The 245,898-nt window shown below is 44.1% G+C and overlaps 3 protein-coding genes across 10 annotated transcripts; 2 read left to right on the top strand and 1 right to left on the bottom strand.

Annotated features, from left to right (window-relative positions):
- The first annotated feature begins 7,632 nt into the window (after positions 1–7,632).
- On the top strand, positions 7,633–170,385 carry SPNS2 (SPNS lysolipid transporter 2, sphingosine-1-phosphate). 7 transcript variants are annotated; one of them, XM_085078827.1, is made up of 15 exons: positions 7,633–8,069; positions 81,599–81,664; positions 84,190–84,243; positions 106,471–106,607; positions 122,535–122,686; positions 124,553–124,619; positions 127,166–127,308; positions 128,445–128,597; positions 130,148–130,337; positions 135,738–135,803; positions 142,932–143,030; positions 152,128–152,291; positions 152,818–152,930; positions 165,515–165,561; positions 167,330–170,385. In XM_085078827.1, exons 1-13 carry the CDS (start codon positions 8,018–8,020, stop codon positions 152,912–152,914), a joined length of 1,440 nt encoding a protein of 479 aa, XP_084934953.1. In that variant the 5' UTR covers positions 7,633–8,017; the 3' UTR covers positions 152,915–152,930; positions 165,515–165,561; positions 167,330–170,385. The 7 variants fall into 7 exon arrangements, with proteins under 7 accessions (XP_084934953.1, XP_084934954.1, XP_084934950.1 ...); XM_085078824.1 differs by lacking the exon at positions 7,633–8,069 and adding an exon at positions 46,097–46,553 and having other exon boundaries at positions 152,848–152,930; XM_085078823.1 differs by lacking the exon at positions 7,633–8,069 and adding an exon at positions 46,097–46,553.
- Positions 170,386–174,842: 4,457 nt separating this feature from the next.
- On the bottom strand, positions 174,843–227,929 carry MYBBP1A (MYB binding protein 1a). Its single transcript, XM_085078822.1, has 27 exons — positions 227,648–227,929; positions 227,374–227,469; positions 226,092–226,175; positions 225,632–225,706; positions 225,111–225,218; positions 224,120–224,310; positions 223,669–223,836; positions 223,370–223,487; positions 220,592–220,881; positions 219,845–219,952; positions 219,128–219,253; positions 218,196–218,399; positions 217,443–217,551; positions 216,957–217,044; positions 215,790–215,941; positions 214,964–215,053; positions 214,199–214,324; positions 213,342–213,506; positions 212,174–212,331; positions 211,179–211,313; positions 210,915–211,020; positions 209,721–209,852; positions 208,144–208,212; positions 188,450–188,563; positions 177,145–177,246; positions 176,038–176,162; positions 174,843–175,491 (listed from the first exon to the last, which is right to left on the bottom strand). The coding sequence occupies exons 1-27, from the start codon at positions 227,834–227,836 to the stop codon at positions 174,972–174,974; spliced, it is 3,948 nt and encodes a 1,315-aa protein (XP_084934948.1). The 5' UTR covers positions 227,837–227,929; the 3' UTR covers positions 174,843–174,971.
- A 1,718-nt stretch (positions 227,930–229,647) lies between these two features.
- EIF4H (eukaryotic translation initiation factor 4H) lies at positions 229,648–241,486 on the top strand. Of its 2 annotated transcripts, XM_085078801.1 has the most exons (7): positions 229,648–229,804; positions 235,217–235,398; positions 236,310–236,374; positions 236,483–236,582; positions 237,253–237,318; positions 239,360–239,518; positions 239,632–241,486. In XM_085078801.1, the coding sequence occupies exons 1-7, from the start codon at positions 229,746–229,748 to the stop codon at positions 239,766–239,768; spliced, it is 768 nt and encodes a 255-aa protein (XP_084934927.1). In that variant the 5' UTR covers positions 229,648–229,745; the 3' UTR covers positions 239,769–241,486. The 2 variants fall into 2 exon arrangements, with proteins under 2 accessions (XP_084934927.1, XP_084934928.1); XM_085078802.1 differs by lacking the exon at positions 237,253–237,318.
- The last annotated feature ends 4,412 nt before the right edge of the window (positions 241,487–245,898 follow it).

Genomic DNA, 245,898 nt, shown 5'->3' with positions numbered 1-245,898 from the left:
CTTACTGGGTGTCACTGAATTCTGCATGGAGGGATTCACTTGGTGCTGGAGGGGGCTGTGCTGCACTGCAGCTATTTCAGACATGATACTCTTTTCATGCCACCAATAACCTGCATTAGGGAAAGTCACTGGCACACAGCCAGTAAAAGAACTAAGGTTTTAAGGCCTCAACTGAAATACCTGCTGTTTTCTATGGTTCCAGCTAAGTACAAGTAAGAGAAAAATTGAGGGCTTTAAGAAGTTGTTAAATAAGCTGCTCTGTCTACATTGGAAAGAGCTGCTGCTGGAAGCTGCTGGTTATTGAGATCGTTTGTTTTGCAGCATTCCTGCTGCAGGGAATCTGTGTCCCTTGAAGCAACTGAATGATAATCAAACAAGTTGTCAAAACATGTATTTTCTGTAACTGTTTGTGTATTATCATCCTACCCTTAACATTTGTTCTTTCCAACCAAAATAGTGAGTAACAGGCACTTTGAAACAGCTCCAAAAGGTGCGATTTTATAAGTCCATTCAGGTAATCCTTTTGATCTTTTCCTCCCCTTCCCTCATTCCCAAAGCAGGGACAGGTGACCTTTATAGCTGTTTGTGTGGATTTTTTTAAAACACGTTTTAGAGCTCTGCTTTGCATAAAAATTGCCTTCAGAGTTGTGATTATTTGTAGGTTCTGCCAAATGCCTGTAAAGGTGCCAAGTGGGCAGGACATGTCTAAGGCACAACAATAGCAGGGTGTGTAACCACTTCTCCAGAGGGATCCCTTCCACCACTGATGTGGTGTGACATTGCTGTCACAGCAGAATTTTGATTGCCAAAGATGTTTCATGTAACTTTTTCTCTCCTTCCCAAAGCAGCAGCCCTGTCCTCTGCTCTGGAAAGGGATTTCACAGCACCTCAGGAACTCCCTGTGCCATGGCTGAAGGTGTAGCTGGCAGAGCTTGGCCTCCCGAGTGACAGATTTAGATTCTGCCTGGGCTGCTCTCTCCTAAGAACATCCTGTGTTCTAGTCCTCTTTGCCCTCATTACTTGTGCAGCCGAATTGTCTTTTGCAAACTGGTTTGCAGAACAGCTGTGACCTATATAATGCTGCTGATGTAGCCATGGGTGTCAAAAGCTGGGCAAAAAGGCTCAGGGGGTGCTTTCAAGGGGTCTTTGCTGAGCCTGGGTCACTTGTGACAACTCAGAGTTGTACCAACCCTGCTGGCTGGTTTTTTACTAACTCATTCCTAACTTCCACGGAAGAATTCAGCACATGAAGAGGTGCCCTGTGTCAGTACTCCAGCAAGGAAAATTGGTGTTTTCCCTCATAGTCTATTTCAGAACAGTTGGCTGAATTCTGTCTTGTTCCTCTCCCCTGCACTTGTCTTTCCTTGTAGCCCTGCCCTGCCCAGTGACTGGAGCTCACCTGGTGAGCCATTACCATTAGGTACTTGTGTCCTCTTGGCTTAAAATCCATAGAATAAATACCTGATTGCTGTATGGAAAGAAAGCTAAAGGAGGTAGACACTCTCCACCTGAGAATAGCATCATATGAGTACAGAAAGGCCCAATCAGCCAAATTTATGCTGTAGCTGACTTTAGTTTTTTCTTAGCAGTAGATCCATCACCTCTGCTTTTTTTTTCCTCTCCCCACATTACAATGCATGTGCAGTGTCTATTGAAATAAATTCTGAAATAACTAAGAAACCTAAAAGTCCTCCATTATCCTCAAACTTTTACGGCAAAAGTTTTCCTCAGAGATCCTTCTGCTGGTTTGCAAACACTGTTCACTCTGCAGGCCTCCTTTGAGCACTGGGTTCTCCCCTCCTGCCTGTGAGGCTGCCTGGGACAGGGGAGCAGTCATCTCATCCCTTGGAATAGGTAGAAAAGCCATGACAGAACAGTGTCTGGGGGGCCCTGACAAGTCATGCTGGCATTCAAGTAGCTGGAACTGGCTGTATTCCATTACAAGAGAGCCACTGGATTCATCTCAGTGCTATAATTATCCTCATTGTAATCCAATAAAGCCTTGGAAAGGTTCTTAGAAAGCTTTTGGCTTACAAGGGAAACAAAGGTTGATATGAGGAGGCTCTTGATCCTCATGCTGTGTGGCTGATCAAAATAGTATGGGTCTGACTTTCTGTAATTTAATGTTTCCTAACAGTTTTGTTATTAGTATGTAAATTGCCTGCATACCCTGCAAGAGTCAAATGGCTGTAATGCAAGAGATTAATGTAACTGCTGTCAAATCCCATTGTAGGAAGGTGCTTTGTTAGAAGTGCCCAGATTTGGAATGTGACTGTATCCCAGGAGGCCTGACCCTGCCAAGGGAGCTGGAACAGGCTGGAGAAACACACCCCATCTCCCTAAAATACAATGTAGTAGATCCAAATGCATTCTCCTGCTCCTCCTCCTCCTCACCTCTGGACCTTTTTTCTAATGGCCATGGAAAGCCAGTGTTAAAACTGATTTGTTCTGAGGCAGCATCTGTCAGAGACTGTGATACCTGAGCTCCAGCAAGTGCCTGTGTGTGACAGACATGCACATGCTGAAGGCAGTGGATGTTGCCAGAGGGACAGGCTGAGCTGTTTGCATTTGCTTCCCAGTCAGGCTTTGCTCCATCCTGTTCTCCACTAGCCAAAGGCTGAGGCCAGGGATAAGGAGGGATAATTTAATTCTGTATCTTCAGGCTTCTTTCCAGTCAGAGCTGCCTCACTCTTGTGGTGTCAGCTGAGGACAGGACAAGGTGTTTGACAGGAGCACCCAGGGCCCTCAGCCTGCTGTAAGGATGGGCTTTGCTGCTGCTCTCCCTTCTCCCTTGGAGTCCTGGCCATGGGGAATGTCACAGTGGCCAGGGAGAGCTGAGAGCCCCTGTGAAGCTGTCACCTGTCTGTGCAGAGGCTGGACAGCAATGGACACTGCAGGGAGCCAGAGGGGAGAGGGCTGCAGGTGTGCACACAGGGAAGGGGGAAAGGGGAAAGAAGAGCAGCTGGAAGTGCAGCGAGAAGTGAGCAGTAATGGAGGGGCAGAGGGGAATGAGAAATGTCCTTGTCCAGGCACTGACATCCAGCATCAAATTCAGCAACAATGACATTAGGATTTCAAACAAATGTCTAAGTAAATTTGTTCCTTTTAGGGATTTGTTTTAATTCTTTGTTAAAATAGGAACTATATGTGCATTTCCCCCTCAGCCCACTGTTTTAATAGGATTACCTTTAGCATCACCCTATGGGCTCTTTCATTCTTCATTTCAGCACTTCTATGTGCAGCCATCTCAGCAGATCCAATCAGGTGCATTTCATTGCTCAACAGTACAGAGGAAATGAATTTTTCTAGTGAGGGGAAAGCACAGTGAATAGCTGGATTCCCCTCCCCAACACCATCTGCAATCAGTTTTGTGCTGCAAATGAAGTCAATGTTTTCCTGGGTCAGAGGTGCCTGATTATTCATAGCACTTTCATTTCCAGCAGCAGAGTCATCCCATTCCTGCCAATCATCATTCTGTTTCGTGTTTGGTTTATTCCACAGTGCTCTGAGGTTTGCAAGTCTAGCTGCTCTCCAAACTCCTCCTGTTCTTTGTCACTTTTTCTGGGCTGGTGCCAGCAGTTCTCAGCTTCTGAAGAGACCAACAGGAGGACTTTGGCACCAGTATTGCAGTATTTCTCCCATCTTTCATAATAGTGTCTCTTGAAAAAAGAATGAAATGGGAAGGAGGGAAGAGTATAATACTCAATTCACTTTTAAGTAGCCAAAAAACCCCAGCCAAGCAGTATTTTACTGAGAGGGAACAGTGTCATCTACAGGGTTGATTTTAATGGCAGTAAAGCCCAGAGGTATCTTGGTTAGGCAGAGCTAGGATTTGAACCTGACTGACTGAAATCTCAGGCTGTTTGTTCCCTGCTTAGTGCTTTCCTCTGAGGAGTGTCCCAAGCTCAGAGTGTGGCAGCAGCCACAGACAGGTTCACAGTGTCCCTTATGCTTGTCCCTGGCAGTAGTGCCCTTGGATTTATGTAAATTAGGGGAGCAATGGAGTGTTAGTGGCATTCAGCAAACTGCCTGTGCCCTGGTAGGGAGGGGAACTCATGGAATTGTGATCCAGCCTTGCATCATCATGTATTTGTAAAGTGCTCTGCACAGACCTGTTTAGAAAGGTTTTAAGAGGGCTCCAGAGTAGATGCTGATAATTAAAATGCTAATTAAAAATATTCCCAGTGGTATTCACTGATAGTGTTGCCAGAACAGGTGAGATTTCGATTCTCTTGCTATTCCTTTTAGAACTAGAGGAGTATCCTGCAATGAGTTGAGATGAATTACCTGAGCCATGACTATTTCATGGCATTTAACTGCTGACTTTTCTCCAGATTTCTTCAGTTTCTCTTTTTCATCTTCTTAAGACTGTTCTCAAAGGCCTTGAGGTGACAGCCACCAGTGCAGAGGTGTGTCAGTGCAGGGCCCTCAGCCAGTGCCATCTCCAAGGTCAGACCTTCATGGACACCAAAGACAAGATTTCAAATGCTCAGCTCTTGCAGCCCAAAGGAGCAGAAAACAGGTGAGTGTCCTGCAGGTTTGACTGGCAGGAATTCAACATGCTTAGTGCCATAACCTGAAAGCAGGAAATGGCACAGGAAGTTGGGCCTGTAATGAGAAGAAAGCTGAAGATGGGAAAATCAAAGGAGAAGAATTTGGATTCAAGGGATCCAAAGAAAGGAGAAAAGGGGGCTGAATAAAAGGTCTAAGTAAAAGGTGCTCCAGTGAGGTGGGCAGCTGCTGGCTTTCACACAGGAATGCCAGGACAAATGTTTGATGGCCTCTGTCCCTGGAGTGTGTGATCTCTGGGACTGTGGAATGCGGAGGTTTCACCAGCTTTCCTTGACTAGATCCAATGTCATGAGGGATGTGGGAGGGAGCTCTCTCCAGCATGGCAAGTAAATTCAAACTTAAGAAAAATGAATTTTCTTTAGCCAAGAGGAATGCTGCTCTCAGCCTTCCCTTTGCAGGTTGTAGTGCCAGCTGAAGTATTTCCAGAATCAGCATGTTTTACCAGAGCAGTGTCCAACAGTGGTGGTGGAAGCTACTGCTGGTGTATGGCAAAGCACTCAGGAACCATCTGACATTGGAGGAAGGAGTGCAAAAGTAGAAGAAAATGAACATATGCTAAACCAGAGTGTCTGAAGCTAATGAGATGTAAAACAATTCAGGCTAACGAAGCTTTTCATAAAATAAATTTCTGCTAAACTCTACCTGGAATCCTGCACTGCCTCTTCCTTAGATCAAAGCACTTTGTATTCCTCTGATGCTTACAGTGAGGAATGTTATAATTGCTGCCCAAACATTGCATTATTTCACACCTTGTGATAACCACGGGCTGGGTTTGGCTGTAAAAAGTGATGTCTGTGACACTGCTTTTCAAAGTGGGGTAGGAAGTTTGAAGACAATTTAGGTCTGTTTGTAAAATCAGGATGTTGTTCAATAACTGTCTGTTGCTGGCTGCATTATAATTTTATGGGTACACAAAACATTGCAGTCTAATGTTTAACATGTACACACACAAAATACAGTTCTGGGGAGATACTGGGACTCCAGCTTGACTGGAGCCAGTGGAGCAGCTGTAAAATACATCTGTACCTGCTGTACCCACAGGACACCTTCCTACAGCCCAGCAGCGCTGAGTTCACTGCAAATAAATGTTTCCAAAGGTTTTTGGTGTGCAACATGAAAAAAATCCCTGAGATGAATGAAAGTTATTTTAAAGATCCCTAGTGAAGTGTTTTAATCTAATAATAGGCAGTAGCTTTAAACCCTGTACAGTTTCTTTCATTTTCTCCTGAAGTAACCCTGGCTGTTCCCTGATTGAGGTAAGAGACTACTTTTTCTCTGATCTGATAAAACAGCTCCTTCATCTCCCCTAATTAAAGATGCTGCAAAATTTCAGTGAAAACAGGATTTTTTGTTAATATCTGCAAAATCTGCTGATACACAACAATGATGTACAGTTTGAGACTAACATTGAGTTGTTTTATATTGTCATGGTCTGGTCAAACTAGGTGCAGGATCTCCCTTAATATGACTCTGACACTTATAAGAAGAATATGGATTTAACCACTGGAAAATTCATTCCACAATCCCCATGAGCTACCTAAAGACATCTTGAGTGTTTCAGAGCATTTTGTCTCTTCAGCTGGGGAAGGGAAGGCCAGCATTCCTCCAGGATGGATGTACTGTGCAGAGGAGTTGGGAAAATCTGATCACATCAACTGGGGGGAGGTAGATGGAACTGACTCTTGACTGTTGCTTCCCAACAGTTGGAGCTGGAGGGAAGCAAACTCTTACTTGAATTCTTGGTGGTGCTCAGATGGGCCATCTGTCCCTCTGTGACAGCAGCAGGGACACAGGGAACACAGAGAGGGGTCTATTGGCCAGGCACAGCTCCTGTTCCTGAAAGGTCTCATCTGGTGAAAATCAGCTTTAGAAGTATTTTGTGGGCCTTCAGTGGCAACAAGCCCATTTTCTGACTTACAGGATAAAACACACAATAAAGGATGTGTGTTGATTAATTTTAAAAAGACCTGTAGTGGTCTGAAGGAAAAAGTGAATTACTTAAGTGGAAAGATGAAACAGGAATGAAAAGCCTTTTCCACAGGTGCTGGAGTGAGTCTCAGCCTGTCAAGAGTAAACAAGCCTCCTGTCTGCTGGGAGAAGTGGCCAAGCCCAGTGTCACTTAGCACCCTGCTTTGAAAAATAAAGAGCCTTGCTTTGCTCTGTGGTGAAAAGGCTTGAAATGATACATGGCAAAGGGCAAATCCATCCACCTGCTTTGAAAGACACTGACCTGCCTGTAAGAGAGGGAAAGAGCTGCACGCTCCCAGCAAGCCAAGGGGAGTGGTATTTTAACATCTCTGGGTGAGTCTGTCTGTCTGTCTGTCTCCTCCAGGGTCAGAATTCCTCATCTGTGTGACAAAGTCCTGGTTGAACTCCTGGCCTAGCCCTGCTGGAGTGGCAGCTCTGGATTCTCTGTGTCACTGAGAAGCTCCCACTGAGAGACTCACTGTGTTTATTACAGTGTATGTAGCTCAGGCCATTCTCCTTAAGACAGAGTGCTGCTAGACAGGGACATTAAATGTGTCATTTAGTTGCATTTGACCCCAAAAAGTTCCACAAGAATAATGTTACATTATGTTTGTACAGCAGAAACCAGAAGTGGGATGTTAAACTCCTGTCACCAACATCCACACCCCAGGCATTGCAGCACCCCAATCTCCTTGGTTTAGCAGGGATGAAGCAGGAATATTCAAGGTATTCAGCACTGAATTTGCAGAAAAACTGCTGAAACCAGAACTGCCACTTTTTAATACATATATTACATATTTTACATACTTGTATACTTGGACAATGTACTTTGCCTGTATTTAGTACATCAATCACTTTATGTTGCAATTGCATTACTCCTATTTTAAAATTTTATCAAACATACCATCTTGTCAAACCTTAATTCTGGAATGGGTTATAAAGGCACAGGTGCTCACACAGCCTTATTTGCTACTTTACAAGTGCTCTAAATGCCACAGGTGACTAATGATGCTGATGATGTCTTTAATAACAACCAGGTGTTCTCTCTCATTTTAAATTAGATCATTGCCACTTTATCTTTTTCTTGTCTCAAGTACAGGCAGTTCTGTAAGTCTTGTAAGCGCTAACACTGTTTTAGGTGGGCTTTTTGTTATTTTCTGTATGCATGTCCGCCTTAGCAGTAGGAGGGATTTATTGTAAATCACAAATACTCTACTGCAGCTGATCCACTGAGGAAATTTCTGGTTGGACACACTCAGGATCTCACAAACTTGAGCCTCCAGCAGTAGATGCATATTGGGATGTTCAGGGCTGGTTTTAGATCTACAAAACCCCCTGAAGCATTAAGACATTTCAGTATCCATAGAGAAGTAGGAGGTTGAAGGATTTTGACCTCTTGGCCCTCTAAAGGTGTAAGAAGTGTCATGGAACAAAGAACAGTCCTGGAAGGGAAGAAGAATAAAGCCTCTCTCAGGAAATGCATCTCTCCAGCTATGAGAAGATGCTGAAGGGACTCAGTGGTGCTGCTGGTAAGTTTTTTGCTGTTAACTGCTTTAAAAGTTGTTGGTCTGCATGTGCTTCATCTGGAACACAAAACCTGTGGAGGAAATGTACAGCTGTCTGTCATGCTGGGGATGAGCTTACTGGTGCTTAGGTTTCTGTTTAACCTCCATAGCTTCAGGAGCACTACTGGTGTCTGTCCCAATCCCCTTGGATGTTCACTTGTCCCTGCTTGCAGGAGGCTCAGAGGAGCTTCCCTTTAGAGAGGGGCACTCTGTCAGATATGATTGGCACTCAGTTCTATTGTCTGTGTACTGTAAAAGTGATCCCCAAGGAGCAGGACAATGAAGAGGACAATTGATATGCACCCAGACTGGTACTGAGTCAGTTTGTCATTTGCCAGCTGAAAGAGTAAACCCTGGGGGGGCATTTTTTTTCTCATTTATGTGCTGTGACAGCATCCCCACCTGTGACTGGGCTGTCTGGATGTGCCATGGCACCTCTGGGGCTTTCGCAGAGCACCCTGAGTGTCCCTGGGCCATTCCCCTGTACCAGGTGTCAAACCAGAGCTGCTGTGCTGGGCAGGGGCTGCCTGCACAGGCACTGTGGTACCAGGGCTGTGCCCTGAGACACACCCTGTGAGGTAGGGGTTACCTGGCTCTCAGGATGGCTGCTCCAGGCCTTTTCCTGCTGGAACATGTGGAAATTGGAATATGCATTCCTGAGGGACAGAACTAAATGTGACTCTGAGGAGACAAGTCCTAATATCCCATGAGAAATTACAATGTCAGTACTGAACTGGGAGACCCAAAAATGTAGAACCCAAGTCAGTGTGGGGGTGGCAAGGCAATGCTGAGTGTGTGTGTGTGTGTGTGTGTGTGTTATATCTGTGGTTTGTTGTGCATCCTTTGTGAGACTTACTCATGAAATCTATATCAGACCAATTTATTCCTTGCTGCTTCCTATAATCTTTTTACCTTCAATGTTATGTCAGCTTATGGCTTTTAATTATCTTAGTTAAGTGTATCAGTAGCATTAGTAAATAGCCTTGTGGATTTCCCCATAAGTTTTTGTCTGATACTCATCCTTCTTAATGTTGTCATACAAATCCTATGTGTTAGCCTAAATATTTCCACATATACCTTTCAAACCCTTCTCGTTCTCCCTTCCTAACCAATCCCTCCAGTCCTTTTAATTACATTTACAGTTTGCATATTTAGTTTGTCTCTGCTCTATAGAACTGTTGGAGCATTCAGTGGCACTCTTCCTTGGACTGCAGCTATCCAAACAGCCTGCTAGCTTCCATCTGCTCGGGAGCCTTCCTGTCACATGTAAATCACTGTCAATAAACTGTTCTTTGGGAATTAAGATATTGCCTGAAAACCCTGTTTGGCTGACAAGCCCATTTTCTGTAACATATTGTTTAACTTGTTCTATGAGAGCACTGCACGAGCTCCCACCTTTATTTAGCTCCATTTTCTCCACAAAGTAGCTGTTGAACAATTCCAGGCCTGGCTGGGGTACTTTGGGAATCTCTTCCCCTGCAGTTAATTTTTTTCCATGTGGTTTACCAGAGACTTGTTCTGAGCATGATTTTCTGTAACCAAGCGCAACACACATCAAAATGCTTTCATTTCTGAGTGACAGCAAGGTCCTTGAAGGGTGGGCAGGACATAAACAGGGTAACATGAAAAGAAAATAGGACTTTTCCCAGTCCCATAAGCTCTGGGTCTCCTGTGCAGCTAGACAAGGAGCTGGGATGTGCTTTCCCATTGTGGAGCACCATGAAGGGACTGGAGCATGTGCTGTGCTCTGCTGGCTGCACTGAGAATCAACCTTTTTGGTTCTGTTACTCTCGCTGTGTTAGTGATCACTGAGAGGCTCTTCTCTGACAAGGAATAATAACAGATAACTGGAGATTACACTGTGTTCTGCTTCAGCTTGAAACTGCCCTTGAAGCACCTTTTCCCCAATAATTCCTCCATGCACTGGCTGATGGACACTGCTCTGTGTGTGCTGTCACTGAACAGCAGGAGGGTAGATGCTGCTGGCTGGGGAAATGTGCTAGAATCCAGTATTCTTGGATTAAAGACAAGCTGCCAAGTTTACTGTGTTTTCCTTGCTTGGTGAAGATAGACAATGCTCCCTGTTGGAATCATTGCACGTGTCTAGAGTTTGCAAAGAGGTCTGATACTGCTTTGGTAGGGCTCCAGCTGTGGAGTCTCTTAGGGTTTGTGTGAGGCAGGTCCTCTCCAGATACAATTATCAGGAATGAATTCCCAGTTTTTGTTCTGTTGTGGACAGCCTATGTGAATATTCTGCTATTGCTCAGGCTATTGAAGGAAAGGATCATTCTGAGCCCAACAGGAGCCCAGAGCACACCAGGGCTCTGACTCTGCAGCTTTAATCAGATGTGGGTGCAACAACCCCAAACTTCTCCTAATACTTATGTCAGGTAATTGCTGAAAAAATAATTTTAACGACTTTGTAGATTGAAACAGAGGACTGAAAGCTGCTGCTGTTATCAGGCAGTGGACAGGCAGCAGGGCTGTTCCGAGCAGGCAGGTGATGTAAAGGCATCAGAATAAATTACAAACTCTGCACCCATGCTCACCTCATTTGCGTTCCCAGAGATAATCCCTGCAGTGAACGCCATCAGGATGAACCAAAAGATTCCCTTTGGCATTCATGTAGCTTTTGCAGCTTCAAAGTCTCTAATCATTTGCTGCTGAGGAGGGTCGCTCGTCCTCTGAATCCCGCAGGGAGGACACTGACGTGTTTCTGTGGCAGATTAAGGTGCCTGAGGCAGATGCTAGTCGGACCATTCCCCAGTCATGTTTTTAATTACTTTGCCCTGGATCCAGCTTAATTTTGAGTCTTATCATAGTGCTCCAAATTAAATATTGAAGGTTTGACAACTCCCAACTGGTCACATTCGCATTGGTTTCAGAAACAGGGCAAACCAGGAGCTGATGGCTCCCGGAATGAGCTGGGTATCCTTCCCTGCCGGCAGGCTGCAGTGGTACTTTCATCATCCAGGCTGGGGTGAAGGGCTGCTACCGACCTCACAAGGGTTTATGTCTTCACACACATTGAAAGAACAAAGTTAGGTGGAAATACTCCTGTTTCCTTCTGGAAGGTGCTTATCTGAGCTTGTCTCTGCTCTCTTCTCTGCGGGAAAGGCTGCACTCCAGGATTGCACCACACTGATGGGAACTTCATTAAATCACCATTAAATCCTGCTGATGTGGTGTGTGCTGGATGCCTCTATCACACACCTGGCTGTGCAAACAGGGGAAAGCTGTGGCCTGGTACAAGTTCAACACACCCTCATCTCCCCTGCCATACAGTATCTGCTTCAAGTGTTAAACCACTGAGAGCAAATTTAGTGCTTCATTCATCATTAACCACACTGGGGGGGTTAGGGGGTGTTTTTGGCAATGGAATGGTGTACTGTCACATACAGGATGTAGTGTTAGATCCAGGCTGGATTGCAGGGCAGATTCAGCTGTATTAGACTTGGGAAATAAAGCTGCTGTTGTTATGGAAGAGAGAAGCAACTACCTGGAGAGTGTAAATCCTTCTGGTACCTGGCAGTGTTCAACCCCTGGCAGTGGCTGGTATGCTGAGTCAGCAGCTGCCATGGAGTCCAGAGGGTGAAAAGGTCATGGAAAATGCAAAACAGTCATTGTGCCTGGCCAGGCCTGCACCCAAAACTGTCCTGCTTCAGCCTGCTCCGCTGCTGCAGTGTGTGAGCAACATGGATCCTCCAATTCACACATCTGATGCACTTTGCCAGTATCAAATCGATTGGATTGAATGCCATGCTGAATGTGAGGCTGTTTGCCTCAGCCTTGGCCACCAGTGGGTCCCTCTTGGAGCCAGTTGGCATTGGCTCCATCAGACACAGCAACTCCCTGGCAGCTTCTCACAGAAGTAGACCCTGCTACCAAAACCTTGCCACACAAACCCAGTACATTAAGTTGGGCAAAATGAAACCTTTTCCTGTTTCTATGTGTTGGAAGGAAATATGTGTTGGTGTTGAATCCTTAATGGTGAGCGGATTTAAAAAAAAATTGTTTAAATTACTTCATTTCACCTCTCTTCTGCTGATTTATAATTTTTTAGCCACAACAATCTGGCAAGGTTCTGCCTTCCCTGTCACAGCAAAGGGTCGCAGACAAAATGTGCCAGACAAGCTTGTTCATGCTAATGGCAGCAGTCCGTCTTTGCTTACCAGCAAAGTACTCTCTTTGCACAGTTTTAATTTAAATCCATGAAAAAGCTTTTCTCTCCTGAAGAATGTCAAAGGCCTCTCTCTCTCTGGTTTTCTGTCTTTGTCCTCATCCTTCACTCTCTGCTAGCACAGGTGCATCTCTCTCCTTTTTGCTGGAGACTTTTGATGGCTTTGACCTCTGAATGACAAGGGTAATGGAAACTTGATCTTCCATTGCAAAACACATTCTATTGCTCATCCTTTTTCCTTTTCAGACAGCAAAGTGTATTTCTTGTACCTGTGGCCTCATCTGCCTGTTTGCTAGAATAGCTTTGGGCTTTATAGGATTTCTTCAGTTTCTGTTTTTTCCAATTTCATCATTTAGATTGATTAGTTTGGTTAAGATTAAGATTTGAAGCCTTGGCAAGTCTTGCTTGAAAAATAGGTTCTGGTGACAATGGAGAAAGCAGTTTAGAAATCTAAGCTCCAGATTCATTTTTGCTCTGGTTTATCTGAGTGAGTGACAGTCAAATTGACTGTCTGCCTTAGCTTCCCACAGGCTTCCCAGATGGGGACTGGATGGTGGATGCATTGAGAAGCAGATCCTCTGCAGCACTGGAACAGCATGGAAGCTTGGAAGTGTCTGACTTGTGCAGGGTGTTGCTGGTTGCCTCCTGCCTGCTGCACTGTGTGGTTCCCCAGTTGTTAAGTGTAACACAAAACCAATTCTTCTCAGAGGGAGACACAGAAGGCTTCTGCTGGGATTGTGCTGAAGGGAAAGATGTTTTTCCTTTTGGTTGTACCAGCATTCCCAAATGCTTCTTGACAGGCAGAGAGTGAGGGGAAAACTTGGTATTTCTGAAGGTGGGTGTGATTGTGGTTCTGAGGAGCTGCTCCTCAGGCACAGCTGCAGTGGCACCACAGGGTTGGGTGTTGGCAGCAGCAGAGAGGCACCCATGGCTGATGAGGTGTCCAACGAGGGCTCTAGGGGCTGCCTGAGCAGTTGCTTACAGCCATGGCCTCTGTGCATTTCACAGTCTGCCAATGACTTCTCACAAGTCTCTCCTCTGCCCTGAAAGGTGAATTTTTCCATACAGTTCATGGGGAAATTGATCTTGGAGTGGTACTGAGGGGAAAGCTGTGGTAGTGCCTGACCTGTGCACAGATGAGTGAACACAGAGCTCTAGAAGGTGCAGGAACTCAGTGACTCCCAGTCTCATCTTCTGGATAAATGTAAAGCTGCTCTTGGCTGGGCACAGCAGCACAAAAAAGTGAAGGCTCTGCTGTCTTGTCACTGTGTGTTTCTTGGAAATAACCAAACCTTTGGTGTCTTCTCTCCTCGTGAGCAAAAGTTGGGCTTTCACTCATCCGTGAAGTGTTTGCATACAGCACCTGAGGGAAGACAACCCAGTGGCCTGTGATGCAATAGCTTTAGTTTAATCTCCCCTACAGTGATCAGAGCTCTTCAGGTTCTTCTTTGCCCCTTACCAGCTCAATTATATCCAGATAAAGACTGTGCTGGAAGGACAGCTGTTGTGGAAAATCCTGGTCAGTAAAGACACAATGGGATTCATTCAAATACAGGGGCCTTTAGCCATTCTATGACACTCCTCTTAAATTCAGGCTTCTTAATCCTGTTGTGCTGACCAGAAATTTTAAGACAGACCAAACCAGGAATTGCATGGGTGTCCTCAGATATTGAGTGTTCAAACTCCTCGATAACTTAAAAAATGTTATCAGACACAAATACAAAGGGTGTCCATTCTACATTGTGCCTTAATCCCAACTGACTGGGACTGCAATCAGAAACACCGTGGCTGTGCTCACCACTGGCCAGCTATGCTGGCCTTTGAAGCAGTTTGCAAATAGTTTTAACTCAAAAGGACAATGGACATCAGTTTTAAAATACCGAAGCATTTTGTTCTAAGACTACCAGTTGAAAAACTGACTTTTACTTAGGAAATATAAAGTTTGAAATGGGGGGAAAAAATTAAGAATTGTATAAGTCTTGCATATTACAAAGGCAAAATAAAATATATAATTTGGGCTGGAGAGCTCGTCAGTCAAAAGCTACATGCTCTTTCTGTGCACCTGAAAAACCTCATTTATTCCAAAGCAAATCTGTCTCTCCTCCTCCCTATGCTGAAAATTTCTCTCTCCCACCTCCCAGTTTCTCATATGTATGTGCAATTTCACTATTAGACTAAAATAGAAATCCTTTTGTTTGCTCATCTCTGGGTCTGTAGAACCTGAAGAAGTTCATCAGTTTTCATCTCACGCTGATGGTTGGAACTGATCCCATTGCCAGGGCAGTGTTGTGAGAGGTTCTGTGGGTGATTTGCCAAGTCCCTTCTCTGCCTGGTCCCACGTTCATTTTGAGAAGTACCAAGTCAGTGATGCTTAAACCTCTGGCAGCCAAAACAACCCCACTTCACTCTTGTCCTTTGTTTTGTTCTGACCTTGTGTAGAGAGGCAGAGCTGGAGGGTTCCCTTTCATTTGTTGTTGTCCAGTGTGAGGATACTATCACATTTCTGAACACCGCTGCCTTATGGAACCTTAAGTGGTGGAATTGCAGAGTTTGTTATTTACTGAGATCTCAACAGTCCTGTGTTTTTTCACCTTAAGGTGATTTTATTAATCATCGTTGTCCTGGATTGTTGCCATGGTTTGGGTGGATTTGCTTTTCTCTTGTAACTTCTGCACTTAACTTGGAGGAGGAAATGTTGCCAAGAGAGTCAGGCTAACCCTGATTTGAACCCTGAAACACTTATTTCACAGGTTGCTGTGTTTGGAAGGTGCTGTCATGCTGAATTACAACAAAGCTCTTTGAGTTCTGGGAAATATATGCTGAGTGCTCAACCCTGATCCCAGAGTCCCTGTGGCCTTGTCTAGACTGGCTGAAGGGACAGTGGCTGTGCTGGGCCACTGAAGTGCAGTGCAGAGCAGAGGCAGAGCAGACTTTAATTCTTATGTTCAAATGCACTTTTCTTTTCCTATGCTAACATCAATAGCCCAGCTACCACCAGAACATCCCTGTCTAGACAAGCTAATAGCCACAGATTTGTGTGCCAGAGGCAGTGGGGGAACCTGGAAAGGCTGGTGTATCCAACTGTTCCCTCTGCTCTAAAAGGAGAATTTGAATGTTCTAAGTGGAGGCAAAAACCCTTGGCAAACTCGACAGCAGCACCCACCAGTGAGAGGAGAAATGGGGGCTTAGGCTTGGCTTTAACTCTGATTACCCTGAGCTCTGACCACCCTCTGCCTTTTCTCCAACACCAATTGGCACAGACATACAGAAGATCCCTCCTTGCTCTGATGACAATGCTAAGGAGTTGTCTAGACTACCCTAAAAGATGTATTTAAAGCCCATTAGCTAAAATGACTGAATTATCATATTAAACAGGTGAAGCAGGCAGGATGATCTGTGGCTGCAGTCGGAGAAGGCTGGAGTGAGTCCTAGCACTGGGGAATCTTGAGGCTTTGCCTCTGTGTCTGATGGCCAGCAGTTCTGTGCTGAGGCTGAAGGAGGTGAGGATCTGAGCTTCACCCAAATCTCAGAGAAACCAAAGGATAAAGCATCAGTGTGTGTGTAGCTCTCACTACAAAGCATCAGCTAATGACATAAATAGCTCTGCTCACTCCCTACTGTTGCAGGTTGTTAGGTCAACTGGTGTTTTATGGCCCTAATGGCTTGTGAGCTTGCTTAGTATGTCAGAATTGGTGGAACAGACTGTGTTTAAAATTCAAATAATCCATTTTCCTATGAAATCTGTGTGGGATTTGAGCAGTGGCCAAATTAATGCATGGCACATTTGAATACTGACTAATTAGACTTAACAAATCAGTAAGAATTGAGCACTGGTGAGAACTAAAGCTATTAAAGACACAGAACATCAGTTTATTAAAAAAGAAGAAAAAAACAAGAGAGGAAAAAGCCCTGACACTTGATGTAGTGTTTTCCATTCACAGAGACTTTAAAATACTGATTAAAACAATGACCTCTGGGATAAACCTTGGCTGTGATATGCAGAGCAGCAAGGTAAAGTCTGAGGGAGAAAACAACAGAATTAAAGTCCTGACTGATACAGCACAAAGCTCAGGTCCATCCTTGCTGAAGGATTTGTTTTCCAGACAGTAGCAAGGGATGAAGTAATTGCTTAAATGACAGAGAGACTGTACTATTGATGTTTTAGAGTGGCACCATCCATCCTGCCAGGGCATAGTGAATATTGGATTCCAAGCTAAACTAGGCTGCTTTAAACATCTGAAAGATGTGGTCCAAGGAGTTCCTGCTGGGTTTTCTCAGTGATTTTTACAGTGCTTATAATGGTCATCTAGTAGGAAATGCCTTGGGACACAGGAGAAAGTCTCTGAGGGAGAGACCAATGGAAAAAGACTTCAATAAAGCCTCATTTTCTGCCATTAACAATGTGGGTTTTAGAGCTTCTGTCAGAATATGTCTTGTACCCTGGACAGGATGTGTCTGAGGCTGATTCACTCAAGGTTTCTTGGCAGCAGTTTTTTAGGAGGAGTTCTTTCTTTGGAATTGGGCTGCTCCAAACTGTGAAAAGGAAATTAATTATCTAGGTATCCTCATTTTGTACCACTGCCCTGACTTGCAAAGCTTGTGAGTAGCCAAGTTCTTCCCTTTCAGCTGCTTCTTATCTGCCATATGTAGATACTTTGCCATGATGAGCAAACCCAAGCATTTGAGAATACCTGCACTGTGTGTGGAACTGCAATTTGAGGTGATATTTCCATGCTGCAGAAATTAACTCCCATTGTGCCTATTTGTAAGTTAGTCCTTGTTGCCTCCTAAGAGTTTCAGAGAATTAAATGTGTCATTAATCTGACAGGCTAAATGTTGGACACAGAACCACTTCAGACTTTCACTGACAGCATTAGTGTTCTGGGAACCACATGTGAGGAGTTGTTATCAGAGTCCTGAGCAAGGCCTTTGTCTTCCCTGTGATGGGGAAGTTCTGTGACTTCCAACAAAGCATCAGAATGGGATAAAACACCTGTGATACCACAGGGGCATGTCTTTGAATCAGGCTCTGTGCTTTTTGGCTGCTTACTGTTGCTTTAAATGTTGGCATCTCTGGAGGATCCCAATTGGCAGAGGCAAGGCAGGAGGCTGTTTGGTGTATCACATTTAAAGCAAAACAATCTCAAAAGAGACACAGGGGAGTTCTGCCAGAGGCTCTCTGGGACTTCCCTGTATGTAAATCAGCAATGTTCATGTTCATCACTACTCTTGGGAGGTGCAGCCCTGTGTGTGTAATGGTGTTTGCATCACCACAGCTCGTTGCAGGCTGGCAGGGAATAAGGTCCATCTGGAACTTTACCTAAAGGAGGGTTTCTCCAAGACACTGTTATGCCCTAGTGACAGATGTGGATGCTCCCTGCTGCAGCCTTGATGAAGCTAAGAGCAGATGCAACTGCTGGGATCCAAACAATGCTCCATCTGTAAGGGAACCCTCAGTGTGAATGGGCTTGCTCAGTTCTTCTGCAAAAGAATCTAATTTTGCCCCAGTGAAAAGAAAAACTGTGGTGGGTTTGTCTGGCCTAGACACTGTTCTGGTTACTCAAGAAAGATTTATTTTTGCCTGTATAGATCTACTGTTTTTCCTCAATGCCTGTTAAGTTTTTTGCCTCCCAAATTTCCCTTGGTGAGTTAGTTGATGTAAAAAAGCATTTTATGTCACCCTGAAGCAGACTACTTTTCAGCTTCGGTAAGAAGACACAATTCCAACTAGTTTTCTGTTCTTGACTATTTCCCTGAAGGCTGAACACAAAATATTACCAATCTGAGCTGTAATCATAGTCAGTAATTGCATTTAAGGGGTCAGCACACATAAGCAGCAGTTGCAGTGAGCATTTTCACAAACACAATCACATTACAAATCAGGTGTCTTTTCACAGCCACTCTCACTACTCATATACAGAGGCATTGCTCCTCCATCCAGCTAAGGATGTTCATCCCAGAGGTACTTTCCTTTGCTCTAAACACAACTGAGCTTATTTCCAGAGGATAATTGTGCAGGGTTTGCTCGCTGCCTTGCATGTACAATTGGAGCAGCGAGTGCAGTGAGGTTTGGAACACAGACTTGGAAAAGAGATGTCTCTGTTGTATTTAACTTTGTTATGTAGTTGGCACTGCAGATGAGATTCTACATGATGTGCAGATCGAAATTTTTGATTTTACCTCGGGTAAATTTGTTTCAGTGCACATGTCAACTACTTGTTGGACCCCAGATGCATTAGTGCTTTAGGATTAGGCAGGGAAAAATAGTTGGAGGATGAAAAATATTGCTCTACAAATTCAAATTCTCTAAGAGAAGCAGGACAGATAACAATCAAGGTCGTGAAGATGCAATTGAGGAATTTCATGTATTATGTATGTAAATAGCTTGTAATGGGTTTGTTTTTAATGGTTTGTATGCAAATTATATTGTAATAGCAACAGCGAGAACTAGCCCACTTAAAGAATTTGGCTTTAGAAATGCAAAGACACTGGGGAAAAAAATCTGTGCCCTAAAGCAGGTGCAATACCACCTCATCCCTCAGTGGGCATCTCCACAAATCCACTGGGAGCCCTGAGGCCCTTTTTGGGACCTCTGTGACTGTCACACACAGCTGTTGTGGTCTTGGCTCGTGCCATTCTGGGCTTTGAAGCTGCATCTTCCTGTGGAGGGAGCCTTCGTTCCTGATGGGAGAACATGAGTTTGAATGAAGAGGCTCTGTGTGTTCTTGCCTGCCTTCCCTGGCCCTGGGGGGAGGTCTCCCATCTGATAGGGACACAGCAGGTTTGCCCAGTTCCCAGTTTTCCTTTATAGAAAGAGACATTTGGGCCTCATTTTGCCTTGTACCAAGAAGTCAAGGGATTATGCCTTTGCACTGAGGCACTCTGGTTCCATGCTCCTGGGGTTTAGTCAGTCTGCTTTGACCAGGAGGGTATTTTTTTCACAGATGAAGCTCTCAAAACTTGGATGTTATACAGTAAAGAGACTTGCTTTTGGGATGATTGTAGGCAAGCAGATATAAGTGCTGCTGGCTCTCCTGCCAGTGCAGGGTATGCCCAGATCTGCACCAGTTTAGGAATCACAAGTGAGTTCTGTGAGGTGGAAAAGGAAAGCAACACTCAGACTTCCCCTCTGTGCCTGGGCTGAGAGCAGCAGCTCCCCAAAGCAGTGTCACAGTACAGGTGCTCCTGCTGCTTTCTCCCACAGGCAGGGATCTCCACCTGAATGTTACTCAAGGATGCTGATGGCACTACAGGAAGGATAAAGAGCTCTTGGCAGTATTTCACTGTATTTGCTCAGCCATGTAATGCAATCTTCAGTGCACAATGCTGTACATGCTTGATATTGTTCCCTTTTTATATTCATTTTATTTTGACTGCTACACTACAGCTTGTGGGTGTCTCTTAATCTTTCCACCCCCTCTCTACTTCTCTTTTTTCCCTGCAGGTTTTTGCTCCGGAGGTTTGTCACCCAGACCTCTCACTTCACTGAGTTTTAAACACACATGAGTATTTAGCATCATGTTCTCATGACACTGCAGGACTGTGATCCACACACATGGTGATGTTTCTGTGTGTATTCTAGACTTAGTAATATTTCACAGTAGTAAAAACCTACAAACAACAGCACATAAATATTTTGGTAGAGAATTGTTCACTTAGAGGGTTGTAATTTTCTATATCTGCACAATATCAGTTGCAAATGCATTTATATTTCTATCCATGTATATAGTGTGTTAAAGCCTATTTGTTGTATACCCATAGGACTAGGGTAAAAATTTGGATAAAACAACAGTTCTTAATATTAAACATGAAAATGAGTGAGAGACATGCACACCTTCCTGGAGGCATTCTGGCTTAGTTTTCACTCAGTTTTGCTTTCTGTTACAAGGAACTTACTCAGGCTACACCTGGGACTACTTAATTTCCCACTCTGTTCAGTTGCACTGTAAATCTGAGTCATTTCCTTGCAAGTTGTTGTTCCATGATAATGTACCTCCTGCTGTACAATGGCTAATAGACCCTGGATAAAATCCTCTCAGTGGTTTCAGAAATTAGCCTCAGAGCTCAGAAGAGGACTCAGCTGGGTAGCTGGTGGTAGGCTTGTATCTAAATCTCTGCTAAAAGCCAACTTGAGCCAGTTCTGATGAACACAAGGCATGTTTTACATTCATATAATGCAGGTTGTGGCTCTGGATTCAGATGTTTAGGAACAAAAGGGCAAAGAAATAAAATACCCTTCCAACTGGTCTAAATGGGGTGGGAGAGTGTGACAGCTCAAAGCACTTGGCATCAGCATCCATGGAAGTCATTGGTGCTGTTGATTCCAGTGGTTGCAGGATTTCCTAAGCCGAAGTGAAATTCTTCTGCTCTCCATGCCCAGGTGCTGCTCAGCAATGACCAGCTGACACCAGTCAGGCCAGTTTGGGGCACAAGGCCTCCAATGGCTCCTACAGGCTGAATGTACCATTTCTGTCTACTCCAGTCATAAAGCTGTAACAGTATGACAGTAATAGTGCCTCTGCTGTTTGCACAGCATTGGCCAGGGCTTGTTCTGACACTGAAACTGCAGGTTTGTACACTGAGCTCAGAGGTGTTTTGGGGGAATTCTGCAGTGCCTTCCACCTCTTGCAGTCTCTCTGGCAGCCCAGCATCAATGAGTTTGGCTGTGGGTTTGGCAGAGTCCTAGAAGCTGAGCCAAGGTGTCCCTCTGGGGGGGTGCTTCTACCCTAACTTTGATGTAGCCAGAAGCAATAACAGCTGAGATGAAGTGATTCAGAAGTAAAGTCAGTACAGGTTTGTCGTCATGCTTTAAAGCATGACAGCCACTTTGCAGAGCTCTAGAATTTAGTTACAATAATGAAAAGAGTTCAGAGCATACCTGCAGAGAAATCAAAAGTGAGAGATCCTTCCCTTTGCAATTTATTTAGCAGGAAAGCTGAACAAAGTGAGGAGGCATCACAGTCTAGAAAAGATATTCAGGTATTGCTGGTGCAGCAAGTGCCAGCTGTGCTGTGAAGGGCAATTTGGAGACAGATGTGCTTCATGCAAATGTAATACAGGCCCAGCCTGAGTGTATAGAGCTGTGCAAAGCTGATTTGCTACAAACTGGAGTTATTTCACAGGAATCTTTGAGATGTCAAATGTTCTTGAAACTTTCTTTTCTCTGAGTTACTGAGGTGTGAGTACAGCCAGAGGTATTGGTTCTTCACATGCTCTGGATCTGGGTAACCTACACAGTGTCCAGCATTGGGCTGTATTTTTGTAATACAGCCCTAGTTTTGGTTGGTTTGAGTTTTGGGGTTTTTGGTTTGTTTTTTTTTTTTAAGATTTGTAAATGGTCACATCCAGGAGATTTTGCCTGGCACCTTGCAGGACTTGCTTTTGCCTTCATCTAATCAGTATGTCAAACTGCATGGCCACCATGCAACAAAATTAATTCCTGACTATTTAAGCACCTTTTTCTTGTTTTTTCCAATCTGAAACTTGCAGTTTAGATAGAGCCTTGAGTCAATTTGCAGCTTACCCTGCATCATGTTTCTGCCTTGGAGAAGTCAGATGACAGTGCATCAAAGTGAATCAAAGCAGCCACTTCTCCTGGTGAATGACATTTCTGCAGATATTTAAGAACTAGGACTGTATTGTCCAAACTAACAAGGTGGAGTTACAGAAAAGTAATGCATTATCTTGAGATTTTTCAGTTTTTTCTACCAGCTGTATTAGTAGTCCTACAAACACTGACCCATTTCAGTGGGGTTTTTATCTCCATATATTATTGATCTTATGGACTTAAATTCATCATACAAGTAAAACTGACACAGTTCATAAATCATAAATGGGCTCTGACAGCAATTTCTAGCAAGAAAGAGCTGAGTCATCTTAATCTGAACTCAGATCCTTCCCCCTCCTCCTGCAAGGACAGGCACTTTGGGATGTCCTTGAGGAGGAAGTGCTTCACAGGGATGGAGTTTATGTGAAAATGATCGAAAGCTGCCATTCTGCCCCTATAAATTTATGAAAACATGCCTAAGTGTCACTCTGTGTGAATAGAAGTCTGTTGGTCCTAAGGGATAGATGGTGGCCAGGGCTAAAACATCATGTCAGAGATCTCTGGACTTTGCTGGAATCTCAAGTGGCCAAAGAAGGCACAGCATCAGAGAAAGAGTACAGTGTGTGCTGAGGGTGCAGTTCTGCCTAGATCTTTCCAGACACCATAAATGAAACTAAACAATAATTGGCTTCAAACCCTAAAATAACCTGTGCTTGAAAAATTCTAAAGGATCCTGGTGGAAGTGAACTGTTAACTCACCATACTTTCTATCCTGGGGAAAGGAGAGCTTTCTGCAGAGAGGATGTATTAGCACTTGTCTCCTGCCTGGCAAGAGAGAGGTGCCCCCAGGCAGGGCACAGAAAGTGCTCCAAGGAGGCTGGAGAAGGGGGAAGGACTGTAAAAAGCTGGACATGTGGCAGCTGTGCCCAAGAGGGATCTGTAAGAGCTGATTTAGTCTTGCTTTGGCCCTTCTCTACAAGAGGGGACTGCAAAAAGAACTGATGGGATGTGTCAGTAGCTGTGGCTCCCAGAGGCTGCTTGGCAGGCTGCACAGGACAGGTGAATCCCACCTGTGTGTCAGGGACTGTGATGGCACAAGCCCTGGAACAGAGGTGAATGGAGCAGCTGTACATTTGCACCTGCTGTTATTTAATGTGTATTGACCTTCAGCTGGTAAGAGACACAACTAAACCCCCTGCAGAGCTGTCATGGTGCTTTGGTAAGCCCACTGCATGGAAACCAGAGAACTGAAGGGATTTTTACAGCTAGAGTCTGCACGTTTGGCTCATAATGGTAAATTTAAAAGCAAAGAGCTACAAAATAGTATAAACTCAGAAGCAATCCTAGGACTTTACATGTGCAAAGAAACACCAAAATGTGATTGATGTCTGACATGTGGCTGTCAGGAGTCAAAGAGCTGTCAGTGCCATGCAGAAAAAAGCCCTTGTGAAGCTGTATAGCTGAAAGGACCTTGTGGTGCTTTCCTGACAGGGCAGAATGAATTGGGACAGTGATGTATTTATACCACTTGATATTTTATTTAGTGCACATGCATATTTTAGCAAACCCCTGATTAGCTCCCACAGCATGTCTTCTGTAAACCTTTGCATTGTGCCTGGGTGAGGAACTCTTGCTAGTCCTGTGCTCCTTGTGTAGCAAAAGAGGACCATTTCTGCCTCAGCCTTCAGAGGAAACTATGACTTCCCTTTCTACTTTTGTCCTAATTCACTTCTCCTCTGAAGGGCAGAGTCCTTCTGACCAGGGAATCACACATAACCCCAGCACAACCTCTAGAGCTTTTATTTTCCAGGCAGTTCCTCTTTGCTGACCTTTTTCCCTACTGCCCACTCCCCTTTCCATTTGAATAGCAAAAAGACAACAACTGTCCTCATACTGTCCTTATTCCCTGTCCCGTGTAGGAATTCTCTGATCTCTTCTCCCAGTGCAGACTACTACTTCTGCCTTCCCTCTGCCCATCTAATTAAATGTCATTTCTTAGACTTGCAGGATTTTTTAAAGAATGATCAGTATTTCTTGCTGTGTAAATTGTGCTTTTCACTTTATAGCAAAACTGCACTGATGTCAGTACTTAATGTTAAGAGAATCCTATTGCTGAGCAGTGGTGAGGGATTTGGAAGTCTGGAATGCTGTGACTATTGAGGGTAAGGAATCATTGTCACCCATACCAGATGCATCCTCTCTGTGACTTCCCACAGAAGAATTAAGAGCCTTGCAATACTAACTGTGCTTTTTGGAGTTAAATGCATGGACTTTACAGCTTAAAATTGCCTTTGTGAAGTAGCTTCTTATTGTAAGCAGAAAAAAAAAACCAAACAAAAAACCCCCAAACAGAAATCTGTAACAAACAGTAAATTTTACTCCTGCCTTTCTGCATTGTTATGTGCAAACTTCTTGAGGAAGAGCTGTCAGGTCTGTCACTAAATACACAAACTATCAAAACAAAATGCCAGGAGAAATCTGCTGTCATACCAGCAGCTCTCTGCACACTTTCTTTCAGGGTAAAGCTCTGTGATGGCAGTGTTTCAGTTTAGTGGGGTCTTGTAGACTTCCAGTGAAGGGAAGCTGGAATTGAATTACTGTATGGGCTGTCTTCACCACATAAATGTAACCATACCTTTTCCTTTTATTTGTTTCTTTTTACTTTTATTTTTTTGCTAAATGTGACAGCTCCACTGGCTGTCTGCACACTAGTTTTACTGAAAGATGAAGATGTCTGTTGTGGCATCAGCAGCAGCTTCTTCAGAACCTAAAATGCTGCAGTGATTTCAAAGTCTTGCTGAAGTTCCATCAGATCTGAATCCCAGAGGCACTTCTTGCTCTGGCTTGGAGTGTTCCTTTTCTTTGTGAGCAGATGGAGAGGTTTGGTGCATGGGCTGCCAGCTGAAGCCCAGACACTCAGTGGGCCAGCTCTGCCCTGTACTCTGGCAGTAAGGTTACATATAGGAAGAAGCTTTTAATGTATTTAATTTGCATTTGTTTTTCTAAGTTCATCCCTAGTACCCCTGACTGACCCCTGCTTTACTGGGCCCTCTTTCTTCCAGCCAGCACAAGGATATGAACAGCTCTGTAGATTCCTTCCTAAGTGTTAAAACAAAGCTGCATTGCCTGCGAGGTCACCTTCAGTGGCTGATGTTCCATCTGTGAGCTGGATATCCCAGCCTTTTCTCAGCACTTGTGTGGACCCAGTAGCCGTGTTGCCTTGTCTCACATCACCTCTCTTTTTCGTATTATATTTTTCTGTTGGGCTAATAATTCTTTTACCATCCTTTCATAGTACAGAGAACCATGCCATGGAGTTGATTTCTGTCTCAAAGATATCCTGGCTTGAGTACTGTGAAAAAGAAAGATTTCCTTAGGTCTTCTCTGTGTTAATAATGATGATTCCACTTTTCCACTTCATGCATCACCCTGTAAAAGCAAAGAAGCTCCCGTGTTGTGGGAAGGTTGTAGACTATGACTATGAGCAACAAAATTGAGGGGCAATCAAAAATACTTCATGAATAGATAAACTTGTTGGAATACAACCACTGCATTAATAACTGCTGCTATAGTACATCAGGATGTGTTGATGCAGATTCTATTAAGTAAGTGATGGTAAATCAAGGCATCCTGTGGATAACAGCATCATTCTTCTCTCTTTCCACTACTGCTTGCTCAGGATGGAAAGAAAGGGGAGAATAGGCAGGGAAAGACTCCCAGATAGTCCCATTAATGCTGGGTAATAAAAACCCAAAGTGTCTGGAACACACAAAATTTACCAGAAACAGATGGTAAAAGAGAAATGAACGGGAATTGGTAGCATACCTGGAGTAACCCAAGTCTCTTCAGAACAGGGAAAGAGAAAGAAAAATAATCACTGTGTACCCCTGCAAAGTGACCACAGGGAATCTCTTCACTTGCTGGAAGATGTCCCAAATCCAGTCTTAGGAAGCCTGGAATGTAAATTAACACTACTGAGGATGCAATCTAGTCCAGGGCCTTCTGGTATAGAATGAGCACCTCTCTGGAACATGAATTATCAACACCAGTGAATGCATGGTTCTTCCTTCACTGGTTTCCTTTATGACAAGGTGCAGCAAAAATGATTGTTCCTTTCAAATTATTTACAGGTATCCATTATGATTTCAGAGGGAGTATCATGATTGCAATTAAATTTTTTCTTACTAGCATTAAATTCCAAACAATCATGTCAAAATGGATCTAAACAAGAATCCCCCAGGAGAAAAACAAATGAGGAGAAAATTATTTCTACATTCCTAATTCTGGGTGTTGGCTTTGGTCTTCTGTGTTTCTGTGGGGATACTGCTGTACATGTGTAAGGACAGCAGTATCCCCACAATGCCATCCAAGCTGACAGCAATGTCCTCCTGGAAGACTCCTCAATGGACTCAGTAGGCTCTCCTCCAAGATTTTTCTTTTTTTTTAAGGAATTATGACAGAAAGATAATAAAGGCAGTCATTTCTATAGGATTTGGAGAATCCCTATCTGCCACACCCTTCCTGTGGGATAATGCTGAGTCTCTTAAACCCAGTTCCAAGTTACCAAGGCACCTCAGTCCCTCCCCAGTACAGCAGAGATGTGCCAACATGGCTTGGGCCTCACTGCCACAATGGGGGACACCAACTGCACTGGGTGCTTGTGAGGGGAAGTACATTCAAAAGTGTGACTGGACAGCTGTTAGGGGAGAATCACTGAATATTCTGAGTCAGAAGGGACTCACAAAACTCAGCAAAGCCCTGCTCCTGGCCCTGCAAAGGACAGCCTCAAGAATCACAGCATGGGCCATGGCAAAGGTAATGAACCCTGAGTAAATAACAATAAGAAAATTAGGCCGAGGTTTAGAAGGAAAATGCAATGGTGCATGGTGAGAAGTGGTATTTTCTAAAGCATTAATGGCTGAGATCCAGGCTCCCACTAGGAGCACTTAGGAAAATCCCTAGCTTAAGTCTCAGAGAACCTCTCTGATCTTAAAGAATGAGACCAGTGGGAGTCTTTTTGTAGATGTGATGATTGGATCAGACTCTGGGTCTCTATGGTGATTTGCAGTGGTGAAATCCATTAACTGCTCTAATTCTGTAGATCCTCTTTGTGAAATCAAGGTATCTTCTGCTAGTTAAATGAGTACAGACCCACCCTAAATCTCCTGCAAAGGCCACTGCTGTGAGTGATGCTAAACTCTTGTAGGTGTGAGTAATGTATCCTGAATATTTAGGTTTAACTGATTATCAGTTTCAGGCTAGAAACAAATTTTGATGTTCCCATTAACTGGTATCACTGGAAGTTGTCTCCCCCATAGCACAAAATGTCCTTGGACTGCTTGTTCAGCAGTGACCCTCAGGGACCAAAGGCCCCTGCACTGACCTGACTTTTCCTGTGTTCTTAGGGACACACGACAGTTGTGGCTTTGTGGTCAAATTTTGGGCCTGCCTTGGAGGGTTGTGTGATGTGAGTACTGTGGATCCTTCTGGATCTGCAATGGATCTGGCAGTTGGGCCATATGTCAGCGAGTGGCCCTTATAATGGTGACATTTCTACCCATGCCTCACTAGAGTCACAGATATCTAAAAAGAAATATAATCAACTGATATTACTTTTAACCCAAATGAATAATTTTAGTTGCTTCAAAGCAGTGTCTTGAGAAAAAAAAAGTAGAAGAAAACTGGACACATGTCAAGATCTCATTTAATCCTAAATATGAGTCTTTCCCTTTCCAAAGGCACATATAGCCAAACCAGCACTGCAACAACAAACCAGGGCAGGATAAGTTTTAGGAACAGGCAAGTGAATCTCAGAATTTCTGCATATGATACAGGGCAGTTCTGAGAGGGAATGGGGACTGATGGGCAGTTGCCAGTTTCTGTAGATCTGAATCCAAGAGCTAGGGAAAGTTCCAGGATGGTCACAGCTTAAAGACAGATCTGAACAATGTCAGCTGGAAATGCCTGGGTGGCTCTGGCTCTGCTTCCACTCTGCAAAGCTGGGCTGAGGATCAATTTGTGAGGGAGAAACTAACTTTCAGGAGAATATGGTTGCTCTTACCCATCTCAGTGGTTTGGGTAGAAGAAACTTGAAAATAACGATCTCTTCTGGGAATGTTCATGGATGAAGGCCGACTAATAAAATGCATTGCTGTAAAACTAACAGTTTTAACTAACACTTCTATTTTTGTAATTTCTGTAGAAAAGCTGGAATACTTTGTACTCCTACATGTACCCTCTGCCTGTAGCTTGCATGATTTACTTTTTACATATGTGATGTTCAGTGGTACCTGCCAAGTCCTGTGTGACACCTGGATGTTCTGCAGGTGTGTGACTAATGTGCATCTCCAAGCAAACTGAATGTCTGTTGCATCAGTTTCTGCCCATGTCTCTTTTATTCTGACATCAGAAAATGTATTTTATAGTGGAAGATAATTTCTACTTAATTCAAGTAACCCTGCATGATGCCAGGAACAGGGAGAGTTTGAAAAACTGATTGCAAAGAAATTTAGGAGAATATTTTTTTTCTCTTTCCGTTCACAAGCGGATCTTCATCCTGCAAAAGGTTTTATTCTTAGCAGGTTTTATTCGTGCACGCAGGGACTCCTGCTGATATCCTAATGCTTTAGACATCACCTGGAAGGGCTCTGAAGGTAGACTGGGATCTGGTTTTTGGCTGAAATTCCAGACTTGAAGCTGGGAAGGAGAGCAGGTCCTTAGAGTTAAGAGGGAAGACCTGCTTTGTCTTCTACTGAGCAATAACACATATTTTCTAGATTACTTTTCCCACTTTTCCTATTTACTAGATGCTCTGTACAAGGAGATTATGGGAAATCCATTTCTAAGTCAATAGCAAATTATGTGCCATTGAGCACCTGGAGTTATTCCTGTTTAGAAAACACAGAGGGTCAATTTCTTCTGTAATCTTTCCCACACATCGGCATGTCTGTGTTTGTGCCACATAGTTCTGATTGCTAAGGCATAATTATCTTGTATTTATAAGCAGTGCATTATTTCAGTAAAGAAAGTGGATACTGGGCATGTTCTGGTTCAAGTCTTAGTACTTCATAAAGTGTCCCACACACTCCTGCAAAAGCCAACAAGACCTTGTTGTTGGCACCTTCCACCCAGAGCCCAAAATTAAAGCATGCCATGTTTTCACCCATTTATCTGTGCAAGAATATTTCATAGGCAACCACGTCTGGGTTACAGAAAATGAATGTTTTAAATGTCCATTGCTGAGCTGGTGCATGTCTCTGGGGAGACTGTCCTGTGTTCTCCTGTCCCTGTGCTACCTGGGTTTGTAAGGCACTGTCTCTATTCTTCCCCGCCCATGTTTAGTATGCAGGAGGAACAGAGCAATCCCTTAGAAATCTGCACATGCTTGAGTTTAGGAAGGGCTAAGCCAAGGTTAATACTTCCTCTGAAAAGCTTTCTTTGCTTTCTGCAGGAGCAGGCTTACAAATAGTAAAAACAAAACAGGCTTGTCTAGTTCAAACTCTACAAATTCCAAGTGTCATTTGGAGGTGGTTAGGATTCAGCTTCTCTTCATACACATATTCTCAGTAGAGGAGGACTGCATTTTATTGGGCCAGAACTAGCAGAGTCATTTGTCACTTTGGCTTAGTCAGTCTTCTCTTTGGACAGAGCCTAAGCCACTAGAAGTCAGGGGAGAAAGGGATGGGGAGAGGGTCTAAAAAATGGAGGTAAGAATAGAATTTGCCAGGGAATGTATTTTTATCCATGCCTGTATCACCTAGGTGAGTTTTCATAGCCTTGATTTTAAGACAGTCCCCTGAGGAAAGCACAGGAGTATCACTGGTATTTGATGTCTTTATTCAGTCCATGGCTGTGCTACAGACATACAGTGACACCTCTAATATGTCATCTAATTGCTCTGTGCCACAGCCTCCATCTGCCATGTGAGGATTCCTACTGCACCTTGTGTTTTCTCAATTCACACAGAGCCACACGTGGCAGTGATAGTTTTCCACTGTGCGTGTGTGTGTGTGTGTGTGTGAAGGATGGGGCTCCACCATCCAAAAGGGCTGATTGAAATGCAGATACCTCACCACCTCTTTTATCTCCAAGCATTTCCTTCACCTAGAAAGAATGTTTGTTATCTAACCTGGCCTGGTTGAACTGCAGTGTGAGTGCTATCTGGTTCTGATGAAAGATGTACTATATGCTGTCTTCTAATTCCTTCCTACTTATGCTTTTCATCTGGAACTTGTTGGTTGAATGAAGAGAAGTAAGTCTGTGCTTGTCAGATGAGCTCCCATGGGATTGGGACACTTGGTCCTAATGGAAGTGTATCCATAGGTGAGCTGGAGATGCAGGTAGCCCTTCACCAGGAGAGGGGGCTGCCTGCCCTCGGAAGGAGCAGGCACGGTGGTGTGGTTAGACGAGACTGCGGGGCCTGGCAGTGCCCTGTCCCTGCTGAAGGACAGTTTGCCACCTGAACCTTCAGAGGCTGGAAGGAGGCAAAGAGGCAAGGGAAGCAGAGAATATGAACAGGTCTTGCATTGGCCTTTCTCAAAGCCAGAAAGGTGTTTGTTCCCACCATTGTCCCTAGAGACAACGAGGCTCAGATGGAGGTGACTGCTATTCTCTTTGCCTAGCTGGTTGGGATGGCCACAACTAAACCAGTGGGTACAGAATTAGCAGGATGTTAGCTTTGGGAACCCAGTACATGGGAAAGGAATTCAGCATTCATTAGGATATGCATTAAAACTGCTGTGACTGAGCTGGTGTAACAGTCCTCACTATACAAATACTTTCAGATTGCTTTGTGTATTTTACCACTTGTATTTGTTCTGACACTTTATACAAGCAATTTGGGCTGATCCAGGAAAGCCTTCCTTGTGTTCCAGGCTGAGCACAGCCATGAGGGCAGTGCAGGGTTACACCCAGTGGAACATTCCCCGTGAAGGTGTGCTCTGCACTGCTGCTGCCCTCCTAGGCTGAGCACACCACTCCTGGATCAGGTACAGGGCATGTGGTCTCAGCCTCCAGGGAGCTGGGAAATAAAAGGTGAGGAAGCATCGCAGGGGATCCCTTATGCTGAGATTTGTGACTTCTAATGCATCTGCTTGCTCACACTGTTCTGCAAGAAACAGACCATTTCCTTGTTCCTGTGAGGCAGTTTGATTACAATACTCAAAGCCTTTTCCCCCCCTTTCTCTTGCTTCATGCTAGTAGGACTGTGACCTGTCCCCTGGGGGTGCAGGAAAATACTTCACATATTTTTCCTCATCACTGCTCCCGTGTTGTAACTCAGCTCTGGTGTCTCTGAGCTCGTGGCAGCAAGGAGCCCCTTCCAAGTGCCTAGGGAGCACTTGTGAACAGTGTTTTCTGGGTTGCTGAGCAAGGGAAGGGCTCTGGTTCTTGTAGTAGTGATGGTAAGCACACTTTTCTGTACTGGAAATAGTGATTGTTACTCAGAGGAGTATTAGGCATGTGTGAATGATTGCACCCACAGCTCAGCATTAGTGCTGCTCATTCTCCATCTGCTCTGTGGAAGATCTAGGAAAGATGCCAGGAAAATATAGTGGTAAATAATGTTTCTATTGCACCTGCTACTGGAAACATGCAAAGTGTTTTGCAAGCTATGCCGAAGTCCTGCTGCCGCTAGGAAACAGGAGCATGTTCTTGTGCTTTCTGGTAATGTGCTTAATGGGAGGTGTGAGGAGAAGATTTAACCCCAGGGAGCACGGACCTGGTGGAGTCTAGCTCTGTTTCTAGGCTTGCAGTATGAACTTGGTTATGAGAGGAACATAGAAAATTAGTTGGATGCCTCACGGCAATTTGAAGAATCTGGAAGTGCTACCAGACTGCTCAGTGAGGTAAAAATGCTGCAATGACAGAAATGTTTGTGCTCCTGGGCTTGTTCTACCTCAAACACCCATGGGGCAGGACCCTGCCCCTTCCTCTGCATGCCAGGACCATGGCACTCCTCCCCTGGGACCCCAGAGCAGCTCTCATGGATCATTCCCTGAGGGGATACTGCTTCATCCAAAACATTATGTGACTCTCCCACAATTCCTTTTATGAAACATTCAAATATTTTTAACTAAAACTCCTGTCTACTTCTCTACTCCTGCATATAAATCTGTAGCTAGAAAATGTTTTGTCCTTGCAACAGTCCCATGGATGTAGCTTGCTTTGACTTGTTCTCAGTGTTTTGCCTCCCCACAGAGCAGACCCTGGCACTGTAGCTGTATCTGTTTGAGGCCTGACACCTGATGGGGAGATATGTTTCCACTGCAGAACACCTGAGCTGAAGCTCTTTCCCACTCACAAGGACCAGAAGGACAAGTCAGGTTGCTGGTATGCCCTTTCTGAAGGGATCCCTTCTTTCTGCTTCTACAAACCTAGGGGATGATTCTGGGAGAAATAGTCCTCTAGCCTTGGATTTCCTATGTAAGGAATTAAAATGCCACTGGGATGTCTCCATAGCCATTATATAGTATCTGGGGAATTCCTGTTATGCCAATTGGTGGTGGCAGCTTTCCTAGTCACTTGCTTTCCAGCTGCTCAGACTCATTGGAGCCCAGCAGAGTAACTCACTGCCCACCTAGAATTGTACTGGGACTGACTGGATGCTTGAGTATTTCTGCATCACTTTAAAGATGATTACAGACCCTGAGTTCCCCTTGGAAATGCTCATAGATAAACTGGAGATTGTCAGCATGAGAGAGCTGTACAGGTATAACCTATAGATGTTTGACTGGACCTTGAAAGGGGCAATACTGATTTATTTTTAAGTGTCTGTGAACAAGTGCACCTTCCAGTGGGTTTATCTTTGCAAAGCCTTGCACTCATTTGGCCTCGTTTTTTGCCTTGTTTCCCCAAAATGGTCAGTCTAATCTCTTTGGGGATGCTTTGGCTGGGTGCCCATTGAATGGAAGGGCAGGAATGGAATCTGTCAGAACTGCATTTATTTATCTGGTATAATTTTTCCCCATGCTGTGCCAAAACCACACCTCTCCGGTGAGCTGGTTAGATGGAGCAGAGCATTCTTATGGCCTGGAGTCAGCTGGGGTTTTGCTTCCTATAAAACTAGTTTTTCTCACCCTCTTGCTGATAACTGACAAAAGTAAATCAGCTCCTACCTGTGAGATCCAAACAAGCTGTAAATCAGCTCTACCGTGTTTGTGTTGGAGGAGGATGTTTCCAAGTGCTTGGGAGGAAAGCTGCAATTGAAGTCAGTTACTTAGCAATGTTGTTTTTATGGCACACTTCTCCATGGGCTGGATGCAAAGGGCAGGGCTATTCCCATGGTGCCCAGATGTGAGAAAGTTCATTTCATTCCACCATCTATTCCTCAGGGAGTTCAGTCCACCAGAAATCAGGGAAAACACAAGTGCTAAAAATATTTGTATGGAAAAGAAAACCCACAGCACGTTCATGTGGTATTGAGGGCCAGCTGCTTTGTGGTGATAAAAGTGCTGTGGCTTGTGTGTTGTGAAGGACTTCACAGTTCAACAAGTTGTGGCTTCTTCAGAGAGAAAGATGTGGCAGCTTTTGTCAACAGCAGTATTTCCAAGGCCTTGGTTCTGCTTTTATAAGCAAAAGCTTATAGAGAGATTCAGACTCAAGGGTGTCACTAAACCTATTTTCATAATGGTAGAAAGTGTTTTGTGAATGGATAATGAAATCAGCTTTCCCAGCTATTCGCTTCTGGCTGGTGTCTGGCTGGGACAGAGTCTAACACTTGTGCAAACAGAACTGATGGCAGGCACCCTGTTATTTGTTTGTTGCAGCATAAAAGATTGACTCTGTGGTGTGGTTCCAAAGTTCTTAATCTTCCTTGTAACCCAGATTTTGTCTAATTTGCTTCTCTGAAATCCATCTGTATTGTCCAGAAGATTCCAAGCATGAATATTGATACCCTTTCTGACTTTTGCTCAGGACAAGGCAGGTGGTAAGGAGCCATGAAGGACTGTATGGATAAAATGTTCTGCCTGTTGGTGCTAGAAGGCTTCTCTCTTATCAGAATTATATCTGGGTAAAATCTTTGTGGTGTTATTAAAGAGCCATATATTACTGGGGGCTATCACACAAAGACAAAGCTCCCAGATAAGACTGGAGAGTAAATGCTCATCAATGCAAGGTCAGATAGCCTTGGATATAATATCTAATAGATTTTCCTCATCCAAATATGCCTGAATCAACAAGGGATGATATGACTTCAAATATGATTCTTCCAAGTGTTAATGATATGATAAAGAGGTTGCTGAAAAACATTATGCTAGCTGGGGTGATCATAGATTGATTCTATTTAAATTAACTGTAAGGATAAACAAAAGTAGGTTTGCGATTCAGATTTTCTGTTTCAAAGGGAGAACTGATTAGGGAAACTAACATACTTGAATATGGATAAAGGTCTGGAATTTCTTTGTCAGTTGTTGTACAATTACTACCAGGACTTTTCACTCAAATATTCCAAAAGAACTGCAATATAGCAGCAAAACGTGTTTTAACAGACCTGTCCTCTGAGAACCATAGAGGTGGAGAAGAGGGGACAAACCAGGCAGCATGGAAATGAGATGAGGGTAGAGAGTAATGATGTCCCTAACAATACATGTGATATTATTCAATATTTGTATTGGTTTACATTCATGGAGAATTTTAAAATGTAATGGAATTGAAATGGATACAATTCAGCAAGACAAAACATGTGATTATGAGCCCACAGATCATGAGAGATTTTTGCTGTACATGGAAATGTAATCAGATGGGGGAGAGGGATAAGAGGGCCAGTCAAGGCTGGATCTGACCTGCCAGGTGGGAAAAATGCAATTGCAGTCCTGGTAATTGGGGAAGGATGAGGGGTTATTAATGCATTGTACAAAGCAGGAATGAAGTCTTACCTAACTTTACAGGTAGTTAGTTCTGAAACAAGTGCAGAAAAAGGTTATTAATTTCCCAGTAACCCTAGAAACCCCTTTGATGAGAGAAGGAAAGAGTCTATCATCTATAAATACACTGCAGGAATGAACAACAGGAAGAGAAACATATTTAAATAAAAGGATAGCATTAGTCAAAGAGCAAAAGGGTATGACTGGGCATGGCATGAACTTGGTTTTGAAACAAAACCAATATCTACAGCCCTCAGAACAAGGAGACTTTTAAAGAGTCTCCAAACTGGTGCTGTGGAGTGAAGAAGCTTATTTTAAAAAATGGAGGTCTGGAAAGCCTTTCCATCCCCATGTTTTATGGAAAGAGTAATAAAGATACAGCTGAAAAAGTTTACATTTAAAGCACCAGGTGCCATCTGGAGATAATAGTTCTGTTTCCTGGCACCTAGAACAAAATTATTTTTTTAGAAGTGGCATTGAGGTGGAGTCTTGTTATCTCCACCAATGTTTGCCAAAAGGCCACTCACCTCTGGTTTTTGAGACAACAGGGCAACATTTTGCTACAATGCTTTCAGACCTGCCTGGGAACCAACGTTTAACATATGCATTCTGAAAGAATATGTGCCTACATCGTCATCCCATTGGAGTAGAGATCATGTTTCCTGATTCTACTACCTGGCTCTAATTCAATTAAAGGAACTGCTGATGGCAGTTTGTGCAGCTTATGAATGGCAGGAAAACCTGAGTTACAGTTGCATTGAACCAGATCCTCCATTGCAAGACATGGACCTTGCTTGCAAAGGTTTTATTTTTAATGTCCTTTACAATTATACTGATGAATGTGTGGAATTTGTAAAATAAGCCATAGGATACATCTGTGTGAATACTGGGTCACACAGATGCTGGAGTCATTTTAGGAAATGATGCAGGTTGGAAACCTTACAATATTCTTCCTGTTGGAGTAGGTATTTCCAACATACAGCCCAGCCCTCTTTACAGTGAAGTTGTCTGCCAGTGAACACCCAGTAGTAAACTGGGATGTGCCAAGAATTTATCTGTCAGAGGCTGTATTACCTTAACTGTGTCTGCGATCTGGTGCTTTGAAGGGAAGTAGGGCTCTTGCAGGTGTTCAGGCAGATGTCCCTGAGCAGCAGGACAGTGACAGTTTGCAGTGCTACACGTGCAGATATAGTTTACCTTGTTCCTTTTACCCTGGCTTGCACGGTTGTGTGACTGGTCTTGCTGCAGGTTACATTCCAGGATGAGTTTCAGCTGCTCCAGCAGCTCAAATGAGCAGTAGCTACACTGATATATATCTTAGAAGAATTAGCTGCTAAAAAGAGCGAGTTGGAAACAGCAATCCTGAGAGGTTTGTTCTATTCTTGAGAATTAAGTGCTTAAGCAATGCCCTCTAGCTTTGTTCTGACGTTGTAATTCTCTGTTATTTAGCAAAGCTTACAAACCTTGCCCTCTTGCCACGTATCAATTGTGGTTCATTATGTTTTGCAGCAATGAGCATAGAAATAGACAAGTGATAAGAACAGTTGGCATTTATGCTCTTCTGCAGCACCACTTGCCACTGCAGCTAAAGCCTTTCTTTCTGTCTTTGCATTTGCTCAGAAAGAAAAAAGCATTTGAACAAATAGAAGAGCTTGCCCTATAATTTATTATATATATATGTGTGTGTGAATGTGCATACAAACATACATGCATATGTATTTGAATTTGACTCTATTTAAAAAGAGATTATCAGAGCAGACAAGACCATTTCTGCCTATTTAATCTGATAACCTGTATGTTTTAGCTGTGGTTTAAATTCTGTAAATTTAGTTCCTGTTTGAACTACACAGCTTTTAGAAAAACATCTTATTTTAACTTGAATAATTTTTGGTAAAGTAAAACTGCTACAATTGCTGGTGAATTGCTCTAGCTAATTATCCTCGTTACTAATAAACATGTGCTTTGTTTGCTGTTTGTATCCAGCTGGTCAGGGCTTTTTTACAGTTTTGTCACAGACAACAGCAACAACTGAATTACTCTTCCTACGTACATGCACAGAAACCTGTGCAAATCAGCCGTTGACCAAAAAATCCAAACCCACATGTGCCTCTTGAATCTGTTGTTATCAAACATCACTCCCAGCCCCTTCATCTTTCTTGCAGCTGTTTCCTGAGTGCTCTTCTGTTTATCAACAGCCTTCCTGAGTGGCAGTCAACAAAGCTGCACTTGGTGTGTCTGGAGTAGATGTGACATTGCAATTGAGCAGTGACAGCACTCGCTGCCTGTTTCAGTTCCAGTGCTGAGAGCCCATTTCCCTACAGCTCTGTGCTGGGAACTCCTAGAGTTTGGGCTTCTCACTGTCAGCCTAGTCACCTTTCCAAAGGGACTGCTTTCCAAAGCAGAATACTTCGGCTGTACGACTCAGATCTGTGTTCTTAGACACTAAAACATATTATTCCAACTTGCCAAGCAACCCACATGATTCCAGAAGTGAGGTCTGCTGTCCTCACTTACTAAAAGCTATAGCATTAGGACATGGTTGATTGTGTTCTCCTTTGTTGCTAACAATGTGTTAAAGAAAACAGAGCTGAAATTCCTGAGGAACTCCTTCAGAATTAGGCTTAGTAAAATATCCCCATTTCTATTGTGTGACTTGTTGTACAGCCAGGTTTAACTCATTTAATGTGTCCTGATAAGTATGGGCTGCCATAGTTCCCTGATCAGCATGTTATGTAATATCAAGTGAAGTGTGCAAGAGTCCAGCCCAGTGACACTGATACCTTTCAGCAGGCAAGGAAACTTTTGATCCCGTTAAAATAAAAATCAAATTTATTTGGCAAGTTCTGCCTTTAAATAAGTTTCTTGGTACTAATTACAAGATCCCCCTGTTTTTCTATTAATCAAGTCAGCCCGTATGCTATTTTACTCAGGGCTGCTGCCTGGCTGGCAGGCCTGTACTTCTGTTTAAAATATTGGCACAACATGAGCATCTTTCCAGGTTCCTGAAGGATGTTCTCTCTGTGAACAGTTATCAGCAAGTCTCATGTCAGCAGGTCAGAGAACCCTCACCCAGCTTTCTTACAACCTGTGAGGCTCTGTCTAGGCCTCAGTAGCTTCAGCCTGCAGTCAAGTCAGCTGCTGACAACTCTATCCCATTAGCTAATGAGGAGGCAGCATGCTGTCAGCACTGCTCTTATGTTAAAATAGACTGGAAAATGAAAATATTGGTTACAGAATATTCTGTGTCCTTTTGCTTTGTTATCAACTTGTTTTATTTTTATATTCCAAGTTATCAAAGCTTGTCCTTTCTATGGTAATAGTATGCTTTTTGTAGCCTCTTTCTCAGTAAGTGAGTGGCTTTCTAGACTGTTATCATTCTCTAACCATTCTCTTGACTAATTGGACACATGATTGTTTCAGCTTTGTGAAACAATCCCTGTTAAAATGCCAAGCACTCACTGGCTATATTCTGTTTGCACACAAGAAAGATGACCCAGGTATAAGCACACCTACACGAATCATAACCAACATTTAGTTATGTGGTCAGCTCCCTTTGGTGTCTAAAGTGAAGGCTAATTTAAAGCTTCTCTTATTAGGATACAGGATTATTTGCACTAAGAAACAGTAATTGCTAATAATGTCCAGAGTTGTAGGTAACTCTGTAACTCTCAGCACCTGCCCCTTAACTTAGCATCTATCTAATTTTTTTATTTTCCTTCTCTCTTTATTTTATAAGAGGTAAATTGAAATCTACCTCCCCCTTACCCTATGCAACTTTACCTAGGCAGTGGATTGAGAACCTCCTTCTTTCTCTTCCCTCTTAAGACATGAATGATTGGAGAATAGTTTGGATGTTCTTTCTCAAATTGTTCTTAAATTCCCTGATCCTGACTACATTCAAACTGTGATCCTTTCAAAGCATCTCACTAGTACCTGCAACCAGTGCTACCTTGGGTAGAAACCTAGCTCAGCAAGTCTCATGTCAGCAGATCAGAGCAACCTCACCCAGCTTTCTAAATTTGGAGCGGCACTATGGCTTTGAAGAAGGACTGCTGCTCTCTTGCTTTCTTATTTTAATGCTCATGGTATAGAATTTGCAGTGATACACAAAGGGCTCTTTCACAGATGTTCTTGGTCTCTTTACAAGCTGGGCAGGGCAATCCCCTAGTGAAGCAACCCCTATGTGTTCTTTTCTATTTGATCAAGTGAATCAGTCACCAGCGTAGATTTTAGAGCTTGAAACTGTTGAACTAAGTGTTGAACCACTAAAAATATCTGCTAGTTCCTTCCATCCTATCTACCTGGTTGTCAATCCTGTCCCATTGAATGTAGGCAACTATTCAGTCCCAGGATGTAACTGCTGCTAGTCTAGAAGGCTGCATTCCCAATATCCTGTTATAAACCAAATGGCTTTACTGTAAATACTGAAAAGGCATGAAAATTACTAATTGTGAAATAAAATAACCCCCTCTTCAGAAAACCCAGATTGACCCCTTGGGTGATGAGGTTATAGATGTATTTTGTTTAACTGAAAATGCTTCAGTCCACTTAGAGCCTGACAAATTCCAGTGACCCTGATGATGTTCTGACATAAATCATGTGATGTTATGAGACTGGGCTTGTAATTTTGGGGACAATGTCTGGGGCAATGAATGCTCAGCCCTAATTACAGCTGCTAGTATTAATCCAGAATTTTCAAAGTTGCTCGAGGAAATTTGGCCTTGAAATGAGTTAAGTCAACTCAATTGAGAAAACCACACAGTTAGGGATGTACAGTTCCAGCCTGTTCCACTTTGTGTGACTTCATCTTTTATCTGCCCTCATGTGGGCAAGGCAGAGCAGTGGAACCATTTCTGTTAAGGTTGTTTTTGCAAGGATCCCCTCCTCATGGCTTGAGCCCTTTTGTAAGATGCCAGGAAGCTGTTTATGAATTGGTAACTGCTGGGTCTGTCCTCGTTGTTTTGGGATTCCTCTGCTCCCACATGGATTTGGCAGTCCCTTCCTAAAATGCTGGGGTAGTGCAAGAATGCTATTTCTGTAGCTATCCATTCCACACTGGGTTCTTAAATGCTAGTTAATCAGACCTCAAGTATTTGGCTGTTCTGAGAAGTGGGACTAACAGCAAAGTTGCATCTTATCATCTGCAGAATCTGACTCCTCCAGTGGGCGGAGGCAGAAGTTCAGAGTCTACATCCTTCCTCCAAACAGGGGACAAAACTTGCCAAAAATGTGGCATACTAGTAATTGTAGTCCCTGCTGGGACCTGAGGTGAGACCACAAACTCTGTTTATTTGAAGCACTGAGATTCCTCTAAGTATAATGAAGGCCAGGACTTCCAGAGATGGATCATGGCATTCAACGAACCTGAACATCAAAGAACGTTTGCTAAGAAATCCCAAAGGACAGCAGCAGTGTTCACCTCCTGCACCAACTGCTTCTAGGAGTGGAGAGTACAGGGTTGTTTGGAGTGTTTGGCTTTTTTGGCGTGGGTTTTTTTTGTTTGGTAATTTTTGGTTTTTTTCCTTTAATTTCATTTTGGTTGGCATGAGCTCTTCTATGCCAGGCAGCCTGGAACACTATACAAATGTTGTAACTGAAAAATTCACAAACAAATATTCTGGCATTTATGTAGGATTGTAGTGGAGGGTGAGAGCAGCTGCTTGTATGGTTACAAAAGCTAAATGTTTTCATGGAAATACGGATCAGAAAATAACTGGGCCTGGGGATGCCAGTTTCTGATCATGGATTTTTCGTTTGAGTCATTGTCTTTACCTCCATCAGGTTTCTGTTGAATTCAAGGACTTAAAACACCACTTCACTTTCAATATAAGTATAATTTGGCTTCTGAGAGATTTTAAAACTTCTGCACATCTTGGGGCACTGTTCGTATATTCTTTGCTTTATGAAGTTGTTCTGGAGGTGCCATGGTCAGTGTTCAGAGATTTCCTCAGCAAGAGGTGTCATATGTGAGTCTGGAGGGAAATGGATGATGACCAGAAGGTTATTCACATCAGTGAGCATTGAATGCATTAAATAGCAAGATCCAGAGGGTGGTCTCCAGGGGTAGTTTAGAGCAGAGAGCCTGTCTGAGAGTGACTGCTGGAAAATATGGAGATACGTGCTAATGTGTATCCCCCTTCACTGCTCTGGGAGAGCTGCTTGATCCTTGTCACATCTCCCTGGAACAGCATCTCCCACAAGAAACCTCTGAGCTAGATGAGCTTGTAAATGCTACTGTGTAATATCAAGTGTCAGTAACACAGGTTAATGCAGCTGACGAATTTGTGAAGAAAATAGAAGCCAAGAGATAACCGTGGGCATAATGGGAATGTAGGAGTGTAATTGCAGGGTTATGATTCTTGTTCTGCAGAGCTGCAATCTGTTTGAAGCCCAAGAATGAGCTTGAGCACTAGAGACAGTTGTGTCATTGTCCTGTGTTTTGCTCTCACAGCCTTGATGACCACCTGATGATATGACCTTTCATGGGATTTGGTCAGTGTAAGGCTTATATTTGGATAACCCAAAATCTGGGGTTTGCAATCCTGTAGTGTGGGGTTCTGTGTAGCTCTGTTTTTCTGAAGTGAGAAGCTGTGTATCTGTGTGTGTCTGTGTTTGAGTCCTGATTTTGAATCAGATAAAGCAAAACACAGGAAAAGGACAATAATAGCGTTGAGTCATAATTATTTACAATTGAACGTTAGACTGTTGCAGGCAGTTACTGCTCCTGATAAGCAGTAGTGGCTACACTGCTGTACATTTTGGCAAAGCATTACCTCAGGGACACTCCAGTGCTTTGACAGTTATGGTTTAGAGATTGTTGTGACTTTCTCAAGACAAAAAAGTGGGGTTTTTCCCCAAGATTTTTATTAACTGAAGAAATCTGGATTTTAAGCAAGCTAGGTTAGAGATAATTTCCATTATTTCCAAAAGGGCAATGTGATGTTCTCTTGATGATCCAGTTCCTCAGCCTGCAGTAACTGCTTAAACTAGGTAAGGTCCAACCTGGTTATCAACAGAGATCACATCTGGGTTTTGCCTTCCACAGATGGTCCAACCCCCCATTCTCTTCTACAAACAGCCATGGGCCCTTGGGATAGAAGGTGGAAGTCTGGTCATCAGCTTCCTGCAGGTCTGGCACAGCCCCTGGACCAGCTACTGGACTGGGTCACTGAAGTTTATATTGGTGCACTGGCAAATGTGGGTTTGTTTCCTCAAAGATAAGTTATAGCTGTTGTCAAACAGAAGCACTTCTGCTCATACTGACCCCCTCTAGAACTCTGGAGATGAGGAAAAATCAATAAGTGCAGACGAGGATAAACTAAAATAAACATTTTCAAGCTTTTAAGGTACTAACAAAATACTGAAAGGAAGAAAATAATCCCTGAAGGGATAAGCTTTGTTGACTGCACTGGGAGAGTGCAGGGCAACTAAAAAGTGAGTCTGTTCTTTCCTCACTGAATGTGCAGAAGATGCCTGCAAGTTCCCTCAGCACAGCATAGTTCAGTACTGATGCCTGGTTTGCTTTGGTCTCACCCAGATAGTGTTGTGTTTGTGGCCACTGGGACCAGATAGCAATGGGTATGGGCTGAGGGGCTCTCAGAGACATGCCTAAGGCTACCTCACTTCTCTGCAGGAAGGCTGCTCATTCTCTCAGTCCTACTAATGCCTGTCAGCTCAGTTCTGCCAGAACTGGCCAGAGCTCATTCTGGAGCAGAGATGACATGCACATCCTGGAAAAAGCAGAAGGATGAGCTAGCTGAATTCAGATTTACTTTTCAGTGTATCTACACACCTCCAAGTGTGAGGGAGATTCCTAGCTTTTAGAAAGAACATAGTATTCCCAGTACCTGGGAAGATGCTGTCCATCTTTATCACCTGGACTGTGGGGACACTCCTGTTTTGTAATCACCATTTCAAGACTAGGTTGGTCTTCCTAGGGGCTGTTTTCAGATCAGTCTAGCAACTGACATAGTGCAGAAAAGGTGTGCTTGGTAAGATTAAGAACTCATATCTTCAGGACTGGGACTTTAACCCACATGGCCTGACCTCCTGTATCATCTAATTACACCTTGTTTTCTCTGCAGGGAGTGCAATAGCTCACGTAGAATTCAATAATGCACTTTCTAGAAAGGCAATCAAATGTGGATCGAAGGACATAAAGGGATAGAGAATATATTCCTTCTTTAGCATTTTGTTCCAGAGGATAATCACTCTGTAACAAATGTGAACCAGATGATTCATTAGAATTTTTCGAACTCCAGCTCTCAGCATTGTTCTGTTTCTTGCTATGCCTTTCCCCCCTTGATTAGAGCTCTTAAAACTGGCATTTTTCTCCCCATGTTAGAACTTGCACTCTGTAATCAAATTGCCTTTCAACAACCTGTAACAGCCAAGCCCAGCAATGTTTCTGAGCTAGAATATGTGCTGTTCCTCTTAAGAGCAGTTCAGTTATATGATTCATTCTGCCAGTAAAGACAATTCTATCACATTTTTTCCAGTTCCCTCTGCTTTCCCTTTACATAAATCTCATGGCATGGATGCACTGGCATCTGCTGTGTTTGTGAGTTTTCCATGTACAGTTGAAGGTGTCAGGGTTGGCTGCAAGACCCTGTGTGTCCACATAACACACTGCCCAACCAATGTGTCTGTGGTTGTCTCTGAGCTGAAACTTCCCTCTGCATCAGAAGTAAATGGGTGCTCTTGCATATTTTGGTACATATATGTTGACCTATAATAGTAAGTTGGTGTTTGGCATGGTTTTTCTTTTCTTGGGGATTTGCTGCATTGAGGAGATTTGAAGAAGTCACTCCCCAGCCTTTTCAGGCAGTTACTCTAATGTGTGTTAAGCCACCTTGGCTTCAGTGTTAGCCGTGTTTGTGTGCTTGATACTGGTTAAATGAAAAGAAAAAATTAACTTAAACATCCGTTCCTTAAGAAAACTGTGATTTCTTAGTTGTTTTCAGGAGAACCATATGATCCAAAAGACTAAGGTCTTTAATGTTACCTTACCTTTTAATCTCATTAACATCTTCTGAACGTTGTTTTCTGTGTGCAGAGTCCAGGGTAGACCAAGCAGTGGAAAAAAAATAGAGTAGAATAGACTGTGGAGCAGACTATTTGTATCTGAGGGCTCCTGGACACTTTGCTGCTCTCTGTGGAAGTCCCTGAACCTGCAGTTCAGCTGTGTTTAGTGCCTTATTTGTCTGATATGTTAAAAAACCTGTGAGTTTTACCTGCACTGTTGGGCAAGATGGGTGGTCCTTGTGAAGCCATTTCACTCCTTCTTTCCTGGTTTTTTCTTATTTTTTTCCTTTCCTTTTTTCTTTTTTACTTTTTCAGTTCTACCATTTTTTTGTTGGATTTGGTTGGTTTGGTTTTTGTTTGTTAATTTAGTTTGGGTTTTTTTGTTTCCATGTGGGTTATATAATGTGTGAGCACTGTCACTTAACCAAATTAAGTACACCACTGTAATTCTGGAATTAGTGGGGACATGAATAAGTACTTTTGTCAGTGTAACTGTTCCCATATAGTCACATCTGAACTGCAGATGCTGCTATGGAGCAAAACATTATTCCCTAGACTTCAACAAGTCAACTTGAACATTATCATTAGACCAGATACGTTGTCTCTGTTACTGAAATGAACTCTGGAACATCTGTGCAGACCCATTCCCACCATTAAAATGTCACTTACCACTATTTGGGAGCGCCACGTGTCACCGGAAAAGGTGTTTGCTCCTCTCCTCAGCGGTGTTGCACAAACAGCCCTGAATCGCAGCTGACTCACCAAAAAGTGTCCTTTTCTCTGGAAGCATCCTGGGGGTTACCTTGGTGCTATCTCACCAGATTTCTGGCATAGTCTGTCCGTGGTGTCATCGGTGGCCAGGGTGTGACACAGCCAGGTATGCTGAGCAGCAAGCAGCTATGCTGCAAGCAGCTCCACGTTCGTCACAGGAAGGCGAGGGGGATTTGTTTAAATATCCCAGAGACAAAGGCTTTAATCATGACACATTTTCTTGGGAAAGATCAACAAACTGAGAGAAATCTGAAATTGTAACATGCTGTTCTTGGACAAGCACAGCGTTGACTCTCCAACAGTTGTTTCATTTCTCTGGTTTTAGTTACCTTTTGTAGTTTTACGACAGGTATGACAGGCTGGAGCCACTCTGGTTGTGAACACTTTTATCTCTTTGAAGATTCTCCTTTTGAAATGAAATGTCTCTTGGCCGTTCTTAGCTCAAAGGTGGAACTTTATAGGGAGCGGGATGGAACTGTTTGCAGTGGGGGGAACTCCAGAGCAATTTTACTTCCTTTGAAGATGTGTGTTGTTCCTGAAGCTACTCCTGTGTGTAGGAAAATCATCTGGGGCCCAGCAGGAAGCTCAGAGCTCGGTGGCACATTCTATCAAGCCCTCACCCTGCCTCACACCATCCCTTCCTTGCCTCGTGTGACTGAAGACACCTCTGGGAGCTCAGGAGAGGCAAGGAGAGCTTTTGTGCAGGTTTTTTCTTCAAAACCACATCTGAGGGTGAACATGGAGTTCACTGTTGGGTGCAAGCCGATAGTGCTGGAGCCATTGGTTTGGTTTGGTGGGTTTGTTTTCTCTTCAGCTACCTCCACAGTTCTGCCCACCCGTGTATTTGAAGCCCGTTGTGCAGCGCTGTACAATAATAAAGGTAGATAAAGGCAATTTATTACCTGGTCCCACTGCGCTGGTGACGCTGGGTAGGTAAGACCCGGGCTGAGGTGAGCTGAGGGGAAAAACCGCCTCATGGCGGGGCTGAGGTGAGCTGAGGGGGAAACCCTTTCCTGGCGGGCTGAGGTGAGCTGAGGGGGAACCCTCTCATGGCCGGGCAGAGGTGAGCTGAGGGTGAGCTGAGGGGAAACCCCTCATGGCGGGGCGGAGGGGAGCACCTGAGGGCCAAGCTGAGGCGGGAAGAGAGGGAATCTCCTCATGCCCGGGATGGACTGGGCTGAGGGGGATCCCCTCAGGGCTGAGCTGAGGCTTCTGAGGAGCCGCCCTCATGGCCGGTCTGAGGGGGGCTGAGGGAGGACCCGCTCTTGGCTGGGTTCGGGAATCCCCTCAGGGCATTTGGGGCGGGCTGAAGGGAGACCCTGAGGACCATACTGAAGACAGATGAGCTCTCGGGGCCGGTCTGAGGAGGGATGAGGAGCCAGGCTGAGGGGACACCCCTACGGGCCGGTCTAAGGAGCCGGGCTGAGGGGACAGCCCTACGGGCCGGTTTGGGTATGGCTGGGAGCGCAGTTCAGGCCGGTTCGAGGTTGGCTGAAGGGCCGTGCTCAGACCCCTCGGGGCGCTGGGGCGGGGCGCGCTCGGCCGCCGGGGCGGGGCGGGGCGCGGGGGCAGAGGCGGAGCTGCTCTCGGGCCCCGCCCCGCCGGCCCCGGCCCCGCCCGGGCTGTCAGAGCCGGCCGGTCCCGGGCAGGCTCGGGGCGGCCCCGGGATGCGGCGCTGAGCGCGCTCCGCTCGCTCTCTCCGTCCGTCCGTCTGTCCGTCGGTCACCCCGCCCGGGCTCCGGCACGCCGAGATTCCCTCCCGCAGCTCATGATGTGCCTGGAAAGCGACGGCTCCTCCGGCAGCAGCCCGGGCTGCGGCGGGCGGCTCCGAGCCGGCGACGAGGAGGAGGAGGAGGACGGCGAGCGGGGCTGCTGCGGCCGGGGCGCCGAGGGCGAGGTGCAGACCCTGTCCGGCAGGATGAACCCGCCGGCGGCTGGCAAGCACCTGGACCGCCCCGCCGCCCTCCGCAAGGCGCCGAGCCTCGGCCGGGCCCGCGTAGCGGCCGCTGGTATCCTCAGCGTGGGCAACGTGCTCAACTACCTGGACCGGTACACGGTGGCAGGTGAGCGCACCCCGCGGCTCTGAGGGCATCCCCCGTCGCCTGGGGACAGCCCTGCCCGGGCTCGGTGCAGCCGCTGCCGTCCCCAGGGTTGTCCCGGGCCGGGGTCAGCGCGGCTCGCCCGCCGTGCCGGGGCTGGAGGAGAGATGGCGTGAGGGATGCGGCGTGGCCGGTGCCCATTGTGCGGCCCCTCCGGTATTGTTCTCTAGTTTGTCTGAATTTTGCCGAAAATAAGAGGAGCGCCCTTTGTTTGTGTGGGCTCGATGGCGGAATGGGCTCGGTGGGATTCGGGAGGGAGCGGTGGCTGCGGCGCGGGCAGAGCGGAGGGCGCTCGGCGAGGTTCGGGGGCGATGGCAGACGCGGTATCGATCCCGGCACGGGGAAACGCTGCGGGCGACAGGTGCAGCTGCGGCCGGAGAGACACAGCGTGCTGCCGAACGGGGGGACAGGGATGCGAGCGCGGGGTGTCCTTGGGTGCAAATCGCAGCGAAGCAAATACCCCTTGCTTTGTTTCTGCGGAGTGCGTCCAGCCTGGAACACCCGGCTGTCCTTCAGCCCTGTGCCAAGGAGGGTCCCTTCCCTGCAGAACTCCCGAGCAGGTGACAGCAGAGCTGGCAGGAGCGGGCGCAGGAGGAGCAGCCAGGCAGCTGCAGTGTACTTTGCAAAGCTCGGTTTTCTTGAGGTAAACACTTTAAAATGTTGTGCTGGTGGATGCATGACCAGCCATACTGCGTGAACCACTATATACCTCAGTGCTTACTACTACTGTGAAGCTCAGCTCCAAAACAAATGTCTGTTTGGATGTTTACTGTGCCATCCCTAGAGAGGAGTCCTTGTTTATTCTTGTCAGGCAATAACAGCAGGGAAGAAGATCATCACTGAACTTTTTCTAATTAGAAACGAAGTAGGCTTGTTGGTAATCAACTGTCTCATGTCATTAGAATATAATACATATTCTCTGTTTGGTAATACTGATAATTTTATCTTCAGAGCTTACAAAGGGGTTTGTGCATGTATAAATTTTTCCCTATGCATATATATGTTTTAATCACTAGGACTCAATGTGGTGTTAAGCAAATCTTATATTTGTTTATACTACATTAAAATAATATATGTTTGTAGGGCAGTGATAGAGCACAAGGGACATAAATCTAAGTCACTGTTGTCAGAATAAGTTGGCCAGGTTGTATTTATTTTGTCTGGAGTGGGGAGATGGGGAGGATTAGAAGGAACATTAAGCTGGCACCATTGTGGCTTTTTTGTTATTCTTTTTAGATGTGGCTTGTTCCTTTGGGAATTCTAAAGGCCAGTATTGGGAGTTATTGAGTACTCTGATAGTAGTCTGTCTGTTACAGGAGGAAGCTTGAAGATACAAGATAAATCTGTTGTTATTAAAGGAAACTGTAGTTTGCTCCCTTGCCCTCAGATAGGGACCTCTCTAGTAGGGAGTTTTACTATGAAGCACCTTTAATGCATGTAGAGTTTCCTTTTTAGGAATCTATTCCCCCACTCGTGCATTCTTAAAAAAAAAAAAAATCACATCCAGTTCACCTCTTTGCTCTAGCACTTCCACAGAGACCTTTGTCATCTGATTTTTCTGCTCAAGACATGAAAGCATCTTCTTTTCTGGAAAGGCTGGAAGGTGCCTGACCAAGCAGAGGATAAAAATCCTTGCCTACTGCAGTGTGGCAGTGCCAGTCCCAGTGCTATGATTGCTGGTATTTCTAGGATAAGCTCTGGTTTTATAGTGCTCAATAACTGCCCTGTGGAACTTATTTATTAACATTCAGCTTGATATCAAAGGTTTAAGATCTCAGACATCAGACTTGCCTTTGGGGACAGAATCAAACTTTGCATGGGCTTTTTGTCTTGTGTCAATTGGTATTTACTTTTCAAACTGGTGTTCTATAAAGCGCTAATCTAAAACATGGAATAATTTAAATCCAGTGTAATAGAAGAGTTGTGGTAATAAAAATTACATGTTTTGAGTTCAAAACTGACTTGATTATAAAGTCTTCTCTAAAAGTAATCTTTACTTTTGTATTTTGAGTCTTAGTACATGCCACATGCTTATGTGATGTGCACTTTCAGATGAATCAAGCTAGCACTTTGAATATTCAGCTCATGTCTCAAGAAAGGTAATAATTAGTAAATACAACTCTCCAGACCTTCAAAGTAAATTTCAAATATGAATTGTTGCAGCAACATAGTAAGGGATTTTAACACCAGCCACATTATGGCAGGGGAAGTAGCATCAGAAGTTATGATTTACCTAAGGCCAGTGGACTATTGTGAGAACTGGAATTAATTTCTGGTTCCATCTCTGTTTGAAACAAGTGTTAGAAGAGCAGCAGTAGCAATGGAAACTGGTTCCTGAGGATTTGTCTTTAGGGTGATCCCTGCTGTGGATTCTCTGACGTCAAATAATAGTTGACCTCTGTCATTAACCTTTCTCTTGTTGTCTTGTAAGAGTCTTGCCTCTACTCAGCCATTTTTTTTTTTTAATGAAAGTGTTGGGAGCTTTGGGACTTCTTCCTGCTGTCAGATTTAGTCAAAAGCAGGTCAATGGCCTAAAAAGCAATTAGCAAGCAGCTGACAGACAGACATAAGCAAACAGTATCCAGTTGTATGGGCACGATACTCCAAGTACATCTTCTGCCTTACTTGAGAACTTGGCTTTGACCAATCATTTTGGTCTTCCAAAAAGTATAGGAAAAAGCAAGTATATATTTAATGTGTGCATATATACCTATATAAAAAACAAGTATACACAAGTATATGTTTCTTTACTGGAGAAAAAAGGGCATATAGAGTGTTATTTCAGATGTAATTTCCTGAATATCTTCTGCTATTTTCTAACATATCCTCACAGAAGCTGGATAGTGTGTATCCAGTCAATGCAAGAGCATCTTATGTAATAGAAAGAACTAGGCTGACCTCTCCTATAGCACATCTTGCCCTTAAAAGTAAAAGCTTTTGTGTTGCTACAAAGTAAATATGGTGTTTCTTGGCATCTACACTCTGGACACATAAACATTGTGTATAATGAGTTGTTCTTGGGTAAATTTTTTTTCAAGTGCAGCACACAAGGAAGTAGCTGCTTGTTTTCCTGGTTTGGTTTAATGACTTCCAGTATGGACTAAATGAGTTTACAGTGGGATGTCCCTTTTTGGTATCTGGGACAGAGCTTAAATGCAGTTTCTGAGATACAGGGCATACACAGCTTCACACCTGACACTGAGTTGCAACGTTTTTGGGAATACATTGTTAAAATGGGCCTCCACTGTTTCTTAGGGTTTAAGAGCAATTTTCTTCCATTACTTAAAAATAAAGAGCCTGCACAAGAGTAGTAGATATTTCAATAAGGTCCTTATGTTTACAAAGAGTTGGAAATTTCCAGTGCGTATGGAGCATGTTGAAATATACTGATATTTGGGAGAAGCTGTCCCAGACAAAAAGAGCAAGTGCCTCTACTGTGGCTCTTACAAAGAAAAGATTGAAAACTCAATCAGTGCTGAACATTACCAACTTGGAGGGAAATGATCCTCTGCAATTTTCTTAATAGGTCTTTGATCATACTGAAAACAGTTGCCTGTGGAAAAAGCATTCTTTGAAAAGCTGTGATATTTTGCTTCTGTTAGGACAGGAAAGAGTAAGGACAAGGGGAAAACAAAAGTAATGACACCATTGTAGATTGTGTGTGAAACTGCAGCATTTCAGCCATCCGATGATGCTGGGGCATATCTTCTTCCTTAATGAAGTTTTGGGAAAAGTCATTTTGCCTTCAGAAGCTTGGAATGTGGTTTCACAATTATACCATGGGTGACCTTTTACTGTGCTGCTGTTGACGATGAAAACAGTCTTGCTTCATTAGGGTGTCACCTCCACCTTCTAATTCAGATGCTACTTCCTGGCATTTCTGTAGTGCTTTAATTTAAAGGTAACGATTTAATTAAGCTGGAGAACTACCCAGCAAAGTAAATGAGTCTCACTATCCCACTACAGAAGGGGAAACAGAGTTGCAGAGTGTCGGTGATTTGCCTGTGGTAATGGAGTTAGTGGCAGAACTTTGGCTGGGATCAGTTCACCCTTGAGGTTCTCCATCCCTGTCACACAGTACGTCACAGACTTTGCTCTGCTAGTTTTGTCCTTTAAGTGTCTGCAACTTGCTAATTACCATATTTGTGTTAATTAGCCTCTCATTACAACACATAGTTGCAAATCAAATGCCATTCTTTGAAGATACATACATGCAAATGATCACTGAAAGTTGAAAGTCAAGTTTACAACTATGCAGTACAGACTCCAGCTGAAGGGTTAGGAAAGGTTCAGCACTAGCTCTCAAGTGCAAAGATATTCAAGAGGTTGGGAGCCAAAAGTGCTTCTTTTGGCTTGTGAGCTCACATTTCTGGTAGGAACATATTGCCCCATTGAGTGTTTCTTAGTGAATGTAGTCAGAGAACTCACATGGATTGGGATGCAAAGAGCCCCTTCTCCCCTTGTAACAAGACTATGCTCAGTGCTTGTGGCTTCAGGGAGAAAACTATTAAGTGGCAGTTCAAGCTCTTTTTTTTTCCTTTTTTTTCCCTCTGTCTCTTTGAGCTAATCTCAGTGCAAGAAATGCAGGACACAGCTATGGAAGACTTCAGTGCTGGAAAATATTAGAAAATAATACTGACAGAATGCACTTGAGCCAGCAGTGCCACCACCTCACACATGTGAGAGTTTGTGAAAGGATGACTGTGTTTCACTTGGGCAGCAGGGACCTGCTACTGACTCAGAATTCAACAAGTCCTGCACCGGGAACAGAACTTAGACTTGAACCTCATGCAGTTCAAAAGCAGGAGACAGAAGGTGCTCTGCAGCACCATGACAGGGACTGTGCAATGGCATCTTGTTCTCTAGTGTTGTGTTTTCCCTGTGTGATGGATGCGTTATAGCCAAGGCTGCAGCTTCCTGTTTGCTGGTTCTTAAGCAAGTTGGCAGGATTCGTTCCAGAGTATTTTACATTTCATGTGAAGTCTTATTATGTTTAATCATAGTATTCTTTTCTTCCTCGTGCTGTAGGTTTGCCAGATAGTTACTATCTTTGTTATTATGTGCAGATTTTCCTGTTGACTCTGAGATCCTCTTTCATGCATGTTGATTAATTTTATCCACAAAGCATCCCAGTCATCACAGCCAGAGAATGTGGCCTTTATTACATGGAGTTAATATACTCATAAATATTGAGTGTATTCTTAAGAATAATGTGATGATCTTATCAGTTCCTTGATCTCTGTGACTGTCAATACCAGAAGCTTTGTGGAAAAGCTTCTCTGGTCAAAAGTGAGGGAATCATGTGTGGGAATCATTCCTTCAGACTATTCAAATACCTTACCAAGCTGCAATAGGGTTAAATTCTATCAGTCAACTTGTGTAATAAATGGAAATAACTGAGAACATTTACTCTTCATTTTTTCTGGTACACTGTGCATGAGAAGCAAATAAGCTGCTGATGACGTAGCATAGTGGGTTATAAATTTGAACAGATGTTGTTAAAAACTGGTGACTTTCTCTGTAATCCAAAATCCCATAGCTCTTCTTTGGTCTTTCAATTGCTGAGGAACTTGTGGTTGAAAGGTGTTATAATGTATCACCTAAATCAAATAAGGTATTGGTCAGTGTGAGTGGCCCTGGAAGAGGAGCAGATATGGCTTTTTGGTAGGCAGCATAGCCAAGGGGGGTCAGGAGGGATTTGAGGGGAGAACAGGGCAGCTTTCAGCAAGAGTTTGCAAACAGCATCCACCAAACATGATGAGTGTCACAGGAGAAAGAATGAAGATGTCTGCTGGAAATGGATAAAGAAGGATGATGCCCTTCTGGCTGATAGAGTTTTGTGGAAATTGGCACTATGGATTTAGGATGAGTGTTATAGAAAAAATAACGTGTGTTCAAAATGAGTTCTACAAAGGACCTGTCAAGTGCCTAAGGGGCCACGGAAGTTAATGGGAGTTGAACAAAATGGGCTTGGGCTCAGAGCCCAGAGAGGTGTAAATGAGGTGATCAGCACCTCCTGGTTTCCAGAGAAGTTTGGGTACAGATCTCGGCATGGACCTCTCCTGTAAATTGCACTTTTGGTGAACTGTTCTGAAATTCTTGGTCTGAAAATCAAGAGACAAATCCAAGGCAGGCAGAAGCAAAATAAGAGAAAAGAAACCCCAAACAACAAGCCCCCAAGTCATTACTACTGAGTTCTTAACTACTAGATGCTCCCTTTGAATTTGGTGCTGTAAAACAGCTCACCCTGCAATTCATCAACTGGACGAATACCCTACCTAGAACTGCTGAACTGCTGAGCACAGCAGGCATCTCATGCATGGTGTTTCTTTTCTTGACACAGGTGCTCTCATTGTTATTTTGTGTGTATTTCTGTCTGATGTAACCCAGCTATTTATGTAGGGTTGCAGGGAAAGGAAGTGAAAGGGAGGGAGCACTAATTTCCATGCTCCTGGTTTTACAACAGGATATAAATAATCAGGAGAGTGAGAATGAAAGGGGTCCTGGGTGACCGAAGGGATGTAAAATCCTTCCCGCGTGTGGTCATGACTTCAGACCTGTCAGCAGTCAGGAGTGGCTGAAGGTTTCTTTTGGAATGAGCTGTTCAGGATGCTCTGGTGGATCTTCCCACTTTTCATGGTGCTGTGTGTTTCATGGAAGCCTCTGCACAAGGCATGACTGGAAACACCACATTATTTCTCACTATAAAATGACAGAGTAGGGAATGGAGTTCTTCTATCAGGCTGATCCTTCTAGACAGCAATGGAGCATGTACAGCATAGTTGCTCCCACCGATTCTGTACTTCTGGTTTTGAGGGAATAGGTATCAATTACCCTTCTCCAGAACAAACTGAAATAATAAAGCAATTTTAGCTTAAGAGAAAGGAGGGAAATACAGAGTAAAAACTACGCTTTATGCCTTGCCTGTCCTACGTTCAGGCTTGAGCAATACGAACATACCAGGGTTATGTTGTTGGTGAACAATATTATCTCCTACAGAGATTTTTTGTTTGTTTCTTTGTTTTGGGTTTTTTAAAAATACTTTTCTTGTGCTTCTGCTGGTGGCCAGCAACTGTAGTAGCTGAACAGAAGGGCAAAGGGAAAAGATCAGGGTTTATCTAGAGAATAGCTGCAGTAACAGCTTGGAGCTTGGCTGGCAGAGTGAGAGAACTCCATGCTGGAATGAAAAGCCTTTCAGCCTTGGCATGTGATGATTTTTTTTTGTTTTGTTTTGTTTTTTTGGTGGGGTTTTTCGATTGGCTTTTTTTGTTTGTTTGTTTTTGGGGGGTTGGTTGTTTGGTTTTTTGTTTGGTTTGGGGTTTTGTTGTTGTTGTTTTGGTTTTGCTTTTTTTATTTTAAGGCTGCATTGAACCAAAACTGCAGTAATCCATCTTACTCCTTGTTCAGGCTTCTGCCAATAATTATGTAAATAACAGATCACAGTTAATTATTTGTTTCATAGCTTCCTATTTTCTGTATTTGTACTAGAGACATCATAATTGTCTTAAAATACAGCTCTGGGTTCTTGGCATCATGGAAAACAACAATAATGGGTGAACTGACAGTGGCAGCAGGACTCGTGTCTGTGTGAAGTCTGCAGGGCTTGAATTAAACCTGCCTGAAGGTTGACTCTGATTCCCATGGCTGTCTGGGGATTTGCTGATCTGTGCTCTCTGCATATTCTCATTTCAGAGAAGTGATCCTTCAGGAGGGTTTGCAAACAAAGCAGTATGGATCTGAAAGGGGGGGTCTTGCCCTGTTGTTGATTTGCAATTTTCACTTCTCTCTGCCTGTCACGTTTGCATTTCATGACTTGTGCCTGTGTGGTGGTGATGACCTTGGAAGTTTAGCTTTTATCCTGGCTTAGGCAGTTGATTTAGTACAGCTTTCCTACCAGGTGGGCAGTTTGGGAAGTTCACAAACCATTGTGTGCCCTTGCTCTGTTCCTCTTCAGTGAGACTTTTCATTTGAAAATGTGAGACTATGACAGGATTTCTTTTCTAATAATTTTACATAAGATACTGAGTTCTCATTTTCACATTGCCTTTAGTGTTGGGTGGTTTTTTCCAACAGACTGGTGCTTGTAAACTTTGCCCCAGCCAGAGCCACTGGGGCTTGGCTGTCCCAAGCTGTAAGATGTAAATAATTTGATGTGACATCAGCTGACCAAGTGGCACTGCTGTCCAGCCTTTAGTCCCTGAGCAGGTTGGTGGATGAAACATTGGTTATGGGGTGCTGAATCAGAGCTGCTTAAGCACTTTGGGCCAGGCACTAATTTTGTGCAGTTTCAGGCATGCTGTCAGTGCTAAATAATAATTAATATAGAATTGCAACACTATTAATAAATACCGACTGTGCAAACTATGCAATAAGGAGAAATTATTTCTATTGCACCAGTGTGGCTCATAAAGAGGGGTCATTGCCTGTTTTGGTGTGCTGGGCTATTAGAACTCAAATACTGCTGCAGTTATACCAGTGTTAAAGCATTTCTAATAGTCTTGTTATTTCCGTCTAGCAGCCAGAAATGCTGACTAACTTTCAGGATAACAATCTTTTATATATTCAGGAAACAGAATACCCAAGGGCCACTGGTGACTGACAGCTACAGTGCTCTGATTAAAACTGACAGTTCCTGATCAGCTTCATCTTGGATGTGTTAGTTCCTTTTCTCATGGGGAAGAGAAGTAGGACAAAAAAATATTTAATGTAATAGTATTAGGATATGAGACTGTTGTTTTTTGCTTTGCAATTTTTCAGAAATTTGTAACTCAGAAGTCCCAAACAAAGTGCCTGAGTAATAGTGCTTGGAAGAACAAACATTAATCTCTCCATGATGACTGTCCTATAACTAGTACTGAAAATACCAAGTGTTGGCTTCTAGTCACTGATTTCTGACTGTAAGGACAATGTGCTGAGGTTCCCGAGCTTCTGATGATCAATGAAGATGTGGTGTTTGTATGTTTTATTCCCTGGTATTAAGCTGGTATTAAGACAAGGAAGATATTTTTTTCCCCTCCAAGTGAGAGAAACTGTGGTGGGTTTGCCCATCTGGGCTTACATACAGACTGCACAAGCAATTACTCAATCCCTAATGAGAATGTCGAGTCACTGGTCAGAACATGAGGTTGTTGGGAGCCACTTGGCTGGTGCCCCACACAGTATATCTCCTGCTCTCCTCCCTGCCCTTCTCTGCAACAGCATTTCTTAGTCATTGACAGAATAACCAACTTTATTTCATTTACCTCTGTGTTTATTTAATCTCTTTTTTACATGTATTGAGATGCTGGATGCTCAGGAGCAGTTAAGAACACCTCCCCAGCATGTGTTGCTGTGTGCTTTTCAGCTCTGGGCTGAAAAGTTCAAGTACCTTGAACTTTATTGCAACTTTCAGCTCTGGGGTGTACCTTGAACTTGAATTTTATTGCAAAAGCAATAAAATTGAGTTCTCTTGCCTACTTCATTATAGCAGGGTCTTGGCAGATCTGCTAAAGTTTGGGTCGCTTGCAATTTCCTTATTTTTAAGTAGTCAAAATTTTCACCTCTTACATGTTGGCAATTGCAGCTGGGCATAAATGGATGTTGCTCACAGTTATTTTGTAAGCTGGGACCAGTTTTGGAAGGTAGTCCACTGTTTTATGTGTGCTTTAATTCCCCTGAAGTTAGGCAGACCTTCCATGACTTAAGTTTTGGGTTGTGCTCTTAAGCTGCTGGATTTGGGGGCCCTGGAGAAGTGGGGCTATTAGAAGCCAAAACACTTTTTTCAAGCAGAGTTAAAATTGCATTTGTCTTTAAAGTGTACTGAGATGCACATGGTATTAAGGGACTTTTTGTCAGCTATTTAAGGTGCAGTGGGCATGCTTTATGTTACTACAAAGCAACCAAAATGTTCAAGTTTTTGGACTGTGAATCAAGGGAGTTGCAACAGTTGCTGGAGAAAAGAGAGGTAAATCACTTTTGTTCTGCATTTCATCTTCCTTCTTAAACTTCTCTCTAGAAGTGGCTCAGAATTAGTAATGCTTCTGTAGTCATATTATGTTCAAAAATATGTAATGGTTTAAATGTCAAACTGCACCTCATTACAAGCTTACATTTGCCTCTCAAGTGTGCATTTAAATCACTTGCATTGCTGAAAGCCACTTAACAAGAATAAATTAGAAGTGGAGCTGATGTTTGAATAAAACCAGAAGTTACGTGAGTGGCTGGAGAAAGGTCTCTGTCTGTAAGCACATGCAATAAAATCCAAATCAGGATTTACCATTCTTGATTTAAATATTTAGTCAAGCTCTATTATACCATCCCTTCTCATTTTCTACATGAATGGGAAATACCTTCATCACCATTTAGGAATTACTGGGCTTTGTAACCTGATGATGTTTGGTTTTATTCACTCAGACTTGTGCAACTGAAGCACAAACCACTTCAGTCCTGAGTGGGAGAGATTTCCTGGGCCATTGCTACCTGCAGAAGAGGTTTGTGAGCCCAGCAGTGGGAGAGCTCAGATTGTCCAGGCAGTTATAGATGTTCAGCCTGTGGTCTCTGTCCAGAAACTGCCAGAAAGCAACAGGCAGGCTTAGTTGTGGTGTGGACACCACTAGTTAGTAGATTTATATCACTGATCTGATAATTAAGATGTTTGTAGATTCCATTAATCACCCTTTTGACTGGCAAGACCACTATTGAGTGCTTCAGTTATCTTTGTAGATTAAAACAAATACATAAGAAGTTTTTACTTTAATGAAGGAAGCTGGTAAGAGTAAAATGTATTATTATTACTATTATTATTTACTTTTTCCACTGTTTTAGGGGTTTCTTTTATTCTGCAGGAGCAAGGTTTTGGTGGTTTTTTAATCAATGCCTTTGACATAATAGAGAATATCCCTGTTTGCAGCTTCCATTCAAACATGTGGACTCCAGTTGCCTCCGCTAGTATTAAGTCATAAAGACAGGAGACCTAAAATACAGATCTTGCAGTTATGCAGGAAGTTTCTATTTTAAAAAAGTAGGTTTATAAGTATGATGTTTCTAAAATATATTGGCTCCCTTGTAATTACACACGTTAGATATTAATACATATAATTATGAAAGTATAATTAGACCCTGGTAGGTAGTGTCATGACAATTTTAAGGTAGATTTAAAAATATATTGTATCTAAATATCTCAACAAGAGCAAGTTTTCTTCTTTAGTGATATTCCTGGGCTTAGTCTGGAGGACCTGATCCTAGACTCTGGGTTTTTTGCTTTGGGTTTTTTTCCTTTTAACCCAGAATTCAGTGAGACTGAATTGTTCTGTCTTTTAAAGGAACAGTCCCAGGGTTCTTCCATAAGATTTCAGGGCTAGAGGGAAGCAAGAGTACACTTTGGAAAATAGGTTAGAAATTGTGGTTACAAAAGGGTCTCTTGGTAGTTCTTAAAAAGCCAAGTAGTAAAAGACTTGGTTGGTGGAAAGCTGAGAGAATGTAGCACCTACAAGTGTTATGGACGAGGTGTCACAGGGTGTGTGAGCGATGCTCACACAGCGACTCCAGACCCTCCCGCTCTGGGATCTGTTTCCTTTAACAGATTAGTTTCCCTTTAAATCCAGAATAGCGTCTTTCCAGTCCAAATTGCTATGCAGCATGTGGTTTGCTGAGGGGAAAGCAAGTCATTTTTTGTCTCCCAGAGGCTCGTGCCATGTCAGCTGTCTGGTGCCCCTGCAATTTCATGGGGACCCTGCTCAGTGCCCTGGGCTGAGACTGCAGCTGCGGGTGCCCAACACCTTCCACATGGGTGCCCAGAGGGTCCTCACTCCTGCCTTTGCTTTCCTTCCCTCCCTCCCCCAGCCCTCACTCGTGTGTAATCAAATTAAGCAGCGGCAGCAGCCCCGGTGGAGAAGAGCAGCTCTGTTTGAAGCTGTCCCTCCAGAATGTGCACACAGACTTCACCGCTTGCACCTGCCGTGTCTGGCTGCTGCTCTGACCTCGGGTGCCAGCAGCTTGTGCTGATAAGCATTCCCTGTTCCTTCCATCCCAATTAGTAGTTTTAAGGACACTTAATTCCTTGCCAGTCTTCTAAAGCTTGTCTTTGTCCATAAACACTCCGCATTATATTTGTGAAGAGTGCTTTCAGAGCATGTAATGAAAGCTAGAGCAGGCAGTGTTAGGAGGTTTCTGTTAAACACATAAAGGCAGCACTTGCTGGGCAGTGATAGCTGTGTGAGGATGCTGTGTCATTCGAGCTGGGGCAGTCACTCATGCAACACTGCAGACTTCTCTTTGAAACCCCTTGTAGGTCAGTAAAGCCTTTCTTGCTGTTTTTATTGAGATCCTTGGGCATTGTGCCTTCCCTGGGGTACAAGACTGCTGCCCTTTCCCCGTGCAGGACCCTGTGCCAGCCACAGCAGCTGCTCTCTGGGCAGGGTGGAGGTGCAGCAGGGTGTGAGGGTGGAACAGGCTTTGAGCTGTGAGACTTGCCAGGGCTGCCAGTGCCGCAAAAGTCCTTCCTCCATGATCATCATCACTGCCTGATGAACCCCTCGGAGTCAGACTGGCTCTGAAACCACTGCCACCATCACTACCTGCAGGGTATTTCCTTATGTCATGAAGCCATCTCATTGAAATATTTTACATTTCAAAGTACTGACTTGTTTCAGTCCAGAATTCTTTGGTTCCATACAGACTTGTAACCACTTCCTTTCTACCACTGAAGACCACTGAGACTGAATAAGTGCAGGGGAACTTTATAAGAGCCCTGCTTAGACTAAGCAGTAAATGGTGGTGTTTGGCTTCCTTTGGGGGTCATTGCTGCAGCCCCCTCACTGACGATAACTTTTCATGTGATGGATAATTTTCATTTGTGCTGCAGATGATGCACATCCCAGTGGTGAGTGTTACAGGTAACAGTACCCAGGGAAGGGTGGCTCTCTGCTGGAACTGGAGAAGATTAGTGGAACTGAACAGGGTGCAGCCTCCCTCATTGATTCTGCTGTTGCATTGTTAAAAACCTGATAATCTTTTTAGCTGCTCAGTCTCTCCCATTGGTGATTGCTAAATGTAGTTGCTTCTGCACAAGCAAGCTCAAACAATGGAAAATATATGAAATATGAACCCTTTCTTTGTGCTGGGGTGGGAACATTCATCTTGCTGTGGCGAGGAATGTTCACCTCACATTTCCGAACATTGTGTTCAGCAGATGAGCTGTTTCCTCCTTCTTCAGGTTTTGGTCTCTCCATTGGAGACAGGGGCTGAGAGGCCATACTTAGATGGGCTGTTAGAGTAATTATCCAAATGAACAGGCATGGCTTTAAAGATGCTGTTTTGTGATTTTATTGTTATTGAGTGGAGCAGGTGGAAGTTGGCTTGGTTCTTGTTTTGTTTTTCCATAGTTCAGTCTATTGACATGTAGATGAGTGAGAGGCACATTGGGAAAGAGGTGCCTTTTGACTCTAGCAGTGTCCCCAGTGGGGAGAAGACTGAAGAATGCAAAGGAACCTGAAAAAAAAAAAATCCCAGGCCTCCGATCAAGCAGCATGTTTGGAAAGTTTATTCAAATTTTCATATGGCTACTGAATTTTATCTCTGCTGGGTGACTCTGTCAATCTGTTAAATGGCTGAGAGAAACTTCGTTGTAAAGACATAGATATGATTTTACACATTGTAAGGTAAAGAGAATAAATTATGGGGAAACATCATTCTTAAACAGTTGCTCTCAGCCCAATTTCATGGAAACTTTAAAAACAAAACAAATACAAACCCTTTTTTAAAAAAAAAAAATCCAACCCAAACTCTTAAAATAGAGATGAGGTTAAAAGGAGACTGTGTCTAATTTTGTTAGTGTTGTGGTCCTAATTTGTCGCTTCTGGTGACTTGAATTCCTCACAAATTGCTGGTTTGTCTGCAGATCTGTAATTCCCGCATGCTGTAATTTTGCCTTTGGAAACGTTGGCCAGGGGCAGCTCTCTCTTTCTGAGCTGGAATTTTGAATGCTTTAAACCCTTCAGCATGGTTTTCTCTGTTTGGTGGATGTGGAGGCTCCTGCCTTGCAGGGGGGATGAGCAGTTCTGGGTTTGCTGGGACAGAAAGGCCTGGGAAGGCAGCGGGGATGAGCAGAGGGTGCAGGAGGTGCCTGCTGTGAGTGAGTGGCTGTAAAGTTTGTACCCTTTGGAAAGCAGTGTAGCCATCCAGCAGAAGGATGTGCTGGAGAAGCAGGCTGGAATACTGGGATATGTCTGGGATACTTCAAAATGTGAGCTCTAGCTACTATGGGAACAATTCTGAGGTGCTTGCTATGCAAAATCCAAGAATCTTCCAAATAATGTGCTCTGCTCTTTAATTCCTATCAGCTCCTGGAAGGGTCAGTTATTGCTATGAGCCTTTGGCTAGTTTGAAATCATCAGCTACATGCTTTGAGGTTCAGCTAGAACCCAGTCCCTTCATGTTAGGCCATATGTTTAACTCTTATGTCATAAACTGAAAGAATATATATATTTTTTATCAAATCTCAGAACTTGAAATGCTGACATGAGAGATGGCTATGAGTTGCACTTTCATCTGGTTTTCATCATTTTGGTTGGGTTTCATCTTGGTTTTGTTGTTTTTGTTGTTGGGTTTGGGGTTTTTTTAGGAGTCCAAAGAAATTTAACCTCTTTGTTGTTTGCCTTTTACATCAGTTTTATCCTCTTGGATAAACAACATCTCCTGTTGTTATGACTGTTACTACTCTCACAGCCTTAGTATGGATCTGTCAAGTAAGAGAACATGACAAGCAAATGCAATTAGCCAACTTCAGATCTTCAAGGGCTTATGGGGTAACTGAATATGGATGGAGGATGTGGATGGAGGTCAGTCTTGAAGTACAAAGATACTTTAAGCTCCAGATATTTTTACTTGTCTAAAATTTACCGAAGTCTTGATGCTTACTAAAGTAGTCATGGATGTGTCTTCAATCTGAAACACCTGGGGAAGGCTTTTTGGTTATAGACTAATTATGTCCTATTTCCACTTTCAGTAAGGAATTGCAGTTAAGGGCACTGCTGTGCTGGTTATGTCAGGAGACTGGAGCTCTGCTTAGCACATGGATCACCTGTGCCACACCTGTAGGCATGAATTCCTCCACTGGCTTTTCCTTACCTCAATCTCCCTGCTCTTGGCAGCCCTCAGTGATAAGGCTGACCATCTTTATCTGCTTCTCAACAAACTAATGGGGTTTTATGTTGTTTAAGATGAAGCAGACTATGGGCTTGCAGTGTTCTCCTGTGCAGGCCTGGGTATGGAGGGCAGGCAAAACCACACGCTGGAATTTTATGAAAGAGTGTGTAATTTAAGCAAAATGCTTTACTTGATAGGCTGCAACCGTTTATTTTTCAAATGTGCTGTGAAATGTTAGTAGTGGGTTTCTGTAAAGACGTTTGATTGTGAAGGAGGAATGTTTATTTTGGGCTGAAAAGTTTCAGAAAGGAAAGGATATGCATATCTTGATCAAAGTTGAGTAATGTCAAGTTTGGAAGGAAAATAGCTGGGCTCAAGTCTCTTCATGTTAGTGTGAATACAGGGCACTTACAGAGTGTTTATACTGTACAACTGAGGTCTAGATTTTACTACTTTATTTTCCTGTGTTAGGATAAATGGAAGAAGGGACAGAGAGCTCAGGCTTGATTTTGAGCACTGCCACAAAATGTTACTGTTTGTATTACCACAGAGCCCACAGGTCCACAGGAGGAGATCCTTTTGCAGAAATCCCTGTGCTCTTCAGCTGCTAGAAAAGCACTGCTGCTCCTCTCCTGTTGTTTGGCAGGGCTTTCCAGTGCTCCTGCAAATGAATAGGCAGTTAATTTGTGAATGAGTTGACTTGCATCAACTGGGTGAAAGGGGTGAAAGAAGAGGGTGGAAGAAAAAATGCCTAATTTCCTTTCACCCTCTTGTTTGCAGCTGAATGTTCATTAAAACATGAGGCTTTCCCTGCTTATTCTGAGTGTGTGTGTGTGAAAGGGAAAAAGTGGGCAAGGGCTGTAAGTAAAAAAATGTTGATGGAGAGCTTTTAGATACCTGTAGTGTGATAGAAATTGATGTGTTTCAGAACATACCAGTTGGTATAAAGGACTTGAAGAGGAAATGATGCAACTCAGAGCACTTAAGGAGGCTCTGGAACCAGCCTGTATCTAGCTGGAGCAATGGAGGTGAGGATTAGAACATGCTTCAGCTGGAAGAATGTGTTTGGTCTTTTCTGAAGGCTTACCTGCATATTTGCAGGCAGTGGCATTGCTAATTTTGTCTTGTAAAGCAAATTAGTCTCCTCCCTGTTTTCTGCAGGGAGGAGAAAGTAATGCAAAAACACACATTCCCCTTTCTCTTCTCTTGCCCTTCCCAGTGATTTTGCTCCCTCTCTGCTGTGGGCATGGCCACACAAGTAGTTGCTTTGGCAGGTGACTTGGGGAGCAGCGTAAGAGGATCAGGGCAGGGCAGGTTTCTGGGAATAAGCAGCTGATAGGCAAAGTACTGGGACACTGTGCTGATCGGATAAGAAAGATTAGGCAATTAAATTTTTGTGGGGGTAAAACCCCAGACAATGTCCTTAAGCCATGGTAGTATTTTGTTAGCAAAGCAAAAGGCAGAGGATTTTATTTACTTGTAGCTCTACAGATGCAAGTTTTGTTTTGCAGCAGTTACATTGCAAATATCAAAAAAGGCATTGAGTTAATCAGCACAGAATCATAACTGGTTTAGGTTAGGAAAGACCTCCAAGATCAAGTCCAGCCATTCCCCCAGCACTGCCAAGGCCACCACTAACCCATGTCCCCAAGTGCCACATCCTCACATCTGTTAAATCCCTCCAGGGATGGTGACTTCACCAGTGCCCTGGGCAGCTGCACCAGGGCTGGACAACCCTTTCAGTGAAGACATTTTTCCTAATATCCAACTTAAACCTCCAGATACCTGCCAGAGGGACAGAAATGATGCATTGTTTTCTCGCATTCTCCTTTCCTTTGTGTCTCTATTAACCTTGTTTTCTCATGTCTGAGCACGATTTTTGTGTCAGGAATCAACTTTTTTCTGTTTACAAAAAAATAAAGATGTGGTGCTGATGTCTGGCGGAAATTTATACCCTACAGATAGTAATTGCCACAACTGTGGCCACAATAATAAATAGACCTTTCAACTTTGCCATGAAACTTAGAGATAAATAGGTTTTGGATGTGACTGAGTTGTATTCTGGATTTGGAGCTTGGTTTTTCCCTGTTTGGGGGATTTTCTGTACAGCCATGTGGGTTTGTAGAGCTTAGTCTTAAAGCATTTGATAACAGCTGTTTTAAGGAGAATGCCAAATCTCACAGGAGATGGCATTTCTTAAATCCTACTACTTCAAAAATTAGGCTGATTCTGTAAGTGTTTCCTTGGAAAGCCATGGCATGAGGCAGACTGTGTGCTGCTGTCAGATGGAAACTAAAACACGACAAATGTTTGCTGGTGACTCAGGAAAGATTTGCCTTATGTGAATCTTCTGTGGAGCTTCTGCTTTCCTTTCTGAAGTGGGGAGGTTTCTAACCTAATCAGAATTGTTTAGATTGGAAAAGACCTTTCAGATGATCAAGTCCAACTGTTCCCCCAGCACTGCCAAGGTCACCATGTCCCCAAGTGCCACATCTACAAATGACTCCATCTACCTTTATTAACCTCATTCCTTCAGTTCTACTTTCAAACTCATCTTAGCCTGAATTGGCCCATTTTCCTAAAACTTGCTGCAAAAAGTACTTAAAAATTACATAAGCATGAAGTTTACTAGAAAGTGTGTATCAGGGAATCAAGAAATCCTTTGCATATGTTTAAATAGTGCTTGCAGTGTGACTGCCATTAGGCTTAGACTTTTTTGTTGATGCTGTTGCTCTACCACATCAGAAATCTCATTCCAGCTGCATATGTGAAGGGTGTAAATATCAGAACTAGCAATTTTCTTCAAGCATTTTCTTTGCATTTGAATGGAGCATAGGAAAAAATGCATCTGATCTGACAAGCAAACCTGATGATAGCTCCAGGAAAGCAGTTTTTTGTTTCTGTTTTCAAAGCAATTTCTGCAGTTTTTCTCCACTTCTATATTGTACCATTTAGCTGAATGGAGATATATTCTGCCTCCAGCACGCAGCAGGAACTTTATGTCTATAGATGTTTTAGGCAGTCTTTTCTTTTTGCAGTATCCTAGGGTGGTGTGCCTGAGGTGAATATCTTTTCCTCCTCTCTCCCTGAAAATGGCATTAATAACAATATAAAAAGGAGGAAATTACACAAAAAGAAGGTAGAGTAGGGTGGAGTGTGTCTGCATTTGATAAATGTCTTTGTCCTTTCTAACACCTGCATTTTTAACATCTAATGTCCATTGTACCTCAGTATCTGCAGTCCTCTTCTGGGCCCTTAGAGCACCAGAAGAGGGGAAACAGCAGCTTGTGACCCCATGTGTGAGGAGATGAATTAATGGTGTTCTCTGAAATTACAGGGCATTTAAAATGCATTAATTGCAAGAGATTTTTCAGTCCCTGCCATTGAAGATATCAGGCTGTATTTTCTTACCTGTAGCAGACACTGATAGGGACACAGCTAAGACAAGAAAGAAATTGAAAGTGAGTTCCAGGTTGGAAAAGGCTGTGTGTGTGTTTTTAAATAATGGCCATATAAAAGTCAAATTGCTGATCATGTTTCTGAAAACAGAAGGAAAACCTGCTCCATTTACTTTCAGCTTCAGTGTGCAAGGAGCAGCTTGGATTCCTCTGTGTCAGTTCCATCACAAAGTGGGAGCAAAATGAGCAGGAGACAAAACGAAAGTCAAATCTATTGCACTGGAATTTGAATTTTCATGAAAAGCAAGTTTCTTCATTTTGGGAGGAGCAGCCCAGATTCCTAGCAGCAGGAAAAAAAAAGTTAAACTGATTTAGGGAACAATTTTTCTGAATATATAATATATATCCTGCAGTCCTAGTAAATATAGGATTTTAGGATTTGATTATACTTACATGTAGAAATTTCTCATGGCTAAAACAGTGCCTCAAGGAAAGATGGATGGTTACTCCTTCCCAGCCCAACCTCTGTACTGAATAAATAGGTGCCTGTGATCTTTCTGGCTGCTAGCAGTGATATATATTAGGAGGCTGATAATTTTCCATTTGCTATGTCTTGGATTTCATGCAACAAGTGCAGCACTGTGATAAGTATTTAAAAGCAGTAGATCCATGATAGGCGTTTTTCCAACCATTTTTGTTCTCTGTCCAACTATTCCAGAGCAACCAGCTATATGACAATTCTTCAAAATTGCATCAATTTCCTTGAGGATCACCAGGTGCCCTCCAAGCATGCCAGGGGTATTTCAAGCAAGGTGTTAATAAGACTCATTTCCTAGGCAGAGTGCTGTTCCAGGTTTATATATGCATTAGCACAAATTATTTTTCCCTTGGTAACTTCTGGTTTTCTATATATATTTTTTAATCCTTATGAAATTTAAGTCTGTGGTTGGGGATTGCAGGAGTCTGAAGAAGTATGAACAAGACTTTCAAGGTGATCTACTTGCGAGTTTGTGTTCCTTATTACCATTGCTGTAATGAACAGGTGCCTCGTAGTGTGAGCAGAAGTTGCACGAAGAGCAGCTTTTCATTTTTCTAAGATTGCATGGCAGATAAAGAAAGCTTATTGGTTTGCTTCCTTTCCCAAACCACTTGCATTTGGTTCTTCCTCACTTCCACTTTCTCTTCCCTGCCAAACCAGGTGGAGCACAGGGAGAGTGCAGCTTCTCGGTTATGCACAAAGCACTTCAAGCTTGCCAAAGAGGGGAAGAAATTGGATGACATAGATGGAATTCTCTTTTGTTTGATTTCCTTCCTTTCATTGCTGCTGTCATGAACATGTGAAAATTACCTCTAGCAAAATACTTAAACTGAGATATAATCTGCCAAGGGAATTTGGGCATACAGTACCTGCTTAAAATAACAATAAATTAGACAGTTGGATGCCTTATTCTCAGTGCAGCTTTGAAAGTCTCTGGCTTTAAATATAATTACAAATAAGATTTAAACAATGTCATTATTTATACAAGCCTTCTATGAGTCATGAATTACATCTTTCTAAATTAATGAAAAGATTAATTTTCTCTTGTTTCCATTTCCATCATCCCCAATACCTTGCGGGGGAGAGCTTTTGGAATAAACGGCTTCTGGGGGCCCAGCTGAAAACCATTCCAGTGTGGAGGCTGGTGAGGAATGCTGCAGTGCATCCCTCCTGGGAGCTCCTGGCTGCCTGTTCAGACCTGCACAGGTATCTCCTGGCTTTGGGTGGCACTCACAGCGGGAGGTTGGACTGACTTGAAAGCACCCTAGCTGGCTTGGCTTTGGTCTGTTTGAAAACAAAGCTCGCTGTGCTGGGGCAGCTCACCTGCGGATCTTGTCAGGTCCTCATGGATTTACCTGCCACCCATATGTGCTCAAACATGTTCAGTGGGAGTTATATCTGCACCGTGGTGTGTTCTGCTTTTCTCTCCAGAGCAAACTCCTGGTTCAGCAGTGGTCAGCAGGTCCTCTACAGCCCAGCAAACCCCTCGTGCACCATGAGGGTACCTAGAGCCAAGTGTGGTTCTGGCCAGTGTCATGAGCAGGATAAAGTCTGTAGACACAGCACACTTAGGCAAGACCTTAAGCCAACTCTCTACCTCCAACATGCATCCCCCATGGAGGAATGCTTGACATGGAGTTTTTTATATCCAACAGTCACTTTATCTGATGGTATCAATTTCAGTGCTCAGAGCTCACAGTACTTCCTAAATCTTCATTTACTGTAAATTTACCATCCAGACAGGCGTTTTGCAATACTTCTATGCATTGCCTTCAATACCCAAGCATCACTGAGGCTGGTTTTCCCTTTTGCTTCAGACTGGCACTGGTTATGTTTTATCCCCTCTGTATTATGCAGCATTCTAATGGGCATACCACTCAGGTGCTTTATTTTCTGTTTAATATCTAGCTTAAGAATAAATTAACAAAAGGATTGACATGTTTTTTGAAAGAAGTACCTTTGATACCAGTGACTGAAGTGCAGGACCAGTGTGTGGATGATTGACTGTCCTGATCTAGGACTGAGTTGTCTTTTAATTTTGAAATGGATCTTTGCTTTTTCTTCTCTCAGTGAGAAACAAGTTCACAGGACACCAACAGGCTTTTTCATCAAAGCTCTGTCTTTTTTGTTCCATTTGGTGCCTAAACATGTTCTTCCTGACCCCATCTCTTCAGCTGTTTAGATATTTCTATGCAAAAGAAGAGTGTGAATAGGCAGGGAAGGATTCTGTTTGCTGTATTTCAGTGTTAGTCCCTTGTGTGCAGCACCTGTGACTGATCTTGTTTATCTCTGAAGATTTAACAGCTTTCCACTTCATACATAACATCCTGAGATGAGAATGGGAGTTAGGAACTACCCCAAAAGCCATGTTTTAATGGCCAACTGGGACCCTTCAGGTTATGAAACATCATTGCAGAAATTCTGTGAGGTCTGTTTTTCACCAAAGTTGTGTGGTGTTTTATCTTACTAAAAGGCTGACGATGTTGATTAATGGAAGAGAGAGTTGTAAGAGATGAGGGATAATGTACACATTTCCAAGTTTATAGATGCAGTGGAATAATACTGCTGGTTTGCTTGTGTATGGAGAGGAGGAGCTGCTATGGCTGACTCTGGATCTATAGTGCAGATGGCTGCTCTGAAACAGCAAAGTCACTGTGGAAGAGAATGTGGAATAAAAAATAAAAGAACCTTGGCAATTCCAGTAAATAAAGACATGAATTGCAATTGAAGCAGTTTCTTTTAAACAGAGGGTATTTTGTAGAGTAGGTCATTCTCTGGATTATTCATTATTCCTCTCCTCTCTAACTGTTTTAATCCATTGGTAATTTTGGCCACACTTGAAGGAAGACTTCTCTGCGATACAACACTGCTGGAGGTTTCATAGACATTTGGAGCCAGGGAAATGAGGGAGTCCCTGTAACATGAGATTAATGTTTATGAGATGTGAAAGAAACCACGAAGGCAAAAGATTTTGAATATCCACCACCTCTGAAAAAGCTTGGAGATGGCTTTCTCAAGCATAAAGCCACAGAAAAACAGGGATCATTAGTTCTACTTTTAGGAAATAACCTTTTGCTATAAACTTGCTGTGAACTGGCTTGTGGGACCTTGCCAAGGCTTTCTTTGAAAAAGATGTGTGCTTCTGTGAGCCTGTGCTGTGGTTAACTCCTGATCTAGTGATTAGCTGTCCTGACTCCGAGGTGCACCTGTCATTAAGGAATTAATGCACATTTCATGAGCAGAAGCTGAACAAATTAGAGCCTTTTGCTGTTTATAGTTAAGGGGCGAAACTCCTTCTTTAGCTGTATTGCAGTGTCTCCAGAAACAAGTGGAGACTATGTCCTTTATTTCTTCTACTGCGTTGTTAATTATCACAAATTAAGGTGTAGGTGACTTGCTGACAGCAATTTTTAAAAATCTGACTGTTGAGAAATGAAGGGTTCAATACCACCCTATTTTTTAAAACCTGAAAACTTTCTGTGGAAGGTGAAAGCAAGGGGTTTGTGTGTCCTGGAAGGCACATGCAATTATGATTTTTTTTTTTTCCCAGGTTCCTGTACTCATCTATTTTTTAAGGAATTCATTACTGAATACCCCAAGGGATATTTAATGAAATTTGGTATCACAATGAAGTTAGAGTTAGAACTGTATTTGTCACTGGATGATGTTGAATTTAAGTTTGGTACTCATTGAGTGCTGCAGTGTGTCCAGAGAAATGCAATGGAGCTGGGGAAGGGTCTGGAGAATTAGTCATATGAGGAATGGCTGAGGGAGCTGGGAAAGGAGCTCAGCCTGGAGCAAAGGAGGCTCAGGGGGACCTTGTGGCTCTGCACAACTGCTGACAGGAGGGGACAGCCAGGGGGGTGTTGGGCTCAGCTCCCAGGGAACGGGGACAGGACAAGGGGAAACAGCCTCTAGTAGCACCAGGGGAGACTCAGATTGGACATCAGGAGGAGTTTCTTAAGGGTGGTCAGGCCTTGGAACTGCCCAGGGAGGTGGTGGAGTCCCCATCCCAGAAGGTGTCCAAGGAAGGACTGGAGGTGTCATTCCAGATACTGACCTAAATGAGAAATGCTTGGCTCTTCCTAAGACAAAATCACTCTAGAAAATATGTTTCCATTTGGACAAGTTGTTGTTAAACACCCAAGTGCTGGTTAGTACAATTTCAGTGCATTGTTTCCCATTATGACTATGCTCACCATGGTGTGTTTAGCCATAGGAAATTTCCTTTTCTTCAGTCCTGGTCTTTCCTTCAGAGTGCAGTAAATTTTTGGTTCCTTGTTTTGCCTCACAACACTAAAAACACAGGCAGGCCTGTCATATCACAGACAGTGGTTACTGTAAAATCAGACCTTTGATCAAAGGCCTTTATATCTGCAATATCAGAAGCTTAGCAGAGTTTATCACCTACCCACCATCTACAAATAAAATTTGAACGTGGAAAGTGGTTCAAATGGGTCTGCTTTACCAACAGAGAAATAAAAGCTGGCCTAAATCAGACAGACTCTCTCCTAATAACAGCAACAACAAAAATGTTCCTGTCTGGTTTTTATTTGGGATGCACATCTTATAATTAATCTTCCTTCTCCTAATTTCCCTTTCATCTGGGGCTCTTCCAAGCACTTCACAAGAACATAATAACCAAGCCCAACTGTATCTGTGACACACATGATTATTGTTATTATCTTCATTAGGCTAATGCAGACTGAAATTCTGCATGATCAAATAACATACCCAAGGTTAAAGAGTGATGTAGTGTCAGGATTGGGAACAGAGCAGCCCTGTTTCCTAATTCAGGGCTGAATTCAGGTTTTGCTGTGTCATTTGGGAGTGTGCATCTCTGTCCTGTTACCACAGCATTTCTCATGGAGGTCCTGTGGCAATGCAGCTTGGCAAAATCAAAAACCTTACTGTGAAGGGTGTTTTAGCTCCAGAAACTGCTGCAACTTGCACTGAATAAAACACTTTATAAGTAAAACAGGACAAGCCTTTTTTGTGCTGTGAGGATTTCCTGGTCTCGCTGTTGCCACATACCCACAGCACTGACTCTGCACAGTTCTGGAGAAGCCCTTGCTGTCATGCCTGTCATGCTTATTTTAGGGCTCTCTATTCTCAACTGAGTACACATTCTCATGCAGGTATAAGGTTTTATCCACAGGTTTTTGCTCTATCAGCTATGGACCTATTATAGAACATAGTCAATTCTTTACTAGATTATTTTAAGAAGCTAGACCGATGCATTTAAATATCTCCTGTGATAACTCTAACACTGGTTTCTTTTCTCTAGTAGTGCTGTGGGTAAGCTGTGGGTTCCTTAACAGGCTTTTGTGGCCATCACAGATCTTTAAATCCCTCTGTGCTCTTACTAATTACATGTACAAAGCCACTTGCTTTGTCAGTGAGATGAATTTAAAGACACTTGGATTAGAGTAACTAATGGACAGTTGGGTACCATACTTGATCACATCCTGGCACAGCTTGACCAGGACCCAGAATGAAATAAAAACACTCAATGTGTTTCCATGGGAGATAAATGCATGTGAGGAGGAGTGTCACATTGCTTTGTGCTCAGGGAAAGATGTTTCAATCCGTGGGAGATGTTGGAGTGACAGTAGGGCATTTCCACTCGTGCATAAATTAAAAAATGTCCATGGTTAGAGCTCTGCAGTGGCTGCTGTAAACACTTGTGGCAGAAAGCTCAAGGGAGTTCCAGGAACCAGCACTGGCAGTGTGTAGGAATTTACTCCAAACCTCAGGTGTGGGAAAAGCATCTCACTGAGAGCATGTGAGAACAAAATAGGACCTTTTGATTTATTTACATTATGCACGTAATAGGATTCTTGCAGGTCAGTGCACTTGTGATGGGAGAGTTCCCCAGCTGAATACCAGAGTGGGGAGAAGGAATAGGAGGAAGGGAATGTGTGTTGGATTAAAGAAACAGCTGTAGGGATCATAGTGCCCTCCAGATAAGGGTGGGTGGAAGAGACCCTGAAAGTCCTAATTATGGTGCTCCAGAAAGAACAGGGAAAAAGAGGTGAATGGAAAGGAACATTGTGTTACTGTGGCCTTGGAGCAACTTTGTTCTCTCTTCTTATCCTTTCTTTTATCCTCCCTCTTATGAACACAGACTGAGAGAGTTGGGGTTATTCAGCCTGGAGAAGGCACAAGGGAGACCTTAGAGCTCCTTCCAGTGCCTAAAGGCAAGTCTCTCTCCAAGAGAGCTGGAGAGGGACTTTGGACAAGGGCCTGGAGTACCAGGACAAGGGGGAAGGGCTTCCCACTGCCAGAAGACAGGGTTAGATAGGATATTGGGAAGGAATTCTGGGTTGTGGTGGTGAGGCCCTGGCACAGGTTGCCCAGAGAAACTGTAGCTGCCCCATCCCTGGAAATATTCAAGGCCAGCTTGGACAGGGCTTGGAGCAACCTGGGCTTGTGGAAGGTGTCCCTGCCCATGGCAGGGGTGTGGAACAAGATGAGCTTTAACATCCCTTCCAACCCAAACCATTCCATGATTCTTTATGCAGGATGACAGATTCATGAACCTACATGCCATGTTCAGCAGCAGAGTCTCAGGGGTATTTAAAGCATATGTCTAAGAGTAAAGGCTATTCTGGAATTACTAGAGTTAGAGTAGATATTTTTATCTGTGTTCAAAAGCTTTTTCATCTGGAATTTTAAACAAGGTTTAGGTAGCTACTTGAAATAGTAGGGCTTTGGGTTTTTTTAGAGATTTCCTGTCACCCTAGAAGTGGGTGGTAGCACCAAGTTTGCATCACAGTTTTATTCAGGTTTAAATCTGTGGAGGACATGCTACAGACAATTCCAGCTTTTCCACTTGTGCACTTAAAGCCTCACGAGCCTGTCCAGATCTGAGTCCCAGCGGGAGGTTTCTGTAGTGGATATTAACATTGCACAACCACTTGTGAAACTCAGTGTGCAGCAGCACTGGAGATGTGCTCTTACACCCTGTGCTGGCATGAAGTTGATGACAAGAGCTCTTTGTTAGCCCAGGACCATGACAGTGGATGTTTCGCTCTCTGACTGAGAGATCTGACAGTTGTGCAGAGCAGAAACCTGCCTGGAATGTGCCTGACGTTCCCTGATGGGCTGCTTTTCTCCTGGCTGCTGCTCTTCTACAGATCACTCTGTGCAGGGTACCTCTGCATCTGGCATCTCCCTTGCATTTTGTAAAACATTCTTTGTGGTAAAAAATAATAGGAGGCTCCTTACAATTACATACAATATACCAATGTGCCCTGGACAGCTTGTGATGTTCCAAAATAGCTCCGAGGCATTGCCAAGCAGAAGCAAAATGTAAATGAGAGATGAGATGCAGTCACTTGGAAGTATGTCCAATCTGAGTGCACATTTCTACAGAAATCTTCCTAACTGGAGAAATTAGCTGTCATCTGCTGTAAGTCATCAGTCACTAATTACCCCAGTTGTTCACTCAGGCTCCTACATCACAGAAATCTGCATGTAGGAGAGAAGGAAGTGGGAAAAAAACCCTCACTTGCTAGATTGTGGAACCAGAGAACATCAAGGCTTTCTTCCTTTTGCCTTTACAACCTTGAAATCTGCATTTTTTGTCTCTAATTTTTTTTAGTTTAACATTTTGAATTGAATTTTATTATTGTGAAATAATGCTGATGAGCTCCAGAGACACAGTGCTTGTACATAGAAGTGCACACGATAGCCCAGGCTTTTTGGTGGGATTTATGTTCCCAACCTGCCTGAAAACCTCAAATCCAGCAGGTGTTGTGTCAGAAGGTGTAACAGTGCAAGTTCTCGTGGTCTGTGTGAGTGAAGTGGCAGCAAAGTGACCAGCTTGAGGTTATGCTTGCACAGAATTAGGTTGAGAACTATTATCCTCATGCCGTTCACACCATTAAACAGTGCTGTTAAAATATTTGCATGTGCTTTGACTGGTTCCAAGTGATTAATCGAAGTGATTAATACCACCTATTTACTTGATAAGGTGGTATCAAGCATTCAGTTGAATGTGGTGATGTGCTTCAAAAGTATATGTTTAAAATATATACTTTTATAAAAGTATAAAATTGATCCTGAGAACGAGTCTAATCACTATATACTGTCTCTAGAACTCATAAATGCCTCTTTCCTTTCTTGATTTTATCTAGTCAGAAAACCATGGGATTAGAACTGTGAAGTCCATAACCACATCTGTACCAAGCCAGGAAAAATCTCCAAAATCTCTCTAAAAAGAGATTTTGCAGATACTTATTTTAATTTCCTTGCAATTTGTGGCTCATGCCAGTTTCCTGACTCATCATCACCCCAGTATGGTGATACGCCAAGTTTTCCAATAAGGAAAACAAGGGAGCAGTGAGTCACTGACTGAATTCATATGCACTTGATGTGCTCTATCATTATCCATACTGGTTTTATTTATTTTAATTAGTTCATATACAAAGTCTCTGAGATATGTTTCACTGCATGAATTAGCTCAACTTGTTAGTCTTGTCTAAAGATTAGAAAGGCAGAAGACAAGTAGAGCTTTTGGTGGCAGGCCCAATTTTTTCTGCTACATAATCTATGAGGAGAATGTGAATTGGGGGAGTCTCTGAATAATTGAAACAATAATGTCAATTTTTGAGGCTCTTCTCTTTGATGTGAAAATCTGGTGAGGCTGCTGCTTAGATCTAAAATGTCCTGAGAGTAGCTTTTCCCATTGGTAAAGATTGTGTTTCATTCTGTGTTCAAGCAGAAGTGCTTGCATGAGATAAAAACCTCAGAAACTGGGTCTAAACTGAGTCCTGAGCTAGAGATGCTGGGTGTAGGAGAAAGGTCTGGCCAGCATTGTCTGAAAGCTGTTAATGATTCCTGTCCTTTCAGATGACTAATATAAACCTCAGTTACTACATCAGTTTCTGTTGATTTTTCAGAGTTGTAAGAGTTTCTGATTTTTCCCCTTCCACATAAAGGAACTGTTCCGAGTCTCAATGAATAAGCTTGGTTTTAAGTTCAGGTCTAGGTGCCAATTCATTTTAGTCTGTCCTTTGAGCCAAATGCTGTCACTTATCTCTAATTGAAGTCTTCCCTTGGCTTGAGGGAACTGCCAGGCTGATTAAGATAGGCTAAGCAGGAGTCTGCAAGTGAGATGAAGCAGGGGTGAAATTAGGGATCTCCTTGTAGGGAGCTGTGTCCCAGGTGGAGGGGAGAGTGAAGGGACACTGTGAGCTTCTCCTAAGATCTGGCCCATGTCGTTTTTCAGTTTTACTGCTGAGAGCTGTTGTTGCAATTGGTCATGAATGGAAAATCTTCCCTGTTTTGGAATTTAAGCCCTTTAGTTCATGCTTCATTATGTTCCCTATTTGACAATGACATCCTTCCCAGCCGTAGTCCTGGGAACAGACCTACACTGTAATTAAAGAGATGAAGTGTTTGATTAGGGTGTGAGTTTACCAGTGAGGCACCCAGCATTTGGCAGGCATGGTTGCATTCAAATTCCTATTTGTTTTGTTTTGATTCTTTTTTTTTAATCCCAAGAGGACTGGCTGTCCTGTGCTGCCTTCCCTAGACGCCCTGACCCTGTGTTAATGATGCCTTCTGCTAATCGATTCTACACCTGACAAACTTTTTTTATCTCCTCCCAGTCTTGCAGGCAATTTAGTGCTCAGCCTTTGCATACCACATTACAGTGGAGTTTGAGCTGTGTTAGAGAAACCATAATTCATTACTGCCAGAGTGAGAAGTTGCTTTTTTAATATATTTCTTCTTCATGCTCTTGATTAATTGCATTCCTTATTTTTTTTTCCCCCTGATGCTTAATTACTTGTTACATGCCATGCAGGTAAGGCAGTAGCCTTTGGGAATGAATGAATGAATAGCTCAGATACTTCCCTACTGATACTATAATAATGACAAAAACATTGAATGGAAAAAGTGGGTGTGACAAGTGGTGTAAGTCTCCAAGGGTAACATTGGTTTTGATTCAGAAGAGGAATGTCACCTCAGACAGGCATTTTTATTCCATTTCCCAAGCAGTAGTGTGTGCTGTGCAGGGCTCACAGCAACCTGTCCTTCCAAAAACCCACTGCAAATGCTGCTTGGAGTGAACAGCAATTCCTCTGCTGTGTCCTGACAGTCCAACACCATCAGCTGAGACAAGCCTCCACCTCATCACCTTCTGCAGGTAGTGGGGAGGCTCTCGGTGCATGTGAAGGTCTTGAATTCTCACATTTCTCTGGGGTTTTGTTAGGAAATGGCCGGAGCTGTGTCAGGGAATGTTTATGCTGGATATCAGGAGAAGGGTTGTTCCCCCAGAGGGTGCTGGGCACTGAACAGGCTTCCTGGGGAATGGGCACAGCCTGAGGCTGCCAGAGCTCCAGGAGCATTGGGACAAGACTCTCAGGGATGCACAGGATGGAATTGTTGGGGTGTCTGTTCAGGGCCAGGAGCTGGACTCAGTGATTCCTTTGGGTTCCTTCCAGCTCAGGATATTCTGTGATTCTACTCCATATTATTAAGCAGCTGTTTCATGTCCTGTGAATGACATCACAACCGTGGCTCACTCTGATGTTCAGCTTGAGCTGCTGTGATTGTCTCTTCCCGCACTCTATATTACTCAGGGAAACCCCTTCCTAAGCATGCCACTGTGGGTGTTGGCAGTTGCTTTTCAGTGCTTTCTAGGTCACAAGTTTCATGCATTCCAGTGTGAGCAGATCTTAGGAAACCCTTGTTTTGATTTGTCTAATTGCTGGGTTTGTTTTGTTTGTTTCTTTTTAATCCTGCAGCATTATTTCAAAACCAAAGACTGTTTCACCAGTGCATATTGTCATGTCATGCAACAGTGGAAACTAGTTTTGCAGAAGGAAAGTCAGTGTTTATGTCCTAAGGAAGCTCCTGTCAATGTTTTCAAGCCAAATGTCACCAGGCTTTTATCAGTGCTTAAAGAGCAGGCAGGGAATGCTTTCATGGCAATCCAAAGAAGGTGGTACTGCATTTATATTCTAGACTTGCTAGTTCTGGCAGCAGTGGGAATTTATCTTGAGGTACAAATATCAGCAGGGCTACCATGGTGGTTTTCTGCAGCTGAATATTTAAATAGGGCCCAAATTGTGACGCTGGTGTGTAATAGCTGGTGGGTGGCTGAGCTGAAGCAGCTTGTTTGAAGCTCAGGGATCTGTGTGTGAACTGCTGTCACACCTTGGGGTTGCAGTGAAGATACAATCACAGAGACCTCAGAATAAACTTCTCTCCACCTAATCTTTTCACATGTCTCTGAAGAGACAGGTGTGTGCACCACTCCTCTGCCTCCTTAATGCTTTATTTGAAGGAGGTTGGATATGGCTGCAGGCATGAGGAAGAGCCTGATGGGAGGAAGGTGGTTTGTGCATTAAAATGGATAGAAGGCCAGGGCTTGGCTATCCCTGCATAGCTACCTCTTCTTGAGGAAGCTGGTCCTGGAAGTACCAGGGAGCACAGTCTGGGAAGAAAATGCCTTTATAAGGAAGGGAGGTAGGTAGCAAGAGGTAATAAAAGAAACAGTATTGTCAGTACAGAGTCTGCTCTGGCTCACAGGAAGCTGGGAGTGGGAATCTGGGTTCCCCAAAGAGAGGTCCAGACCTGCAGTGGGGCAGGAGGGAGGGTGCTGGGAGCACACATCCTTCATCCTGTAGAAAACTCTGTGGTGGTTCCTTCAAGCACCATCATTTTTCCCCATCAAAAAATACCTTTAAAAATGCACATGCATTCTAAGTAAGTAGTTACATTGGTCCCTGGTGTTGCAGCAATGTTTAAAGAATGTGAGCTGCAAACCTGTGCTTTGCTGGTGTAACTCTGCACTCTGTGCACAGGCCAAGTCCACATCTTGCACCTGCCTTGGAAGCCGTTTGAAAGCAAATCATGATGTTCTGTTTTGGTGACTGGAAAATGGGGCTCTCCCAGGGAAGCTCTAATATCTTTTTGCTTTGAAATTGTGATTTCATTGTGGTCTAGCTTATGGACACTGTTTCTTATTATGGCAGTGTGTACAGGCAGCAGTAGCTCAGTGAAGAGCCCACGTTGAATCCTGCAGCTTTTGATTTGTTGTAGCTCAGGTGAGGAACACAAAACCTATTTAGGCAAGCTGCTTGCCTCATGCCTCATCTGTACCACCTACCTCCCTGTTTGAAGTGTGAACCACACACTTCCAGGAAAATTTGCCTTTCTCAAAGTATTTCCCCTAAATCAGAGATAACCTAGGCCATTCAATGTGGATTTGCATTCCAAAAGCGTCAGAATCAGGTCTTTTACAATCACTGTTTGTGAAATGGTCATTAAAAACGTCAGCAGTACCCTAGAAACCCTCTGACCCTGCGAGTGGGTGAGGTCAGGCATGTCCCTCCCTATCTGTAACGCTCCATGACCTTTTATCCTCCAAAATGCTTTTAAAAGTCCTCTTCATGCCCAGTGCCCACAAAAGTCTGATAACTGCCTTGGTATCTGTCAGGTGCTTAGACATTAGACCAGGTAAAAGTCCCGTAGGAAGGGCTGCACTAACCAGTCTTAGCTCTTCTGTCTGGGTTTCCCAGTTAGTCCTGTCACTGTGCCCATCTTGATCAGCACTCCTGGCTGGGTTTCATCTGGGTTTCATCTCATTGAGTTCCAAGCTCTGCATCAGCATTAACAGTGTCTGGTTCAGCTGCTGAGATACTTTGGGAGGTTGGCACCATGTTTCCTGCACATTTGCTCAGTCCTGAAAATACAGAACATGTTTAAGAAATAATAGGTGGGAGCACACCGGGTGCTGTGTAATCATACAGACATCCCAAATGGCCAGCAGCCTTCCAGAGTGCTTCTCAGGAAGACTGGTGCCTGCTGGCTGCTCTTGGCTATTTTGAGATCCTCCTGAGTCTTAGGTATGAGCTTGAATCCAAGAAAGGCCTTGCCAGCCACATGTGGTGGCTTCACTTTTTGGATTGCATCAGATGCTGTGAGGCACCTGGCAGCACATCTCTGCAAGCAATGTGGTCATTGTCTGGAGCCTGGCTCCAGCTCTCTCCCTCCCCATTGTCTAAAAGCAGAAGGGAAAGTCAAAAGCTCTATCATTTTGCTGTATTCTCCCCTGGTCTATCATTGCTTAATTGTATCCCTAAATCTTATTAAAGTCTGGGGTGAGTCATTGCCACAGTGAGGTGGAAACAGCTGAATGAATTTAAGAGGAGTGTCTTCCCAGGTGAGTGGCTGAGCAGGAAAACTCCCACAGCAGAGGAACTACTATCACTTCATAGGTGTGTTGCATCATCTGCCTTCTGCTGCCTCTAATTTAATGCTCTAAACCCAAATCAAAACACCTGTAGTCCAAAGAGAATATAAAGTAACTTAGAGTAGGAAATCCTTACCAATTAGACATGCACATCTCTCTTAATCATCTGAGACCTCTGTCTAAGTTCCCACAGGACTTATAATTGTGGTTCTACACTGTCCTGTTGCATTGACTCTTCACAGAACCCACTTTCCTCTTCACCACCAGGATAAAATTGTAGGATTAATCCAAGGTGTCTGCATGTCTGTATCCTGTGTTTCATTTGTGGCTACAGGAGTCCAAACTTATAAAACTCATTATTGTCTGTAGGACTGTGAAGCCATTGTCACTGGACAAATAACTTGTCATGAACTGGAAACTCTCCTCTGCTTTGCTCTGTAGGCACCATTACATTCCCTTGTACTTTCTGTTCTGGTTTCTTGTGCAAATCCATAAAAATCTGTTTTCCATCACATCCCAGGCTCCTGCTTCTGATAACTTTTCGTAGTTTAATGTGCCTCTTTGGCGTTCTGGCATGGCTGGGAATATATTGCTGAAGGCAGGACTGGCACCTTTCAGGGTGCTGGACATGAGTGTGTATTCCTTCATGAAATACATTCCATCTAGTCCAACCCACTGCTCAGCTTCAGGCAGTGAGTAGGATATTTCATTTCTGTGCAGCACAACTGAATGATGATAGGAGAGCATGAGAAAATACTGTACTCAGTATTTCCTCCCTTCTTCCACATTGTTCTTGAGAATGCTGATGAGTTTATTGTTCCTAAAATTGGGATTATTGTGCCCGTGAGTTGTTTTGACTTGCTGAGCTTCACCTGATGTGAGCAGTCTGGGTGCAAGCAGTAACAAAGTGCTCAGAGCCTTCTCTCCATCTTCTTCAGTGAGGTTTGTAAGTTGGGTTGCATGTCAAACATTTATTTTTTGTGGAAGACTAGAACACCAAGGGGAGCAGGTAAATCAGCTAAGGCACAAAGGGGTTTGCTAGGCAAATGCAAATTTATTTTTGTTCATAAGTTGCTGCCTGCATAATGGTATCTCAGTTATTAATGGAGAAAACTAGGGAAGCACAGTCAAGAAATGCCTGGGCACTTTGTAAATTGAGTTAAATCTGCCATCCATCAAGAGGAAGCAAAGAAATTCCTGTTTGAATTGTAGTAGACAGCAATGCTCCAAAGGAAAAGAAAGGCCAGGGGAACATTGTGTCAGGCTGGATGTAATCAGGCACTTCAGGAACTTGCAGAATCACGGAATAATTGAGATCAGAAGTGACCTCTGGAGATCATCTAGTCCAAGCCCCTTGCTAAAAGCAGGGTCAACTAGAGCAGGTTGCTCAGGACTGTGTCCTGCAGGGTTTTGAATATCTCCAGGGATGGGGAACCCACAATTTCTCTGAACATCATGCTTGACCTCCCTCACAGTAAGAAGTTATTTTCTTATGTTTAAATGGAGTTTTCCAAATTTCAGTTGGTGCCCTTTGCCTCTTTAAGTGGGCACCAGTGTGAAGAGCCTGGCTCTACCTCTACCCCTGCGGTATCAGTAATGATAACCTAATCATGGCTTAGGTTCACACCTTCCCCACCCTCAGCCTTCTTGTTTGGGGCTAAACAGTCTGATGAGAGAGTTGGGAAGTGGGATTTGTTGCAGGAGGTTGAACTAATGTATCTGGGCAGATATTGAGGCCTAAAGCCTACCTGAATGCTGTCCTGAGTAAATGGTGATGTACAAGTTGTACACAATAGCTGAAATGAACTTTTTTGCTTTTTTCCTTCCTTCTCTCCATCTTCTTCTTTTCCTTCTTTTTTACCTCTACTTTGGTATCTTTAATTTATGACTGTTCCCTTGGCATTGTCCCAAATGTCTTCTGGGAATAGTTATCTCTGGGTCTTTTATCTCTCTGTATTTGTCATTTAGTGTGATCTTGGCAGTCCCAATAGCTAAGATATTTAGAGTAAGTGAATTCAGGTTGGTGCTCAGTTGATTTCTGTAACCTGCAGTGATGAGCAGAATTACTTTGGATAAAGCCTTGGATCAGAATTTGAGATGGAGGTGAACTTCTCTGGATGTTCAGTGTAGTTAAAAAATTGTATAATATAATATATATAAATATATACATATATGAGATTTATTTTTATTTGGTCACTTACCCACCTTTACTAAGCTACTTTTAATATATTTGTTATATTTGTTTTGAAAGCAAGAACTCCTCAGAACTAGTTAAATATGAAAACTTCCATCATTGCTCCTATCAATGTGTCAGATCTCCTTCCAGCAGAGATTTGTTAAAACTTGTCTTGCATTCAATCTGTCTGTCTTGTCAAACCATTTGAAGCACCTTAAGTGCAGAATCAGTTTCCCTGTAACATGACAGAACTAAGGGGTCTGGATTATGCAGAAAACACACAAGAAAATCCTGATCTTATTTAAGCAGAAAGAAAAGACCAGTTTCCATTCATTAGAATTGCATTCCTGGGCTCATTGCATGATGTTATATCTGCCCACCTCTGCTTTTCTTGTATTAGCCCAAAATTACTGAGTGTGCATGTATAGGGAAAAAAAAGTGCAACCTTTAGAAGTTATGTGTTTAAATTGGAATGGGAAGGCTTGCTGATGCTTCACAAAAGGTTTGGGTTGAATGCTTTTCAAAGGCTGAAGGCACTGAGCATATTCTCTGTTTTCCTTGTAGGTGTGTTACTAGACATCCAGCAGCACTTTGGAGTCAAAGACAGCGGAGCTGGCTTGTTACAGACAGGTAAGAAAGAGTGTTTCTTCTCTTTGTCACTTCTCCAGTGGGTGTCTACAGATTTCTCCATTAAGGTGCTTGGTTGTGAAATCTACTCTTAGAAAGGTGAATAAATACGCTCTTACTGGGAAACTAAATGAACATAAGGATTTTTTTTGGCCTTGATTTGCAGCTGGACAGGAGATTGCATCTCAGAATGGCTTGAGTGTAGAACAGACCAAAAGAAAACAAACCTAAGGATATTATTTACGAGAACTACATTCATGTGGGAGATGGTTACTTCCCCTAGATCAGAAAACTCGTGATAAACCAACACCAGGATCCTGTTCACTTCTTTATGTTGGTAATAAGGGTGATGTATTTTGCCCTTCATGTGCTCGACAGAGAATCTGCTGAATGGACAATCCCTGGCAGCATGGTGTGGCATGAAAATGTAAAACTCACCAGGGTGAGAGCCTGGGGATGAAAGCTGCAGGCAAGGCTAGCAACCATTGCATCCATGAGAACTCATGGATTAACAACAGCCCTAGGGTTTTGATGCTGTTAGCTTCTGGCATTTCTCTTGTTGTGTAAGGAAGGACTGTTGCAATTCTGATGACCTTTTAATGGAACAAGCGTTTTCATGTCTCACACTTCTTCAGGCAGAGCTGAACAACCCCAGGACAAACCCAGCTTCTCTGGCCTCTAGTCCTGAGGTAGCTTAGAGGAGAGCCTGTGTCAGTGGGCTGCACACTGAGTATGAGTCTCAGGTAGCCCTGACAGCACATTTGATCCTCATGGAGAGTTGAAAGGAGTAGCAGTATTTTTAAGAAATGCAGTATTTTAAGAAAACAGTCTGGTTTGAAAACCTCTTACAGAGCTATTAGTTAGAGTCAAGGATATGTGGTGCTGTGGTTGTCTTGTCACTGTCATCTGTCTGAGGGAACCACACTGGAACAATTATAGCCCTGAAAAAGTGAGAATTCAGTTAGGTTTTGAAATAGCATGCCTGCCAGACATGTTTTCCCATGCTGTCACTGTGGATACCAAACACCTGTCAGAAGCTTGTCTGTGAAACTGTGGGCAACACTGACTTGTATAAAATCATTCATTCTTTATGATCACACTGAAGGTGAGAATGTTCTGGAGCTCCATCAATTGGTCTTTGATTTCAAACTATGTGAACCACTGCAGTATCACCTCCTTTTTTATTTCCCGCAGCCCACAGCACAGCAGGGTCCTCATCTGTGGTTGCAGCTTCTTGGTAGTGTTGTAATACAAACAATTCATAACAACTTGTATTAAATGTTTAAAAAATGCTGCTCTTGTGTGACAGCAGAGCTCAGCTCAGCTGATGTGAGCAGCATGTGTCCAGAACAGAAGGCTGCAGCTTTACAAGTGTCACTGATTATAAGTAGCATCAATCAGTTATGCCCAAAATGGCACTGGTTGTCTGTCAGACTCTTTTCTACAGCAATTATTTGTATTTATTTATTGTACTCAGAGGAACAGGTCCTCAATGTATCATCAGACACAAAGTGCCTTCAAGAAAATACTCTGGTGGAAAAGGACACTTGCCAAAGCATGTATTTAATCTTCATTCCCCTCAGTGGATGAAATCCTTCTGAAGATTATTTATTGACAGCAAGTAAAAGCTAACTTCAACAGGATATTCATTTGTTAATTGCAAGAAATGTTATTTATTTCTCTAGCAAACACATAGGGCATCTGAAAACAGCATCACTGAGATATTGCAGGATTGCTCTTGAATGTGTCAAGTTTTCTGATAGATAATTGTTGCTTTAAGAAAAGCAGTTTTTTCTCTTGGGGTTTTTTTCTGTTCTGAAAACTGAGGGCTTGATTTTGCTTCTGCAATGTAGATAATAATGTACTAATCACAGTGCTATCAGAGGAAAAGAGTGCTCACAAAATAAAACACCATTTCACGTAAATAAGGGTAGAGGCATGTAAGTGAAACCTTATTAAATCCATTACTCCAGCTTAACAAGTTTCTGAGTTGGCAGCTAGCCCATGGCCCAGGCATCCTTAACCTGGTGAAATACAAGATGCTGCTCTAAACCACCACAAACATTGCTTTTAATCTTTTGTCTTTTCTCTAAATCTGACTTCTCAATGTTAAAATCAGGGTAAATGGTGCAGAGTGTCAAAGCACTTGCCCAGGGTTGCAGAAGCCTGGAGCAAAGTTGGGGTCAGGCCTGGTGTCTTCCACTCCTCTGCCTTAACCTTGAACAGCTCCTTTGCCAGCAGAGACACAGATATTGTTTGCTTCCCATGAGATGGTCCTGCTAACTAATTGAGTGATGTGAGATGAAAGACTGTTCATCCTGATTATGTCCTCTGAATAAAGAGTGGATTAGTCCTCAGGTTGTTAATCCTGCATCTAAATCAGTCCGAAATTAATTTACAATGTTAATGAGGGGGAGTGAAACGTAGTATTTGCTGGCAGTTCATATCACTCATCAAAAAGGCAATAAAATAAATTAAAAATTTTAAAAAGGCTTTTAACTGAGAGGCAAGTTTGCACAAATTTTTAGGAGGAAATGGTTCTGAAAATCCAAACAGAAAGGGGGGAAAGAAATCCACCAAAGGTAATGTTTGACCTTGTGTTGATCCTACACCCCAGTCCTTGCAGGCACAGCTGGTCTGGTATCTCTCTCCCTCTGATCACTTGAACACCCATCCATACACTCTCAGCTCCTGATGCTGTGTCAAAAGCAAAGGTGACTTGGTTCCTTAGGAAGTACAAAGACACAAAGAATTTTTGTCTTCTTTTATATTAATCCTGACATACAAGCTGCTCTTTGCCCAAGAGATAATGAAAACTGGTTAGAGGGATGCTGTAACTCTTTATACAGAAAATTCACAGGGCTCTTCAGGCTCATCCATAATGGAAAGTAGCAGAACATGGTAGTCTCTGCAGCAAGGATCCTGTGACAGCAGAGGACAGGCTGACAGATAGAGCACAACTGCTGCTTGCTCAGTAGCACTGTAGAGTAACACACATAAAACTGTGGTGAATTGAGCCTCACTTATCTCCAGACAGTGCTGTAATTCTGTGCTGATCTTCCTTTTTAAGGCACTACATATGCAGTTACATAAATACTGGTTTAGTTCACTGTCCCACAAGTCTGCATCCAAGCTTTCTTGTGCTTTTCAGTTCTCACTGGCTGCTTTTCCCAACTGGAGAAAGGATAAACCTGGCTGAACTCAGAAGGTGGTAGAGCATCTCTGTCCCTATTTGAGCTGTACAGCTATAGTCAGTCAATACATTTTTAAACCAAACCATGCAAAAGTCTTAGATAAGTGTGGAGTTAGGTAGGAGCAGCTGCAGAACTACAGGGCTCTTTTGGAACACAAAGACTGAGAAAGCAGACAAATGGATTTGTAGAGCTGCTTCAAAATAATGTTATTCTTCCATATACACTATGCTGCAGGAGTAATGCCCAGTGTCTTGCTCTGGTTTTCACAAGATTTTTTTCCCCTTCTTTCTTCAATTTTTGTGCTTTATTGCTCTGTCTACTCTTCATGCCCTTGGATTTATTTTTGCTTTTGTGTTTCTTGCCAGTGTCTCTGTAGCACACCAGAGCTCTAATAATAGAAGTGCCTGGCTCGCAATACAGTTTGTCTTCCAAAGATCTCAAGATGTTTTATATCAGGAGGGATAATGAAGCTGGCCATCTACAGATAGGGAAACCAAGAAAGCCAGATGGGAAAAATGACCTGCCCAAAGTGGTACAGCAGCTCTGAGGCAGGGCAGGGATGAGAGCTACAGTCCAGTTCCTGAACACGCAGCATTGGTGTTATGAATTAATTAATTAATGAGGTTAATGCTTAAACCCAGAGATTTGGTCCTTGTTACTGGGCACCTCAGTCCTCCAGCCTAGACAGCTCCAGCTCAGGGACTTCTGCAAGTGGAAACTGAGAGGCATCAAATGGGGGGTATTACAAGGATTCCTGGAAATGCAGATAGGGAAAGTGTCTGTCTTCAGGAAGAGCACAGAGATGTCATTAGAGGAAACCTTGGTAGGCAAAAGTGTACAGTGTAAGGTCACAAGCCAGGAAATGTGAGGAGGTGAGAGATCTGCAAGGACTCATTAAAGGTGAATAATCATAGATAACTGGGGCTCTGAAGGAACTTGTGCAGAGAGATGGGCATTCCCCCAGATGCCTTTCAGGCTCTGGTTTCCCAGAAAGCCAAGCACTGCCAGGTACATTTTCTTAAGCCTTCTTGTGAGCTCCCTTTTCCTGTAAAGGTCAATTCCAACTAAAACCTCTGTTCTTTTGAAAAGTGGCACTTTTATCTACCTGTGTTGTCTTACCTCTTGAGCTGACTGGATGTAACCTTGCAGTTGGTTGCAACCTTGCAAATACACAATCAGCTCTGGTGTGAATGTGTTTATAGCTTGGTGGGAACATTCACAGAGAAGGGGACCCCAAGCCCTTTACAAGTTCCAACAGTGCATTTTTCCTCTGTGCTAGAACAGTGTCTGATATGCTGAGACACGGCAGTCACACAGTCTGAGGGTCTGATTCATGAAAGTAGTTAAACCTATTTGGAAATGCCTCTGCGAGCAAGGATGAAAGTATTTTCTTGAATCAGTGAGCAGGTTAGTGGAAAACTTGTTTGTGTCCTGGCCCAGTCCCCACACACCAAGGACTGAACTATAAAAATGCCATTTACAGCCTGTGTTCTCACTGGGCAGCCCTGGATTGCAAAGTAAATAATCTTTGGTGGGGGTAGAGTGGTCAGGGAGGGGAGGGAAGGTGTCCTTGCTTCCGGCTGAGAGGAGGGAAATGCTTCAGCCAGCATTGTATTTTGTCTTTCTGTTGTTCATGTCAGCAAGTGAGTGCAGGATACTAGAACAGGGAAACTCTCCAGACTGCCTTGTCTTCATTAATATCTTCATTTTATGGTACTGCATGGCCAATAACACAAGGTAACAATTCATTTCCCCATCCTGTCTTTCTGCTTTGCACAAGGAAAGTTTGTCCTCACTGTTGGCCTTTCAGGTACTTGGGCTGCGTGTTGTGAGTGAAACTTGTGCTGCCTGTGGCACATCTATCTGTTCTATCAGTAAAGATTGGCCTGTTTTCCCTCAGGCTGTAGTTCAGGCACCCCTTGCCAAGGTTGTCTTCACTTCTGTAAATTATTTTAATAACAAGGGGAAAGATTTCCCATAGATTTTAGAGAAGTAGTTATCATTCCACCCAAAGTCCCAGCAGCTTTTAGCACACCCCGTCCATCCCCACCATGTATTCCTCAGACCTCAGAATTTCATTCAAGCGCAGTACAGAGGATTTTTGTTGGTATTGTGTAATACTCTTAAACAACATCTTCCTCTTACTACTAGCAGTGCAGTCTCATGTAACTGGTATCTGCACTGTTTCATGCACAAATAGTTCAGAAGGGCTGGTCTGACTCCCTTGGCTTTTTTCATTACCACCTTAGCTGGAATTTTGAAAGAGGGAGATGAACACTGGAGTTGCATTATCAGTTATTACATGTTTAATCACTACCCGTTGCTGGAAGGGAAGTGTGGACTTACATTCAAAAACTTTACAAGGAGATTACTTTTATGCCTCCCCCTCTTCAGTGGCACTAAAACCTTTTGGTAGTAAGTGGAAAACCTGCTTATCTTTAATTCTTGCTTTTCACTGTGCCTGTAAGTTTAATGTTCAAGTGTGGTGACCAGGGGAGTGTTTCTGTATGGTCTAAATCAGGAGGGGCCCTGTATTTCTTCTCCATACCCTGATCTAGATCTGTGCAGTTGCTGTTGATACATCTTGGGCCCAATTTAAAGGTAAGTGTTAGCTCAGAAGGGAAGGAGGTTTTTTTTTGCCTTGACCTTAAGTGAAGTTGGATCAGGGTCTTCTGTGAACTGGGGTTGAGAAAATAGAATCAATTTTTATTAAATGGTACATTTAATGTATTTAACATGCTCCATCCCTGGGGAGCATCAAGTGTTCTCTCTTATGAGATTTATTTTAAGGTTGTTTGCATTTTGTCTTGTCTCCCACACCTGGAAAACTCTCATTTTCTCAGAGCACAGAGCTGCAGTTCTGCAGGGCAGCCTACAGTGTAGTGAGAAATGTGAGCAGCAGGGTGAGATCAGGTGATAAAGATGTCAGGCTTGGTCTGTGTCTCCTGGGAGATCCCAGTACAGATCCAGAGATAATACAGTACTGTTGGAAGCATTGCTGTTGGAGGTGGTGTTGGATTCGAGAGAGAGATCACTTGGATAACCCAAATAGCCTTGCCAGAGTGTGAAGGACTCTGGAGCACTGAAGGTGCTGTCTGGGAATGAAGTGAAGAGCACTGAGGTTGGTTGCTGTAACACAGCAGGCATCCAGAAGACTCTGCAAGGGCAGGGGTGTATTTGCAGTAGTGGGAATGTTGGGCTCCTGGACCAGTCCCTGCAATGGTTTTGCTTCTCTGATGTCCTGTCTGGAGTTCCAGGTGACTTTTCCTCCAAACCAGTGCTCCTCAAACCTTCTGGGCTGTGTACCAGACTGCTCTGCATCCTTACAGTCAAATTTGTATAGTGATTTAGTATCAGACCACAAAAAAGTAGCATTGCTACATGTCAGGCTGGAAAGAACTAGATGTTACCTTGTGGACCACAATTTTGGGAGCCACAGCCTTGGTAGAAGCAAGAGCAGCTCAGCAGCGCTGCAGTGATTCCCATGAACAAACCCACATGCACCTGAGGAGCAGTGAGTCATTCACAGACATTTGTACCTGGCTTTGAAAATGAATTCCAGGGCATCACTTACATAAAAAGTGAACATTCCTCATGGTATTGGGTAGTGTTAGCAGCCTGCAGAACTAGATTCCAATTAACACAAGTAAGCCTGACTTGCATGAATGGTGTATTGTTGTACCAATCTTGCAATGCTCTCCCCTTGCCCCCAGTACGTGCACATATTTGGGGATGTTTCCTGTGTGCTGATGTAAGAGCAAAGACCCATTTTCTGCTTAAATTATGTGGGGAGCCTAGTTTGGGAGAGGAAATATTACTGACCATGATCCATTACTTACCCTAATTCAGTGTACATTTACAGTTATTTAAATGTATATAAACATTTTCTGCTAAAACTCTCTTCAGTTCTTTTCAAGGTTTAGTCAACTGACTGAGGACAACTCAGGTTTTTAAATCACAGGGGAAAACAAACAGTTCTTTGATGGGATGAATAGTAGGAGGAGGGATTCACACATATTCTTGTGTTCTGTGCTGCTGCAAGCAGGGAAGTGCTTTGGTTTTCAGTGGAAGGGATATTTCTAGGGAAAGTTCAGTTCTGATGTCTTTTATTCCCCCACTCAGTTATACATTAGTTATACATTATTCCTAATTAAACATTTGGACAGTTTTAACCATTTGCTCCTTCCAAACTTTTCATCCACCAATATTTACAGAACCAAGACTTATTTTACATACTCTCCTACTGCATCATTCTCCTTGTAGCTGTAGATGAGCTGAATTGGAGATGTGGTAACTCTAATTTATTCCCTTGTGGGGTTTTGCATGGTGTTAAAGTGAGAACATTAATAGTAATACACCTCCCCTGTCCCCTGCAAAGAGTTGCCTTAAAGGAGTTACAGTAACTTGTTTCTTTGGAGCTGCACTAACTTTAAATGGATGGTTACAATAAATACTCTTGTGGTGGATGTGGAAGTGAATTAGGGAGGCAGTACATGTAAAGCAGTTTGAGCTTTGATTTCCTTTTACAATTTATAGAATCATAGAGAGTTCTGAGTTGGGAAGGATCATGGAGTCTCACTCCTGGCCCTGCACAGGTCACCCCAACAGTCCCACCTTGTGTCTGAGATCATTCCACAGACAGTGGTGGCCAAGGTGCTCTCTTCTCTGGGTTGTTCCCTGTTCCCTTCTTTCTCTGGATCATCACTTTGTGGAGGCAAGGTGATCACCTGCCCTGTCAGCCTCTGATGAATGCCTGTTAAAACCGACCTTGCTAAGAGTTACAAAGCAAAATTTTCAGCAGAGGATTTGTCTGTCTGGGGTTGGGTTGGATTTGTTTTGTTTTCCTTGAAGGATGTTTGAAATACACTCTGAATGTTTTGTTTTTTTAATTCTGCATTATTCACAGTTACTTGATTTGTCCTTGGTTCTGCCCACCCTACAATTTGAGTGGTCCTGGTCACCTCAGCAGTTGATGGTATCAGTTGTCAGCACTGTGTTTGTGTCTTCAGCATCCTGTGGTTTTGTCCAACTTACCTGGCAATATAAATAACAATAAAATTCTCTGAGTGTCCTTTGCCACACCTCTTGAGCACTAGAAATCAGTGACAGAGTCTCACAAAGAAAGGCACTGCTTCATGAGAGCCTTTGTGATAGAATGAGTCATGTTAAGAAAGATGGGTGAGTTAAGAAATAACTTCACCAATTTAAAAAAAAGAAAGAAAAAGAGGAAAAAAAAAAGAAAAAGTAAGGTTTTACTGAGTTGCATTCAATTTAAGCATATTGGATGTCTTGAAAAGCAACTTTCCATTTTACAGGTACACTTTAGGATATATAAATGCTTAACTCACTAATTGTGCCTGCAAATCAAAGTAGTTAGGTGGCACTAATTCCACCAGAAAAATTGCTCCCAGGGTAAATTGCAATCTCAAAATTAGTGATTGAGCTGAGAATCTTTTAAAAACCTCTTACTAAAAATAGGTATTAGTTCAGAAGAGCTGATGTAAACAGTTATTATGGTGAGAACCATGCAATGTTTCACTAGATAAATCCATCTCCTTTATCTGTCTTCTTGAAGGTAAAATTACAGAACAGGAGCATGAAAATCTCTCATAATTTTTGCTGGTTTAGTTCTCACCATTCCCTATTTTATATTTAAATTGACTTCTCCCACCATCACACTGCTGCCCACCATGTCCCTGGGCAGGGGTTCACAGCAGCACTGCTGGGATGTGTAAATCTGGAATATCACTGTTGTTAGAGCTCAGGGAACTGAAACTGCCTCAGCTCTGTGGCTTAGTCATGTGGGCCTGGAAAGCAGGTCTGTCTCTAAGGGTTATTGAGTTGCATTTTTTATAAAATTCTTACATTCTTATAAAAGTGTAGGTGGTTTCATTCCTGCTTTACCCACCCAGAGCTTTCAGTTACTTCCAGATTTTGGCTGATGTAGCAGTCATGCTGCCTGCCAGCTACTTTGAAACCCATGGATGGGATAATAGGGAAAATTATTAGCAAGTGTGACACTGAATACGTCATATTGAGGAGGAGGGTGGCAAGACAAAGAGAAAATATTAAAAGAAAACATTTCTGGGTTAAAAAAAATGTGAAGAGAGCAAATATTTTCCTGAAAAGCAAATTGCCCAAAGTTGTTCTCACAGAGGATGTTTTATGGCAAGAAGAGGGATAATACAGGATATTATACAATGGATATTGAGTTTTTACTAAAAGCTCCCCAGTGAGATATTCCTACCAGCTGCTAATGTTACACCTTCCAGGGACTTGGATGGTATATGACTCACTGAGTAAAGAAAATACTTGCATTGTATATAAAAGATGTGTTAATTTTCCTTTTTTGTACTTACTGAACTTATTCTTTTTGGATCCATAATCCAGAAACTGGTCTCTTGTCTAGTCAGCAGACAAATAAACTTCTGGCAGCACCATTCAAAAATTTTCCCCAAGCTTCAGTTCCAGCTGAACAGACTCTGATAGTGGAGCTCAGCTGGCACCTCAGGGCATTTTTGGTCTCCTGGGAGGGGAGTGGAACAGGCACTGAACACAAACCAACACCAGATGGGCAACTGGTCACTCATCAGGCTCACCTTCTGCATATTTAGACCTAATTGAAATGGGCTTCTTTAATACCTTGACAATCCCTGGATTTACCAAATATTGCCTTTCCTTTTTTCCATTAATGTAATTGATGATGCATGAAGGAATTGCATTTGCAAACCTTGCGCATTGCAGTATTTATTTCAGGATGTTGTTTTCCAGTGGTACTTGTTCTCCCAGGAAGATCCTGGTCCAAAGAAATTTAAACTGGGGGATTATTTAAATTAGGGTGCAGTCACACTCCATGGCTATTGACACTGTGATTAACCCTGGGGTCTTTTACAGATGTGTTGTTTTATCCATGGGATCAAGTTCAGTTGCAAAGCTCACTCTTGGAACTGCAGCTCAGCTTGGCTTTAGAGTGTTTTTCCAAGTTGGGAATGACACATGGGTGATAATCTTAGAAATAACAGCTGTAAAACAGACAGACATTGTGTGAGGCACACAGAGATTCATTCTCCAGTGTAGCTGTGATCCTTTTCCAAGCCATGGCAAGAAACACTGGGATATGTCAATATTTCAGCAATTTCCCTAAATGAATTTGTCCCTTTTTGAAGGCCATCCAGCCACTGTGAAACACTTGCTCTTTGTCAAAATTGCTGTTTATAACAGCAAGAGGCAGGAGCATTTCTAAATACCGCCAGCAACACTGAATTGGCAAATAATTCTGTTATATGGTGCTTACAATGCTGTGAGAGGCTTCCCTGTGATGCCTCTTCACTGTGGGATGAAGGCTGCTCATCACTGTAGGTGTTTATTTGTGGCCTGCTGGTTGTTCAGCTCTTGTCCTAGTGTTCAATACACAATTGCAAATTGCAGGCAATAGGAATGTTTCTTTGTATTTACTTTATGGTACAAAAGCCTATTAAAATGTTACTGACATCTGGAAAAATGGATCAGCTCATGGCTTTATACCCTGGGAGAGAGTTATTCAAGTGCTGATGGGCATCATGTAGCATTGGATAGGAAGTAGGAAGTACTTACAGTCCCTGAGCTGTGCTCAGACCACTGGTGCTTGAATGATTGTGAGACTCCCTGTAAAGCTTGCTGAACACCCAAAACTGTGGGAATGAAGGTATTCTGGATGCCCTAAGGTTATCTTCCAAATGCTTCTGGCTCACTCGTGGATCTTGGTTTGGTGATTGTCTGGGAAGCCTGTTGTATTTTAAAATAAATATATGTATTTATTTATATATCTGTATCTAGATAGATAGTTTTTTTAATCTATACCTTTGTTGTAGTTCAGGTGCCAGACCCTCAGAGGAGACTAGGTGGAGTTACCTGGTGTGCTTTAACACAGGAGAAAGCAGCTTGACAAATGCTGAGGACCTGGAGCCTTACTTTCTGCCAAAGGTAGATCTTGCTGTCTGGTGGCTCCAGACTCCTCCCTGACCCTCCCAGTGCTGTTAATCAGACTAGGATAGTGGTTCTGCATTTTATTCCCTGTCTCTGGCAGCTAGTGATTGTTTGTGTCCCTTATACTCACGCAGGTTCTGTGGCTGTGTGAGTATAATGACAGGTAATAAATGAGAATCAGCTCAGGGTTCAAGGCAGCAAATCATTCCTTCCTTGCCTTTTAGAGGATTTGTGATTCATAATGAAACCAGACAGCAAGTGCATTTATACACAAACCACGCTTTGGGCCACCATGTCAGGTCCAGACCAGCCAGCCCTGGCCCCTGTCACACTCACACACACCCTCCACTTCCTTCTCACAGGAGAAGTTTCAAAAATCACTATTTTTAATTTGCTTGTCCTCAAAAATGTGAGGGAGGTAATGTAAAAATCACATAATTAATGTCCTGAAAAGGTAGGGTGTGGGGTGGGTGGGTTTTTCTGATTTTTTTTTTCCCCCGCACAATGCAGAAACAATCAGTAGGGGTCAGTTTACTGGAAAGTGTTTCAAAAAGTTATCAGGGAAGAGTGGAAAGCTTGTGGAAATTAATGTCCCTAGGAGCACTTTCAGGACCAGAGCTTAAAAGACCAGATCTTTATGGGAATAACACATTATAATTCTTGGGAGGGCTGAAGCCAGCCTCTGAGTAATTCAGCTGGCTGTGTAGGAATTCTGTGTACTTTCCTCGGAAGGATCTGATTGCTGTCCCTGTCACAGACAGGATGCAAGACTACATGGTTTTCTGATCTGTTGTCATTGTTCTCGTGTTCTTATGAAGTGGTCTCCTGAGGTTACATGAAAGATATTTTACTGGGGGACTTACTGTTTATTCACTGGCAATGCCTTAGGCAGGAGGATGGACATGGCAGTTAAGGAGAAACTGAGATTCCACAGAGAGATGATTTTTTTTCTCTGTGTTACTGCTTTGAATTGAAACCCAGCCAGCACTACATAAATTTCCCCTGTAAAGTCAGCATGGTTTTGGGCAAGTCTCTGATGGATGGTAGCTTATATAAAGAGCTGTCATGGCACAAGGCACTATTGCATTTTACAGGCAACTCAGAAAAAGGTAGGTAATTGAGCAGGACAAAATACTGAAATTCCCTCTGTGACCAGCAAACAGCTTTTTAGAAAGTAAGGATTGGCTGGGCAGTGTTATGAAATTTGTGTGTTTCCTTCACAAGTACAGGTGAAGCTATCAAAAGTACTAACAGCCCTGGGAGGGGGGAAATCTTTGAGGAAAATAAGACAATTCTGGGTTGTTGGATTAGCATCAAACAAAAGCAGTTACCCACAATTGCTTTTACACCCATATCTTCTGTGAATTTTAGCATAGTTCCATTCCACAGTGATTTCTATTCCTAAAAAAGTGAATTAGCATAAGGCTGCAGATGGCAGGATTTTAAGAGCAGTATCCCTTGCTGCCTACATCTTAGAGCAAGTGAATAAAAATCAGATGTTTCAGATGTCTTCTTGAAGTTTTCATGATGAGAAATAATATATTTTCATCCCTTAGAATTCAGTTTAATTTGGCAAATGTTTGGTGCTCTCCAGATATCTAAAGGCAGGCAGTGTGAGACCAGGGTGAAGCCAGTGTGTTTAGAAATTCAGAAAGATCTGACCTAACCCCTGTGAAGGAATTTAGCTACAATACAGAGATGAATCTGTTTGGTTTTTTCCCTTCAGATTGATAATTTCCTTAGTTACTGAGTTCTATTGATTTTTAAAAATGGTATTTTACTGATCTGCTAAAAGCACTCTTGAAGATGTATGGCTTGAGTTGGAAAGGGAATAATTTTGCAAAGAATGGTGTGGAAGGAGTTTGCTGCCAAAGCCTGACACACTTTTATCTGCACATGCACAAACACACACTGTGAATAGGATTCCTTATCCTTTTCTGTTTGGACATCAGTGCTTTGCTGCTGTGCCTTGGTGATAACACTGAAACAAGATCTGGGGTGCCCTGGGTGTCCCTCATTCACCCCAGAGCATTTCCTGTCCATTTGCCTGTATTTACATGCTTTCCTGAGCAGTTTCTTGAGCATGTAATCTGCAGAAATGTCTTCAGTTTTTGGCACCCACCAAACTCTCAGCTTTGGTGGGTGCCAATGATAGACATTAAAACTGAGAGCAAAGTCTCATTTCATCCCTGTGTCCTGCCAGATGAGATGCTGTCCCGAGGCTCTTGGTGCTGTGGTAGTTGACAGCCAATTCCATCATTAAATTGCGAGTATGGCCATTTTCCCTTCCAAACAGGGAGCATGTGTTTTGCCAAGCCCACTATAGATGGTAAAACAGCCCCCTAAAGAACTGTAAAAATAATTAAAAAGAAATCAATCAGTCTCACTGCCAGCCTAGGGAGAATGTCAGCAAAGACCATCCCCATCCCCAAAGCAGAGCTGTGTGGATTTGCAAGGCTTTGATGTAGCTTTTCCTCACTACTCTCAGCCTTCCCTTGGCTCCCACCAGTGTAGCCATCAGGACAGGTAGCTTCAAAATCCCCCTGGGCTTGTGGCCCTGGTGGAAGGCAATGGCTGAGGGTCTCTTTGTGGCCAAGACTGCTGGCAAACCCTGCATCCCTGCAAAACCTGCAGCCTTCTTTAATCCCTGGCTCTGTGATGGATCTATGAGCAAGCAGTCCTGTGCCCCAGCTGTATGTGTGGCGTGTTTGGGAAGCTAATGTTTGATTACTGCAGTTTCTCCTGCTTTGTAAATGCAACCAGCAGCTATTGAGAGTTGTGTGGAGAGGTCAGCAAGGCGTTCCTGCTGTGGAGTAGTCATTTATTTAGGAATTTCATTTTAAAAACAAACCCAAACAAACCTGAAGTCTGAAAGCCCTGGGTTGAGAATGTCAGATGTTCTCCTTCAGTAAGTTGCCATGAATACATGAGGAGCTTTTGATCCCACTCTGAAGAGAAAGGGAAGCACTTCCTATTGCCTTGTTTTTCTTAGGAAACTGCTGCTGTTGGTAAATAACATGTAGCAAAGAATTTATTAGTAATTCCCGGTACAAGCGTCTCCTCTCTATCCTGTTCTCTGTTGCTGCAGGAAGTAGGTTTTAAGATTGATTGCTCTTTGAGACAGAATAACTCCTATTGCACCCTAGTTAATGATTTGAAATTAAAATGTTTGTTGAGGAAGGATGCAGGATTAGTGGTGCTGTTGTAAAGAAGGATGGCAAAGCTCATTTTAAGATGAAAACAGTCTTCCTTCTCTATCTCAAATTAGAAACCAGGAATATTATTTCTCTTTATACCAGATACAAATGAAGCATCATTCTATTATGAGAATAACAGATTTAAAGTATTTTATTGCTAGTTAAATCTAATTCATGGTACTCTATGCAGATTTCAAGGATCAAAGGATTTAGATTATTCTGCATTACCAGCTTTAGGCTGTCAGTTCTTGTTGTGTGCTTGCTGTGGTTGAAAAGGCTTTTTGGGTGAAGGTGCACATCCCTGTCCCTGCCCCGAGGGACCCATTGTAGTTCTGGCCACCAGCTCATGCTGCTTCTCTTGGCTCAGGGAACTTGCCAGGAAAGGTACAAGATTCATTTTCAGCCCTCTGCAGTCCTTAGATTTTGCTCTCCAGATGGTCACACAAGCTCTGTCCTGGCACTAGGGAAAGTCTGACCAGTTCCTTGAGGAGATCTCACCTTCACTTCCAAAGGCTCCTGCAGATGCAGCTGTGTGTGTGCCTGGTGTCATAATTGCAATGGAAAAAGAAAGAGCTCCTCAAGTAGAGGAAGAGAATAGAGCAAAATAAAGCTCCTTTGGGGTTTGTGGTTATTTAAATGCTTTTTAAAGACACCTTTCTCTGGCTGTGAGCACTGAGTATAGGTGTTCATCTTCCTAACAAATGGGAGCAGCCTTCTCCCAGCTGGAGGGTTATTTGTGACTGTGGCTCTCAGAGGGATGGCAAGTGGGCAGAACATCCTGAAAAACTGCACAGAAAGGGCAAAGCAGAACTGCTATTTGTTCAGATGCTAGGAGTGCTAGGTGTGATTGCTGCCTGTGTCTCTAACAGCAGCCAAGATTGGTTTAGGTATATTTTAGTCATGTCAAGGCAAACCCAATCTTGCAGCTGTGTCACTCACGATGCTGCAGTGCTGCGCAGCTATTGACCAGTCTCTGCACCTCTGGGATCTCATGTCTAATGCAGGATTGACCAGAATGGATACAAATCCATCCTAATTGGCTAACTAAGTTAATGAACTTTCCCTGCAACTGATTGCACAATGGCAAACTGACCCTGTCACGCACTGTGGGAGCACTGCAGCTGCTCCAATGTGGAACCAGAAAGTTCTCCAGCACTCAGAGCTGGTTAAGTCAAATGGAGAAGAAACTGCAAGAGGACAAAGCTTTGACTGGGAACTTCATGACTTTACTGTGTGCATGTACAAGGTAAAAGTCACTTGTGGTTTTAGAAATGTAACTGTGAACCACATTTCAGCTTTTAGAAATAATTCAGGTGCAGCTCAGGAACATGTTAATAAGTTATTACCTGACCAAGCTGGTGGAAATGATGCAAATGCAATTTTGTCTTCCTTCTTTAACTGTGGGAATAGTCGTAATTTCCAGACCACAGGTCCTTTTGGTGTATTAGCCAGTCTTTGGTTGTGATCACATCTAGGTGGAGGAAAAAGATGAACAGGACTAGATTATGGTGATGGTTCCTTGGTATACCAAATCAACTGGCTAGCTGAGGACTTTCTGAACAAGAAGTGCTACCTTTAGCAGCCTGAGTATAATCAGTTAGTATTCCTACAGGGTTTTGTCCAATCCTGTTTTGTAATAACACAAAATCTTGGCTCCTGGGGCCTCCTGTCATAAAATCCCAGTGTTTAGTGAAGTTTTGTGAATGAAACCTCTCCTTTGATTTGCATTTTTCAGCTGCCAATCTTGCTTGATGCCACCTTGTCAGTTTTATAAGACAGGAGGTGATTCAGTTTTCCCCTTTTCCTTGCTAGATGTGTTAGATCTCCTCCATATCCCACACTGGTTGTTCCTTTTCCGTCATGTTTAATGTTTTACTGTAGGAGGACTTGTTTTGTCCTTTTGGCAATTCTTTTTTATGCCCTCTGTGCTTTTCCCAGTAATAACCTTTAATATTACAGGGATGCAGTAAACTTAAAAATACAGCAGTGTCTTTATTGGCAAAGAGGTTCTGATCTCTGCTGCCATTTTCAGTCATAAGCAGGTCTATCTAAACAAAACTCTCAGCTCTAATGCTCACTGAATCAAGGAGTCCTGCTATCAGCTTTGGTCAGGAGTCTAAATCAAACCACACTGAAAGCATTTTGCAGGAAAGCAACTCAAAGTGGAAGTGGCTGTAAAACAGAAGTTGCCTTGGCCTATTTATTCCATCACTTCTGAACGGTAAGAAATGCAAAAACAGAGTTTAAACACTGCCAGAAAAGCACATTTTCTGGGCTCTGCTGCCAAGTGCCAGCAATCTACTGCTGTCTTAGGCAATAATCTGCATGGTTTTGTGTGGCACTGCCATGGAAATCCAACTGTGCCACAGCCTCCTCTTCCCTCTTCATGGAGTGAGCCAGATGTGGAATTGACCCAGATGTGAAGATTATTTTTTTGAGTTGATGAGGAGAGGTGGTGTCTACTTCTCCTCAAGTGTTCTCATAGCCACAGAAGACATTCTGCTACAAACACACTATTATTTCCTTGGAAAAGCTGGTCCTTGGGGTTGGATGGCTGCTGCTGTCCCAGAGCCAGCTCACTGCAGGGTCAGGCAAGCACCAGGTGAGGCACAAGGAAAGTGATGGACTGGGAGCTGGACACTGGAACTGTTCCTTTGGATTGCTGCGTTGTGGTACATCTCTCGGAATTGCTGTGTTGTGAGAGCACATCTCTAGGAACACAGCAACTGGTTTGTTGATGTTCAGGTTGCCCAAATCCCACTAAAACAGTGGTAATGGGATCACTGTAATTCCCAAAATGAAAAGCAGAAGTAGGGGGTTTCCTCTTTTCTATTTAAATGATGTCTGTGTACAGCTGTTCAAAATTTAATCTTGTAGCAAGTCAGCTCCTGCTCCAAGTAAATTTGCTGGACATCAGGAGATGGAACAGCCCAGTAGAATTCTAGTTTTTCCACTGTACACTTAGGTAAAAAATTTTGAAGTACAGCAAGGTAGAATTGAACCTCAGATGTGTAAAATGGTTCTGAACTGATGACTGTGAGTATCTATTTATGGCTTCAGCACTAAGGAAGATACGAATGGCTGAATCTTTAAGAGCAGCTTCAATTGATGTAATATAGGAAATTAACAAAAAAGCAGTGGAAAATTTGGGTGCTGGGTTTCTGGATATTCTTATCTCACTTTCTGTTTCCAAGGAGTGGATTTCCCACCAATTCCCACTTAAGCAATTATTCTTGTTAGCTAAGGTGAACAAAGCAAGCTTCAGGATATCCTTTGCTGGGAATAGAAAAGCTAACCCTTGCAAGAAGCTGGTTTCTGCAGCGAGGAAAAGGAGTGGAATTATTAGTACTGAATTCTTCCAAGCACCACATCATGTGTATTGTTAAGTGAATTTGAACTTGCCAGGCAAGCTGTATTCAGGCCCTGTCTGGCTTCATAAGTGGTGTTTTTGTAACCAGGTTCTGACCCTGTCACAGCAAATGGAACTGAGTGGTATCGTGCAGCAGCTTCCTTCTCAGTGTAAGTGTGTGTGTCAGCTGTGTGTGTACATTCTCATCCTAAACATGTTGTTTACGTTCTGTATCAGTTTGTGCTAAGGAAAAACTGGCACCTCATGGTGCAACATGGTCCCTGTGGAGAAGACAAGACTGGGGCTTGAATACTGATGAGTGGCAGTGGGGAAAACATGACCTAGAGTGTCCTGTGAAACAGAGAGACACTGGAAAACACAGACTGTGTGAGGAGTTAGGGCCACACCTTTAAAACACTTCTTCTCCTCTCTTTCCAACTTTTGACCCATTCCTACCTTGTCAAGTAGCCCAGAGCACTGAGCACCATGTCCAGTTGATCCTTGAATACTTCCAGGGATGGGGACGACTCCACCTCCCATGGCAGCCTGACAACCCTTTCAATGAAGAAATGCTTCCTGATGTCCAGCCTGAATCTTCCTTGGCACAGCTTGGGGCTGTTTCTCCTTGTCCTGTCCCTTGTTCCCTGGGAGCAGAGCCTGACCCACCCTGGCTGTACCCTCCTGTCAGGGAGTTGTGGGGAGTGAGAAGGTCCCCCCTGAGCCTCCTTTTTTCCAGGCAGAGCCCCTCCAGCTCCCTCAGCCAATCCTCATCAGACTCGTGCTCCAGACCCTTCTCAGCTCTGCTGCCCTTCACTGGACACCCTCCACCCTCAATGTAGCTCTTGCAGTGAGGCCCCAGAACTGGATGCAGCACTCAGGCTGTGGCCTCACTCGTGCCCAGTGCAGGGGGACAATGTCCTGCTGACCACACGTTTCCTGACACAAGCCAGGATGCCACTGGCCTCTTGGCCGCCTGGGCACACCTGGGCTCATGTTCAGCCCCTGTTGACCAGCACCCCCAAATGCTTTCCCACTGGGCAGCTTTGTAGCCACTCTGTCCCCAGCCTGTGGCACTGCCTTGGGTTGTTGTGACCGAAGTGCAGGACTTGTCACTTTGCCTTACTGAACCTCAGTTTGCTGAGGACACAAGCACACAATGAGGCATTTATGAAATTCTCTATTTTGTTCTGTGGTCTGTTCTGGGAGAACATTTCGGACCATGTCCAACCCAAACCTTTGTATACCTTACTCCAGTTGAGTTGGTGCATTCTCAAGCTTCTTTTTTTTAAATGCTCCTGTGTTTGATGTTGTCAGTGTGTGACAGCTTTGCATGACATATGGAACTGATGGTGTGTTTCAAAGCTCCTCACACTTGTCAGAAACTTCTCGTCTGTATGAGAGTCTGGAACCTGGTGCTCTCGTTTTGCACCCAGCAAAGCACAGTAACACAATCCATCTGTTGGCTGTTGCATTGGCAATGAACTAAACCAAAGTCCATGTGCAGAGTGATGTAACAAGGTACCTATAGTAAAGCTGGTGACAGGGATGATTTTCAGGGTGATGTTTTGTAAAATCTATTGTATTGTATTAATTCATCCTTCTTCAAAGGATGAATGTTTAAATCACCTTGCAGAGATTTCCAAAGCCTTGGACTGCCCCACCAGGCTATCAGTTTTACCTTGGTCTCATCATACAGTCAGTAAGGTTGAAGACCTCTAAGACCATTAGGTCCAACCATTAACCCAGCATGCCAACTCCACCACTAATCCATGTCCCTCCATGCCACAACTACACAGTTTTTGAAGACTTCTAGGGATGGTGATTCCACCACTGCCCTGGGCTACTTGGTGCAGTGCTTGACCATCACCATATTGTGCCTGAATTGTCAGGTTCAGTGGTTAAGTAGCATGATAAGGATCTTTTTTCTTTCTTGGCTTGAATTGTGCTGTAAGAAAAATAATCACTTTAAATTGTGCTTGTAGACCTTCAGAAATCCCTTCAGCATAGACATGATCCTATAAACAGGACACTGCTGAAGCTGGAAGACCTGTGTGGGTTCCAGATGTCTGTAGTTCATCATGGGCAGGTCACTTTCCTGTGTCTTAATTTCCTTAGCCCTGAAGTAGAAATTAATGTTTAACTTCCTTTCTAAATTGTCCCATGCCTCACTGTGATTAAATGTGCTGTGGTTTATGTGCTGAGTAGTATTATTATAGAGTAAAACTATAGAGAAAATGAAAATTAAAAGATAGAAGCATTGCAAAAACATGTTTTTGGAACAGAGGAGGTTGTTGGGCTGTTGGAGAGTCTTTATTCACCACTGCAGGTAGATGGTAAGTGGCACCACAGGCAGCTTGAGAAACACATGCACTCATGACTGAAAGTCCGTGGGGTAGAAGTGGTTTGACCAAATCCCAGAGCTGTGCTTGTGCACACCTGTAAATTACCCCATCCAGGGCGAGCTGCCTGTTTAGGTGTTCTCATTGTTTGGAACTTTGTTGTTGGGAAGGTGTTACCAAGCTCCCAGCACACAGTTCTCAGCTGTGTCTCAGTGGATGCCAGTCCCTTGAGGCACAGGCTGTCTGCATTTGCCTTCCATGAAGCCAAGCTCACTGTCAGCACTCAATTAGATGTGTAAACATGGTTTGTGCTGACTCAGAGCTCAAAGATACCCACTAGGTTTTTTTTGTTGAGCATCCTTGTGTAGATGAACCTGAACCTGAACCTTTCTAGCATAATTTCTGATGGGAAAAAATAAGCCCTGTATGCTTGAAGTCAAAACCAAAAGGGACCTTTTTTTGGAGGTGCCTGTGATCCTCTCAGCCTTCCAGGAGCTGAGGAATGGCAGCCTCTGTGTGTGCCTCTGTCACTGCCTCTCTTTCTTCCTGATGCCACTCTGTGGATGACCTGCTGGCAGGAGAAGCCCCTGAGGTACATAAAAGAGGGTTATCTCTGGGTTGATAAGTCCATTAATGTAAAGTCCACTAAAGAAAAGAATAAGTGAGATAGAGGCAACAGTGTCTTTGGAACACAGGGTGGAGATCTGGTGGGTCAGAGCCTTTTCAGGGAACAGCTGTAGAGTCAGGCTGGTAAATTTTTATTTGGAGAGAAAGAAGAGAAAAATAGGAATGTTGGCATCTAGTTCCAGTAGGCAGGAGCTTTTTATGACTGTTAAATATAAAGTCTACAGTTCTTTCCTCTCCTATAATCTCTTTTGCTTCCACTGTTGGGGGATTTACTTTTCCTATGGGTACACAGGCAGCTCGTGAGAGGGGAAAGTGTGGTCTGAATAGCAGCTCCCTGACCATAATCCTGAAATAGGACTGAAGCTGTAGCACCTGCAGCAGCAATAGAGGCTGGGGTGGATGATTTCCTTCTCTGGTGGGTGTTTGGGAGGGACATGTAAGACTTTATTTTTATGCTGCACATTGTTGCAATTCCAGCCATGCACAGAAAAAGCAGGGAAGGTGCTCTTGCACCTGTACAGGGTGGGACAGGAATCCAGAGGCAGAAATAGACAGTGAGCCATCCTGTTTGGGCAATTACACTCTTCCTGCCTTCTCACCACAGTCGGCTGAGCCACAAAGGGAGGAATAAAGACAACTGGATTCTCCTTTTGAAAATACCTGTATTTAAAAGAACCTCCCTCCTCGATTGCATTCATTATGTGTCTGTTTATTCATCCTTCACTCACATGATAATTTGCTCCTGCAGAAATGTATCTCAGCTCCACCCCGGGATGGGACTGAGCCACTTCTGCTGGCACTGCTGGAGATCATTTACCAGGAGAAATTAGCTGTACACATCCATAATGGGACTGCTAGAGCTATGCCTGCCCACAGCTGCTCTGGATGCCATCACTGCCTTCACAGTAGCTCATCTGAAATCCCAGTGGGTTTCTAACTCTGCCCTGGCTTGCACCCTACATCTCTTCAAGAGCTAGTAATATTCTGAGATGTCTCTAAGTAAAAATGGGAAGGGGAGCTGTTGATTGGGAAGAGGAAAGTGCAATGCCAGCCTCCGTCCCACTGCTGCCCTAATAGAAAAGATTTATGGCTGTGGTTGAGCTGAAGCAACAGCTGCTGTGGTGTCACTTCAGTTTTATTAATTTGGGAGTGGGTGAGAGTAAGGAACAGAAAATGCTGTGGAAGGGGGAGAGAAGCCAGAGAGGAAGAGGCTGGCACTGGTGCCAGGCTCCTTTAGTGGAATGCAACCCTTTGCCTTATGCTCAGCCTTCTTTCCTACAAATTGCCATGTTTCTGCTGCCCCTCTCTCCAAGTGAATGTGCTGCAGTTTTGTGTCTTCTGGAGGTCCCTCTTTCGTGGTGTTGAGATGTTACAGAACCTCAGCTCCTGGTCTACAGTAGCTCAGGTTTCCATCCCAGCTGGCAATGTGCCCTACTTTTATTCACCTCTGTTCTGCCAGCCCAGGCTGGGGTTCAGAAGTGTTGGCTGTCACTGGCAGGAGTAATTGCAAAAATTGATTCATGGGAAATGCCTGTAACAGGCAAATCCTTTTGACAGACCACACAGCCATCGTACTCTGCATTTATTTGAGTCAGTCAATGCTCTGATGCATATTTGGGTCATAAATACTCTGATATAAATTGCATTTATTCTTGTGACAGCTGTGTTCCGTTACCTGTTATTTATTTGGCTCTGTTGTCCTTTCGCTTTACACCTTGTGGAGCTGTCAAGTCAGCTGCTTACCACTGACAAAGCTCACAGCTCAGAGTCTTCCAAAAATAAATCCTCCAAAGGGATTTGAGTAGCAGCAGGATGTATGTTGTTGGAAAGTCATTGGACAATCTTTTTTTTAGTTTGTTTTATTTGAAAGAGGAGCTCTGTGCATTTTGCCCAGATTCCAGAATTAGACTTTTCATTTATGATGTAGAGGTCATTGAAGCTAATAATCCCACTGATTAATGTGAATTTTGGATCACACCCTGCATGTCTCCAAGTTGAATTAACCATGTTATTTGATATTTGAAATGGTGGGATGCTGACTTGGATGTTTCTAATTTTCCCTTGGAACCTTTTTCAGTTTCGTGACTTTTTACATCATAAAAATGGCAGAATGTGGGATTCTGAGATGAATAAATTGCAGCGCCCTTCCAAGGAAAAGATCAAACTGCAGTGGGCACACTGCTCTGGACGAGTCACAGTCATTTTCTGCTTCTCATTCCCAATAAACAGCCACATATCCTTCATGCCAGGCTGCTGCACCAGCTTTGCAATGTGCCGAGCCCTTGGTGTTAATTCAGGAAAGCACTTAATCATGGAATTGATGGCTCTAAAGTGCCTAATATAAGCATGTGCTTAAGTGCCTTGTTGGAGTATGGCCAGGGCAGATGTGCCCTTGCCCAGCAGAGATTTGTGAGCCACTCCTGGATTAGTTTCTCTGTAAAACAGAGATGAAAACACTGCTCATAGTTTTATTCAACAGGTTTTTATTTGCACAAGGATTTTGGGATGGATGCAGGGATTGTGTTCTATCAATAAGGGTTTATGTGTGAGCTAAACAGCAAAACTGTCCATAGCATTGCTATTGAAGTATGTTGATGTGATGTTGCATGTGCTGCTTTCCAGCCCTTAACATTTCTCTATTATCTCCAATCATTTTATTCTAAATGTAAAATAAGTAAATCTGTAACTTAGATCAAGTATTACAGTGCAAAATACATACACATTCCCATGGCTCACAAAACATAGATGCAAATGGATATGTATTATTTATAAAGCAGCTTTGACATCTTAACACACTAAAAAAAGGAGAGACATTTAGTCACAGTTCAGCATTCTGCACGTTTTTGAACTATCATATATCATCAGCCATGAAAAATTCATGATTTGGGTCTTAACCATTTTAATTTTATATGCAAATTCCAACCAAAGGGGGATTCTGTCCTCTGCTCTTTTTGTTTTCACCTGTTCTATCCCCCCACCCCATTTATACAATTAAAATAGACAGCTGGGATTAGGCTATGCCAAAACCCCACAGTGCCCTCCAAGACCTACCTGATAACAAATCAGAACTGTGTGACTAAAGAGAGATCTCCACGTATTCTGGTGTTCCACCCAAATCCTTCTGGATTTGCTGAATACAAGACAGCCAGTCAGAGTTCATACTACACATCAATAAAATCCATGTAATTGCCCTTATCCAAATCTCTAATGTGGGCAGACAAAAGACAGGTATAAATCAGCTTTAAACCTGGCAATTTCTGCAGCAATCCAAATTAGTCAGGAATATGGTGTGATTGCCCCATTTCAGGTGCTCTCAGGGGTGTGACCAGCCAGATTGTTTTGTGCTGTGCTGGAGGAGTGAACTCTGAATCGAGGTGATTTTGCAGAGGTTACTCTGTCAAGAGCCTTCTTCCTATATGACAGGAGTTGGCTAATGCTTTGGGGGTTTTGGAGGGAACAAACTGTGAACTTTCAGATGGCGATAATGCTGGCCTGTTTGGACATTGTAGGTTAAAACTCTCTGTTCTAGTGAAGCTGTTGCTCAGTGATGGGTTGAAATAGAAATTCAGTGATGGTGAAAGGACCCAGTGAGGAGACAGGGCTGGTGTCCAAAGGATGATAGTGGAGTTTACTGGTTTTCCTCACTGTTTCATAATTTCTTTAAAATAGGTATGGCTAGGAATGAAGTGCTAGGATGAAAGAACCTCAGCTTCTGTGGCCTATTTCTCTCAGGTGTCAGCTGCAAGAGCCAACAAGGAGCCCTTGCCTTGTTTTCTGTTCACTTGAAACTCCTTCCAACCTCCACTTCATCTTCTCAATAACATTTAAGCAGAAGCTCTCAATTCTGTCCTGGTTTTGCCCATCCCCAGATCTGAGCTCAGCTCACTGTGAGGGGCTGTTGTGATAAAGTAACATGAGCTCACTGGTCTGAACTTTCTCTGGAAATGAAAAATCTGTTTGATTAAGGAAACACTGACTTCAGAAAGCCTGTCGGCCTGCACCACTCTCTAAGGCAGGGCTGCAGAGTGTCTAATTAAATGGAACTGCTCTCTAGAGGATTTGGCTTGCAGAAAATTAGTTTTCATGTTCTTGGTCTGATGTTTATTAAACGTTTCTTTCCTTTTTCTCTCCTTTGCAGTTTTCATATGTAGTTTCATGGTTGCAGCACCTATCTTTGGTTACCTTGGTGATCGGTTCAACAGAAAGATCATTCTCAGCTGTGGGATCTTCTTTTGGTCAGCTGTCACCTTTTCAAGCTCCTTCATCACTGAACAGGTAAGATCTTTGCAAAGGCACTTTGCAGGGTGTCCTAAAAGTACGGACAATATATTCTTAAATTACTCCCCATCCCAGTGTGCTCAAGGGGAACATATCCCTCTTGTGTGTATTTAATATTTAATGTGTTGTATTATCTGACCTTTTGTGGGAGAAGTGTGCTCTGTGTAACTGTGTTTGCTTAACTGTGAAAGCTGTCACCCTTTGATCTTGCATATTCATAAAAAGTAACAGATGAAGCATATCTAAGCAAGAATTTCTGTTGATGTAAGGGCTTTGTTTTGAGGGAGATCCTAAAGAAGCTTTAAAAGGCTTTACAAAAGTCTTGGGGAAAGGAATCCATGGCTACACAGTGGTTCTCTTGTGTCCTGATATGTAACTGAAGCCATTGGATTTTATTGAGAAGTCTGCTTGTGGTATGTGGAATAAGAAAATGCATCCAGCAGTGGTTTTACAGATGGACTTTGGTTCATGTCCACCAAAGCAGAGAAGGAGGATGGTAACATGGAGATCAGAAACAGTTTCAGCTCCTTTAACACTTGTCCATGGATTTGTCTGGGGAGCTGGTGATGGAGTTGCCAGGCTCACTTAATTTTGCCAAGCTCTGCATCCCTCTCCTGCTCCCAGGACAGCTGCAGTACCCCATTCTGAGGACTCCTCACTGCAGTCATTTTCTTGTCTGTCAGAGGCATTTTGAGGAAACAACGATCTGGCAGTTTCGGGGGGAAATATCCTCTTGTTTAAATCACATTATAGAGGAGATTTAATTACTGCAGGTGGCAACATTCCTGGAGAGACAAATCACAGCTCCTGGCATCATCAGACTGATTTCCCCAAGGGAGGCAGGGTTATTCCTCATCCTTTCTGTCCAGCTGCGTTCCAGAGATTGCAGCATTGTGGTCATGCCTAAAGAATGGCAACCAAGGACTAAACCTCTCCACCCTGCTCCCTCCTGCCCACCCACATGCTCTGCAGTTTCTAATAAAAGAGAGTTTCCACCTAAAGCAGGCAGTGGCACTCACATGTTATTCTGGCTTTCACCAGCATTGGATGTTGGCTGCATTTCTTGAGCAAAATTCATATGGCCAAATGTGGAAGGCTTTAACTCAGTAAATTGTTCTATGGTTTACTCTTGGCCAGGAAACACCCTTTCCAGAGAAAGAACACCTCTCATCTAAAATAAAGGACCTTTTTTTGGTTTTTTCTTTATGTCTTTTCTTTATATGTCTCTTATAACATTCTGCAAAAGCAGCTGTGATCAGAGCCCAAAGAGAGAAGCATTTTAGAGAGAACCAGTGACCTTCTTATAAGCACTTCTTATGTTATGGACATATGTTTAGGTTCTCATTGATCTCCTTGCAGTGGATGGGGTCCCACAGCTGGAAGTAGGGGAGCTCTTGAACTGGACTGATGTTTTCAGAGTTGAATTTCAATTTAAGGATTTGGGGGTAATTAGCTAAAGTAGTTAAGGGATTAGTATATATGGTCATTTGTACACAGTGTTCATTTGTTCATTCTTATTTGTCCTACTGTCTTCCCACAACTTCATCTGCTGAGCATGATGCCCTGGGATATCCTGTTGGAGTCAGCTGTGTCCCTCCTATTTCTTGTGTCCCCAGCCCTTCACTAGGGGGTGAGGAGCAGAAAAGACCTTGACTCTGTAAGCACTTGCTCAGCAGAAATGAAAACATCCCTGTGTTATTAACTCTCTTCTCAGCACAAATCCAAAACATGGTCCAATACCAGGCACTGGGAAGAAAATTAACTCAATCCCAGATGAAACCAGCACAAAAGGATTGGAACACAGTAAACATCTAAGATACTGCCTAAATGCTATGTCGTTCTGCTTGGGTTAAAAAGAGTGACTGAAAATCAGCAGATAAATCAGGAATTGGATACATGTGCCTTCAGGAAAGTGATTATCCACTCTGGACTCTCTTAGAAGATCAGGTGAATGCTAGTGCCCTCTGTGCCAGCAGTGTCAGCTCCCAAATCACTCCCAGCTGCAGTTCTGGCCCTTTGTGCTGCTGGTGCCCCTCTGCACAATGAGGTACCTGCAGCCTCCTCCAGCTCTGCCTGGGCTCTCTGAAGTGAGGTTTGGCAATCTGTGCATCTCCTCTTCTTCCAGCTATCACAGCTCCCTCTTCCCCACAGTGGAGCTGCTGTGCCAGGGGCACTGGGGTCAGCAGGTGAAAGAAGTGCAGTGCTGGGCTTAGGTGGCTTGGAAATCCCAGAAGAGAGGGAAAGGATAAGGGCTCTCATCTCTGCTTTACATGGGAAGTGGAATTCTTTATAGACGAATTCTGCCTCACTGTCCCTCTCTTGTATGTCTGAAAGGAGGTAGTTTGAAGAAAGATAATTCCTGCAGCTCCTTTTAGAATTATAGAATTGTTCAGGCTGGAAAAGACCTCTGAGATCATCAAGTCCAGCCATCAAGCCAGCATCTCCAGCATGTGGATATTAAAAGGCACCATTTCTTTGACCCTTCTCCAGCAAGAAGGCACCTGCTGTTCCTTCCCACTGCTGCTTCCAGTGCTCTTGTGAATTTTACTATCTCACACCTTTTCATATGGATTATATGAAGTGTACTGTAGGAAATATTACCCTATTGCTTATTCCTTTAATAATGGAGCACTGACTGAGCTGGTCTTAAGGTATTCAGGGCATCTGTCAAGTCTGCTATCATCTTCAGCACAGCAGATTCCAAATACTGTGTGGGAAACTGTTTTGCTGTAAGAACAACATCTTCTCTTGCACTGACAAGTGTAATGATTTGAGCTCTTGAATCTTGGGTCCTCACTGTTCCCTCAAATTTTGCTGACCTAGGACAGGAGCAATGGGAAAAGATTTCTATAAATGAAATTGTTGTAGAGTGCAGAATTACTGTCAAGTGTTTGTTTCCTGGCCATTTTATATTCCTACCTTGTCCCCTTGTACCTGTCACTCTTCCAAGGGAAACTGTAAATGAGAACCAGATTAAGGTGTTCTCAGAGCATCAGTCCCAAAAAAGCCTATCTATGACAGGAGGCAGCTTTTTGTAGGTGTTATCAGAAATTGAAGTGTTGTATTTTCTGCTCAGTGTTGGGTTTTTTCCATTCAGTATCTGTGTCTCTGTATCTGTGAAGCATTTGGGAAGAGTTCTTGAAAACACAGCTGGTGATGGCTGCCAGGAGAGAGACACAGCATAGTTCCAAAGCTTATTCCTGTGATGAAAAAAATTAACTTCAAGTAACTATCATAAGGAATATCTCTACCACACACTGCATTTCCCATCTGCAGAGTGTCTGGAACAGAAATGGTTTTGCTCTCCTTTCTGGGACCTGAGAGTAATCGAGATGGACCCCCTGTGTCCCACCTTCCCCAGGTGGGGTCAGTCTGGCATCATGTCCTATTCAAATTTCTGTAATCACCCCAGCTATGTGCTGCTGTGTCCATAAATGTGCCTCCTGCCCCTTCCTTTTAGGTCATTAATTGGTCTGATATCATGCAATATGTGAATCAAATGCTGTGGGTGCTGAAAGAAGCAGAGATGTTTCCATTGCTGAGTGTCAGAACTCACCTGCACTCCTGTGTGCTGCAGCAGAGGCTGTGATTCCAGTTCAGTGGAATGAAGGCAGTGACTTGCACTGAAATGTCAGACCTGCCCCTCAGAGCTCAGGCATTTTCTAGAGCAGGTGGACAGAGGTTTGTGCTGGGAGAGCATCAAGAAACAGGCTCAAAGCTCAATGCTAATTTGCACAGGGTCTCAGCGAGGGCCCCTGTAATTGCCTGTCCTGTTTCAGAGCTGTTTATCTGGGTTACTGGGAAATGTTGAAATCATTATCACAGGGTCTGTGATTGTGGTTCTGATTCAGCTCCTTCTTTGCAAGTCTGTGGGAGCCTTTTGTGTGTCTTTGTGGGAATTGAGTCAGACCCTACATCAACAGCATGGTGCATGGAAGATCTTTGCAGGCCAAAGACCTTTACAGGTTTGTCCCATTTTTATGCAGAAACCTGATTTTATAGTCTCTAGGTTGAGAACTAGGAAAGTTAAGCTGCTGTGTCAGTTAATAGATGGTGTGGAAGCAATGCCTGCCTGTGACATCCCACCTGTCCTGCTTTTGTTGTGCCTGAGCAGGAAATCTCACCTGGACCAGTTATTTGCGAGGAGACAGAGGGAAAGAGGCATGGTTGTTTTATTTTCAGGCTGTGTGTGTCTTGGAAACATTCCTTCTTCTTGTGTTGTCTGTTAAAATGTATATTCTGCTTGTCATGCTGCAGCAGAGGCCTAACCCCAGGGTATGCTGGAGAAACAGAAAAAATGTCATATTGCTTCAACCCTGGCTAAGTGGAAGTCTCTATAATGCTTTAGCATTATGTTTTGTAAATAATTGTTACAGTATCTTAAGCTCAGCCTTGTTCAAAATATTGAAGGAATGGAAGAAAGGGAAAATGTTCCTTAAATAGACTGGGATTTAATCAGTTGGTGTGAAAAAAATGAAGAAAAAAAAGTAGTAGGGCTGCATGTAAGCTTCCAAGCAAATGTTAAAATATAAAATAATGGGAAAATTTCCTATCAGTCTAACAGGATCCTTGCAAAAGTGGTTGTGGCCTGAGGAACACGAGTCACTCCTGATGTGGAGTCCATGGGTGCATGCTGTGCTTCCATAGTGGGATGTCTGGTTGGTCAAACAAGTTCAGAAGGCAGAGCAAGTCACAACTGCAGTGCCTGGGTGGTCCTGTTCCTTTGGGGATTAGCTTCCCAAATAGCTATGTTTTGAGGGTACAGGGAGAGTGCCAAGCTGGTGGTGTAAAATGAGTCCCTTCATGATCCGCTGGGATGTTCAGATATGAGTCTGCAGAAATGTTAACCATTTTTGTAGGCTGTAAACTGATGTGTTTAGCGTGGATATAAATGAGGCAGCTTATGGATGGTGTTCTTGAAGCTTATGCCTTGGGAGGAAGCACAATGCTTTAGGAGAATTTGGTTAATGATGCCTCAGAGACAAAGAAAACAATCCATTCATCCCAGGTTTAGGCTCATTAGGAGGCCTGGAAACAAATCTAAACTTTCTGTTGGCAGGATGGTTCTTGAAGGTTGTGCATATTACCCTGAAAAACAGGATGCAGGGGAGAGGGATGTGATATTCAGGCTCTGCCTTGTGTTCAGATGCAAAAGTATGGATTTGAGCCTTTCTTTGAGCTTCTGGTTGCCTGCTGATCCAAAAGCATCAGTCACTCCTTGGGAAGAGTAGTGCTACCTCAGTGGCCACACAGTCTGTGGCCTCCTGGGTTGTGCATCAAGGCTGGGAAAAGAACCATTGTGTTCTGTCATGTGCAAATAGTGGAAAGATGGGAAATGTCTTACAGTACCAGGTGCTAAATTAGTCTTTTGAAGTGTTGACATTTCTTTTAAATGCATGAAGTTCCCAGTCTACACAAAACACTGCATTTGCAATTCAGATAAGTCGAATTAGAGTACTAATCTCAACCCTATGTGTAATAGATTTTGAGCTGGAAATCCCTGGGTGTGGTGCTGATCATTGAGTCTGAAAACATGATTGACGAAGTCTCATGAGGAGACGGTCATAAAACATGCAAATGTGTTTAGTGGGGTTTAATAAGGTTGTCATTTTGTCAAATAGGCTGGATTTAGAAAATGAAATTAAGCTACAGCATGACAAGACCTTGTCAATTAATAACACTTCAAAAAAGGAACATGACAACTGCTCAAGGAAGATCATGAATAAGAAGCAACTCCTAAGTAGAAGGAATTGGTAGATGCACCAGTTTCTCACTAGAAATCTGATGCTAAAAGTGAGGCATCTCTCAGATATGGGCCAAACATACTGCAAAGTCAGCCTTCTGCACAGTTCTTGGAGGCTTCTGGATCTTGATTGAGTCAGCAAGCCAGGGAAGCGTGAAAACAGAAAGCAGGAACAAACAAAAATCAAAGCTTGGAATGATTTAAATGGTTCTTCAGCAAAGTTGCCTGCAAGAGCTGACCTGTTGGTATACTTGAATTTTTAGCATATGCAAAGCAAAATAGGCTAAGAATCAGCAGAACCAACAGTATGGGGAAAGTTGCAGGGACTGTAACTTCGTGCTAATTTAATTTAAACCTTGAGGGATTCAATTAAAATGTGTCCTTCATGGACTCTCAAAATTTGTTCTACACTTGAAAATGCATCTAGTGCGGGCAAAGCATTCACACCTGGATATCTCAGTCAGTTGGCTGATGCTTTTTTCCAAGGGTGCTGAGAAATTGCAGTTTCTGCAATGGTTTCAGGGAGAGGGATATGGGGTTGTACTCTCTGAGAACTTCCAATCCAACCTGTCTGATGGATTTGACTAAATTTTGGCTTCAGAGTTGGTCCAAACCAAAGAGTGTGAGCCAGGATGGCCCACTGGGTTAATGGGGTTGGATCTCCCATGTTTCTGTAGACATCACTGAAGGTGCAGATGTTGTTAGTGCTGGGTATCAATGCCTGTTTGTTTGCCAGATGACAAATCTGGCATCTGTTTGCTGCTTGCATTCAGGCTTTCTTGTGGCTCATCTGTGGCTGAGACACAGTAGCCTGTGAATATCTGTGACTATCCTTTGGTTCTGTGAATGCCACCCCATATTCCAGCTGCATTTGGGAACCTGTGTGTGTCAAGAACCTTGCAGTGTTTCCACAGTTGCAAAATTACATTGTATTTCTTCCAATCCCTATTTTTTTACTGATTGTGGCTATGTTTGCATGTCTCAGGAAGGAAACTCTGATAGTGCCTAATGCCAGAGATATTTGAGGCAAGTGCTGGTAAGTGTGTCCCACCTGACAGATCTGGAACAAAAAGCAACTGTTTGCTTCTGACCCAGAACTATTAAAGTTCTCAGGGGAACAGTTGTGGAAGATAAATTCTGGCTGAGCTGTGTATAATGGTTTTGTAACAGGGATAAATGACCACTATTTCAGCCATGTGAAGGGCCATGGACTCCTCTGGGCCTTACACCAGAGCCAAGGATGAATGAAGTGTTGTAACTCAGTGTTCTACCAGGCACTGGGAACATGGGGCTCTTTATGATCCCTGTGATTTATTGGAACATCAGCCTTTTTCTTTAAGGTCTGTATTCCAGCAGCAATGCATCTGCCAGGTGGGGTTTGATGAGTGAGCAATCTGGTACCTTCTTCCCAAGTGTATCCCAGATCCCTGGCATGAATCTGGCATTAATGACCAAGAAACTAAATTGAGAATGTAAATCCTACCATTTACATGTCATGTAATATTTTTACCATCAAATGAAAAGCTGTTCAATTATGAAGATGAAATGCTGCTTTGTCTTAGCTAAGGCTATTGTCAGGACCTGGTGATGCTGCTTAATCACCCAGTATCTTGTAAATACACTACCTAATGGATGGAGAATGGAAATTGGGCTTACTCCTCTTTTTTGTGCTGCTCAAAAATGACTGAAAAGCAACAGGGGATTCCCTCAGGATTGCCACAGCTTTGCAGGGAGGAGAGTGTTGGGAATTTGGATTTTAGATGCTGCAAATTTAGTGTTGAAAGGGAATTTCACATTCAACATTTGCAAGTAGCTCAGAAAATCTTGCCCCTGATTTTTGTCCCTGTGAAGCACAAAGCAGCTCTGTGGAAGTGCTGTGGGAAATCTTGCTACTTCCAGGGTGGTTTGGGTTTGTTTTTTATCTCCAGAGCACTTAATTAGGTGCTTCACTTTAGAGCCTCTCTGTAGGCATGCAGTTGTTAAACACTTTAGTTGCTGATTGAAGGGTATGATGAGTAAAAAAGGAGTATCTTACCATCTTTATTGGTTATTTTTATATACTAAATAATAATTCGAATCTCATAAAATAAGGATGCTTTAATCAGCCAGAATCTTAAGTGCATTTCCAAATAAAACTTTCCACATTCAATTAAGTGTGCCTGAACAGGCCACCTGGGATAACTAAAGCCATTAACAAATACTAGAAACAATCAAAGGAAAGGCGAGTGGACTTTGCTTCACCTCCCTTGCTCATTTCTATAATTAAATATGTATTTTGCTCTCTTTCTGCTTGCTGTAGTCTCTCTTCTCCTTTCAGGGCTCTAAGTACCAGCTGAATTTTCCCAAAAGAGAATTGTTCAAAGGTGAGGTGTTTAGAGCTGAGAATCAGTGGGACACTTAATGCATCCAAATGAGCTGAAGTTTGGAAGTGTTTGACAAAGTGTAAATGGATGCTGCAGAGGAATCAGACCTGCTTTAGAAGCTGTTGTGTAAGTCCATCCTAAATGCAAAGGGTTTCAGTACTGACCCTTGGGCAAATGATTGATCAAATGTACTAAGGTTTCAGCAACTCAGTAGCTTGCTGTTAAATCTTGGTGTGATATACTGGTCTCATCTGTAACATGGTTATAACCTCCAGCCAGCATAAGTAGAATGAGTACATGTGAATAAAACAAATGTGAATCATGTGTGAATAAAATCTTTGAACACTTGGAGGAAGACCTGGGGCATTTGCACTTGAATTCTGACCCTACTTGTCAGAGTTGAGGGTAGGAGAAGCATCCTTTGCCAGACACAAATATTTGATATTTGTATACTTTCCATGCCAAGCAGGCTTAAGGGAAAAGGAGTGAAGAAAAACCTGGTTAGTGTGAATGCAAGCAGAGACACAGTAAATGTGAGATGGAGGTTGCCATATGGATTTAACTGAATTTAAATAGCTTAACTTTGCCAAAGTGGCATCCTCACTCTAGAACTGCTTCTGTTCCCAGAGAGCCCACAGTGCTGCTTTGGTGTATAATGAGAGGTGTAAAGATGGAGCAAGACTCTTTCTAAAAGGTCCCCAGTGAAAAGATGAGGCAATGGACACAAACTAAAATGCTGGAAATTCCACTTAATAAGAAACAGTTTTACTCTGAGGATGGTCAAACACAGCAACAGGTTGTCTGGCATGACTGTGACTCCTCCATCTTTGCAGATACTCAAAACTCAGTTGGATGTTATCCTGATCAATCTGTTCTAGTTGATCTGCTGTGACCAGGGGACATGGACCAGACTACCTCCAAAACTCCTTCCAGTCTCAGCTATTCTCTTATTCTGTGAGTGCTTGCAGAGGAGAAGAGCAGTTTGAAAATGGTGATGGAAGATGGACTTAGCGTCAGTAGTTCAGTTCGAAGGGAGGAAACTGAAAATTTAAATAGAATCCGGTAGTGATGGAAGTTCCAGGAAACGTTATGAGCAGTAGTGACTTACAAGGTAGTTGTGATTGTAGAGAGATGGGGAGTGAAAATTGGCTGTGGGTGAGTGACAACACACACAATGAGGGGAGAAAAGAGGAATCAAACCCAATCACTTCCCTGCAGTGGGACAAGTGGCAGAAGAAGCAGCAGCTGCAGTGAGTGCCCAGGGCTGCCCTGCCTGTGGGACTCAGGGCTGATAAGCAGAGAACTCTTGATGGAGGTGAGAAGAGTGGTTCATAGTTATATTTATCTGATAGGTAACTCTAGCATGAACTTCTAAGTGCACTTGTATCTCTACAGAAAACAGATAAACACTGATAACTCTCAGCATTGACTCAGAGCTGATAACTCATCAGTCTGTCTCCAACCAGACTCCACCCCAGCATGTGCCATGCTGGTCCCTTTGTACCACCCAGAGACTGAGTATAACCCACTCCTTTGGTTGTAGGAAATCATGAAACCAGTGCTTAGCCAACCTCTGAACAGGGGAGAAAAGTACTGACCAACAAAACATCTCAGTGCACAGTTCTGCCCCCATGTTGGGTTGTATTTTGGTCTCTTGCCTGGCAATCCCCATGGGGGATTAGATAAGATTACTTGTCAATAAAGATAAAGATATTCATCTTCCTTTGTTCCTGCTCAAAGATCTTCCAGATGGTAAGATACCAAATGGCCAAAATTTGGAATGAATATTCAGTTACTTAAAAGTCTGGGTTGGATTTGACAGGAAGACGTGTTCTTCAGGATTGGCATGGAAAAATTCATCAGTACTTTGTAGCTCCTCTCTGGCTCTTTACAATATTTACTCTGCTTTTATTAGAGAGGAGTTAGAACCATTGATGTTTGAAAAGGTGAGGCATGTGACTTTGAGGTTCATATCTAGATTTGACACAGCATTCCCATCAAGTATTTGGGCCCAGGACTTGTATCCACCAATGGAAGCCAAGCACCTTGGCTATATATATGCAAAATTCATAAAGCTTTAGGGGTGCAGAGAGATGGAAGATGTACTTAGGCTTATCTGTTCTGCTGTGGCCTTTGTCATCCATCCAGACACAGAATGGAATTTGAAACATCAACATCATTGTTTAATGTCAGCTTGTCTCTCGTGTTATGTCAGTGTCATTGTTTGACTTGGAAACTTTCAGATTCTTCAAGGTGACCCCTCATTCCTGGGAGGGCTGAGAGACCTCATTTAGTGTTTAAGCAAATACGTAATGTCATTCCAGTGCTCAGCTCTTCCAGTGGCTCTGAGCCAATGAACTGGAATTTGCACTGTGAGTGTGCAGGAGCCAGAGTTCTTAGTCACCACCCCGATACTCAGAGCAGGTTCCTGGCTTGGCTTACCTCATGGTTAATGGTGCATCTTTTGGCAAAAGGTGTGGTGTGTCATCTTTAACCATATAAATCCTGCAGAGTGCTGGGAAAACTTACTGGAGTGGAGGAGGAAGTGGCCTGAGAATGTAAGCTCTGCTCTGGGAGGGCAAATCCTTGCATGTGAATGTAGCTGTCAAAGGGAACCACTGTTGTGCAGCCCTCCAATGGATGTTTGAGCCCTGTGGGGTTTACTTTGTTCAGCTGGCTCCTGAGATATCTCAGATTTATCCAACTGATCACTTGTGACTGCTGTGCTACCCCAGATGCCCAGTGCAAGGCTCAGCCAGCTGGAGAAATACAGGAGTGTAACTCAGGGGAATTAAATAAATCCCAATGCTTTCTCCTTAGTTTATTGTCATTTCACATAATTTTGTGGCAATCCCAGCTGCCTATGGTAGGAATGGCTTTATGCACATGTTCTTTCAATGGACGCAAACCCTGATTCTATAGTCTTGACTTTTGCATAATGTTTATATAATAAAAGAGGGAAAATATGAGAAAACTCAGCTCAAAGAGGAATTTCGTGCTACTGACTCTTCTTTTACAGAAGCTAAATGCAAAATCCACCGGAGTTTGAATCAATATCGTCACACAGGGAAGGGTACAGGTGCAGGTGCTGTAGCAGCATTAAAGATCCCTCTTTTAGACTAGCAATACCAGTTCTAAACATGGTTTGAATTGGTGCTGTGCACACACAGGAATTTGTTCTGGAGTAACTGTGTCTGTGGGATCTCCTCAGTCCATGTGTGCCTCATCTGAAAGCAGCATGTGTTCAGCTTCTTTTGAGACCATTACAAGCTATTCCACATTCAAATGCAAATACTTAATAACCGAAGCTTAAGGATCATATGATTCTTTAGACAGTAAATCTGGTGGTTCAGAGTTGTACACATATTTGGCAGATTATAGGTTTACCACTGGCGGCTAATCTTTTAAAGAACTGTGGCTTTACTCCTTTTGTTAACTAATTAAAAAAAGGAGAAAGAACTTCAAGCTGTAATTAGACCTCTTAAAACTCGTATTACTCCCTGAATGGTCTAACTAGGATAAATGTGTAATTAGGAAGTTTCACCAAACGGGATTAGAGCCAGTCATGTGTCCTAGGCCACCAAACATTTACATGTGCAGGAGATTGAGAGCAAAGTCAGTATGAAGGTGTGAATAGAAACAATTTCATACATTTTACCTGTTGGACTTGATGTTCTTAGAGGGCTTTTCCAGCCTAAACGATTCAATGGTTCTGTATTAGAAATATTTACCTCCAACCATGAAAACTCTTTTTCAGATGTAAATTCTGGAAGGATTGTGGCACATCCATAGCTTCTAGTGTGTGGTGACAGTAATGAGACCAGGTCCCTTGGACCCTGTGATCTGTCACTGTTGTTGCCTATGGTTTGCTGACGGTTTAAGAAATGTAGAAGTTGGTAGGTAGAGTTTTCTATTCACTATCAGCACATCCCCAGGTCATAAGGATTTGTAACCCTTCTGAAACTCATTTCTATTTTGAGGAATTTGGTTTCTTTTTCACTTGGGTTGTTACTCTTCAAGTGACAAAGTAAATTCTTCAGCTTTATGGCTAGAGGGTGTTTTTCCTTCCATATATTTAGGAGATGGGAGAATGAGAGCAGGTGCAGTGACTTTTTGTACCTCAGATTCACAGGTAGGAGTGCTTTCTCCGTGCATAAATTTCTGGTGATGTCATCTCTTGAAGGGAAATTCCCAGAAAGGCTGTGGCAGTTCTGGGTCTCTTCAGCCACCATTCTTTCCATATGTCGATGGTTTATTGTGTACTGGAATTTTTGCCTGGCTTGTGTCTCAGCAGCCACACAGGTTGGAGAGGGAGAAAGGGACTGGGAGCCCTTTTGCACCCTGAATTGCCCCTGGAGCTCGTAGCAGTCACACTGTGTGGCTCAGGTGTCCCTTTGCAGTGGCACAGCCAGGCTGGTGCCTTGGAGCAGTGCTGCTCTGTGGCTGTGCCTGCAGAATCTCAGCAGCACTTCAGGCTGACACAGGGGCAGGGAGGGGGATTGATGCCATGCACAAAAAACCCATTGCATCTCTCCAAACCAGCAGATGTTGGCAGCTCTCATGGAGGTGCAGACAGTCTCTGACATGATTGCTTTCCAGAATTAAAGACACAAATAAATTGTTCGCTGTAATAGCACTTTGTTTCAAAAAACCTTCCATTTCAATCACTTAATTTTAGAAAAATGCTAGTGAGGTGATAAGTGTTGAGGTTGCTGGGCTTAACCTGTGGGGAAGGGATTAGCTCAGGTCCTGAAAGCTGACTCAGATATTTTCAATTTTCCTGCCAGAGAGCTATTTGCACAGGTGAACAAATTACAGAAGAGTTCCCAAGTCATATAGAAAGGAATAAGCTTCTTCAATATATATCAATTTCTGCTTGGGGAACAGTGAAATTCAGTTAAAGTCTGAGCTGCCTGTTCTGCTTTTGAGCACAGACAGAATTGGGCTGGTGTCAGCCCCTTTGTCTCACTAAAATGCTGAGAGCCTTGAGGTAGGACAGTAATGGAAAAGCAGTGGGGGGAAAATCCAGTGCAGAGGAAATGGCAGAGGTGTCCTGCTACAGCTGTGGAGGAGAACAGAGTTTCCTCTGCATGAGGAATATTTGACTTTGCCATGTGTTTGTGTAGGTTGTCATGTCCACATCCACTTGGAGAGGAAAAGGGATGTTCCTATGGGTGTACGTGTATAAATGTACACAAAAAATAGCACTTGTCTGTATTGCATATGGAATGGTTTCCAGACCAGTTTCTGAGTGGTTCATGGCATGCCTGTGGTCCAAATGATGAGCAGCATAAGAATTTTAGAGTTGTTTTGTTGCTTGTATTTTTTTCTTCTCCTGTGAAAAACAAAAAGACAAGGCTCCTCATGGAAAGGACCACATTTTGTCTTGGGCAGCTCCCCAGCTGTTCCTCTTCAGAGACAACTAAAACAGATGTTTTGAGTGACTGATTAGAGATGGAAGATGGGGGGTCCCAGCTCATTATAACAAATTATTTTATCATATGGGTTCCAACAGGGTGCTTGCTAGCCAAAGATCCCGAAGAACTGGTTAAAAGAAGTATTAGCTTTTAATCCTAGATAAAAAGCTCCAATACCAGGCACACTATAGAGCCAACTATACTATAAATAATTCCCTACATTGTTTTAGATTTTTGTATGTTTAGCCTTGTCACAACTTAATGGCTGCATGGTCCATAGTCTTGAATATCTGATCACAGAAGGGCAATACTATTTAGGTCTTTATGTGGATTATGCTTTTTAAGACTGCTTTTATTCACAGATGAAATCAAAATCTCATGACTTAAGTTTGAATACCACTGCTTCAAAGACCACAGTTTAAATATTAAACAGATATTTGGAGTGTGTAAGCATGAGATAAGCCAGGGAGGAGGACTGGAGGAGGAACTGAGAGAGGAGTGAATGTGTTACTCGTTGCAGATGATTGCATTGTGTTGGGCATCTGATGCCATGGTATTGATGAAACTGAGTCACTCTACCACAAAACAAATACTTGGTAGAGTTTTCCTGCTTTACACAAGGATTGTGAGAGGAACCTTCTAACAACATTGTTTGGAGGAAATTCCTGTCCAGTGCATTCACTGGGAGCAATGCTGGCTGGTGAGCACAAAATTGTGTCATTTTTCTGTAGGTATTTCAAATTTGAGGAACAACCAGTGCATTTTACAAACCTGTGTAAGTAGCATTTACTCCAGGTGTAAGTAGCACTGTCCATGCTCATCCCAGGCCTGGCAGGTGACTCCTTTGCCTGTCACCCCCTCTGTGATCCACATCTGAGCCTCCTCAGAAACCACAGCCAGCCTCCAGTTCCTCCTTTCTAATTCTGCATGACTAAGCCTTTCAGCACGTTACAAATACTGTTGCTCATTCCAAATACATTGGTTACCTGTGCACCAATGACTGCCAGCATATTTCTGCAGTGGAGTAGTTGAGCGTTGGGTAATTGCCATAAATTAAATCACTTGAGTCACAGTATAGCCCTTTCTGCTCACACCCACATGTGTGAGTTATGGATGTGCAGTTTTGGGAGATGTATGAATGAGGGCAGCACTGCACACGCCCTGCCAGCAAACAAGGAACCTGTATTCCCTCAGAAAATGGTTATTGCTGCAGAATTCACACCAAAATATGAGGAAGTGAGGAGTACACAAAAGTATTTGTTTTGTGTGACTATAGGAATCCTCAAAAAATTCTTTTCAACCAGGGGATTACAGTGAGGAAAACAATGCAAGCATGTCATTGGTAGATTTTTGTCTGCTGGTAAATTTATTTATGATGAAGGCATGTGGCTTGGTGTTTGCATGGCATTTTCCATGTTTGTGAACGAGAATTGTACTGTGGATTGATTTGGCAAAGTCAGGTACTTCCCTTAACTTCTTCCCCGCTGAAGAAGGAGAATTAGTAATTGCTCATTATTTTCAGAGCACTTCCATGTTTAAGGATATATCATAAACTGTGAATCACAGAATAGTTTGGGTTGGAAGGGACCTTAAAAGCCCATCCAGTCCCTGGATACACCTTCCACTATCTAAGGTTACTCCAAGCCCCGTCCAACCTGACCTTGGACACTTCCAGGGCAGCCACAGCTTCTCTGGGCAGCCTTTGCCAGGGCCTCACCACCCTCACAGGGTAGAATTTCTTCCTTATATCTTATCTAAACCTTCCCTCTTTCACTTTAAATCCCTGCTGTTCTCACAAATGATCTGCAGAATAATAACAACAGTAAATTGAGGATTTTTAGATGTTACATTTGTAGAAACAGATTTCCCTGGGCTTACAACTTTCTGCATTGACTGTTTCATTTCTGCCCCTGCAATTACTTCTGGGTGTAGCTCAAGCTGCTTAGATGGCTGAGAACTTGTTTGTGCTCATGTATCAGGTATTCAGGCATCAAAGCATCGTGTCTTAGCCTGCACTCAGCAGCACCCAGAAAACTGCAGGGGCAGTGAAAGAGCTTAGGTGGAAAATCAGGTCCTTGCAGTTCACGAAAGTGTTGCTTGAAATGGGTCTTGGAGAAAATTCTATTAGATGAACAATTCCTTTTTGTCCATTTTAGACTGTGTTGTGCTGAATGTGAAGTATATCCTTGTTCTGTGGGATTGCCCTTTACCCAGAAAGGCAGGTAATTCCCTGGGCAGCTGAATGCCTGTGTGGCTCCAAGTCATTCCCTGCAGGTCCTGCTTACAGAGCACATGGGTGTTCCTGGGCTTTATTTCCCTGTTTTCCCAGACCTCACTTTTGTTCATCCTGAATTAAAAAAGCCAAGGAGGGACCTGCTAATGTTTTTCTTTCTTTTCTCAGTATTTCTGGCTCCTTGTGCTCTCACGGGGTTTGGTTGGTATTGGTGAAGCGAGTTACTCCACCATTGCACCAACCATCATCGGAGACCTTTTCACCAAAAACACAAGGACCCTAATGCTGTCTGTTTTCTACTTTGCAATTCCTCTGGGCAGGTAAGTGACACGAAGGTTCTTCAATCTGGTTTTGGCTTTTCTCTTAAGTCAACTCACACAGATTTGAAATTGCTAATGATGGTAGTTCTTGACATTGGGTGGAATGGTTTAGACAGGAAAATATTGCAAGCAGTGACTAATTAGTTGCAGGAATTAGTTTCTTTTTCTGGCCCTGTTACTGGTTCATGTGTGTGACTTTTGGGAACTAATGGGAAGTTTGTTGTTGATTTTGGGTTGGTTTTTTTTTTTTTTTTTTACTCTTTTACAGCAATGGGGTGGAAATGGAATAAAACTATTTTAGCTGATTTTTTTCAGTGGAGTTTCCTTATCAGCCCAACACAGTATCTGATTGTTGGGACAAGAGGGAATCTGTCATTATTTTATTTTTTTTTAAATAATGGCTGACCCTCTATTGTGAGGTTGTAGGCAGGGTGGCTTTGCATAGTTTGCATACCAATTCCAATAGCTAGACAACATCCTGTGCAAAAGGGGCATCATGGGTTCATTTCCAGAAGGGAATACATGGGCAACATGTTCCAAACTCAGAGAAAAACTTCTGGTGGTGCATTTTACAAGCTGGAACACTTACCCATGAGATAACACTCACAAACATCCTTTTGCTCTTGAGGAAAAAGAGACAAAGAGGTCCTTGACTGGTAAAAAGAATATTTTGCCAAGAGGACCAAGGATTCCAAGGATTATTTGCCTAGAGAATTCAGTGAACTAGAAAGAAATTACAAATATTCATCCTGTTGAGCCTGACTCTGGGACTTCATTATCTCAATACCCAACAGCAGCAGGGATTACAAGGCCATGGAGGATAGGACAAGGGCTGTAAATTGAAAGAGGTTTAGATGGGATGTTAGGAAGACATTCTTCCCTGTGAGGGTGGGCAGGCCCTGGCACAGGGTGCCCAGAGAAGCTGTGGCTATCCCTGGATCCCTGGAAATGTTCAAGGCCAGGTTGGATGAGGCTTGGAGCAACCTGGGATAGTGGAAGGTGTCCCTGCCCATGGCAGGGGGTGGCACTGGATGGGATTTCAAGGTCCCTTCCAACCCAAATCAGCCTGTGATGATTCACAGTTTGATTTTGGGGCTTGTCTGGGTAAAGTGTTCATTTTTTGGGGAGGTTATAGGTGCCATCTTCCAAAGCTTAGCAAACTCTTCAATCAGGGGGTGGGAAGGGGCAGCCACAGTTGCCTCACTGCAATCTTGGCAACTTTTAGCCAAGGTAACCTCGGCAAGAAATGCAGCAGTTTTGAAAAAGGATATTCACATTCAGCTCATGTTCAGAGAAACGTGGCTACATTCACCTTAAGTCTTTTGTGACACACCTTATGTCTTAAATGAGGCTGAAGGTCTCTCATCAAACTTCTTGCATGTTCTCCTTGGTTTTGCTTCAAAGCTAATAGAAAATGGTCTCTTCCAGCATAATTAGAACCAAGTACTATTAAGTGACAAGAAAAAAAAAATCTAATGATGGAATATGGTCTGTCCTTGAAGGGCACTTTTTAACTGAAAGCTTGAACATAAAATTGTTTAATATTCATATTAGCACAGAGAGAAAGGCCTGACGTAGAAATGAAATTGGGAAATAAATTCTTTTTGAGTCTTTGTTTCCATCCCCTGTACATTGAAAGGTCAGCTATAAACTTCCACATTTCCATCAGATCTGAACATTTTTAGATCAGCCGTGCTGTGTAGAGTCACATATTAGCCACCATCTGCTTCTATCCCCATGTTCCTTCCTGTAGGACAAGGGAGCTGAGGACACAGAGTTGGTTGTGCCTCTCTTTGCCTTTATGAACAGCTGTGACTGTGGCACTCTTGGAGCCCTGGCTAACTCTCATCTTGGCCTCTCTTGCAGTGGCTTGGGGTACATCACTGGCTCGAGTGTGAAGCAGGTTGCTGGAGATTGGCATTGGGCACTGCGGGTAAGTCCCTGTTAGTGACACATCTTAATGATGGTTGATTGATTGGTGTTAGGAAGAGTTCCATCACACTGTGCCTCAACCTGTTATTATATCTGGAAGGTAAAGGATTGGAAATTGCCTCTGTGGATGTTACATGCATGACAGATGCACTTTCTGAGGAAAGGGGAAAGGTATGTGGGCTTGGCTTGTGGGATTTGGTGTTTTCCCTGCTTGGGAGCAAGAATTTTCCTATTGCTTTGTTATCAATCAATCAGTCGTGACTTCTTGATGGGAATGGGAAGACGAGGCATTGGCCTTAAATCAACTCCACAGTCTTTCAGTCCCCTGCTGTCAAGAAACTCTGAGAATGGCTTCCTGCTTTGAGGAAAAAACACTTTGTTCCAGTTTCCGCTTGTTTTTCTGCCCTGAGACAGTTGGTTTCCTCCTATTTTAACCTCTTGGGACCCTGATAAATGTGCTGAAAAGATAATCCACTCCAACCACATACTCACAAACAGCTCTTGCATACAAAGATGTCTTGAAAGAGCTGAGAGGAAGTGGCCCAGCAGAACTGGTTTCTGACCTTTGGTGCTGTGGGTGGCACAGGAGGTGCATTCTCTGGCTCTGGCACTTCATGGAGGCAATGAATCTCATGAAGCTCAGGCCAACACTGTTTACAACAGCAGCTGATGAAATACAGGGGTTCCCATCTGAAGCAAACATTGTGACACAGGCCATGCCCAGGGTAGGCAAAGCCAGGAACATCACCATGAACAGTTCATCTGCAGCTGGGCGAGTGGAGGGCAATTTCCAGCTGTGCACCTGGAGTGGAAAGTGGAGTAGCCTACAGCTTCCCACCAAAAGGATGCTACCTCCTTAGACAGTAGAAATATTTAAGGGTGACATGAACTTTTGAGCAGAGGCCAACACAAGAAGTGAGACACTGGCCAGCCCCTGCTCTGGCCAGTGGGCTTTAATTGGAGCACTCTTGAAAATCCCAAATCTGTCTGTAAAGCCCAAATAGTTAATTTGTGCAAAGAGATGGTCTCTAGCTCTTTACAGGTGGTGTCTTCAGAGTTATACTGAGAAATCCAGACCCTTACAGGTCATTATAAATGACACATTGATGTAGGATTCCCTGACTGTACAAAATCTGGGGAATCTGATGAGCTGCACACATCTGTGGTGGCTGCTTTGGACACCATTGCTCACACAGTCACACATCACACACAGAGAGCCTCCAGACATCAGTCTAAAGCAGCTTCCATCCCTATGGCAATTACTGTGCTCTTGCAAGATGGGAATGATTCCCCAGGATGGTGCTTCCCTCTGTAATCTCCTGTGGGCTCCAAATCCAGAAGAGGTCAGGAATAATCCGTACTTCAGTGGGCTGGAAAAGACAGAAGGGCATGTGGGTAAGCAGCAGCTTTGTCTCTGGATCTAACAATAAAGGGAGTGTTTCACTGGAGCATTACTGAGTGTCCATGGATATTGTCCTGGTGGGTACTTAAGCTTTTAGATAAAAATCAAAGAGACTCAAAATTATCTGGCTGTAGAAAATACAGCATTTCCAATATTTTTTACCAGTGCTGTGTCTTGTGTTCAGCTGTCATAAGGATACTGTATCAGGCTTCAGTGTATCCCTGGATGAGGGATTTTCCTGACTTTCCAGTTCTGAAATATTTTTGTCTTCCCTAGAAGGATTTTGGTTTTGTCATCTTTGGACATGAAGCACTGTAATGTGTAAAGGCCATTCTCAGGTTAATAATGGAAACTTTTTCTTTTTATTTTTTTTTTTTTGGAACAGGAATTCATTTTTTAAATAGCCTGTCTAGATGAGATGATAGCTCAGTAAAATCCATGTTCCTATTTTCCTAATGGAGCTATTTTCCATTCTGACAATAATGGAATTTCAGTGTCAAAACAAGAATAGTTTTTGTAGCTTGAAAAACACTGTGGGATCTTTGTATTTTTGCCTAGTGCCTGGGAGAAAGGATTGGATACTGGGAAACCAAACCCTTGAATGTGTTGTTTTTCTATCTTCCAGCTTGAATTTTCATTGTTTCTTGGTCTGTTGTACTGAGGTACCCTGAGGAAGATGCCTGAAAGTGGGAAGCCAATGTGGGTTAGCTAGCAGAGGGATGCATGTCAAGCAAGGGTTTTCAAAGCCAGCATGTTCTCTACATCCAGAAATCTTTCAGCTGATCTCATTGCCTTTAAAAGGCTTCTGCACTCACCCAGAAACCAGCTGGTCTCTCAGCCCAGCTGGGAGTAGGTTTACAAAGAGTTAAACATCACTGAAGAACCATGTTTAGATGAATCTTGGTTCTTACTAACACAATGGATTGCCTGAATCAGAGTGTGTTCAATGCTGCATGTTTCCAGAGTGAGATAAGAGAGTCCAGAGAATGACATGGAGGAAGGAAAGGAGCAGATGCCTCAATGCTCCCAGGTTCTGACTGGCTGTGAGCATCACTCATGGAAACCAAACTGATCTATTCTTCTTCCTGACCAGTCAAAGCAAAGCCTTCTGACTCCTGTGCTAATTCCCTGCTCTTTTCTTGCAGGTATCTCCACTCCTAGGAATGATAACAGGGACACTCATCTTGATATTTGTGCCTGCTGCTAAAAGAGGAAATGCTGAACAGCTTGGGGGGCAGCTGAAGGCTCGGACTTCATGGCTGAGAGACATGAAAGCATTGATTAGAAAGTAAGAGCACTAGCAAAAAACATGTTTTGCCTCTAATGCTTTATTGGAACATCCAGTGGTCTGGATTTGGCATGGTGAGACTGGAAAGTGATGACAAGCAGGGAGTTGCAGGAAGTTTAGTCTGTGGATCTAGGAAAGAAAATCACAGTTACATGAGGTATTGACTGCAGTGACGATGATGGATTCCAAGTTTTGCTCTAACCTTTGCAAGACTGACATCTAAGAAAGGGTCTGCTTTGTTTGGCTCATACTTCATACAAATCAGGGCTTTTGAAGTGTAGAAATTGCTGTTTTCCTGTATTAATTGTTGTGCCACTGTTGTTCAGGCACTTTTTTTTCTCTTGAAACTGCTACTCTGCTGAGGGGGGAAAGAGAGTTTTAGCAATTTAAGAGAAAAAAACCACACAGAAGCTTGTACTACAGAAAGTTTAAATATCTGTGTTTATAAACCACATGTGACTGAATCCATGAGCACTGAATGTGCTTGTGTGCTTGTATCTGTGCACAAAGGTTCACAGGCTCACAAGTGTTTAAGCAGCTGCACTTCCTTCCAGAAAGCTGGCCTGTGAATGTGCAAATACTTTCACTTGTGAATTCAGGGTTACCTTGGAGTTCTGATGGGAAACTTGTGATGTCCTTCATTTTTAGAACTACTGGCTAGAATACCTCCCTGGTCTTGTTGTCCAGTTTCAAAGGACTATGAAAAGTGATGATGGAGGATTTATCAATATTTCTGTGTTACTGCTTTTGGTAGTTTATATGAGTAGTAACCATATGGTGGCAGGGATGGGGAAGGAGAAGTGAAACTGCTCATCCAAGTAAACAGTTGACATTAGGGTGAAAGCCCTGCAATTCACATATCATGTCTTAGTGACCAAGTACTGATTGTCTTCTCAAACGGTCCTGTGGAACATCTCTGATGAGTTCAGTACATTATTGTCAATGGAGTATCACATGTGAATATGCCATGCTTCTGATTCTCCATTTCTTTCTACCTCACATCACCCCTGCCCCTTGGCGAAGGGAGGTGGCAAATGTGGGGAAGCACTGTTTTGTCACTGAAGCACTGAGTCCTGTGTGGAGCTCCTGCTTTTCCACTTTCTCCCCTAAACCTTCTCTTGGTTTTGTCTCCACAGCCGCAGCTATGTGTTCTCATCCCTGGCCACCTCAGCTGTCTCCTTTGCCACAGGGGCACTTGGCATGTGGATCCCTCTGTACCTTCACAGAGCACAGGTCGTGCAGAAGACAGCAGAGACCTGCAGCTCCCAGCCCTGTGGCACCAAAGATAGGTGAGAGTCAGAGTCAGCTGCTTTACGGGGGGGATGGGGTGTAGGGGCTTATTTACCAGAGGAAACAGGCAAGTCCCACAGAGACAAGGTACTAGAATGTCTGTAATTTCCTCTAAGTCCTTGCAACAATGATAGGAAATGCTGGAATTGTAAACTAGGTTTTATTTCTCTTCTTCGTTGCATGAAGTCAAACCAAAGGAGAAGCAATGACCTCAGCTCTTTCTTCATTCCCAGGCTGCAGGACAGAGTAGAAAAGAGAAAACAGAAATCCTGTAAGGAGGATGTTTGGAGAGCTGAGAATTTGGTTTCTTAAGACCCATCTGTGATAGCAGCAGAATTAGCTGGCAGGTTGGGAAGCCCCAGTGGTGGCTGTAAATCAGAGGTTGGAATGGTTCCCCTAAAGCTGCAGGGACTAATCCTGTAGGCTTTTGTTTCTTTGTGAGACAGGACTTCCCTGTATCATTGCTCTGTAAACTGCTGTGTGTGCTAAGTTTTGTTGAAGAAATGGGTCACTTTGGGCTGGAGTACTTGATATTATACCGTGGTTGGGGTTTTCAGTCCTGGTTATGGAATATCACTTGCCACACATAAGCTATGAAAAATAATTCGTCATTTTTGGATTTACCATGGTGGCACAAACCAGAAAATGCTATAAAAGCATTCCTTCAGGAAAATAAAAGATATTAAAAAATGCCTTTTCTCAGCTCTTTTGCTTATTAGCTCATGAGAGAAAATAAAATTAGGAAAAACCTTCTTGCCATAGCAGACATAATCCCAACTCAAGTAAAGTACTTAGTGGTGTGGAGTCCCATCCACCAGACTGTCCAGCAGACAATCTCAGGCTATTCTGCAAAAATGCAGTGAGCAAAACACACAGCTCCAGCCTGAGTGCCTGTCTGCTGTTTACAAAGAGAAATCTCCCCTCCTTGACGACAGCTCAGTTCTGAGCTGCCCTCAAGTTACTCTAATGTAGTTGCCCAAGACTCTGTAATCCAAGTCCTGCACATATAATATGGAGAATCCTTCTGGCTCTTTAAATTTAAATTAACACATTCAAATGTGTAACCTTACAGCAAAAAGATTCTTTGAAGTGGCATGAAAGGAGTTATAAAGTTGAAGTATGTTGGAAATCACTGGTATTTAAGAATCTTATTAGGTTTGCATCCCCTGAGGCTTCCTGGTGCCTGTCCATGATTTCCCCTTCCATGATCACTGTACAGGTTATTAATTAGTCTTGTCCATACATAATTAGCTGTTCAGGGCACTTTGTAGGAATCCCAGTTCCACCCAAGGAAGCAGTGTAGGCCCTTTGCACCCCATCACCCATGGATCAAAGCCTGTCCATAGCGATAAATTTAATATGCTGTGTTGTTCCTAATTGCAGGGCAAGAGGGCTAAAACCATGTGCATTTGTTTTATTTAAAATTTGCAAAGCCAATGTGCAAATTTCCATCAATCAGTTTACCCTAATAATTTGTCCAAAGACCATGCCCATTCTGGGGAAAAACTCCAAAAAAACCCCAACTTTCTCTTCTTTTTTTTTTTTATAGTTTGATCTTCGGAGCAATCACTTGCTTCACTGGCTTCCTGGGTGTGATCACAGGGGCAGGAGCAACCAAATGGTGCAGGTCAAAGACACAGCGAGCTGATCCTCTTGTCTGTGCTGTTGGAATGCTGGGATCAGCCATCTTCATCTGTCTGATCTTCGTGGCTGCCAAGAGCAGCATCGTGGGAGCCTATGTGAGTATAATCCTTTCCATATGCCAGCCCTACCAAACTCCTTACAAGACTGTGTGCTTTGTCCCCTGAAGAAAGCCTGGGAGGTTTTCTTGCCTTTGCCTTGCTGAATGTCCTTCCTTTTTGCTTCTCAGCATTTTGGCACTGTCTAAATGTGTCTGATATCTCAACAGCTTATCCCCGCTGCCATCAGAATTCAGAGCTCCATGGAAACCCACAGGTCTCTCTGCCTTTGGGCTGTTCTATCTGCACCTCAATCCACACCTTTATTGCTCTTGCCTAATGTTTGGTGCAAGAAAATTGAGCACTTCCCTTGCAATGAGGGTATTGTAACTGCAGTGGTACCAGATGACAATTACGGTGTAATTTGTCTGTGGGCAAGCTTTTGGCTCCCTTTCAGTACCATTTATTTCCATAACTAGGTGGATTGCAGCAGACTAATATTAATTACCCAGTAATTTCAATTTGTTATCTCTATTACCATAGCCCCATCATAGCCCAGGAACCCACAGCACTTAAAATATGGCTCCTCCCTGAGTGCTTACAGTTGAATGATATAAAAAGGTATCAAATAGATCCAGATAAATGGAATGGTTTGGGCTGGGAGAGACCTTTGAAGGTCATTTAATCCAACCCCCATGCACTGTGCAGGAACACCTTCCATCAGACCTTGTTGCTGAGAGCCCCCTCCAATCTGCCTTGAATGTTTCCAGGAATGAGGCATCCACCACCTCCTGGCCACCCTGTGCCAATGCTCTACCACCTTGGTGAAAAACTCCTTCCTTACACCTTATCTAACCCAACCTTCTTTTAGTTAGACTGAAGGGAAAAGGAAAAGCTCAACTATAATAATCCAGCCTCGGGCTAGAATCTTGCTTTCAGCAGGGAGTAGAAATCCAGTCACTGAACAAATCCCTGGTTCCCTTTTAATGTCAGAATGAGAGAAGCCTGGGACCTGGGAGAAGTTTTTGAAGGGAAAGCATGAGATGTTTGGGATCCCTTTGGAAAGCCCACCCTTCACTTCCACACAGCAGCACACACTCACCAGCAAGGAGAATTTATTTACAGCTAACCAGCCAACTGCTGTTCCTCATTTCTCTGTATTTTGAGCAGTGGTCTAGCCATGGCTATTTTCTGAGTCTTTCAGCAGCTGCCACAGTTATGGGGAAGCACAACCAGAAAGGGTGGAAGTTCAAAATCATTAAGGCAGAGCCAAGAATGCCTCCTCTGGCTATTTAAGATTCAGGTCTCTGGTTTGTGTCCATGAACTAACATTTGAATTGGCAGAAGAATGATCACCCCAGACAACCTGTGAGAGGGTGTTACTGGTTGGTGAATCATTAACCTTCCTTTCATTGATCTATCACACCCCTCACCTGCACACTCTACCTCTTTGTGCAGACAGAGCTGTGATTTTCTCCTTTCTCACACCCAGTGACAGACATGTTCATTTGTGGTGTTCAGTCTCTTTAGACAGAAACCTCTCCCTTTCTAGGCTGGAAATACTGTTTATAAAAACTGTGCAGCAGGAGGTAGCTATTACTCTCATTTTTATATTTTTTCTTTTTCTTTTTTAATAGCCATACTATTATGCATTATATAAGTATATAAATGTAGATGGTATTATTTAAACAACCCTAGAAACAATTTATTTTATTATGGATGAGCAGTAAATCTAATAAAGAGTCAATGATTTGCAAAGGAAGTTATAGCTGCATATGGAGGGGGTATAAGGAATATGAGATTGTTTGTGATGCTCTTAGGCTGAAGCAGGAATCACTGCCTCTCCATAGCCCTAAATATGCTCTGCTGGAAACCTGGTGACCAGAAAGAGAGGACAGGTCTGTGTTGGAGCCCCCAGTGTCTCATAACACAAGGTGTTATTGTGGCAGTGTCACACTGAATTCACTTTCCAAGGCAAGTTTCTAACACAAACTCTTGTTTTTCCATGCCAGTCAAAGAGCCATTGCAATCTTGCAGACTTCCAGAGTGTTTAATTCCCTTGCATTTCAGTAGACCTGCCTTGCAAGGTTGCATTGTGTAGCAATTTCTCATTGCTCTCTGTTTTAAGTCTCATTGGTCCATGATGAAGGAGAGAGCATGCTGTGACTGGTGGACAGAATGATGGGCTAGGTTACCTTCCTTATCTCAAAGTCCATGATAAAATCTCCTTCTGGAAACAATGTAGTGAAAGTGATGGGTTGATTTTCTTATCTCTGATATCCTCCTTGACAGCCTGTCCTGGCTCACATCCTTGAGTTCTGTGTCTGTGAAAGGCAAGGCAATGCTCTGGTCTGTCCCCCAGCATGGTAGTATTTGCCAACCTTCTGTACTGTGACTGGCTTTAGGCTTCTGTCATGGATCACACCATGCAAAAATTGACACTGAATGTTTTTGGAACCCTCATTGGCTCAGAGCCTTAAATTTCTCACTTCCACGCAATTAGGTGGGTCTCCATGAGATGATGTTCTCTCTTGCTGAGCTGTGTTGGCCACCAGATCACCATCTCCCTCCCTGCTTTAGTTAACAGTTGGGAGCTTTAATGCTGACTGATACAGGCATCAGCTTCAGTGAAGTGTTCACACTCCAGCAAGAACCTGCAGAGCCCTTGCTTTTTAATTTCTTGGCATCATAGGTTTTATTTCTTTGGAAAAGATCTGCATTTCCATTAACATGATCACCCTGTCCCTTACGTGCTGTGTACTGTCTGCTCTCCTCCTCCCCTGAACACATGTGCTAATTCTCTCCTGCTCAGTCCTTTCCTGCAGGTGGTTTTGGTCCCTGGGGCAGTTGCTATTTCCATTCTGTAGCAGCCACTCCCACCTGAGGCAGGTAGACAGATTACTTTTTTCCAGATCATCTTTTCATACTGATCCTGTAAATTACTGGCAGTGGTAAAGTGGTTGGCAAGGTAGAATAAAACAACAATTCTGTATCACTTAGCTGCCCAGACACTTGTATTTCTCTCTTTTATTTCTCCATCTTGCTTGGCTGTATAGTCCAATTAGTTTGTATTCAGTTTTCCTTGCAGCATGTGGATTTGTGTGTTATAAGCCAGCTCCTTAGAGCACCATTTTGCATATCTGTAAGTCCCACCCTTCTGAAATATGAACTCTTTGAAACTTGGTTTTCAAACCTGTCTCTGGAAACCCATTATCTGTGTGGCACCATCATCTCACACTGCTCAGACATTCCAGCTGTAGATTTTACACTTGTTTAAATCTCCAAGTGACTGGAGAGGGATGCTTTGCTTCGCCTTCCTTTTGACACTGTTCCAAATTCCTCAGTTGCAGCATCTATTTCAATTCCTCAAAGACATTTTATGATCTTGCAGAAATAGCAAATCCCAGGGTAAAACCTTGCCAGAGAGCTTTTACAGCATCTCAGTCTCAACCCCAGGGACTTTCTGTTGACATGGTGTTGGTGACCTGCCTACTTCTGAGGCATCAGTATTGCCCAGCATTGAGCTGGAGTTAGAACTGCTCCACATTCAGAAATTCATGAGGGTGTCTTACCCACCATTTCAGAGAGAAGTACAAATAATGAAGATATCAACAGATATGCCCTTTGAAAACAGTCACAGATGGAGTTTGTAACCTGCTTAGAGCTTGCTGTGAGAGCTGCTGGTGTGACCACTCTGAAACCTACTGTATTTATCATTTTGGGGAGTCAGAATTTGCTAACTGATCACTTAAACAGAAAAGCATAGATAAGCAGCTGGACACCAAATAGACCTGGTGAGATGTTACGCAGCACAGCTGTAGTCAGAAACAGATGTAGATGTACATCTCACTGTAAAATGAAATTCAAAAAGTGAGTGAGGAGTCAAAACCATGAGCATTTCAGGAGCTATTATCTGTTCTGGAGTTGCCCTATTTGCTGTAAGCACCCCTAGAGTCTCTCTTCTGCAGAAATGCCACGTATCCTCACATGCCCTTTGCAGTGGGTGAACTCATTTTTATAAACCTCTATCAGCAGCTGAAGGACAGATATTTTTGAATGTCAGTATCTTCTATCCTACTTTTTGATCTTCCTCTTGTTCCTCTTTTCATTTTACCAGTTCCCACCTATTAATCACACATTTCATGGAGTGGTTGAAATACACATTCAGCAGCTCAGAACTGGTGTGCTCTGAAGTTTGTAGCATTTCAGTGATTTATTTAAAGAACTTGTGCTGAATTCCTGCACAGGGCACTAGTTCTGCTTGCTGCCTGTAACAATTCAAATGTGTGCAGTTCCTATCAGCTCAAGGCAAGCAGTTATCTGTTTGCAGTGCTGCAAGTAGGCAGGGCATGTCAATGCTGCATGCAGAATTGTGATTCCATCCTTCCCAAGCTCAATTTAGTCCCTCCATGAATTTAGTCTCATCATTTCCAGTGAAAGCCGAGCTCAAGGTAGACCAGTGGGCAGTGGGAAAATGGAAGTGGAGATTTCCTAACCAGTGGGCAGTGGGAAAATGGAAGTGGAGATTTCCTAACCAGCTGTAACGACTGGCTTGAACACCATCACAGAGGAAACAGATCCAGTCACAGAAAAAGGGGATAGGGAGGGAAAATATGTGGGAAACAAAGACAATTTTAGAAACAAATAGAGGAAGCTTCTGTAGGGCAGTGCGTAAGACTTGCTAAATAAAGCAAATTATTCCTGGCAGTGACATGAGGGTCTGAGAGGTTTAGGTAACCCCAACTGGTGTGTGGGAAGAACAGTGGCAGTGGTCACATCATGTCACAGCTGCCACTCTTGCAGTTCTGTGGCTTTTAATGTCTCGACCATCTCTACAGAGCCAAGGATTGTATTTCACCACAAGACACTGATGTTGCAAAGCCCATACTTAATTCCAGTCTCAACTGGACAGATATTACCCATACAGTGCTGTTGGGGAGGGAAGGAACCCTCCACAGAGTGGGTAGAGAACCTCAGCTGGTTTGCTGTGCAGCTGAACACACAGCTTGGTTCCCAGGGATGGAAGTGGCTGTGCTTTGGGGAGCTGTGGCCTTCTTGCCTTTTCTAACTGGCTTTTTGGAACAGAATGGTGCAAGCTGGACTTGATCTTAAAGGTCTTTTCCAACCTCAACGATTTTATGAGTCTAAGTATGCAAGCCTGGGGCTGACTCTTCATGCTGGTTTTGCATGTTCTTCTAAAATCAAATGTGTCAGCCTTTAATTTAGCTGCTCTGTAGATCATAAACTTAGTTTACAGTAACAAAGTTTCAGGCCAACCCTCTAGAGCTCTGATAAAAGTCTGTGGTTTGCTAATACTCAAAATAAACCACAACAGCAACAAGGAGTGCACTGTGTAGGTATGAGACAAATAAACAACAAAGGAAAGTTTGTGACAGGTCATTTTTTCTTTGAATGTCAAGTGAATAAATCTTCTCCTTTTTGTGTCTTTTGTTACAACAGATTTGCATTTTTATCGGAGAAACTCTTCTGTTTTCAAACTGGGCTATCACAGCAGACATACTAATGGTGAGTGCACTTTGGAACAGCATCTTTCCCTGTTCAGAGCAGTTTGTCAACTTGCAAGAACAACCTGAAGTTCACAATTTCTTCCAAATCCTAGTCCCTACTTCAGCCTGTTCTGGTTTTTATTATTTTTATTTGTACTTACTGAAATGAAAAGTGACATAGGGAGAAAGAATGAAAAAAGATTCTTCTTGTCCTTTGTTGTGAGCACCGGGGAGAGATGTCCAGAAAGGACAACATTTCTGAATTAAAATAATTTCCCAAAATTTTAAGTATTTGTGCAAAACCCCACACGCACAGAATTCAGCTAGCATTTCCTAACATTCAGTGCATTGGTGGATTTTGTTATCAATAACTCAGCTTTGTTCTGCAATAGGAAATCCCTCCCTCCCTACAATGATGATGACAAAGGCATCCCACCTACCTACCATTCAACACATACACAATAGAAACCCACCTCTGGGAGAACAGAGAGGAAAAGAAAGTATAAAGAATTTTTGGACTCTGTTCACCTTGTCCAAGAGGAAACTGTCAGGGACTTTTCACCTCATGTCCTTCATTTTCCATTCTTTCTCCACCACAGAGCTTTTTAAGTCTTTCAAGTCAGCAAGCTGACCTCAGCAGCCCCATTTTCACATGAAGTAGTCTGGACATTTGCTCAGGAGCTTTGCATGTTTTGTAGAGGTTTCCATCAGACCCCATCAAACATAATATATGTTGAAACCCTGTTGTGAAGGAGGTGTTGCTTATTGTATGAAAAGAAAAGCACTAAGGCACAGAACCATTACAGGACTTGCCCCAGGTTTTTTGTCAGCTTGTTGACAGAACTAAAAATATAATCAGCTTGGCATCAATAGAAAACTCCCTTGACTTGTATTTGTTGGTTATGCAAACATCAGCGAGGAAACAATTGGGCTCAGTATTCTTAGATGTAAAGATAATGGTGTTGATATATTGATTCAGCAAAGAACTTCAAGCCTCTGCTCAAGTTGTGTTTATGTTGAAGTTCAGGGTTGTGTTTATATTTTAAAGTAGCTCTGCAGTTGCCATCACTGCATTGCCTGATGAACTTCCCATCTTTCACTCAGAGAAAGCTTTGAGAGGTGGGGTGGGGTGGTTAAATCCACTTCTCTCAGTGTGGGTAAAGCACAGAGAAACAAAGGTTGTCAGTCTACTCTGGATGGCGTTTAATTCTCGAGGTTCCTCCTGCCAGCTCAGCTGTGGTGGGACAGAGCTCTGTGGGGCTTCCCCAGGACTTCCATGGGCTTTTGCAGCTTGTGCTGAGTTCAAGGCTGCTGAGGCCATTCATAATGTGGTATCTGAACACTTGCACAGATGTGCAGCCTGGAGACAGCTGTGCTGAGGAAGAATTTACAGTACAATATGTGCAGTTGCTCATTCCTGCCTCCTGCCAGAGCTTCCTCTTGCATCCTGCCTCTGGCTGTGGTGTTCCCAGGAGCAATCCCAGTTCTCTCTGCTCAGAATTAGTGCAAAGGTTTAAATAGCAGCTGGTTTATACCCTCCCTGGCACTGGCTGGCACAGGTAAGGGCTCAGCTGAGGTGGTCCCTGCTGCTATGAGGGAGGATCCTGTCAGACATGTTCAAGGTCATCCAGAAAATCTGTGCCAGAGACAGACCTGAAATTTGACCTGTGTTGTCTCAAGGTAACCTCAAAAGATATTTTTCAACCAACTGCTCTGTTATATCAAGGGTATTAGGGCTGCCACCATTGTCCCATTTTAATTACAGAGGTTTTGTGTTGATTTCAATGTGACTTCAATATCCTGTGGCTTTTTAACAGCTTTTATAGGATTTGCCATCTGTCTTACCAGCATCCTATAAGTCAGTTGCATTTTATAGGGATGCATTTGCAGTTATTTATGTTGCTTTAGTGAAAAAGTAAAAAATTATTGGAAATAATAATTCCATTTTCCAAAATATGGGAAAGAAACTAAAGTCATGTTAAAAATTGGATTTTGGTAATTGCTGCCAGCTCTTCAGCTCTCTGTTTTCTCATCTGTTTAGGAAAATGAACTGAGCATCACATATAATGCCCAGCTTGATGCATTAACAGCACAAATGGACCTGTGAAAGTTTTAAAGAAATAAATGTAAATATCACTTAGCTGAGGGCAGGGCTGGAAGCAGATGGGCTGAAGTGCAGTCAGATCACACAGGGCTGAGAGGAAGCTTAGGCTGTCAATAAGTGAGAGCCACGTTTGACAGACAGCTTGGTGGGAAGTCCTTGCCAGAGAAAGGTGCAGATATGCTTTAGTAGATGCACTTAAAATGTTTGGCAAATTAATTTCTACTGATTACTATTTATTTGGTGTAATCAGAAGTGTGTCTGTTCTTGCCTGAGGCTGGGAAGGAGTTTAAAAGCATTATTAGCGTAAGCTTAACAACACTTTCATCCTATACATAAATATTACCCTGTTTTCATGGATAAAAGCTCTCAATACTGGCTGAACACTGTTCCTGCTGATTGCATTATGCCAGGAGTAAAACTATTTGGAAACTGCGTCCCAGATGATTTCCCACAGCTCTCCCAAGATTTACAGATCCCATGACTGCTTAAGAACCCTATTGGGCAGGTTGTTAAGCACCTCCAGAGGTTTTGCAAGTTTAATTTCCGTGGCAAAACAAGGATGTTTGCTTATTATCTTCCAATTTAATTGCTGGCTCTTCCTAGCTCCGTGCTTGCAGTGCATCCTCTGCTCCTCCTGAGGAAGGGTCAGAGCACAGCTCCTCAGCTTGTCTGCAGTCCAAGGTGCCAAGTGCTGCCTCTGATAAACTGCCAGTGCTGCAGAGTTCTGCACTGCCTGAGATTCTGAAAGGCTGATATTTGTTCCAAATGCAAATCTGTACAAAGCAGGCCTTACTCTCCTGAGCACAACTCTCCATATAACTCCTCCCAGGCACATGCTCAGATGGTGCTTGGGGAAAGGAGGGATGTTTTGTGTGGAGCTTGCTAATTATGAAACAGATTTCATCAGCCATCTTTGCAAATTGGCCTTAAAATTACCAGAAGCCCAAAGTAGCATTAAAACTGCCTCATAATAGCAATAATGGATGAGCTTCAGTGCAGCAGGCAAGTGTGTAATACTCAGATACATGTGGAGTGTGTGGGACATTGTGGAATCTGGTCCTAATAGAGGGGGTTTCCTCCACAGCACATCTCAAAAATAAAGATGATTGACAGAGGCTTATTGGCATTTTTGTGTACGAGCCAGGAGGCAGTTTAAAGTGCCTCTATTTCAATCATAGTCCCTTTAGGTCTTTGCTGAGAAGAGCCATCCTCCAGTTTATGCATAGTTCTGACATTCATGCAAAAAAAAAAAAATCTCTGCGTGTTTCTGTTTTGTTTAAAACATTAGTTCTTTCTAAATGGTCATGACCTGCCATGGAGGAGCTGCTTTGATGTTTTGTTGTAGAGTCAAAGTCTTCCTTTAGGCTTGAAACAGGCATAGACTGGTGCTCAGCTGTGCATAGGCATGGAGGAATGTGGCTTTTATACTGATTACCTTCCCTAAAAATAAAACCCAGTTATTTATTTAGTACAAAATGCTGCCCTATTTTTGTAGCCAAAGATAAATTGCATTTCCAGAGGTTCTTGCTGCTGCTTCTCTGAGTGCCTCCACACAGCAGTACTCCAAGTGCTGCAGGTTAGGTTTGAAGGCAGGGTGAGGAATGCCTGGGAATGAGGGAGCACAGCCCACTCCAAAGCATGCAAGGGCAGCTGGGCTAAGGGCTGCAGGTGGAGGTGTTCTGCTCCATGGTGTGCTGTGAGCTGGAGACCACAGCAGTTTCCTTTCACTTCATTGTAGAGCTTTTTTTTTTTTCAGACAGCATCTGCCTAGCTGTTGTGGAGGGTCTCTCTGGATCCCAGCCTTTCACTTTTCTCAACAGCAGGGTCACCTGGGCTATTTCCAGGCTCTGTCAGTGGCTTGAACAGGGTTAGTTCATGAGTTTTTTTACCTTTGGTGCTGAAAGAGGCCACTATGAATTGCCCTGACCCAGAAAGGGCAGCAGAATGCTTTAGAGAGTAGAGTTTCTTTTAAAGCTTAGACATTAACATCAGACCTTACCTCTTTGGCACGTGGCCTTTTGCTGGGAGAAGGGTGATCTCTCCTTGGCTTTCCCCATTTCCCTCTTTCCTACCAGCTCCTGCTGGTTTCACCCCAGGAAGGAGATGTCAGCAGTAATCCCTGGCCTTTCTGAAGCTCTATTTATAGAGCAGAGGTTTCCAAAGCTGCTTGGTCAGCCTCCCTGCCCATCCTCTGTGCTCTCTGAACCTGGGATCAGGGATGAGCCAGGACGATCCCACAGCCTTCCGCCTTGGCTGCTGCAGCTCTCCCACCTCCAGATTCTGTGGGATGTCCAAACCAAGCCATGTATGGTTTGAATTTAGGTCTATTTTAGTATTGGAATGCCCATTTAGAGCTGTAATTTACTGCTGTCTTCCTAGAACAGTAGATGTTTGCTACCAACTGCTTCCTGTCCATCAGAACAAAATGCTTTTTAAGTAGGGATGGGGTGGAGTATTTTTTTTTGTGTTTTGGAGATGTTGGTTTAGGTTGTTTTTTTTCTTTCCAATATCTTTTTCAAGGAGGTCATGTCCATTTCCTTGCTACATGTTGGGATTTTGCTTTGAGGGGGGCATTTGTCTCTTGAATTCCAGGCCAAATATACCAAATTTTGGCACTTTGTGGTGTTTCAACCATCAATAACTTCTTCAGTTAAGCACTCTGAAAGCTTGCTGGAAACTGTATTCCTACTTGGAAACTATGTTGGCATTATACAGCTACACATGCAAAATTATGTCTAATGTATGTGTGTATTTATGTGTATAAATATTTATATATGTATGCACACATATTATAAAAGTATCATTCAAATTTCTTCCTCTAATTGGCATCAATTCACTGTCACTCCCTGAAAGTGGTAAACTTTTAATAAATGTGTCATTTCCTTTGTCCTTTTGCTACAAAAATTGATAGAATACAGAACCAGGTAGGCTTTCTTCTGCAGATTTGTTAACAGAAACTTTACAGAAAGAAAAAATACTTTAATTTTCAAACTCCATTTTGCATTTATGCACAACTCTCGAATTAGGTAGAGTTTCACTTTATCTCTTCAGATGCCCTGTCCCAAAGAGCTCTTGCAGAACATTTCTCCACTGCCCATGTGTGAACTGGGGCCAGGAGGGAAGAAAAAAAATAACTTACTCTTAATTTTTCTTTTCTTCTGTCTCATCTATCCAAGTTGCACCCATTTTCTGCTGCTTTGGGGAGTGGGAATGAATTGTGGGGCTCTCCTACTGTTCACAGCCTGACCTTCAGCACATTTCTGTGTCTCTAATGAAGACATTAGGGCTACTTTTCCTCCTGGGATTTCTTTCTTCAAGTCATGTTCTGAGTTTCTAGATGCAAAAGGAGGACAGGGCCTGACATCCACAGGCTGCTCTGGATCTGAGCATTTCTTGCTCTTCTACTGCACAACAGGAGTTGAACAGGATGCCTGCTTAATACATGGCATCAAAGTGCATTAGCAGTGTGCATTTGCAGCTTTGTCAAAGCAGGGATGAAAGAACTGGCAGGTCATTCTGAAAGCACATGGTAAAACCCTAAGGAAAAGCATTTAATCTAATTTTACCCATCGCTCGGAATTGTCTGTGCTTGGGATGAAATGATGATTTTAAGCAGATAGGCATTAGTTCTCTTCTGGTGTGGATTTTCTCAATGCTCTTTCTTTTGTTTCTGGTTTTTATGGTCATTCTTTCCACTGCAGACAGGGCAGTTCCCCCTCCCTGGGAGGAATTGTTCAAGCACTGCAATGTGCTTCAGTCCTGTGCTCTGAGTGAGTCCTCCCTGCCAGTCAGCTCAGGTAAAGGATCTCTGTCTAGCTCTGGCTGGGGATGGGCCAGTCCTGAAATGTCACATTTAATTAATAAATTACTTCAGGAAAGGATTGTAAGAATGAGTTGAAGCCTGGCAAGGCAGGACTTCTGAAGAAAGACTGAAGCCCATCAGAGAGAAAGTGGACAAATAAAAGGGATCATGGTCTCCAAAGATCTGAACAAGAGTCACTCCAGGCAGGGCACACAGCTTGTCAGAGCCACAGGAAAAGGCACAACGAGATTCAGTGCTTACAGGCAGAAACAAAGCTCACTTGGATTTAGAGACCTATTGAATTCTTCATTACTTCCAGCCTTTAAATCAAGACAGGATCAATTTATAAACCGGGTTATGTGGACTCAGTGCAGATGTCCTTAGCCAGCAGCTTTCACAATTTATGCAAGAGACAATTACTTTCTTCTGCTTCCAAAAGTGTGTTATAAAATTAAGGTCATTCCATAGGACAGGGGGTTGCTGGGTTTTTTTCTTTTTTAATTTTTCATCCCCTTCCATGGTTAGGACTCTGTTATCTGTGAGCTCTGGTCCCTTCATGGGGAAGTAATTTGTGTTTTCCACTGCTCCTGTGTAGTCTGACTGATTCTGCATGACCTGGCTAAGGGTGTCATGTCCTATTAGAGGAGTGGAGGCCAAAATACAGTATCTTGGCTATGGAAAATTTTCCTAACGTGACTTTGTCACTTTTCACAAGTGGAATCACAAATTTTTGAGAAAAATATAAAGCGGCTAGAGATGGAGTAGAAGGGGAGGATGTGTGCCTGTGAGCTTTCATACTGATGTGGATTGCTGATGGTTTAGGAAAGAAAATTAACTTTTATTATGGAAAAACCTAATATCCCAGGTTGCAGCACAGTCCTTGATTGGAAGGCTGGTGGTGCTGAGCAACCTTAAACTTCATTCTCCCCACCAGCAAAGCAAAATGCAGTCTGAGCAGCAACAGCAAAGTGTCTTGTGGGCAAAGCTGATAGTCCAAGTGCTGCTGAGAGGGGAGCAGAGTGGGCAGAGCTTCCTTCCCTCAGCACCTGCCAACAGAACTCCAGAGCAGGAAGGTTATCTGAGGCTCCCAGTTGCCTGAGCCAGCCATGGCCAGTGGCTCTGTCTGGGGTGGGTGCTTTGTTTTGTGCTGCCCTGGGCATAAGCTGAGCAGTACAAGACAGATGGGCAGCTTTTTACTTCAGCTTCCTTATCTATTTTTGTTTCTTTCCCCTTCTTTGCAGTATGTGGTCATTCCAACTCGCCGTGCAACTGCAGTGGCCTTGCAGAGTTTCACTTCACACCTCCTGGGAGATGCTGGCAGTCCTTATCTCATTGGATTTGTAAGTGCTCACAGCAGGCTCTGGCAGGGTTTGCTTTTGTTTCCAAACTGGTCATCTGAAATGCCAGGGTAGATCCTGCTGGGAAGGAAGGCCTGTGTTTGTCAGCAGAATGGGAAGTGCTGCAGAGCAGTGCAAATTTTTTTTACCTGGTTGGGTTGTTGTGAGCTGCAGTTTAAACTGGGGAAGGACCATTTGGGTGTGGGAAATGAGCTTCCACATCTTTTTAGGCCAAGGTGTTTATAAAGCTCACAGACAGCTCTGTAAAGAGAGATGTTCTTGCTGTGCTGTGGGCATGGGGCTGATAGAAGTTATGTTGGAAGAGAGTCATGTGTGTGTTCAGCTGTTAATTGACCTCAGAAACCAAATACCTGTTTCAGGGGCAGCAACACACAGATGTACCTGGTTTGTGTGATAATAAATCAGAACCACAGAGTGTCCTGGGCTAGAAGAGACTCACAAGGATCATCCAGTCCAACTCCTGGCCCCAAAAATCCCACCCTGTACTTGAGAGCATTGCCCAAACACTCCTGGAGCTCTGGCAGCCTTGGGGCTGTGCCCATTCCCTGGGGAGCCTGGGCAGTGCCCAGCCGGGGGTTTTTATTAGTGTCCTTCCTGGGGTGTTCACTTTGGGTTCCTTTCTATGACTGCTTCCATGGTTGGCCTTGGTCTGACTGGGAATCTCCCCTCCTATGCCACCATTATCCTACTGCAGAACAGAACAAGAGACCCAGCTCCAAAATCTAGCAGAGAACATTCACAGTTGAACATAAAAGGCCTGGGAAATTTTATAAGGAAAAGAAGTCTAGATATAGTGGGGAAATGTCTTTTTCCTTCTCTGGAGTTTGATGCATGGAGTTTCAGAGATCACAGATCATCATTTATAAAACAGAGTAGCTTCAATAGAAATCCCTGAGTGGCCTTCATGGTGTGTTGAAGGCACTGCTGCCCAGTGATGTAACTGGGATGCTCACTGGTCCCATCACCTTGAGAGACTGGAGTTTGATGTGCTCCTCCAGCTCAGACACAGCTGCTGTGGGGCTTTTTTATTTTTTACAGCCATCATTGCTCACCTGTTCATCCTGTAGACACTGGTGTGTGTAGCTACACATATTTATTTATATATGTTTAATTTTGTGAGTATATCTGTTTAAATATACATGAATGTTACTCTTGGATGGCAGTGCTATGGCTGCTCTGTAGCACACAGGAAAAGGCAGATAGAGATAAAACTGAGAAGACCAAAGAAATGAGAAATCTCTCAAGAGACTAAAAATGCACGATTTACCTTATTCTTTATTTACTTCAGTGTTCTGGGTACCCGGGGAGAAATGATCTTATTTTAGAAGTTATTTGAAGGTGGCAAGAACAAAGGAATTGCAGGAGAGGCTGCTTCGTGCAGGGCAGGTGATGGGGGGAATGTGGGAGAGGAGGAGGAGGCAGGACAGGGAGCTCTGAAGGGTGAGATGAGGGCAGGGTGGGGCAGGCCAGGCTGCCTCAGGTGACTCTGCTGCATGTTCATCCTTTTCCTTACATAAGAGGGATGTCCAGGAGGAATACCTAGGACCCTGAATGATTGCAATTATTCTTGAAAGTTGCCTGGGGCTCTTTAATGTCATAGATTGAAAAAAAAAAGGCCTTTGGTTGTAGAAGTAATGTGCCTTGCCCTCCTGGTATTCAGAGATCAAGCAAGTTGGGTGTTACTTAAGGATTCCTGGCTGAAATATGCATAGCCTGAATTTAATAGCTGCATTAGGCTTTCTTAAGACTGGGAAGATATTGGTTACTATATTCAATTATCCTTTTACAATGCTGTAATTGTTGAGCAGTTGTGGTTTGGGAGGAGACAGTGCAGGTCCAAGACTGTGCAGGAGAGCAGAGAGGAGATTTTCTGTGACTTCCCCTCCACCCCTTCCAAATCTTGCACTGCAGCTCTTTAAACCACCAAAGCACCAAGTAAGTTTTTAGTGCTTAAAAGCTAAGTGGCAGGGAGCACATGTGTGTGGCTATTTTTCATGTCTCTTTAAATATTGATTACTTTTATTATGGTAAAAAGGCTTAAGATTGACTTACAAAGGAGTTATGCAAATGCAGCTTTAGGGTGGCAGCTGTGATTTGCATAAGGCTTTACTACCTCCCAAGCTCTGAGATCAATTACAGTAAATCAGCACTGCCTGTTCATTTACAAATATAAATAGACATTGCTGTGGTATTTCAGTAGATGAGGCAGTTTTTATTCCTAGAGAGCTGTAACTTTTTTCAGGACCCAAACCAACCTGTAGAGTTTAAATAACTCTTTTTTAACAACTCCAGTGTCACTCCATGCTTTATTATTGAAGCAGTCAGTGACAAACCTCACCTGTTCAGTGTATTACATCCAAATATCTCTAATACTTTTCTGTCTTTGACTGCTCCTACTATGCAGACATGACTGCTGGAGCACAGAAGAGTTAAGAGAAATGCCCCAAATCCCACCACTCATGTAGAGTCTCAGATAAAGGTCTTCAACTGCTGCCCTAGACAGCATTTCAGACTCAGAACAGCCAGTGGAGGGAGATGGCAGCAGCATGTGGAAAGCAGTTCTCTCTTCTCAGGCTGCATCACAGCTCCAGCTCGTTGTATCACTAATTCTGGTTAGATCTTGGTTGCCCTTTAAAATAAAACAACTGCAAGATGTGCCAGGGAGTCCATGCTGCTGTGTCCACCTGTGCACGTGCATGAACCTTGTCTTCCCTACTCAGGGTTTACATCATCCTTCTTGTCGTGTCTCACTCCACTTGCTGACTGCTCTTCTGCTTCTGGAAATCTGAGTACAGGCAGAGGGGTTTTTTATTTCAAGGCTGTGGCTTGGGACTCTTTCTTTCCTTCCTCTAAGTTTGTAATTTGCTTCCTACCCTTGCCTTGCCTGTGGCTGTGATGCCAACAGGAGCTGCTGCAGGCATTGCCCTCCCTACATGTGCCAGGCAGGTGCTGCTGTGGGCACACACTGTCCTCACTGCCCTGGTGCTGTTTGCTCTCCTGTTTCCTTAAATTCTCTCTCATTTTCTCTGTGCAGCTGTTCATGAGGTCTGGGCATGGAAACCAGTCTGTCTCTGCTTGTCACCTGGCAACATCAGCCTGTGAGGAGGATGTTTATAGTGCCAGAGATCAGCTTTGCTCCACCAGTACCTTTCAATGGGCTGAAAGCTACTCCTTGGACCCCTCTGACTGTGGTTCCCACCTTTCCTGCCCTCCTTGGCTCCTGCTCTTTCAGTTTTACTGGGGGGACACCACCTGCAGCCACTCCAGCCCAGTGGGGCTGTGGGAGCCTTGGCACCCTTCATTTTTCTCCCTTCCCCAGCTTTCCTGTGAGCAGGTTGATGAACTAGTTCTAATAAGCTATTCAAGCGGCAAGAATACTGATGACCTTCCTTTAGCAAGTAGTTAGCAGAGGAGTGTTAATTATCCCTGGTGCAGACTATCAGGGCAGGCAGATCAACATTTCATTAGGGGCAAGGCAAGAAAAACTGTAGTAAATGCAGCAATTAAGATACTTTTTAATGAAAGTTACAACTGGAGGTGCAGATTTCAGTGTCTTGGCCCAGTTTGAAACAACCTTTTTGTTGATTCAGTTTGAAGATGTTTACTTAACCAATTATATGTGTATAGAAGGTAGTTCTATGTGTAAAGACTTGCCTGCCTGAGAAAGCAGAATTCGTGTCTTACAGTTTAAAATTCATATTTTATAGTTTAAAATGCTATGGCTGCTTCAGAATAGGACATGATTACTCTGAAAGAACATTTTTTCCAGTTTAGTTTGCTAGATTAAAACAGGCCACAACCCACTGGGACTCAAATCCATTGCTGATGGAGCTGGTAGATGAACTGTGATGTGCATTTATGGTTTTTGTTGTTCTTTCTTTACCAAGTCTCAGCTGCTTACAGGATTGGTGTAACCCTGATGGCATCACTGGTCCTGTAGAGATGTCCCCCCACATTCATGCTTGTGTGTGACCCACACTGTGGTGGGTAAAATGGGACTTGGCCTTGCAAATCTGAACATCTGCTGTGCTTGTCAGGGAAATAGTGTGAGGATGAGAACCTCCTGCCCCTCATCCTTATTACCTGTTTCTTCAAGCAGTAACTTTGAGGATTTCTCTGGTCCTGACTGAGTTGAGTAATTAAAAGCCTTTTTCATAGTGCACTGAAAGGCCAAATCTTAGTCATAGCTGTCAGCTGCAGAATAGGAGGAGAATTAACCACCTGGAGACCAGTCCTCCTGGGATTTACCTCCTCCTTGCAACAAGCTAACAAGCTTCCCACTTCTGATGACTCAGCAACAGACAGGATTTAAATCTGCCCTAAAATACCAAGTGGCTTCCCATCTATAAAATGTTCCGTGCCAAGGGTTCACAGCCTGCTTTGGTGTTTCTCCAGAGCTCTGTGCATCTGTTATGTCCATGACTTTGTTAGCTGTGCAGGTTCTTAGTATTTTTGATAAATGTTTAATGTATGGGAAAGTATCTCATTAGAGAAAGCCCAGAAATACAGAGCAGGTTGCTGTTGCACTCAAGTATTTCAAGCTCTGTCCCATCTGCTCTGTCACTCCTCTGTGCACAGAAAACCTCCTTAAATCAGTGGTTTCTTCCTCTGAGCTGCTGAGGATCCTGCAGGCTCCCAGGATGGGCAGTTTTCATGGTGCTGAGCAACTTGGAGAATGAGGTGTCCAGCTTGTTCAACACAAGGAATCACTTCATTTTCTTGGGATATACAGGCAGGGAAGGATCCCATGCTGCCAGGAGACATGGGGACAGGCATGCTGCTGAAGCTCCTGTACAGCATGTCCTTTCTACATGGGAATGGGCTCCACCATCCCTATGTGTTCACTTACCTGTGCCCTGTCAGGGCAGTTCTTCCACATTCCCCATAGAGTGAGGCATCTCCCTCTGGGGCCAGAGAAAGTCCAGTTGACTTAGAAAATCCCTGGGCAGAGCAGACCAGAGAGAAAGGCAGTTAATGACTTGAATAAAAGAGACTTTCAACACTCTACAGGGCAAATGAGGCACATGTTGCTCTGATCATCAGACATTCCAAGCCTATGTCCTGGCATTGCAAGCAGAACCCCTATGGAGCATCTTAATTTACTGCAGCCTTTTTCAATGCATCACCATGTATTTAATGCAGCCTGGTCATTCTGGGGTGGGGGAAACATCATTAAAAATACAGCTTTGCTTCCTCTTATTATAAAGTGTTCCTCATGCCATTTAGCACAGTGTAAATGCTTCTGCTCTCCCACAGGCACTGCAAATTGTTTACTTTATAAAATCCCTCATTTTTGCTTTCTCATCTTCATTTGCATTCTTATTCAATTTTTGTAGAAAATCAAAGAAACCTTTCACATTCACTCTGCCTTCAGAGTGGGTGGACCCCAAACCATCGTGGGTTACAGGGAATACTGTGTTAAGGAACTGTACTGAAGTGATCAGCCAGGGAGAACCTGCTTTGTATCAAACTGGTAATCATGAAAATCAGGTTTTTGTGCCAGAAATACCCTTTCATGTAGCACAATTTGTGCTCAAGTGGCAACATCAGAAATTTAGAAAAACCAATGGCAGAGGAATTGAGATATTGTCTCAGCAATAAGAGAGAGGAAATGAAACAGTGATTTCAGAGATGTTATTAGCAATACTGTGTAATTAATAAATCAGTGAATTTACCCACCCAGCCTGTCAGAACAGATACAGAACATGGAACCTAAATGCCTTCTTGGGCTTCAGCCCACATCAGCTTCTACTGCATCCATGGCCTGTCCCCTGCTCCAAAGCACACACCACATGCTTCTCAAGAAAGTAATGAAGTTTCCCTTTGTTCCTTCATTGTCTCCTGCACTCAGATGGAGACCCAGCTGGGGATTTGGGTTTGGGATTGTGCCCATTGCAGCTACACTGCTGGTTCTCCAGAAAGCAGGAGCTGTCTCCAGCTGGACTCCATCCAAGTGGCTGCCACAGGCTGAGCACATGCCATCCATGTTCTGCTATAAAAATGCCACGAGCTGAGGTTTATTTAGCAAAGTCATTCCTCTTGGTCTGAGCTCTGTGCTACACAGCAAGGGAGGAGATATGAACTTTCAGAGCTAGGCTGGTATCAAAGACCTGTGATTAGACTGCAGAGCAGCAGCGGGACTCCCTCCTTGATTTTCCACCCCCACATTCTGCGTAAATGTTTTGAAGCTTTTTGCCACCTCCCAGCTGGAGGAACAAAGGAAGGAATCCCACACATGACTCCATGCTGCAGAACTGGCACCATCCCCAGTTTGTTACTCATGTTAGAGAGAAGACACCAAAAATGATGCTTGATTGGCTCTTGCCAGGTCACAGTTTGCCGGCTCAGGAGGCTGTCATTGCAAGGAGTCTGGAAAGCCCAAAACTGGCAATGCAGAGCAGACCATTTGGCAAACGGTGTGTCATTCTTGGAGCCCAGGTCTGTAATTATGTCCTGTGTCCTCTTGAGAGGAGATGCCAAAGTTCCAGCCTTAGCAGGTGGTTTGTAACTGAGTGGAACAAAACAACAGAGAACGGTGACTGTTAACAGCAAAAACATATATGTGGGCTAAATGAAATTCTAGAGTTAAGAGACGCAGACACTGGGGAGGGAATTATATGGGACCTAGATGAGGAAGCCCAGCTGACTTGGTGGAAAGAATCGTATCTTGGAAGGGAGGAAAGACATTTTCTTCTAAACTGTGTACTTACAGAATGTGTTGGGTTAAAAATGAAAAATACAGCAGTTTTATTAATAACATGATTTGTTGGTATAAAAGGTCAACACAATGCGTTAGAAGGGAAGGTGTGAGACAAGCTGCATGGGGAGATTTATTTATTGGAGACCTTATGCTTTCAAAGCTGGTTTTTAAGCTAGAATGTTGTGTCATCCATGGAGAAAGCAATCAGGAGCACATGCCTGGATTTTCATCCTATGCTGCTGATTTATCATGTCAATTTGTCAAGTGATTTATTGTCTGGTCCTTTTGGAGAATAATTGTATCCATTCAAAAAAATGAAAAGTGGTTTAGAATGTCTAGATTTCTTTTTTAGAATAGCCTCAATTCTGGCTATTGCAGCCTCACGGAGAGGTTGACTCAATGCCAAATTCTGGTTCATAATGAAGAGTAAGGGAAATGTTAGGAATTAAGGTGTCTGGGTACAAAGGGAATTAATGACCAGCTGATGTCCCTGTCTCCTGGGTGCAGAGCACATTCTGCTGCTTTCCTGTAGGGTGTATTCTTTTCACATTCAAGCCTTGTTGCTATTTTTTAATAAGTCTCAGACTGATGGTCACTGTTATTTGTCTTCAGTCTCACGTGAGAATTGTTTATAACACACTTAGGGTTTTTTGTATGTTTTACGCTGTGCATAAAATTCTTTTTGAGGGGACTGGAACTGTTCTATATCCCAAGCACTAAAATTTTCTCCTCATCCTTTCTAGGGCAGGGAATGAAACAGAAATGTCAGGCTAAGACCCTTCAATCTTTCTGTAGTTACACTCTTCCAGTGTTTATTCATTCCCCCTTATTGAGAAGGCTCCATCCTCTAGGACAGGGCAGTGGTGTCACCTCCAGCAGCAGGCTGGCAGCTCCTCCCTTCTGTCCCTCCATGGGAGCCAGGCTGAGCTGTGAGAGGGATGTAAACACACTGAGACCCCCAGTGTTCCAGAGTCTCCCTGCTAAAACACACCCAGTGACCTCTTCTTTTGAGTCCCCATGAGCATCATCCTTCTGGGACCTTCTGTTGTGCTTGACTCTGCTGAGGCATCTCCTCACACACATTTACCTTCCAGGCCTCTGCAGAGTGTGAATTGGTGATTTCTCCTGCATGTGACAGTTCCTCTCTTCATTGTCACGATTTAAGCCTTGAGTATCAGAACTTGCTTTTAGTGTTGACTTGTGTTTGACTCCAACTTTTCCATTACCAGTAATGTGGCAGCTTAGAAGTTGCTGCACAAGCTTTGACTATTTCTGGAGCTGATTTGCGTGTGTGCACAGCAGTAGGATTTTATGTTGCAAATTCCCTGCAGTCTTTTGGTATAAACTAGTGTTTCTCCCTCAACAAAAGGTCATGGATAAAAACATGACCATCAGATTTAAATACCCAATGCCTTGAGACCCATCCCAACTGCTGCTACCTCTTTGTTGGATTTATGGAGAGTAAAGTTGTTTGCTGGACAGAAAATACTAAAATATGGTAGTTGTAGCTACAGACGTGCATTAAATTTTACTGAGTTCTAGCAGAAGCTTTTCATAATGAACTAGATAATGCTGTTGCATGTCTCTGCTCCTTCATGTAGGTGCAAATTTGTGTTCATTTTCATGTAATGATGCTTTTTGGCTGTTGGAAAGTGCAGGTTGTGTTAGCCCATAAATTTGGTGGTGTGCAGTGTGAGCACAGCCCTGTGTCTGAGCCTGGGACAGAGCCACGACTTGCACACAATTACTCTGCAGGCTTGGGAGACTGGAAGAGGGATTGAACCCCACACCTCAGACATGGACATAAATCCCCCATGTTTGAGTTCTGTTTCCTCAGATCAGATGGGATCTCTGTTTTCTTTGTTCTGTGGAAAACATTTCCCCCCTTCCCACTCAGTACACAGAAATGGAATTTAATAACAACTCCCTTTGCCGAAAGGCAGGTCAGATGTGGGAGTAAGCAGGACTTGATAGGAATTGCAGAAGATTGATCACTGCTTCACCCACCGAGCAGCACCAGCATGGCCCTGCCAGCTCCCCAGGGAGCCTGGGCAGCACAGCAAGGTCACACACCCACAGATGCTGTCACTGCTGCAGCCTGGGAGAACATGGAAAGGGCTGTGGGAAGAATATTAGATCAGGCCAGAAGAGCGACAGGGAGAGGAGAACCCCTGCCAAGCTGCTCACAGCATAAATTGCCCAAGCTCCAGCGGGGAAAGCTGAAGGGTGTGAGGGACATTCAGCTTCTACTGAACACACTGTTCCATTTTACACCTCACATATGTTTGGTGGGTGGTTGTTTAGGGAATCATGTTCCCATCACTGTTACCATGTCTCTTTTTCATCTGAGTGACTCACTTTTTTGTCCCTCTCTCCTAGATCTCAGACCTGATACGACAAAGCACAAAGGAGTCCCCAGTCTGGGAGTTCCTCAGCCTGGGTTATGCTCTCATGCTCTGCCCGTTTGTCGTTGTCCTGGGAGGGATGTTCTTCCTGGCCACAGCCCTCTTCTTCCTCAGTGACCGAGCCAAAGCTGAACAACAGTGAGTAGCCTGGCCATTGCGAATGGGGAGGCACCACAGCCTGTTTGCTCTCTTGAACCTTGTGCTTGTACTCTTTCCCTGGCCTTGGCCCTTCCAGGTAAAGGATGTTGGGTTGTGCATTAAGAACCTGGGCTCAGCAGAGTGCATGAGGCTGCACGAAGCACAGGGGCTTGGGTCGTGCTGGCTGGGCATCCTTTACACGCTTTGCTCTGGTGGATCTCAGTGGTTGGCCATGTGGCTCAGAGGGGAGCACAGGCCCCTTTCACCCTTGCCTGAGCATGTCACAGCCCAGGTTGTCCATGGTGAGGAGCTGCTGTGTGCTGGAGTTGGTGGAGTGCGAGGTGAGGAGCAGGAGGTGCTTCCCTGAGCTTGGTGGTTGAGGCTGCACCCACCCACCTCCACCCCACAGCCCTGCTCACCACCTCTGGCAGTCAGGAACGTGAGGCAAGGAGGAAGGAAGCTGTGTGTGGGGACATCTGCTCAAGGATTGCTGTGATAAAGAGTCTTTCCCCATCCCTTCTTGCAGCTTTGTGAAAAAAAAGCTACTGTTTTTCAGTAAAGAAACCGATTCGGATCATCTCACGGTTGGCAACCACAGTAATTCTGAAGACGCTTCCACATGACATACAAACTTCTGGGGTTAGTCTCTTTCTCATAATTGTTGAAAAATAAGAGTTACTATGTGTAATGTCATGCTGAATATGTGGGTAGGTGACTAGTCTGGTGTTGACTGTAAGTTGCCTTTGCCTTTCCCCCACTGGAGAATGGGAGCCTTGGTTTACCTTAAGGAGAAGGGCTCTGGAATATCACTCGAGGCATAGTATAGCTAGAAGGAGAATTAGGTGTTTGGAGGTTGACATAAATGTGTGAACAGTCTGGGTGATACTTTCTGGCTCTCACTGTTGTATCAGATGGATGCAAGATATTTGGAAGCAGTGTTACAGATGGTGCTGTGGCCCTGTAAGAGCAGTTCCACCTTCCTTTTACTAACATACATAAATACTAAAGAAAGGAGAATTTCTCCTATCATGAGATGTTTAAACATTGTGGAAAAACAAGACCTCATATCAAAAGGATGGAGAGTCCTACAGAGTTGAACTCCAGTGTGGTGTTGGGGATGTGACGTGTGTGCCTGGTTTGTTATCTGCATAGAAGGGCCTCAAATGGCAGGAAGGGAAGTTGGAGATTAAATGTTAGGAAGGACTTCCTAAGTGAAAAAAAAGGTAAATGCTACAGCAGATTTTTTGGGGAAGACATGAAAGCTGTCCCTTTTTTCTGATGGCCTCCCTGGCATGACTTGAGGCAGGAAGGTGGGATCTGCTCTCCAGCTGCATCCCAGCCCTGTTTCTGTGCTTGTGCACATAAGCTGTACATGCCCGTCCTGGCAGTGGCTACCTGGGGACATGGCAAGATGAACATAAGTTTCTGGGTGCTCAGGGTGGCTTTTTTGCTGCAAGAAGCCAAAAGTCCTATTTGGTGTCAGTGCAGCAGATGAAACCTCTCTGTAGTGTTCACCTTTGCTCAGGGCCCTCACCTGATCCTAGGAAAGGTTCAGGGTTTGTCTGAGAGTTCCACTTCTAACTGTGGTGGAGATCTGTGTCCCTTTGCATCACATCTGCTGCCAGTGTGGTGTGACAGCACCTCAGGTGGTGAAGGAGGGGCTCAGGATTCAGGTACTCATGAATTCCAGGTCACTCCCATTTTTTCACCATGTCAAGCCCACCTGGACCTTTATGCTGGGCAGGGCACTGTGGTATCCAGCTGTTCTCAGCTCCAGGGGAGATCTCAAGGAAGAGGGTTTTGCTCTGCTCAGGAGGCACTGCAGGTCACAGACTGGTCATATCTGGGTGACTCTGCTTGGCTGCCAGCACTGGTGTGTCTTACACAGTTGTTTTGCCAAAACTCCAGCTTTGCAGCAGTGTTCATGTGGGAGGGAGATCACATCCACACCTCTGCTTGCTCCTGCACAAAAGGGATCATTCCTCTGTTGCTGTCTACCTTGAGCAGTTTTGGTTGTACTCCATCCATGTCCAGAGCAGCCAGCCTCCCAAAAAGCCACTGCTCCACTCTTGGAAGAAAAGCATTCAGGTGTCAAACCTGGTTTTGTTTCTCTTTCTGTTTTAGCATCTTTCTCTTTCCTGACTCACATTTTTTAATGAACTTTGTATTAGTCAGTCACGGATCTTTCGTGTTGCAAACTGGGGAGAACAATTGACATAAATAATGGTTAACAAAATTATTTCTCTCAGATGACTCCTAGGGAGGCTACTCTTTCTGGGATGTGCCCACTCCTATGTTAAAAATACCCTGGCATCCTGCAGTGAGATTCCTGGAGTGCAGCTTCATTCTCAATACTGAGAAGTGAGAGTGAAGAAAGAGAGAGGGAAGGCTGGAGACTATGGAGACCCACAGAGGGGTCTGTGCTGTCAGCTGGGCACAGACCCCACAGAATAATGCTCCTCAGAATCTGTGGGGCAGGATTTATTTGTTAGTAGCTCCATGTTTGCCTGTTAGAGGAAGGGTAACAGAGCATTTTGCTATTAGCAGCTAAAAACTCCATGCTGGACCCCAGATCTGCCATCCAGCCCCCCCTCCTGTCAGGCCATCTGCACTTGGCATCACACACCTTTGGCAGAGGCTGTTTTCTGCCCAGCCAGTTCTCCCCTCCATCCTACCTATTACTTGCTGGGTACAGAGGAATTTCTATTTCAGGATGCCTTGTTTTCCTTCTGCAGTCAGTCCTGCTGCTCAGACAACGGGAGTTGGAAACAGGCTTTGCCAAAAGAAATCAATTAACCTGCAGGAATCATGAGCACAGGAGTCACACGCCAGAGATTAAAATCATCCATCACCCCCAGGGTCAGGGCACAGGGCAGGTGTCACCCACCCCTCTCATGAACTAATACAGGAGCAGAGAAGTGGAACACTGCTCTCACAGCCTATGGAAACTGAGCTGTCCCTGCTTCAATTCCCACACTTCTGTGAAATGTAGTTCAGGGATTTATTGCTGGGATTTCTGTGTTTGTTTGTTCCTTTGTGTAACCGTCTCTGGGCATTTGCTTAGAGATAATTTCTTCTTTCAGGCAGGGCAGATACCTCTCTTTCCTGTAAAGCTTCCTCCAGTTTCCACCACACTTCCTTTCAAAAACAGAATTTCCAGGCTTTCACACTACTTTTGTCATTGCCACAATTCCTGGCATATTTTGTACTTTTTTAGCACAGGAATTCCAGTCAACAAGGCTGCCCCTCTCGCAAAACACTCATGAAAAAAAAAAATCTTTCTGTAGCAATTCTTTTTTTTTTTTTTAAACACAATTCTTTTATAACCATTTTCATGCTGCTTCAGAAGTCTGACAGCTTAAAGAGGCTTTTAGTAAATTTAGTACTAGCAGAGAACATGATAGAGTACATCACTCTGTGCTATAATCCAATCATTTCGGGGGCAATTTTTGTAACACAAATTTAATCCCACCCTTCCAAAGTGATAAGAGAGAGAAAACAGTTAAGAATGGGTTCTGTAAGAGGTCTTAGCCACTAGCAGTGATAAATACTTCAATTCTTTTTTAAGCTACTCAACTACAATTCCTTCTGTGATTTCACATGACTGTGTTGTTTTTCCTTTCCTGATCTGCACCTCTGCAGAGGAGGGTTAAAACAGTTGTATATTTTATTTCCAAACATCAGCACTCTTAACTGTACTTATCTTACCTGCTTGAGGAATATTGGTGAGACTCAAGCTAGATTTTAGACCCTCTGGAAAACATGTCTTGCCATGGCAGAGCCCTCAGAAAGGGATCAGAAATCTGATAATTACACTTTTATCCTCAAGCTCCATCACAGGTACCTGTGCAGCCCTGGCAAAGAGCCATTTCTGAGGTTGGGAGCACTCCAGGTGCTTCACTCGATGGAAGTAAAAGCTCAGCACTGCTGAGAATTTTGTCTGTGGTTTGTGTTCATCTCCTTCCCCACTCACAGTGCAGAGAATTGGGACAAACAAAGTTTCACCCTGGAGAGCTGCAGAAGAAAAGCCTACATTTGGTACTTGCTAGAAGCTCCATCAATAATTAGGAAAAATGTGCTCTTTTTATTATGAAAAGGGCTTTAAAAAAAGTCCTTTTCCCAAGCTGTGACAAGTTTAAGGTGACAGGGATATAAATCACTATAATTAGTGTGTATCAGGATCCTTTCCTGGGCAGTGAATGCAGTGATCCTGCAGTTCTGTCCCCAGCCAGGGCCACTCCCAGCTGCTGCTGAGGGAAAATCAAATTCACCAGGATTCTTCCTGAAAAACCACCCTGTGCAGGTGTGAGATACTCCACTCCTCAAAGAATTCCATTGTTTTAATTTTTTTAAAATATAATCCCTTGTTTTACACCTGTAAACATGATATTTTCTGTTTTTTTCCAGAGGTATGAAAAGATGATTAGGATGGGTGTCCAAGTTTTATAACGGCTCAGTCCCTCTCTGCGTGGTAGAGGCTGATATTTTGCCAAGGATACAGCAATGCAGATCAGGCAGCAGGATGCAACTGCAGTGTGGATCCCTGGTGCAGCCTGAGCAGGAATAAACATCTGCACCAATGCAGCTGGTCAGAACAAAAGAATTTAAGTCTTTAACCAGTGACCACTCAGCATTTGAGAGCCCAGCAAGCCTGAAATGTTCACCCCTTTGTTTGACAAGAATCAGGTTATTTAAACAACTCAAGCGGGCATTTCTTTGCTCCTAAAATTAAAATTAAACATTTAATAAGAAAAAAATTGTTAATACCTTTAATCAGGTGTGGAAGCTCTTGCTGAGTAGAAGTGTTGGTGAACATTTAATTTTAAAAGTAGTGGATACAAACACTAGAAAGAAATTATTCTTTACAGAGGAGATAGCAAAATCCACAAACAGCACCAAAACCAGAGGTGTCTAGTCCAGACATCTCCTGTGCTGTCTTAAACATGGCACATCTGCAAATTGCATTACAGGAAAAATGAGAATAATCCATTTTCAGGCTCTTTTTCTGCCTCACATCAGGCTTATTTTTAGCCTTTTGCAGAACTGGATATAAAATGATCTCCCAGTTCTCCTATTGCAGCAATTTGAAAGTGTCTGACCTTATTTTTGCTTTGCAGATTCTATTATGTGGGGCAGGGGAAGGACTTGCAGAGTTGTCAACCCTCCCTTTCTTTGATTTTTCTGAGGCAGCAGTTGGGGACAGAAAAGACCCACCAGGTGACCTGATGTTGTTGCCAGCAAAGCCCAGAGTTCCCTCCATTAACAGTTTCCCAGGTATTAAAGTGGCCACTGACTGACACTGAGTGTGCTCCATCCTGGCAGTTTGCATTGCCAAAAAGAACATTTCTTCTCTGAAGTAGCTGGGGGTGTATCATGGGGTTTTGAGAGGCTGGACACTTATTTTAGAGAGATGTCTCAGTGCTGCATTGAGGCAGAGTTTGGATTTGAGGATTTTAGAAGCTGCAAGTGGATTTTAACAACTCCCAGAAAGGGATATTTGGGAACAGTTTGCTCTTTGCTGATATTCAGCTGCTTAGGGGGAGGAATATCATTGCTTTGTTTGTTTTGACTTTACCAAAGAACAATAATTAAACATTTCCTATAGTGGTAGAAACTCACAATGCTGTTTTAGCCCAGATAAGATGTCCTTGGCCTTTGAGGCCATGTGAATTTACAGCAAAAAGCCTGGATTAGGATGCAGAGGATCTGTGGTGATGGAAGGACAGAGGCAAGGAATGTATTTTGAGTATCTGAGAGTGGCATGATAAAAACTCACAGACTGCAGATGGAGCAAGATTAGACTATTAGGTGGTTTATATGGAATCCGTGTTGAGAATAAGAAGGGGAGAGGTGGTGAAAATGTAAGTAGTTCTATTACTGGTTGAAAAAGCTGCTTGTAGAGCTGTTGGCTTTCTCCCCTGTTTACTGGCCGTGTTTGTAACTCCATAAACACAGTTAGCACAACCAAGAATGGAACAGCTTGGGACTTAAATTTTAAATGCTGGTTTACTGCTGCAGTTGGGAGCTGCTGGTAAAATGCAGATGGAAAATAGTTGCATATAGGACAATTGCTGATTCGTTGTGTCACTTCAGTCAGCCTGTGGATTTCCTGCAGGTCGGGCAGGGAGGTGGCAGAGGTCAGTGTGGTTGTTCACAGGCACTTTGAGCTCAGCTGTGGTCCTTACATGGTGTTTGAAACGTGCTGTTGGAGTTAAGTGTTGGCAGCAGGAGCTTTGCTTTAGCCCAGGCAGAAGGATAGGGGCAGCTGGTGCTGCATGGCTCTGGCAACCAGGATGCAGGAGGGGCTGCAGGCAGAGCTCTGGGTTTCCCAAAACCACCCCTTCTCCAGCAGACTGACCTTCCCAGGTTCATCCCCTGCACCCCAGAGAAAGGAGAGCAGTATTCCTACACTATTCCTAGCTACTTAGTGCTCTCCCACTGCCAGAATGGAACTTCTCCATGTGCCTTATGTTATAGGAAGGCCAAAGCTCACTTCTCCAAGAGCTCCAGATCAAGAACTACTTGAGAGTCCTCCTGCTGTCTTGGCTACTGGCTCTCTGCCATGAGCTCCAAGATGTCAGATGCTGTCCCTAAAATGCTCATCAGCTGTAAAACAGGACTGAAGACACTTTCCCACAACATACAAGGGACACTGAAATCATATGCTACCAATGGACTCAGCATGTAAATTGGCATTGGCATTGCAAAGAAGAGTTCTTGGCATGGAGGGACTTTGCCATGCAGGAGGAGATTTTAAATTCTCACTGAGACAGATTCTTTGCTAAGGCTGCCCTGGCACAGAGACAAAATCTGATCAGATCCCACGCAGGTGACTGGAGCACTGAGCAGAAGGCAGCAGCCTTCCAAGTGAGAAGCAATCTCTGACACAAGGAAATGGAAGAAATCATGAAAAATTCAGCCTTGCTGTTTCCTGAAGCCTGTCACGATGTCAGAGCATTTTGCAAAGGTACTGGCTTTTCCCAGCAGCAGTGACCTCTCCTTGTGCAGCAATCAGCAAGGCAAATACTGTGACTGTGGGTGTCTTAGTGCAGTTTACTTGTGGTGGGGTCCTTGGCCTGGGCCAGGCTTTAACCCCAACAAGTCCCTCACAGCCACTCCCTCCCTGCCCCACCAGCAGGCTGGGGAGAATAGGAAAGGTAAGAGCTGGAGAGCTTGTGGGATGAGATACAGACAGTTTAATAGGGAAAGCAAAAGCTGCACCACAAGCAAAGCAAAACAAACCAAGGAATTAATTCCCTGCTTCCCGTGGCAGGTGGGTGTTCAGCCCAGGCTATTGGAAGGTGTCCCTGCCCATGGCAAGGGGCTGGAATGAGATGTTCTTCAAGTTCCCTTCCAACCTAACCCAACCCAACCCCTTCCATAGTTCTCTGATTCCTCTCACGTGGAGCTCACAGGTTGGTGAAAAGTGCTGTATCATGAGGCAGTTATTTTGGAGGATAAGAAGTGTTTTTAATCAAGTGCCATCAGGAGGTTCTACAGGATTTTCTATTTTAAGATTTAATTAGTTCATATCTTGTTCATATTAGTTCATGTCATGTTTCCTCCCCTTTGCCATCCAATCATTCAATCAAAAAGTGAGGCACTCCACTTCCTCTTTTGTTATTTCAGTGGACATAAGTGTATGATGTTACACACATCTTCCATGGCACTAAAGATCCCTCCACCTCAGTTCTGAGCCCATCAGTATCTGGCAGAATTATACTTCCAGACACAGACTCAGGCACAAAATTTCGAGACCCCTATCTTCACAGACTTCAGGAGCTCACAGAGTGGTGAGCTCTGGAGCTCATTTCCATCCAGGTCCTTGGAACTGTGATTGATGCTGTCAACTGCTCCTCTTCACATCTGTTCTGCTGCAGCTGCCTGGGAAAATAGCAGGAAAGGTTATTGATTTTTCCTTTCTGCCAGTTTTCTCCTCAGTTGAGATCTGTGAAAGAGGAAAAAGTGAAGCTGACCCATGTTTCTGCCTCTGGAGACAAATCAGCACCTGGATTAAATGAACAGATGGAAAATACTCACAGTCTGTGCAGCTTTAAGGGGCTGAACCAAATAGAGAGGCAAATATATTTGCTGCTCATGATTATCATATTTTGTTTGCTAAACCCACTGACGTGCAGGAAGAAGAGGGGATTTGAGCCAATTCATTTCTTCAGTGCAGCTGGAGGAGCTCCTGTCCCCACTGAGAGCTGTCACTCCACACAGACTGAGCACTGCCACAGGGTGCAGAGGGAAGGGCAGCTCTGCCCGTGGCTGCAGGAGTGCTGTGCACAAGCAGCTCCTGTGGGAGCCTTGGGATGGAGCTGCAGGTGCACAAAGCCCCAGGGCCTTCCCAGCCAGGGAATGAGAGCACAGGCAGGCAGCAGCCACAGTGAGCACTGTTCCTGCTCGAACACAAACTCCTCCTGTGCTGGATTATTGGTTGGATTTTGTTAGAGTTCTCTTTGCATCCTTTTCCTTCAGCAGACTGACCTCAGCTCCATCAGAAGCCTGTTCCTGGAGGCTGGATAACTTGTCAGATGCATCAGGAAGTTCAGTGCTTGGACTATTTTTATCTGTGCCATCTTGCTCCCGTGCCACTCACTGGGAGCTCCCTAGGCTGATGTGTCACTGCTGCTTTTCTTCCCTTTCTGTCACTGTTTCCAGCTGCAGCCTGCTTGGAGTCTGAGGTTCTGCAGGAATTCATGTTGTCAATCACAAGTCTTGTCCCAGAATTACTGACTTCAGCATCAAAACAGCTTGAGGTCAGTCAGAGCAGGAGCTGCTCTCTGGGAGCAATGCTTGATTCTGCTGTTCTTACTGAAGGTTGTAGTGAGGGTTAATGTTCTGCAGCCTTGTTTTGGGAGGAGTTGGAGGCTGTGGCAGCTTGTTCAGCATCCCAGGAGAACTGCTGTGGAGCAGAGAACCAAAGCCATCTCCTTCCAGCTGCAGGTGAAAATGGGAACTCTGCTTAGCTACTGCAGGGCAGCAATGGCTAACATAGTTACCTCTGCACTGTTGGTCAAAATCTGTATAATGAAGGGCATAAAAGATACAAGCTTGAACTGGAGTCTCCAGTTTGCTGGGTTTGTGCCTCCCAAAATGTCTGGTGAAAAGGTGGTGCAGGATTGGGACCAGTGTTTCACTCAGGGTGTGGCAGAGACCAGCTGGGAGATCTGTGATTTGTTTTGCCTTCTGCAGTTAGCAAAATAGTGAAAGCAGAACAGCTGTGGCTTTGATTTGTTACAGGGGCAAAAATCTCTGCATGAACTCAGCCCTCACAGCATGGCCCTGTGGGCACTGGGCAGTACTGGATGCAACTCGATGCATTTAGTGGAGTTTGACTGATTGAAAGACCTCAAGGGAAATGTGACAAAATCCCAGTGAGATGCAGCTCTAAATCCCTCCGTGGTGAAATACCAGTGAAGACAAAGCACGAGGGTCTGTGGGGAGGTGTGATAACGTCTCAGGGGTGGCTGCTCGTGTTTTTAAGGTGTTTCCTGGTCCTGTGTTAATCTGTTTATTGCTGGCAGGTCACTGCAATAAGCTTTCTGTGCCCCTGAGGCTGACTGTGTTTATGAGGGTGCTGACAGTGATGGAAAATAGGCCTGGGATGGGCTGTTAAGCTTGGGTCCTTTCCCTCCCTTGTGTACTAAAATGTTTGTGTGTTTTGGCAATTGGCTGCAGCAGGATTTATTTGAAGCAATTGATCTCTGCAATAACAAGGGGGTGGATGAAGAGAGCCTGGTGTGTGACACAAACCTTCCTGACACTTCTCCCTGTCTGAAGCACAGCTGGAATTCCGAGGTGGTTGTGGTGCAGAGAGGACTCTGCCTCTGCCTAAATCCACTTGATGCGTGATCCACCTGTCCATGAACTTTTCATCACCTAAAATTTCAGGTTTCAGTGTGTTCACAAGGCCTTTTGGAGATGTTTTTAACTCCCCAACAACATCTGGGGAGGTTCAGAGAGGAGGAATCTGCTGGGGGCTGCCATGAGTGACTGGTTTCTCTGTGCCCCTTCCTAAAGCACTGCTTCAAACAGGCACTTGATGGCACAGTGCAGCAGAAACACAGAATTCTCTCCACTGAAATGAAGGGGAAGGATCCTTAATCACAGGCAGGAGTTGCTGCTAAGTCCAGTGATCCAGCTGCCCCTGTAGCCCCAGTACTTCTGTCTGCTGAATGAGCTCCTGCTCAGAAACTCAATACTAAAAAACTCCCGTTCAGTAACTCAAAAATTGAGTTATTTTCAGGCTAGAAGGACCCCACCGAAGCGTTTTACTGTTGGTTGTAAAAGTTAAGTGATGTTAAGTACAGCAGGCTGTAAAAACCAGGACATCATTTCCTAATATGCTTCTCAGTTACAAAAGCCAGAGTCTGGCTAGTTTAGATAGGAAGAAAACAGGGCTTTGGGAAAGCTTCAGGATACTGAAATACAGGTGGTGTTTAACTTAGGCATGAAACTTGACATTAACCGGGCTGGCAGCATTCCCAAAAGCTTTCTGCAAGCACAGCCTCTCTGGGAGCCTTGGGCACAGTGGTGCTGCACACTGAGGTGTGTCCTCCTTCCTGCTCCTGGCTGGAGCTCAGGCACAGAGGTGACACATCCCTGGAGCTCAGTGTGACAGTCAGTGGGACACACATGTCACCAGTGCTCCTCACAGCTGGAGCAGGCAGAGCTGCAGGGGAGAAGGGAGATCTGTGTTCTCCCCTTGCTGGCTCAGGGTGGAGCAGAACATTCTTGCACTGGATGTGGGCAGCAGGAATTCTTTCAAATCCCTGGCACTGCCCAGCAGTGCTGGCTGCTCTACAACCTGTAATCTCCATTAGCTGCTGGCTTGGGGACCAGCAAGGCTGGAAGGGACAGAGCATTTGGAGAATAATCCTGCCCAGTTCCTGAAATAAGCATAGCTGACCTGTAAAAGATCCTGGCCAGTCATCTGTTATCTTAAATTGGCTGTCTTGTCCTCATGCAGGTCTCTAACTGGCCAAGGTGCAGTGAAATTAGATCCATTTTACATAGCATAAATATTTAACAGCTCTAGAGCATGTAGTTTAATATTAAACAGACAGTCTTATAAATACTTCAGAATTATAGATGCTGTCACAGTACATGGAAATGGCTTGATAGGATCTAGGAGAAATATTTAGGTTTGACAGGAGAGGAAGTGATGTGGTTAGAGAGAATCAGCCCCATTTATAACTGCTGGAGGAGCCCGTAAAAAAACCAAAAAAGTTGTACAGCTTCTGTTCTTGAAAGGCAATTTGGGTGAGTTTCCTTCTCCTCAGGAAACAACAGACTGGTTCCCACCCTACTCTTCAAGGAATGAAAACATTCACAATCTTAAGAAAACACTGCAGAGAAAACAAAACAATTTAGGAGCCAAAGTTCAGTGATCCATTCAATGTGGGATTATCATTATTAGAAAGGCAAGTGGGATTTAATCAGGGATTTAGTTGCTCATGAGCCTTGTTAGTTTAAGCCCATGTACTACATTTTGCCACCTAATCGAGTTTAAAATTTATTATTTGTGGGTTTGCTTTAAAAAAATAAAATCCCACCTGACCTGTTAAGATGAACCCCATTGCCATCAGTTGTGGCAGTGACCACTGCAGCACAGGGCTTCAGAGGGACTGAGGGGGCACTGTCCCAAATTTGGAGACTATTTCAGTTCTCCCTTCTGCCCACCAGCTTCCTGTGTGATCCCTGAAAGTCAGTTCTCTCCCCAGCAGGTTCTCAAGGCATGTGCAGTCTAATTTTCCATGAAATCTTCCAAACACATTTCAGGATTAGCCCCTCCAGGCTTCTGTTCCCATCTGTGAAACAGAGATAAAGCAGAACTTGAGAGAAATAAAAGTAAAATAAAATAAAAGGGAGGTACATTGTATCCCATGGGAGGCTGAACTGTGATACAAGCAGGAACGTTGTGTCTGTGGTTGTGTCAGCAATGCAGGTGGGTTCTCTGTGCTACAGTCATGGCAAAATGAACTTTTTCTGTAGAGATTCTGTATCCTCCAAGAACATGGAATGATGTGGCAAGGGACATGACTTTCAAACGTTATGACTCACTCAAAGCTCTGGAGTTTAAGTGTTCTGTGATAGTTTGGTGACATTCAGTAGCTCTCTTCCTACTTCTGAAGTTGCTGTAGCATTCCCAGGTAATTTTCTCTGATGTATTTCTGCTACTAAAGCACAATTCCAATGTTCAGTACAATGTGATGTTCAGTGCTGTGGGGTTACCAAGAATGGGACTTGTACAAAGAAACTTGGGTCAGCTCTTGTATCAGAAGTCTTTCAGTTTATAGCCAGAAAGGCATAAAAAGCACAGAGACTTCTATACACCTTGGAGGCCTGTGGGGTTGGTGTGAAGCTAAGAGCTGTGGGCTGAACTGGGCCAGTTCCTGATGCAGAGATTTCTTGGAAGGTGTCTCCTGAGCATTGGTCAGTTTTTATCCTGGAATATGTTTGAATCCAGTTCAGCCAAAAAAAGTGCTCTGGGTCAGGTACAAAGTGTGGTGAAGAGCCACAGCTGAGTTTTAATGTGTCCAGAAGAGAATGATGTTTCCTGGGAAGTTCTCACCTGGCAGGGCCTTGAGCAGTGGCAGTTCTGTGCTGTCCCCTGTCTGAGGGTTTCACTGATGCAGAGAGAAGATGGTAAAAACCACTGCTGGGGCAGTTCAGTTCTTAGCTGTAGTCAGCACAGCTGACCTCCACTGGTAGGAGGAGATTCTCTCTTTATAACTCAGATTTATTGATGCTGCTACTGCCCAAGTACAGCCAGAGAGTCCTTGGGTAAAGCACTCTGACAGCCACGTCAGGGCAGGTCCACAGGGCTTCAGGAGCTGGAAACTGAAAGACATCTCGTTTTTTCTTAATTTAATTTTCAGTGATGACTGTTTACATTTGTAAACAGCTGTCAGGCTGAAGGACACCAACAGCCACTGTACAATCTTGTACTGGCTTAGGAAATGGTTGCTATGTCTGGATGCCTTTGGGACTTTCCCAAATCCTTGTCAATTGGTGCTAGCAATGTTACTTGGCATGTTCCAGCCATTGTCAGCATTGCTATCAGGCACCCCTGTGTGACAGGACACTTATTAATGTCCTACTTCTTTAGACACTGTTAAGCAACCAAAAGCTGGATTTACCAGGTTGGTGGGTTATTAGGAATCCATTTCTTTGCTAATTGCAGCTCTCACACACTTTTGTTTTCCCTTCACCAGGGTGAATCAACTTGTGATACCACCAGCCTCTGTGAAAGTCTGAGACGGTGAGTGACCCAAACCAGCAGTAGGTTTCAAGCCACCCCTCTGCTCCAAACTCCTGTCAACCCATTTCTTTCCTTATGAATTGCAGAGGAGTTTCCTTAGCCAGCCCTCTTTTGCACCTTTGCCATCCTCAGCCCAAAGCAGAGCAGATCAAGAACAGGGAAACTCAAGTGTCCTTTGTGATACCAAGTTGCTTCCAGAACTTGATGCTCCCTTCTTTAAGCACAAAAGCCCAGGTTATCCCTCTCCCCTTGACCACCAGCAGTGTGACTTTCCCAAGTCAGAACTTAAAACCTTCTGATGTTCACAGAACCTCCTGCTGCCCTGCTCTGGGTCATACATGGGCTGCTATCAAACCACCATTCCTGGCACAGTCCAGATTTTCTGCAGGATGTGTTTTCTGGCAGCACCTGACCCTGCAGGTTGTTGGTGGACTGTCCCCTCTGCAACCCTCCATCCAGGGTGACAGTGCTGAGCCTGAGGGACCTTCCTGCTGCCCACCCTGCCCCTTGTGCCCATGCTGTCCTTATCACTCCCCCACAGCCGCAGCGCTGCTGCTTGGAGCCACCACAAGTGACAAACACTTCCCAGCATTTTACTGGAGACAAAATTAATTAAAGCAAGTTTTTGAAGAGGAGATTTCTTTCCCATAAATTAAATGCATTGAAAGACTAATCAGAAAATCAGAACTCAATAAGACACTTCAGAATGGCCTTTTGAGGGAAAAGATTTAATACAATCTCTAGCACAGCAGCTGTGTTGTTTCCACAGAGGGGAGTGGATTTGGGCATAGGGCTGCTTGGAGCTTGCAGGCTCTGGGCTGGATGTGTACTCTCACACAGTATTATTTAGCAGTAGCTTTTAGATAAAGTTGGGTTGTTTTTTTTTAAAAAAGCCATCAACAAAACTGGGAGGCAATGTTTGGTGCTGTAGCTGCAACTTGCCTTACAAGGCAAGAACCCAGTGACTACCTGGGAACTGGGCATACCAAGGTTTTTCACTGCACTTTCTTCTTTTTTGCTCCAGTTTTATACAGGTTGAAAGAAACCAGGGCACAATCATAGGGAAATTTTTCTGTAATGCAGCAGTCGCTGAATTTTATGGTCGGGGCAATTCCCTGCGTAACAGGGAGCACAGGCCCTCTCACAGGAAATCCTGCACTGGGAGAGCTGATTATACTTGCCCTGTTATCTAGGAAAGCTGTTGGCTGCTAGACAGGCCACCCCAGTGGTACCTCAGCAGTGAGGAGAGGTGCTGACACGCTCCTTAAAGGCAGCATGGAGCACCAGCAGTGCCTTGTCAGCAGCACACTGAGCTGGGCTGTGCTGGGCTGACACCTGTGCTGGGCTCTGCAAGGGACAGCAGTTTCAAAAATGACAATTTAAGGCACAAGGCAGTGCCTGTTTGCTTTAGTGAACTGAGGGGGCAAAAAACAGTCTACAAAAATGGAGCCTGTAATGTGCTGAGCTGCTCCAGCCCACACCAGGAGCAGTTTTCCCTACCCACCTGCCCTTAAGTACCACACAGGAGCAACACCTCCTGCTGATCTCCTGGAGCAGACTGGGCCTGGATCACAATGTGTTTGTTTCTATTCCAAATGGCTACAGCACATCCAAGGTGCTGCCTCCACACTGGGCAGGCTTTGCCAACCCCCAGCTTGCACAGAGAGCAGAGGTCACTTAGCTGAGCCTCACCACAAAGCTGGGCACCATCACCAATCCATCCCTGGGACTTCCCCAGTAACCTCCTCCTTCTGTTCCCTGTTTGCAGCTGCCAGTGAAGGAAATGACACGTGGACTGCTGCTCCCACCACACCAATCTCCCGTACTGGATACCAGTGGATCCTTCAGCTCCACATCCCAGAGGGGTTCTCCAGCACCAAATCCATCCCCACTTCTCCAGCCTGCAGGGTCAGGCACCAGGAGATGAGCAGGGCAGCCAGGAATATGGGAACTGCTGGAGCACAAGGACATTCACAGGGTCCCCTGAGCATGGAAACCAACTGGCCACTGGACCCAGAAAGTGCTGCTCAAGTGAGTGACTGTAGATTGTGTAAATGGTTTTAGTTGTAGCCAATGAAGTCCACACTGTTTGTAGGGCAGCTGGTGTCCTATGGAATGCTGCTGCTCTGCCAGCACTCCCACTCCCACAGACTGCACTAGTTGGGGACCTGTTCTGTACATCACTTTTTCTTTGACACTGAAGGCTCCATTCAGATTATTATTTTTTATTTAAGTATGTTATAAGATGCTTTATCTCTGCTGAAGACATTAGATGAGATATATATATATATATATATATTTAGATAAACAGTTTTTATTTAAACATTTGAAATCTGGAGCTGCCTGCGCAACCACAGCAGACATGAATAACGTCCACAGCTCTCCTCCTCTCAGTGCCCTGGTGCCAGGGCCTGCAAGGGCACCACAGGAAAACTTCCAGTGGGTGACCTACCTGTCACTGAGACAGCAGTGGGACAGAGGAGAGAGTTTCACTGCACTGGGTATGCTGGTGGTTGTCACAGAAAGGCCCAGAAGGACGTTGGACAGAAATCCCTACAGGCTATAGAGTTTTCCATACGCTAAATTCAGCCTTGCCTAGGAGGTTCACAGGCTTTTAAAGTACCAAAATCCACCTGGCTGAATGGCTGTACCTCGGGCCTGGGAGTGCAATACTGCTGTGCCAGTGACCTCGTGCTTTGTTTACATGATACCATATCACTCAGACTGTCAATGCTAATTCTCCCTGTCAATATTCCAAAGCAGGTGGTTGACACTCTGCCTTTGGAGCAGTGCTTGGGCTCCTGCACACCCAACCCTGACCTGTCCCAGAGCACTGTCACTGGGGTGTCACTTTAGAGAGCTTTCAGACAAGGCCAGTGCCTGAGCTGGGGCAGAAGCATGTCGTGGTGCCATTCCACTGAAGTGTTGTTTCTTGCACTTGAGCTCCACAAGCCAAATGTATGCTGTGTCAGCTGGCTGGGGGAGGAAGGGGAGCACAGACACTGCAGAGGGCCAGCCTGTCACAGGGAGGGCACTGTCACACACAGGGAGCCCCCGCTTCCTCTATTCTGTGCCCTCTCTCACAGTTCAGATCCCCCCTCCAGTTCAGCACAACTCAAGCAGGGGAAAGCACCTCACTCCTGTGCTCATGGCTCACAGGTAGCTATGCCTGGGCTCCAATGAGGAGTAAATGAGCTCAGGAAATGCCAAATGGGGACTAGAGGTGAGTTAAGGCTGGGAGCTGCTGTGCTGGTTGTGCCATAAGGTAACTCAGGCACAGGAAGGTAGTGTTAGTAAATCTGGGTTTATCTCCCATTCCCTGCCAGGATGTGGCACAACCTCCAGCCCAGCATTGTAGCAGAGATGGTTGTCATTCCAGATGCTCACCCCACAGCCAGTCCCTGCCCAGGCTGGTGACTCCTATAAGCCCATGAGCCTTTCCTCCTCCCCAGACCCCACAGGACTCCTCTGCAAGGGTTCTGTCACCTGAAATACCTTAACAATGGCTCTAAGACTTGGCTAAAGAACCAGAGCCAGACGTGTTCCTCGAGTGCCTGGGCAAGCAGGAGCTAGAAATAACAAAGCAAAGCAAATCCCAAACAATGCTTCACTTCCCACCTCGTGCCACTATTTACACTCGGAGGGGAAACACAGCCTCTGCAGTGTGGGAGCCAAACACTTGGCTTTAAAGGCACATGAATTTCTGATTCCCATTAAGAAATTCCTTTTTAAGCTGTTTAAAAAGAAACAAAAAGCAACCCAACAATCAGTCATTTCATCTCAGAGACCAAAGAAGATTACCCACATTTCCTAAATTGCTTTTCTGATAGGCTCTCTCTGTTGTAGCATTTGCTGTCAACAAAATGGAACATTTCTGCTAAGGTTCAGAGATTAGAAATTCTCCTTAAACTTAATTCTCAGGAGTCAACAATGAAAAGGGAAGTGTTCTGTAATGTCACTGGCAGTCCTTGTTTGTGCAGATCCCAGTCCCTGTCAGAGCTCAGTGCTGGTTTTACCCTCTCTGCACATGAAGGAAATGCTGTGGGGTTTGTTTAAACAAGGACAGAGGGAGGAGAGCAAGCAAGGGAGTGAGAAGTGAGTCCTACCTGCACCCAGGGATCCCTGAATCCCTGCTCCCTGTCCCAGGCTAAAAGAGGGAGGCTCAGGCTCCTTCCAGTTCCTTGCTGCATTCACCAGGGTCTGTGCAGGTGTTGTGAGGCACCAGGGAGGCTCCAGCTGCCCCTCAGTTAATCACAAGAGTTTTCTACTACTCCACTTCATAAAGGGGATTTTTTAAAGCATTAGCTCCCCCCAGCTGATCCTGCACTGGCAATGAGGTGATTTGTACACAGTGTGGGAAACTGAGGCAATGGGACCTGCCCAAGAGGCAAGAAAATAACCCAAAAGGCAGCAAGCTGCCAGCCCAAGTGGCTCCTGCTGCCATCACTCCCAAAGCAGATCTGGGTGAGCCCAGGAGCCTCTCCACTAACAGTCAGGGTGACTAAACCCCATAAATGCCTGGCTGTGCTCTGGGAAGTAGAGTTCTCTCAACACCCTCCATTCCAACTGCTTGTTTTCTTCTCCATTTGCTTTATTGTTTGGTAAACCAGCACTTACAATCACTTTTTCTATGTGATGTATGGGAGTATTAGTGTATTTTCTTGTTATACAAGGGAGGAGTATAAAATAGTTTTCTGATTTCTTTCAGAAGCAAATGACTATTTTATTTTTAAGAGCAATTGATTGTAAATCTCAGAGTATAAAAAAATATAAGCCAAATATATACCTTTATGTAAATTAAGAAATAAAAGTATTTAAAATGTACCTCCTGGCTCCTTTTCTTGTGTCACCTCTTGGCTTTGCACTCCTGTGGTTGCTGCCTGCAGGGCTGGTGTGTGGGATAAAGCTGCTGCAAGCTCCAGCAGCCACAGAGCTGCCAAGGACTTACCTGGACACCAGCCTGCCTGGAATTGGTTGAGAAATAACACCAGGAGCAGGGAAGGTGGTGGATTAGAGCCTCCTTTTCCCTCTGAGCTGAGTCCAGCCAGGACCAGAGCTGGGGGTGTCTCAGTTTGAAATACAGGTGTCTGCCAAGGAATGCAGGGACCTCCCTTGGAATGGAGAGTAGGACCCCTTCCTCTGAATTATTTGAAATCAAAGTGCTTTCAGGCAAAGATCTGGGGAAAGGAACAGCAGTTCTTAACTAGCACTTATAACGAAGCAAACAAGCAGCAACACCAACCCACCCATAACCCAGAACAGCTCCGCGCTGCGCGGCTCCCTGCCCTGTGCAGTGCCAGTCTCGGCCGGCAGGGGCGCTGTTGGCTCCCGGCTCGCAGGGCAGGTGCGCTGATTCCCCGCGCCGGCAGGGGGCGCTGTGGCGCGAGGGCAGCCGCGTCTCTCCCTCACGCGATAATGGCGGGAAGGGCTGGGTGGCAGAATGGCCATGGCTTGAACGGCAAAGGCAGGCACAGCCCTGGAGTGGCAAACAAGGTGCAACAGGAAACTCTGCAGCTTTAGCAGGGGCCGCGGGAGTCGGATGGACACAGGGTGTTGGGTTAGAGTGGCGGCAATAAAGCCCAGAGCAGTGGCAGCCAGGGAGACACGCACTCTGGGAGCGGGAAGAGGATCAGGGTCCCAGGTTTTCCCGTGAGGCACCCGAGTGGATGGTGAAAGTCCTTCCTAGTCAGATTGGGGGTTAGTAAAGTCCCAGTTCACCGGCTGCTCTTACAAGCAAAGGCTCACCCACAGTAAGGAAGGAGCTCTGGCGATGGCAGTGAAGTCCCCACCTTCCACTATCCCAGGATCGTCCAAGACCTGTCCAGCCTGGCTTTGGACACTTCCAGGGATGGGAAGCCACAGCCTCTCTGGGCAACCTGTGCCACAGCATCACCACTCCCCCAACACTCCTGTGCCTACAGTTGTCCCATGGCTTTGGCCAGTCCACAGCACTGATCCTTCCCAAGCTTAGCACCTAGCACTTGTGGTTGTTTCCTTGCATCCAGAACCACCTTTGAGCTCTCTGCCAAAGAGCTCTTAGCCCAGCTAAGAAAAGGCTGCCATTAAATCAGAGCATGCTCCGTCTTCTAAAGCCCTAAAGGTCGAGCAATAGGACATGAATCAAGTAAAATGAAACCTCTGTGATTGTTAAAAGGCCCAAATAAGTGCCAGTGAAACACAGTTTGATTTGGTGGATTACTGACTGCATTGTATAAGCTGTGCATCAAAGCCAGCCTACAGTCAGGTACTTTAATTGGCAAAAGAGTTGTTAGGGAAGCACAACTTGCACTGTGCCCTGCAGCTCTCCTGTACCTTTTCCCCTTGACCACTCTGCAAGTGCTGGAGATTAAACACACCCATGAACACAGAAGGCAGAGGTCAGTCTGTTGGAAAATATACCAGTTTAAAAATTGTTTTAGTCAGTGGTTTTGTACGCCTTTGCCCCAGGAAAAGAAATGGTAAGTTTCTTTCCACCTGGTGGGGTCTGATGAACCCAACATCTCAACAGACTGGGAGAAGCACAAAAGATAAAGGGCTATCAGCAGCCATTAATACAACATCAGCATTTTCTCTGCACACCCGGGCTATGTGTGGATAAAATTATTTCTGTTGCACATCCTGGCCAGAAATAAAGTAATGCCTTGACTCTCTAACACTAAAATGTTACTTGGAGGGTTTTTGTTTTTCCCACAGTTTTCGTGACAAGTCAACCTCTCCAGCCTGACAGCTGACATCTGGCACTACTCAGTGGCCATTTCTCTGTCAGAAACAAGAGCTGGCACAGTTTTGGCTTTGTGCTTTGCCCTTCCAGAAATGATGGTGACAAGCTGATCCACATGAACTTTTGACTGCAGTGTTCCTGGCAGGTATCCCAGAGCAGCTCAGCCAGGCTGTGTCCTCATGTGGGCAAGGACTTACCCACCATGGTGGCTCTGGGTGCCACAGATGTTCTCTCTGCAGGCAGCTGCAGGTTCCCTCCCTAATCTGCCTGGAGAGAACCCTCTCATCCAGCTCACTCCTTGCTTTCCACCCACCACACCTGCCTGCTGTTTCTCCTCTAGTTCCACACAGCAGTGGCACAAAATCCCAGGATCTCCTAGTTAGAGGCACAGAGAGAAAGAAATCATTAGTGAGACACTTCAGATCTGAGCCCCTGGTTCCCTTTCGAGCCCCTCTGGATCATTAAACACGGACAGCCCTGACCTGCCAGCCTCCTGTGTGCTGCATTTGCATAATACATGAAAAGTCATCACTCAGGGGACAGCTGGAGGGGCTTAGCTGGGATTGAGGTTTTAATGAGGCAATGAACCAGCTTTCAGCTGTAAATGGCAGAGGCAGAGCAGCATGCCCAGTGCCAACAGGCCCCTGGGGAGCAGAGGTGCCCTTTTGCCTGGAGACAGGACAGGCAAGAATTGCCTACACCTTCCACCTGGGAATAGAAATTTGCAGCTCTTCTGCAGGCTGCAACAGCAGCTATTCCAGTCAAGAGCCTACAGCCACCTCCAGATAAGTGCTTTGGGAAAAAAAGTCTAGCAGTGTGAATCCAGCCCTGAATTGCACCACAGAGAGCAGGAACCAGCCACCTCCTGAAGGTGTAATCTGCACTGTCCTGGCCACACACCTGCAGCCCAAGTCTCCATCCTGCATGGGGACCTCTGCAAACCCTACTGAGGGTGGAGGCCAACAGTCAAGGGTGGCCACAAGGAAAGTTGCTCAATCTGTGCCAGTATCTGAAAGGCTCTTGACTTGCAGAGTCCAGAGCATGCCAACTCCTCATCCAGCATGCACAAGGGTTGTGTCCTCCAAGGCAATACCACAGTGCCTGAGGCAGCCAGCTGTGGAGGCAAGAAGTGAAAGGCAGGCAGAGGAAGGACACTCTCTGCTGAACTAAGGGCACAGAAACTCCAGCCCTCACCTGCTGCTCACAGGAGCCAGAGCACACCTTGGATGTGCAGCTCAGCTTGTGGGATCACTGCTGGGACAGGGAAAGGGGAAGCAGCATCTACCATGGGTCTGCAGTGGGATGTGTCTGTGCTGCTGCCAGCTGCTGTCTCCCAGGAGTTCTGTGTCATTTGAGCAGAGAATTGCAAAGGCACATAAATAGCCATGGGCAAACACAGCCCTTTGCAGCTCTTCTCTCACTCCCTCCAAAAGCAATATGACATTTCCAGTGCCCTTATCTCTGCCTGGTGGTACAGATCCACCTGCAGGATGAGAGCCCAAGGCACAGGCAGGCACAGCCCTGCTCCAGGCCCTTCCCTCTGCCAGCAGCAGCTTCTGCCAGGAGCCAGCACCACACTCCTCTGCAAGAGGGAGGACAGCACTGAGGCCTTCAGAGAAGCACAGAATCACTAAGGTTGGAAAAGACCTTTGAGGTCATTGAGTCCAACCATTAACCCAGCACTGCTCCCTCAGATGCTGGGAGAGGAGTCAGGGCCAAGCATCAACACCCATTTCTGGCATCCAGGAGCAGGGTGCTCAGCATGCAGGGAGTATTAGGGGAGGGAGGCTTTAGTGGCAAATACAACATGAGTAGCTTTTCAAACACTTTGAGCCTCAGCTCTCAACGAGAACCTGTACCCAACACATGGGAGAACTTGGTCCTGGCACTCTCCAAAGGGATGATGGCATTCCAGCATTCAGGAGCCTGAGGATAAATAAGCAGATGCAATTCCAGGCAGTTAGCTATCCAGACTGTTTGCTGCAGGCCTGCTGTTCCAGGTGCCTTGCATGGTTGCACACAGGCTGCTGGCCTGGCAGACTGGCCAATCAATCAGCCATTTCAACTGTTTCATTGATTTATTGATGTCCCTGCACTACCACAGGGGCCATGACCCCTCCTGCACCCAGCAGCAAAAAGCCAAGAAAACCAGATCACAGTAGTTACTGACAATACCACAGTGGCCAAATTGCAAATCGCTGACCCCAGAGTTTGCATGTGCAAACCCATTTAACCTGAGGCGTTTCAGAGGCTGCATGTCCCACACTGGAAAAGCTGTGAGGACTGCTGGGCCTGGGCAGGACAGGAATGAACCATTAGGAGCTACTTCAGTATCTCCCACAGGGCTTGTCCAGATAACTCAGCAGTGCCAGTACATCCACCCCAACTCCCCAAGGAATCCAAACCTGCCTCTCACTTCTGCCTTGGGAAATCATGGAGACAGGATTCTTTGGCACTGCCAGTGAAGAGAGTGGGCATCTCTGAGAGTCTGGAGGATATAAAATCTCTTGAAGCTCTCTGTGCTCTAGGCTGAACCTTCCACACAACCCAGATCCACAGCTTTAGAGCTCAGCATGATGGAAGGTTTATTTAAAAGTCATGGAGAGCATAAAAACTATAGATATAAAAGATATTTCAACAGTCTACTGAGCCATGCTAGCCATGCCAGGCCTGGGTGAGTCCATGGAGTTTAGTCCTGCAGCACTGCAGCTTTTTTCTCCTTTCTTTTCTTCTTGGCTTTGTCCTGCTTCTGCTGGGTGGCTCTGCCCTCTTTCTGCTGCGTCTCCTGGACAACACTGCCCTTGCTTTTCTTTGCAGCTGGAACCTGCTCAGCTTCATCGCTTGCAGCACCTTTTCTTTTTCTGTTTTTCCTCTTCTTCTTCTTCTTGTCAGCCACAGCATCTCCATTAGCAGTGGGGAGGTCCCCACCCCCCACCTTTGCCACTCCGTTCATCCTGACCCCCTTGTTTGGATTCTTTTTGCTGCCACCAGGCACGAGGCCTTTCTTCTGCTTGGGGGCTTCTGTTCCCAGGGGCTGCTCCTCCAGGACTGCTGGTTCTCCATCTTCCCCTGGTGCCACACCATTCTCCTGAGTGCCCTTCTTGCGATTCTTGCGTTTCTTGGTCTCTGGCAAGAAGCCTTTTTTCTTCCGCTTAAGCGACTCCGCTCCCTGTGTTGGTTTACTGGCTGTCTTCTCTTTCTTGGGCTTCCTGCAGAGAGAATGCCAAAAATCAAGGGCAACTTCATTTACAGCCAGGAAACAGTGTGATCCATGAGACAGGCAGTCCAGCAACAGGCAGAAGCACCAGAAAGGTGCAGGTAGCATAGAATGAGGATGAATGCTGGGAGGATAAGCATTATCCATGGAGGTGGGATAACGTCTGTCTGAGGCCCTGGCTGTCTTACTCTACTGGCAACACATGATCAGGTATCAGACATGTCAGTCATGTGTTACAGCCCTTTCCCATCAAGGACCAATCCCAAGATGTAGACACACAGAGCAATGAACCTGCTATTATTCCAAACAGGCATTAATGAGTATCTCAACCCCACCAACCAAAGAGCTCCATTTAACTCCACCCTGACCTCACTGCCTTGACCTCCTTTCTCTTCCCACCTCTCCACATCATGGCACACAAGCAGGACAGGCAGGCAGACACCCAGACAAGGCAAAATGCCAGGATGCCAAGCACACATACATATGCCAAGCACACACACATATGCCAAATACACATACATATGCCAAGCACACATACGTGTAATTCAGCCAGCGCATGACATTCCAGTAGAGAGAGTCGAGCCGTGGAGAATTCCCAATGTCTTCCAGCTGGTTCAGAGCGAGAAGCACTTTCTCCACCTCCGTCAGCTTCACGTTCAGCTTCTGCAAAGGGCAAGCAGAGGCAATGTGCAGGGTGAACTCAGGAAGGGCACTCTCAGCAGCAGGGCACAGGCCATCCTTAGTGGAAGGCTATGGCAGGAATTACCAATCCTGCCTGGCTTCTCCAAGCCACTGCCTTGAGTCCATTTGCAACACCACTTCAGTTTCAGCAAAAACTATTCAGTCACACCACATCATCAGGTATGGGGTTTGCTTGAAAACTTGAATTTCTGCCATAAGAGGCATAAGTCTAACAGAACTGTAGTGGCATAAAAAGGATTGGGGGTCCTTAAATCATTTTTTCTTTCCAGTCCATGGCTGGGAGCAGAGAAAAGAAGACACATGACTATGTACCGATCTAGGAGAAAAGCAGCAGCATTTTCAGTCTGTTTTCTAAACATCTGGCACCCTCTTCTGTAACCCACTGGATAATCTCAATCAAACTAGGCAGAAAGAGGCATTTCAAATGCTATTTATTTCTACAAAAGCCTTGGAAATAATCTCTCTTCTCCACCCACTTTCCTATTAGGTCTTCACAAAGAAACAGGCTGTGGTCTGAGCTCAGGGCTTATCCAGTAGGAAAAAGGGCTTCAGCAATTTTGCTGCTTGTGGTGTTTTCCTCCAGTAAATAAGACCACATTAGAGACATATTTTGTCACCTATAGAAAATTTTCTCATGCTCAAAAAAGTAGTTTTTCATTAAGGAAAACAAAGCCCTACAACAAAGCTTCACTCCTGCTCTTAAAACTATTAAGTCTGTTTTTGGGAATCATGGTCTCTGGGGTTCAGTGGAGAGGAAAGAGCAATCACTGGGGACAAAACCAACCCTCACTCCACCCCCAGGTTTATTCACCAGGCATTCCCTCTAGGAGGACTTTTGGTAGGAAATAAGTTGGGATGTAGAAATCGCATGGCAAAATGCAAGTGTGACATTTAAAAGATACTCAGAAAACAGCATTTGCCACATATTGGGTCACACACTCACCTGCTCTGTCACAGTTTTAAGGAGAAAGTTCAACAGCTCCAAGTTCTTGGCAATTTTGTCTTTCTCAGCCTTCACAATGGGTTTTCCAAGTGTTTTCAAACACTGCAAATTAAATCGGAAGATTGAGAAGAAACACATATTAGATGGGGAAACAAATCACACTCCACAGGAGAAAGCAGAAAACAAGTAATGAATGGCAGGATTCACCTGACAGCAAAGTAATTCTGGAACACAAACCCCACCAAACTCTGGAAAAGCTCAGGAAGGCACTCGGTGAAAGCTTCTGATGCCCAGGTTAATTAAGAAACAACTGGACTAAGTAAGAGCAAGCAATACCACAGAGGCACAACCTTGCTGCTGTCCCTAGTTCCTAAGCTAAAGCACAATTGGAGATGTTTTCCTAGAGAAAAAGAGGTACAGTAATCCCTGACCCCACCCTGGAAAGGCCAGGAAGCTGCCAGACACAGACTCACCTGAGGGACCACAGCTACTCAGCTTCAGGAACTGGGACTTACACAAAAAGCATTACTGCAAAAATCCATTAAGACTTATGCCCAGGAAATCCCAGGTGCCAGCCTAGAACAGGGCTTGTCAAGTTTAAATTCACTGAAATAACTGAGGGGAAAATCTCCCCTGTGTTCTCTCTATGTGCTGCAGGGTTTACAAGACACTGAAAGGTCTGGCTTAGAGGAAAATCACTCCAAAGATAGGTCAAATGAAAGCCAGTTATTTACAAAAAGGGCAGAAAATAGCCATGAAAGGCAGCTGGATCAAAGAGGTGGCTCAGGGGCACTGATCCTCTGCCTGCAGCTGGTCCTTCATCCCTGTTTACATGGTCCTTTTCCTCCCCACTCTGTTTCTGTGTGGACACACTCACCACAGCAAACCCCACATGGATCACCTAACATGAAACAGGATTTGCAGGGACAGTGGCATGGCCCATCAAAGCCTGTTCCTCTAGAGAAGGCTGCACTTGTGGCCAAGCCCTCCTTTCCTTGGAATTTGGACATTTCAACCTAGCCAAGGGGCAAAGCCCACTCCAGGCCCAGCATTCTCAGTACCTCAGGCTGAAAAGTCCCTGCCCCAAACCTGTACCCAGCAGTGGAAGGTCATTGTTCTCTCCCAGATCCATATGCCAATCACATTGAAAGCAATTGCAGCACTCAGCAAACTATTCTCCATCTAAATGAGCATAAAGTTGGCAAATAAAATAAAAAATCCTTGCAGACACTGGGAGAAGTAAGAAATCTATTCCCCAAAGCAAGTTCTTTCAGTAATGACACTCACAACAGAAAAATCATGATGCCCAGCAAGAGTGTAGGGAACATTTTCAGCATAAAAAGTGGGGAGACAAGACAACATGTCTGCAAAAACAGCAGCCTTCAAGTAGAATTATTCACTGTCTGTACAGGCTCCACACCCTGGGAGTATCTTTTTTAAATAATAAAGATACAGTTATTTGCTGTTCAGGATGGTCCAACTCAAACCCTGTACTAGAAAGCCGTTCTGTTGGCTGGAATTCAAGCTGCAACTTCATCTGACTATCAATAACTTGCTAATTACTCTCTCTTGATACAGACAGATGCACTGCAACTCGATTCCAGAGCTGTCATTAACCTACAAGGTCACACAATTCCACAGCTCTAAAGTCTCCCAGGTAAAAAGAGAAACAAATACAGGGTGTGTGATTGGAAAAAAAAAATCTTCACATGTAGGATATAACAACGCATGGGTCAGGCACGTTCCATTTATTTGGCTTACCCCTAATAATAAAAATAATAATAAAAGAGGCTGATTTACATAAACATTTTCTTTGCAACTTGAAGAACAAAGTATTGCCAGGCTAACAGTCATTCCTTGTGGTTAAGATGGCTTTCAGAGAGGCTATTAGGTCGAGATCCTTATTTTGCTAAGTTGTGCACAAGTTCACAGTAAGAGAAAATCAGCATGGATTGTCAGCTCCTCAGGACAAGAAGAATCAGGGCAGTGCTGTGAGATGAAGCCAGACTGAAGTCAACTGTCATTTCGTCTTTTCAATTTACAAACACTTTAGAATTAAAAAGGTGTTAAAAATAAATTGCATTTTCTCTTCACCATACATGAGTGATGTAGACAACTGCATTTAAAACACACTGGCTTGACTCTGCCTGTTCTTGCTGCCCTGATGCTTTGAAGGGTTTGAAATAAATCCTACTGAAGTCAACAGAAACGTCCTGTAGCTCTGAAACAACACCTATGGGGCTGGTTTTCAGCAGAACACAAGTTTTCAGGTGCTGAGGAAACTGGGACGTACATCTAGTGTGGAGTACACAACCAAATTCATACAGACCCGTGGAACAAAAGAAGTTGCTGTCCCAGCTGGAGATGGAAAACATCACTGGTCTAGTGACTAAACATCTATATTAAAAGCAGTGTTTTGCATGCGTCTGCAAACACAAGCACTGTTCCACCAGTATAAATAGCCAGAAGCAAACTGGTACAATTTAGATGCTCTGCAAACAAAGAGCTCCCTACTGAAATGGATCACTTTAAAACAGCTCTCAAAGACCAGGAAGGAACAAGGAGGGTGAGTGAAGAAACCAAAGCAGCAGGAAAGAAGCAGCAGATAATTCATTCCTACAGACTGTACAATTTTCTCTAGCCCAGAAACAGATGGATTGGCTTTAAGGAAGCTGGATTCAGATAAAGTTTTATTGTTTCTCAAAATATGCCTTCTCCCTTTCCCTTCTGCTACAAAGGGTATAAAACAGATTTGCTACTAAAGCACAAAGCCACCACCACCTCTGTATGTGGTAGGTTGAGACAGTCAAGCCTCCGTAAAGACTTGAGCCCAATTCCTGCTCAGCCCAGAGTCACTTATTATCCTGATCTCACCACTCAGAGCACTTGCCATTAGCATTCCATGAGATGGTACCTCTGATAGGGCACTGCTTCATTCTCTTCCTCCCACAGCAGGGAGTACACACAGTGGAGCATTTGCTTTCATGGGATTTCTGTTATTTGCTTCCAAGGGATTTATGTTATTTGTGTTAGCATGAGACACCAACACAAACACACTCACTCTGGTTATGTAAAAGAAGCTGACTTTGGGCTGGGACTGCCAGCAAGCCTGGGGAAATCCCAAGGCTCTTCTACAGGAACTGGGTCCAGAAGTCAAAAGCAGCTTTCCCAAGTATTTCTATAACTTAATCTCAAGTAATTATTAAACATCCTGCTACACAGGGTATCAACCATTGGCTGCACGTTGTGTTCTGTTCCCTCACTCAGCTTCCCGAGGGACGCAATCAGCTCTGCCACCCCAATTGCACAGGTCAGTCATTTTACAGGCCTACCCTGATTTTATTTGGGGAATGTACACAATCCAAACATAAAATCACAGCAAAAGCTATTATGTACCAGATGGCAAACTGCAACACATGGCAAACATGCCTTAAAAAGAGAAGCAGTATTTCAGTGCTCTGCAGCACCCCTGGGAGAGCCTCAAACACTGATCAGATCACAAACACTTGCACAAGGCTGGTAAGGATCTGTTTTACATGGCAAGACTGAGGCACAAAGCACAGGTGTGTTTCCAGCTATGCTACAGGACAGTGGTAGAGGGTTAAATGAAAACCCAGAAGAACTTGTCTAACCACCTGTTCTGTGATTCTCTGCCATGGGCTGTTCCAGAGGTATACAACTCCCTCTTTCCCTGCCCTCTGAAAGCATTACCAACCCAAGGGTCACACAACCCAATGATGCAATACTAAAAGCAGAGAGACCACAAGATTTATACACAACAGCTACACTGGCATCACTTGCTGATTTATGTTGCTTTTCTCCCATTTTCTGCTTTTCTTATTTTGTTGCTTCAGGAGCAGGCAGTCCCATTTTCACAGGATATCTCAGTTCCAGTTCCAGCTCAGCAATACCTATGATGGTTAATCATGCCTGTACATCTGAGCTGTCAGCAGATCTGGGCAGGTCATTTTCCAAAAGGAAAAACTATGGAGGCAGTTTTCACAGCTGGAACTCCCATCTCATCTCAAGCCAATACAGCAATACAGCTCCTGCCTCATCCTGCATAGATTCAGCTGGCAGAGATGGTTTTGTCTTTCTATGTCAGACACGCTGCTTCCAAAAGCCTATGGCTGTTTCTGGAGGAGGGCACTCCTGGATCCAAAGTTCTCTGCTTCTCAGATTTCTACAAGAACTGCACGCTGCCAGCATCTTTACAATCAGTGGTTTTTGTTATATCCCTCATTCCTGTATTACACATGAATATATCCAAACTACTGCAGGACACAGCCTTCGTTCCATGTCACATTGCACTTCACAGCATTCCTCCATCTTCATAAAGTGTGAAATAAGTTAGTCAGAGCACAGGAAGTAATCTGCAGTAATTCAGTCACACGGGTAGGACAGAGGGCTGCCGGGGAGTTACAACCACACAGCTCAGTTTTAAGTCCAAAACTCCCCTAAACCTGTCACACAGCAAAAGTGGTGTATGTGCACCTAGAGCCAAAGCCAGTGTCCCAGCCAGTGCCCAACTTCCCCTGCAGGGGAGATGGCAATATGCTGTTCCATGGAGCCAGGCAGTGTTTCTGGAAGTCTCCACATCCACACCTGCCTGCACCTCTGCCCCTTTCACAGGGACCACTGGGGGACATGCTCAGCCGAGACTCACAAGACACAGCAGCAATTCGAGTGCCACAGAGTGCTTTGCCACCAGAGACAAGCTCAGTTCCCAGCTGTAAGTCTGAATACCATTTAGTATTTATGCATTCCCAGCATGTCCTTCAGCCTAGCCCATTGTTTAAAACAAACAGCCCTTCCCCTCCATGGTATCAGTCTGACAGATCCATCACTGAGAGCTGGAGAAACCTGGCCAACCTGCATTCTTTCTGCATGCTGTGCTACCTCCATCCCTCCCCTCCTCCCACACAGCACACCAGACGCTGATGGATGAATATGCAGATTCATGGCTGGACACAGCGCCAAGTCCTTCTGCAGATACACACCTTACACCACTGGACAGCCCAGGGTTCTGCAGGCAAAGCCTCTTCTCCAGCAAGAGCTCAGCAAAGGTTCCACCCCACAGAATGTCCCCAGCCACAATGAGGAAGTGCCAGAGGTCTGAGCCCCGAATGCTGAGATCCAAGCTGTGCCTTATCCCTCATGCCTCATCCTGCTGCATGCAGGATGCCAGAGAGTAGCACAGCCTGGGATTTTGCTGTGGTGTGGCTCTGGTCCCTGTGGTGGAATCACACCCAGAGGGGCCCAGCAAAGTGCATTTGGGGTCCTACAAGCTATGTCCAGTACGTGAGCCAAAGCACAAGATTTCCCATGTCACCATACAGGAGAGGCTTGGAAAGGGCAGAGCCTTCCTGTGCTTTTTGAGAGGTTAAGGACAACCTGACAACCAACTGAAGGACTGAGTATTCTGTATGATCACAGCTCTTATTATTATCCCATGTAAGCACCCTTGTCTTGCTGTAATTCTGCTTGTGCTTCTCCTGAGAGGAAGGAGGTAAGCCAGCATCATTCCCTCTGTCTCACAAGAGGCCAAGTAACATGACAGAGCCACACCAACCAGGAATCAGCTCTGAGCTTCCAAAATCCCAGGCAAGCTGGTCCCAAATACTTCCTTTCATGATAATATACACCATGCAACAGAACCCAAGACAGAACTTAGGGCTAAATCAAGGAAGACAAAGGGAGGAGGGAAGAGGAGTTATGTCTCTTCACTCCAGTTTCCATCTATCCACAGAGCCACATCCATTTCCAACTCCACCAGGTACACAGGAGAGCTTCTCACATCACCCACCTGACCTGCTGAGAGCACTTAAAAGGCAGAAAAGAAGCACTGACAGTCTCTCCTCCATCCATTCTCTCTCACTAAGTTTCTGAAGACTGGAAGTATAAATGTTCAAAACTTACTTCTTCACATCTCTAACACAAACAAGTCATCAAGAAATGCTCCCAAAATGAGGGAAACACCAAGTCTCTGCTTGCCCCTGACTAAGAGAAAGGGAAGGCAGGGGACTAAGCAGACCCACATGCTGAAGGGTGTAAATAAAGGATATTTTTGGTGATGTTTATTTTGGTTGTTATTAGGGGGAGAAGACAAAAAAATCCAGAAGCCATTCTCACAGAAAATGTCAATGCTTTCCCAAGTTTAAAGATCTGATTTTTTTTTCCCAAAGGCCATATGAAAATGCAGCAGAGAAAAACCACACAGAACAGCTGAGGGAACAGAGGAGAAGGAAGACTCCACAGAGACATCCAGTATTCTGAAAGCACGTAGAAGATATCAGTTAAATCACTACTGGCCTCATTTTACAAGCTAAGAGGTTGAGAAAGGGCAATGAATTAAGAATTTATAAAGATGGACAGATAAAAGTTCAGGCAATCTTCAAGGTAAAAAAAAAATGAAGAATGGCTTTTTTAGAGATTTGATGAAGTCACTTTAATAATTTATCTCTGTACAAATTAAGACATCAATAATCAAATGTGATGCCCTTCAGAAATTAAGGGCATGTCTACAGAGGAAGGCCAGATAGTCCATCTCTCTCTCCTCCACACATTCTCAGTAGCTCCACATAGTTATTTTAAAACCCTCACCAAACTCCACAACAGTAACAAAACCCTGGAATGCCATACAACAGAAGTCTTCAGGGAGCACAAAGTAACTTTCACATGATATGGAAAACAGGTCTTGGGTTATCTATGCCATCCCTTCCCAGCCCATGTAATTCCCCATCTGCCTACATTCATGCCTGCCCAGTCCAAGCCAAAGCAACCACCTAAGTGTATGGAGGCATCAAATGCATCTCATTGGGACTATGAGCAATTATCTGACAGTCCCAGAACTGGTGACTGGGAGAGCTTTGGTCTTGCACTGAACTGAGGTGTATCAAATTCTATCAGCACTTTTACAGCACAGGATGCCTTGATCCTATTTGGGTTTCTAATAGCCAACCAGAACACTGTCTGCTCTGCCCATCCCTTATGACCCTGACAAAACAAAGGGAAAAACAGGAGTAAAGTTTATCTCTTCTTATGATGTACTTAACTGCAGAAGAAAGACAAAGGAAAACCTCAGGAAACCATTGTGTTCAAGCCAGAGAAAGTAGTTTTAACAACAGTTTAATGAGGGCTGTTCTGTTTTGAAGTTTACAGCCATTGAAATATGTACTTTCTGGACTATTCCCACTCCCTTTGACCTTCACATCTTAACTGGGAGCTTCAGCATAATTTGGGTGTTACACAGAACACCTCAGTTCAGGAGGGCAAGCTGGTCCCTAGGGAAGGGATGACAAAAAAAGGTAATGAAATTATGTATTCAGAACCTGGAACTTCCTGCCCCAAATCTGTCAGTGAGTTACTAAAAAATTGGCACAGGTTCAAGTTCTTTCCAAAGCCAAGACAGCCATTTCATAACATATCAAAAAGAATGCACAAATATATCTAACAAGGGAAGCAAACACCAAAACGTGCCTACAGTGACAAACAGGAGAGCTGAAAGATGAAATTGAGAGGTACTGGATAGAGTCAGAAAGAGTGTGTGAGCCCTAGCAGCAAACCCAGAAATGCCTCACCAAAACTGGGTGAGAGCTTCCTGCATGGAATGGGGGAATTGGACCTCTCAGGCTCTGCAGCTACCTCACTGTGGGACTTGGGGCAGCTTGAACTCACAACAGCCAGCAGAGATGACTGTGGGACAGAGATGACTGCCCAACACACAGAGCTGTGCTGAAGACAGATTGTCCATGCACAAAAAGGGTCTCTGAGATGTCTCAGGAGGCCTGAGTTTGGTTCTTGGCTCAGCTCCCAGCCAAGCAGTGTCATCTGTAAAACGGGGTGAATGACTTTAGCAAACCAAATCCATTTATGTCTTGGGTTTCTGCAAAATATTTTCTCCATTACATCAACAACTCTCTGGTTTGAATTTCCTTTGTAAAGCACTTTGAGGCCTACTGACAAAGATCAAAGCCTTCCAAGAGGAAGATGTTTCTGTCAAATGTTCCAGCATCCCAGGTGAGCTCTGTCACTTACAACATGAAGCAACTCTTTCTTCATACCATGAACACAACTGAGCCATCCAGAGCCCCATTGTTAGAACAGACTTGAACAACTGTAGCTAAGGTTCTGCTTTGTATAAAGAAACTATTTAGGACTTGGGAGGCCAAAAGTGTGCCAGAGCTATTTTTCTGCTTCCTCACGTTTGCAGTGCAGGGCTGTGGATGAGACTTTCTGCCGAGGTGACCCAGCAGCATAAGCCAAGAGCATCAACAGCAAGCAGGGCTCTCACACACACGAGTCAACTCGAAAGTACCCAATGGAATATCAAGACCTGCCTCACTGGCAGTAAAGAGAGGGCAAACATGGATCCCTCATGGCTGTGATGTATGTTTTATAAGCAAGCTTAAACCATTTGGGAACAAATAAGGTCAAGTTAGTTTATGTAAGCACAAGAGCCATTGCCTTGCAGCAGCCAGAGCTGCTATTTTGGGACCCTGTCTCTTCACTTAACGTTCCTGGCCGTTGATTTTCCCTCATCTGCCTCTTAGCCTTGCCTGCATAATTCAATGATATCCAAGACTGCACTTGTCTCACATTGGTTCTTCCCCAGTTCCAGCTCATATCGCTGCCTAAGCCATCCCTTGATGCTCCTCACCAAGGGATCTCAGCAGGTGTGCAGTGCAATCCCTGAGGCAAGACAGGATAAGCAGGCACACACCAGGAGATAATATCTTGTACTGACAGCCTTAAGCCTGCCATGGCAACCCTGCAGCTGGAGAGCTACAGCCTGTGAGCTGCAAATGTGACCCAGGACACAGAGCATAGCAAAGCCTTCAGGTGACCTTCTCATTGTGAGCAACAGCTCTGCTTGAATTACAAGTGCACATCAGTGAGAGCTGCAAACCTCGCCGTGGGTCAAAGAAAGGTATAAAATTCTAGATTATAACTGGTTCCTCTTTAAACAGCTATTTGTGAGGGATAGTGGCAGGAATGGCCAATGACAACAAGTACAGACATTTCAAGCAGAGGCAGGGCAGTATTTTCCACAGCATCCCACAGCTCTCAGTCCAGGTTCTCACAGGGAAGCACCCACATGCCAACATCTTACCCACTCACATACACACCTCTGAAATCACAGCTGACCTGGAATGGCCCATGGAAACAAGTCTCAGAAGAAAAGGGATGAGACTGAGCTGCAGGAGCAACACAGAGTTGTGCAAATGTCCTCCCAATCCTCCAAGTAAGCAGGAGCATGTGAGGACAGCAGCAACAGAAAGGGCTCTTGTTTAGTCCAAGCTCTTCCCAAACAAACTCCCCCCATAATTTCAACATCAGGCCTGAAACTTCTACCCAAACTGCAGTTTCTCTCTCAGCCAAGCACACTACAACCTGGAGATTCAGAGCTAATAAACTCTTCAGCAAGTTACTTTAATGGTGGAATACTCTCTTTGACATATACATACTTTCTACAGATTCTAAATGTGCTCAGTTCCAGCCTCTGACTTCTGCTACAAGAGATTTTTTACCATCTTCAAAAGAGATCAGTCACACTATGAATATTGTTCTACTACACCACAGAGCCACTACATGTTTTTACAGCTCTTACTTAGAGAAGTGAACATTTCTGCACCACCAAAAAGACACAGAATTCCTTTTGCAGCTTTAGAAAGTCTTGCAGCACAAGTGCCAGCCTTTGGCTATGAACCAAAACTGTTATGTGGAATAAAAAGCCCTTGACCCCTTCTCACTACAGCAACATTTAACATGCAGCTGTCCCAGCACCACACCAGCTGGGTTAAGTACATGGCAGGAGCAGGAGGAAGCTGCAAAACCCATACATGTATGAAGACCACCAGCAGTCTGTAAAAATGGTATCTCAGGGCTTTTTTGGGCCAAAAAGAGAACCAGCACCTATATGCCACTGCCATTAAACAGTATGGGAGGCCTCCTGCCCACAGGGTAAACCTTGGACAACCCAAACAAACTGACAGTGTTTCCCAGGAATTTTTCTTTAAACATGCATGACCACAGAAATGAGACGCACTGAGGAAACTCTGGCAGGAAAGCTCATTAGAATCTTGGATGGGTTGCAAGATGCTAAACCCTCCCTGACAAGAACAACATAAAGGCATTGTAAATGTTTGTGATTTACCAGTTAATCACTGAGTACTGCATGCATTCAGCTGCTAGAGAGAAACCTGGAGATGACCAGGTTGGGAGGAGTGGCATGTTTTATGTAGCTGAGAAACAAAATCATACTTAACTCCACCCATTGGATTCCTGAAGTAATCTTTAAATAAAAAGTGTTTAATGAAACCGAGGATTACCTGCTTTCTCTAGAATTATAAACAGCATCTTTAAATTCCTTGTTTTAAACTTGCTTAGATTTTGTCCCTCCTTGACAGAAAGAAACAGATCTAATTGTTCCGTTTCAGCACAGCAAATTAGAGAATAGCCTAAATTACCATGTAACCTGCATCTGAAGAAGTAAAGAATGAAAGCTACCCTTAGAGAAAGAGGTCATTATTGCAGTTAGGTAGGAACTCCAAGACTGGAATCTCCCATGTCATCAAGTTTAGTCACCACATCACAACATTAATTTGGCTGCTTGGTTCCCCCCCCGTCAATCCACAAGAATACAAGTCAATGGCATGTGTTTCTTACACCTCCTGTCCCACAGATCATCTCCCACATAACAGCTGCACCCAAAAACTGTCCTCAGGTACAATTTTCACTTGCCACTGACTCAGAGGCCCTGCAATTTTTTTCACTGCTTCTTCTGTACAAATTGTTTTCCAATGTATTTTAAGGTTTCCCTGATATATAATATTAGCAAGGGAGTCTAGTCCAGAAGGCCTGCAACACACCAGGAGCCAAAAGGCCATTGCACCTCAGCTCTGCCTTTGTGGCCCTGAAGTTCAATCCCATTCAGAACTTCCATAATGTGTCCTGCAACTAATATTTACTATACTGTTTTGTTGTTGGTGGTGGTTTTTTTGCTGTTTGGTTTTTTCTTTTGTTTAAACCACCTTAAATTGATCTGTATGAGTGTATTCCCCAAAATTGGAGCTCTGTCTCTTGGATCTATACACAGCCTCACTGAGCTGCAGCAGGCACATCACAGTGGTGTTACAAGAATTCTGCCAGCCTGGTGGGCACTGCTCAGAGCTGGTGGCAGCAGGCACAAGGTCTCTAGGAGCACTGAGCACAGACCCAGACTGCAGCTCTGAAATGAGCCAGACTAATGAAAGCAGTACCCATTAGGTGTCATGTGTGCATTAAATGTCTTGGAGCTTGTTACCTCTGTCACTTGGCTGATGCTTCTGCTGATCAGTTCCTCCCACTCCTCCTCTGTAATGAAGAGCTTCAGTTCATGAAGTAGCAGAACCTTGTGGAGAAGCAAACAGGCCATGGCCTGAAAGAGAAATGGGAGAGAAGAACATGAAACTGTCCAGGGAAGCTGTTAGCTATGTAAATACCCTGCTAAAGGAAGCAGCTACACACACCATCCAGGGGAGGCCAGGTTACAAAGGCTGCATATTCTCACCAACATGTGTGTCACAGATTGGTTTGGGCTGAAACAGACCCTAGAGATCATCTCATTCCAACCCCCTGCCAAGGACCAGAACAGGGACAGGAACACCTTCTACTATCCCAGGCTGCTCCAAGCCCTGTCCAACCTGGCCTTGAACACTTCCAGGAAGGCGCAGCCACAGCTTCTCTGGGCACCCTGTGCCAGAGCCTCCCCACCCTCACAGGGAAGAATTTCCACCTAATATCCAACCTAAACCTGTCCTCCTTCAGTGACAGGCCCTGTTAGAAAACATTCTGGAGTCACCCCTCAGTAGGGTAGGGGGTTTTGGTTCAATGCACACATACAAAACAGAAAGTCAAAGGGGAGCAGAGGGATCATGGCAGCTCTAGATTTAGGCACAAATATCCAAAACATGCTTTAGCAGCTGCTCTGAGGGCATCACTACCGATCTCCCCAAGTTTTCAGGCAGCAGCTTTGAGTGACTGCACCCTTTACTGTGCCCTGACAAATTCAATAGGCACAAATAATAAAAAAATAAAAGATGGCAGGATAGCAAATACTTAATTTCAAAGGAATCCTAGATAGGAACTGCTGTTCAGAGCAGCACTTGGCCTTGCCCTGGAGTCAAACTTGCTCATTAAGCCTCTACATTAACACAGCAATGAAAAGAGTGACCACTAGAAAACCAACAGTAATCTGCAATCTTCTTACACGTCCTTTTCTATTCCAGAATTCCTATTTTAAGGCTTTCTTAGGTACAAGAGAAAAATGCAGCATTAGGCAAAATATAGAAATGTACAAAATACAGTAATGAGGATTAGTGCAAATAGCTTAGAGGATTTAAAGGGGAATTTTTTGTAGCAGCATGGAGTTAGTGAGCAAATTCTACTCATATATAAAGAAAAAATGTTATTTCTAGCTGCCATCACACAGACTAAAATTGAATGCAGTTACAAATATCAAAAATCATAAGGCATTACAAGAGCTAATCTCATCCAAAGAAAGCAACTGCTGCTGTTCTTTAACCACATATCAGGCTGCTGTTCTTTAACCACATATCACAGAAAACAAATGAGCAAAGTTTGTAAAGCTCCTTATCAAAGACATCACTGAGATCAAAAGTCTGAGACCTCAAGGATAAAAGCAGCCTGGTGATACCTAAACTGGCCTCCAGGTACCCCTTGGGTCCAAGAGAAGCAACCTGAAAAACATGCAGCAGGAGGCTAAAAACTGACCCACATGTCTATTGGAGCATTTCTAGGGAACTATTTACTGAGTCATTCAAAGTGAGCAAAGAGAAGAAATCCCTGGATCTCCTGAGAGCAGAACAACCAGCCAGAGTTGTAGGCAGTCAAACTGAACACCTCACAAGCTCAAGGAGGTCTGTGTTTCCCATACAACACAGCAGAAGCTTCTGGGGCAGATGGGATATTGAACACAGGTTGCTCCCTGGAGAATACCAGAACTCGGAGCTGTGTTACAACAGATAATGTCACACATCCTTGCAAGCTTAACTCCAGTTTGCACCAGTATGGCTAGTGAAGAGAACTGTCCAACAAGAGAGAGCTTGCATTACACACAGAAATTCTGTTCTTTACTGGAAGGTGAAAATGCAACAGGGAACCAACGAGACCACATCAGAAGATTTGTGCTCATTTAATGAGAGAGAACACCCTAATGCCATCTTCAAGGCAGGCAGGCTTACTCCTTGTAATTTTGGGGAGGCTGTGTCTTACAGAACAAATGATGGCATGTCTGCATGCATGTACTAAATGTAGTGGAAAGTCACTTCAGTGCAATTACAAAGAGAATGTGACCCTCAGAGTAGATGAAAGACTGTAATTAATTCTGAAACGCCCAGGAAGGGTCACAAACCTCCAGGCACCAGCTCTTCTCTGACAATTACAACCACATTCACACTGCAAGTGGGTGCAAAACAGAGAAAAGGGTCATGTTAACATATCCTGAGACATCTCAGGACTAGAAGTTTTCTTCAGAGTACCAGTGACAACGGCCTGCTCAGGAATTGCTCCAGTCAGGAGTGGGTAGGAGCACTGCAAGTTAATGAGGAAAAGAACTGGAAGGAAATCAAAGCCATCCAAAGGAATGGGAGCTCTGGAGACCTGAGACTTATATGGTGCACTGAGAACAGTCCCTGAATGGTGCCTTGTCTTCAGTAAGCACTAAGCTTGAAAAGTATTTTAAAAGAACAGGGAAAAAACCAAAACCCAAACCACAGAGCATTCCCTTCTGTATGACATAAATGAGGGAGTCAGAACACCCAGTAATCTAAGGATCCTGGCTGGTGCTATTACTCTTTAGTAATTCTGTCACACTCAGAGCTTTCACGCCTCCAGCCTGTGTATTAGATTCCAGCAAAGTGAAAATATCTTTTGAGCTTCACATAATTAAAACACTGCTATTGCTCTACTCAACATTATCCTTTTTCCTGATTGTTTTTTAAGTCAATGATAATTTAGTAATAAGCATGAACAACTTTTCTCATTTGAAACAACAAAACTATTTACTTGTTGGTTGAAATAAAATTTGGCTTAAGAACATCTCAGTCAGAGAGTAAATATGACACTAATGACTACAGGGTCATCAGTACCATGCTATGCTGTAGTTTAAGGTTATCATATTCATCCCAGAGTCAATGACTTCTCTGTTCCTAGAGCTGTTATTAGCACACATCCCTTGTACAGCCTATTTTTCCACAGCAAACTGAACAGCTCAACAGCAAAAGTTAAACTACAGGGAGAGGGATTGACGTCAGTGGACTCAGCCAAAAACACCAGAGGCATCACCAGGCAACATCAGGAGCAGAACCAAAACTAAAATCCAGTTCATCAATCCTGGTCCAAGGGCAAACCCAACAAGATACAACACTTCTCACTCCTGCTGCTGATCCCATCCCACCTCAGCAAGTTTGAGCCAAACCAGGAGGAGCACCAAGTTTTCTTAAGAAGGTGGTCATCACACATCACTCACAGCATCCACAAGCACATGAAGAAGGATCCTGGATGCCATCAGAAGATTGCTTAACAAGCAAATGAACCCAGAGAAAACAATCTAGCAACCAGGAGCACAAAGCTGCTGCATCCCTTTGGAAAGCAACAGACCTTGGCAATGGCTTTTCAGCCACAGTTCATCTGTCAGGGCTGAGAAACATCAAACCACAGGCAGCAAGGGCATGGAATAGCTCCCTGTAGAATAGTCCCTGGCAGGATTTGCAAAAAGGATCTTGAACACTCAAAGAGCAATCACTTTCATGACCTTCAGGAGCTTCACAAGGTAATAAAAGCTTTGCTTTATCACCTAATATAAAGAGGGACTGAGAGTATGAGCACTTTGCAGAAGGAAAGACCTAAAGTCAGTCAGATCTTCAGGAACCATTTCCTTGAGGTGGCAGAGAAACAGCTCTGTCTTTGCATTTCATTTCCCTTGTTTTACCTTCTCAAATGCATGGACACAATGCACCTCAAAGGCAAACATTTTAGAGGTGTGACATCCATGCAAATGGGACTGAACATTGACCACCCCACACCTGCCTTAGAGGGCTAGTCAGAGATACTGCAAGCCACTTTCTTACCCATCTCAACATATCCCACTTTTTGTGAATGCAAACACTCCATGTTTTTAATGAAAGTAGCCTAAAAAGAAAATGAGGCTGCTTAGAGGATTTTTCAAGCCATCTCCTGGAATGAGGATCTTCCCATCCCCAACCACTTCTGCAAACATGTCACTGATGCACCACCAGACAGTAATAGTAATACTAGTATTTAAAAAAGATCTCAGAAATGAAGAGTAGTCACAAAATCTACCTATGCTCTGCTCCGTGAAGCAGAGGTTTCACTGTGACTTTTGAAACACAAGACCACACAGAGAGCTCCTAAGGAAGAGCCAAGCCACCCCAGCTAGCTCAAATATTTCACATCAATACTTTCAACCCTTGTAATTCCTCACAGTTCATCATTTACCCTTAACATGTTCACAATGTGTCTTTTATCCATGATACAGGGACCAACTGCATGTTTTACCATCACATCACAGACCAGCAGAGATCTGAAGTTTGGAGAGTACTCCCACAAAATCCAGCACAGACCTGGAGCTCAACCACTACCAAGTTGTCTCTCTCCCTCCTGCTCTCCCTAGTAACACTGGTTATTTTGGAATGTCTTACAAGCATTTGGCAGTTTTGGAAGCTGGCAGAACAATACTGTCCCCAAGAATATCATAGAAGATTCTCTGCATTTTCTCAGTGCCAAATCAAGCCTGCTGTGTTCCTGACAGCCCTACGAGAGAGCCAAGTATTATCAACACTTCACAAATGGACAGAAATATCAGAACACTCAAGAGTCCCAGCTACCAAACTCCAGTCCAGTTCAGAAAAGAAGGTTGTCATCCCCCCTAATGCACAGTCTCTGAAATGAGAATGTGTGAGAATAGTTCCAAGCAGCTGACAGCCAGATTAGAGCTTTTCCTAAAGGCAGCTGAATGCTGCAGTGCATCCTGTGCACTAGAAGCCACCCAGTTGCCTAATCAAAACATTTTCTCCTTAATGTCAGGTTTTAAAAAGACCATAAAATAGTAAAAATAGTAAAAAAAATTTAAAAATAAATACAAGGGAAGTCTATTGAAGCAGGGACAGTAGATACACATATATACTCCCACATATATCCATCAAGCATATGACTAAATGAGGCAGAAATGCTCATTATCAGTCCACGTGGGAGCAGAGAACAAACAATAACTAAGGGCAGTGCTGACTCTAAAACTGTCTGTGGCTTTGTTAATATCTCTCTTATCAACAATGATTACACAAAATGCCATTCAGTGCAAATAGTTGTGATTTCTTTATGAAAGAGGCAACAAGCTCACTGCAGTAACCAAGGTGTGCTGGTAATTCCCAGGTGTGCTCACCCACCTTAGTTAGCTACTAAAAGGGAGTGTGTGAGTGGAGGTTGCTGGGTTATACAAACCATCTTTACCCTGCTCAGGGAAAGACAAGACATCTGGCCTGACCATTAAATATGGTAATGGATTAAATCCCTGCCAATCCAACCACTGCTTTCCTATTGAAAGGAGGTATTTAGCCCAGGTGGGTCAGAAGTTGCTCTCCCCAGTCAACATCCAGGTGAGCTTTCCATACTCAAATACATTTTTAGAAGTGAAGATGCATTAGGAGTTTTAGCGCTATCAACATTCCACTGCTCTTGGAAGTCCAGGAGACAAAAATACAGAGGTGGTATCACACCACAGAGGCCACTGGTACTTCAGAGCATTGATGTCTCCCTTCTGGCACAGAGCCTGCCCTGCCAGCACATCTGACTCAGTGCCAACACACAGCACAAAACAGCAGAGCTCTCAGTGTGTAATTCTCAGCTTTAAGACTATTCTACAGCCACAGGGATATGGCAAAAAATAATTGCACTTCTACAAATTCTCTCCTCCCAAGCCCTTTGAGGCTGCAATCGCATGAATCACATGCTGCATTTGTGACAAACATTACCAGGAAAGCCAAGTAAAAGAACAGAGGCCAAGAATATGGGAAATTTAAAATTAGCTTTCTTTGAATTTTATTTTAAAAAATCAAACTATTAAATAAATTCCTCAGCTATCTGTAATTTATTACATGTTTAATGTCAACCAACCAACCAACCCACTCCAAAACACAGAAGTTCCACCTTACAGGACTATTAGTTACAAGAGAACAACCTGTCATTTATTACTACAGGGCAGGAGATCCAGAGCACCACTGCAAAAGTCTCTTCCAATTACTGTCAAAGCTTTTTCAAAAAGAAAACAAAGAGCATCCAAACCCATGAAGCAAGGGCCAGTCAATTTTATTTTAACACTCACATTGGATGTGGGATGGAGACAAAGGCTCCAACAGAGCAGTCTTGAGTTTCAGGGCTTTTTATTTCTCTGCTACATTTGGTTCATCCATTTGAGCATTTCTGAGCCCATGAGCTACAAGTCTGTTTGATGTTGGTTTGGCAGCTAAGTCTGGGTTAGAAACAGCCTTGAAGGTTATTCAAAAGGACAAATGATGAGAGAGATGGGACAATAAGACCCACAACAATGGATCTGATCCACACAGCAAATTCCCAGCAGGCTGTTTGGGGGCAATGGCAGTTCAGTGTATGCTGTATATACCATACAGTCATGGAATGGTTTGGCCTGGATGGGACAGCTTAAAGACCATCCTGTTCCACCCTTGCCATGGGCTTCCACTATCCCAGGCTGCTCCAAGCCCCATCCAACCTGGCCTTAGACACTTCCTGGGATCCAGGGGCAGCCACAGCTTCTCTGGGCAGCCTGTGCTAGGGCCTCCCCACCTACACAGGGAAGAATTTCTTCCCAATATCCCATCTAACCCTACCCTCTGGAGGTGGGAAGCCCTTTCCCCTTGTCTTGTCACTCCAGGCCTTTGTGCAAAGTCCCTCTCTAGCTCTCCTCTTTAGGCACTGGAAGGTGCTCTGAGGTCTGTCTCAGGTGTCTCTGAGGTGAACATCCCCACTCTCCCAGCCTGGCTCCAGAGCAGAGGGGCTCCAGCCCTTGGAGCATCTCCATGGCCTCCTCAGGGGGAGGCGAGAAGAGGGACAGAACAGGATTCTTTCCAAATTTAAGGAAAAACAAGAAATTATGCTTCAAGATCCTTAACATGTATCCTCACTGCACAAGCATCAAACACCAATTATTTACTTAAAACATACGAAAGTTATTTGAAGGCTTTAGATATAAAAAGTGAAAGCCACAGGTAATTAAGGAACATTTGCCAAATCACTTTTCCTCATTCCCCAAGATGTAATGCAGTATCTCACACACAGCATGTGCACATAGACATGATTCATATATATTGCAAATCCAACAGGAAGGGAGGATAAGACAAAGCCATGGCTGTGGCTTAAGAAAACTATTTTTGATAATAAAAACTAATTTTCCTTTCTCACCACCACTGAAACAAGGCACACATGAGCAGTAGAGCCAAGATTGTCATTTAGCAGCTGTCCAAAAGATTTCAGTGTGGAAAGTGCTCACACCTTCTGGGATAAGTGGATTGCTAGGAGAATGTGGCTGGCATGTTCAGCTGTGCAGAACTGCCCATGCCAGGACACCTGAGCAACAGCACAACTATTTCTTGGTTTAAAAATTAGACATCAACTTTTATCCTAAATTTACCCTGGTATCCTCTGACTAAGGGACCCCAGGAGAGCCTTTCCTGCACCCTGTTCTTGTCTGGCACAAGGACACTGTCAGTCACTAGACACTCCTGGTGCCTGAAAGCACAGCCAGAGAGAGCTCACACTGCCCATCAAGCCCATGAAAATATCTTCTATATCATCACCTGGCTTGGGAGCTGAATTCAGTAATTCCTGCTACACCCCAGAGCCCTCAGACTAATGAAATGGGTTTTTCAAGACATTCCCTCAGCCAGCCCTGACAAGGTGTGATATTGCTGTCTGAGGTTGGCAGAGCACAAGCAGGACACTACTTGGCCAGCACAGAAGCTGTCAGACGGTCAGATGACAGTTCCCAGGTCTGCCCTGGGAGAGAAATAGAGATGGTAGAAGAATGCAGAAGTAAACACTGAGCAGAAACCCCCAGCCATCATCTACCATCCCCTGCTCCCACACCTTCCCAGTGCTCCAAATATCACCCTCTGGGCCAAGAAAGCAAGTTCCTCCCTCAGTCTGGCCTTGCCAAAAAAAAAAAAGAGGAGATTTACAAGCTCAGGAATAAAATTCTCCTTGCCAAAAAGTGATGAAAACAAATGATATTTTACAGCTCAAATTAAGTTCCTGCGACAAATGGATGAGAAAAATTTTGCAAGGCTGGTTAATTACAACATGTAAAGCATTTAAGCGACACCTAAATCACATTTTACAACCTTGGATGAGAAAGGCAACCTCACTCAGTGTACTCCCACCAAACATGCTATGTCATCAAGCTCTTGCAATCTCCAGTGGTTTAGAAAAAGCCACCCTGCACTGCAGCCCATCTTCAGGCACCTTTACCTGCTCTTCCTTCCCAGTAAAAATGCAGATTTTTCCACAGATCCGGCAGGAACCTTTAAACCACTCACAACTGCTTATGTGTTATTAGCACATTGAAAATAATTGCCATACAAGACATGTTTTGCTCATTTGACCATCACCATCGTGTAGATGATCTGTTTAGGCCTTCCTGAGCACAAAAATGATGAATGAACTCTGTGAGTTTTTGCTAACTTTTATTTCTAAACCTCCCCCTCTCTCTGGATGGTTTAAACACGCAGAACAGCAGTTTGCAAACCCAAACTGTGTTGTGTGTCTTCCTGGGACTGTTTGAACATTCATCCCATCAATTCCCAGTGCAGCCCAACTTCCCAGTCACTGTCTCAGCAATGGGGAAAATGGAAAAGCAATCCTCTGCTCATCACCTGCTAAGGATTGCTTTTCCATTGAACTGAACTGATTGTGAACTGAATCCCTCACCTCCACGAGGGAGGCTCAAGACCAAGACTCAAGCATGGTGAAAATCTCTGGCTAAAATGCCTCCAAGTAGAGGAAAACCACAGGATGTGGAGTTAGATCAGACCTTAGTCCCCACTTTGGATACTCTACTTCTGAGTTTCAGGTTTTGCTACCTTTCTTCTGAAAAAGAACAAAGCTTCCTAGAAGCAGAGACAAAACTAGCTGTGAAGAAATCACCATCTTCCTACCCCACCTGCTAACACCCCTCTCCTCTCTATTTTTATTATCCTTCATAAATCTTTTCACCCATGGCTCAGATGTCTGTTCTAGGCAGCAGCAAGGCAAAGTTAAGCAACTTGTATGATTCCTCTACTATTCCCAGGGCTCTGAAGAGCAGTGGTTGATTGATCAGATGAGCTGCTCACTTCATTCTGCTGTGACTGAGGACTTGCCAGACCACAGAAAGTTTATCCCATTAGTTACACTGGCACATCCTCCTCCTCCACAACTTGAAAATGGCTATAGCATGACAAGCACTTTAACCAGTGCTGCTCACTCTGGCTGAAAACATGGATTGAGCTACACCCCACACAAACCACCTTTATATAATGCAGCTGCACCTACATGAGGTCTGTCAGCCTAAACCTTACTGGCAAAGATATTGATTTCACTGACACAGTCACACCAGATGGGTTTTAAATGTACTTGGGCCAGCAGAAATCCCAGGGACTAGCAGTGAACCTGCCTGCAGACCATACACCCAGCATTCACTCACACACAGCTTTCTTCATGCCCTAAACCTTCAGTACTTTGTTTAACCAGGGACTTTGCAAATCACATTCTCTGCACTGCTGCTGAGGAATGGACTTTTTCCATGCTTGGTTCCCCTGCAAACAGTGCTCTGGAGGATGTTCTTGCCAGAAGAAAAGCCTCACCTTGCACTTGCCTAACCAGAGGGGCCCATTTGGGAGAGTCTGCTCACTGCAGCAGGACATTTGTGCCCAATACAAGTGTGCACAGCTACAGCTGCTGCCTTCAGCACTGCTCTGCTGGCAGCTGGCAGAGGCAAAAAAAAAAATTTAAAAAAATAATTAAAGCTTTCTCCTATGGTCACCACAATCTAACAAGAAGTAGTGACACAATTAAGAAGTTGGTATATTTTAAAGGCAGTAGAGAGGAGGCAGTACACACAGAGAGATCTGACAGCACAGTTTTTCAGAGGATACCTGCACATTAAATACCAGGGAGCACTGGCAGGTTTTCTGCCCCAGATGAAGGGTCTGCAGGATATTTGTGCAGTCACAACAATGAACACATAAAATAACACACAGGACCCTGGGTGAGCCCTGGCTGATGGTATTAGATATCAGCTCTGAGTATTTCATTTGCATACAACAAAGATACAGCTGGTGAGCATTCAGGGGTGGGGAAAACTTTGTGCTCTTCTTTCACCAGAGGCCAACAGGGAGACCCTTGGGACACAGCAATCCATACAGCACAATCCATATATTGGTTTGCTGCTTTGGTCAACACAGAGAATCATTTCTCCCTGGGGTAACCACTTACCATATAAGAAAGGCCAATCAGTCTTAATTTTTTGCTCTAAACAAAAAAGTCAATATCTTATTATACTAAATTCTTGGAAAATGAAAAGATGCCATAATTAAGTGAGCCATGAGGACCCAAGATAAATCAGCAACAGAACACAGATTAGCGTCCATGAGCTCTGATGTTTTCTTGCTCTTCCTGTAATGCCCAATTACAGAAGTGAAACGCTGAAGGGGAATATTGGTACCACAGGGCAAACTGAGACCAGGGAACAAATGAACAAGAATGGACTCTGTGCAATGCAATCAAGCCTCGCTTTCCCACATTAAAAAAATAATAATCAGAAAATAAACCCATTTTCCTTCTTCTCTCCCAAGTTAAGGACACAGTCACAATTTATAAAAATTATCCAAAACAATTTGGTTTCTTAATATGACCCTGTTTATTCTGGAGCATTTCTGCTTTGTTTTTACAAGTTTCTCACGCTAAAACTCAGAGCAAGAAATGTTCTTTTGTTAAAAAAAAATCAAAGCAAAGACTCTTGCAGAACATTGCAGTATCTGAGGCTCAAAGAAACATGACCAAGAAACCTCTCAGGAAATCATCTGTGACACTTTCTCTCAACTCTGACTTTCCTCTTAAAAAACCCCAAACCAACCAATTTTGTCAGTTTCTATTTAACTTTATTTATTTATTATTTATATATGTATTATCAATCACCAAGAGGCTCCACTGACACCTCAAATTACTCACACACATTGTTAAGACCAAGACCAAAACTATCCCTGCAAATCCTCACCCTCACTGCTCCTCCCAATACTTTCCAAGCCAGATGTCTCCTCTGCACAACAAAGCTCATTTTCCTCAATTCAGGAGAGACTCGCAATAGGATTTTCTTGAGGTAATTCAGAAGGCAGCTACAGCATAATGCAGCCTATTTAAGGAGACTTTGCTGAAGTCAAATTTAATAATTTAGGAGATTTAAGAGCAGCACACATTTAAAAAAAAGCCCATGTTGCCTAGGCACTGTGTGCTTTTAGTTGCTGCCTCCAATACACCAGACCAGGCTTGATGTTGCAAGGACAAAGGTATAATCTTTTGAGAACATTTATCAGCAGAAAATGAGAAATTAGAATTCCAATTCACTCAAACATCAACCATTGAAGTTTAGCTTACAAGCAGTATGAAAAAAAAAGTACTTGCATGTCATTAAAATTGTTAGCTTGGAATATTGAAATAAAAAGTATTGCTAAGCAAAAAAAAACAAGGTGGAAATTGTACTGGGTTGAACTTTGAAGATTCATTGTTCTGGATGCTCACCAGCAGACCTCTTTTTATTTTGCAGAATCCACTGAGAGAGGCACAATGACAAGAGAGAGGGCACAGTGCCCTTGGGAAGAGGGACAGGGCTGGAGACCCTGTTCTGTGTGAAGGTTGCTGAGAAATCCTGTAGAGTAACCTGAACTCCTTTCTTGTGCTTTAACTCTTGCAGAGTGGCATTTTAATATGTGCCAAGGGAAAGCAGAAAGAGAAGCAGCCAAACCCCACTACTCCCACACCCCCATACTACAGCAAAAATGGATTGCCACTTAGTGCACAAACACTTGGGGACATCCTTGTCAGTGAGCAGAGCCCAGATTGGCATTTCATTTTATACTGTACAAGCCCTGATCTTTCTTCACTTGCCAACAAAACACCCTTCCAACACACCTGCTAGTACTCCCACATCAAGATCCCATAGCTCACTGTAAATAGAACATAAATCATTCCCCAGAACTTCAACAGGATTCTATCCTGATGGTTTTTTATATTCTGTAACATTAATATATCTTGAGTCCATATGACTGAGAGTCACTAATTTTATCACACCACAGCCACTTCTTCCCCTCCTGTTTTTGTTATACCATTATTAAACACATGGCAGTGACCTTATCTCCAAAACTTTTCCCATTTGCTCTACACAAATATCTACTCCTCAAACTGTCGAAGGGGCTGTGTTTGGCAGGCAGAGCACAACACACTTGGGTGGGTCACTCTCTTTTTAAAAAACTATCAACTCACTTTTTAAAAACTATCAACTCCCCATGTGTCAGATGGCAAGTTTAATTTAGTAGGCTAGGATTTTATGCAGAGTTAGAAAATCACTGCAATATGGTATAGATCTAACTCAGCAAGTCCATCCTACACGCAGGGCTGTTAATGCTCTGGAGCACTTCCCTCCTTGGACAGCTCTCACCAGCAGCTGTGTCTACAGCAAGAACTAAAGTTTATGTGACCTTTTACTTATTTTTTTCCCAGTAACAGGCTAGAATGTTTCCTCTGTTACTGAGGATTTGCTACATGATCATCAACACAATCAGCTGAACAGTAGCGAGCAGAATAAATACAGCCTCTACCTCCAGAATCACAGTAAAGAGGCAAACAGAAGCTTTTTCATGTTCTGCTGGTGCTGCACTGAGTGTGGTGGAATATAAAGACTGGGGTTGATAACAGGGCAGTGTCTCTGTGCCAGTCAATTAATGCCTGGTATCACTATGGATTTGTTTGTGGGCAATGCAGGCATCTGTCTGTTAGACATTTACATTTCTGACAAAAGGCACAGAGGCCATTAATAGGCACCAAGAAGTACAACACACAAAAAAACCTTTATGAAGGAAAAATAAACATAAACAGCTCACAACGTGCATGATGCTCCCAAGAGACCCTGCAGGTTCAGTGACAGGAGTCCCACATTCAACTGAAATACACCCTGAGCACACAAAGTTCTCAATGCAAACACAAGTGAAAAGTCATGCCATGGGATTTTGAGCATGCAGCTTAAATGCAGTCAGGAGCACCTGAAAAATTTAAACAGACCTTTTTAAATTTTCAACCATCTCACACAAGTAAGAGAGAAACACAGCTTAGAAAGCAGTTCCCTCAGGGAGACACATTTGCTGTGGCACCAGACACTTTTCCAAAGAACATCAGAGACTATTTATAGATGCTGTCAATGTCCTCCAGCTCACCAAAGGAAAATGGTTTCTTTGAGCAATCCCAGTGTAAGAGACACTCTCAAAAATGAAACACTGGGATGCAATAATCCACAAGCACAACCATCCTAAAGGTCTGGGAATTAAAAATCTCCACACAAAAACGTAGAGCACTCTGGCTCTGACCCAGCAAAGCAATTAGGCATTGAACTGCTTCCCCTTCAACTTCAGTGGACAGTTTACATACCTAGAGCTAGTTCATGTCACAGGGCTTTGCTGGCTCATGATGAAATAGATCAAAATACCCCCAAGAGCCCACCCATAGTTCAGCTTCACCTTAAAAAAACACAGATTCTCCTTGACCCTCACCTTACACAAAACAAAAACAGGAACTGGACACTGACTGGAGCCAAGGCATGTCAGTTTGACATAGATTTTCCAGCTGCAAATGATTTCTTTTCACTGAGGATAGGGCACATTCTGAACCAAGGAAGATGAAAAGGATGGATTCTACAGGCAACTGCTGGATGAATTCTACAGGTAATTCTACTGCATCACTTGGATCTCACTGCCTGCAGACAACTCACCCTCTGAAGGTCTGTCCACCAGTGACACCTCTACAGAGGACACACACAGGGTGTCTGACCTGTGCTGAGGGACAGAGGATGCTCTGAAGGAACAGAGCCTTTCACTCACAACCTACTGCTCAACTCCCACCAGCTGCCCACTGCTCATTCCTGATGCAAAGGAGGTAGAGCTGAACTGGTGCTTGTTCTTATCTGGGAAGGTTTATTTTGCTTCATTTTTAGTAACAGCTTATGCAAAATGTTCCTTAACAAGTTCTTCCTCTACCCCCTGCTGGAAGCTATCTGTGAGCACACAAGCAGGGCATGGTGCATTAATGTGGAGATCCATTCATCTCACCCAGCATGAGGTGAAATACTCCCAAACACACACACAGAGGGGTGCTGGCTTCTGAGGCTTTGCAGCACTTTTACTGCTCTTGCTGTATTAAAGTTTAATTACTTTTCAACTTAGATATTTACATAGAACATAAACTGTTCAGAAGGGTAACTGTCAACCAGCCAAGACCCCTTTGGCAGGACTTTGGGATCATATTTTATTCTTCTGGTGAGGGCAGCCCTGGCACAGACCTGGTTCAGTTCTCTAAACTTATGTCTATATATGTTTGATCCCTTTGGGGAGACTGCCAAAGCACCAAGATTAATTAGCAACTTACCTAAATTATACTCTCTACTAGATAGATCTTAAAGGGTTCCTTGTCACAGACAGCTTTATAAAAACATTTTGTGAAATACTAATGAATCTATATGACATAAGATGACATTTTGAACTCTGTCTCAGTGCCCATTCTCATTTCCACACTAAGTAAAATGACTTTTATTAGTTTCATGACAGCTCTGCACTTACATCAGCTCTGCAGAGTTCCAGCCAAATCACACAAAATAAACTCACTTGATGGACAAATATAGCCTCATTATGCTTCCAGCTACTGCAACATCCTCAATCAATATAGCTTTGAATGTAAATAAGAAGGCAGGAATGTATTCAAATTGATGTGTGACCACAGTGCAAAAGTAATTGCAGAGGCTCTCAGCAATTGTGTTGATGTGTACACTCCCAGTGCCTTTCCTGAAGGAAAAGAACAAGGGATGGATATCAACTAATTTCTGTAAATCCTAGGGAAAAGTTACAGGCTAGAAGAGGTTTTAAGAGTCTGCCACAAGCGAGATGGAGACACCTCACTCTTGGCAGTAGTGATGTTTCATTTATTAGTGCTCCCTTCCAAACTGGTTCCAATACTGCTGGCCAACAAGCTGGACTTCTCAGGGCAAAGCATGGCTGTTCCAGGCCAGGCTTGCAGACAGGCTGTGCTTCAGCCTGTTTGCAGCTGGGGGCTGGCAGGTGTCCTTGCCTGCAGGAGCCTGCATCAGCAGCACAACTAGGTACTGCAACACAACCAGTCACACATCTTCCCTCTTCACCTAATCCTCAGGCTCAGAGGGAGCTTTTAGGGTAGAAACATTAGTTCATGGACTCATCCAGTCCTGATATATGAGAATGGAGGGATACTGCAGTGAGAACCCCACCACAGTCACCAGTGCAGCACTGAGGGGTTTGTGCTGCAATAGCAGCAGCCCAGGGACAGTCCAGGACTGCACAATTACAGAATTAGATGTTACTGTAGCTCTGCTCATCAGACTGATACAGCTAAAAATAAACCAGGAAGACATTCCTCACCTAAGGCTCAGGAGGGTTCTGGTATGTAGCTGAGTCATGCAACAATCATTAAATTAAACCCATCTTGATCCCTGGTTTATGCTCCATCAGCACAAACCAAAAAACCAAGCTTTCGTGCATATTGAAAAAGCAACACTGCACCTACTGAAACAAGGCACAAGGAAGTAATTTGAAGGTCAAGGTCTCCTGGAAAGCAGTTACAGCAGTAAGAACAAACTGCACTAAGAAAGGAGGAAGTGAGGACTAGCTCACACATGTCTTTTTCAAAACAGAATTTGAGAGAATATGTTTAGTGCTTGCTGAAGACATCAGGCTGACAGGAACATCCTTTGTCCATGAAACAGCTCAAGCCTCCCCCACCCTGGTCAGTACCACACACATTCTGCTGGCTAATTGCACTGCCAGTGGGACCATCTGTGCTAGACACTTACTACAATTCACTAGCACCAGGACAACTGAAAGGGGTAATGCAAGCTTCACTTGTGAGGGTTTGTCATTTTCCCATACCAGTTATCACTGCGGTCTCTTTCCCCAGCTGCCAGTTGTACCTGAGACCCTCGGAGCAGATCTGTGCCTGCCTGCTGCACTCCAGAAATGTGCACCTTGTCTGTAAGGGAAAGCTCTCAGATCTGCCTGCATGTACCAAAGATTGGGATGTGGGCACTGCCCATTCTCCTAGCACAGAAGACATTTCTGCAAGGAGAAGGTCACAGTGTGACTGATTCTTAGGACCTCAGTCTGAAGAGCTGCATTCAACAACCTAGATTAGACTGCACTACAGTGTCATTCTTTACCTCTTTCTTCCTTTTTTTACTTTAACTTGGAGCACTTCTCTGACACTAAAGGTCCTCTTGAAAAGCTTCACAGTAGCTGCTTGCAATCAAGTGACTTTGTATCATTTCTAGTCACTTCTTTCTACAACTGACAACACTGCAAGGACACGTGGCAGGGATGATGCAGGCCATATTCTGAGAAGACAGTACAGCCTTACATTATATGTTGGTTTAAAATACATATGGGATGGCAAGGATCAACAAAAGATTATAAAAGAGAGCCCAACTGCTACTGCAGAAGAAAAAACAAGAGGAAAAAAATAACAAAAAAAAAAAAAACCCAAAAAAAACCCCAAACCATCACAAACTCCACCAGATTTCTCAGTTCAATAAATGAGTGACAACCAAACACTAGTATGTTGATCTTTTTAAAGCCTGAAGCACTTTAACTATCACACAGGCATGTTTGGGACTTTAACTTCCCACTTGAAGAAACACAGAGCTTGAAAACAGACCAGCCAGTATCACTGAGCATTCAGAGGAGCAGCTGCCACAGGCACAATATATTTGAATTTGCAGAGTGGGAGTCACAGAGTCCTGCAGCCAGTGTGGTATCACAACAGGTTAGAATTCCAGCTGAGAAGTGTGAACTGCCTGAAATAAGGTGGTTTTGCAGATCCACTGTCACACACATCCTCATCTTGTGTCTTTCTGGTGTAGAGGTTTAAACAGGTACTGAATGAATCCAGAGTGGGATGACAACTCCTCTTCCCTGGTAAAACATCTCTTGTCTTTGTTCCCCTACTCATAAATGACACCAATCTCTCCATCTCTTTTATTTTCCAGGGAAACTGCTGCATTACTGTCTCCTGCAGGCATCTGTGCCCCAGCAGTAACATCAGAGCAGAACTTGGCCACCGGTACAAGCTTCAGGATCCAGTCTCAGTAAGACTATTGCAAATTCACCTTTCCAGTTTAAAACTTGTTATACAGGTTGAGCTTACTGCTAAGAAAATCTACCAACCCAACCACTGTGAGCCACACTTAAAACTGCCTTAAGAACTTCTCAGCCCCCTCAAAGTGTTGTTTGTTTTATCTCACAAATTAGTTCAACATGGAGCTGAACAACCTCACTGCTCCTTTAGACATGTAGGAACAGTGTCAGAGGAAAAGGGCTGACAGTGTCAGTCACACTGTCTAAAGGTTGTGTTTTAAAGCTTCCTTTTCTTTTGCTAAGTTCTGCATCAAAATGCAACCTTTGGATACCTCCAAAACACCCTTCTCTACAACAATCACCCAGGCCAAAGAAAATTTTATACCAGAAAGACATGTAACACCCATCCAATAGCTGCAAACACCTCTGTCTGTAAAGACACAACACTGCCTCTCGGAGTTTGCTCTTCTCCCGGCTTTAGAGGTGACCAGCTGAGGGAGACAGGATGCACAGAAAGGCTGCAGCAGTGCAAGACTGAGTTGCCTGGGTCATCAGCTACAGCCAACAGTCCACAGACAGTCTCTGCTTTCCAATATTCTTGTACTGACTTCACAGAAGCCATAATTTCATGTTAATGAATCATAGCACTGCCTCTGATTAAACAAATCACAGCTTTCACCCAGACACTGCTGTCCCTGAACAGATTGTTCCCTTGCCCCAAAAAACACCAAGTGAATTGAGTGAAGTTAACTTTAATGTGGCAAAAGGGGATAAAAAAGTATGTGTGCAAGAGCAAAATAAGTTTTCAGCCAAATCATCCTCATGTCCCATTTTGTGCCGTAAATGCATGAACACCTGGGCAGCAGGCAGACAGTGAGGTCCCCAGGGTCAGGACAAATGGCTGGGGCTGGAGAGGCCAGACTGTTCTTCTCCAAGCCAGTGCCAGCTGAGCAGCCTCTGAATGGCTCCTGCATTTCCTACAGGATCTTCTCTGTTACCACAGCCCAGAAACTGAGTTTGACAGAGCTGCAGCAGCCCACAACAGCAGGCAGAGTGTCAGGGTTTGACCCCCTGCTTTATTCACATCACTTCACCATATACACCCACCTAGCTTGACTTCTACCCTACCCACTAAGATACCACCAAAGTACATTTGCATTGAGAATCAGTGGGAAAACTTAATTGAAGACCTGACAAACTGGACATTTGATGTTGGAAAGCCAGAATTCCTGAAAAGGAAGCACTGTGTAAAAAATGTAAAGCTACAATTCCAAGCTCCACAGTCTTTCCAGAGCTCACTCTCCATGTGCCTTTGTTTGAACAGCAGTATATACATGTTCTGTACACAGCTCCCACACATCCTCCCCTACTCCTCCCACCCACAGGCAAACAGGCTCTGCAAACAAAGCTCGAGCAGATAACTGTGGAAGCCCTAGTAGAAGGACAGTGCTATTCCCTGTGGAGATGCAAAGATACCCACATAATGGAGATGCCTGCTTGGGATGCTGTTCTGGTCTCTTGAGGATGGGACCAAGTATGTGCCTTACAATATTTGTGTAACACATCCTTATTACCATCCATTGACATTATAAACAGCTTAATTCCCACTTTTTTTGTTGTTCTTCTTTAAATCAAAGCCACTCCTGTTGGGTACAATAATCTGAACTGCAATTTACAGTGACAATGTAAAGCAGCCCTACTGCAAACACATACCTACCCCTTCACATTCCCTCCAATGATCAGAGACAATAAAACAGCTATTTATGAAACAGAAAGATCAATCAAGGATGCACTTCTGCAGGGGACAGACACAGGGTAGAGCTGGGGGGTGGGAAACTTTGAGACAGTGCTACTGGCCTAGAGGGGATTGGTTATTAACTGTGTGAAAGGCCCCTCCACTGCAGTGAAAATCCAGACAGGCCTCGTTCTCTGCACCAGCAACACTGAACTGTGCAATCACCCTGCAATGTGTTATTGATAAGGCTCCATTAATTGTGTTAGACACAGGCAATCAACCATCAAAAATCAGATCTGTGGTACAGGTGGTTTTTAACTAAATACAGCAGCACATGGCCTAGAAAATGCAGGACAGCTAGCAAGGCACAGAACAGATTCAAAAACGTGACCCCGAGGCAGCATGAGGAGGCAGGGATTACAACATGCTCTATTAATACTGAGGAACATCTTACCAAGAAGGAAGTAATCAAGGAATAAGTGACTGGAGTCAACCCCTACCACAATCAGCCCTCAACCCTGAAAGCTGCAGTTTTTAAAGGAGATGCTATCAAAGAATCCCCATGATTGTGGATATACTGTGTGACACTTCCACAACTCCAGTTACAGACCCAAAGCAGCAAAGCAGTTTTTGCAAAAGCTCTGCCCCCCCAGAAGCCACTTCCAAGACTGGGCAGCTCTAATGGCATATTATAAACATATTAAAAATAATCTGAGCTGCCATGACTTCTCTGACTGACTGTTTAATACAGCTTTGTTTGTTTACTTTCATTCTTACCTGCTGATGTTGCCTGGTTGCTGCTGTGATAAACTCAACAAGAGTACCTACTAATGGTTTACACATGATCTGTAAAAAAGAAAGACAGTCTCTTATTAGTGGTTTGCTGACAGACAGGTTTGTTTTTCAAGCAAAACAGCCTATATTTTACACAGCCTCTTGAGTAAGAAGAAAATGCCACAAGAAAGAGAAGTGCCCAGAAATCAGCAACAGCTTATTTGAAAATTAACAGCTTTGCTCACACCAGCTCTGAGTGAAATCTTGATCACAACAAAAAGCAGCAGCAAAACACTTCTATTCACTTGGAAAAATCAGGCAAGTATTTTTCACCCCCAGTGTTCTGCCTACTGATGACTAAAGTCTGCATCTGGCTGACACTTTATGTAGTGCAGGTTCACTTTGTGCAGAGCCCCAGTCCCAGGCAAAGAAGAACATGCTGGGTTGGGCTCTTCTCCCAGAGAGCAAATGACAGGACAAAAGGAAAAGGCCTAAAGTTGCACCAGGGGAGGTTTATATTAGGTATTAAGAAAAATTTCTTCACTGAAAGGGTTGTTAGGCACTGGCACAGGCTTCTCAGGGAAGAGGTTGAGTCACCATCCCTGGAGGAATTTAGAAGGCATGTGGATGTAGTGATTTTAAAAGACATTTCTGCAAGGAACATTCACATGGAATCCACAGGCTCTAGAATCCTGCAGATGGGGTCTTAAGTTTGCCATCCATGTGGGCAACACACAACCCTGCTCTCCCTCCATTTCTCAAACTCAAGTAGGAGGCATCGTGGGTTGGTGTCCTAAGAAACCTGGCAAGCAGAGGCTCTCTCCTGGATGGATTCCCTCAGAATCTGAAAGCATCCTCCCCCAGTTACACAAGCCTACATCTCCTCCCACCCTCACATCAGACATCAATTCTAAAAGGTTTTGAGAAAGGGCTTCTGGCAGCTGTCTCTAGCTTGCTCTGACCTAAAAATCCCTGCAGAATTGTATGACATGCAGGCCCAAGGCCTGTTTCTTGAAAACTGGCTGTCCTCATAGTGGAGACCAGCCCCAGGCATAGGTCAAGCTTGCAGGAAATACCTCAAACATTTCAGACACTTGCACTGTTTGAATATCAGGCTTGGAGATTAGATTCCAATTAGACTTTACACTCCTCAGCCTTCTTGAAAGAAAACTGAGAAACTGAGCATGCAGCTGGAGCAGAGCTGGACAGGAGCTGCACTGGCTATTTAAACAAGGTGATCTGTTTTGCCTTTGTGTAAACCTTGATCATCTATGTTGTCTTGAATACTGGTAAAAAATTAGAGCTTCTCAGGCCATGCTTTAAAGAGCAGCCTTCTGTTCACCTGCTTTCTCCATGCAGTATCCCAATCCAAACCATAAATAAGATCCTGGCCTCCTGCAGTGTTGCTATAAAAACATGCAGTATTAAGAGTCTGAGCAGATGAAGATCCAAGAAAGCCTCACAGCAGTTTAAAAAGCATTCAATAAAGCAGAGCAGTTTCTCTCCCTACTTTCCCCAGAATTGTAACCATACTTTGGAGTCAGCAGAAAACAACATAGCACACAGTCAGCAGCACTTACTGGGAAGCGTTTGAAGAGATCATGGAACATGGAGCATGTAAGGGGACTGTTCCTTTTACTGAGGAACTGGGTCAATGCCTGCTGATAGATATCAGCCACCTTCTCCACATTCAAACAACCTGGGTTCAAAAGCTGTAGGGAAAAAACAGAACAAAAGCATTTCTGCTGAAACACAAGAATGAACCACTAACAACGAATAAATTATTTTTCATCAGTTCTGACAGATTTTTTCCAACAACTAAATATACTTGAGATACGACACAGAACCATGAAGAAACAACCAAGTGGGCCCCAAATATACTCTCCCAGGCACTGACAGTCATATGACATTGTCACTGAAGGGCAGCACAGGTTCATAGTAAGACTATGCACATTGCAAGTAGTGTGGGGGCTCTGCTCTAGGTTTGTCTAACACATGAGGCTCACTCCAAGCCCATCCTGCAGCAGCCAGGCTGTGCACATGGTGTTTTCAGCTGTAGAGCTATTTGAATCTGTAGATGTTAGTGTATGTGCATATCTGTATCTATATATATACTTAGCAGCTATGTCCTGGACTTAGTAGGTACACAGTAGACAAGCCCTAGCACTGATCAGGTACTCAGCAATCCCAGAACTCCGTCCATGCTCCAATATCCCCCTCTGGTGGGGAACAAGAATCCCAGACACACAGCAACCAGTTAAGACCTGCACAGGCTATGTGGATCTAAACAGCAGTCATTGAAGTGCCAAGTATGGAGCACTGCATCCCAACGTTCCTGACTGTTCCTGTACTGCTCTTTGAGAAGAATGAAAAATTAGGGCCCAGGAGGAAAATGCTGTAATCTTCACAACAGTGAACCTCTGCCCAAGGAATTTTTCCATGGCCCCATGGAAAGCTAAAGGCATGTTAAGATGGTGTTCTGTTCTCAGGTCAAACTCTCAGCGGTACTGTAGCTAAACACAAGCTAAAGTGGAACAAGGCAGATGGGTCTTGAAATATGAGACCTCAGTTTTGCTAGTTGAGTGTCTCTGCTTAGGACTTAATTGACACACATGTCTGCTTGGGAAAAAAAGTTACTCCTCCTTCCATGCATATATTTACTGTAAGAAATTTCTTCTATAGTTTTTCCATAAACTTAGCCCACTCAGCAAAATCAGGTAATGCAGCTTTACTGACAAAAAAAACACATCCTCAGGAGCAGCTTTGTGTCTTACCTGACACGCCTGCTTCACTCTGCTGTCACTCTGTTTCTTTGGCTCAGGGGGAGGAAGAGTTGATGATGTGTTTCCTTTCAACACTTTGAGCAGGTATAATGAGGCACTATAAAAGACAAGGGGAGAACACAGCACTTACACAGTGCCCCACTGCCACTGCAAAGCCACCTGAGCGCAGAGGCCAAGTGGTGCAGGCAGCTTATTCTGTAGCAAAGATGGTTACAGAATCTGAGAGGAGCAGAGATGCTCCTTATGAACACTCACCTAAAGTAATAGAGAGCCACTGCAGAGTCAGTGTGCTTGCAGGCTTTCTTGACAAGTCTCTGCACTAAAGAGTGCACATCTTCTTGTAGAGAGGCCACTCTCTTGCAATACTGCTTATTGCGGCACAGTGAGTTCCTGCACAGCATTAAAACAAACCCAAAATCATTACCTACAGAGAGAGCTCTGGGGAACAGATGGACAGGAACACTTATCACCTTATCAGGGTGAGTGAGAACAAAACCAGAACACACAGAGTGATAACAAACAATGCTAACTGTGGGTAGCACATTGCTGTGGCAAGAATGGTGAGGACACTTACCACTCTTCACCTTCAAGCACCTATTTAGGCATCAGAGAGGACTTTCCTTCAGAGTTCCCACAAAGGGAACTCAAACCTTGTTACTTCACAACTGCTTCTCAACTGGGGTGAGAGAGCAGCACTGAAAATGCTTTAGAGAGTGCTGAGAATGTCAAGAAGTGATGCACAGAGGGCACATGCGACACACCATGCATTTTGTCTGTCTAGCTGCTATCATACCTCATTTCTGGCCCTGAACAGAGAATTTGGCCTCTGCCTGTCTCAGAAATAACTTGTTAAGAGTTTATTCCAGCCACAGCAGCAACTCAGTAAGCCCTGGGAGTTGTTGCATGGTCTGACTCAGAGGTCAGAGGCCCATGGAGGCATGCAGTGACATGGCTCCATACCTGCAATACCTATGTTTGCTCTTGAGGTTTCCACCTGCAAACAGGCTTGACACTTGAAGTCCTTTAGCCTAGAAAACCCAGATCATAATTCCTTTCCTGCAGGTTATGACTAAGCACTGTGTATGTGTGTGGTGCTGGTAATCTAACCCTACACAATCTATAAGCATAGCAATTGCCTTCAGAAACAATAGCCTTCAGAAACCTCAGAAACGTCAAATGCAGGCATTCAACCAATACCACAGCTGGTTATCAAAAGCCATTGTCTTATCTGAAGGTCTAAGGACACTTACTTGAAGATACTGGCTGTTTTCTGGAGGAAGTCAACCTCCTGCTTGTCAGAGCCTGAGTTCATGCATTGTTCAATCAGTTGAAGCAGGGGCTCAATGATATCAAACACCAAGGGGTTCTCTGCTTGCTTAACCAGGAACACATCAATCAGATCCAACACCTGCAAACACAGAGTTACTGATGTGAGAACTACAGCAGATAGGGAAATAAGATGGATCTACCCAGAGCAGCTACCAGTAGGCTACAGAGCAGCTGGAGGGGGCTGAAGAAAATTATTTGCAGCTGAGATTTGAACACATTCTGGTATTATTTTACTGTTAGGGCATGGGAAACTGAAAATTAAAATTTGAAACTGAATGCTGAGAGTTGTCTGTTGGTTTCAACTATTTCATGCAGTGACACCATTTATAAAGAACAGTTACAAGAATCAATGTCACCTGGCCAGACCTGCAGACTCTAACATGTTAGAACCACTGACTGACAGCTCTCACCCCTGCAAGCCCCCCTTGAATTCCAGACAGTGCGTTAGCATAAAATCAGCCTTTGCATAGAAGAGAAATGCAGTCGAGCCACTGGCTGACTTCAGAGTTCAACCTTCACCTTGGCTAACCTGATTCCTGACTCCCATTTCTGTCTGGGAGTGGCTGGAGCTGTCCCTGGATGCTGAAATGTCCCAGAAGGTCCATGCTGACACCAGGCGGCCTGAACTCAGCATTACAGTCACAACCAGGGGGTTCATCACAATCCCCCGATTTTACCAGCACAAGCCAAAAAAAGCTTACGTTACAAAATGACCCGAGGCAATTTATGCTTGTCTCACTAAAGAACACCAAGCTTGTCCAATTTACAAAAATTGACAGGCATCTTTGGGTAGCTGCAGGGAAGGATCTTATAAATTTAAGCAATTCAGATCAGCAGACGAAAACCACAGTGCACTTCTTGACAGCACAATCCTGGTTTTCAAACAGGCCTGTGAAGCCCCAGTCACTGATCCCCACAGTGCTGTGCCAGGTGCTGGATAAAGCCAGAACAATCCAGTCCCAGCTTCCAGGAGCTCATGACATATGTGAATGTCCAAGCTGATCAGTGTTAGGTAGCTCATGGCATGCATAGGTTTTGACTAACATGCTACTAAGGCAGAGGTCTTCACACCAAACACTTCTCTCCCACCTTAGTCTTGAAATCCCTCCGTAGGATCTTCTCTTTCCGCATTCTGTCCTTCTCGTCTTTCTTCGCCTGGATCCGTTTCTGCTGCTCAGCAAAAAGGGCTGAGATGTTCTTGTCAAGAGCCATCATAGCCTCGTCATCCAGCTCCTCATCACTCTTATCTCCTTCCTTTTGTTTTTAGAAGACAAAACCCAACACATCAACTCATACACTTCAAAAAGACATCAGGGAGGGAACCAGAGCCAAGATCAGATTTAAGTAGGGATGTAGCTACCCCAGCATTACACTGTAGGGAGGGAACACAAAAGCTCAAGCCCATGAGAAATCTCACTTATATTTCCCATCAGGTAACCCTGGCTGCACAGTACTCTCCTGTAGAGAGGATAAGGAGAGAAAAGAGGCTGAGGTTTTGACCTGACTCCCCCTGTGCTGCTCCTCTTTGAGTAAAGAGGTTCATATGTTGCTATGTCTTTATTGGAATCATTAAACCAAACTCTATCACTGCTACAGTAAGTCTCCAGAGTGGCCTTTTGGGAACAGTCCCCCACACAGGCAGCCAACACACTTAGCAGTATCTGAGTGCTTTAGTTCACATCAATCTCATTTATTACAGGCAGGAGCACAAGCTGTGTCAGGCTAGACTGGAAAAGCTAAAGTGCTCAAAACATACTAACAATAAATAAAAGAACGAGTGATTTATTCCCACAACTCACCTAAGATCCTGAGCTGTTTCAAGTGCCATACAAAGATGGCTGCCAGGGCTGTGACTGTGTGAGTTCAGGCAGGATGTGGGTTACTAGATCATCTCTCACCACCCCAACCTCCTGGTATGTGTATCAAGGTAGGAAATGAAAACATACCACAGTATTCCCTGCTTGGAGAACTTTCATCAGCTGACTCCGAAAATTATCATCAACTTCTTCATTCTCCTCATCTCCACTGTCAGTGCTGTCTTCATCTGAGGAGTCCTCGCTTCCTTCCTCATCCTGAGGAAGAAAAGTTCATCTCCTGAGCTCACCATACAAGCCCAACTCAATTCTCACATGTGTCACTGTTCAGAAATAAAACCTCAAGCCTCCCCTCTCCTACTGCCTTCCTTGCAGCCCTCAGATCCAAGTACAGACACCTCAAATAACAGGTCTCCACAAGAGCTAAAAGTGGAACTTAATACAGACTTCTCAGTCATATGTAATAAGTATCAAAGAGAAGCTTCCAAGGAACAGCTCCCATCTGACTCTTCTCTCTGCTGATGCCTGTAATGCTTTGTGCCTTGAATCTCTACAGTCCTTAAAAATGTGAGACCTGGAATCCAGCTGGCTGTGCATCACAGTCACGATTCTGTCTGTGGCTGCAAAAAGGAGAGGCCTGTACTCCTTTCAGGATGCAGCTATTTCTTCTCAGAAAGGCATCTATTCAATCTGCCACACCTACGACAGCAGGCCAAGAGTCTCAGGCATGCACTTCCAACAAGCCATTTGTGTGCTGCACCTTTAAAATAAACCTTAATAGAGTGACAGCCGTTTTCCTCAAGTAGAGAAATTATGTTAATCTATTACTACCGTTTAGAAGAAACATTAAACATTGATGATATGAAGAGTGTTTGTCACTGGCAATGGCACAATTACCGTGTCCTGAGCAGATTTTGTCTTCTTGTTCGATTCTTCCATCACGACGACTGCACTTTCTTCATTTTCCTCTTGGTTAGGGTCAAAAACCTACCAAAAACAAAAGAGACTTGTGTTTTTTCAGTGTTTTGTTTAGAGGCATTTCTTGTGTACAACAGACAGAAATTTCAGTACAGCAAACCAGCTGAATAAGGAAATTTTAACTGAGGGCATTAAACTTCTGCTTGTTAACATGCCAAGTTATTTCGGTAAGTAACAAAAAAGGTGGAGAAAACCAAAGAGGCTGGTGGCATCGCTCATCTTGGTTTGTTACAAATTAACTATTAGGCTCATCACAAAGTACCTGACAGCCCATCTTTGCAATCCACACATTATTTTCTCAGTAGACACCACCCTTCTTCAGTGGTTTGACCAATTCAGATTTTTGGTGTCACTTATTTTTAGCACCTCTATGAAAAAAGCACCTTTCCAGAAAAAAAGGAAGTGTTACCATTTATACTCACATATAAAATCTATGAGTTATATAAACTGACCCAGGAATTTTTCAGCCTAAAACTACCAAATAATACAGCTTAAAGTTAGCACATCTCAGGCTCCTGTAAAAAAAACAACCAAACAAAAAAACCCCAACAAAAACTCCCCCCAGCCAAAAAAAAAGCCCCAACTCTCTCCAAACTGCAGTTCAAATTCAGTAGCACACATCATCAGACATGTCCTAAATCAAGTAGACTTTAAATTAAACCCAAAATCAAGACATGCTTGTATATACATCTGTTAGGGACGAGACAGGCAGATATACAAGGTCCCCTACTAGTGCCTCACTTACGTCCAGGATCAGCTGCAAGCCCCTCTTGGTCAGGTTAGGGCAGATCCATACAAACACACTCTTGGAAATCCGACGTAAGAGGAGGCTGGGCTGGGCAAGAAGGGAGAGAAGGATTTCCACCATGACCTCAACCCATCCTGGCTCTGTGTTGTCTGCACAGGAACAAACAAACAATGACAGGAAGAGGCATTGGTACATCAGTATGAAACTACAGAAAAATTCACCAAGGAATAAAGTCCTTCTAGATGACTCTTAAAAGTAACCACTCAGCAACACAGACCAGAATGCTACAAACCACAGGGAGAAAGATGACTGAAATGGTCTTTTGATCAGTGCAAAGCCTTACCAGGTAACAAAAGGTACTATTTATTAAATCATTACTTAGATTAACAGTTCTGCAAGTCCCCTGACACCTACTTGGCCACATTAAAGCGATCAGCAGGTGGTCAGCAAAAGTATATGCATTTTATAGTGTTTCCAATGAAATTAGAAGTCACGGCAGCCCATGAAATGTGATGGCATTTGAAATTTGTCCTTTAGTCCAAAGGCTTGGGAATCCTGATCTACAACCAACCAAACCACCAAAGAATTACAGCTTTTATTTTCACAGTGCCCTCAAATTGATTTACACTGATTTCAGAACAAGACCACAGTTGGAGAGGAAATAAAAGACCAAGCCAAGTTTATTCCTGGTCAAGTCCACAGGCCCTAAACGAGGACCAGCCTCCATCTCCAAACATTCTGTGTATACACACAGGACACATTCACTTTGCTCAGAAGTCAAGCTGTGAAGAAAACATGTTTCTTGCCTGCTGGGTATTCAAGCCTACAGCTTTGCCAGGCAGACACCACCAGTTCAGCCAAGCTCATGGCCCACACCGAACAAGGGCTCAAGAAGAGTGAACTTCTTTGGAGTGCTCAGCCAAACAAGAGCAGCTGTGGAGCTCAGCTCTCCTTTCTGAGGAACACAACTCACTGAGGAGACAGACAGAGAGCTGGAGCAGGAGACTTAGAAATGCACGGAAAGAAAATGAAGAAGGGATTCTCCTGGGGGCGTGTGCATCAAGCCAGAACCAATGCAGAGTGCTCCACTAATGCAGAACTGCCATCTGTCTTTGACAGACCACTAACAATCCCATTCCCCTTCTTTCTGTAGGAAGGACTCACCAGTCTTTTTCTTCTTGCCTTCTTTACTGAAAGCCCTCTCTGTGCAGCTCAGAAGGTCGCTCAAAACATCCACTGTTTCAGACTGATTCTGTTTGATCACAAGCAGACAAACAGGTTCAGAACTCCCCACTACCAACAGCAACAGAAGGAATCTGCTTCAAATCTAAGGACTACTAAACAGGTACAAATATTACAATCACCTACTACAATTCTTTTGCAGAAAAAAACCCATGAAATTAAGTAAAGATTGGTCCAATCAGCAGCAAATGCAGATTGCAGAACTAATGCTCAGGCCAAGCTTTGCACCCTACATGTCTACAGGCAGTGTAATAATCACAGTTTATTAGCTGCCAGTTGCTCATTTTCAGAAGCCAGAGGTTCTGAAATGCTGGATCTCTGAACAGAGAGAAACTCCCCATCTTGGCATTCAGAAAGCCCAGCTATCAGCCTATTTTATACTACAGAAATATTCTTCAGAGGTCTTACCTTGAAAAGATGAATGGCCATTGAAAGCAGAAGTTGTTGGAAAGCACCAACTTTGGCACTATCTGATTTGTTTTCCTTCTTCTGTAGATTCTTCACAGACTGAAGTGTTCTGAAGAAAGAAATCTGTCTAAGTTTTTCACAATTAACAACAGCAAATCTTCTTGTATGATCAGACTAAAAAAATGAGCAAAATTACAGTACTGTTTTGTGTACTTGACATTTAATTTATTGGCATTATACACTTATAGTACACATTCTTAACCCAATAGTAGTACCTCACTGACTGTGGGTTATAAAAAAAAACTGCACTTGTGCACAGACTACATTCCCAATACCACAGCCAAGGCTAGACCTTTATGGAAAATCAAACTCAGAAAAGAGTCACTGAGAAGTTTGTACAGGCATTATTAGGAGAAAAGATGAGCGGAACTACTATCCTGTTTGGGAGAGGGACTATGACCAAAAATAGAAGAGGACATGGCTATCACACAGTTAACATGTGGAAGGAAGAAGAAGAAAGGAATGGGGTGAAAAGAAACAGAAAGACACTCTGAAACACAGCCATGGGTGCAGGATACTCAGAGGGAAGAAAAGGAACTGCCACTGCCTGTTAAATGGCAATGCTACAGCAGCCAGAACAGCAGGAGGCAAAGAGAATACGTCTCTTTTACTGTCCCAAAGAGAAACTAAGACTAGGGCTTCTTCACCTTTCTCACTTCACCAACCCAGCACCCAGTTTCCCAAGCTTCTCACCTCTCCCAGATATCCCTCTGTTCCTTGCTAAAAGGTTTCACAGCTTTGACATGCTCACTGGAGAGCAGCTTGTTGGCGTACTCAACAAGGAGAAAGATCCACAGCTTCCCATCTGCAGTCACACCATGGATGTGCTTCTCTCTCAAGGCTGCAGCCTTTGCTGTATCCCCCAAAACAGGCAGGGTGTTTAATGTCTGAAGTAACCTGCAAAGAAAGACAGCCAGCATGTTAATGTCAGAGGAAGCAAACAGCCTGCTCCTACTTTCTCAAATAACACCCACCAGGAGAGTATTCTCATCCCAGAGCTCTGGGCACTCAATGCAGCCTAAAGTGATAGTGCCCAACTTTCAGCCCACATATATGTACCCAAGATAGTAGTGTAGAGCTCATTGTCTTGGTGGCCCCAAGCACATCTGGTGCCCTCAAGGACACTATTCATCTCTGTTGTTTCCCACTCTGTGTCCTCTGCTTTCCCTCTACTGAGGTCTGGCAGTCATCTAAGAACATCTATTACCAACTCGTACTTCCCTTAGTATAGGGAGGGCTGTGGAGTCACCAGCACCTTGCACACAGAGTGGACAGAAAGCCAACAGCCACCAGCACAAGCCCAGCACCTCCCTCTTGGGTCCTTCCCCTTCCAGCTTACAACAGAGGCAGTGGAAATATTATCAGAAAAAGCAGTATGAGCTCAACTCCACACCTGCCATATCATCTCACATATACTCATCAGATTTGCCATGGACAAAACATAGATCTCCAAAAAATTCATCCAGGATCTCCTTAAAAAAAGCCATTCCCTGGTGCTGGGGTCAAAGAAATGCTCCAATAGCAGCCTAGTATTCCAAATTTCTTGCCCTGCAGTTCACAAACTAATCTTGTCCTCAAGAAAAAAGAGAAATTTCCAACCTTAAAGCATGCAAGCAAATCCTTACCCAAAGAAGTAGTTTTCTGTCTCCGTATGATCCCGTTCAGTTAGGGGCTCTGATGGAAGGACACTCGCCTCAGCTATATGGGAATTCTTTTTCTTAGCAACAAAGAAAGCATGGAAGAAGCAAAACCTACAATAGACAGAAATAGAAACAAAATGAAAACCCAGATTGGTCATAACAAAGCAAAATCAACCCATGTGTGCAAACCAAACAGCGCCACGTTCAAGGAAGTCCAAGCACTGAAAAAAGGCACTATGTACAACAAGAGCCTTTTCTCCAGATACACAGGGTAAAGAAGAGAAAAAGATGCTCAAGACGTCACGAAAGTGGAGCACCAACACTTAAGGCTATGAAACACAATACTCAGACTGTCAGATGTGGGTCATACTCTCCAAGACACTTTAACAGACAGATAAATACTTATTAAGATCTGATGTTACAAGTAATATCTTCAAGTAGTTTAGGCAAGTAGGAATGGAAAATTTATTGAAAACAAATGGAATGGGACTAATGTGATATTAAATGCCAACTACTTATGACACAGGTTAGTCCAATTATGCAGAAGGTACTTTGAAATCAAAATTTAGTCTCCTAAATTATTTATTATGGACCATTTCTACTACTGGATTTGCCTAATGTCATGAGGACAGCTTATCTGGAATACTGCTGTTGAGCCAAACAGAATTATCCCAGGCACATGTGTCTTAACATCAGTCTCACCTCACTATGTCCATCACAAGGCTCTCTCCATTCTTTGCTGCACTTTCAGTGATGTTAACCAGTCGGTGGATGATCCATCTTCTCAATCGAACAATCTTCTGTTGTGCTCTGTGAATAAGAAGGTGAGCACACTCAGCACTTTGAACACTAAGCCAGCATAACTACACACTGCACAATCCACTGCATCAAGAGGTGACTTTCAGATTTTAGGGGCTTTACACTAAAATTGGCAGTTACGTAGTAATAAAGCAACAGGTACAAAAGAAGAGATATAATCTTCTCAAGTTTGGCTTTTACTATGCAAAAGGCAATCTATTTATCCGACAGAGAGTCAGCAGGTGAGCAAAAAGCACTTCAAGAACTGCAACAGTCAGCAGAGCAACACTTACAGGTGCACAGGTAACACAAAACCTGCCCTGAGTAACAGTGTGTCTAATATACAGATAAAAGAGAGGAACAATTCCTACAAAGACCTAAGAAGCTGTAGTGAAAGAGGAAACCACTGCATGTATTCTCCAAAGCAATTGTCAGAGCTAGAAAAAGAAAAGACTCTTTTGGTGATCCCGTCTGCTTTGGGTGGGCTGGCTGGTTCTCACTATGCTTGTACAATTTGCAGAATTGAATTTTATTCCAAAGAGTCAGATGCTGGGGCTAAACTTTCCAAGACAGAGGAAATAAACAATTGTCAACTCATGGCAAAGGGAACCAGCAAACCTTGAGGGGAAGGTGCAATACCCATGTACTCACGTGTCTGCATTTTCCCATTTCTGTTTTTGCCGGTTACTTGAGAAGTCTAAACAACAGTCCAAGTCTGGCCTGAGGAACATGTCTTTGAGCCAGCTGATGTATTTTTGCAAGGCCTCTGCCTGCAGGTGTCTGACTACCCTGGAAGCACTCAACAACGCTGGCCTCCCTTGATTGGTAAGGGTAGAGAAGCCCATGATCACAGCCAGCTGCCTCTCTGGGTCATCACAGCCACTCAGGAATGAATCTATATATCCCTCCATCTCTGCAGCAAACTTAAATCCCTGTGGAAGCTGAAAAACACGGTCAAAGAAGCAGGTTAAGAACTTCACATTCAGTCTGAGTGGCTCTGTAAGTACAAATCATAGAATCATAGAAAGGCCTGGGTTGGAAGGGACCTCAAAGCTCATCTCATTCCAACCCCCTGCCATGGGCCTGAAGGGACAACTTCCACTAGATCAGGTTGCTCCAAGCCCTGTCCAACCTGGCCTTGAACACTTCCAGTGTAAACCACATGAAAGAATTTGGCTGCAGTAAGAAAATTAAAGTCATGTGCCTGAATATTTGTCCTAAGGCTTACAGTCATTGATTTCACCTCGTGGTATTCCTCTCACAGGAGCAGCCACTGTAAGCAATAACCAAATCCTGCCATGTACTAACATCAACCCTGTAATTTGCACCTTCCAGAACAGTGAGGCTTCAGCAGGCTGGACAACTTGCCGGCCAGTGCAATGAAGCTCCCAGGCTGATCAACTCTTATTTTGGGTGAAAGTTCCAGGGTGTTTCTCACATCATCTTCCTTAGAGTTTAACCAGATTTGGAAATTCCCCACCATCAATTCCAGTCTCATTTAACAGCCCTGGAGCCTGCTGACCTATGGTCAACAAATGCTCCTCTCCCTGGTGTCTCAGAAGTATTAAGGCATTCTGAAAGGAAGGGGAGTTGACATGTTTAATCTAGCACTGGTATTCTGAGGTGTGGCTGTTTTGTGCTAAATCCTCTCTTTGGTCCTGCCACAGCCCTCCAAGGCATATAGCTGGCAGGCTGCTGGCCTTGGACACTGTCCAGCAGCACAGAGACCACCAGGATATGTCCCATTTCACCACACATCCCATTCATACACTTGCATCCCATAGCCCACAGTGTTCAATGTCACTCAACTTGTTCTGGAAAAGAAATATATGCTTAACTGGAGAGACCTCGAAGAGGTGGTTTCATTCCAAAAGTCCAACACATCTTTTTTTAAATTAATAAAACAACTTGTTTGGTCTAGTGTCACATTCAATACAGTGATCTGGCAGGAGCAGAAACAGTAATGAAAGTCTAGGGAACACTGTTCTTTTAAATACAGGAGCTATAAACTTGTAATTAACCACAAATCCATCCAATTATAATACAAATACCCCTGAAAGAAATGTCATAGAAAACACAACTTAGTAAGCTCCTGCTTTTGCTGCTGGAGAACTCAGTACTTGTGCATCAGTATAAAAACTGGGAGAAAAACTCCAGGAAAGACACTGTTAACAGGATAATAGCTCGCAACAGGGGGTTCATCAATCACCTCTGAAGAAAAGCAAATCAGGTTTATTTGCTCCCTTGTTGATAAAAAAGTGGAATCAGGAGGATAACTGCCAGTAAATATCAGACTCCAGTTTTGTCTAGTGCCATCTCCAACTATCACCAGAATTCCATAAGGAAGTACAAGGTAACAGCATTTACTTCCCAAAAGAAACAATGTATGTCAAGAAACAAAAGAAAACAAACCCCAAAACCAGAATCAAATTCAAACTAAGATCTTTTCTATTCTCTCATCATCAACAATATTAGGAACTTCTCCTTCATTTAGTAAAAATCCCGTGAAGACAACGATAGACATTTCAGACATGAACCAAATTAAGAATTTTTTATATACAGGGAAGAATACAGCCTAATTCATTGTACAACAAGCACAAAAAGTAAGGAACAGGAAAACTACGCCAGTGGATAAATCCTGGAGAAAGCTGGTCCATTTAGGGAGGCACCATGGTAAGCAGTATTTACAGAGCAAATCCACACATCTATTGCTACTTTTATAACAGAACAAAAGGATCACACAGATCTATTTCTCCCAAGAGGCAACAACTATTTTGGGGCCTACATGAGGAGGTTTGGGATTGTGTTACCACAAAAAGCCAAGCTAAAAACCATTTTTATCAGTATTCCCCTTTTACTTTTCTTCTGTTTATTGCAGGGTTGTGTTGTTTGCTGGCTTCCCTGGAGGGAAGGAGGAAAAAGAGTTCCAAAATCCAATTCCAAATAAATTTTGAGCTTAAACCTCAGATGTGCTTATTGAAACAAACACTAACAAACAAAAGCATGAGTTGTCACTTTTTGTGTTTGCCTTCCAATGCAATCATGCAACACCCAGCACAATGATAAACAAAAAGGAGCTTCTGGACACACAAAATCAAAGGGACTGTTAAAGGACCACACATGACACTGTTAATTTGCTGAGGGCTGCCCTTCCTCTGCTTCCCCCATCATTAGAGCTTTCTCAGCAGCAGCAATGAAAGCAGGTGGGACAGTGGTGAACAGTTTCCATACTCTTAAAACAGGCAATCACAACCAAACTCAAGCTATACTCAGTCCACTGCAACCAGTGATCATACAATAACCTGCTTTCAGTAAGAGTTCAAGGTCCAAAATTACATAAACTTTTTTATACAAGATGATTTGAAACTAGAAGCAAGGCAGAGACGACCTGTGCTCACAACATGACCTTCAGCTGGTTCAAAGACCTACCTGAGTTGCTAACACATGTTCTCCGTAGTGCAGCATCACGTTCCCTTTGAGAACCACTTGCAGCTGCTCCACAGAGAGCAAGGGGAGAGCACTGCCCAGCAACCGGTAGCACATGTAACTGAGTGGGAACAAAGAACATTCCCTCAGGCTAAGGCACAGCAGTAAAACCACACAGAGGAGAAAGACAGAGAAGAAGTGCTGGGGGAGCTCCAGGAGCATGCAGGGAGATGGAAGTCAAAACCTTGGGATTGAGAAACAGAAGGATAACATGGGAAACAACAGTGTATGTTAAAACAAACCTCACAGGTCCTGATTTCTCCTTCAATAGCCCGTTCTCCACAACTTCATTCCAGAACAGTTCAAAGGCACCTTCCTTCAGTGCAACTTGTAGCAAATCAAACACTACACTGGGCAATTTCTTGTCTTCCTTCTCAGACTTGGCAGCGCTTTTCAGAAGTTCTACAAGTCTGGAAGAAGAAATAAAATAATGTGAGAGAGCTGACCTGGAAGAGACTTGAAGGCAAAATTCATCCTGCTGAAGGACAAAGAACATTTCCCGAGAACTGCAGTCTATGCCTCCTGGGAGAAATCACACAGCTGTAATTTGGGAACCTGCGTAACAATTAACACCTAACTCTTAGCACCTGCAGTGACAAATACAAGCAGGCATCAGAATCACAGCCACATTTCTCTCGCTGCTAACCAAGAGGAAAAAAATGTTCATTTAAACCTCCTTATTTATGAACGCACCTGGAAATATTTTCCTTATTTATCACAGTAGGTGAGCCAAACAGCTTCTTCAGCTTTTTAGGTTTCAGAACACCAGGGAATTTCTGCATGCCCACAAGCAAAAGGTGCAGGTTCTCTGGAGATGTGAAGGCTGAAGAGAGGTCACCTTGCAAGATGTCAAACAGGACCTCCTCAAACACAGTTTCAGGAACCTAAACAGGAACAAGGGTGAGAGCATGAGAATATCTGATGGCATTTTACTAAATTGCAGTGAAGTACATTAAAGTATCTGCATTGGAGGGCATTTTACTAAAAGCTTGCAGTGTTCTGGAAGCTCTAGAAATAGTCTTCATGGTGACACAACCAAAAATAAATAATGGATGTGTCCATGACTGCCAGACAGTCCCAGGCGCTTAACCATGGGGAGTAGGACAGTATGTTGTCATCAGACAGCAATTCTGGTCAACTGACTCCAGCTGCAATTGTTCTCTTGCTGTCTGATTGCTCTGCCTGTACAGCCAGGCAACCCAGGGAGAAGGAAACTATTTTTATCTAACACTGCTAGTCTGCATATTTACAAACAATACCCACCTTAAAAAAAAAATTAACTTTTTTTTTTACTACATATCAGAGTTCTTTACTCCTTGTCCCTACATTATTTCATTCCCAACAGCCCAACCATTCATTCAACCTTAGGCCCAGGCTTGGTGCATAAAAAAAGGTGGTTTTGCTGTTCAGCATTTTCAGCATACATCTATTCAAAAGAGTAGGTGGTCTAACACATCATCCAAGCGAGTGAACTGAGAAACAACAGACTATGGGATTGTCCACAATCAAGTCAAACTAAGCTAAAGCAGAGCACCCTTCCCAGAACACAAGCATCTGCCCACAGGCAATATAGGGACAGCTTTCACAGTTTACACTCACTCTTCCACACCCCCTAGGAGTAAAATAAAGGAAAAGCTGATCCCAAAGCCAAGCCCTCTCTTCCCCGCACCCACCCCACCAGTACCTCAGAGGTGATGTCAATAAGAGTTTTGCGTGGGAGATCTCTGAGGTGTGTTTGATGATTTGTCAGCTGCTGGAGAAGCTGGATGCTCTCCAGCAGAGCCTTCCGGTCCTAGAAAGGAAAGATAAGCCAAAATCAGAGGACATATATCAGAAATTAATCTGAAGGCTCAAGTAATAATCCAGTCTTTAGATGTTTATGTCTACTTGTAATAAGAAACACAATTGTTTCTTGATAGGCCACTCAGCTTTCCCCAAAATGGTATTTTCCAGCTGGATATGACAACAGACCCCTTTCTTCCAGGAGAGATAGCAACCTCCTGTACTATTTGACACAGTTCCTACATTCTGCTCAGGGACATTTAAAAGGCACAAAGAGTCCATGGATTATGCAACAGAAATGAACTGAACTTGATGCTTCGAGTGCCATTGCATCAATTACCAAGTGACCCAGCTTTTCTGTCAATGCTCTTTCCACATCAGAAGCCCCAGAACCAGAACTGACACACCTGACAGCAGTGTTACCTTCACAAGCCGCCCAGACTGGAACAGAGCCATAACTCCAAAAAAGTTCCCAAAAGCAGCATTTCTCACAAGTTTCTGAAAGGGGGAAAAAAAATAGGTAAAAATCTACTTCCCTGAGAGGTTAGATTTCACATGCAGCTACATGATCAGTGGAACAAGATGGCAGGAAGATCCAGCCTTGAACACCCTACCATGGGAAGAGAACAGATGAAATGCAATCCCCTGCACAATGTTTTAAGAACTGTCCTAGAGTACCTCTTCATCACATCAACAAATCTCAGCAAAAACAGGGCCAGATAACAATGTCATCAGCTTCCAGTTTTCAGAAATATTTGTTATTTCATTACAGTAATTTGCATTAACAAGAATCCCAAAACTACAATATACACCAAGACTTCAAAGACTAGAGAACAATTCATTTGAAGTAATAGTTGTCAAATGCTGCCATGAGCTGACTTACTTTTTTCACTTTTTCCAGATTGTGTTTTTCTTTTATCTGTTCCAGAATGCTGCACAGTGGAATTTCCTCAAAAGCCTGTAAAACCTGAGGAGAGAGATGGAATAACTGTTTGCAGTTCTTCCATTTCATGAAGTTGCACTGGGTTAAGCTAAAATAGAGCAGAACAGCTGTTCAGCACAGCAGCAGGTGTGCTGCTTTATCAGCCCAGAATAAAGAGAACCAGTTCAGTAAAGATGTACAGAACAGGAACTAGGCTGGGAGAGCTGGCGTTGTGCATCATGGAGAAGGCTCCAGGGAGATCTCAGAGCTTCTTCCAGTGCCTAAAGAGGCTCCAAGGGAGCTGCAGAGGGACTTTGGAGTCCCAGAGTGCCGGGACGAGGAGGAATGACTTCACATTGACAGAAGGTCAATTTAGGTTAGATACTAGGAAGAAATCCTTCCCTGTGAGGGTGGTGAGGCCCTGGCACAGGTTGCCCAGAGAAGCTGTGGCTGCCCCTGGATCCCTGGAAGTGTTCAAGGCCAGGTTGGATGGGACTTGGAGCACCCTGGTCGAGTGGAAGGTGTTCTTGCCCATGGCAGAGTGGGGAAAGAGATGATTTTTAAGGTTCCATCCAATCCAAACCATTCTAGGATTCTATGCAAATACAAATACACCTGATATTCCAGTTTCTTTCCCTGTACATGACAGATTAATAATGAGAACATTTTGCTGAAGCTGTGTGACCCCAGAACAGAGGCAGTCAGACTTTTCAGCATGGGCAAGGCCCTGATCAAAGTGGGAAACACACAGTCTCTTCTGCTTTATCAAATTCTCAGGTGAGATGAGGTCAGACAGCACTGCTGATCCCAATTCCTGGGACTCTGCTATGTTACTGACTCAGCCACTGTGGAGGAAAAAAACTCTGAATGTTTGCTAAAGGGTTGCTTTTTCAGACATCCCACATCAACAGACCAAGACCAGGAGCAAGACAGTTTTAAGAAGTAGTAATAGTACTAAATGCAGAGTAAAATTGAAAACCTGGTCAAGGTTTGTAATTTAAGGACGGTTCTTGAAGCAGGAGTGAATTCGGTAGCATGAATGTGATTTTGGTATAGTTTATAAGGGTTTGTAAAGCAGAGTAGCACCATTTAAAATCATTATGTTTATCGTGAGAGCCTTCCCTCCCACGTCCACGCAGGAGCAGTCAGAAGGGAGCCTTCTAGCCTTGCACAGACAGCAAAAGGGACCCCAGACATGCACAGGGGCTAGAGACAGCTGTGATCTGCGCTGGGAAATACTGACCTGCGCCAAGGCCAAGCTGAAGCCAGGGCGGGCAGCCTCGCGGGTGGCTCCCAGTCCCTCCACCAGCCGCTTCAGGGTGTACTTGAGTTCATCGTCCTGCAAGAGAGACCGAGCTGAGCGGTGCCCGGGCTGCTCCGAGAAAGGCCCGGCCACCAGACCCCCGCGCCCGGCCCGTGCCCCGTCCGCACTGCCGCGTTCCCAGGCGGGAGCGGAGGGATGGACCGTGGGACCCACTGCCCGCCCGCACCCACCGCCCCTCCGGCGCCCGCCTCACCTTCTTGCCCTCCCGCAGGTGCCGCAGGAGGTTCTCAGTGGCCGCCAGCCGCACCTCCTGCTCCGGCTTGGCGATGTCCCAGAAGAAGTCGAGGAAGGCGCGGCCCTGCCGCAGCACCCCGCGGGGGTCAGTTACCGCCGCGCCGCCGGCCCGCTGCTCCATCTGCTCCATCTCCTCCACCACCGCCATGCCGCCACCGCTGCCGCACGTGGGGCCGCCGCCCGCTCCGCCTCTTCCGGGTCAGCGGGGCCGCCGCGGGACGGGCTGGGCGGCAGTGTGAGCAGCGGCTTGCCGGTCCCTGAGCACCGCTCCGCTCAGCCGCCCGGTACCTCAGCCCCGCTCCCCTCACGGCTGCCCCTCAGCGCCCCCCGGCCCTTCAGCCCCGCTCCCCTCACGGCTGCACCTCAGCTCCTCCTGTCCCTTCAACCCCGCTCCCCTCATGGCTGCTCCTCACGGCTGTCCCTCCCGGCCCCTCAGCCCCGCTCCCCTCATGGCTGCCCCTCAGCACCTCCCGGTCCTTCAACCCCGCTCCCCTCAGCGCCTCCTGCTCCTCTCAGCCCCACCACTGTCCCCTCACACCCTGCTCCCCTCATGGCCGCTCTTCACACCCCGCTGCCTCAGCCCCTCATCCCACAAAATCAGATCGCTTACCCGGTGTGCCACAAGCCAACAACGACACGCTCGACGGACACATCAAACAATTATTTCAGAGTTGGGCGGTGCTCGGTGGTGTTCGACAAATCCAGCACACCCCACCGGGCTTTTCACACCGTTATTTATAATCAGGAGGTCAGAGTTAGTAACTTTCCAAGTACTGCCCATCTATTGGGACTGTTCAGTAATTTGCAAGTTTTGTAACCTCAGCTAACTTCTACAGATGTTCAGGGAAAGGGTCTTCACAGGGTCTTTTTAGAATTATAATGAACATAGATCAGCTATATACGTGACCCTGAGTCTATTGCTAAGTTAGCAGTGCATACACAGACATACATCAACATCCGAATTCACTACATTCAGGATGTCTCTGACTAAGAGATGCTGGCTGCTACCTGCCCCACGGGTTAGGTCTCTTTTCTTGCTTAAAATATGCAAAGATCTTAAAGAACATCCCTACTTAAGATAATAGTGACATATTCCACATTTTTCAACAGCCGCGCTCCCCTCAGCGCCACGTTCCCTCCCTGACCCCCAGCCCTGCTCCGCCGCAGGACTTATTGGTCCTTCCCTGCCCCAAGGGCTGCCTGGGCTTCCCTCAGCGGTTCGCAACTCCGGAGGGAGGGTTGGATCCCGGCTGGGTTCTGTCCCGCGGGGCTCGGCGGGACAGAGGGACAGAGGGACAGAGGGACAGAGCCTGCGGGTGAGCCCCGATCGGCACTGCGGGGTCAGCGACACGAGGTGTTGGTTATCATATGACAAACCGACATGTGGTTTTAGTAGAAAGCATTAAATTATGGCCTGGCAAAAGGAGACAAACAAGTTGGTGCAAATGGTGTTTTTTAAGGGCACTGTGAAGCTCTCGGGTACAGCCCGTTGTGTTAATTTCCAATGAAATCCAGCACTATCCTCCAGCTGCCCTGCGAACTCTGCGCTTCGCTGCTACCCTGCCAGACTCCGGTGCCACCCGCGGGAGAGCAGGGAATGACCCCGGAGCAAGATCGATCCCTGTGATCCCTGGAGGATGCCTGTGACACTTGGAGCAGGATCCATTTCCATGATCTCTGTGATCCCTGCCCGCAGCGACAGCGGGATGCTGGGGGAATCAGAGCCGCGGGCTGGGCTCGGATCAGCGCTGGAATGTCCAACGCTCACCGGACGCGTTACCACAGCGCAGCCCGGGCAGATCCCCGGGCGGATCCCGGGTGGATCCGGAGCAGATCCCCAGGCAGATTCCCGGGCAGATCCCGTCCCAGAGCCGGCGGGAGAGAGCCGCGCGGCGAGCCTCCCGACAGGCAGCAGCGCGGACAGCCCCGTCGGGGCGGGGAGCTAGAATCAGGCACGGCGCGGGGCAGCCCAGGCCCGCTCGCCGCCGTATATAAGCGTTGCGGGGTCCTCGGGCGCGGTCCTGTCACGCTCGCACGGGGACGAGGCCGCGGCGGCGATGGCGGATTTCGATCCCTACGACGACCGGGCCTACAGCAGCTTCGGCGGCGGCCGCGGGTGAGCGGGCCCGGGGGCAGCACTCGGGGCTTCCCCCGCAGCTGGGACGGGAGAGGGGAGCGGCGCCCCTGGCCGGGCGAGGCGGGGGCGCGGCCGCAGGGCCCGGCCTGCCCCGCTGCATGGGGATGGCGGGCGGGGGGAGCGGACCGCGGGCGCTGCCCCTGGGAACTGTTTGAGCTCGTTCTGCCCCCCGCCCGCCCTCCCCCAGGGTGCGGGGGTGCCCTTGCGCTGGCCGTGGCGGAGCCGCTTTGTGCGGCGGGGTGGGGGATGCGGGTCCCGGGGGTCTTGGCCGTTCTCCGGCCAACGCCGCAGGATTCAGGGCCGGGCGGCTCGGGAGCGCCGGGAAGGGGCGGGAGGAGGAGGGTGTCGCTGTTCCCGCCGTCCCGGAGGCGAGTGGAGGGGGGATTTAGGGAGGTGCTGGGCCCGAGCCAAGGAAGGCCCTGAGGAGCTGGTGCGGGGCCGGAGCGGGATGGGTGGAGGGAACGTCCCCGCAGGGCTGGAGCGGGGCAGGCGGCAGGCTGCTGTGCTGGCGGGACGAGCCGCCCCCGGCAGCGGGCAGCGTTGTGGTGCCTGCGGGGAGGAAATGGGAGGGCTTTTTGGTGCCTCCGCCTGGGGAGCTCTGGGAGCCGCTGTCCTGCGGTATCCGGGGCTCCGGGTGCTCACTCCAAATCCGTGATCCTTAGGAATCGGGCTTGTCTCTGTCTCTTTGTTAAAGAGTGTGTTTAGGGGAAGAGCTACAGAGACAATAACCAGTAATTAGAAGTTTGTCTGCAATCAGGTTAGGAAGGTGCAATCAAACAATTGACTTTTTTGGAGGTTGGTGCAGTACAAGTTTCTATATGCACATGAAATAAAACATGAAATAGGCATGAATCTGTGGAATAAACTTCTTGTGAGCAAATCTTCACAAGTATATTACTGTGTAATCTAATCTTTCAAGGTGTGTTTCCTGATCAACAGTGTTCATGCCCTTTTCTGCTCTTAGATGAATAACTTGGTTTCATTTCAGACTCTTTAGGCAGGAGGGAGGAGCTGCTGGAGTTAGAACAGCAGTAAGTTTTTCTTGTCTTTGGTAATACTCTGACATTTTAAGATTTCAAGCTCATTTTCATGCACTGATACCCTTTGTGTCTAATTCAGAGATGTCCCAGAGCAAACAGATGATGTAGCGACTTACACTTCTGTTATTTTTTTCAATTCTGTAACAAAATAACCTTTCCAGCAGTCTGAAGTGGCACTTGGCTCATAATAAACTCAGATATTGCTGCACAGTGTATCCTAGTCAATGTAGGCACATTCTGTGAAGTTATAAAATGCCAGTTAATTTTTTTTTTTATATTCAGATTCCTGTAAGAGAACTTAAACTTGCTCTCAGGCAAGATGTGGATCCTTGTTTGGTGAACTAAAAGCATCCTGCAATTTAGTAGATGTCTTTACAGATGAGAAAATGTACTTATTCTGATTTACCTGCACTTCTAAACATCAGATACTACTAATACTAGAGTCCAGTGTATATTTCTAATTTATCATTATCACTATTAAGTTACTAATAGCTAATTCACAATTTAACAGGTCTCTCTGTGTATTGTATGAAGTTCTGTAATATATGAAGTGTAATGAAAACATGTTCTTGTTGAAGGTTCTGATTAAAGAATCTCATGTTAATTTACAGTGGCTTCTGCTCATTTTTAGGCACTCTAGGACTGTAGGAATAGTGTAAACTCAGCTGAGATGCAGAAGTTGCATTTCACATAACCTTTGGTGTGCACAGTGAGTAACCACAGGATTTCAGTGTGACAGATGGGAAACCAGTGCCCAACAGGTTCTAACATATGTAAATTACCTGCCTCTTTCTCATAATCTTCAAAATTACGGTGAAAGAGCATCAGGATATGACTGGTGTGATGAGATGGGATTTTGCTACACCTGAGGTGTCTAGTGATGCACTGACTAAAAGCTGAATCATAATATTAGGGGATGCAAACGTCACTTTATTCCTGGTGAAGAATGTGGTGCTGACGTTAATGAGAAAAGGCTTACTATAACCTTTTCTGAAAGTGTTTTAAAGCCCAAAATTTGACAGGAAAACCTGTAGTTAAGCATACTGAGGCCTAGTTGAAACTGAACATCTGTAGAGCTTCTCAGAGTTGAAAGAAAGGGAGTGTTTACCACCCCTGACTCGCTGCTAGGCTGTTTATTTAGGTGTGTCTTGAGGTGCTGGGCACCTTACTAAAGGTTAAGATTCACCTGCTGAAGTGCTGCACAGGTCAGTGAAAATGGGGAGTTAGTCCTTATGCTTCTGGCAGTCTGGATACCATGTCTTACCCATCTAGCATTAAAAGATAGCTCCTAATTTTTAGGCTTGGGTAAGCTTTTTGTTGAAGACATTTAATACTTACTCCAGACATGTTCTGGGTTGCTTGAATAAGTTGGATATGAATTTAGTGTTGTGGTCTTGGAGGGTTGACACTGTCATCCTGCAGATCCTTATGCTGCCCCAGTGAAGTTCCAATGTCAGAACCCCTGTAGGCTGTTGGCTTTGTGCAGTGCAAAAGGTAAATCCTGAGCTTTGATCTCTAGTGAAAGGCTATTTAACTCAAATACTGGCTTTCACAATATCCTTCATTTTGAACTTTTGGCAGATCTTATTCTGTGCAGAAGTAACTAAACTTTGCAAAAGAGTAGCTTCAAAATGGGAGTTTAGTTGTTTTCTCCCCAGTATGACCAAAGTGATTAACTTAGCCCACCAAAGTTTCATTTTGAGGGTGTTGCTAGAAGCAAGCTTTCCTCTTCAGCTTCCTGCTTTGGTTTTCTGAGAAGGAAATCATATCATATCTTTCAGATTCCCACAGTAAGATGAAACAATTATTACCTAATTGCATCTCAGCAAAAGTTTAGAGTGAGAAACACAGATATTCATTCAACACTCTGGTTCACTTAGTTCAGCATGTTTTCAATTATTTTTTTACTTTTGTCCTACTTGGTTGGACAGAATGAGAGAATCTTCTTCCAATCTCATTGTTTGGTTACTGAAGTCAGCCCTTTTATTTATTTCACTGTTTCAGTGTTGAAATAAAAAGTAGGAAAGTACAGAAACAGTTTCTTTTTGTGTTGCTACACCTGAGTTCCATAAGAAACTTGGTTTGGAACTTAGTTATTGACCATTCTTGTCCTTCAAAAGGAAACTAAAATATCAAAGGTATTACCATACATTTGATAACCAAAGGCCTTAATATCATACTGGAGAAGAGTATTTAATTTTCTGACTTTAAAATCAATTTGGATTGCACAATAGGGCATGGATTTCCACACATGCACCCTGTGAAGTTCTGGTGCACTGTGGTAGAAAGGAGGTTTGTCTGTAGCACAGAAAATCCTTTTGGGGATTGAGGGTGTGGTTTTAGAAGTGGCTCAAATGGAGCTGAATGGAGGTTGCTGATGAAGTTTGTAGTTCCAGTCCTTGCTCTCTTCTTCCTTCCCATCTTGGCAAAGTGCTCTTTGCAGCTGTCCAGATCACCTTGTTGATCTCACTGAGGATTCAGCTCCAGGGTGGGTTTTTCGGTGAATCAGCTCCCTGTGAGGTGATTGGCAGCTCAGGGAATGTCCTGAGAATATGTACATGGAGGCTCCTTTGAAACTCAGCTGGGGAGATTCTGATGTTCCCATAGAACATAAAGGTTTTCTTTTTTTGGATGCAAGTTAAATGTATGGTATTTTAATAGCTGTTTCTAACACTGTACATGAGAATTAAGTTCAAAGGCGTGGAATTGATTCTGCATGTTTGGGATTATTTAGAACAGCAACTCAGCTTTCTTGGAGTTCCTCCTTAAAACTCAGTCTTGTGGCTAAAGTCAATTCACAACTATTACAGCTTTAGTTCTCCAGTATGTTTTTGACTTGTTAATGAGACAAAGGCAGATAAGGAATATTGTCAAAAGTGCAAAAATACAAACCTGGGTGGACACTAATTAAAGATATGTAGGTTGTGATTCAAGTAGATTTAGCAGCATGTTGATAGTGTTGGTGACAAATGATTCTTGCATGGAGCTGCTAAATAAGGTACAAATGACAGGCTCACCTAGGAAGAGTTAAGGAATCTTATTCAAGCTTAATGCATTATCTGATTCATTGGTAATAAAATATTTATTCTAGAATGAAAAAAATACTGTCAAGTACCATGCTTGTCCAATGGATTTTTTGGCTGCATGCAACCAGCCAGAATAAAAGGAAATGATAAAATTATTTGACCTTCTGGGTTTTAGGAAGGACTCTGCAGCAATCTAATTGGTCCATGTCACATTGGCAAATCCTCCTTTGGTACAGCTTGTGTTCCAGTGTGGTTTTAAGTGCAGGGGGAGATTTAGGGAAAGGGAACAGACACAAGCAAAGCCCAGTAGAAGGAAGGTGATAAAGAGAAGATGGACACAGTAGTTAGTAGATATTTCAGGTAAAGGCCAGAGGTTGCTTATGTGCAACAAATGTTGGGACCAATGGCATCCTGTTGTGCACAAGTCCAGGCACTTTAACTTCAGGTTGCCTTGTACATACCTTGCTCTCTATACAAAAATTCCAAGTTGGCTTTTGAAGATTAGGCTCTGCAGGAAGTTCACACTGTGAACTTCTGTGTATTATATTAGCACAGTAAAGAATTTAGATGGGACAATTTAGTTCCTCAGCACCCAGTGCCAAGAGTTTAACTGGTACTGAGGGACAAGACAGGAAAAAACCACCCAGTTTACCTCTTTAATTCGCAAAATGAAAGAAGACATTAACATCCAGATAGCATGGATCTTTTTTCTGCCTCAGAACCCCTTGTTCAACCAAATTTATTTTGTGTTCAGTTCAAAGCATTCTAGTCCAGATACCTAGCAATTATGGCAACAGCTTCAGACTTAGGGGAAGGGTTTCTGTTAAGCTAAACATTGCTGAGATAATTTGGATGATTGTGCAGTGGGTGTTGGTAATATACTGTTTAGTTAAAAGCATTGGATCCAGCTTCATTTCAGGATAAGCTGACAAACCTGTGCCATACAAGTATTTCTTCATTGCGATAAATTATTCTTAAAATCTATTCTGTTAGTTTTTTAGAGGTAATGTTTTTGAGCAGGGGACAGTAGAGATAACCTTACATTGCTTTCCTTAATTAATTGTGTGTTGAGAAATTCACTCATCACTTCATTAATGAGTTCACTTCTTAATGTATTCAGTTTCCCACTGAAGTACTGCATCAGGTAATACTGGAAAGGAGCTGACCAACAGTTTAGGTGGCAGGTAAAGGCAAAAGGATAGAAAAAGGAGCCAAAGTTGTGGGAAAATCGACTTTCAGCCAGACACAGCACCTGAGCAGTGCTATGGACTGCGCTGTGGCTGTGCTGGGAGGCAGTTCCAGAGGCACTGTGCTTTTTCCAACAGGTCTCGTGGTGGTGGCCTTGGTTCCCGCCGAAATAAAGAGCTGCCAACAGAACCCCCTTTCACAGCATATGTGGGAAATCTGCCCTTCAACACTGTCCAAGGAGACATAGATGCCATCTTCAAGGATCTCAGCATAAGGAGCGTACGACTAGTCAGAGACAAGGAAACAGACAAATTTAAAGGTGAGTGTTCAGAGTTCTTTGGTGGTAGATGAATAACTGGTAGGAGAAAAAGTCACTTTAATAGGGAATTTCAGTCTAAAGCACAGTCATTCTCTGCTTTTATGTTGATTTATGCAGGTTTTGTTATTCACTAATATGTAAATGTATCATTGAATGAGAGTCACTGTTCCATCATCTTGAGATACAGAGTAACCTGAGTGACAAATCAATATTTGCCCTGACATAAAAGAACTTTCTTAAACCTTGTCTGGTATGAATTCTACCCCAGCTGACCCACTTACGACCCGTGACCTTAAGCATTGAGTAATTCTTTTACTTCAGAAGACTCCCATTGCTTCAGCTCTGTTTTTTAGTAGAAAGGGAGCAAAAGCAAGTAGGTAACTCATTCAGGCAGTTGTTTTAGAGGATGTAAATTCAATTGCTATGGGAATTGTCTGGTGGAAATGGACTATATTTGTAAGTTATTTAAGGGGTGTAAAAGGCTCACCTTGAATTAAAGGGCCTTGAAAAAGAGTAAATCCACTAAATGATGTGATAACCCAAAAATCACACTGCTGGCCATATAGACATTTCTTGTTTAAAAACACTAGGAACCAAGTCAATATTCATCTGAATAACTGTCTGAAGGCATAGATCACATCCAATCTGTGAGAACTCTGTGGAAAAGAGAGTTAGGCTCTTGGCATTCACAGAGTGTCCAGAGTTCTGTTTCAGGATTTGCCCCATCATTAGTAGGTGCAGGTAACTGTGTTAATTGTTGATGATAGGTTTCTGAGCCATGTGCATTGTGCATCTTGCATTTGCACATCATGACTTGTGTTTAGAAGGAAGCTATTAGCAGACATGCAGGAGGAGTAGCTTCTTACAAAGGCCTGTCAAAGTGCTATTAACTTGAGATCTGTTTCTTACAGGATTTTGTTATGTAGAGTTCGATGAGGTGGAGTCACTCAAGGAAGCTCTTACATATGATGGTGCAGTAAGTACATTTGCAATTGATTTGTGAAATCAAAGATAAGCATAAGTCTTAAACTCTTTGGCAGCTCTCATGATGCACCCTGAACAGATTCTCCCCTTGATTTAACAGCTTTTGGGTGACCGATCACTCCGAGTGGACATAGCAGAAGGCAGGAAACAGGATAAAGGTGGCTTTGGCTTCAGAAAAGGTGGCGGGCCTGATGACAGAGGTGACTTCCATTTTTCTAAGTAGCTTCTTAAATATAATGGTTGTAGTTATGGCTTCTGGTGCTGACTAATGCTAAGACAAGGCATGCAAGTGAACACGAAGATTATACTGGAAGGAGAAATTTTGTGTGTGTACATATATGTGTTTCTAACCAGCTGCTGCTGCTGCTCCTGAGGTGCCTGGAATTTAGCTGTGCTTTGTGTGCAAAGGCTGTGGATGTATTGTCACTCCTAGCCCAGGAAGTGAGACCAATACCCTTAAATAACGTGTTGTGTCTTGCAGGGGACAGTCATAAGCCAACAGTCTGATCTGCTACTATTTTATGATGATGTATGAAAAGTGAGTAAGCACAAGTAGACAAGTGCTTATTTTGGACTATGTCTATTGTTCCAGTGTAAAAATGTTCTTGGCTATAGTTGAAGGTTGGTTGAACCAGACTCACCAAAGGTTTCCATTGAATGTGTATTACAGAAACCTTTCTGACCACTTATTCTGGGTTAACTTAAACAGACTGTTTGTTCCTGTGCAATGGAACTTGGTAGTACCAAAAGGAAAGGATTTTCCAGCAGCATAACTTAGGATATTGAAGGACTGAAACATTGGTTTGGTATTCCCTTGCTCAGTCTTTCCCACAGCTTCAGACCTGAACACAATTGTGGCTTTTTTCCTAGGAATGGGAGGAGGTTCCCGAGAATCCAGAGGAGGTGGATGGGATTCCAGAGATGACTTCAATTCTGGTATCAGTATTAACACTTATACAGATAGGAGGCCTAAAAGGCACTGAAATGTTCTCATTTTCATTTGTCCCCATTACTGGTTTGATTGAATCTCCTGTATGTGCCAACTTTGGACATCTTGTGGCTGTGGTGGGATTCCTCATGGGGAGTCTCCTGTTGCCTTGTGACAGAGGAAAGAGTCGTGATACTAAATTCTGTTAAATGACCCTAAATGACAGAATTCTTGTTCAGATGTAGCCTATGGTGACTGCTTTAAGCATTTCTCAAACATACAACAAAGTAAATTTCTGAATAGTAGCAGAAACAGACAGATCATGTAGGAAAGCTAATATTCTGTCAGAGCAGAAGTTTTCATCTTCTCAAGGAGATGCAATGTCATAGTATGTGTATCCCTGAAGTAACTGACTACTCTAAAGTCAGATTAGTGTTCCAAAGCACTTGTAAATGCAAAATATTCTTGAATTTTTGAAAATATTCTTGAACCTGTTTTGGTAATGCAGCTGCAGCAAGAAACTGAGCTTGCTGAGTGGAAGGTTGTGACGGAGCCACTGGGTTTGCTTTTAACTTCCAGTCAGTTCCAGCTATTAGAACCCAGGGTGGCATTAACACAATTGCTTTTGTCCTCTGAACTCATGGGTTTGGTCCATTTTCTGATGGGGAGATGTTGGCAAGTGCAACTTTGCAATGTCTGTTCTCTACGTGAGTGGAATGGACAGTGTAGGAGAAGCAAAGTGTGCCCTTGTGCCCAGCATGGATTGGAGCCTGATGCTGGAGAGAGGAGCTTGCTGCAGCGCTGTGCTTAACCTGCCTTTGGAGCTAAACATTCTGTGTCACAGCTTCATACCTTCTTTGGCAGCTTCTCCAAATGTGGATGCCTGTTAAATGCTGGATGAGTGATTCGTGAGCCAAAAGTTTAGCATTTCAGTCTTAGCTGCTACGGAAGTTTTTCTTCTCAGGTTGTACAGCCTTGCTCTGGATCAAGTCTTTAAAGATGGCTTGTTTGGCACTGAAGTAAGTAAGGGACAGCTCTGCAACTCTGCCAAATACTGAAGTGGAAAGGAAAATCCCAATTGGGAACCAAACAACTTTTTCTTCCAGGCAGCTTCTGAAAAACTGAGTGTATTCCCTTTCCATATGCTGTTAGCATGAAGTATCCTCCTCCCATTGAATGTAGGCAGTGGGGGCTTGGAGAGATACTCAACAATAGCCACTGGTATAGACTGGAGCTCTGGTCAGTGACAGACAGTTCTTTTTGGGTTTTTTTTTTGTTTTGCTGTATTTTGGTGGTTTTTTTGGTTGTTTGGTTTTGGGGTTTTTTGGTTTGGTTTGGGTTTTTATGTGTTTTTTGTTTGTTTGGGGTTTTGTTTGTTGGTTTTTATGTGTTTTGGGGGTTTTTTTGTTGGTTTTTGTGGGTTTTGGGGGTTTTTTTGTGATACATAATTTGAAGAAATGCAATCAGATTTAAAGTCTGATCTGTTTTTTGGTTTTTTTCCCCCCAGCCCTTTAATTAGTGTAGTAAATGCCTGGTCAGTTTATAGTACAGCTAAACAGCCTTGGGGTCTTACTCCATTTTATAAGGACTGTATATTTCACTACTCCCCAGCTGTTTTCCCATTTGCTCTGCTCGTGCAGATTTCATGCTAAGGCTGTAGCCAGTGTGATGATCTGGCTACAGTATGGAAGTACTTTGAGTACTTGTGTTGTTTCTCAAGTCAGCTAATGGTGTTAACAAACTGAAGTTGCAGCTGAGGTTCATATTTTTAAACTCACTTGACCCACTCTCCAACACTCCAATAAGCCTCTAAGTGGATAAAACATTTTCTGAACTTGGCACAGTATACCTGGTTTCAGATGGAACCCGAATGACTCCTCCAGAAGGTGCTAAAGCTCTGTGAAACAGTATGTCTGCAGACAAAGGCTCTCAGTGCATCACCTTGGACCGACTGCAGTGACTGGCAAGGTTTTCCAGTCATCCAGATAAAAGTCTAGATTAAAAACATTGCCAAATATGCTCTTTAAATTCACTGTCTTCCATCTTCAGGATTCAAAGATGATGACTTCTTGGGAGGTCGGGGTAGAGGAACCCGCCCTGGAGACCGGCGACCACCAGGTGCCTCCATGGGAAGTGGTGGCACTGGTCGCTTCAGAGATGGGCCTCCCCTTCGTGGGTCTTCCATGGACTTCAGAGAGCCAACAGAAGGTAAACTCCTACCTTGTGTGATTCGGTCTTCCTTCACAAAGGAGACTCCTGCTGTCAGGTTAAAGCTCCTGCCCTTGACAGGCAGATCTCACAAGGAATGTTTTTCCTTTCAGAGGAAAGAGCACAGCGACCTCGGCTCCAGCTCAAACCTCGAACAGTCGATACTCCCCTCAATCAAGTAGCCAACCCAAACTCTGCAATCTTTGGAGGAGCCAAGCCCCGGGAGGAAGTAGTAAAAGAGCACGACTGAGTTTGGGGTTGAGAGGGAATGGGGAGGCGGGAGAAAAAGCAAGACAGTACAGAGTGACTAGCTCTGCTGGAATGTCAACCCTGCAGTTTACCATTCCTGCCATCTGGTATTTGTCCTCTTTGAAACCGAAAACACAGAGCTTGTGAATGCATGTCAGCTGTTAACAAGTGGTTTTTAGTACGTTCTTGGCTTTGCTGTATCTAGTGCCTGCTTTGTGCTGAGTTTCCCTCTTCTGTTTCCTTCCAAGCAGCACAGTTGCCAGTAGATAAGGCGGTGTGGCTGCTTCCACAAGTGTGGAGGTCTCTGGACAAAGGTGCTGCTTCACTTCTTCCTTTCTGGGTTTGTTTTACTTTAGAAGCACAGGTTAGACTTAGTTATTTCCCTGTATCGTTTCCTTTTGCTTCCTCAGTGTTCCTCTTCTGACCTGCATGTCTCGTTCTGTATTGCTGTGGCTCTGAAGAGGAAAACTGAAGAGTCCAGATGAGTTGAACAGAAATTTACAGTTCTAACCGAGTAGTGAAATACCATTTATGACAATTGGTGATAGTCACTGTTCATAGCAGAACTAAGGGGGGCAGCTGCCCTTTCACATGGGTTGCCAGGAAGGATCAATTCAATGGATGCCTTGCCTGACAAGCCTGGTGAATAGCTGGTGGGATCAGTACTGATAAAGCCTCTGCCAGCAGCCCCTTCCTGCTGGCTCTTCCAAATGGTATGATGCTACTATACCTCTGAGCTCAAGGTTAGTGCTGCAAAGCCGTGCCTGTTTGAGCACCACTGCTCACTGGCTCTTTCTGCTTACTTTTTTGGGTTTTACATGTTTGGTAAATTTTTAAATGAAGTTTCTACAAATAAAATTGACTTTTTTATTTTTGTTGAAGGAGTGTATACTTTGCCATGCAGTATTTGATCGTCACTATCCCCTGTATTTCTTGGCCCAGTGGGGTACAGTTTTAGGACTTCAGCTTTCAGAATACCTTGAAAATGGGCAGATTAGAAATCTTTCTGCTATAGATTCTCATGTAGAAGTTTGGATAAAAAGCATCTCTTGTTGCTGCACCTCTCTTCACTTGAAATGTTTCTTGCCAGTGTTGTGTAGGAGGAGGGAGGGGAGGCTGAAGCAAAAGGAGTAATCATTAATATTTAAAACCAAAACCTGGTTCTGCCACACCGAAGTGTGGACATGTCCAGTGCATGGGAAAAGCTTGGGCCCCTATTGCCAGTGCTGAGAGCCTTCAGATAAACCAGCCAGCACCCCAGAGCACTTGCAAGAGGAGGTTGGAAGCATGGCTGCCCCACTACCAGCACCACTACTAGTGGTGAATTTCTTCCCTAAGGTTCCTATTGTAAGTCAGAGTCCCAGCAATTTACAGAACTACTCTTTCCTTCTTTCTGCCTTTCACTTAATCTGCTTCTGAGATAAGAACCATTTGTCTAACACTAATACTTAATTTAAGACAGACATGCATTTGTGTGGTTGTATTCCAAACCAATAATTGATCTATTTACATCTTCAATGTGGAAAAGATTTTAAGAACAAATTCCCATATAAAAACTCACTTCTAGTCAAGACAGTTGACTTTTAAATGTAAAAACAAAGGAAAAAAAAAAAGAAAAGAATTCCAAACACTTAACACATTCTGCTTCATAACAAAATAAATTTATGGATATGGTATTTTGTGAATGATCTTTTAAATAAAAGAAAACATTAAGTAATATTTAACATTGGTCTTTATTTGAGTCTACCATGTTTCCCCCCCCTCAGTTTTCAAATATTGTGTTAATTTGTCCTAGAGTCATTCTGATACAAAATAAGGGGGGGAAGAGGAAAAGATAAAGGGGAGGAATCTAATCTGAAGAGTGCTGAAACAGTAAAGTAAAAATTGTTTATGGGTGGAAATGAGCCCAACTTCTTTGTCCTGTGGCTTCAGTGTCACTTGAGTGCATTGCTAAGGCTGCCAGGTGGGATTTGCAGGTCTTGCAGCTGATCAGGCTGTGCTCCTCCAGCTGGGTGCTGCTGCCCTGTGCTCAGCACCAGGCAGGATGTGCACTTGCAGTGTGAGTACCAAGCAGTGTTGAGTGCTTTGTGCTGACAGTAAATGGATCAGCTACTGCTGTCTTGCCCACTTCCACCAAGCTTTTCCAACTGACCTGTTTCCCACTAGGCAGAAATGGTTAAGGAGGCTGTTGCCCTGTGGCTTTGAAGTATGTGCTTACTGCAGGGTAAGTTGAAAGAAGCAGAGCCATGTTTTTATTGAGGAAATGAGCTCTGACCTCCCTGCTGGTTTTACTGCTTTCCATAGCCTGAAATGATGGGAAGTGTTCCTGCTTCCAGCTATTCAGTCCACCCTCTCTTTAGACCTCTTACCACAGCTTGACAGAGTCCCAGTGCTCTGTGAAGCCATTGGCAGAGCTGTGTGACAGCACCTGGCTGTCCTGCCTGCCAGCCTGAGGTGTGTGGAAGAGCAGGGCTGGCTGGGAGTTGGTCCCCTGCTGCTCTTGCCACAGCTTATCCACAGCTGCTCTGTCAAACTGGTGCTGCTGGAAGCAGGAATTTCATCACTGCATGGAGAAAAGGAACACTGATGAGTGAGAGAGGTGGCAAATGGCTCATCCTAGTTCTAGATGCCTTTTTCTGTATCTGCTAATACTGATTTGGTCAAGGGCTTCCCACTAGTGAATGCAGCCTGATCCCAAAATTACTGTGTTATTTTTTTAGTTATTTTTCCTATGCAAGCATCCATTGCCTGGTTTCTTTGGAGCATTCCACACTGTGCTTCCCAAGTTGCTCAGGGTCAGACTCCTCCAGTCCTTTTTCTTTCCCTCCTTCAAAAATTTAGTGGATGAATATTTTCCTATACAGAAGCTTAACAAACCAGTTTGTGATAACACTTGACACAACCGTATTTAATATATGGCTATGGCATTTAAGTTTAGTAGGAGGAAGCAAGATTATTTTCTTCCCATCCCACCAGCAAAAGCAGTTGAGGTTTAACCTGTAATGCTTAACTTCACCTGCAGCTTAAAGCTAAGACTGGCATGGCAAAACCCAGACTGAGGAGGTACCTCAGTCAAATGGATCATTCACTTTGTGAATTCATGTTCTCACTCAGTTATTTCTAGCAGCTGTGTAGAGCTTTCTTCCAGCTTAAACATGGAAAAATAAACAAAACTGAAGGCAGGAAGGCACCAGGCAGGTTTTGGAACTGAAACTGAGTTTGCTTTGCTACTGTAGGAAGTGCTTTGCTGTGTTTCTCCAGTTTGGTTGCAGGTGGGGAAGGTGGTAGTCTGGAAGAGCTGTTGGACACTGCAGCAGTGAACACTAGCATTTAATGTGCTGCAAAACTCTGCTGTCAACCACCAGAAAATAATCCCCACTGAGCTCCTGAGTCCAGGAATGCCCCTGGGAGAGCTCATCCCAGTCCTCAGGGCAGCACCCAGTGCTGGCACGGGTGTGTTGCCAACTTGCTGGGCTATGTAAGCCTGGAGCAACTTTTGAGAGGGGCTCTTTGTGCTTGTGGCCATCACGGTTATTCTGATGGCTGAAGAAAGAGGTGGAGGAGGAGTGTTCACACATTCAAATTACAGGCTGGTGATGGTAGAGTCACGTTAAATTCATGCCCTTGAGTGTGGCTTACTGGCTTTCCTAAAGCATCAACAACTTGTTCACCTGCTTCTGAGATGTGCTGCCACTACTCAGAATCTCCAGTGCTGACCATGAATTTCTGAAGTTTTGCACGTGACCCAGAGCTGATTGTGGCCAAGCTTGCTGTCCCAGGGCAGTTTTGGATGATACTGATATTTTTAACTTGTGTTATGAATACTGTTATAGTTTCAATCCTGACTTTAGCACATAGTCTAGTAGGAGCATTTGCTACCTTTAGTACTGGCTGCTGACTTGTCTTCAGAAAAGACGATAAAATTGTGAGAATTTTAGAGCAAATCCTGTAATATTGCAACCCTTCCTCTTTATAGGAAAAGATTTAATGCTAAAGCCAGCAAATTTTGGAATGCATATGCAACCCCTTCAACCAGAGTGCTGGTGTGTTGCAGCTTGCAGAGCAGCCCTTGTCCTGCTGCCTGCTTTGGACAAATCTGCTTAGAGTGACTTTGCTGCAATCCCCCTGTTCCCCTGGGTGTGTTTTGGACACAGGCTCTGTGTGTCAGGTTGGCTCCAAGGCGTAGTCACAGGTTGTCTGTACTGACCTCGTTCCCTCTCCGTCCACAGAAGCCTTTGTGGTTATTCACACTCATAGCAAGAGCACAGGCGAGGAGCTGCTAACATTGAGTATCTTGAAATCTGTGTTAAGTTCATGTTTTACATTCTGATGATTTCTGTGTTTCACTACCAGTTGAGTGCAAAGGCTCTGAAGGAATGGGGCTGCTCACCTATTCCAGCATATTCTAGTGTAGAATCAGTTACCTTTGTAGTTCTCAAGGGCTTCTCTGAGATGGCTTCTTGCGATGCAATTTAGTTGGTGTTGCTTGTCTTAAATTTTTAGAAAGGGGAGTTTCTGTGACTGAAAAGGAATTTGATTTCCAGCTGAGACTGGAGTTTTCTCATCTGGTTGTTGACTCACTCCTCTTAAATGCCATTTATCCACTGCAGGAACAAAGTATATTAAAAGTGGCAGGGAGACATCTTTTATTTGGTGCATACATTTATTCTGCTGTTCATTATGGCACTTGCTATAGCCGTATTAAACCAAACTGAACAGAAGCATTTAGGATGCATACTTTTGACCCTGCTTGCTGAAAGGTTTTAATCCTCCAGTGCCAGACACTTGACTCTCAAGCCTGATGCACATTAATAATAGCAATACCTTGATGACATTTTATGTTCAGCCCCTCTCCTGTGCATTAGGGCCTGCAGGGAAGCTCTGCTGTTCTCCCTTGTCACAGGAACCCAAGATGGACACAAGACATGAGCCATCAGGTTCTGGTGTCACAGTGTGTGTAGCATCAGCGTCATTAGGTCTGAGATCGTGTTCCTCATCTTACTGTACCTGTTTGAGTGACTAAATCTAAAGTATTTTCTGGTTTCCTTTTCCATTGTGGTGGTGACTGTTCCATGACATCACCTGCTCAACAGCAGGTCCAGTGTGACATCAGCTTCCCTCATTTCTGTCCCTGCTGCAGCAAAGTACATCTAAGGGCTTTGAGGACTTTCAGCGCTGTTACAGGAACAACCCTCTTACTGTGTGCTCACCAATTCCTGTGTAAAGCTCTGGAGTGTCCCAGGGTTGATGTTTTCGGGATGTTATTGCTGCGAATGCTGCCACCACCTTTCTGCCCAGTAGGTTTCAGCCAGGTTAGTGTTCCCCGTGGTCAGGATTTGCTTCCTGCCACGAGATGGTTTTGTTCATGTCACCGTGCTCCCGAGATCTGCCTCTTTCTTTTAAATAAACCAAAAACTCACAAAGTACCTCTATAAACCCCTGCAAAATCTGTACTGTAACGAATCTGTATAATTTGTATTGCTGTATAAAAATTCAAATAAAAGCATACAAACCTTCTAGGTTTTTGTCTTCAAGTTTGAGAATTATTGTGTCTACAAGGATGAACTGAGCAGAATAAGAACAGGAAGCTTTGTGGCTCCAGAGGGATGTTCGGGATTAGTCATTGCAGAGTTTACTTGGCCAAAGTTTTGTGAAGCACCCAGAGATCCTGGCTGTGAGCTGACTTTCCACTGGGTGGTAGCAGCATTTATTTTCCTTCAGCAGGAACAGAGCCACTTTCAGTTTCAGCTCGGAGAGATCCGATGAGTAGCTGGGGCAGGGGAGGAGACAGCTCTTCCCCTTTGCCTGGGGAAAGGCTCGTTCCACTACAGCAGAGAGAAGAGCCATTTCTGGGTGTATACAAAACTATATACAGCACTACTTCAGCACATCAGAAAATTTCCTCCAAGATGTGGCTTGCACATGAAAGCTGCTGTGAAAATTTTGCTAAACAAATGGAATGCACTGTAATGCTAATTAGAGGTTGAGATGAGACACGTGCTTATTCTGTCCCAAAGCATGAGGAGCTTGATGCTGGTGCACAGCAATGCTTGACTCACAAAGCTGGTGAGCTTGGAGCCTGTTGGAGCTTGGAAAACATGGAGATTTCTCAAACCTTTCAGCATTGGGTG

Source organism: Lichenostomus cassidix, chromosome 19, assembly GCF_008360975.1.
Source record: "Lichenostomus cassidix isolate B80296 chromosome 19, HeHo_3.0, whole genome shotgun sequence".
Taxonomy (NCBI): Eukaryota; Metazoa; Chordata; class Aves; order Passeriformes; family Meliphagidae; genus Lichenostomus; species Lichenostomus cassidix.
This window is presented reverse-complemented; position numbering and strand designations above follow the sequence as displayed.

Excerpts from the sequence above, each read along its gene's own strand:
- SPNS2 (XM_085078823.1), top strand. The coding sequence starts at position 46,259 with ATGATGTGCCTGGAAAGCGACGGCTCCTCCGGCAGCAGCCCGGGCTGC. Across the intron at positions 84,244-106,470 it reads GGGAAAGAAATCCACCAAAG|TTTTCATATGTAGTTTCATG; the intron begins GTAATGTTTGAC and ends TCTCCTTTGCAG. Across the intron at positions 122,687-124,552 it reads TTTGCAATTCCTCTGGGCAG|TGGCTTGGGGTACATCACTG; the intron begins GTAAGTGACACG and ends CCTCTCTTGCAG.
- EIF4H (XM_085078801.1), top strand. The coding sequence starts at position 229,746 with ATGGCGGATTTCGATCCCTACGACGACCGGGCCTACAGCAGCTTCGGC. Across the intron at positions 229,805-235,216 it reads AGCTTCGGCGGCGGCCGCGG|GTCTCGTGGTGGTGGCCTTG; the intron begins GTGAGCGGGCCC and ends TTTTTCCAACAG. Across the intron at positions 236,375-236,482 it reads CTCTTACATATGATGGTGCA|CTTTTGGGTGACCGATCACT; the intron begins GTAAGTACATTT and ends TTGATTTAACAG.
- MYBBP1A (XM_085078822.1), bottom strand. The coding sequence starts at position 227,836 with ATGGCGGTGGTGGAGGAGATGGAGCAGATGGAGCAGCGGGCCGGCGGC. Across the intron at positions 215,054-215,789 it reads GCTTGCAGCTGATCCTGGAC|GTTTTTGACCCTAACCAAGA; the intron begins GTAAGTGAGGCA and ends TGTTTTTGGTAG. Across the intron at positions 209,853-210,914 it reads GAGTGAAGCAGGCGTGTCAG|CTTTTGAACCCAGGTTGTTT; the intron begins GTAAGACACAAA and ends TTTTCCCTACAG.